The following is a 288,358-nucleotide window of genomic DNA, read 5'->3' on the forward strand; positions in this document are numbered from 1 at the left end:
CACCACAAGCCATGTGTTCCCTCCTCCAGGCGAAGACAAAAGAGTGTGAGGGGGACACAAACCTCAGGCCTCACCCTGCTTCATTAAAAATAACGTCTTAGGAAAACAGCTGAGGAAATTAAAAATCTCTTGTTATTTCCATTAGGAGATATTACTGTCCAGGTTTTAGCGGCATCTGCACCTTCTCAAGGTAGAAGCTCAGGAGTGACCTTTGATGTCTTTGTGTCTTACCTCCCACAACCAATTCATTTGCAATCTCATCAGCTCTGTGTTCAAAGGATTTCCCAAGTGTGTGTGCTTCTCCCCATCTCACTGCCACCACCTGAGTCGAAGTCATCAATCTCTCTCTCTGCCCCCTACAATCAAGTCGCCTACCAATAGCCAAAGTAAGCTTTCAAACAGGTAAGTCAAGGTACATCAGAGCAGGTCACACTCAGGGTATCAGCCCTCCTAAGAGCTTCCCAACAACGCTTAGAGTCACATCCCCACTGGGCACATGGCCCCCATGATCCACCCTTGCTGCCTCTCTCCAGCCTTGTCCCCCTCCCAGCCCAGCCCTTCCTATGACTCCCCAGCAACACGCTGGACCCTTTCTGTTCCTTGGGCATGATAAATGTGTCCCAGAGCCTGGGGTGCTCTTTCCAGCCTCTTGCCATGTCTGGCTCCTTGTCCTGGTTCCTCAGCTCAGGTCACCTTCTCAAGAAAGGCCCTCCTTGGCCACTCTTTCTGGTCTCCTGTTGCCCCTACACACCCATTGCCTGGTTTTCTCTTCCTCAAAGCACTTAGCAGTGTCTGCATTATTCTACTTACCTGTGTGTCCAGGTGCCCACAGAGGTAAGCTCCCTGACAGCAGGAACCTGCCCTTGTCTGCTTGTTCACCTCTGTGTCCTGGAAGGCTGGCTAGTGCCCGGTCACACCATAAGAATTCATTCAGTGAATGGATCATCTTTCCAGAAGGGGAGATGGCATGGATGGAGCCATCCACGTTCTCTTGCTGCTGGGTCAGAATTGGTGGCTGCACTGGGATGGGATGGCCTCTCGAACAAAGCTGACCAGCTAAGGCAGGAGAGTAATCAGGAGATGCGGCCTCATTACCCTCCATCCAGTTTTACCAGCGATAGGTCTTGTCTATGTCAGACACATACATACCCTCAGCGTGGGGCAAAGAGAGCATGGAAAATCACACACTGGCTCTGGAGGCTTCTGCCTGACGTGACACAAGTCACCTCTACTGACAGTTCATTGGCCAAACTAAGTCATGTGATCTGAGCTTCACGGGACCAAAAGGACTAATCCTCTTTTTATTTTTCGGTACTTCACTGTGTTCCCTATTTACTACGTTTGTAGTCAGAAAACAAAGCTCTGTTGGGTAAAGAATTGTGGCAACTCCTACCCCACAAAGACCACACTTCATCCTTTCCTTTAGTTTTCAAACAGAAGAGCCGTGGTGAGGAAATGCCAGATCTGGGATTTAGGAAGTCCTCCCTGCTGACTGGAAGGAATGGGTGGGTGTGGGCGGGACTGGAGACTGGGGGACCAGTTAGGAACCGACACAGCTGTCCAGGTGGGAAGGAAGGAAAAGGTCCCCAGGGATCTGTTTCGGTCAGTTGGGTGAATGGATATTGCCCTTCCCTGAGATGGGGACACGGGGAGTAACCGCCATGGGCCCGCTGAGGGGTCCCATCAGGACAGGTGTGTAAAGACAGGGCGAAGACCCCACCCAACCCCAGAGACCATGACACACCCCACCTGCGCTGTCATGTGGAGCCAAAGGAGCCACTGGCTGGGTCGCCCAAGACACAGCCAGCAGGGCCAGGATTGGGTTGAGGTGAGTGAGGTACACACTTTAAGGAGGTGCTCACTCCTAGGTCTCAGGGTCATGCGAGTGCGGGGTTGGCCCTGAGCGTGACGCCTCCTTACATTTTGCACCCTTGCACCTCACTCGCCTCACCCTAATCTCGATCCTGACAACCAGAGCACGATGGGCCTGAGACACTCTTCCCAGGGCCCTGTGAGCATCAGTTTTTACCTGCCAGTGTCAGACTCAGCCTCCACAGGACCCCCTGTCTGGTGGGATGGTAGGACACTGACCCAGCCTCCCCGGTCCCCACCACTGCCATCGCCAGTGCCCTATTTCATCCACCTCTGACATCTTGCGGATTCCCGTGTCCACCTGCCTGGTCCTTACTAAGCAACCTGGACATTACAGGTCTCTACCGGACTCCACACACCCCTCTGGGCCCCATGGACCCGGCCTTGCTGCTGCTCCGGGGCCCCTGCCAATGACTGCAGCCCCGTGGGGGCTGCCAGCCATACAGAGGACGGCTGTGAGCCTCACAGGAAACGCTGGGGGCGGGGGGCAGCTGACACAGAGCTGGGCCCTGGGGCCAGTCCCGTCACGTGGCAGAGGCATTTACACAGGCGGGCTGCCATCCTTTCCTGAACCTGGAAATAGGTCTGCCTGGTTACAGGAATCCCACAAACACAGCAACGCAGAGGGAGGCGGGACCAGAGGCTCAGAAGCCTCCCAATTGTGTCTGAAAGCAGAAACACCCAGCCGAAAAAGCCACAGGGCAAAACCTGTAATCACGCCTTAAAAAGCTGCAGAGACTATGTTTCCAGGAGAAGGAGGAGCAAAGGGAACTTCCGGAGGATTCGAGGGTAGAGGCCAGGAACACCCTGAGCCAGCCCCGCAGGGCCCTCTTCCAGTGCCCACCGGAGGCTGTCCCAGCTCAGACGAGGGGTGAAAGGAGCGGGGCCGACATCTCCAGTCCGGACGCTCAGCCTTCCTTCACTGGCCCTGCTCTGTCCCTGGAACTGCTTCCCTGGCAGGAGGAGGGAAGCAAGCACGGCTCCTGGGCCCTCCTCGTTGGGAGGCACTAACTCCCTGGTGCACCTGGAGCGTACACCCCAGAGGCCGCCCGCTGGACGCCCCGCCTCCATCGTCTCCCTGAGAAGGCCCCGCGGGGGGCGGAGGAGGCACTGTCTTTCCAGCCCCCGCACCCCCCGCCTGCCGTGGGATCTCAGCCCCCAGCCCTCCTTGCCTGCGGAGAGACTGGGACCGGGCTGGACACGGGGAGCAATCTCACCCTCCTCTCTCAGCCTCTCTTTCCTCCTGCCCTCCGCGCCCCCACCTCTCCTTCCCTGCTCTCCTTTGCTCCTTCCCTGTCTGTCCCTGGGGTTCACCTCCCCACAGGACTCCAGGGGAGTAGGGGTCCAGGGCCAGGTGGCCAGGTAAAAGGCAGGACTCCCAGTCAAATCTGAATATCAAATAAACAACCGATTTTTTGTGTGTGTTACAAATATGGCCCAGATTGTATTTGCTAAGCCGAGGGCTGGGGAGGCTGCCCGTGGGGAGCCCCAGGGCCCCCAGCCCCTCTGCCCTTCTCAGCCAGGTACCTGGTGACGGACGCTGGATCATGGCCCTTCCCAGGCAGCTCGTTCTCACGGTGCTCTTTCCAGAGACGAGTGAGCGTGGGAAACGGCAGTAAGATGGGGAGAGGAAGAGGGTGGGAGCGGGTACAGGAGCATCTAATGGCTGCAGTACGGGAGAGACTGGGTGGGAACAAGACGGGCCATGAGGACAAATCCAGGTGCGAAACCCAGTTCTGGCTCTCATTGCTTCTGTCTTTAGGGAAGTCGTTTTCCCTCTCAGAGCCCCAATGTCCTCATCTGGAGATGGAAGTTCTAGTGCCTAGTTGAATAATTAGAAGCAATGGATATAAAGTGCCAGGTACACAGAGGCACTGGAAAACAGTAGCTACGGTCATGCTGGCCGTTGTCTGGCTAGTGCCGCCTTGTGATGAACGAGGTGTCTAAGACCCAGCACTGTCCCTTCTCTCGAGAACCTGATGGGCAGCTGAGGCACCAAGCAAGTACCGTTCTATAAAGGCCCTTGCTGGGCTAGCAGGCCTGGAGCCTGGCCCTGGGGATGGAGGGTGACCAGGCCTTGCTCCGGAGCTGGACAGGGGTGGGGAAGCGACCCAGAGCCATGGTGATTGCCCGGGAGACCCTGGCAGGTGTGGGCGTGGCGCTTTCAGGCCATCCATGTGGCAGGCGCCGCCCCCAACACCCTCACACCCCATCTCCCCTGACCCGAGTGTCGGTCTGGTCACCAGAGGATCCCAGACATGCAGTTGCTCCTAGAAGGCCTGGGAAGCCAGCCCCGGGCTCACAGATAGTGGCTGCTTGGGCCACAGCCGACCCGAGTGTGTCTCCCAGGTCAGAGGCCTCGGGGAAGGCAATTCCACAGCCTAGGAGCTTAGGGAGAATAAGAGGAAACATTTGTGCTGGTGAACATCTCTCAGTGGGGTGTCCTTTTGGGGTCCTGGCTCCGCTTGCGGGGAGGGCTGGCTCTAGAGGTGAAGGGTCAGGCCAGCCTGCCCGGCCCCCATGCCTGGGACTCCCAAGGGGTGGCAGAGATGAGGTGCCAGTTGCCCTTGCATCTGTTTCTCCTGGGACCAGATGTGGAATTTGCAACGGTGCTGAGAAGGGGCTGCGCGCCTGCCCTGGCGGGTCCACGTTGCTTTCGCTCATGTTTCTGTTGAACACGACCTCTCTCGCCACCAGCGCTGCCTGCGGCTCTTCTTGGCAGCGCTGCTGTCATTTCCCGACAGAGCAGCCAATTTGAACATAGACAAACATCTTCACCTCCAAATGCTTAGTTATTATGTTCTTTCGAAATGGGGAGGAAAACCTTCCCAGCCATCTGACGTTCCTTGGAGGAAGATAGGACAGACCAGCAATTAGTGCCATGAACTGGGATCCCAGAAAGTCTGCGAGGGGCCTGGGTGTGTGCAGCCCAGGACCCCACCTGGGAGAGCTGGGCCCTGGCTAAGAAGCAGAGGACAGACGGACGTGGTGGACGACGTGGCTCGGGTCTACGAGGCACCGGAACGTGCTCGTCCCTGGGCACCCCTTGTTCCCTGGCCACCAGCGCAGGCGGCTTGCTCTCCCCGCACTACCCCCCCGGGAAGGAAGGGCTACTGGGATGTGAGGTTTAAAAACACAACTTTCCTCCCATCCCCAAGGAGGAAGAAAAATCCAAGGAAGTTACAGGAAAGAAAGTGATCAGACTCTGCTGGCCACTTGGATTTTTCCAACAACTGTCCGCGACGGGCCTGGTCCGGGCCCTAGAGTCAGCGGTGGATTCGCTGTGTCCGGAGCACAAGGGGCTCTGCAAGGAAGCGCAAAGAGGGGCCGCGCTCTGTAGCAGGCACACCAGTGACAGGAGGCCCCAGTGCCCACATCACCGACTAAGGACACACCAGACCCCCCGGATGCTGAGTCCGCAGGAGGAGGCTGATGAGTCTGAGGGGATCCTGAGCCCGTCTCTGCGGCTCATTGCCAAGGAGACAGAACATCCTGGGTGTGGAAGGGAAACTTCCTGATCCGCTCTGCCAGAGAGGTGAGCCCGTGGCTCCCAGCCCACAATTCCCACCCCCCGCCCCATTTAGTCCAGACCGGGTCTCGAGACCTTTCCCACTGGGCAGTTTCACTCTGGTGCCCATTTCCCATCCACCGCAGCCTGGAATAAGTGGATCCCGTTCCCCAACCCGGCCCCGAGCCTCCCAGATCCCAAACCCACGACTGTGCTTGTGCTGCCCCAACTCTCTCTGTGCCCATGACCCTGGCCAGGAGACCCAGTGCGCCCTGACCTCCCTCCTGACCACTCCCAGCCGTGGGACTCACTGCATTGCCTTGGGGGCTTTAAACTTTCTGTGAATTGTGCCCTAAAATCTGTCCCTTAGGGCTTCCCTGGTGGCACAGTGGTTAAGAATCTGCCTGCTCAATGCAGGGGACACGGGTTCGAGCCCTGGTCCGGGAAGATCCCACATGCCGCAGAGCAACTAAGCCCGTGTGCCACAACTACTGAGCCCGAGTGCCACAACTACTGCAGCCCGTGGCCTAGAGCCCGTGCTCCGCAACAAGAGATGCCACCCAATGAGAAGCCCGCGCACCACAATGAAGAGTAGCCCTCGCTCGCCGCCAACTAGACAAAAGTCCCTGCACAGCAACAAAGACCCAACGCAGCCAAAAATAAAAATAAATAAATAAATTTTTTAAAAAATCTGTCCCTTGCTTCTGTTCTCTAGTTGATTCTGGTGATGCTTGTGTTCCGCTCGTGAGTTGTGAAGGGTTGGAGTGTTCCGATCTCTCTCCACCCTCTCGACGCTGAATCAATGGGACTGTTCAAACCAAAGAGTGAGAAAGTGTACGAGTGAGTCAGTGAGCTTGCATGTCGTTTCCTCCAGAAGGATTTCCCTCTAGACCAGTGGTTCTCGCCTTGGCTGCATATTAGAATCACCCTGGGGTCTTTCAAACACCCTGATGCCAGGGCTGCATCCTGACCAATTCGATCAGAATCTATGGGGAGGGAACCGGCCATGTGTGCGTTTCCAACCTCCCGGGCAGGATGAAGAACCCACCTACCAGGCCCGTACTTCTCAAATGTTACAGGGTGTGTGAGAATCCCATGTGGATCTTGTTAAAAGGAAGGTTCTGAATCAGTGAGGAGGAAACGGGGCCTGAGATTCCATACTTAAAACAGGCGCCAAAGGGGTACCGCTCCTGCCCGGTCCACAGGCACACTTAAGGCACTAGATTATACTTGGAATTTGGGGGAACTGCCCTGAGTACAGCCCCAGCTGGGCCCTCTCACACTCTGATTGCTGGTTTCCTTCTCACCAGACTGCAGGCAAGGTCACAGCCTTGCTCACCACTGAGCCCCCCACCGATAGCACAAGGTAGAGTTCAATCGCCGCGTGCATGCACGCATCAAGTAATGAACTGAACAGAATGGATTTCAAAGTGCCCAAATCCACAGTCCTGCGGGTGCTCCCACCCCAAACAGACCCAGGGGCCTCCTGCTTGTTGGCAGCACCCAACATCCTCTCCGTGGGCGGCCCAGAGCCCACCTGGCTGCCTGATCCGCTGGCCGTGCGGGGCCAGAGCTTCGAGGCTACTAGACTCAGAAAGGCACATCCTGCAGCTGAAACCCACACCAGCTGCGGCCGCCTGGCGCTCCCCAAGGAAGGGTGGGCCCAGCGCAGCTGAGAGAGCGAGGAGAGGAGCCGGAAGGAGGGAAGGGCAGGGCTGAGGGCTGGCCCCGGGGGAGATAAGCCTCTAATGATGGCAGCATCTGATCTGCCTCTCCTTCCTGCTAATCCTAAATCACAACAGTGTGAAATCTGAGCAAGTGTGAACGCCTTGGGCTCCAGCTGTTTTTCATGTCAAGCCCCAATCCCAGCCTGTCCAGCAAGAAGGCCCGGCTCTGAGGACGCAGCAGTGAGATGCTGCAGGGCTGTGGCCCAATCCCTGCAGAAGCAGAGGAGGGACACCCCAGACTGGGTACACCGTGGGGACCCCATCCTGGTCTCTGTTGCCCGGCAGCCACTGAGGCTCTGGTTGGGCCCACTGTTGAGGTCCCTCTCTCTCCACAGGGAGCCCGAGGACCCAGCAGGAGCAGTATCACTCTGGCGCCTGTTGGAAGCGTAGAATCTCAGGCCCCGTTTCCTCCTTACTGACTCAGAATCTTCTTTTTAACAAGATCCCCAGGGTATGCACACACACCCCGGAACATTTGAGGAGTACGGGCCTCATTCGTGGGTTCTCCATCCTGCCCCTGCCTAGGGAGCTTGGAAACACACACGTGCCTCCTCCTGCCCCTGGGGGCCCCCAGTTCTGCCTTCCTACCCTTGTGAGTTTCCCGGGGCCTCTGGGATGCAAACCACGCAGCAGGGGATGGACAGGGGCAGCTGCCTCCCTGGGAAGCTGGGACCTTGGGGAGACTGCCGGCCGGGCCAGGCAACAGGCCAGGGAATCCCCTGGGGGCAGCTCAGCTGCTGGGGCTGGATTAGGGAGCGGCAACGACCAAGGCAGCTTCCAGGCGATCCTCAAGCACACAGATGGGCTGGTCCCTGAACCCAGCCCAAGCGGCCCTCCGGGAGGAAGTGCCTGGGGAAGCACCTGCTGGCCCTGGGTCAGAACCCGGTGCCGGGAGAGCTGGAGACCGATGACCTGGGGTGGAATTCAGTCCTTGAACGGGGCTGGGAGAGTAAGGGAGCAACGGGCCAGGGCAGGGCGCTTCCTGCCGCCCATAAGGAGAGGCCAGGCAGGGCCGTCTGCCCCCCCAGCTCTGCTGCTCTCCCTGCCCTGTCAGGGCCTGGCTGGTGTGCTGACAGGTAAATGTAGGTAAGCTCTCTGTGCTTTTAGAGCTGAAAGGGTGTAGGAAGCTTCTGGCAACAGGCCCCTTCGGTGTTGTTGCCGCCTTCACAGCCCTCCTTCCTCTGCCGTGCTCCCCCATGCGGCCCGGGGAGAGGCCCAGGCCACCTCCTGGTGACTCTGCTCCCCCCCATGGGGCTGATTGAACAGGAGGGCCCACCTAACCCGGGGGCCGGGCTGGCCCACCCAGCTGTCAGGTGTGCAGCTTGCCGCTGGGACTCCGGGAGCCCGGGGCGCGGAGAGTCTGGGGCTGTGGCCTCAGGGCAGAAGACCCATTCGGAGCAGCCCCGATCAGCCTGTACGAAGGGCAGAGGAAGCGGATTCACACCAAGCAAGAGGAGATGGAGAGAGGCCGACACAGGGACAGGCGATCGTGTCACCCCAGAGACAGAGATGGAGGCTCGCTGGGGGCAGTTGTCTGGGTGCCAGCCCCCCGGGGAAGCCTCCCCTAGGGTTCCGTGAGGCACCCCGATTCCTCTCACAAAAATCTTCCCACTGAATTGGAAAGGGATGGAAATTCTGGTCTGTGCAGGCCCATCATTCTTGTAAGATCCCCAGGCCGCGCGGCTTGACAGCCCTGGGCCTAGAGGCCAGGCCGGCTCCGGGGATGCCCAGCCTTCCCCGCCTGGAGGGCGACCTCTCACCTCTCTCCAATGGGGTCCTGGGAGCCGAGAGGAGCGCCAGGATCACAGGCGGCCCTGACTTTGGTCCCAGCTCCAGGGGGCCGTCTGGATCCCATGAGGCCTGCCGGCTGCCCTCCTTCCTCAGGAATCCGAGGCTTCCTCTGGCCCCCTGACCTGAGGTGAGGCCGCCCGCCGCCTCCCAGCCCCGGCTCCTTCCCCACATCAGGCAACAATTGTGCTCTGGCCCTGGGATAGCCCAATATCCAGTTTCCAGGAAGGTGGACTGCATTATTTGAACCTGAAACACACCAGGGGTAATAAGATCGCTCTGAGAAAGCTGAGAAGCCTATAATTTATTGAGAAGAGCTTGGCAGACAGAAACCACCAGCCTCCACAGTGACCCTGGGGAGGGGGCAGCGCTGGGATTAAAGGGTCATCTCCTCACTGCAAAGAGATTCTCTCTCAGTCGGGAAGCAGGGACCTGGGGGCCCCGGAGCAGGGGACGGATGGTTGGCAGACTTCACGACGGGACCCAGACTCACCCCATAAACTGCTGAGACGCGGTGGCCGTTTCTGAGGTCCTGGGGCCCCAGTCAGTTGCTGCTGGTTTCTGAGAATGCTTGTCATTCCTGACTTCACCCAGAGACCCTTGTCAAATGCCCGGGGCCTCCCCAAGGCCTTTGGGATATTTCAGACGCCCTTGATCTGCCATGATGGGGGCATGCTCTCCAACCTCCTGGAGAAAGCCCAGGACTTTTCCCAGCCCAAACCCTCAGTTTACCGGCTAAGCCCTTTCTTATGAAAACCCCGAAAGTTCATAATTCAAACATGTTGAGGGGCAAGTAGAGACAGTGTTTACAATGGGCCGAAAAGGGATGCTGAGTGGTGGGTCTGTGATCTAACGAGAAGCACGAGGTGAGATGCTGGATTTCCTGGGGTGCCTCTTCACTGAAAGGGACCAGAGGAGGGCGAGGGATTGAGGGATGCAGGGAGGAACCTGCCACGGTTGGATTCCACCATGTGCCACTGAGCCCTTCAGACGTCTTGGACCGTAAGTGTTACAACCCTCCTCTTCAGATGAGGAAACCGAGATTCAGAGAATTAGTGTCCACACTCACAAGTCCGTCTGACTCCACCGGCCCGGGCTGAGCGGGCACAGTCTGGCCTCGGCACCCCGGTCCTCCACCATCAAGCCTGCATCACAGCCCTTCAGCACTCATTGGCCTGTTCAGTTAGATTTGCAGAGAAGAATGGAAATTAAGTGGTGGAGGGAAAGAAGAAAGAAGATAGTGACGGAGAAGGCCGGGGCCTGGGAGGAACGAAGGAGGGAAAGGGGCATGTGGATGGTGACCGAGTCAGCTGGACGGCTCGTCACCAACCCCTCAGGGCCTGTCTCCCGACCTGCGGAAACCCGGTGTCTGAGCGTCCACTGTGACTCCACTGTTCACCGAGCTGCTTGGGTGATGCTCGTGTTTATGAAAGTTTGAGAACCACTGAGGCCTGGGTTGGACTGTCCACTGCGGCAGCCGCTAGCCATGTGCAGCCATTTAAGAGGCAATAAATTAAAATTCAAAATTCAGTTCCTCAGTCACCCGAGCCACATGTTAAGTGCTCAATAGGCGCCTGAGGCTGGTGGCTATCGGGCCTCACTGTGCATTTCCAGCTCTGCCCTGTTGCCCAGATACAGTAGAGGTTTGTGCTCCCTCCTCGGGGGTCCTCCCTGCGTCCTCAGAGGGTCCCCATTGCAGATTTGGCGGGGGTCTGCGTGTGTCTAACAGGGACCAGCAATGCGGGCCAGCTCCCAGCTGGTGTCCCCAGCTCCACCCAGGCTCCAACCCAGACCTGCAGTTCCTGGTCACCAGGTGGCCACTATGTCCCCTTAGGCTCTGTCCTCCAGGGTCTCTGCAGAAGAGGGACCAGTGTGGAGAGGCCAAGTGCCTTGGGACAGGTGGCCCCCATTCATGTTCCTGCCCTCACAGTCAAGACGTTGCTTCTGAATGACAGGGGAACAAGCCTGTGGGTGTCCTAGAGGATGCCCACCTGGGACCAAGGTCACACACAGCCTGGGGAGGCAAGCAGCGCTGTTCCCACTCACAGCCCAGACCCAGGCAGGCGAAGGGATGGGCTTCAATTGCCAGTGGTGAGGGGGGTGGAGCCGGACTTGCATCCCCGCGGCCAGGGCTCCCAGGCCCTTGGTCTCCCTCTGCGCTGTCCCTCCAAGCCTGGCCTGGGAGCGTCCTGGCCTTCGGTTCACAGGACAAAGCCCGTGTCCCGGCCCTTCCTCTTGTGGGTCTGGAAAAGATGCCGAGCAGGGCCCATCTCGCTGATCAATGTCAGGATATCCCTTCTTTCCAGTTAAAAAGAAATAGCGCGCTCAGGAATTTCCAGGGCTGGGGCGGCCTCCTGTTTACTCCTCTCAACCTGCTCCGGCCCATAGATAAGGAAGAGCAGCCCATTCTCTCCCTGCGCCCTGCGTGTTTCCTGCCCGACTCCAGGCAGCCGCTTCCCAGTGGGCTTGTTCCCAGGGGGTGAGGTGGGCGCCACAGGGCCTTCAGCGTGAGAAAGCAGGGGACGGGGGTCCAAGGCAAATACCAGCAAGCAGGACAGTGGCAAGAAAGGGCCCAGGCCAGCATGTCCCCGGGCACCCTGTAAGAATGAACCCACAGTAAACCACGTCACTTTCTGCAGAAGACAGGCCCCTTCTCCCCCTCCAGGGCCGCCTTACCTCTGCACCTGATGGCAGCCCAGATAAGAAGCTGACCAACCCCACTGGCCACCCAGCCAGCTGACACCGTAACCGAGAAGAACAAACCTGACTCCATATTGGTTCTATTCCCTTAGCTCTGACCCTTGTGCTCTGTGACCTGCGCTTAGTCATGCTGGCTCTGCACCTTTTGTAAAAGAATGTTGCCGATAGCCTGAAATACACACGAGAGCCCATTCTCAGGGCTCTGACCTTTAAAGGCATAGCACTTTTCCATTCACATAGAGATAAAAAGTTGCAGAACAGAGAATAACAATCGTCTTGTTGAAGCTTTATGGGAACATTGTGACCAGATCTCGGCACTAACAGCTGCAAGAGCAAATGATTCCAGCACATTCCAGCACGAAGAAGTCTGTAACAACCAAGCACACGCCCTCGCCTTTTAGTACAAAAGAAGCCTGAATTCTAACTTGCGTAAGATGGTTCTTTGGGACACTAGTCCCCCATCTTCTTGGTCTGCTGGCTTTCTGAATAAAGTGACTATTCCTTGTCCCAACAACTCGTCTCTCAATTTATTGGCCTGTGCTGCGGCGATCAGTACCAGCTTGGACTCGGTGACAGCACCAGGCAGAGCCGGGCAGCAGCAGGTGGCCTGCCAGGCAGGCACCTCCTGGATCCAGCAGAGACAGATTCCTGTGACCCAGGTGGACACTGCGGGCTCTGTCTCCTCTGTCTAGCTCACCCTTAGGCAAGCTGGTGACGCCAGTCTTTGCTTTCCGAATGTGGCAGAGACAGGTCACAGGCTGTTGGCTTAAAAGATCTACCCCGTTTCTTGTCCTGAGCCTCAGCTGATGAGCTGGGTTCCCTACTGGACAATAAAACTGTCCCGCTCACTATTCAATTGCTGGTCTCAGTCTTTGTTTTTGTTTTAATAAAACTTTGCTCATTAAATAAACAAAAAATAATTCTGCCTCTAACTCCAAAGAGGACAGAGATCTAGAGCATCAGTTACCCACAAGACTGGCCTCACATGGCCTCCGTGGTTTAATCCCCCCTCCAGGCCCAACACTAATCCCAGCGGACAGGCCCGGCTCTCCTAAATTGTTCTGGGCAGCGGAAAATCTATCTCAGGGTTTTTTCCTTAAGACACGACTCCCCTAGGGCATGGCAACCTGCAGTGACTAGAATCTTCTTTGTATGTCAGGGCTCTGAATCCACCTCCTGTTATTAACGTGGACGAAGAGCCCAGGACAAGCCCAGCAGGCGGTGTGAGCTCCAGCAGAACTGTCTCCATGATGTTTTTTCCCAGCTCCTTGCATTAACAAACCATCTTCTCCAAAGGAAATCAAAGGACTTTAATGGCGTCTCTCACCCTTCTGCCTCCCTGCTCCTCTTCTTTTTCAGGTGGGCAGGTCTCACAGGGAAGGTGCTGGGGAATTAGGCACAGCCTTGCCTCCATCCCAGCAGTTATGCATTTGGGTGGAGCTGTTTCCACTGTTAGTATTTGCTGGGGAAGTGGATGTTTCAGAAGCTATGAGGTCCAAACATTATTACTGGAATATTTAGAATACTTGTAAATATACGAAGACTCAGTGGCTTCTGGGTAGAGCTTAAAACACCAGGGTAAATCCTAAACATGATTGGAACTCACAGACCTCAGGGACTTGAAGACAGGTATCGGCAGAGAGGCCAGTGCACCTTAAGTTTATTTCACTTCTTGCTCATTCCTTTTATGAAGGGGAGACTGATGAGATTGTAAAAAGCCTCTTCCTCTCCCCTTAGAGTTCCCATGTTATGTTGATCAGTGTTGTTTCTGAATTGCAGACGACAGAATCTCTTCTAGCTGATTTTCAGCGGGTGGGGATTTACTGAGGGATATTAGAAAACTCACTGAAATGTCGCGAAGACTGAAGGCACTTGTTCCAAGATCCCAGGAACAACTTCTGGCCCCTCACTGAAGAATGGTCCTGGGAAGGGAGCTACTGTCATCTACCAACCCAGAAGCACCTGCATTTGCAAATAAATGTCCCGATCCCTGCTTGTGGCATCACTTTCAACCCCAGATCTGACGTGGTTACATTGGATTAGTAGAACCTGTCACATGTCTGCAGCCTTGTGACACTCCTAGGGAGGCTGGGAAGCAGTGTTTTGGATGCTATAATGGGAAGGTAGATTCACAATACGGGGGAAGCTTTCAAAATATGGAGATGCTGTTAAAATTTGGGGTACCCATGGATGGCCAAAGTCCACTACACATGAAGAATCCCCTTTCCACTAATCACTGGGGGAGACAGGAAGTGTAGATTCATATCTGCATTTTCTTGATCTGTCTTCATTCCAGAGGCCCCTTGTTCAGACTTTAATTTTCAAGGAAGTGAGGAAGTCCGTAGAAAAAAAGATTTTGATTTTGCTGTGACTTATAGATTCTGTCATTCTTTTATAGTCTTCCTGTATCATGTGTGAGAAATTTTAACAACTATCCTCAGTTGTTAGAGATGGTCCCTTAACCAGGCTACATTCCTTTAAGTCAACTCTTGCCTGTGCAGTTTCTTCCGTCTGGGCTGTAGCTCTCTCCTCTGGTCACCACCCACAATACCTGGACCAAGTGTTCGCATGTGGGTCTGGGAGCCTGACAGACAGACCTGGGTTAAAAATCTAGTTCTGCCACTACATAGCTATGTGATCTTACAAAAGTTTCCTGATTTTTCTTCTCAGTTTGCACATCTATAAAATAGGGATAATATTGCTGACTTCAAAAGGTTATTGAGGGATTAAATGGTTAATGGCTGCAAAGGGGCTACATGGATAGAGAGTAAGCCTTCAGGATTCCTTCCCCCTTTCCCTTCTGTTTCCCATGACATTTTGTACACACCTCGATTACAGCAATTAGGCTGAACGGTGCCATTTGGACATTTAATGTTTTTCTTTTCTTTTTTTTTTTTTTGGCCGTGCCTTGTGGCTTGTGGGATCTTATTTCCCCGACCAGGGATTGAACCCGGGCTACGGCAGTGAAAGCGTGGAGTCCTAACCACCGGACCGCCAGGGAATTTCCCAATTTTCTTATTCTAAAAATATTTAAAACAAAGTTAAAATCACTTATATTATAAGCACATTGAAAAAAGTATATAAATAACATGAAATTACTCCTTCGTTAATAATTAGTCCCACATTGGACTCTACTCCCCAAAGGGACCCTCTGCTAAAAGGTCTGTGTATATCATTCTAGACACTTTATTCGCAACTCTTTATTTTTTTCTCACTTAACAATATACCATAGTTAGCTTATAAATATCTGCATCATCTCTTAAGGGCAATACAAAGAATTGCATAGTATTGTTTAACCAGGGGTCTATTGGTGGACATTAAGTTTGTTTCAGATTCTTGTCACGAACATCTGCATCATACTCATGCCGTCCTTTCTGAAGGAAAGATTCCTAGAATGGGACTCTTGTATCACAGACTATAAACATTCACAATCATTGTCAGAATCTGCCCTTTCAAAATATTGTGTTGATTTTCACTCATCCAAACAGTGTCTCTTTCCCCACATTCTCTCCAACGCTGGACCTTATCCATCTTTAAAATTCTGGCCAAACTGATTGGTTAAAATGGTAAGTCATCTAGTGAGCAGATTGTCCATTTATATTCCTCCTTCTGTAAAGTGCTTGTTTATATCATTTGCCCATTTTTCAACTGGGGGTCCTTTTCTTTTCGATTTGTATGATAGAGATGTTCATCCTCCGTCTGTTACAGGTGTTATAAAACTGCTTTTTCCTCCAGGCAGTCATTTGTCTTTTGTAAAGATCTGGTTACTCCTCTGGGCTTTTGGAAAGCATGGACTTTATTGTCTGCAGGTATCGCTCCTGAGACAGCAGTTGGCTCAGTGCAGGATCTCAGCAAGATCTGTTGCATAAATGAGTGAATCTATTGTACAATAGATGACAGGCAAGTCAAGGAAAAGTCAGTCTGTATTAGTAAAAATTCCACGTTAGGAGATTTTAAAATAAAATGTATCTTCTGAAAAATGTGAATAGTGTTTGTCCTTTTTCTGAAGTTTTCATTTTCAGTTCAGTTCATTGCAGTAAAAACCACTGTGGATCTTGAGTTTTGTTTTTCAACTCCTCAAAATAAATATGAAACCAACTTTATGTGGCAGTATTCACGTGTATAAATAGTAAAAAAAAAAAAACCTAGGAAAATATGTATCTACCTTGAATAAGAACTAAATAAAGATTAACAGGCTAATGAGTAATTGCATCATGAGAGTGGTCATAGAGACTGTTAAAATTAAGATAATATCAAGGAATGATTAATTATTTTAAAAAATAACTTAATCATGGTATGTTCATATCCTGGAAAAAACCTTGGGCTCCTAGCTTGGCACTTGTCAGTTGAGTGATGAAGTTAAGTCCCTTAACCTCAATTTCATCATTAAACAGGGCAAAAATATCTGTCTAGACTACTTCAACCATCCATCTGTAATAGGGAAGAACAAATCTGACTCCATATTGGCTCTGTTTCTTTTACTTTAACCTTTGTATTCTATTGCTTTTGCTACAAGTTAAGAGTGTTGCCTATAGTCTGAAATGTACAGGATAGCCCATTCTCAAGGCTCTGACCTCTAAAGGTATAACACTTTTCCATTCATATAGAGATAAAAAGTTGCAGAAAAGGGAATAATATTTTCTTGTTGGAGGTTTACAGGAACATCATGACCTGACTCAAGTGGACAGATGTAAGAACAAAGGATTCTCGCACCAAGAAGTTTGCAGCAACCAAACACACTCCCTCTCCTTTTAGTATAAAAGAAGCCTGAATTCTAATTTGCATAAGATGGTTCTTTGGGACACTAGTCCACCATCTTCTTGGTCTGCTGACTTTCCAAATAAAGTGACTATTCCTTGTCCCAACAACTCGTCTTGCAATTTATTGGCCTCTGGTGTGGCGAGCAATACGAGCTTGGGCTTGGTAACACATCCATCCATCCACCCAACCATCCATCAGTTTACTTATTCATTCATTCAAAACTTAGCGGACACCTCACAGTGTAGGTTGAATTAATTTAAATGAGGATCATGTAAAGGTAAGTTACAAACTATAAACAAATATTCTACAACCATAATATGAAAGATAACTTTAAACAACATAGGTTATAAAGTTGGGGTAGAAAATATCTCTGTGGTACCCCAAGAATATAGTGGATGAAAACATTGATACAACTTTTGGAACATAAGTAAATACAGCTTATTTAAAACACGATGATGGTCAGTCATAGTGAGACAGACTGGAGTGGGATAAAGTTTTTATTATACTGAAGTATTTGCACAAATATATATACTGAAAACATGTATGTACACACATTTATATACTCTACAATATACACAATAGTTGCAATGCAGGCAGGTATATAGATGGCATCTGTGTGACACAGAATCAGCTCACCAAGGATGGCTGCTCAGTCTTTGCAGGTTGTGCTCCAATGAGACCAGAATGACATGAGGGGCAAAACAACTCCTGGGACACTGATGTCTATAAGTGGTAGCTTTACCAGGTCTCCTCTCATTTCATCCTTGCAACCCTGTGAGGTAGGTATTATCAGCTTTATAGATGGGGAAGCTGAGGTATTCAAAAGTGGCTGGTCTTGCTCTTCAACCTAAGTCTTTGGTTTTTAAACTCCAAATCCCTTGATATGTTTTCAGGCCTTGCTGCTTCATATCAGGCTGATTCTAAAAATGTTTGAGTCTATTTGAATCCTAGTTTCAATATTTTTCATATCTCCCACTAAAAAAAAAAATGTCTTACTTGTGCAATTACTTGCTTTGCAAATTCCTTTTTCTTGGAGGGCATCAATTTTGCTTTTTAAGGACTTTTTAAGCTTTCTTGAAAGCAGAGGTTCTACATCATCAGAGGCCCTCCGCTGTGCCCTGAATGCAATGGACTTTGGGTAAAGTTTTGTTACTTCAGCACAGCAAGGTGCTGAAGAGTGCCTGATCTCAAGAGTTTAGTCTAGTGAGAGAGACAGATAATCAGACAATTATAATAGCAGGTGGTGGATGCAGATGGCAAACCTTGGTATCAGAGAGACTCCCTACTGCAATTACCTGCAGCTCCCTTCAGAATGGCCCAAACTGCTTAAAAAGATTGATTAGTCGGATTCTCCCAAGACCCAAATATGACATCAAAACACAGAATATAAAACCTTCCGTCCATCTCTGACGGGGCTCAAGATGAGTTCTCCCGGCCCAGGGTGGTTTTAAAGAATCAACCCACAGATGAAAAAAATCGCAGTTTTTGTTACCAAGGCAGGATTTGTGCCTAAATTAGTTTTCTGAATCATAGTGATTCAGAGGAAGGATTGAATTTTGTCTCAAAATGAACTTTTCTAACCTCTGCTTACTCTCTGATGGCAACGTGTAGATATTTACCAAAGTGCTGTATAATTTGTCATGATTGGCCGGGAAGTCATTCAGCAAAGGAAATTTACTGTACCTACCAATCACAGCCTAGGGTCCTTTTCAGGGCAGGGCAAAGAAATTCAAGTTGGGATCTGTGAAAGATTTATTCAGCAATTCAAGATTATTCAGTATCTATCTGCCCTACCTAACGTATGTGACTAATAACACATACACTCTTCAGAAAACTGAAGGTAAAGGGATCAAACTGTAGAAAAGAACAAACGTGAGTGAACTTCAGTCTGAGTGAGGACACTGCCAGAGATTTGCATGTTTCTCAAAGCCTTTCCTCAGATCTCTGCAGGAAAGGAAATTGTGCGGGAGGGAAGATAAAGCTTGTGGCTTTACACATCTCCTCCTTTAAGGCTACATTGAATTAAGCGCTTGCTTGCTGCCAGAATGCAGACAACTAGGTCACCCCGCAGACCAGAGAGCTTCCCAAGGTAGAACAATGGCTCTCACGGGAGTGGGGTGCATCCAACAAAGATCACATTTAAGACTATTTAAAAACAGATGCTATTTGATATTCTCAACTAGTATTGAAAACATCTGGTAAAGTTTTGCTTAGAGGTACTCCTACTGGACCTGTTTTTTTTTTAATCAATGATATTTGTAAACGATCATGTGATGTTGCAAAGGCAGTAACACTACAGTAGTTTTTTAAATTCTTAGAGGTTGGTTTTCTTAAGCAGCCTGAAAGGGCTCTTTGTAATCGTGTTTAGATTATTGATTTATGTAGCAAATCCTTTCCCCTTTAAATAGTGGAAAGCTCAATTCCATTTCATTGATCAAAAATGTCCAATTAGTGGATAGAGGTTAAGCAAATTTTACCCTGATTGTTACTTTGTTGTAAATTAAAACCAGCTCTTATAAGAACCTTACCCGGTTCCACAGAAAAATATCTCTTGCTGCAAAGAATCTACCCTTCACTTTTTGGAAGCTGTAGATTACGTTTCAGAAAATTACGTGGAAAAAAATATGATTAGAGGGGTAAATGTCACAGTATAGCTATTCCAGTAGATTTGAGGACATCAAGTGCAACTCCAGCTTTACCGTGATAGTCACAGGGTCAGGGATACCACAGAGTCATTAATAACAAGCACAAAATCATGAAATGCATCCAATTTTAGGTGTCAGGTGAGAACGGTGGAGGTGTTGACCAGCATTTCAAACGCTGGCTTAAATCCCCTAAGAAGAGGGCAGGTGCTCTACAGAGCTCCTATTAACAAGTTGGGCCACTGACTTATCTTCTTACTGAAAATTAAAAGTATATGGTTCCCAAGGTTCCCTAAAAGAAAATCCTTGTGGAACGTCCAGGCTTGGAAGAGTCATTTCTTATACTATGACTTCTGAACTCAGAACATCATTGCTTTATTTCCTGCCCTACTCCCAACTTCATACGGCACTCTCGTGCCCCCAATCTCAGGAAGTCAGACTTATGGGCAGCAAACATCCACCAGGCTCTGCTGAGTTAGGAAACCATGTCCTAGTTGGCACTTGTGTTGTCAAGTTCATGTTCTAACTGATGGATTAGGGGAGTTGAAAGAAACGGTGTTGATTTTGGTTACTTAATGAGTTGTTTTTATGTGTGCATGCTGTGTTTTCAAAAGCCGATGAAAAGAGAAATGACACTTTTTTCCCATGGAAAATCCAAAATTAGGGCAGTTAAAATATTGTTAAGAACAAAAGGCACAAGATTCCACTAATCAACCACGGATATACATTACTTATCTTTTTTTTTCCTATATATTCAATGCAAAGATAGGAAACTTCTTAGTGTACAAAATTAAACATTAATGAAAGTGGTTGTTTTATAAAAAACACTGTATATTAACATAACAACTAGAGATAAACTAAATGCCAGCAAACATTTTGGAACTACCCACTAGGGTATAAAGGGTATTTGAACACGATAGTTCTTTCTGCATTAAAAGAAAAAAATCCCCTCTTGAGATTCAACAAATTTCTATTTTCATGACTATGTCCGAATCTTATGAAGAAAACCCAATGGAGTCTTTGGATTTTTTTTAACATAGACTTAACTTTTTCTTCTAAAATGACTCTCCTCATTAAAGAGAAAAGGCACAGCTGTTTTCAAACTCATTGTTTCCTCATATTTCCTTCAGAATCTGTCCTAACCCCTGGCAGAAAGATGGTTTCCATGTGAGACTATGTGAACGAGGAACACTTCCTAATCTCCTGTAAGACCACATTTGTAAAACTACTCTTCAAATCACCCGTTGCAAAAGATTTAAAATTGGGAATGATTAAGGCTGGGGCAAAGATTATCGTAATGAAATTTAATATAATAACAGCTTAGCAAACTTTAAAGGACGTTGTTTTAGGAGGATGAGCATTTTATAGCAATTATACACAAGAAGTGAATATACACAGATGAGGCTCTGTATATTATCTTGCAAGAAAAAAAAAAGGAAAAAAATAGTTTTGAATAAACTATTTCAAATTGTTTGAATAGTTTATTTCAAACAATACAGCTCTTCTCTGTGAAAAACTTTGTGCTCTTGGCCTATTACACTTTTCAATCAAGTAGGGATTTAAAAAGTGACCTTGCAAGGAAGAAGTCAGAACAAACTTGGTAACACGGAATCAAACCTCAGAGGTGTGTTCTGTTGCAGTAACAGAGAGTAAGGACATCCTTTTCATGAGCAAATACCCTTCAAGTTACAAGTATTTCACAGTGAAAGGACTCTTTTCCCCTACGTACAATTTAGCCTCTTCTCTGCTTTGCAGTCCCTCTAGGACAATGGATGAAATGTCTTTGTGAAACGGAGCTAGAAATAGTGATCCTTTGCTGCCCAGCAATGAGGAATAATTTTTTTAAAAAAGTTTTCTAGTCCCAGGTAACAAATTCTCTAGAAAATTCCTGCATGAAAAATACAGTCAAATCAAAGTCCAAAGTCTGTAGATGAAATCAATGTGGCAAGGTTCCGGCCACAGTCAAGGTTGAGGGTAATTAAGCAGAAGGGGTGGGGGTGGGAGGGAAGACAGGCCCCTCTGGCATCCTGGAACCAGAGCAGGTGCGGAGCAGCCCAGGACTGAGGCCCGAGGGAGAAGGAAGACAAAGGACTTCTCCTCTCCTCCTCCTAGGGCCCTTTCACTCCAGTTTTTATTTTCTAAATGAAATGACAGCTCACCTGAAAGTCTTTCAGGTTGGACTCTCTGGAAAGAAGTTTGCTTCTCCTTTGCCCTTCAATTCAATCTGTGTCCATGCTCAGTTAAAAAAAAAAAAAAGCAAAAAAAAAAAAACCAACAAACTTTTGGGTCACTACATTTTCACTGGCCAACTTCATGTTTACACATTTCAGAAGAAAAACAAAGAATCTAGTGTTGGGGATTGTGAGTCCTATTTTCAAGTGTTCCCTTCTCTTCCTTGGATTTTTCTAACAGAATTAAGTGCACTACAAGAAGATCAGCTCGGTGCTTTGTGTCCACCTACAGGGGTGGGATAGGGAGGGTGGGAGGGAGATGCAAGAGGGAGGGGATATGGGGATATATGTATACGTATAGCTGATTCACTTTGTTATACAGCAGAAACTAACACACCACTGTAAAGCAATTAGACTCCAATAAATATGTTTTTAAAAAAAAAAGAATTAAGTGCACTAGAGATGCACATATGATCCTGAACGTCAGGGTTACAAAGGAACTGGTCCGAAGAGGCAGCTTAGCAGCAGTATGTGTGGGAGAGACCTAGTGGGCTGAGTTTCCTTGAAGCTGCATGAGAGGCAGCTGTAAGGCTTGAGCCAGAAGTTATTTCCATCTCTAAGTGAACTACCAGAAGTACCATCCTGTCTCCCTGGGGCTGGTCCTCCTTCCTGTGCTGTATTGGAGTCTGTTTTGAGTACCACACTTGGGCAGGGAGTTTGATAACCTTACTTATCCAGAGACCATAATTGCTCAGTCAGTGTTTGAAATGCTTAAAACCTGGTCATGAGAAGAACAGTTGAGCGAACTGGGGATGTTAGTGGGAGGACATGATTACTGTTTTCAAATCTCTTTAGGGATGCCATCTGGCAGAGAGATGAAAGATGTGTGTTTTCACTTCAGAGAACAGAATGAGGACCAAACAGTGTAGAAAAACTACAGGACAACAGAGTTGGGTTCAACCAAGGTAGTCAGGTAGTAAGTTTCTTGTCACTGAAGTATTCAAGCAAAAGCTGGAAAGCTACTGAACGGAAATGTGGTTTGGTGCAGGTGGGTTGGAGTCAATGAATCACAAGACCCCTTCTAACTCTTTTTTTTTTTTTAATATTTATTTTATTTATTATTATTTCTTTTTGGCTGTGTTGGGTGTTTGTTACTGCGCATAGCTTTCTCTAGTTGCGGCGAGCGGGGGCTACTCTTCGTTGGGGTGCGCGGGCTTCTCATTGCGGTGGCTTCTCTTGTTGCGGAGCTCGGGTTCTAGGCACGTGGGCTTCAGTAGTTGTGGCTCGCAGGGTCTAGAGCGCAGGCTCAGTAGTTGTGGCGCACGGGCTTAGTTGCTCCGCGGCATGTGGGATCTTCCCTGACCAGGGCTCGGACCTATGTCCCCTGCATTGGCAGGTGGATTCTTTACCACTGCACCACCAGGGAAGCCCGTCCTTCCAACACTTGACAGCTTTTTTCAGGTCCTGAATAATACGCAGATCTAAGTTGGAAAACCATTCTTAGAAAATAACTTTTGGAAAGAACGTTGTATTTAGGAATATTCCCTCCAATATTCTTCAGAGGACCAAACTTCCCAGAAGGAAGAAGAATGCAGTGGAACTCTCCCTGTCTAGGGCAGGAATGCACACAGTATCAGATGACACCCTGTAAGGAGGTTACGTCATCTGAAGAATTACCCAGAAAGTGTGCTCCAACAGCTCAAGGACTGGAGCTTGAGTTAATACAAGACACATGAGTGTCATTTAAGATGATGGCTGCAGGCTCAGCATTTCCAGGTGTTAGTTGCCCAGTAAAATCATCCGTGCACATTCTGAGACACTTGAACCCAGGAGAAAGCAGCCGTCCGGACACATCCCCTGAGGGGCAGAGATGGAAACAAACCTGCATAGAACAAGTTCCTCTATTCTGACTGCTTCAAGGGGCTGGGGCTCATCTGACCTGGGGTTCTCTTGGTCAAGATGCAACTTATCTTAAGAAATGTAGCACAGGGCTTCCCTGGTGGCGCAGTGGTTGAGAATCTGCCTGCCAATGCAGGGGACACGGGTTCGAGCCCTGGTCTGGGAAGGTCCCACATGCCGCGGAGCAACTGGGCCCATGAGCCACAACTACTGAGCCTGCGCGTCTGGAGCCTGTGCTCCGCAACAGGAGAGGCCGCGATAGTGAGAGGCCCGCGCACCGCGATGAAGCGTGGCCCCACTTGCTGCAACTGGAGAAAGCCCTCGTAAAAGAAATGAAGACCCAATACAGCCAAAAATTAAAAATAAAGAAAGAAAGAAAGAAAGAAAGAAAGAATTTAAAAAAATAAAAAGAAATGTAGCACAATTTCAGGTAATCACCTCTCTTCATCTGTGCTTTCCCTTCTGTGACACTAACATCACTGTCGCCTGACACACATGGTGCCCATGATTCCTGGGTGAGTAGATGTAACCATGGAACAACTGTACCTTTTGGCTAATGTGGACAAAAGACACCAATTTGGATATAAATGGGTCATTGGTTTCATGTAAAGTCTACCTGTGCAGACAGGTAGAATGCACTATTTAAATGCTTGGTGATTCATTTCTGAATGAAGCCTCACCAAAAATAGAAATTTTAATGTTGTTTAGTTACTGGAGCCCAACTGAAGTAGCTCTCTTAAAATCAGGGTTTGTTTTGAGCCATCAAAAGTCCTTATTACTGACAACCAAAGGCACCAGAATAAGGGTATCAGGTAAATATAACTGCCAAGGAGAAATGAAAGTTCTAGATAATTCAAACTCTAAATCTCTGACTCACTGCTATGAGAGGCTAGAGAGAGAGAGACAATAACTTTTCAAGCTGGGTATAAATGTAAAAAAACAACTACTGTACTTTTTGAAAATATAAAACCCCAAATGGCTAACACTTATTAGATAAGTGAGTTTGTTGATTGTTCATATGGAATCTAAAAATATCTCATGGTTTTTGACAAAGTTAAACATGCTTGTTCCTGTATTTTTGGACTCCCTTTCTAAACTTCTGGATTTGACTTCCATTTCAAAGGAAAAATTGAGGCACTGGTTTAATACAATATTTATTAAAGTGTTTTTATTAACAAACTTTCGCCAGAAAGTTCCGAGTGTGTTAATACAGCAGGCACGTTGGCTTCAATGTTTGGTATTTGACAGTCCACAGAACTGCACTTAACTCTCACAATTCTGCCACAACTTTGTGGATTGTTTGGGCAGGACCTACAACCAGCCTCCCCCATTAAATGGTTAAAGATGAATTTGGGTTCATTCTGATTTAAGTGTTGTGAGTTTACGATGACATCCGTCTGTGACAGGCTTGGCTCCACTTGCCTTTCTGCCTTGTCAGTCGGACTCACTGAACGGGAGTCCTTGTTTGCAGCCCCTCCACTGCCCTCCGCGTTCCCGATGTCTCTGTCTTTACAGAGTCCCCTTTGGTGAGTCTCAGGTGCACAGCATGCTTTGTGTAAAGCTCCAGAGCTTCTGCAGACCAGTGACGACGGCTCTGCCATCTTTGGAAGATGCTCTTCTAGGCTCTGAAGACTGTGTACGCTGGTCTTACCAAGTTTTTCTTGGGCCTGAATGTCCTGACCCGGGTGGTGGAAAAAACTCCTGGGCAGAGAATTCTGCATTCCAGGAGGTTTCACTCTGCCCTGTAGGCAGGGACAGTGGTGGATGTGTGGGATGGGATGCACGAAGCCCTCGGGGGCTTGGTGTGCAGGCTTCAGAGGGGCCAGGCCGTTCTGGACGTGCAGGAAGCTGCTGGCAGTCGGAGCGCAATGGTGGCACAAGCAGTCACCCATCTGCTGGCAAGACGGCAGGCCATATTTCAAAGGTTTGTAGGCATTTGGGCAGCTACATCTCTGATTCAGAGAGAAGAAGTGACACATGGTGTGCTGTTCAAGAGAGGGCTGCAACAAGGCAGAGCTGGTTTCATGTTTGGTGCTTTTGTTGAGTTCGCTGTTGTAAGCTGCATGTACAGGCATCCCTAAATTCTTTGCCTGGCTGTTGAAAAATTCAGAGCAGATGTGGGTCTCTTCGTAAGTGGTCTTCTCGGAGGCCATACAGCTTTGGGCTGCCAGAGGTTCTAATTCGTAAAACTCGTGCTCCATTTCAGCTTTTTGGCCCCTGGGATCTAAATGATAAGCATTCACGGTGTGTGTCTTGCTTTGTCCCTTGTCACCAGGACTTGTCGACAAGGTGTGGGAGAAGGCACTGCACTGGAGTTTTTTAGGTAAAGGAATCTGACCACAGGTACCCTGCGGCCCAAGGCACCGGCACATGCACTGAAAAAAGAAGGTGGCGAAAGCCCAGCTGATACACATGATGAGCATCATGAAGGTGCCCAGCTGGGTGTAAGCCAGAACCGTGGAGGGCATCATCATGGCCCCAGCCACGAAGGTGGTGAGTGCGGCCATGGCAATGGCAGAGCCCATGCGACTCAGAGAGAAGATCACCTTCCCTTCTCGGTCGGCATCCGGGGCCAAGCGGTAAGCAACCCCGTAATGGACGGCAAAGTCTACAGACAGGCCGACCGCAACCGAAATAGTGACTGACTCCAAAACGTTTAGCTCCCAGCCCAGCAGGACGAGAGAACCAACGGTGACGAATATAGTCCCGGCGATCGAAATGATGGCGTAAAGGCTTATGATGACGTTCCAGGTCGTAAGCAGCATCACACTAAAGGCCACGGCCACGGAGAGCCCCATGGCGATGAGGGTGCCGTCGGAGAGGCTGTCCTGGAGGTCATAGAACTCCAGATTGCTGACAAACCAGCCGTGGCTGAGGCCCTCGGGTGCAGAACTCAGCTCGTTGGAAATCCACGAGTCCACCTCTTTATAAAACTGATGCATCTTTTCGTAAGCCAGTGTGAAGAGGTAGGTGCTTTGGAACTCTAGCACGACTGCCCTGATGGTATCATTGATATCAAACCTCGGCCCTGGGGTTTTGCTATCCAAATGGTAGCCCGTACTCCTCTCCAGCTCCATGATGGCTCTCTTGATGCACAGTTCGAAAATCTCTTGCTTATAGGGGAAGCTCCAGTGGCTGCAGCACGGGTACAGGGTAGGCTCGTCGCAGTCCTGGTTTTCCATCCACTGCTTGAAGGTCTCAATGAAGCAGCTGGTGAAGTCCTGTTCGTCAGTCTGGTGAAAGAATGTCTGATTTCTCAATTTTTGACAGAACTGCAAAATCCAGACCTGGGAAGCTGGGCTGGCGATGTTAAAGCCGCTGTCTAAGGTCAGCTTCCCTTTGCTCTTAGGGTTTAGGGGGTTGCCATTGTCTTCTGGGGACACACCCCAGATGACCGTGATGGGCATGTGGAGCTCCTCTCCGTGGTGGACGCGCTCGAACATGAAAAGCTTTTTGTACTCGGCGTCGTAACGTTCAAAAGGGTGGGACGACCTGAACACCTGGAACTCGGACAGCTCCAAAGAGGGCAGCTTCATCTTTGGGTTTATGCAGACTATGTAGGCCCCGCCCACAGTTAAGGCCAGGAACCAGACCAGCCATAGGTAGCGAAACTTAATGACGATGCACGGCAACACTTTTTCAAAAAAAATTCGAGACGCTTCCGAAATGGCAAAAAGGACTTTGTGGCACTTCTGACAGGCCGCTGTCCAGCAGCTTTTGTTATCGTATATTTGCTGCTGGGGCTTCTTGAAGCAGCTGAAGATATTGAGAAGATACCGCTCGTGCAGGACAACCACGGCCGGAAGCCATGTGACCATCAAAACGTAATTCACCAGTATAGCTGTCCCCGCGTATACCCCAAAGCATCTGATGGCTGTGATATTGCTCACGTAGTTAGCGTAAAAGGCAGCCGCCGTGGTAAAACTGGTGACGAACATGGAGAGGGCGGCGTGTTGCAGCGTGACGCTCACTGTTTCTGAGGTTTCCGCGTGAGGTTTGTCAAATTTGGTGTAGTTCCAGACATCACACAGGACAAAGGCATCATCCGCTCCAATGCCCACCAAAATAATGAGTGCGGTGAGGTTCATAAAAGGGAAAAATTCAAAGTTAAACACCACGCGGTAGAGAAAATAGGACACGATCAAGGAACTGATGACGGCAAACATGGTCATCAGAGTGATAAACATGGACTTGGTGTAGACACACATGACTGAAAGGACGATCACGATGGCAATGGCAGGATACACAGTATCCATCAGAAGATAATCCTGAAACAAACTGTGCTTGATCCCAAACTCAATCCCGGTGATGGTGGTGACGCCGTCGGAAGCGTTCCAGTTTTCGAAGTTGTCCAAGTAAATGTTCATCATGCTCTCCCCTTTCTCTGTGGGCGAGAAGAGCATGCTGTACTTTAAAGCGGGTGTGTAGTCGGCTGTCTTTGGGGCCAGAAAGTCTTTGTCCACCAAGTAGTGGAGGATCTGGTACACAGCGTTGTACTTGGTACACTTCCGTGGCACGTTGGTGCACTTGAGCTGGTCCTTCCTCCGGGCTGCCATGTCCCAGCAGTCTGGCTCCAGGGTGCCGTTCTGGTAGTGTTTGGCGCAGGTCCGAAGTAGCTTCAAGGTATGAGAAACGTCTCGCTCGACGATTTTCTGGCAGGATGATCTGTTGTTCAGAATAGCGATGTAGTTCCCCAGCGTCCAGCTGGGGCAGCAGGAAGCAGCTGTGGTCCTCTGGCAGAGATCACCAAACTGGGGATGAGCTCTGATCTGCAGAGACAGAGACACGCGGAACAACTGACGTTTAAAATCAGTTCACAGAAAGGTCTGAATGACGGTGGCCTTGAGGGACAGGGAAGTTACAGAAGTTATAGAATCATCCTCTGAATTAGGTATCAGTTTGAACACAAGGTGAGATTTCCCCCCAAATCTGCTCTCTTCTGCTGCAGAGGGTTCACTAGGTTACTTCATTTTGAACAACAAACTCCTATTTGGGGATGACACACAAGTGTGAAACAATTTCAGTCAATGCCAGTTTGGTTTCAAAAAGGAGGTAAAATTAACACCTCTTTAGTAAACAAGCCTTTTCAAAGTCACTTTAAAAAGCAATAAAATGGATAGGCTGTGAAGCTTATGCATGTATACCTATGGGATTAATTAAGAGAACAATTGCCCAATTGATATATAAAATGAATTTGTGGCTTTGCCTAAAATTTCTGGTAATCAGCATGAAATTTTTGGTGACAAAGGTACTATATTTCAATCAACTTGGAGGCAAAGATGATATTCTCTAGATAACTGTCAGACTCAAAAAAGTGATTCTGGTAATATCAGAGGAGTGATGCCAAAGACGCATGAAAAACCTGGAATAAAACTGTTTCCTGATATATGAGTAGAGGGGGAAAATGTTTCTAAATTAAAATTATATGTGTGTGTATATATATATATATATACATATATATATGATTTTAAATAAACATATAACTAATAAAATACTTCAGTAGGAATTTAATTATTTCTTCCACATCTTTCAAAGTTTATTCAAGTTGGCTAACTCCCCCCTTTTGGGGAACTTTCCGTTTTGGTAAACAGGGGTCTGCTGCATATTAGTAAGTATAACAATTCTGGATTTAACGTGGAGAGTATTTCATTTAGAACACTATTCCTGGAGAAGGCGTTCCTTCTTATGGCTGTTCTTGTTATAGAAAATTGAAATTTGTTCCAATGTCAAAGCTGGCATTGCTAAGATTAGAGTGAAGCCTGCACAATCCCATCATCTTAAAAATCTATAAATTACAAATGGCCCCTCTTCCCTGAGGGTGAGAATAAGAAATATCCCCCTGCTCTTGAGCCTGTCCAGAGACTTCACTGAAAGGGCTAGGGCTAAAGACGACCCACTCCTATCACTTTCCCTCATCTCTATTTACCAAAGGTTGTTCCAGGGAAGAAACTCCAAAGTTCAAGAAGGGCATGAGTATCTTTTTTTTCTAATAAGATTAAAACCACCCTTTCCCTTTTATTAAAGTAGGCTTTATCAATCATGCATTGAAATATTTTCTCAAAGTAGAAGAGAAGTTGGCACAATTCACCTCTTTAGAACTTAGACTTATCCAAGAACCAAGTTACTAGTAACTTGGCTATGAAGACACTTTACTGGGACTTATTCTGCAGGGCCAAGGTGTAGATGAAAGGAGACTGGCCACGTATTGGGAATTGCTGAAGTTGGGTGACCTGTACATAGGGATTCATTCTACTATTCTACTTTTGCCTCTGTTTGAAAATTTCCATAATAAAAAGTTGGGGTTTTTTTTGTTTTTTTTGTTTTAAATACTCTATTGGGGGTAAAGAAAAATGAGTCAAAGGGTTATTATACAAGTGTACTAAAATAATGTTGATTTTAACAAAGGTTTAATTTTTAAGCTAATTTTTAAAGAGCGATAATTACTTGACATTTCATAAAATAGGATAATTAATATTTAATTGTTTCTAGGCAAAAATATTCACATGTGCTAACTCAGGGGAAACTGAACCACCTAATAAATAACAGGAAACCCTGGAATAGCATCTCTCAGATAACCAGGTTTACCCCACAAAGAAGTAACAGGCAAGTCCCTGGGGTCAGCCTGGTGAACTGAAAGAAAGGTAACGCAACCCCAATGTCTGACAGTTTTCAGATGGAAGAAAATGAACTGTATCCATTATGAAACCCACTATCAGCTAGAAGGAACATATTTGTACTTGCTCAAATAACCAAAAGCCAAAGATAAAGGAAATAGGGTTGCCAGCTAAAACTGGAAAAGAAAGCACAGAATTCTGTCCTTGAATAACCCTTTCAAAGAATTGCAGGGGTTTTTTATGTGTGTATCTGACCAAAGATTAAAAAGTTGGACATGACAAACACAGACTAAATACTACTTTGATGGCTGCTATCAAAAATAAATGCTAATGAGCCTCTGGAGGGCCAGTCCTCACATTCAAAGGTGATGGCTGATGTACAACCTTTGGAAAACAGTTTTTGAGGACTCTTTTACGGGGTAAGAAATAAGGACAGAGAGAAGACATTTATCCTGAGTTGGATGCCAGTGCCCTGAATCTAAAGGAATGGAGCTCAAGGATTGTCTAGGCTTTCAGGGAGTATGTCCCCATCCATTCATCCATCCAACTATATGAACCTGTGGACAGAGTGCCAAAGTCTGTAAGTGCGATGGGATAACGGCACAACTTAGTCATCCGGGACTGAGGTAACTCAACACAGAGTCATATTTTATATTGTGGGGCTTAAAGAGCTTGGCAAGCAGGTGTATCTTTATGCAGGAGGCAGCTGCATCTTTGCCATATTCTTGGGAAAGGGATTGATAGGAATGATTTTGAAATCTTTGAAGTTTATAAAAATAAGGATGGAGTTAATGAGAGTAATTTCTTGCAAGTCTTATGAGTAATGCCCTTTTCATTCTAGGTATTCACAAACAGGATTTTTAGGGACCATTTTGCTTATGTGGTGATAACACGTCTTTGCACACTTTCCTAGTTAGATAGTAGCAGGAGTGGAGTTGGCTTCAAATAAGAGCAAAGGAAGAGGAGAGAAAAAGAAGAAACCAGCAGAGTTTTAAATGATACCTTAACTTTCAAAACTAATGGCCAAGTTGGAGATATGTTAAGAAGCTAAGGAAAGAATAAAGGGAAGAAAATTAGGCCCTTAAAACCACGTTCAATCAACTGCTAGACACTCCTTCCCCACGTGACCAAGTTCCTCATGTATTGAAAGTTGAAAGGAGCCTAGAGAGGAAGAAGAAAACAAGGGCTCCACAGCTCTCTTTAAAACAAGCATCAGGAAACACATTTCTGGGGTCCTCTAAGCGTGTGAGGGGGGCATTCCAGCTGTCCACAAAAGCTACCCGAGTAAAAACGGTCTTAGGCACCAAATTTCAAATCCCTTCTACAAGCTGATTCCTCTGAGCTCCAACATCTACACTATGTAAAGACTAAGAAATAGGGTAAAGGGCTTCCAGCAGAGTCAAGATTAGAGACACACACACTTCTTTGTTACTAATGACTCTCTGCCAGTGTGTCCCGTAGGAATGTCAAAGTGCAGGAAAAAGTAATGAAGAAGATCAGGGGAGTCAACTGAGGCTCCTTTTGAAAGAGTCTAAGAAAACAAGCATTTCTGTGAGGAGGTAGACGCAGCATCAGAAACAGAAGCTCTTCACTCTGGAAACCAGTGCCCATCTGAACTATGAGTATAAGTGGCATGTAATTTAAATGGGATCTGGAATTTGAACTCAATGTATTATCAACACAGGCAGGCGACCACTGAAAGACCTGGTCTCATGACATTACACTGATTACCAGATGCTTTCTGGAGTCAACCCACCAACAATTAAGCTCTTCTGCTCTGTACCATTTGGTGTGTGTCCCATTCAACTTGATAGTTGTTAATAACCAAGTGGTTAGGTACAATAGCTAGGATTTGAGGGGGGAAAAAAGGAAAAGACTGCTAAGTAGCCTCAGGACACATTTTGCTCAAACCGTCATAACAAATAAAAATCCTCAAAGGGTCTTGAGCTGGGAGACTCAAAAAAGTACAGTAATAATCTGAAATCTGAACTGTTGACCAATAGTTATTATTTAAGGTATCACTGAATACATTATCTCTATGAGAAACATATGTCATTCTGGGTTCAGAGCAGAGTTTGAGACTAGAATACAAGGGCATTTGCAACTGGAAAAAAAGTATTTAATTTAAAAAGTTAAAATTACAACCATGCTCCTTGAGGTAGTATTTGGGGGCCTTGATTCTGTTTATTCATTTATTGGTGTGGATCTACAATTGGCTTGACCATTCATTCAGACGTACGTGTCTTGGGTCTGTTCCTCAAATTTTCACAAGAGGATCACAAATTGGTATGTTCCTGCCAGGGATTACAGACTTGAACTCACAGCTATCCAATCCTTATTATGAGCCCAGTAGGAAAAAAAACTCAGACAAGCAGACATCTATTCTTTTCGATAGTCTAAATTTTGCAAATGCATCAAGCCAAACCATTAGAAACTCCGTATTTAGCTTTCATTGCTTTATCCCTGTAGAAATGCTTCTGCTATAATGTTTTCCTGCTACCAACCTACTTGAGATATGGTTTACAAACCAACTAAGAATCAATACTGTACCTCTCGTAAACCTGCTAAGAACTTTCTTCACAACATCACACTTCTTTTATGAAGCCTATGGGATTAACAATCCTTTCCTGTCTTAGTGTGAGGAAGAGATGGGCTTCTTCTAAAAAACACATTTGTTACTCTATTTAAGTGACTTTTGTCTCTGATCATGAATTCCTTTTTGCTCTGGCTGCCAGGGAGGTTAGAGACAAGTTTGAAGCTCACCACCGCTCAAATATACAGAATTGTGGGGTATGCATTATTCTGTGTTCAATCTCATCCTTAGCTTTATTATTTTCCTCCCATTATTGTCCCTTCATGTAATTCATTCAACTTCTTTATCTTATCCTTTCTGTATACCTTTTTGTAAGCTACCTATTGATGCTGATTTTTATCATCTGAAATATATATAAAATAATATACTGTTTTCACTTATGAAAGCTATAATGGCACAGTACTGCTTACTGGCTTTTGAGTCCATAAGAGTCTAACATGTATTCATAGAATAAATTGCTGGATCTTTTTAAAAAGTGTACTTATTTTAGGCCATGATGATTCTTTGAGGTTCAGTTGAGTGGGAAATGGTAAATACAGTCAAACAAGGCAAAACACAACTAGGGGGAGTGGTAATCTGCATTATGGAAGCATAAAGAATGGTGGGTAAAGGCACAGACTCTGGAATTAGACTTGGCTGGGTTGAAATCCTGCATCTGCCACTTGCCACCTGTGTGAACTTTTCTCATCTATAAAATAGGCAAAACAATAGTGCTTCATTCCTAACACTGTCATGAGGATTAAACGAAATAATTCATTAAAGTGTTTGGAACACTTCCTGACAAATATTAACAACACTCAATAAACATCAGCTTTAATCAGCTGAGTGAATTCAATCACTCTAGTGTCTTCCAGGGAGGGAAGGTCTCAAGATTAACTGCAAGGGTAGAATAATGAGATCTAAGAGGTATAGAAGTTAATGAACTGTTCTCATCCAAGGTGTGATTATAAAGTAACCAGACTGGCTTAACTTCTCTAAACTTAACTGCTCATCTGTTAAAATGTATATTAACACATATATGTGGAATCTAGAAAAATGGTACAGATGAACCTTTTGTAGGGCAGGAATAGAGATGTAGACGTAGAGAATGGACATGTGGACACAGAGGGGGAAGGGTAGGGTGGGATGAATTGGGAGATTAGGTTTGACATAAATACACTACCATGTGTAAAATAGATAACTAGTGGGAACCTGCTGTATAACACAGGGAGCTCAGCTCGGTGCTCTGTGATGACCTAGATGGCGGGGGAGAGGGGGAGGGAGGTCCAAGAGGGAGGGGATATAGGTATACATATAGCTGATTCATTTCATTGTACAGCAGAAACTAACACAACTTTGTAAAGCAATTTTACTCCAATAAAAAAAAAAATGGTGTTATTCCAAGGGCACAGGTCCATTGTGAGAGAAGTTAAGTACCCAGCATAATGCCTTGCACATAGCAAGTGCTCTACATATACACTACTTTAGAGTTAACCTTCTATATGAGAAGGGTTGTAACCCACAACAAGGAGAAGTATGTCCATAGCCTCTAAATAACCTACTGATAGCTGTAGAACAGAAGAAAATATGACAAATAAAAATTGACCACTGATGAAGAAACTTTGGGTTGTTTATAGATAGTTTGTGACTTTGGTCTATTTGGAGCTGCACAGAGACAAGATGTCACTCACAGAAAATCCCGATATCCTAATCAATGCAAAAGTTATTTTCAAAATATATAAAGAGCCTTTCAGAATGAAGAATAAAGTCAGGAGATCTGGGACCAACCAACTAGGTGACCTGGGTATGCCACTCAGTTCTCAGAAGGTACTTATATCAGCACAGTGAGATGCTGGTCTGTGGGTTATCTCAGAGTCCTTTCTACCTCCCGTTCCATTAAGAAGCCCTGTTGATAGAACAGGTCATTGCACTGGGTTGTCAGTCTACCTCTTAGCAGGGCATGTGATTAGATTTTCAACTGACCAGTGATTTTCCATTTTAGAATTATGCTAAGAACACGAGTTCCTTTTCTACCTGGTTACTGTGCTTGGGCAAGGCCATTAGTGACATCAGACAGCAGTTTCTACTTGGAGAAACTACCTCTGAACACATGAAATTGACAGCTCTTCCAAGCTCGGTAGGTGACTTTACACTTTCTGGTGCTGTCTTCTTGCATCTTTCTGTCTTGTAAAGCAGCCAGGTGTTTAGAGTTCGGAACAATCTGGATTGGATTTCTTTGGCCATTTCCATAGATACTGTATTTATGCCCTTTGATGTCCCCTTTCCTAGCCTGTGCCCTAAATTTTCCTTTGAGGTCATCGGCCCAAATGACCTATTGATTGCCAGAAAGGTGAGCATTTCATTGCATAATTAAGATGCTGACAATCGCCTCAGGGGGAAAATGGAGTGAACAATGAAACTAGATTAGGAAGAGAAAATACAACAAAAGAAGAAAAAAAAAAGGCTTAACTATTATCCTGAAAGGAAATAAGCTGTGAAATAATACAAAAGACTATCACGGACAAAGAACATGAGTGGGAAAGAAAAAGAGTTCTTTATTAAGGAAGATGGTTTGTCTTAAAGGTGGGGAAGCAGAGACACTTTGATCCTGGGATCCGAAAGAATTCGAAGCCACTCTGCTGGTGTTTACTCCTCGGTAGGTAAGCCACTTGAATGCTTTCATCTGATCAGGCACCAGGGTCAGCAGTAAAAGGAGTTTCAAAAGTATAACCTTATTTGTGCTAAACATATTTCAGTTTTACTTTACATACCCTTGAATTATCTACATTGCACATTGATTTAATTGCAGGTAAATTCCACAATGTCTCCCCTCCAGCTGAAGTAAATACTACTCTGGAATATCGGTCACCTGGTGATAGGAGAAAAAAAAAAAAGAAAAAGGTTTATAAATTATTCATTTATTTCAGAAGACTCAGCGTTCAGAAATAATTCAAACTGGGAAACCACCTGGGCAATTCATTAGCAGTAGGGAATCCTGTCTTTCATTAAACTCCAGGAGAAAAATGTAAAAAAATTTTAAAGAGTAACGCTATAATATTGCTTTAGCTCAAAGCCTTTGTCTACTCACTATATCTTAAAAATCGTAGTAGTTATGTAACATATCTAGTTCTGATCAGACTGTAATTAGGAAGAGCAATCCGTAAGAACTTTCAGCAGAAAATCAACTGAACGCCTCCCTCTTAATTTCACAACACACCACCCCAATGGTATATAAAATCAAAGAACGATGCACCAGGGAATATCAAGAATGGATTATAAGGATGTCCTCTTTGGCAGCTAACTAGAGAGCAAAGATGGCAAGTGACCAGCTTAAAAGCACTAAAAACAGTCAACTAAACACAGAACGCTGGCCAGGATCACAGACATACTACTCATTCTGGTTGAGTGTTCAGAGTTCTAGAAGAAACACTTTGAAAATTATACTAATACAAAATATGTTTCTGAATAAGGGAGGTTGTGTGATATCCTGGAAAGAGCATGGTCTTCAGAGTTAGAACTGGGTGTAGCCAGGTTCTGTCATCTACTAGCTGGATGATCTTAGGCAACTAACAACTTCTCTGAGCCTTGGTTTGGTTCCTCATCTGTAAAATAAAGACAGCAACACTTTCCCACATAGGTGTGAGAGTTAAATGCGGTACTGAAAAACGGGTGCTCAGTAAGTACTGTTTCTGCTTCCTCAGCCATTAAAAAAATTAATATGAACCAACTGAAACAGAGTAGATTCGTTTTATATGATCTAAAATGCCTAATGGTGCTGACAAAGAAAATCAATTTGCAAATTTATGAATAAAGCTTTATTACATGAAAAACCTCATGGTCACGAAGTTTTCTTTAGTAAACTCTTGTCTTCAAGACAAATAAAGACCCTGAGGTTTGACAAGATCTAGAAATATCAAAGACCCAATCAGGTCCTCTAGTGATCTTACTAAGAAGATAGGGAAAAAACATATTTTAGAAGGATTTTCAACAGCAACAACAAAAAGCTGAAACCAGAAGAGCTTCAATGTTAATATTCACTTAATCAGAAACTGGAGTTACTGCAATTCCTCATCCGTAACCATGAGGGCTAATCAATGACTTTCAAAGTGACACATGTTTCCTTGAGGCCGTGAACTCCTCCTTCCTGGCATCTGCACAGAGACCAGGCTGACTCTAGGCTACAGCAAATTTTATTTAGTGAATTTGCTGCCAACATTTAGAGATCTGGTGATTCCACATTGAAATCTGGATTCCTGGCCTCCGGGAATTTCTTACAATCTTTGGGCCCTCGTTTTTTCAAGGCCACATTCTGCTGCATTCTCCTCAATCACCATCACTTCCTGCATTCTTAACCCAGCTCACTTTTCTCATTCATATATGAGCTAGGTCCCTGAGGCATTCAAGCTTTGGACCTCTGGACTTTATTTTGTTCATCTCGCTACCTGTAATGTCTAATGACAAGGCTGGCACAAGAAGGCTATTAATATAGGTTTTTTGAATGAATCAAAAATTTAGATATAAATTTTTGATAATACTGTAGATTATTTCAGGGTTCAATCCAAAAAATGTACAAGGAATTTTTTAAATGCCTTGAGATTTGGGGCAAGGTCAAGAATTTTATTAGATTTATATCTTTCTTAAAAACGAATATAACCCAATCATCTCATTAATTTTTAATTTTAGGTAAATAAACTCAGATTAGTGGTTGACTGACCTAGAGAAGTAAAATTACAAGTTAATTAAGCTAAAACCCCTTTCAACATGATAGAAGCAGTGAAGCTGTGTGACCAGCCACCTACTCCTGATAGTCTAGGATATCAGTCATGTTCAATCCCAGGAAACTCTGAAAGGTTTGTCATCTACGATGCCACTCACTTGGAACGTCACAGAAAAAGCTGTCCTTGTGGAAGTTCCAGTCAACTTCTCTTTTCTCTCTTTCATAATGATCATCTGACCATCTATCATCCCGATGGCTGAAATGGAACACAGTTTGATCTTCAATCAAGTCCTCACTATTTCAAGGCTGAGAAGCCTACTGGTAACAGTACAACCTCAAAGTCATGACCTATTAAGCGCTTGATATTAAGTCGGAAGGATGAACATAAGCAACCAACATTAATTTTCTCACTTCTGAAAAAGGAAAGAAAACCCCAAACCCTCACTAATATACAACAAAATCTTAAAAGACAGTGACAATTTCAACAAATTCAGTGGCAAAGATTTTGAGCCACACATTTTAGATGTAATCTTTTTGCTCAGGCAATGTTTAAAAGTGGAATTCGTTAGCAGTGGTTTGTCTAAAAGTTAATAAATGATTACCTTTTGGCTTGTTCATCTGCATATTTAAAGGGGTAATTTGCTAATGTTGCTTTGTATCCTGTATTTTTCACCATGTTATTCCACGTGACCAGTCTCTGGCCTATTGCAGTCCCTCTTGGTTCAAAACCCTAAGGCAAAATATTACAAATTCCCATTAGTGTACTTCATTTCAGGCTAAGTATAGTTATAACAGCTCGGGAAGGCAATGTCAAGGTGATGTATAGCTTTCAACAAAAAATATACACGTTCCTCACAGCTACTCCAGAGGCGAACTGCATTAAGACAAGATGACTTGACATAATAATGATCACCTATTTACTGTGACAAACAGTTTGATTCTTTGGTATGTTACATGTCTCAGGAAAGAGGAAAAAAAAACTTATCTGAAGCTTCTCTTCCAAATTCATACCTGGCATTTATTTTTATGTTATAAAAAAATCATGGTCAAATTAAATTGTGTTATGCATGCAACAGTGTTTTACAAAGGGTTTATCATTATCCTTGCTCATACTTTCCTCACTATTCCACTCCTGAGGGACATTTACTTAAAAAGAGACCCTGCTATCTCTCAGTAATACTGAAATTCCTTTAACGTCTTTGGGAAAAAAAGGTGACACTCAGTCTTCAAGATTTTTTGAAGACGTTTTTACAGTCTGCAGATTCTCCAATTTTCTGCTTTTTAGTTTAAACATGGAGACCAAGAAGCAAATTTCCAGATTTTTGATGGTGAGCAAGTTACCTGACCCCTTTTAAGAACCTGAGAATACAGACATGTCTCTACTTTTCAGAAAGAGAAGTGTATACTTACTGATGGCTTGAGAAGGTTTTTAAAACGGATGGGATAACTAAATAACATAATGCAACATGTCTTAAAATACTTAATCTTTTGAGATGATTGAGGGCTAAAGAAAATAAACAGATTCTACTGGCTCAATTCTCCTTACCAGCAATGGATCAGAGAAATCAGGAAGCTCTGGCACTAATACTCCAACCAAGGCACAGACCACGATGAACACGGTGCACATGCCCAAGACAACCACAGGCCAGTCTGCTATCAGGGCTGCATAACTACAAAAGCAGAGAGAGATCACAAAGAAAGCCTCTTAGAAGCAGAGTAAAGTTTTTTTGCTACCTAAGAGAGCAATTTGTTAAATCTTCCTATTTCAGACCTAGCACAGGTATTTATCAGTAAAAGATCTCATGAGATTATAAGTATTTATACATAATTATAGTAGAAAATGGGAAAATCACCGTCCTCTCATTTTTTGTGATAAAGTAGCAGTGGTCAGATGCTACAGGCTACTGAGAGCAAGAATAATGTCCATTCCTGACAAATAACATTTCACTGCTACATCTGTGCCTGGGAAAAAGAAGCTCTTAAATCTACACTTTCTAAGTGGAAAGAAATGTATTTTAACAGAGGCTCCATCCTCCTTGCAGTCTCTTTCAGAACTTTTGTTTCTCCAGTTATTCCTTTCTCCCTACTTTTACTCCAACAGTTCTTGAAAAAGAGCTCAGCCCATAAACAGGTTCAGGTAGTGTAAGTCATAAGAATAACCAAACCAAACTGAAACCTCCCCATAAACCTATTAACCTTCCATTTAGCTAAAACTATAATGAACTTATCCACTAGATTGTGAGCTCCATGAGGGCAGAGACTATTGATTGATTGACTGGTTGATTTAGTGTAGTATCAGTGCCTGGAACAGTGCCTTTTAAAAGGTGCTTGGTAACTATCTATTGATTAGATGAACAAACACCCATGTATGTACTTATCCTCCCTTCACTGTCTCATCACCACAGCCTGGCTTTAGTTTCTTACTACACCTCAGAAACTCCCCTCTGTTACCAAATCCCACCATTAAGCCATTTCTTCCAACACCCTTCCCACACCCTCATTCACCACTTTCCATTGAAATATCTGTTTCTGGGCCCTTCCATAAGATCCTGGACCATGCCTTCCTAACCTGATGCTTCCAGATCTCAATAAGAACTCAGTGCTCCATAGAAGTTGACTAAACTGAACTTTTCTAAAATTCAAAATGTATTCTGCCAACTTCAGATTTCTTGAATTTTTATTAGAGAAAAAATGAAACATTTAACTTGTGGACAATTATTCTCAACAGTGTTATTTAGCTCACTGGGCTGCTCTGATGGCTATTTCTGGCTCATTTGAAATAGGCTTCTTGCTCATATACTTTGAGTTTTTCTGCAAAACCATGCTAGCAGTTTAAAGCAAGCTAGTGGCTCTAACCATCATTCTGAAAAAAACTATTATATGTCTCTAAGAATAGACGGCTGATTTTTATATTCTGATCTCTCAAATTCATAGATCTGGCTTTGCGGAGATATTCAAATTAAATTGTAATAAGGAAGTTAAAATATAACATAATTATGCTTTAAGGGAGCACTCGCACAGGCATTTTTCATTACTGTTCTTTTAAAAGCAACCTTAGGAAAATAAAGAACAATAGCCTGCACCCACTAGGAGTTCCAGTTGCTCTCATGCTTTACATAGATTATCATCTCATATAATTCTCACAACAACTTTATGAGATGAAACTGAGGCACAGGCAGGTTAAATAACTTGTTCAAAGTCACAAGCTGGCCCAGCTCATAAAACAAGCACGTCCTGGGGGTGTAATGTACAGCATGGTGACTATAGTTAATAATACTGTATTACATACTTGAAAGTTGCTTAGAGAGTAGATCTTGAAAGTTCTCATTACAAGAAAGACAAAAAATTTGTAACTATGTGTGGTGATGAATGTTAACAAAACTCATTGTGGTGATTATTTTGCAATACATACGAATATCAAATTATTATGTTATACACCTGAAACTAATATAATGTTACATGTCAATAATATCTCAAAAAAAAAAAAAGTCACAAAGCTAGGAACCTAGGTAGTCTGGTTCTAGAGTCTGGCCTCTTAACCACTATGATATCGTCTCTTGCTTCAAACACAAGAGAAACAGAAGACATCAGGAATAAGTCAACTTGCCACAAACAGATGCTTCCCCAAACTGTCATTTGAAAATTAAATTCCTAAGCCACACTAATAGTTAATTTCTCTATGCAAAGTCACCTAGACCGAAAGGACTTCAAGTTTGAACATTATTCACTAGACTGTAAATTCTGCATTTAAAAACTCACTAAGGAAAAATTATGCTAGATAAGATGGAATAACTTTTTAAGAACAATTCTGAACGTAATGAAAACAAATAAATCACAATACGCTGGTTGTAGTTGTTCAAATGTAAACACCAAGTGGTCAGAAGCGTTCGTATTTCTAGAACACACCCAAAGCTTATATTCTCTATACTTCATTTCCTCTTCTACCAAATGCAAACTAAGATGAAAGTAATCGGTTTGAAGCTATAAAGTCCTTTGTCAATAGCACATTTGAGACCTTCTGTTCATTGCTTCAGACTTAAAGAGTCCTTTACATTTTAGACCTTTAAAATATCAGCCCTATGAAATGAAAATGGCCCCAGGCTTACACAATTACTCATTATACTTTATGTTAAATGGATCAATTTTCTTTCAAATGAACCAGAAGTTATGCATTTTTACTTACAAACATGTTATCAATAGAGGGCAGTGGGCCCCAAATTGCTTAGTTTTCATACTGTGGTTTAATTTACCCATATAATGACTTTTTGTTTGTGTTCTTGAAAAATCTGCACACATGCATAGCAACCTTAAAAACCTCATTCAATAATTGCTTTTTCTTGCCTTTGAAAACATTTGGTTTTGATTTTACAGCACTGCTCTATACCATATCCATGCATTGACTACATATGGAAACTTTACGGCATTAGTGATTTCAGCACATTTCTTCCAAACACGTTTAACCTTACTATATTACAAGTCCACTTCCTCACAAAGCAGATGTTTCACATGCTAACCTTTCCTAGAGACAACTGTTCGCACTTAAGAAATGGACTCACCATCCTGAGGACATAAAGCACCGTGGGGGAAAGCCCCAGCTATTTTGAGTAAATGTCATTCAGACAACGGTTTCTCCTAAATACCACAAAACTGCTGAGGCTATTTCTGTTTCCTGCTGTCTATTCTAAGATGTTGTGTAACTATGGGCACCACGTGGGAAACAAAAGTTTCACGTATAATACGAAACCCAGACAATGGTTGTAATGTTAAGGCAAAAATCTAATAAAGCAGGAAAACTGGAGGAGTAAAGGAAATTAAAAATGACCTCTAAATTTTATCACTATATTTTTTGGCTAATTCCCTTCATGGTGAGTCTGGGTTCCAGGTACATATTCTAACTAAGTTTAAATTTGAATAAAGAACCTGCACATTCTTTTCTGTGCATGGGAAGAATTTTCCAAAGGACCACTCTTTATACTATAGTATGTTCCTCTGCGTACCATGTAGCACTTGTCTTTCATCTGCCTGATCTTAATTTTGTAAATCTTTAGACCACACAACATAATCGTAAACGCAATCCACTTCTGTAACTCCTGGGTGACAGCAGGCAGTCATTTTCCAGTGACTGACCAGGTAACAGTTTTCCTCAAGGCCCTACTTACTGCTGTATCAGCTGCTTAGGTTCAGCCCGCAGTTCGCTATCCACGGCACTGCTCTATAAAAAAGTGTATCCATGGCACTCCTCGGTAGGTCAAGTCTCAAATAGTACAGATATGAAGGGCTCAGAAGAGCAGAATGAATGGACTGCGCTTGTGGGTAAACTGTGGATCTGAGTAAGTGGGCAGGTTGCCTGGCACCCTGGTCCAGGCTGTTCCCGCCATGATGGATTTTCATGAGGATCCAATGGGAAGTCCCTCAAATATCCTCATAGATTCTCAGCCACCTTATTATTGGGTTTATTCTGGGAAAAGATCAGAAATAACTGTTAAAACAAATGAAGTGTCTTACAGGGCCAACTTATGCTGTAGTGACACTATATGGGGGCCTGTTTCAAATGGGCCATTTGTATTACAATAAGACCCTCCAGAGTAAAGTTTCCTCTCAGCTTACAAAGACTTTTTTCTTTTGCCCTTTGCTGCCTTTCTGGAAACACTCTTCTCTTTCACCCCTTCCTTTCTGAGCAGAGAGCCAGGCTTTAGAGAGTATGAGTACCTTGGACTTGAGGCCTCCTTTTCCTGACCAACTACCCAATCCTTAACCCCTGATAGCTTGGCTTTTGCTCTCATGACTCTTCTGAAACTGCCAAAGTCAACTAACTCTCTTGGTTTTCATCTTCTTTGACCTGAGCAATATTTAACACTTTAGCTACTGCTTGCTTCCTAAAAAATCTCTTCTTCCTTGGTTTCTTTCTTTCTGTTTCCTTTAATATCTCTCCCTTTTTCCTCTTGGCCTTTAAGGGTACCCATTTCTAAATGTTATTAATCATAACATTTCTAGTGGCATCAACTATCAATTTAGTGGGAGGAATGATTGAAGCTTATGGAATTTCACAGAGGAAAACAGTACAGAACTCTTTCTTTCTTGTGAAGTAATAAACTCATTCAACAATTAACATTACATAGTAAGAAGGCAGGCATTCTGGGAATAAAATAATAGCAGACATGGATATTATCCTCAAGGAACTTAGAGCCTAATTCAGAAAATCAGACCGGTGCACAAATACCTACAAAACCAGGTCAACAGAAGGATACAGATAAAATGTTTTGTGAATTCAATGAAGGAGGCGAGTACTTCCAGCTGGGGTAGGAAAGGGGAATCAGAAAAGGCTAATTTTAGGAAGAAGTTGTATTTATATGTGTATATACTGAAAAGAATAAATTCAGGTTTTTAAAAATACCAGTCTATTAACAGAGACAAATATATACGAATCTTTCAAAATATAAAACTTCTGGTCACTTAAGAAGACCCTATTATTTCTAGAAAAATGGAAATTCATTTTCTTCATATGCCATATTTACTTGTAAAACCTCTTTCCTTCATCTTTTTTCCATCATTTTTTTGCAAAATTGGGTAAATAAAATGTAGTATATGCATACAACGGAATATCGTTCAGCTTACATAGGAAGAAAATTCTGACACGTGCTACAACATGGATGAAGCTTGAGGACATTATGCTAAGTGAAATCAGCCAGTCACAAAAGGACAAATACTGTACTCTTCCACTCATATGAGGTATTAGAGTAATGACATTCATAGAGACAGGGTAGAATAGTGGTTGCCAGAAGCTGGGGGGAGAAAGAAACGAGGAGGTACTATTTAATGGGTATAGAGGTTCAGTTTGAAAAGTGGAAAAAAGTTCTGGAGGTGAATGGTGTGATGGCTGTATAATAATGTGAATGTACTTAATGCCACAGAATCGTACACTTTAAAATGGTTAAAATGGTAAACTTTATGCTATGTCTATTTTATTACAATTTTAAAAATATTTTTTAAATGTGAAAGGAGTTTACTAATTAAAATTTATGTAGTAATTTTACTCCAAAGAAAGGATGACTCTCCTGAGGTAGGCTTCAGAGTTATTAGCATCTGAGCTTCTTTAGCAAATGAATTTCAAAGATCACTAAGAATTTCTTAAATAATAGTATATCTGGAACCACAATGTACAAGGATAGCTGATGAGACAATGCTTTTTTCAGAACCTCTTGTCCATTTAAAATTTTGCTTTTCTACTATAAAACTAAAATTAAAATTTTCCACATAAAAGAATACTTCCATCTTAACATGATAACAAAATTTTTAGAAACACAGACAACCCAGCTGAAATAAACTGCCATGAATTTAAGTCATGGTAGTTGGCCGAACAGTTTCTCTCTTAATAAGTAGGACCCTGAGAAGCCAATCCATTACAGGAAAGAATTTAAAATAATTATGCAAATATAAATGATTAAACCCAAATAGCATTTAAAGGCTAAACGTCTACCTTGGGATTAAAACCACTTTTGGAGGTATAGGATTCCTCAAGCAGCCAACTCAGAGGAAATTTAGTTTTCCTTCACAAAAATATGAACGAGGAAGGCGAAAACAGCAGCAAAATGTAAAGAAAATACTAAAAGGGGAAAAGCATATACTTATTTAATAAGATAATCCAGACTACTTTACCTTTTTGGTAACTTGAAAGGTCTGGATGGGCTGGAAAAAAAGCAAAGGAAAAACAATCAGAAACAAGGCATTGTAATATAAACAAATGCTTTATATATGTATTCAACATTTTACTTGTTATCTCTCTTTACGAAAAAATCCTGGAAGGCTTAAAAAGGATTCTACTTGAGAGATTTTGGATTTAACCATGAATGTTGACCATCTTGTACACCAGTAGGTGGCATCTTCCCAGACTCTTATCACACTCTCTTAAGGGAATCATGGTCATACCATGTAACATTCCCCAAACCTACGGCTACAGACTCCCTCATCTCTCTCACAACAAGAAGCCACATACAAGTCTCCAATCCAGGCTGCTTCTTACTTATCAAGGATCCCCCAACATCTTTTTTCTTTTTTTTTAAAATAGGACATCAATACCTTCTTCAACTAGAAATATTGTATTCCTTCTTCAGCTACATGTCACTACTCATGTTTCACCATTCTGGAATACAGTGGTTCTCACAGTGTGGGATGAAGATCCCTGGGAGTTCCTGAGATCCTTCACAGAGTTTGTGAGGGCCTCCCTTTTCCAACCCCCATACCTGTTTAAGGCTGGGTTTTCTCCATAATTTTGTATATTTCAACCAAACAGCAGACTGCAGTAGATTGCAGAAGCAGGTATGAGAATCCTGCTGTCTTCTCTGAAGCCACACATCAAAGAGACTTGCAAAAATGTGAAATGATACTAATCATCTCACTAAACTTTTTTTTTGTTTTGGAAATGATATTGTTTTTCATGAAAAATATTATTTATGTTAACATGTAAAGGGCTTACTGTCATTATTTCAAATAAGTTAAATTAAAAATTTTAAATTTCGGTTTCAATTCCAACATGGCACATATCAGATAAAACCCACATAAACAAAATACCTTTGGATCCTTAATAATTTTTGAAAGTGTAAAGGGGTCGTGAGATCAAAAAGTTTGATCACCATTACACTAATACTGAGAGTATACTTAAATATTGGCTGAATAAATGAATAAATTTCCTACCTGTGTACTCTCTTCTAACCTGAAATCTTCCACCAGGCTGTCCCATACTTTGAGGAAATGAAACAAAATGAAAAATCTATCTTCTAGTCTTTCTACTTCAAGCTATTACTCTTCCAGTAGTTAGAGCCCTATTTTAGAATTTCTTTGAGATCTAAAGTTTCCTTTCATATTTTCCCTCTCCATTACGTTTCACTAATATACATGTATTCATTCTTAAAAAAATATTTATTTAACTCCTGTTACAGCCATGAATGAGACCAACAGGGTCCCAAACTTCATGGAACTTACATTCTAGAATGCACTTTGCATTAATCTGTTTACATGAAAGATGCATATGTTCTAAATTTCATGCTTTATGTACATGTCCTCGTTAATGAGTCTAAGCCCCTTAAAAATACTAAACTCAAGGAGATGGAACAACTCCAGAGATTGCAAGCACTGGGAACAATGTTAGAGAAGAGACACATTCCAATTTCATCCCAGTCCTATTTGTAGAGATGGGCCTCAGTTTGCCTTTGGTCATTTAGGGTCGTAGAAGCAGAGCTGTAGAGAGAACTCATGTTTCTTGATTCCTAATTTGCTGTTCTTAGCCCTGTGTGTGTCGGTCTGTAATACCAGGGGGGAAAACGACATAGGGATAATCATAAAGTATTCATCTGTCATACAGGAAAAGAAGTATTATTTCTTTTGGGAGATGTGGAATTTAAAGTCAGAGTTTCCAGTAAGAAGAGCACAAGAGAGCTTGTTGCTTTACGAGCAAGTACGAGACCGAATATTCACAGCATTACTAAAGAAACCCCCCCCAAGTGCATTCTTCTTATATATGTACAATAAAGAGAATTCACTTTTAAAAGCTGAAAACTGACATTAAAAGCATACCCACGGACCACATCTTATTTGTGTTCACATCTCCATAACCTAGTAGAATGTATGGTCCTTTGTGGATGTCAGATCAGAGTTTGCTGGATTAATGAATGAGCATCTTTTATTACTTTTCTCAGGTTCAACAGCTTTGAAGTCAGTAGTCAATGGATAGCAAGAAAATGAGGACATAAATATAAACACAGGAAAATTTAGTTTTATTTTCTATTTGTTTATCTCTCTTTCTGTTACACACACACACACACACACACACGCACTTTGTAACTTCAGCCCATTCCTATCTGCCAATCCTAAGCTCCTTTACCACTTTACTACATTTTCTAAGTTTTCGTTTGTGCCTCTGAATCCTATAATAGAGGCCCTTTTATTCCTCAGTGCTGCAGAAATCATTAATTTGATGGCTCATCAGAAAGGTTAAAGTAAAAAATTCTAAAAAAAGTGCCATATACATTCCTTAAATATCTAATTGTAACTTAAATTTAAATGTATACTCAGCCGCCAATCTTTTCTTACTTATCATACTGCATTGTCTATGATTTCCAGTTTTGGAGGACTTCAGATACTTGTGAATAGCCTGAGTTCACTAATTACAATATATAATCTAAGTTTTGGTGATTTTGCCCCAAATCTTTTACAGTTGTTTCTCTCATGCCTAATTCAATATCAATTTTGTGGATATGGTCGAGCCAGGCCATCTGAGCACAGAGGGAAAGACCACACCTACAACCCCAGGAGCTGGTGAAGGACTTGAAACTTGCTCTACACAAATGGGGCTTTCAGTAAAAATGTCTGCTACTGAAGAACTCATGAAGAACACTCGTTTTGGGGGGTAAATCTACCAAGGGAAAAACCCCACTATCTTCTCAAATATAATTATATATTGATTCTTTAAATATATGTTTTATTGAGATAGAATTCACATACCATATAATTAATCCATTTAAACTGTACAAATTAATGGGTTTTAGTACTTCCACAGAGTTGTGTGTCCATCACCACAACCACACACTGCTTTTTAAAGAACATGTTATCTGAACACCAATGATGAAGCTATTAATGAGCTTTGTGAGAAAAATTATTTTTTACAGAGAGGGAGAGTAAGACACTGATCAAAGAAACCAATCACTTAACTTGTACACAAAGCCTTAATTTTTCACTCCCAGTTTTCAAGTTACACATCCTCAAAACTACCTCTTGAATTTCCACAAGAAGTTAAGAGACTTTGCTGTCTTTAGACCCAAGGTGATCCCCAGAGCCATAGCTCTGGGCTAAATCATACCAAGCAGTTGCAAAAAAATATTTTATTATATACATTTTGGGTTGTAACAAATGTAAATATTCTTTTTCCTCCTACTCACCCCCATTAACTTTTTTTTGTAACTGAGAAATTCATGGATCTATGACTAGTTTGCTCCCAAGAGACAGAAACAAGTACATATCCATCACATTCTTTCTGCTTGAGTAAAGACCTCATTTTATGTTAAATTTGAGACAATAAGTAGAGATTGTTGACATCAGTTGAAAAAGAAAAACTAAGGTTACCACAAAGATACCTCCTGGGAAAACATAGTTCCCTTTGAAGTTTTTATACTAATGGACATGACAAACAGATGTTTGAAACACCAAAACCACAACTGCAGGTAAAACATGAAACCTGTTTGATTTATGGTTTATGGTGTTGCCATCTTGAATTCTGCCCTACAATCTCTTACCAGAACATACCTGTTTAAGGAGGCAAACAAGGGAATCCACCACATAATTTCATGATCAAAAATAGTCTCCCTTCATCTGTACCCTCTTTCAGATTTGCTACTTTTAATAGCTTTCTAATAAAATCTGCAGAATGATTTTTTCCCCCTAACCTCAGTCTTGTGTTGTTAAATAACAACTGGTAAAAACAAACAAGAGAGAAACCATGTTTTTCGAAGGTTCATTCACCTTTTAATACTGTCTGGTCAAAACTCATGCCAAAAAAAAAAAAAAAAACAAATAAAAAATAATAATCTTAGGTGGGAACATCTGCTCGTTCTTTGGTTAGGGTTGTAGCCTTTTTTTCTGCTGAGAAAAAGCCCCAAGGCAGATGACATTTGCATGCTCCATGACACACTCCCACAGGCTGTAGCGTAAATAAGCTTGGGTTGTGCACAATCCCCAGATGACTAGCTGGAGTGTCTCTCTCCCATTCAAGAGAGCATTTCTATATGCGAGTGGATGACGCTGACATGATTGTAGGGCTAAGCTCAACTCTGCTTTCAAAAAAATAAATAAGGCACTTATAACTCAGTACTCATAATAAGTAATTAATTGCCCCAGCACTTCACACTTGAGAACTGTAACAGCAGTTGAGAACCTTGGCTCCAGCTCCGATGACCAGTGAACTGTGGTATGTGCACATATATCGGTCAAGGGACTAACTAATGACACTGTAAAGTTCTCAGAAGGAGGGAAGGTGCGGGGTGCAGAGTGGGGTAATCATGACAGTGGCGGTTGGGGGATACACAGAGGCAAGGAAGATTTTTTAAAAAGGTAATTTGTATGTGAGGGAAAAAGTTAACAAGAAACAGAAAAAAATGTAGAAAAGCTACAAATGGCCTGTTTTTTTGGTTTCCCTCACCTTTTCTCTCTCTTTTGATAATTTTTGGGAAGACAGTGGGAGATTGTAGGGTGAGGGAAATGGGACCACTAAAACATGAAAATATGCTACCCGTCTAGAGAACTCCATTGTTGACATAGCTGCAGAATTAATATCACGACTTAGAAAGGGGCAGTATCAAGTTTCACAAATTCCAAATAGCTTTTCCTAGCATTCAGGAAAATCAAAGCTACGGAAAAAAAGAGCTTTGTATATTTCTGAACAACTAAAATGCTATGAAGGACATATTTTTTATACTTCATGGTAGTAACCAAATTTAAGGGAATTTTTTTTTTTTTTAATTTATTTTTGGCTGTGTTGGGTCTTCATTTCTGTGCGAGGGCTTTCTCCAGTTGCGGCAAGCGGGGGCCACTCTTCATCGCAGTGCGCGGTCCTCTCACTATCGCGGCCTCTCCCGCTGCGGAGCACAGGATCCAGACGCGCAGGCTCAGTAGTTGTGGCTCACGGGCCCAGTTGCTCCGCGGCATGTGGGATCCTCCCAGAGCAGGGCTCGAACCCATGTCCCCTGCATTGGCAGGCAGACTCTCAACCACTGCGCCACCAGGGAAGCCCAGTAACCAAATTTAAATAAGAAAGTGCTTAAAGTAGCACATTTTAGTCTCAATAGTCCCATACTTTAGTCCCATTGGATTGTGCCACATTGCCTTTTTGTAAAAGGGTATTCTGCAAGCAATATCTTTAGCTCATTGCTGGTATGTTAGGAAGAAAGTATCTGAAAATAAAGAATCCACACTTTGATGAGCATTCTTTAAAAGATTTCCAACAAAAACAAAACCAATCTTCATCACTAAGTATTTCCATGAATCATCACTGGCACACTTGGGGTCTATCGTGAAGATGAAACAGATACCCTGTAGACAAGCTAAGCTCGGCCTCTAATTTATCTTCATGCACCAGAGCTAAATGTTTATGGTCTGTGTCAAGTGATTTGAAGGATAACAATAACCACAACTACTTGCGTAATGCATGTCCTGAATGCTCAAGAGATGTGGACTCAAAAGTACTGGTCATCTTGCTGTCTCAAACTGTTGTAACCGACCAGAGTCCCGCTACTACACAAAATATAAAATAAACTAGGAGACCAAGGATAAGGTTGGGAGTGGAGGACTAATATTTAAAGAGCATGTAATAAATACCAATCTCTTTACAAATGTTAAAAAAGAAATTCAGCATCAATTAAATAAATATTTGAGCATGGGAAATTGTCTTTAAGAAAGTAGTGAACTAAGTAATCAAAAGATATGAGTTAAAATAAACAGCAAGGACCTACTGTATAGCACAGGGATCTATATTCAATGTCTTGTAATAACCTATTATGGAAAAGAATCTGAAAAAGAATATGTATATATATATATATATATATATATATATATATATATATATATATATATATATGGAAGAAAAAAGATGTGAGCTCAAGTCTGGACCCTGAAACTCATTAGCTGAATGATCTGAACAAGTCCTTTAATTTCTCAGGATTTGTGAGAAATGGATAATACCTGAAAATGAGCTGTATGAGCAACAGTTTTCTGTAAACTGTTGAGCATTAGCCAAAGAAAAAAAGGTCTAACTCCCCCTCCTCCCCCTCCCCCTCATCCTCTGCTACCACCACCACCACCATTACGAGTAGTTCATCTGGAAATGGCATTCAAGCATCAGTTAAGCAGTAGTGCAGAAGACTAATGAGGAATAAAGTGTAATGCCCTCTTATTCATAAGCACTGTGAACCTTTATGATTTACTTTACAAGATTCAAATGGTGCTTGCTAATAGCTGAATATAATAAAAATAAATGGTATCACACCTGCAAGCCTAATCAGAAAAAGAAAACATTAGAACTGTAAGAAACCCTAAAAGTCATCCCTCTAATCTTTGTTTTCACGTAACAAAGAAGAAAAAGGTCCAAGATCACAGAGCAAGTCAATGAAGAGCCAGGTCTGGAATGCAAATTTTCTGACTTGATCCTGTACTTTTTGGCCACAACCTGGAAGACAGTACCCTGATGCAGATTATGAGAAACTGCTTGTGAACCAAAAATGAAAATGAGGGCAGAACTGGAAAATCTTATTTAAGAGCAAATGGTATGTGTTCACGAAAGTGCACATGCAAGGATGTTCACTGAGGTGTGGTTTACAGTAAGGAAAAAAGTGAGAGCAACCTAAAGGTCCATCTTTAATGGATGCTTAAATAAATGGTGGTACACCCATACTATGGAACACTGTACAGAATGAATACAGAAACATACACATACACATACACATACTGATATGGAAAGAACACCAAGACAAAGTGAGAAGTTTCAAAATAATTCATCCAGCATTTATGGGAAAAATGATATACAAAATATGTAAATGTACGCTAAAAATTCAGAAGGGAACATGGCAAATTGTTTACCATGAGAGAAGGAATCAAAAGTGAGTTTTACTTTGTATTTTTGAATTCTTCATGAGAATGTATTCATGAATTCGTTGTAAAGTTAAAGAGAAGTGAAAAAGAACTTTATAAAGGGAAATTGTATATGCATTCATTTAGGTACATGTGATTGAAATATTTTCTTTGAAAATTTCTCTCACTGATACAGAATTTGGGGAGAATGGAAGCATCCCAGCTAACTATATAGTAGAAGAAAATAGGTAACACTATACACAGATCATAAATTTTCAAAGAACTTAAAACAAAATACATTTAATACAAAATCTAGAGTTAATTTTGTTCAATTCAAATATTTACTGCACAGTTCAAATGACACCAAGGAATTTGATCTTCATTGGAATCACCTGGTTAGCTTAAATAAAGAAAGGGATTTCCAGGGTCCTTCCCAGGGATCTGGTTCAGTAGGTTTTGGAATAGAGCTTACACAGTCAGAGCTTGAACCACCGCTTTGGACAATTTGCCAGGGAAATGTGACTTCCAGACAAGAAACAATTAGAGAATAATACAAGAAAATAATTGAAACTTAAAGGTATAGTACAAAATACTAAGTGAATGGGGAACAGGGAGATAATATTGGAACAGAGTACTCCAAAGAGTATCTCCTGAACTTGACATAAGTAGAATTTGAACTAGGTCTTGAAGGACAGATAGATTTCAGACAGATAAACAGGAAGCAGAGGGAACGGAAACAAACACTGTGCCAAGACCTATGCCAGACACCTTCCCGTAGCAGCATGAGCAATGTCAGGAGGACTTAGGAGGGAACAGTGCAGAGGGCAGCTTATTGGAGTAGGCGGGAAGCAAGCAATAGAAATAGGAAGCTGCTAAAGTTTCTTGAGCAAGAATGGATACGATGAAAACACTATTTTAGGATGAATGATCTGGTGGCAAGGTGCAGGAAACGCTAAAGATAAGAAGATCAGGTTGGGAGCTAGTGTAGAGTTCTAGGTGTACAGTGCTGAGAGGAAAAGAAATGGCAAAGACTTTAAACTTCCTTTAATGATTCAGAGGACCTCTGAGAATCTTATATATACATATGTGAATCAGAATATGAGTATCTATTGTCATAAATATAGTATTATATAATAATATATAGTATCATTAATTAATTATATAATCAATGTTATTAATTATATAATTATATATTTATTACAAAATATTATATAATTATAAAATATATTAATACAATTAATGTACTATATATAATTATATAATCAATAATATTAAAATAAATATATATATTATAAGAAAAATTCTGGTGAAATTTTGGATAAACCAAGGTTTATATATTCTATGTATAACACACTTCCATACTCTCGGTTGTTTAATATTTATATATAATGATGTACTTTAAGTACAATTAGAAATGCCTAAAACTACATCTAACTTATCTCTATATAATGAATTAAGAATAGTTACAGTGCTTACTGAAATGAAGTTAGTGATACTTTGAATTACAGAGCAAAGGGGTTGTCCAGAAGGTTAATCTGGAAGTTGAGGGCATAGTTTTACAAGTATATTTTGGGGGTTTACATTAAGCCTGATTCAACAAATATATTTTATTACTTTCATTAAGATAAGAAAGATACACAAACATTTCTCCACTTTCAAAATTTTATGGATCTTACCTGTAAAAAAGTAAAAATGTTTTGTATTTTCATTACAAAGTATACAGCTAAGAGTTCGTATGTTAAGTAAAACCTCGGTAAAAGGGCTTCCCTGGTGGCACAGTGGTTGAGAATCCACCTGCCAATGCAGGGGTCACGGGTTCAAGCCCTGGTCCGGGAAGATCCCACATGCTGCGGGGCAACTAAGCCCGTGCGCCACAACTACCGAGCCTGCGCTCTAGAGCCCGTGCTCCGCAACAAGAGAAGCCACCGCAATGAGAAGCCTGCGCACCGCAACGAAGAATAGCCCCCGCTCGCCTCAACTAGAGAAAGCCCGTGCGCAGCAACGAAGACCCAAAGCAGCCAAAAATAAATAAATAAATTTATTTTTAAAAAACCCACCTCAGTGAAGGTCTATTTGCATTCCTGAAAATAAGTTATCTATTTTATTAATAGGACAAGGCCTTCATCAATTAGACTAGAGATCAAAATTATAAACATAATCATAATTCACAAACCTGCCAATTATTTTGTCCAACATTGCTGGTCTTCAATTTTTAGTATAACATGTCTGCATTTTGTTCAATGTAAGAACTATTATTTGAGCTCCACATTAAAAGATTATTAATCTTTTTAAAATTCATTTCCCACATATTTTGGCCCCCACCAAGTTATTCAGTATCATACAAGTTTGAGTTTGGAAGGTTAAAAGTCACACCTGCTACCAAAAAACTTTAGGGGGGTGGGGAAGTTAAAAAAATAATAAAAATCCACTGTATCAAAATGAATTCCAACAGTGTAACCAATATCTTGCAGCTGTTGTGATATCTTCATTTTACTGGCCATGAGGATAGATTATTCCCTCAACTTCTACAGAAATTCTTTAGTTATGCTTTTAAGAACAACAACATATAGTGAAACTGATTTTTCTTCCTTAACTAAATTTTCCCATATTTATCCTTTAACTAAAAAGTTAAATTTATATAACTCAATGGTCAGAAGCTTTAATAAAAAAGATCAAAGCAAAACTCTAGCACAGTTTTTATAAAAATAATACCGATAGAAAAGGGTTTTCTTCTCAAAGTCTGAGGTTAAAAAAAAAATCAACTATGCTTAAAAGAATTAGACTGAGAATAAACGAGAATTTCCTGAAGAAAAATGAGGAACACCCCAACATGGTGGGACCATGTGTTCTCAAGCTGTGGTGAGGTCCTCATTACATCCTGGTGCTAGGGCAACTAGGCTAAAACTTCAGTTCACTGCATTCAATTCATAACGGCATAGATTCTGTCTGCAACCCCAAAACCTATCATACCAAACATCATGAAACCAAACTGAGGAACTTATTCTAAGAATAACATATTAAAAAGACCACAGTGAGAAGTAAGAAGACCTGCTATTAACTGGGGATTAATCTTGGGTTTTAACCTCTCTAGCTTCAAGTTCCTCATCTGCATTATAAAGAGAGTTGAATTAAATTATTTCTAAGGTCCTTTCCTGCTGTGAAATTCTACTGTATTCTCGTGTGGAATTTCAGAGAGTTCAAGTCATCACATAAGTATTTCAACACTCTGCCATGGCAAAATCTGGGAAGCCAGGTCCCCCTCATCAAAATTCCATGTTGAAATACTTCATATGAATAATCAATAAACCCTCCACCCCCCGCATAAGGTAGGTAAGAACTAGTGTTTTAAAATGCTTTGAAGGAGAATGCTGGCTCCTTATGTGAATAGCTAGAGAGATTGGCTTTCTAAATGGCTAGATAAATGGTTTATGAAAAAAGGGCTAAGTAGGAGGATGGGGCAGAGTCCCCCAGGCTAATGTTAGATAAATATGAAGATGGATGAACTGTGATGTAGTAACACATTTTTGGTAGCATGTATCAAAGGAGGAAAAAACACTGTAGGAAATCATGCCAAGTTATCAAAGACGCTAGTGGGATAAGAAGTGGTGAGGAATCATCTAGTTCACCAGCCTAGTGAGTTTTACCAGAAGAGAAAACATAAAGAAGTGCTCAAGTTAAAAGGGTTACTCTGAGGAGATGTATTTTCTGTTTTGATGTTAGTTTGGTTTTCTGATTATAAAACTAACATACACTTTTCTTAAAGCCTGGAAAATGCAGAAAATTATGAAGAAAAAAATCAACCATACTCTTACTATACCAATCTAACCTCTGTAATTCTTTTTGTTTGATCTATTTCCTTTCAGTATTTTTTCCTTTGTGCCTAAATATACGCCGTAAGTATGCACACATTTAGGACCATACTGGATGCATAAAGTGTTACCACTTCTGATTATGAGTTTTTCCCATGTAATTAAAAGCTTCTGAACACATGATTTTTAGTAGCTGTATAATGTTCCATTATATTTCCCAAATTTATTTAACATATATATACGATTGTAATCACACTAATATATTACTTTATGTCTCTTTTGCTTATATATATATATTTTTCCTCTTTACTTATAAGAGTATTAAAGCTCTGAAACATCAAAATTTCCCTAGTTTGTGATATGTTTTTTAACATGATTTTTTGACATGCATTTTAAAATTTTCAATAGTTGGAATTTTCCTTTGTAATTTGATGACTACTTTTATAGTTAAAGAGATATCCTTGATCCAGATGTCAGTTTTTCCCAATTCCACTTACTAATAATCTAGGCCAGTAATAATCTATTACTTTGTCATGCTTCGATTATTATTTTCTGTAAGGCCTCACTGTAAGGGGAAAAGTAGAGTCCAAAAATTCATTTTTATAAAATATATGGCATTTGATATTGTGAGAATAACGAGCCGATGGTGGTGCACCTGTTCAGCTAGGAGACTGAATTTCCATGGTCTGGCTGAACCATCCAAATCCGTCCTAGTACACAGTTTGGCGCAATCTAGTAACAGTTGTTCACTTGGGTTTAATTATCAATGGGGACAAATGTGGATTTGGAGGTTGACTGGTCCTTCCAGGACTACAATAGTGGTAACAGAAATCTCTCAGTTAGTCGGTGCCCATTTTGTTAGCCGGATTTGGGGAAACTGGGCTGAGAGAGTAACGGAAATATGGAGATCCACTTTCTGCCTCCCCACTTCCTGAAAGAGGGTTGCCTATGATCAGAAGATAAGGTAAGTCTGGCCCTGTTTGAGAATGGGGGTTAGGTGGAAGTCGAGAGCCCACTGAGTTTTTGAGGAGTTTTACTTTCTTAAAGTTTTAAACACGCTAGGGTCTGTTTCACCTGTCCTAGTGGATCCATTGATCCAATTCTTATCACAGAATCACATTGTTTTAGTTACTCTGGAGTCAAGATAGCCAAGTCTCAGGATGGAATATATTTAGGAAATCCTAATTCCCTTTAAAGAACTAACAGGTTTATAGTATTATTCTTGCATTTGTAACTTGAAAACAATTTCAGTTAGTGAAAGATCAAAAGAGGTTATTAAATGGGTCCCCAACCAAATACAAGAAACTTAACTCTCCAATGACATGCACATGCTAAATTACAGTCTAGAACAAAGATTGTAAAGGAAATTTCAAAAGTTTTTCAGCTCATTCAGAACAACTTCATAACAAGACAACTAACTGCATGAACCTCAAGGGCAGTATTACAGCAAGTTTCCCATATGCTTTCCTTGCGAACAGATATTTCTTACAAAGTAAACTCACATTCAATTTTAAGTCAACTGAGCGCAGTAAGTTTTCCCAGAACCTGACTTATGTCAAAGGTTGAAGTATTTTGGAGGAAAAGGCTTACATATGTAGAATCCAAGGGCTCTCTCTTGTCATAAATGTTAAAAACACCCTTTCTTTTCCTTCTTCCTGGCCCTACATCTGGCTCTTCCATATGGAAAACTTAAATCTTTTTATAATCTTGGCTTACCTCTATCATAAAATCTTTGGCAGAAGGATGGGAAAGATGTGTTACTACCTTCCCTAAGGAAAGCTGCCTAAGGACAGCCCTTTATTTTCTTAGCATTATTAAATCATTCATTTTGTCATCTCTTCTCCGCCCTAGAAATTCCAGTTCACTAAGCACTTTTGAGCAGTAAAAAGTAAAAATACAATTTCTACTCTCAAGAACCAAAATAGGAAGATGAGAGGCTAACAGAAGATGCAAGTGGGAAAGCAAATAAGGCAAGATATATGCGAAATGTGATTATGTCACAGAATATTTTTCAGATTCCGAAATAAAAATGCCGCTCATATATGCAAAATAGATGACCAACAAGGACCTACTGTATGGCACAGGTAACTCTGCTCCATATTCTGTAATAACTTAAATAGGAAAAGAATTTTAAAAAGAATAGATACATGTATATGTATAACTCAATCACTTTGCTGTACACCTGAAACTAATACAACATTGTTAATTAACTTTACTCCAATATAAAATAAAAATTCTAAAATAAAATAAAAGCTCATAAAATGTAGCTTAGGGGTTTCCCTGGTGGCGCAGTGGTTAAGAATCTGCCAATGCAGGGGACACGGGTTCGAGCCCTGGTCCGGTAAGATCCCACATGCCGAGGAGCAACTAAGCCTGTGAGCCACAACTACTGAGCCTGTGCTCTAGAGCCTGCGAGCCACAACTACTGAAGGCTGCGTGCCACAACTACTGAAGCCCGCGTGCCTAGAGCCTGTGCTCCGCAACAAGAGAAGCCACCGCAATGAGAAGCCCACGCACCGCAACGAAGAGTAGCCCCCCTGCTCGCCGCAACTAGAGAAAGCCCTCACACGGCAACGAAGACCCGATGCAGCCAAAAATAAATAAATAAATTTATTTTTAAAAATGTAGCTTAAGTTTGCCATCTTCAAATCAAGGAAAAAAATATACACATATTTAAACAGCAAGGTGGTAGCTCAGAGTGGAGCTTGGTTTACTAAGAAACTCTCCTGGGAGGAGGTGAGTATGCCAGCCCTTAAGCCTTCCTCCTGCCTCCAACCTCCCCTCCCACTGCACAATCAGGAATATAAAAATTAAGAGAACATTATCCCTGCCTTCCAAGTGTATACAGACTGGCCAAGAAGGTGAAAGGATATTTTAGAATTAAAGGGGAGAGATCCTTAAATCCCTTATGTCATTCTTTTAAACCATTCCTATTTCACCAACTCCTCCATAAGAGGCACAAAGCTTAAGTGTTCAGCTTGATGGGTTTTACATCCATGTAACCACCACTCAGATCAAGATATAGAACATTTCCCAGAAACCCCAAAGGCTCGCACGTGCCCCTTCTAATCAATAAACATAATCAGAAGTAACCAATATTCAGGCTTCTATCACCATAGATTAGTTTTGCCTAAAGGATCACCCTTTGTAAGACAGCCAAAGATAAAAGTTTAAGTACCTTAGACAGCTAAAACTCAGGTTAGCTCAAGTTTAGGGACATAGATAAAAAGGAAGTCCCCCAGTAACATTTTAAATTGGTAACTCCTAGTGAGTCTTAGTTGATCTTTTCTCTTGAAGTTTTAGAAATACCTGTCCAAATGACTTACAAGGTAGTGATCTTAGATTACCTATAAAAGGACTTTGATGAGCAACAGAACTTTGTTGATCTACAGTAAAACTAGTCCTGGTATTGTTGTCTGTCATTATGTTATTTTTATTTAAAAAAAAATTTTTTTTAACTTTATCTATTTAAATTATTTTTTTTAATCTATTTATTTTTGGCTGTGTTGGGTCTTCGCTGCTGCTTGCGGGCTTTCTCTAGTTGCGGCGAGCACACAGGCTTCTCATTACGGTGGCTTCTCTTGTTGTGGAGCACAGGCTCTAAGCACGCGGGCTTCAGTAGTTGTGGCATGCGGGCTCAGTAGTTGTGGCTTGCGGGCTCTAGAGTGCAGGCTCAGTAGTTGTGGCGCATGGGCTGAGTTGCTCCGCGGCATGTGGGATCTTCCCGGACCAGGGCTCGAACCCGTGTCCCCTGCATTGGCAGGCGGATTCTTAACCACTGCGCCACCAGGGAAGCCCCTGTCATTATGTTATTTTTGAATAGATTATTTTTTAAAATCCATATTGTTCTGCTTCCTTAAATTTTAGTTTCTTCCAAAGTTCAAGATCTTTCCTGAGTCAACAATATCTAGTTACAGTACGTGGCTATGCTAACTTAGGGTGCAAGTGCTTCAGTTGAAGGATTACAAAGTGTTCTTCCTCTGATGCTTTGTTTGGCAGGATATTTAAATAAAGATGTCCTACAGCCTATTGTGAATTATAGGGATTCCATCACCATGAGAACTACAGACAGGAAATGGGGATCTGAAATTTTTAACAGTTGAGAAGGGGTAAGAAAAAAACAATAAGCAAGGTATTATGGAAATGACAGACGTGGGAAGGGTGGAAAAGGAGGCTCCATCAACAGTGAGAGAGGTCAGAAATGGTCACAGCACATAGGGTAAGAAGGAAAGGCATAGGGTGATGAAAAGCATAGAGCCATGAAATGCAAAAAAGAAGACAGCTTATGCAGGGATGGTAAACGGGGATTACATGCTATCGAACTAAGGAGGAGAAGAAATGAGATGAGTTTCTCAAAGAGGTCACTGACCCCAGTATCGCCAGGAAAGGAGTGATGGTAAAAGTCAGACTGCAAGGCATTAAAAAGGAAAGAAGTCATACAAAGTAAAAGCATTAAGTGTACTGATATATTAAAAATAATAATAGTCAACATTTATAGAACTTCACTATGTGCCAAACACTGTCCTAAACACTTGACATATATTAAACTATTTTTTAATTCTTAAAACAATCCTATGCGGTAGATATAGATTTTATAGATAAGGAACTGAAGCACAGAGAGGTTAAATAAGTTGCCCAAGCTCACACAGTTAGTGTTAGAGGCAGGATTCAAACCCAGGCAATCTACTGCAGAGCCCACCCTCTTAACCTCTATGCTACATTCCACCAAAGTTTCAGCTGTTTTCATAATATAGTAGTAGGTGATGCTGCCCGTGGTTCAGGGGTTGAGAGAGTAAACTGTGCTTTGAGTAAACTAGAGACAGAGGCGTACGTGGAAAAAGCTGCTGGAGGAAGTACATTTAGTAGTTAGCAGTGAGGACTGAGCTATGCCAGACTGCATGAAGTCATAATAAGAAAGGTCTACAGTTTCCGTCTTCTTACAGCGAGCACTGTTTGGTAGTCTTGGAGCTGGAGCAAAGGCACCCAAAACCCTGAATATGACAGCATGGAGTGTGACATTTAGATAGAGAATTCAGTTTAGACACAAAGGAAATGTTACATCTAAAATGTGGAAAATCTATTTCTTACTACTAGCATGTCCAAGAACCTACTGTGTGTGTCCCCCCACTAGTGTTTAAGTACACTAGGGACATGGTACAAACAGATGGGAGAAATCAGGCAGGATTCTTCCTTGGGATCTGTGCAAGGAAGTGCTGTGAATATACCCTTTCCGTGATCTAAAAAGGACTTGGGCAGCCTGGGGCAAGTTATCTGTGCTTCTCATGATTATTTGTGTGATCTGTGATGAGTGTGATCTGTGATCAGTAGGATCTCAGCTCTGCACTTTCAAGAATGAATCTGCACAAGTGCTTACTACATAGCTAGCACTCAGTAATTGTTTCTTGAACTACTGCTAAAACTAAAAAAATCTAGCAAAAAAAAAAAAAAATTCATGCTCTTACGTTTGAGCAGCACAGAGATGTGACTAAGAGGAAAGGCTTCACAATCAGACAGACCAGGACTCAATTCCAGGCTCTACTGCTTATTATTAGCCATTTAATTAATCTTTTAAACACTATTTAATTTTTCCAAACCATAGTTTCTTCATCTATAAAATGGAAATGACAGTAATAGCTCTGAATTCCTTGGGCTGTTTTCAGGGTTAAATCAGAGAGTGCATGTAAAACAGAGTACAATGTCCGGTATATAGTAAGGGTTCAATAAAATCATTAATACTCTTATTATAAACTTGAGACCTTATGCCATTAAAGTCCATTTTCTTCACCAAATACAGGTACAATGCATGACCAAGTTCTACTTCACAATTTAGAAAAATTCTTTACACTCAGAGACTATCATTCATTAATTTGGAATATTTTAGAATATTTGTAATAATGATAAAACTTACTATTAAGATTCTTAGAAAGGTTATTTTGTTATAAAATTACACAAAAGAGATACTCATGTGATAGCAGAATAAGAAATAATTTAAATATGATCTAAATTGCAATGTTGATGGAGAACTAAATATTCTTAATTGCTTACATGACCAGATATAGTCAAGTACATTATTAACATAGAAATGCTTTATAGGTGATTATATTTCCATGCAAAGCCTATATCTGTAGGTGAGAAGAGGAGATACACCTCTTCAAAATGTTCTTCATCTCTTCCCATTTTGAAATCTTGATGAAACACGTATAATGTTCCATTTAAGTGTACTCTAAGTTTAAATTTTATAGACTTAATTCACAGTGATAACTGTTTTTCTTTTAAATCATGACTTTTAAACAGACTATCTGAGATTAGTTCTTTTAACTAAAGAAAAATAAAATACTTAATTTCTAAACTATGTGATACTAAAATCATATTTAAACCCATGTTGAATTTACCTCTCAAGATATATCTAGACCCCTGATTATGACCATTCCTACCTTCAATAATTAATGTCTACACATTAAATATAAAAATTTGTTCTCTTTATAACTGACAGGAATATTCCAGTCTAAGTTCTCTTTATAACTGACAGGAATATTCCAGTCTAAGTTCTCTTTATAACTGACAGGAATATTCCAGTCTAAGGCAGAAAACTGCTGAAATGTCCATGGATTATGGGCAATCCTACTGCTGAATTTCCTTTGCTGTCTTTCACTTTTGTCTACTTTATTGCTTAAGCAACCAGTGGCTACTGATTAGCTAAGAAAAACACACCTCCAATTTAGCTGTTATATAATTTACAATTTCCCCCCTGGAGACATTAATACTGCAGAGATGTGATAAAAGACTGCTGTGAAGAATGATAAAAATGTGCATTTTTCACATATTTATAAATCCCCACGCCAATTTCACCAAACTTGCTGGCAAAAGAAAAATACCTGACATTTAAGGACATCTATCCAATGGGAATGCTGAAAGGCAAAACTGCACACTCATCGGATCTACTAAGCATTACATCAATTAGTGACAGAGCCTGGTAACCCACGAAGGCATTTCTGTGTGATGTTCCATAAGAAAAATATGCTTTGTGCATAATGTTCAATATTCCCTGTCTGTCCCACTCAGACTCAAAACTCTGTAAAGCTGGAACAAATCAGGCTTTCATGTAACAGCTTGAGTTCCAATTTAAGTTAATAAGAAATTATTCTCTTATTAGTAGAGCCTGGTCCTAAGAAGCAAGCAAGAAATTATGTTATTTTTTCCCCTAGTTATTGCAGCAAACAAGTAAAGAACTGTGTTATACAAAACTGGGTGAGAACAGGGAGGGATGTAATTTCCTCTTATATAATTAAATAATTATTTCTTCTTAAGCAGATAGAGTTCCAGGCCTAGCAGATCAGTAGTCAAAGGGCAGCTATACTGCTGTTCACTGAAAGGTGAGGGAAGCAAGGCATGGGAAATTCATTTTCAAATACATTTTGCCTCTGCCACTTATAAGGGGGAGGAGGGAGGGGCCGTACCGGAGGTCAGAATTTCACATGGTCTGGTCCTGTGCAATGCACACCCCAAAAGAGGAATCTAAGAATGACTATTTCTTTTTTTTTAAAGAAACAGTTTAAAGCAATTAGCATTCTGAAAAGGACAACTGGTTAGTTAAAAATATTTTTAAATGACTGAAAAGTAGCTTTGCTTGAAAGAAACCATTCTTCCTCAGCCCATGGAGTTAAATTTGCATAGTTAAGCTGGAGGTTATAAGCCAAACAGCCCCATGTGTTACATTTTAAAGTTATACTAAATTATAAAGCACTTGCCTTTAAACTCAAACCTTCCCATGCCAGACTGTTGCTGTGAGCCCCACACAAAACATGCTAAATGAGAGTGTAATATATACTTTTCTTAATAAGATGTGAATAATCATCACGAATGGGAGATCCAAGAAAAGCTCATAAGAAAGCCAGAAAAATCTTATGAAACTTAACTAACTTAAGAGGCTGGAATGCTGGAATGAAGTTTAAAATCCGCAAGCCAAAATACTCACCAGATAACTAATGCTGCTCCCTTAGAATTTTAAGCTTTGGGAGATGGAGGTCAGGGGTAAGGAGGTTAAAAAAATTAATACAATTTGGAGCTCAATGTAGGGTTTAATTCTGCATTAGATTGAGACCTTTTAACAATCAAATAATACATTTAAATAAATCTCTCCTGGCGATTGCTTTACAATGAAGTAGTTTTAGTTTCTGGTAGCCAATAAGGTAGGTCAATGGCTGACAGCTAAAAAACAAAGTTTCAGAATAATATGTAGAAAACAAAGACTCAGAATATTTAGTGTTGGCCAGGACCAAAAAAATAATCTGAGTCTAGTTCTCGATTATATATATAAGTGGAAACGAAGATACAATCATTAATCAGATTTCTGTGTAAACTTCTAAAGTGTAGGGGGAAAAAGTCTGATACAGTAATCTTATTCCCTGATATCTGTCACCTCGTTCCTCACCAGGGCTAGAAGATTCCTCCTCCCTGAACTACCTTTCCTTCCCCCACAAAACACTCCAATCCCTTTAAAGGGACCTTCACTGTCAGGTCAAGGAGTCTGCGGAAACTATGGAAGATTTCTGAGCAGAGGAGTGACATAATGAAAGCAGTGTTTTAGGAAGGGGGAGGCGGGCAGGCCCAAGTGACCACAGATGCACAAAGAGGGTCTGAAGGAATGAATGTATTAGCTGTCCATCCTTGTTTCTTACTAGACACACAAAATAGTGTTTAGAAAGAGTAAACTGCTCACATTCCTGTAGAAATCATCATGCTTGAATCTCAAGCTATTTGATAACTATCAGAGCCCTCCCTGTACCATTCAAATGGGGAGAAGTAATTAATTTACCTAAACCAACAACTCAGCAAATTCACATAGAATATGGCATCAAATCTGGCCCTGGACCCTCTCGTTTTATTCCAAGTCATAAAATACATATGGACAAAGAAAAACCCCAACTCTTATTTAGGAATTTATGTTTCGTCCACCAGTTCTATAATCTGCTGACTGCTTATAAAGTCTCTTATACTAGATTTGCAAATATCCTGGAGGTGACCAGAGCTGAGCAAACAGAAAGGTTATTCTGGGCTGACTCTCCCCAGTGCACAGAGTCTCCTGGCCCCTCCCTGTCTTCCTCAAAAGGGCTCCAGAATCATTTATGAAAGTAGCTTAGGAGCTGTGGGAGTGAACAGGGTCTTTACCTTTCCTTTCTTACGTCTTCATGAATGAGGCTGTAATTTTTTTTTAAAGTTAGAAACCAAGGCATTGGGGGGGGGGGTGATTTAAAGGACAGGAGGAGCTACCCCTCAAACAGACTCAAACAACAATTAATAAAACAGGGTTAAGGGAACAAAGCCTTTTAAACCTTCTCCCACTGTTTGGGAAATATCTTACTCCAGGAGACCAGTGTGCCTGATTTTCACTATCAAGACATCACAAAATTGAGTTCTGCATAAAAAGGACTTGACTGATGTTCAATTATTTATTCATGTCATTCAACAATTTCTGAGTGTTTACTAAATGCCAGGCACCTTGGTAGGCCCTGGAGATACACAAAAAGCAGTACAAAAGAAATGGTTCAACAAACAAGCCTAGGGAAATATCAATGAATCAAAGGTATTAGAACTATGTAATTACTGCATATAAAGTACTTAGATACTTAATAAGCGCTTTTTATGATGATTCCATAACATTTGGAATCCACTGTTTTGGGGGAGCAGTCTTCTTTGACTAACTATAGCATATTGTTCTCCAAAGGTCGAATGAGATGAATCCAGTAGGCACAATGCCCTGGGCCGCCTCCTCTGAGCTCTTCTCCAGACAAAGGACACTGCCTGCCAGTCTGCCTCACACTTGCTCCCACTCCCATGTGCTGCCGGCCTCCTCTCCCGTATTTCAGGCAGTTCGTCTCCTGTCTGTTTTTGAAAGACCCATTTCATCTCCCATGGCGCTTTCTCTAAGCTATCCTATGACCCCATCTCCCTCTTTGGGACTCACATACCCCTCTAAACTCTGATTTTGGATCTCAGAGACTGTGGTTATTTTTGCCCCAATCATCTCTCTCCTATTAGACAATAAATGGCTTGATGGCAGGGACCAATCTGACTTTGTGAGGTTTTTAAAAAATTTAAGCTTTGTCAATTTTTCACGTAAAAAAAGATGTCCTGAGAATTGGGGAGGGGGAGTGATAATCATTCATTCAACAAATATTTGAGTTCCAGTGATGCCCCAGGCACTAAACTCCAAAATACCAAGCAGTTGACTCTCTGGTTTGTGTTTTTTTAAAAACAGACATGATTTTGTAGAATCAATTTTGCTGAAAAGAACACAACACAGTACAGCAATGAAAATTCTCCTATAAATGTGAAGTTCTATAAAGTCTTTTAAATTACACCTAACAATCCACTTAAGTTTGGAAAGAAGACGCAGTAGTACAATTGGTTTTTTTCCTGCAATCAGCGATGTAACTGATCCATAACAATGTCTTTTATGTTTTACTGTTTGCTAAATATTTTACCTTTTTAAACTTTTTTTAACTGAAAAGAAAAATTTGAACCATTCCTCTTTTTTCTTCACTCTCTAGAACCTGCTAAACAAGTAGGAGTACTATAGAAAGGGGGTAATTAAAGAATATATTTGTTTCATTCCAAAATGTTATATTAATTTCAAGAAATAAAGAGGGTATTGTTTCCTGACATTTATTATTAAAGAAAGAGATGACCAAGGCTCATAGTCTGAAATGTATTACAGACTGCAATGCATTCCATGAGGCATAGCACACTCTGAAATTGGTTCATTTACAGTATAAAGAAGTCTCTAAAAGAAGTCCTACTAATAAAATAGGCCTTCACTCAATCTGACTGCCAAACTGACTTACTTTGGCAAGCAAGCTTGGAACATTTTAAATTTTACAAACATTATCCTGTTTTAAAAAAGTTAATTTTGACTACTTTAAGGAATGTAAAAATAAACCTTGGTTTCAGTGAAATCAAGATTAAATCTTACCAGACGTCTAAAGTTAACTGTCATAATCAGATGTTACAATTAATATAAAGCATAAAGGCTCTGACTCTTTGGGGCTGTAGAGGCCCATTTATTCTCAACACCCCCCCTTTTCCTCTTCTAGAAGGCAAATTAGTGACCATCTTTCCCACTTGCTCTTTCCTGTAGGTCGATGGGGTAAAAAGTATGCAATTTATAAATAAGAATGAAAAGCAATACATCGTGTATTCATTTAAATCAGGATTCAGTAACAGCTTGATTTCTGTCACAATACTAACAGAATTAAGTGCACACAGCAAAGAACAACAACAACAACAAAAATTTAAGAGAAGAAAATGAAAGGAACAAATGTAGAAGGAGAAGAGAAAGGAGACTAATAATTTGGTTCTAGGCACTATGTTATGTGAAAAAAATAACCACTGTTATTCCATTTTTACAGAGACAGAAATTAAGGCTGAGAGAGATGCAATATTTACCCAAGATCACAAAGCTATTCAATGGCAGAGCCAGGATTCATTCAAACACAGGTATTCCCGTCTAAAGCCCATGCTCTTCCCACCTCATGTTGTGTAGTGAGGAAAGGAGGAAGGATTGAGGAAAGAAAAGTGAGAGCTGTAATACAGCACTAGCAATTACTTCTAGAGGCTAGCTGTACTTATTTATCTACCTTTCAGAAAAAATTTGTTTTGACATTTGTACTTTAGATCTACTTACAAAAAGCTCAGGCCATAAATCAACTATACTTCAATAAAAAACAAACACAAAAAACAAAAAGCCCAGGCAACTAAAAATTCAATAAATTGATACTTTCGCCTTTGGCTTGATCTGCAGAAGTTTTTGTAAGATGTAACTGTGGCTTCTAGAAGATGTCGAGGGATATTGCCTACTGGCTACGATTTTTTATAATATGGGGATTTAGTCCTTCAGATTTTTGAAGAAAAGGGATTTTATCTTTTGTCATTTCTTAGTGTTATATTTCAAACAAAATACAAGCAATCATACTCCAACTAATTAGAATTATGTTGACCAAAAAGGGTATTTACTGCCAAATACTGCTGTTACTCTACATCATACGTGCTCAATTTGCTGCCACAGAGGTTAAAAAGGGATCTCAGTTGCTTTAACAGAGGCAAGAAAGATAGTCCTGTCCAATAAAAGTTTCTGCAGTGATGGAAATGTTCTGTATCTGTGCTGTCCAATATGGTAGCCAGTCGTCACATCTGGCTACTGAGCACTTGAAATGTGCCTAGCGTGACTGAGGAACTGAATTTTTAATCTTATTGGACCCTCCTGAACATCACAGGTCTAAAGAAAGCAGTTTAACCATTCCTTCCTGCCAAAGACACCTGCCAAGCAGTCCTGGCCAGGTTACTATTTATGGCAATTGTATATAAAGACAAATGGTTATTTAGCTATTAGTAACCTTCCAATGGTAAGAGAGGAAAAGCAGAGAAAATGAATTTAGAAAACGATACATAGTCTGGTTCTTCTTTTTGGCTTGTGCCCCTGCAAAAGCTCTGATTTTTAACTTTTGTGCTCCAGAGAATACAGCCATCAATATTTGTAGATAAAAGAAGGCTATCTATCTGAGGTCAGCCCATGCTGAAATCTAAGTATCTTACCCTGTCCACATTACCTCTACATCTTTGAAATTGGGGACCATGCTTGCAGTTTTTACCTCTGTCTCCAGCACTTAACACTTACTAAGTATTCATTAAATTCTTGCTAAGTAAGTGAGCAACCTTGAATTTCTCCGTTCATTGCTCCAACATCTTAGAAGAGCCATTTGAGTTGAGTCTGGCATTTTGGGCAAATCAGAGACTCTGGGATCGGTGTTAATGCCAAGGTTCACGCTACACTGCTGATGAAGTGTTCAGAGTGATTTTTGGTTCAAATTTCCTAACTAACTAAAATAACACAACTGCCAGGGCTCAGGGAAGGGAGAAGGGTGGAGCATTGCAGGCCAGGTGTAGCAAAGTAAGACCCTTTGGAAAATGATGCTCAGGTCTATAATTTACCCCTGGATGTTATGATACAACATATACAGAAGAACCAGATTTCAAGTGGTAGATTCTATCTCTTTTAACATAATACAAGAATTCTCATTTCTTACTTTTTAGGAAAAAGAGTTCCCTTCATAGAAAGTAACTAGTGTCCTAAGGGGAAACAAAAAGAAAACCTCTGAGAAAAGTGAGAGTGAAATTGGAAAACTAGTAAAGAACCCGAGGAGAAAGGAAATATAGGTTACAAAAATTATATAGTCACAATGTATGGGGAGGCAGGGACCATGTTTATTTAAGCTTTCAGGGGCTGAGCTAATGCTAGAGTTCCATGGTCCCCTCTGTGCCAAGCCTTCTTAACTCAGTATAGCTCTAATTCCTCCAGGGTGCCATGGGGAACATTCAACGTGACCATATGTCTACAAAATCACCCTCAGAGAAATAAAAATGCATTTGGCAGGCACCCAAAACTATCACAGGTTCCCTACCATGATAATGAGTCTATGGCCATTGCCAAGTATCATTTATGGAGTCCCTTATTACAATCAAGAACATTTTTTGCAACACCAAATTAAAACGTAAGTACAGTTTGGATTAGAAATCTTGTATGCTATTTTTGGATGCAGAGCTCCCTAGTAATTGTGTCATAATACCATTACCCTTTCACTTTAATATGGCAGTAAGAAGGTTTCCAAATGAATCATTCAAAACTTTGCTTCAACCAGCACACATGGAACGTAACTGGCTCCTGAGAAGCATTTTCCAGATCTTTGTAGGATAAAGAGCAAATCAGCCTTTTAGATAACTTGAATTACCATTCAGCCTTTTAGATAACTTGACTGTATTCAGGATGTAAAATTAGGAAAAGCTGTCTCTCCTGACCATCCAAATGGCCCCTTCACTCTGGCCATCCTCTTCTCTTTACACTTCCTTAAGTAGACTTCTATTTTTGTACGCTTTCCCCTTCCAACTTCCCCCCACCTTCTACGTTCTGCGTCCTGCAGGCAGTCCCTTTATCATGTCCTGGTCATCTTTCAAGGGTCACTCAAATTCTCTCTTCTCACTCAGCCTGCCCCTAAACTTACTAACCTCCAGGGATCCTTCTCACCTCTGAACTCCTGAGTGCTTTATTGTTTCTATTGCAAAAGGAACTTCTCCTTATTATTATCATACTTATTTTATTCTTTAACTCCCCTGGTGATCCTGATGATCAGCTAGGTTGAGGACTTATGGGTATGGGCTCTGTCTCATGGTAAGGAGAGACCACTTTCTGCCATTTTTAATTCCTTAGTGTTCTCACTTAGTCACATTAATCAACAGCTGAGTGATGGGTATAAGGATAGGAATCTACAAATGAAAAAGCCAGAAGCTTTAAAATGAGATCTATTTGGGGACTCCCCTGGTGGCGCCGTGGTTAAGAATCCACCTGCTAATGCAGGGGACATGGGTTTGAGCCCTGGTCCGGGAAGATCCCACATGCCGAGGAGCAACTAAGCCCGTGCACCACAACTACTGAGCCTGCGCTCTAGAGCCCACAAGCCACAACTACTGAGCCTGCATGCCACAACTACTGGAGCCTGCGTGCCTAGAGCCCGTGCTCCACAAGAGAAGCCACCACAATGAGAAGCCTGCGCACCACAATGAAGAGTAGCCCCTGCTCGCCGCAACTAGAGAAAGCCCGCATGCAGCAACAAAGACCCAATGTAGCTAAAAATAAATAAATAAATAAAATAAAATAAAATTAAAAAAAAGAGATCTATTTGAACTACTTAATATTTGGTGATAAATGGAATCAAAAGAGAATATCCTAAATGTGATCCTTGCAATGATCTTAATTTAATCAACCAGAAGCTTAACAGAGGGTTTTAAAAAGCAAAAGACATATACAAGTGGTTGATTATAATGAATCTTTTAGATAGATTTATTACAGCTTAAAGAGTCAAGAAGGGATGAAACAGAACTTACTGTAGTACAGAAGGTGGGGAAAAGAGAAATGGGAATATGAATGACAGAAAGGAGGCGGCAAAGGAGCTGGGATAAAATTATATTTTCTATTTGATTGACTCTTTAAAACATTCTCTATGGCTTAAGTACTTTACAAACAAATAACAACTTTAAAAATAAAACAAAATACCAACCAGGTGGGCGCATTTGTGGTGTAGGTGCAAAGAGTAATAGCAATTGAAAGTGCCTAGGATCTTCCATCTGTACACAATTTTACTCCAAGGCCATCAACCTTTAAGATACTTTTTAGCGATGTGAATACTCTATACTTTTATCAAGTCATGAATACATCTTAAACATTAATTGAATAACGCTTCATTAAGTATTTGAGATTATCAATTTTTTTAAATGCAAGGGCTTCCCTGGTGGTGCAGTGGTTGAGAATCTGCCTGCCAATGCAGGGGACACGGGTTCGAGCCCTGGTCTGGGAAGATCCCACATGCTGTGGAGCAACTGGGCCCGTGAGCCACAATTACTGAGCCTGCATGTCTGGAGCCTGTGCTCCGCAACAAGAGAGGCCACGATAGTGAGAAGCCCGCGCACCGTGATGAAGAGTGGCCCCCGCTTGCCACAACTAGAGAAAGCCCTCGCACAGAAACGAAGACCCAACACAGTCATAAATAAATAAATAAACAAATACTTAAAAAACAAAAAAGCAACAGGCAAGAAATCACAAAAGGAAAATAGATTTAGAGAGTTAACATTCCTGATAGAGATCAGCCTCTAGAACCTTCGTTCTAAGTTTCCTAAAAGTGTTGGGTAGAATAACTAATAAAAGGCAGCAAAGTATCACATGACATCCTCATTTACAGAATTTCTCAGCGAGGACATCCCACATAACCTATCCCAAACTGCCCTGCTCTCCCTTACACAGTAGCTATATCCATGTCCACATTTGCTTCGGTGGGTATATTACTGGTTTGGGAAAGACAGACACAGCACCTGGCTTAGTGCCTTGCCCATAGCACAATTCTGCAAATAAATACATGCTGGGCTGAACCTAAAAGCTGCAGTTTTCATCCTAGGATAACCTCCAACAGTATTGTTACCCTCAATGTAATTGTTACGTATTACTCAGCATCCTCATTCTTTCAAGAAAGCTCAAAGGATCACACTCTTCCACTGTTACTGCCCCACCCTCCATCCCCAGAAGCTCTGCTTGCTTGGAGTTCTTCTCCTATCCTCTCTATTTTAGTGATCAGCATTACCATCTACCCATCTAGTTGCTCAAGCCAGGAAACTGAAAATCAGTTGTGATTCTTCTTCCTTTCCTCCCCCATATCCAATGGTTCACCAGATCTAGTAGATTCTACCTCATAAATCTCTCTAGCTGAAATTACTTCTAAACCCTGGATCAAGTCACCGCCAGCTCTCACCTGAATTACTATAATAAGCCTTCTAACCGTCTTCCTCCAGTTCAATCTACTCTCCACCATGCAGTTTATGGACCTCTCTAAAATGTGAATCTGATAGTGTTTCTTTTCTGCTCAAAAATCTGTAATGCCACACCCATTAGGATGGCTATCATAAAACAATTAAAAAAAAATAAACAAACAGAAAAGAACAAGGGTCAGCAAGGATGTGCACAGCAGCTGTGGAAACAGTCTGGTGGTTCCTCAAGAAGTTAAACATAGAATTACCATATGATCCAGTAATTGCACTTCTGGGTATATAACCAAAAGAAGTGAAAGCAGGAACTCAAACAGATATTGTATACACAGGTTCATAGCAACATTATTCACAATAGCCGAAAGGTGGAGCAACCCAAGTGTCCATCGACAGATAAATGGATGAACATAATGTGGTATATACATACAATGGGATATTATTCAGCCTTACAAAGGAAGAAAATTTTGATACATGCTATGACTTGGATGAGCCTTGAAGACAGTATGCTAAGTGAAATCAGACAGTCATAAAAGAACAAATACTGTATGATTCCACTTATATGAGGTACCTAGAATAGCCACATTCATGGAGATAGAAAATAGAACGGTGGTTGACAGGGGCTGGGGGAGGGAAGAATGGGAAATTATTGTTTAAAGGGTATGGAGTTTCAGTTCGGGAAGATGAAGAATGTTCTGGAGAAAGAATGGTGGTGATGGTTGCACAACAATGTGAATGTACTTAATGCTACTGAATTGTACACATACAAATGGTTCAAATGATAAATTTTATGTTCTATATATTTTTTCATAATAAAAAAGTTGTGCACACACAAAAATCTATACTGCCTCTCCACTGGCCTCAGGATACAGTCCTGAGATCTCCTAATGTGATTTACAATGTCCCTCAGGATTTAGTCCCAATATACCTCTCCCCTTGCTATTACTCTTTGTTCCTTCAGGGCCTAGTCATACCCAGCTACGCTGGAGCTGTGCTCACACTACTTTATACATCTTCATACAAACTACTCCCACTGTCTACAAGACAACCTCTTCTCCATTTGTAATGTTTTTCATTTTCATCCCTGTATGTCCCTTCTTGGTATCTCTTATCACAATATTGTAGCTGCCTGTTTGCTTTTCTGTCTCCCTTCCTACTAGCTTATAGCTCTATGAAGGAAAAAATAAAGTCTCATCTCATTTAGAACTACATCTTTGGTGCCTGGCACATACAAATACTCAGTAAATATTGTTGATTATGTAAATTCATAAATGTAGCAGATAGGGAAGAGTTTCTGGAAGCAGACATTTGACAATAAAGTATGTAATATACACAACTGGACACATACCATTCCTTCGCAGGCATCTTTAAAAAGATTCTATGTCTGTTGCAGTTTATCAAAAGGCTCAAATTCTTGAGATAAAATTCTAATATGAAAGATTTCTCACATAAAATTCCAGTTTCCTCTACAACTCTTCCTGATGGACAAATATGGCACTTTTTATCAGTTTGTTTTTTAATGCCATTCTATTTAAAGTTGTATGTATATAGGACTCTCATTCCTTTAAAATTAGGTCATTCAGAAATGGTAAGCCAAAGTCCTGAAAATACTGACAATGCCTATCATATTGAAACAATTGGTTACTTATCTGTTGTTTTACTACTTTGTGAAGTTTTTTAAAGGAGGGATCAGCTTCAAAATGTAGAACTCTCTATCTCATCTCACATCCTGCAACCATATAATTTATGATTCTGAATATCAATATTTATGACCATAAAATTTCAAAACTAACCACTTACTTACACTGTTTCATTCAAAGTGGAAAGAGTCTAAAACTGGCCATGCAGCACAATGCTGTCAGGACCAATCTTCTAAGAAATGGCTTTGGTGAGTGTTTTCATTATAGTTCTATAAACTAAAAGACTCTCACATCTAATATGGAAAAATGTATTCAGAAACTGTAGAAACACGCTAGAGAAGACTCCCCCTACCCCCCACCCCTTGTCATTTTCCCCATCTTTCTCTTCCTCTCTTTTCAAAAGAGTGAAACCAGATAATCTCAGCAGCATCTAAAATCTGATGAAGGTGAAAAGTATTTATTACTTAATCCCTGTCTGGATGTGACTTTTTAAAAACTTGATATATAATTGCCGTATAACATTATATTAGTTTCAGGTATACAACGTAATGATTCGATATTTGTATATATTGCAAAATGATCACCACAGTAAGTCTGGTTAACATCCATTACCACACACATTTACAAAATTTTTTTTTCTTGTGATGAGAACCTTTAAGATCTACTCTCTTAGCAACTTTCAGCTATACGATACAGTATTATTAGCTATGGTCATCATGCTGTATATTATGTCCTCATGACTTATTTATTTTAGAACTGGAAGTCTGTACTCACTCTTTAATTAAAAGTGAATATGCTATATGCATACAATGGATTACTACTCAGCAATAAAAAGGGAAACTAATACACATAGCAATTAGACGGTCTCAAAAATGTTATGAGTCAAAATTGCCAGACACAAAAGAGTACCTACTGTATGATTCCATTCATATGAAGTTTCAGAGCAAACAAAATAATTTATGGTAACAGAACTCAGAACAGTGCTTCTGATGAGGAGAGAAGGAATGACTAAGAAGTGGCATAAAGGAACTTCCTGGGGTGACAGGAATGTTCTACATCCGACCGAGGTGTGCATTATACTAGTGTATACATCTGTCAAAACTGATCAAACTCTACACTTAAGATACGTGCATTTCCCTGTACATAAAGTATACCCTAATTTTAAATGAGAAGGTTGTCTTCTAGCTCTTTTAAGACTTTTTATTACCAAAAAATGTGAAATAATTCTTGGTCTCTATAAAGTACTCAGTATTTTTAAAAATATATTACCATTGCTCACCTGCAGTACATGTGATTTAACTTACCCACGGAAAAAATAGCTGGAAAGCACATATCAGAGAAACTATGGCCTGAAATGGGAAGGAGAACTGGCAATGATAGAGATTTTTCTAGTACTTTTCAATCTACTAGATCTGAAAACGTTTTACAAAAAATATTTTTTAAAGTCCTATGCTACAGATTTATAGGTTTCATCTGCTAAAAGGAATTGTTGCCTTCATACGATCTCAACGTATTACACAGTCACCCAAACCACATGAATAGAAATTGTGAGTACACCCATAAGGAAGCAGCTGGTTTTGTACTTCTTTTTTGTAAATGTTGATCACTATCAATAATAGCAAATACAAGACTCCTGTTTAGGCAGCCTCATCACAAATATATCTATCCCCCATGTTTAATAATAGAAATTACTAACAATAAAACCTTTTACTGAACTTTATAATTCAAGGCCTAGCAGGGACATCTAACCAGCTCGCAGAAGGAGAAAACAGAAGGAAGGGTTTAATTGACTAAGAAGTTAATGGATAAAACAGATATAATATTACTTCATTTGCATTTTAGTAGGCTTCACACAATCCACAAAATATGCATTTTGTTTTGTTTTGGTTTTTGGTTTTTTTTGGCCACGCCACGTGGCTTTTGGGATCCTAGTTCTCCGACCAGAGATTGAACCTGGGCCCTCGGCAGTGAAAGTGTGGAGTCCTAAACGCTGGACCGCCAGGGAATTCCTGAAATATGCACTTTTACTGGTTTCCTTTCCCTGATACATTTTTCTCTCCTCCTTCTGGAGAAATCAACACAAACAAACACATTCATGTGGAATTAGTTGAATGAGAAAGTTCAGCAAAACTTCTGGACCACTCACCTTATGTTGGCTATATGCTGCGGCACAGGCTGATGCTGAAAATGGTCAGGCCACGGATGATGCAGGCAGAAGGATGGAGAGGGCTGAAGACAGCACGTTGTCTGATAAACAGGTGAATGGTTTGGACAGAGAGATGCAGAATACTCTGAGTGTGGCTGCATGCAACACGAGGCCAAAGCAGGAGGTGCTGCAGGGCCAGCCTCGGGATGGCACTCCTGGTGACTGTCATGGGTAGTCAAAGGGTGATGGTATGGGCAAGGATGGCAGCACTGGGATAATATCTGAGGCGTTCTTTGGTTGTCTAAAGGCAGAAAGGATGATTTAACTGTGCCATTAGCTTGCAGGCATCCATTTGGACTCACTTTTGTTCTGGGCGCTTCTTTGGGGGTGAGTTGCTGGGCTGCAGGATCTCCGTCACAGGGGGTGAGGGGACGAGGGCTGGTAGCACTGGTTGCGATGCCGCCATTGCTCAGAACCACAAAATCGTTGCTTCCGTTGTTCATAGCCATGCTCCAATTTCTTGACCCTAAGAAAGAAAATGATATAAAATCATCCAGTTACAGTCAGGCAGGCAATTATGTAAAAAAGATAGGAAAACTATTTTAAAACAGCTCTTTGAAAACAAGGGTTCTTGCAGGAGCTGTGAAAGCACTGGGGGAAGCCCAGCGCACCTGCAACAGAACCAGCCATGGGTTAGGCCTCCTCTTCTTTCCTCCCAGCTACACCATGCACCTTGAGAACCCTCTCCTATCCCACTGACCACTTCCTCCCTGCCCCATCTCTATTTTCAGTGCCTGTCTTCTCTCCTCATCCTAGATGTGCAAGTATCAGTTAAGAATTAGAACATTTTAGGATGGGGGTGGGAAGGGGGTAGAAGAGACAGAAGATACCAATATCATTCTTTAGCTTTTCAATAATATCATGCTTGAGGTGTTCTGATATAGGAATAATGGGCAAAATGAAGGGCTACTTTGAAGCAATTAGTTGTGTAGGTTCAGTAATGTGAATAATCTTAAGAATGCCTTATGTCTTTGAAAAATGTCAAGAAAATATGATTTTTCCTCTAAGTCACTCAGGTCCTAGAATAAGAATAAACAAAAGAAAATAAAAACTAATTAGCTAAGCTAAGAACTGTGGCAACCAAGATATCAGATGCAAAAGTTTTATCCCCTAAACCAATGAATGTAATGCTAAAAAAATAATAAAACATGCCACATAAGTTGCCATGAACTTAATAATTTGTTTTCTATGCTATGTCTTACAGGTAGCAATGCTTGCACACAAGAAAAAGAATACTATGGCTGGGATTTGCTTCAAGTGAGATTTTTGTTATTAATTTTTTCCCCTCCACCAAAGGGTCCAGGCCTTCAGTGTAAAGGAAAAATTAGTGTTCAAATTACCAGTAATATTTTTCTGTCCAGTCAACAAACAAAGGCAAAAACAGACAGCCTTCTTCCTCTCCCCTTGCCCACTTATCACCCTCTGACCAACATACACACAAAATGTGGAAATGTGCAGTAAGAAAAATAGGTCATCAAATGCTAGTGGTCTATTTAACCTACACATGAAAGCCAACAAGAAAAAAAAGAAAACCATTGTTTGGCTCACTAACCCTTCTGGCATGGCATTTTTCTGAGTGGACAAAATAGCTTCTGGAGAAATCTCTCTCCAGTCTCTCCCCACCTCTGTCAGACACACAGGTACTAGAAGAAATCGTCTCTTTTCAGTCTGAGTACACGGTTATGACAAACCTGGGTCACCCATGAGGAAGATTCCTATGTATATTTTCACCCAATTTGTAAACTGCTCAACAGGGGTATTTCTGAACAGGGAATGCCAGAACGATGCATAACGTTTCAATGTGAACACTAATACCCAGAAGATACTCACTGTACTAGGATGCAAATTTAGCATTATTGACTTATTTTCCTTTCAGATAGAGCTCATCAAACACTCAAACACACACACACACACACACCCATTCAGCTATATAAACATCAACGCTGTAAGAAATGGAAGAATTAATGTAGACATTAAAAATTTTCTTCATAAATTATTTTAGTGGAAAAGACAAAGCATTTATAAATATCAAAACATATATGTACATCAAGCAGATGCTACTTCTCTCATCAGCCTTACCGTCACTTTGGAAAGTAGTCTGCCAATCCCGACTTCCTTTTATAATGACCATTGAGAAGGATTTTTTTTTTTTTGGCCAACCCACACAGCATGCGGAATCTTAGTTCCCCGACCAGGGATTGAATCCACCACCCCTGCAGTGGAAGCACGAAGTCTTAGCCACTAGACTGCCAGGGAAGTCCCTGAGAAAGATTTTGAACTGTGGTCAACACAGTTGCTCTCTTCTTCAGTAAATCACTCCTGGGTATAAACACCTCCTATAAAACACTCAAATGATATCCCCAACACAAAGCATTGGTAGTTAAAAGTATTATCCAACTAGTGGGAAGATAAGGTAGATAAACTGGTAAGAGCCCTAAAGTGACCCAGGAGGCACAAACTCTAATCTTTTTTCCATCACTTTCTTAACGTGCCATCTCAGCAAGGTCTGCTCCCTTAAGCTTCTTTTTACTGAAGGATATATCCTCCCCTTTGTTGTTAACAAAAGAAAAAGCTGTATGCAAATGTTCTGAAAACAACAAAATGTATTAATCAAAGGCCATCTAAAAAGGCACTAGAGTTCTTAAAAAGTTAATTGAAATATAAGATGTTTATTTGTATGGTTAAGTGAAAGATAGTCTAGAAAATGTAAGAAGCAATTGCTTGATGAGATAAATTGTCATTTCTCGGAATTAGAAACTCTCATTGTACAAATACTCCACAGAAATCACAGAGGGCATAAGCTTTCTCTTGCCTCTACCCATGACTCATGTTCCCAAGCCTTCTCTTCAGACCTCAGCCAAGCTACCGGAGCTGATGCAATCTTCCAGGCTAAATGGGAAAATCAAGACGTCCTCTTGGCCCTTCCATCAGGAAAGAAGGAAGACTTTTTCTAGTTTGTCGATTTGTTCTGACCATCCTAGGTTGGTTGATATCATTTCAGAGGGTCTATTTTTGGTATTTAATTCAATCAGCCCTATTGACTATAATCACAGCTGTCAGGTGGGTTACGCTAGTGAGAAGTATCTGACAAAAATCCTCAAAGTTTTCAAGTGAAACTGGGCTTAAGACAGAATGCCATCAACCTGGGACACTCATCAAAGTACCCTGAAATCCTCTGTAGACTCTCCGCAACTTCATCTGTTTCCCTATCTAATTAAATCTGCTTTTCGTCAGGAAAAATAATTTTTCTTTTTCTTTGTAACAAGAATTACAACTATCATTCTCTCTTATTTTTATTGCAAATGCATCATATTGTAGTTACATAAGAGTTAAATAGATTTTTGCAGGCCAGCCAAGGGACCTAATCACCATTTATAACATTTTTTCCCCAGTGTGGTAAAATGCAGTTCAAGTGCCAAATAACTGACTTACGAATGATTTTTGGAGCACAACTTGTTTTGTAACTTGGAGATTTCTTGTAATGAAGTAGGTACAAGTGGAGAGTAAAGAATAATTTGAACTCTGACTTTGGCTTGTATTTGAAGTAAATCATATAAGCTTTCTATGATTCACTTTCTTCAATCATAAAATGGGAACAATCAAATTGACTGTATAAATAAGTTGTGGATTATAAGTAAAAAACAATAAAAAAGCAAAAGCAGACAAAAATTATTCTAAGAAATGTTTACAGATTAAGTTCAATGGATGTATTTGTGTGAGAATTCAGGTGACCAGGAGAACAGCAAAGTTTCCATCTAAAGTCAAGAGTTGACCTTAAGGCCACACAGAGAAAGACTTTATTTCTTTAGAAATGAGACAAATGAGAAAAAAATTTGGTCTGAGCCAGAGAAAACAGGAAAAGAGATGAGAGAGTGGAAGATTCAACATCATAAAAATGAATTATTGTGATAAATGTAATGCTATGTGATTATAAATGCAGTGATAATAGTATTTATGCGGGAAGTTTAAAATAAGTTTTGGATAAAATATAATGAACAATTTTAAAAGAGCTTTGTTGAAATCACCTGTTTTCCCCAGGGCCATGACACACAGGGACTGCCAAAAGAAAGCTATTCTTGAGACACTGGCTTGAGGTGTGATGGAGCCCTATGGCCAGATATTTTAGTGTATTTCCTGTTGTTCATGAATATAGCATGCCAATATCAATACATCCGAAGCCACTAATCTCACACTTCCTATTTCACCTTTTCTATACTAGCATTTTTATGTCCTGAGTGCTTTAGCTGTTTGGGGACTGACTATAAGGCCTTTGGCCAAAGACCATCTTCTGATTACATTTTAAAATTTAAGATATTTTTCTTTGAGCCTCAGTTCTTCACATGTATAAATCAGGATGGGAATCAATGTCCACCTCATAGGATTACTATGAGAATGTAAAAATATTTTGAAAACCATAAAGGGCTATGTATTTACAATGGAATGAGAATATAAAAAAAATATGGAATGATGCTTCCTAGTTCCAAAGCTGAAATTATGTTATAAAATGGCATCAGAGATATCTGTGGCTTAGAAGAAATGGCCTGGGTGGGTCTGAATTTGAAAGTTGACTCTACGGGTTACTAATGTTGAGAACCTAGGTCAAGTTACTTACACTCTTAGAGTCTCTAAGTCTTGATTCTTCTTAGAGTTAAATTTGTTTGAAATGCAAATTGGTGCAACCTTCTAAAAGAGCAACATGGCACTGCTAATCAAAATTTGAAATACCCTCATCCTTTGACTCACAGTTCTACTGGGAGTTTACCCTCTGGATATACTTGAACAATGTGTAAAGATAAATGTCCAGATAAAGACGCTGACTGCACCACTGCTGGTAACTATGAAAACTGGAAACCACCTAAATTATCAATAGGGGACTTAAATTCTGTCATATCCATACCTTGGGTATTCTGCACAAAAAGAATGAGTTAAATCAGGATTATTGCTAGGGAAAGAAGTCCAAAGTACATCTTCATGTGTGAATAAAACCTAGCTGCAGAAGAGCCTATGTGGTATGAATCCATTTCATTAAAAAAGCAGCAAAAACACACATGTATGGTTAGTATACACACAGATAATTTCTAGAAGGACGTAAGAAAATGCTAACATTGTTTCCTGCTGGAGAGTTGGACTGGGCCATTTGGAAGGGTAGAGAAGACTTTCACATTTTACTTTCTGTACTGCTTGCAACGTTTACTACAAATGTGCCACCTTCATAGTAATAAAATATTAATGAAACAACATATAAAGTTTCTAGCACAGTGACTAATAATGAACAGAAGATAATTATTATTAAAATGCAAAAACAGAAGCAAACTTATTTCACCTTAAAGGATAAACAGTCATCTCTTCACTGGATGCATTTTTAATTGTTTGTCTTCCAGTATATGTCTGCTTTCTCACAATAGCACCCTACACAATATATCAAATAATTGGATAAAGCAGGAAATCAAAAAGGATTTAAGGAGCAAGAACAGATGAACACAAACTATTCGGAAAAAGGTTTTCAACATATCTTATCTCCCAGCTTCCAAATTTTGGGAAACATAAATTATTATTTGTTGGACCAAAGCTATCTATGAACCAAAAGTATCATGACTAGTTTCATAAGCATTAAACAGAGAATACAGAGAAGAAATATAGAGTCATTTCAATCAAATGTAAAGAGAAAAGTCATCAGAGCTCATGTGATTAGAAGGTTCAAACAATTACATCCTACTCTGGGCTCAGGACACTTACACCTATAAGATCAAAGGAAATAACCCTGCTTCAAAGACTAAAAGTAGTATCTCATTGAAAATGCTATCATATAATCATAGTAGGAACTGCTGGAATTATGGAAATTTTATTCATCAACATATTACATGTGAAAATATGCTAAGGACACACAATTTACCCAAAAGATGCCATCAAACTATTTAGGTGGCTCAACATCCAAAAAGCGTTATGAAAGGCTCTTAGTAGCTCCTTGCAACTGGAAGCCATAACTGTTTTTGTGGCCAGAAAACTGTTAAGTTAAAATCTAAATGTAATGTTGAAGAGAATACACAGACATGTTCCGATTACCACAGTAACCACTCAGCAAAGTCATCACCATCCTTGACAAACACAGGGCTCAGATAGCCTGAAGGAACATCTTCATTCGCATCGGCAGCTACCCTGGTACACCTCGGCGGTATTGCCAAACACTTTCACACACATGACCTCACTTGAGTTTATCCTCCTAATAGCCCTCAGAAAAACAGGTGTGGCAGGCATTACCGCTCTACTTTGCAAAAGAAAACTTGAGACACAGAGTCTCAGATGGTAAGGCCAGGAAGTCTGATGCCGAGGTTTTGAGGGATTTCTGCTAAACTACATTCCATAAGCTTAGATAATGTATTCCAGAATAACCCTTTGTTTCATCAGATTCATAACATCAAACTTAACAATAAATGGCAAGACTGAATCAAAAACAAGATCCCATATTGTAGCCAATCATCTTTTTCAGAAGTGATGTTCCCTATAACACAGTTTCACTAGACAAAATACAAAACACTGATAACAGTGTTTCTCAAACATAGGGATCACTTGGGGATGTTGCTAAAATGTAGATCCTGATACAGTCCACCTGGAGTGGGACAAGAATCTTCCAACAACAAGCCCATACCATTGGTCCCTGGAACACACTTTGTGTAGCAAGGCAAAAGCACAAACTAGGTGGGGAGGCTACAAGAGAATCAGGCCTAAGTAATGGCAAAATGATGCCCAATTAAAGCAGAACGGATGCAACAAGTAGGGAAATGATACCAGTTAACAGAGAAATAAAGTCCTGTTTTTCTAATTAAGACAGAAAAGTAACAAATTTTAATAGTAGAGGTTCTAATTGATAACCAAGTTTAATTATGGCTTATTTCAGGACTCCTAAACTGTTGTATACATAGAAATAACAACCAATCAGATTTTAATCTTTTTCATGTAATGTATATGGATTGAAGCACCTTGCCCAGTTAACTGGGGGAGACAATCTTTCTCTCTCAAGTGGTACTAGATATTGGAGATACCTGAAGTCTTTTTTTCATACCAGGTATAAAGGCAGTTTGGGAGTACCTGTATTCATTATGCACCAAACCTGTTTTAATATGAAATTGGTCCCCTAAAATTGCTTGATGCTTATCCTAAAATGATGGTCTCATTTCTTATCACTGGTACCAAGATGCCCTATTAATATTTAGTGCTATGGCAAGAGAAAAAACAGCTTCTCTAAATGCACCAGAGAAACGGACAAAGAAGTATATTTGTGGCATCTTCTATAGTGGGACTGTTAAAGCTGGAAGGTAGAAGGACATCAGCCAGGTTTTTTCTCTAGGAATATATTTCCCTTCAAAGGGCTATTAAAATGTTTTTTTTTTAACATCTCACTGTGTCAGACACTTTCCTCACAATACCTCTATGAAGATTTTATTAAACCCATTATAGAGAAAACTGAGAGTCAAAAATACTACAGTGTAACTAATGCAAATCACATGATTGGGATTCAATCTTAGACCAGCATGTCTCTGAAAGTAAGGCTTTTCAACCAACCTCAAGATGCTTCTAGGGCAATGCCAAGTTCAACTAGCTTTTATAGGACCACTAGAGGCTACTGCTATAAAATTCAGTCTGAAGGTCCACGTGAAAAATATCCTCTGAATTCAATATTTCCCAAGACAGTTTTAAAAGGTACAATTCAGCATTCAAGAGTATCAGAGACATATTTCACTGAATTAAAAGAAGTGCTATCTACCCATGTATCATATTATCTAAACCTGAAAAGCAAGGCGATGGATTAATCTTTGTTGTCATGTAGTATCTGGACTATTTCAAAATAATGTAATTGTGACCTGACAGCAAAATCTGTATCTTTAATCAAAGAATCAGGCCCTCTTAATGAACTAAAAAGTATAGTCTTAAATAAAGAAATATAATCTTCTCCCCTTCTGAGATGAATTAAATTTTCTTATTTTTCTTTGAGTTCATGAACTTTCTACGATTAAACTCTCCTTCAATAAGAACACTTTAAGTATCTTCATTTAATCACCTATAAGCATTTTATATGTTGCAAAGAATTCTACAGAAACTAGGTACTACTGCTATCATTCCCCTTAATCATAAACTGCAATAAATTAGAAGCCATTTTCTCAAAGAAACAATGTTATACATTTGAGAATCTATACCACTACACAAACATTTAATAAGAATCCACTAGGTATTACTATGCTTTGCATCACACTACGAGAAAGCAAACTGTTGCGTTCTAGGAAATCTGAAAGTAAGGGATCACTATTCTTTTACAATGAAAACTCACTGTTGCCTATTAAATTTATATTACCAAGAAGGTAGTTTCAACTTATGCTAACAAACATCATCTTTGAAAATGAAATATACCTAACATTTTTATATAACCTCTTTTAAATATGATTATACACAAGATGTATAGGTAAAGGCACCAATAAAGATAAACTATAAATGTTACATGTTTCATTTTTACAAAAACCATTCATAATATTTACAAACAGCTTAATGATACAGAATAAAAATTAAAATTGACAGGTACAGTTTTCCCCTTGCCCAGATTTACAGAACTATATTGATAGATAAGAGTTAAAAAACACTAGGAAGATATTATAGTGTACGTGCCATAGCAAATCTGAAGACCCTGAATTTGGAAAGCAGTCTTATTGCTAGATATGAATTAGGTTGTCAAGGCTGAGATTTATACTTATGGTGTGAATGATAGGAATTTCAGGGCTGTGGAAACATCAGTCTCATTTTTCTCATGTTTTATGTTTAATGTACCTTTGGTAGAAGGTCTATGTGGGAAGAGAAATGTGGGTGTAAAATAAAGTTTATCTTTTACAGTCTGGGGTAAATGATAGTTGAGAACATTATCTTTTTAGCATAAACACTTATCTACCTAAATATATATTTCAAGAACACTATTACTATATTGCAGTTATTAAAGCAGTTTTCAGAGATCTCTTTTCCAAGTTCATCCACCAAAATTATCATTCCACAAAATATTCACCACTTCTCCCCACACTTACATGTGTTATATCCATAAGCATCAATACCCTTAAAAAAGAGAAAGAGAAAGTATTCTTTTATCTTTGAGTTCCTATTTCAGATGAGTTTCAATTCTATAAAGCTGCAATAATTTCTTTTAACCGTAAGTCTGAAGATTTATGTTCATTTGCATAACTAAGAATATACGAAATAAAACTAGAGAAGTCTCTATAGTCTGAAATGTCGATCTCTGGTCTTTCAAAAAAAATTCTAGAAAGCCCACTAAAAAGTTGTTATTTAACTCAAGAATCAGCTGAGACATCCATTTGGACTCTGCTGCAAGTCTTGAAGGGAACACAATAAATGTAACAAATATTCACAAAGTTACAAGTCTATTACAGTGGTTTCAACCCATTCTGCACACTAGAATTACTTCAGTAATATGAAAAAAAAATTACAGACACAGGGCCCTGGCCCCAGACGTTATGATTTAATTCATATTGTAATGGGGTGTGGACATTAGCAGTTTTAAATGCTCCCCAGATGATTCTAATGTGCAGCTAGGGTTCAGAACGATGGATTTATACTTTATTTAATTAATGCTGATCAATTTATAAGAGCAAGCAACTGCCACTCAAAATATTCAATATTTTTTTTTTAATTTTATTTATTTATTTATGGCTGTTTTATTTATTTATTTTTATTTATGGCTGTGTTGGGTCTTCGTTTCTGTGCGAGGGCTTTCTCTATTTGCGGCAAGTGGGGGCCACTCCTCATCGCGGTGCACGGGCCTCTCACTATCGCGGCCTCTCCGGTTGCGGAGCACAGGCTCCAGATGCACAGGCTCAGTAATTGTGGCTCACGGGCCCAGTTGCTCCGCGGCATGTGGGATCTTCCCAGACCAGGGCTCGAACCCGTGTGCCCTGCATTGGCAGGCGGAGTCTCAACCACTGCGCCACCAGGGAAGCCCAAAATATTCAATATTGGTTCAGAAAATATTGCTTGAAATGCAGAATATTGCTGTATATTCGAAAACATTTGGACCTGGTACCCCATGTTAGACATGTATTATAGTATTTGGATTATCTTTACTTCTTTTGGGGTTACACTTGACGTTATAAGGGTGGGGACAAGGGTGCCGGGAAGAGAAATCCTTAATAAGACATTAGTTTGAGAGACAACAGTGTGGAATTCATGTGGAACAATGTTGTGGAAACACAAAACAACTTGTCACACAGTCTCAAGTACTTACAGATCATTTGGATAGAGTTTAGGGGATAGCCAATTGGACTAACAAGTTTATTTAACCCTCAAGAAAAAATATCTCCCCAACCCCTGGTCACTCTCCAATATGAAGTCCCAAGCCTCTCTATTAAAGGAGCATGTTCCCTAAAGTTTTGTGCCAAAAAAAGAAAGAAAAAGAAAGAAAGAAAGAGAGAGAGCGAGAAGGAAGGAAAGAAGGAAGGAAGGAAGGAAGGAAGGAAAAAAAAGAAAAAGAAAAGGAAAAAGAAAAGAAAAAATACTTCTGATTGCATTTTAAGCATTTTAAACGTTTCAATTCTAGAGTCAGACAACCTCCAGACACCAGGCCTCCTATCTAGCCTCACATCCTAGTAAAAAAAGAATTAATCACAAGATGCTTTGGTAACAAACAGGACCCCCAAGATGTGACAGGTTTATCTTTAGGCCATAAGATTTCATCTGAAATTATTTTGCCTCAACTAAAATCACAAAACATTGAGCAATCTATCTGTATCACTATAGCTCTTCCCCAGTAGAAACAGGATCATATGACCGAGTTTAACTCATGTTGTTGAACAGATCACAAGCCTGTCTAAAGACACCATGAATGTTTAATATTTTACACATCTCAAAAACCTCAAAATTTAGCAGCTCAAAGGAAAAAACCATCACCGAGATAAATCAAAATAAGAAAATTCTACATGCACATATTGTGAGGCAAAAGAATGTGAAGGGATTTTTAAAAAACATATTCCATAAAGACAAAAACTGAGATCAATCACCATAAAGCACTTGAAAGTTCTTTGATTTAGATGGTAACCTGTTGTTTCTTCATATTACACTTAGAATTATCTAAGCTTTTCCCACCAATGCTAAGTATGACACCAAGCTCCACTCCCTGCTGTTTTGTGAAGTTTGAGAAGTAGCAAATCAAATTTCCTAGAGCAGCTCCCCAAATGCGTTCTCCCCTGCAGAGTCCAGCAAATCAAGTCTCAGGGGTATCCTTCAGTCTTCTGAGCAACTTGGGAAACATATCTCAAGGTATTTGTATGAGACAATTGAAGACATCCTTTTACTTAAAGGACGCTGAGATTTACTTTCAGCTTAGAAAAACATCAAATATTTGAATTGGATCAGCAAAGTAACTCTTAGCAAGAGTCTGGGTACACCTTTTATAAATCTTTTTCTATTCCTTACTTAAATTATCATTATAAATGCTTGTGCATTCTGCTGTTTGCTTTCTTGCATACATTAGGTGAACTGAAATTCCATCTACATTGTTCAAGGGGGATTCTTGTTTGCTCACAAAGGTAATTAAGTTGCATTTTCCAGTTAAATAGGTGAATGTCCTTATTTAGACAGCATATAAGAAGCACCTACTGTGCTCCTTGTGAATAGTTTTCTTCGAATCTAATATGCGAGCCTGAAATAAGTGAGCCTGTTGAATAGTGATTAAAATGATAAAAGAATAGAAATTAAGAGAGAGAGACCAAAGAGCCACCCTCTTCCCCAAGTCTTGCTTTTCTCATATATTTAGTTGCTTTGTTCTATATTTTTTCCAAAAGGCTGAGAAGTTAAGCAGTTCATTTGTCTTGATCCTAAACACCGTTTTATTTCCCGTTAGGATGTGATGAAGAATTGTAATTTTTGAAAAATCGGAAATGTTCATACAGTCAGCGTGTCAAGGCTGTCAATCACCATACTGAGCTATAAGAGTTATAAGAGTTGAACTGTTGAGGGTGCTCTGATCCAATCCCAGAAATGAAAGTAGTTAGAATGAAAGGTAAAGAATTGGTACACAGCAGACACTGAAAAGCAGATTTCCCCAGTTGCCAAAAAAGCATTGAGTGGTTCAATACAAACTAAAAAGACAACTGGGATTAGATTAAAATGTTGAATGAAACCATTTTATAATATATATTATTTCCCAGACTGAGGCAAGGTTACATGTATTTACTAAACTGCTTTGTAGGTCATTCATTTCAGACACTTAAAACATTACATATTTTTTCATAATCAATGCAAATAGTTCATGCTCACAACTCTATATTTCACGTCTAAGATGTAAGCTATATGAAGCATGGAAGAGACATAAAAAATACTCTGCCTTGCCTTTGTATACTAAAACAAAAACTGACAAATGAAGTATAATCATCCAATAAAATATTCCAATATTTAAGATTTGGCAAAGAAAGCATCCTAAGATAGTTTATTAAGAGATATAATTTTTTAAAAATAATGCCAAGACTATTTAACATTTTAAAAAGTAGAAATATGTCAGCAGACATTAAAACCATGGGAAGTAGTAAAGCCACTACCAGTGGAACACTCTAGAGTTTATTTACATAGTTTAGTGACTTCCCAGCCATCAAAGGGAATTGGAGTTTTCTTAAATTATAAATTATCATCTAAAATAACCCTCTTGTGGGTAAAAAGTACATATTCATTCTTTTCCTTTCAACAGGAATACCTGTTAAAGAAAATTTTAGCAAATTGTAAAGTATGCTCTCTATTTCTTGCATTATCCCCGAAGAAGAAAGTCATTTATGGTCAGTCAATGATTTGCATGAAATACCTCAGTTTTTGCCAAATTTTTATCCACTTGGTTTTAAAAAATTTTACATTTTACTACAAAACATACAAATATTTCACAAGTTAAACTAGTTTGAAATTTTCTACTAGTCACATATAAATTATCCATTCTAATTTTAAGCAAAAGTAAATATGGCAAATGCATTCTGATTTCTACTTTATGTAGTAAATCCAATTATAATGTAGTTATCATTGCCACCATTAAAATGAATACAATGCACAAAACGTTTAATCACTTCAAAAACAACTTGAGGGTGTATAGCAAGATGTGTATTTAAAATGAACATTGATAAAAATTAAACTTGCTGTGGAAGTTTGGCTCGCAAGTGTATATCTTCATGCAACTTCTCTTTTTATAAGTTGGAAGATGTTAATATTTTACTATTTTCTTACACTATTTAATTCACAAAAGCGGTTAAAGTGATTGCTACAATTCTACATCTATTTTTCTACCAACTGGCAATGAGAGAAGCACGTATTTCCCAACTTCTGATCTAGATAGTGGTTAAAGAAGAATCTCAAATCGTGAAACAGCTAAACAACTTGAAATCTAAGGTTTCTTCCCAACTTCATAAAAATAGCACATTTGAATAAACCTTAAGAAACAACTTACCTTACTGTGCTAGACTATCATTCAAAAAAACTTCGTAAGATTTTAATGCATTCAGATGCCGTTCAAAGCTTACACTGAAAAAAAACTGTGAGCTGGAATTTTAAATTCGATCCAAGAAGCACACAGCAAAGTTCAGTTTTTAAATAGATTCTCCCCAAATAACACATTCACAGAAGCATGAGTAAATGTATTACCTTTATGTTAAAAGAAGAAACGTCCCTGGTTCAGTTTGGTCTGCAAGTGATTGCAGTAGCCACAGCCGAAACTGGCCGCAGGAACAGAGCACACAGAGAGCGACCAGGGAGTCTCAGGGGTAGTTCCTCGGAGCGGCGGGACAGACGGAATGACAAGCACATGCAGATTGCTTTGCATTAAGCATGTTCGTTCGGGGCTGGAACTTTCCGTGTTTGCTCTCCTATAGGACAGGAGAGTTTTTCTCCTACTTAACCCCTGGGGGCAAGGTCTCAATAATGGTAACAGCTGGCATACAGAGGGGCTTGATCTGAGCCCAAGGTCAGCAAGCCAGGATATGAAGGTGACATGTAATTTCTAGCCTTTTCCTGCTTCTACAGGGAAATTGCACGAAGGACTGTTTTTAGTTATAACTTCCTTTGATCTTTTGGATTTAAAGTTACTTAGTAGATTAAAGCCGTGCTAGCTGATATTATTTGCTTGCTTAGGCTAACTTAAGTGTTACAGATTCAGTTTTCTGACACATAGGGCTACTGCATTTAAACTAACACAAATAAACACCAATCCGTGTTTATTTCCAAGTTCCGGGGATTCTTGTGTTCTTTCACAAATGGCTCTTGAGAGTCTGCTTTTAAGGCAGAAAGTTCATAATTTTTAAAAGAGGCAGAGTCTTCTCTATTAAAAAGGAAAGTATTATTTAAAGCAGTTGTAAGTGTTTCTCTTCAATTTTCCTAAACAGAAACAGTTATGTGAATTTGACACTGCTTTTTTATAAATTTGTGGTCCTATTGATGCCAGTATTTAAAATTTCACAGCCACAACAACATAAAAACCTTACAAAAACCTGCAAACAAATGCTTTAAATTTACACATGACATCCATTGGCAAATAAGTGATAATTTACTGCATCCATGAAATCTAACTTTTCATGACTTCTCTAATAAAAACATATAAACAACTCTTTTAACAGGCTGTACTGATAGTAATTTCAAAATTAAAGAAGATAACACGAGTGATCAAAGAAAAATTAGGTAAAATTGGGCTTCATCAAAATAAAAAACTTATGTACATCAAAAAAACATCATCAAGAAAGTGAAAAGAAAACCTACAGAATGGGAGAAAATATTTGCAAACCACATAACTAAAAGGCTAGTAACCATAAAATATAAAAAACTTACAAATCAGCAATAAAAAGACAATCTAATTTAAAAATAGGCAAAGTTTTGGAATAGAGATTTTTCTAAAGAAAATATCCAAATGGCTAATACGCACATAAAAAAGATGTTCAACATCACTAGTTATTAAGGAGTGCAAATTAAAACCACAATGAAAGACTACTTGACATCCACTAGGATAGCTATAATCAAAAGAAGAAAGAGGAAGGAAGGGAGGGAGGGAACAAATGTTGGCAAGGATATGGAAGAACTGGAACATCATACACTGCTGGTGGGAACGTAAAATGGTATAGCCACTGTGGAAAATGGTCCAGCGGTCCCTCAGAAAATTAAACATAGAGTTACCATATGACACAGCAATTTCACTCCAGGTACACTTGATCCTCATTATTTGTGGATTCCGTATTTGCATATTTGCCTACATGTTAAAATTTGTGATCCCAAAATAATCCTCACGGTGTTTCTCAGTCCTTCAGACATCTACATACACAGAGTAGGGGAAAATTTGAGTCTTCCAACAAACATGTTCCCAGGTGAGGTTGAACAAGGTGACACACTGCCTTCTTGTTTCAGTTCTCACACTGAAAACAAGTGTTCCTTTTGCAGTCTATTTTGGTGCCATGTTTTTCACATTTTTGTGCTTTTGTTGGCAATTTCACTGTTTAAAATGGCCCTAAAGTGTCATGTGCAGTGCTGTCTAGTGTTCCTAAGCTCAAGAAGGCTGTGATGTTCCTTACAGAGAAAATACATGTGTTAGATAAGTTTACTTAGGTATGAGTTAATGGTGCTGTTGGATGTGAGTTCAATGTTAATGAATCAACAGCATATATTAGATAAGGTATCTTTAAACAGAAACACACACAAAGCAAGGTCATGTATTGACTGTATGTCAAAAATGTGACCAGAGTCTTGAAGGAACCTAACCCTGTATTTCCCTGCAGAGCAATGACTCAGTATTCACTAATTCAGTGTTTGCAGAGACTTTAAAGAATGTAACTACTGCAAATGAGGGGAATCAACTATATATATATATACCCAAGAGAATTGAAAACGTATGTTCATAAAAATCTTGTAACGAATGTTCATAGCAGCATTATTCACAACCAAGGAATCAACTCAAATGTCCATCAAATGATGCATGGATGAGCAAAATGTGGTACACACATACAATGGAATATTATCCAGCTATAAGAAGGAATAAAGCACTGATACATGTTACAACATGGATGGACCTTGAAAACACTATGCTAAGTGAAAGCCAGACACAAAAGGTCACATACTGTATGATTCCATTTACATGAAATATCCAGAATAGTCAAATCCATAGAGATAGAAAGTAGATTAGTGGATGCCAGGGGTTGGGGGATGGAGACAGAGGACAGGGAGTGACTGCTAATAGATTTGGAGTTTCTTTTGGGGTGATAAAAATGTTCTAGAATTAGATAGTGATCATGGTTGCATAGCTTTGTGAATACAGTAAAACCCACTGAACTGTACACTTTAAAATGGTGCATTTTATGGTATGTGGATTCTATCTTGATAGGAAAATAAGGAAGGTATAATATTCTAGCCATTAGCCCAATGGTTCTCAAATTTGAGTGTGCATCAGAATCTCCTAGAAGGTTTGGGAGGAGGCAGATTGCTGTGTCTCATCCGCAAAGATTCTGATTCTGAGGTCTGGGATGGGGCCGGAGAATTTGCTTTTCTGCATGTCCCCAGGTAATGCTGACTCTGCTGGTCTGAAACCCACATTTTGAGAACCAGTGTATTAAAGACAGTGTATGAACTTCTAGAGGGTAGGAAAGGTAACTTTCATCTCTGTATCTTCTAAATTTACCTAGAAAAGAGCCAGTCTTGGGGATGAAAAAGACAGGGAGGGAGGGAGGGAAAAGGAGAAGTATTTACTCAAGTAAATATATTGAAAGAGTCAGTCCCTGAAATCTTAGGGTATGCTGGTTTCATGCCATATGTATGCCAAATGCTGTAGTACCTAAAAATCCCCCAAAAGGAATTACGGAATTTAAATGAAAATGAAGGTATTTTTAACATTCTTTGATCATCTGAATAGTACTTTGGTTTAGTTTATTAAAACAGCTAATCCCATTTCATTGTGCGTGTTACTGCAAGAGATGTAAACAAAGGTTCTAGAGTTGTGGATCCCATAAATTATTTCAAGAAACCTCTTAAATTAGTTAAGATGTCACAGAAACCAAAGACCTGAACTCAACTCATAAACATGTAAATTCTTATTTCCATTTTTAGCAAAGGTACTGATTTGTACATTTAATCACTTATTTAAAAATGGGTCGGGGCTTCCCTGGTGGCGCAGTGGTTGAGAATCTGCCTGCCAATGCAGGGGACACGGGTTCGAGCCCTGGTCTGGGAAGATCCCACATGCCGCGGAGCGACTGGGCCCGTGAGCCACAATTGCTGAGCCTGCGCATCTGGAGTCTGTGCTCCGCAACAAGAGAGGACGCGATAATGAGAGGCCCGCGCACCGCGATGAAGAGTGGCCCCCACTTGCCGCAACTAGAGAAAGCCCTCGCACAGAAACGAAGACCCAACACGGCCATAAATAAATAAATAAATAAATAAATAAATAAAATTAAAAAAAAAAAGGGTCTATGTTAAAGTACAATTACAATGCAATTTAAAGTACACTTCTGGTATTGTCACATGGAATCCATTATTATTCTGTAGATAATAATCAGGATTATTTCCAATCTCTTTGTACGTTTCTCAACATATTAAAGTGAAAAAGAAAATGCTAATAACCTTACAAAGTTCTAAGGTTCTCTGAAAACAGTATCCCTTTTTTTCTTGGATCACATTACTTAGGTATCTTTCTTCATTACTAGGAACACGGAAAGGTTACAGGAGAGGGACAGAGAGACAAGAGCTGGCCAGAGAGGCACAACAGTTAGTACTTTTTAAAACGTGAAAAAAACACCTGCTGGTTCATTAAACTCTTTCACATCTGAACTCAGTCCAAAATGTGATTCTAGATGTTGTTATATTTATTGACATTTAGAAGTCCCATCTATTAATCTTTGTGTGTGTGTGAGTTAAATGTCAAAACAGTTACGAAGGAATAAACCGTGGTCTAAGGTAGATGGTAGAGTTCTGCTTCAGCAAGATTTTTACTTCAGTAGGGTCAAGTCAATAGCTTTGTCATTCGAAAGTACAAGTTCAGAAAAGTAATGACAGGAAAGTTCTTCAGATAATATTCTACACTGTGTTTTAGTGTTTCTAGAGTACAGATTGTTAGGTACGCGCTTAAGACTTCAGCCCAGAACATTATTATGTTGCTCAAGTCAGAGCCAGAACTGGGAAATCAGTGGAGTCCTAAAGTGCAGTCTCAGCTCTGCCACTCACTAGCTCTGTAACCTTGAACTAGTCACTTAATCCAGAAGTTCGGGCCTCCTACTTACAAAGTCCATACATTAGATGAAATAATCTCACAGGTCCCTCTCGACTCTGATTTCAGTTTTTATGAATTTGGATACCACTCAAATGGATAAAACGAATCCCAGTTTTACTATTCAAATTTGGATTAAGAAAAAAACTATACACTCAAAGTTGAGTCAGCGAGTTTGGAGCAAAGACCATAATGCAAGCAAACTGGAGCAGAAACAAAATAACTGTGATGCTAAAATTCCTTTCCATCAAGGTGGAAATATGTGCGTCAGTCTTACATATTCCTCTCACCTGAATTTACATTTTAAAATCTTATCACTTCTTTTAAAATCTCATTTCCTGTTGAAAACTCCACCTCCAAAAGCTACAATTCTTACAAATGAAAATGTTATCACCTTGCTTATCTTCCACAGTCTGACAGCTAAAGAATCTGCTCTTCACCCTCATAGTAACCTCCAGCCCTGGAGTCCTTAACCGTATCCTCTTCTAGTTTTCCTTGCTTTGCACTTTCTTCATACAGATCTGATAGTCAGCATTTATTTACTTTAGAAGCCTTTTACTGTGCCAGCCTTTCAAAGGTCTCCCCTAAACTTGCTCTCCCACTCTTTTTTTTTTCCTCCAAGGTTTGCGAATGTTACTGAAAAAAGTCACCAGAGAGGGAAGCGGAGACCTAAACCAAATGCAGACTCTCACCTCTGGAGGGTTCTCCGAGCTACTGAGATTCGTCTCATCTATCACAGATTCTTCACTGAAATCCCCACAGGGACTGCTGGAAATCTTTCCCATGCTCCCCACCTCAACCCTCTCTGTGAAAAATGCTATCTATTTTATGAAAAAAGAATGAAACTCTTTGACCATGAGTGCCTGCAAATATTACCATCTATACCCCAAACTTTTTCTGGAACTCATCCCTTATCTCTCACAATGTCCACGCCTCTTTCCTAAATTAACTACTTACACACTAGGTGTGTGCTACCCAATAAGGTAGCCACTAGCCACATGGGACTACTTATATTTAAAGTAATTAAAATTAAATGCAGTTAAAATTTTGCACTCAGGTTGCACTAGCCGCATTTCAATTGCTCAACAGCTACATGTGGCTCGTGGCTACTGCACTGGACAGAGCAAAGAGAAAACTTTGCCCATCACTGCAAAGTTTCATCGGACAGCGCTCCCCTAGGTCTACATGCTCCAGATCACTGCCATGTTTCTTTAGCCTGTCTCACCTGCCCTCCCCAAGTCCATCTACAACTCTTCCTCTTTGCTAGCTCCTTCATTATTTCCTTAGAAAAAATGTTTCCTTTTCCCCCAGCCTAAACAAGTAATCCTTCTCTTGGCCTGCTAGTGTTCAGGGCTATTTTTTCCTTTCCTTTCACTGCCAGGCAATACTCAAGCCTCACCTCCTCTCATTCCTTAACTTCTAACAATCTTACTCACCATCTAATACAACTGTTCCTTCAAAAACAAAATTTAGTGGTCCTTTCTCAATACTCATTTTCTTTTTCTTTTTTTTAATATTTATTTATTATTTATTTTATTTATTTATTTTGGCTGCACCAGATTTTAGTTGCAGCACAGGGGATCTTCGTTGTGGCATGCAGGATCTTTAGTTTCGGCATGCGGACTTCTTAGTCGTGGCACACGGGATCTTCGTTGTGGCATGCGGGATCTTTTAGTTGCAGCATGTGGGCTTCTTAGTTGTGGCATGCGGGATCTAGTTCCCTTGCCAGGGATCAAACCTGGGCCCCCTGCACTGGGAGCACAGAGTCTTACCCATTGGACCACCAGGGAAGTCCCAATATTCATTTTCTTTACATTTCTTCATTTCCCATCCCCACTGGCAATCTCTTTTCTCCTTGCTCAGTTTCCATTATTCTAACACTCTCTACCTCTTTAACCTCTATCCCATTTTCTTGGCAGATCCTCTGAATTCTCTTATTCTAAATCTTAGGCAATGTCCAAGGCTCTGTCCTTTGTCCTTTCTGCTCTATACTTGCTGCCTATGTCATCACATTCAACCTTTTTTCTAAGTTCCACTTTTGCCACTTTTGCTTTCTAAGGACATTTCAATATATATGTCCTGCCAGCAGCTCAAACTCAATCAAGTACAATACAAACTATCTTATCATGTTCAAACAACTTCTTGATTTTCCTATTTCTATTTACACAGTCACTTAAGCCCCCAAATTTTAACTTAAAATATTTATTTATTGAACACCTGATCTGCACCTTTGACCTTTACACCACCATGTACCCTTATTTATTTGTTCTCAAGACCTAGCCATTGTTACATAAATCCTCCCTTCCTTTCCATTCCCTATCCCACTTTCTATGTACTATTCCCTGGAATTACTGCAATAGCCTACTAGATGTGACCTAATCTATGGTCCCCTAAAATTCCAATCTAAGCAACACAGAGCTTCCAGATTCATCATCATAACAGATAGATCTGACCAAGCTGCTCCTCAGTCCAGAAAACACTAATGGTTCCTCCATGCCACTAAGTAAAGTTTAAACATCTTACTTAGCCGGCACGCAAGACCCTCCAATATCTGGGCCCTTTCCCTTCCTACTCAGTCCCCTTGCCAAATAGAATTTGCTTTACTCCAAACAAGCTTGCACACAACCCCTCAGGGCTTATGCTCTTCCTTCCACTTGCAATGGTCTTTGTTCACATTTCCAGCTGCCATCATCCCATCCATTCTTTACAACACATGACAAACAGCGTATCTTCCATGAAGCCTTCTCTGATTGCCTAAGCCAGGAATTCTTTCATCCTTTCCTAAGTTATTGACCCTGAGAGCTCTCTTATGGCACTTAGTAGGTGTTAATTTTTTTTATCATGGTCATTTGTATACTTCTCTTACCCTCTTAATCTACACCTTACAGCACAAGCTCTTTTATTATCATTTTTATATCCCTTAGGAAGATCTAGTACCTGGTAGGTACTTGACAAATACTTACTGAAAAAATGATTTTTTACAATTTGTTACTATTACCTATACCCTTTATTAAACAGAATAAATGTAGTTTTGGAATGTAGTCTGCAAAATAAAATTCAATACACAAAATCCTATTTTCCTGCTGATTTAAATGGGCCTTAAGTACCATTTCCACTATGGTTGTAGGAAAGAAACAACAGCCAAGATTCAATATATTTTAAGTATGACTGCAATATGTTGTACTTTTCTCTGCTTTTATTTTTTAAAATTTATTATTTATTTATTTGTTTATTTTTGGCTGTGTCGGGTCTTAGCTGCGGCACACAGGGTCTTCGTTGCAGGCCCTCTAGTTGTGGTACATGGGCTTTCTCTCTCTAGTTGTGGCGCGACGGCTCCAGGGCGCGTGGGCTCTGTAGTTTGTGGCGTGCAGGCTCCAGCTGAGGCGCGCGAGCTCAGTAGCTGTGGCACGTGGGCTTAGTTGCCCCACGGCATGTGGGATCTTAGATCCCTGACCAGGGATGGAACCCACATCCCCTGCACTGGAAGGTGGATTCTTTACCACTGGACCACCAGGGAAGTCTCTTTTCTCTGTTTTTAAATTCTGAATATTAAATTTCTGCAGAATACTAAGAGATGTCAGGAATTGGCTTTTCACCCTTTTCTCCAAACCAGTAGAGGTCACTCTGGAAACTAATATGCCAGCTTCTTCCTGGGCAGTTTTTTAAATTTCTTTTTGTTTTGTTTCTAAGGTAGAATTTTCCTTGGCATGAGCAAAAATATTTTTAAGCAACGAAATTAAATGAGTTTTTCCCCACAGTGAGCCATTCAATTTAATAGACAATAGACTTTCTGTTTAATTGCCAATTGATCTTATTGTAGCAAATATGATTTCTGTGATAACATGCCTTGTAAACAAGTGAATCTGGGAAATCTTAATTTTTATTCATTACCTCCTTTGCTTGGTTTGATTAAAAACTAGGTAACCATATGCATTTTTTCAATAATCCCGAAAGCATTTTGGTCATCCAGAATGAAATTCACTTATCGCTACCAAAAATTTTAATGAAGATCAGAAGTTGGGATATATATTTTAAGCAAAAAGCACAGAGGTTAGTAACTTTCAGAGAAAAAGTAGTCTCTTTTCTGTGAAGGAAAAAAGTCTTACTGTGCAATACAAAGCAACAGGCAAAAATTTCAGCTCTCCTGACCTAACAAAAAAATTGCTACTAAAAAGAACTTTTTAAATGTGAAAAATAACTCAAGCAAGTTAGTTTATTATAGGTTTCACGTTGGTATTCTGGTGAACATCTTGTCTTGACATGAGCAGCGTAAACAGCACGCTGCGCGAGAGCCTTTCTCCCACACAAAGTATGAAGAATGTTTTATATTTTAGAGGAGGAGAGGAGGCTCAGATTTGATAGTTTTATATCAAAAACAAGCTGGATCATTTCAGCCATAGCAAAATAACTAGACTATAGATCATCTAAGAATATAATCTCGTGACACATGATGATTTAAAAGCAAAGCACAGTGCAGCCATGGGCTCTGGAGAGGTTCCAAAATATTTTTGGTTTGCAGTATAGGATTTCAAAGTAAGATATTTTACTTTTACAATAGATGCTCCTAGCATGAAATATACTCCTAGAATGAAGACTAGTGTGTCTTAACTCTCATCTAATTAGAACATTATTTTCATGGTTTCAGCTGCATTGTTACCAAACCTTAAATGAATCTAAATGAATGTGGTATCACAGCATATGTTAAGAAGGATTATGACCAATAAATTGAAATTTTCTGTAAGTTAGACTTCTAATATTTATGGAGAAACTTACACTTACTTTACTTATGTCATGAAATAAAAATACACGCAAGTTAATTTTCCAAAAGTCAGACTTTATAGGAAAATATATGTGTCACTTGCGTACAAACACCTGTCGTCACTGCTAAAGGCTTAGGTTAAGTAACACTATGACACATCACATTCTCTGATATAAAATGAAGTTGTATGGATGAAAGTAAATGAAAATTCTAATCCTATTTTATTTATTTATACTTTTTATAACATGTGGTAATATTATGTTTGGCAAGGAAAGAACCTTAAGCTACCCGAACTCTAAGACTGAAGACGTTTATTAGGGTTAGATATTTCATAAAAGTGGCGGGAGTTGCTTTATATGTTGAAAACACACTCATTAGTTATTCAAAAGTTCAAGCAGTTCAAAATTATGAAACACATGCTATGTCTGGCTACATATTTCATATGTTTATATGAAATAAAATTTTGTGAGATGGCTGTAAATAGATAAGAAATAATGCAGTAACAAACGGGAAGGGAGTAAGGATATTTATTTCTATCAGAATATAAGAATATGAGATATATACTAGAAGACCAAAGTATCCCAACATGGCAGTGTTGTCAGACTCAAAATATAGGCCTGGCTGAAAGAATACATTTATAAATGGGGTGCATTAGAAACTAAGATTAGTTACTATGGACAGTAAAGGTTATCTTTTTTTCCACATTATCTTTTATTTTTGATGTCTAGTGTTAGTAACATGTATAACATCTACAGTGTTTTGTATCATATAAGAAAATATTGATGTACGTACTGACAGATAATTCATCCTGTAAACAGACAATGCAAACTCTCAGCATCAATGAATACAGTACCGTACTTAAAATGTATTTTCTCTTTCTTATGATTTTTCTTAATAACATTTTCTTTTCTCTAGCTTACTTTATTGTAAGAATATGTATATAGCACAAACAACATACAAAATAAGTGTTAATTGACTTTTTATGTTATCAGTAAGGCTTCCGGTAAACAGTAGGCTTAACGGTAGTTAAGTTTGGAGGAAGTCAAAAGTCAGACATGGATTCTCAACTGCACAGGGAGTTGGGTCCCTTAATCCCCATGTTGTTCAAGGGTCAACTGTAATTCTCTTCATACATTATTGGATTTAATTCGCTAATAATTTGTTGAGTTTTTTTTTTCACCTATGTTAACAAGAGATATTGGTCTGTAGTTTTCTTTTTGTAATTCTTTGTCTGGTTTTGGTATTAGAATACTGCTTGCCTCATAGAATGGGTTAGGAAATATTCCCTCTCTTCCTAACCTAGTAAAAGTTTATCTTAACATATTTAACATATTAACTTAATAGCATGACAAATGCCACTTCAAAACCATTGAAACAAAAATCATCACAACGATTGGTGGTCCTCAGGAACAAGGCATCTTTGGCACATTCATTGCAAACCCCCAATGCTGAAAGTCTAAGCAAGCTCTGGGTGGTCATTACCATACCTTTCTGGGCTGCCAGCCAGAATAGACCTCGGTATGTACTGGTAAATGCTCCAGCTCCAGTGTTGGGAAGTGTGGACACAACAGGGAAGATGTCCGATGCCCATACCAAGCCACCATGGGTGTGCTGTGACATGTACTACTACGGCGGTCCCCAACCTTTTTGGCACCAGGCACTGGTTTCGTGGAAGACAATTTTTCCACAGACGCAGGGTTGCGGGGGGATGGTTTCGGGATGATTCAAGTGCATTACATTTCTCATGCACTTTATTTCTATTATTATTACATTGTAATATGTGATGAAATAATTATACAACTCACCATAATGCAGAATCAGTGGGAGCCCTGAGCTTGTTTTCCTGCAACTAGATGGTCCCATCTGGGGGTGATGGGAGACAGTGATACCTGAGTGATGGAGACAGTGATACCTTATGTTCACTCTACTCTGTAATCTCGTTTCGGTTGCTGTCACTGCAGAAAATCCTGCTTCACAAAGACAGGATGTTGAAAATGGAAGCAGGCTTTTCAGTGCTTTTGTGTCAATCTCAGGCTATCCCTCCTTGACTTTAATCCAGAACGTATGGAGATCTGAAGTTGTCTCAAACATACTTTTAAGGCCACCGTCATTTGCGATCTCAAGCAGTTGATCCTCTTCTAGCGCGGACAAAGTCGATTCACCTGGCTTATTCACAAATGGGTCGCGGATCCATTCCTTCCCAGTTCGGGGGTCTTTTGTGGTTGAGAAGTAATGCTCAAACTCTTCTGAAAGCTGAGATAGGTGACCATGCACCAGCTGGGAGAAAGAAGGCCCTGGCTCAGTCTCTTTCAAAATCTCTGCTAATGATTGAAACATGTCAAAAATCCCAGTGTTCACTCATCACCCCATAATTCCAGTTCGGCTTCAAATGCAGCCACTTTATCTGCCGACTTGAACACAGTTGTTCTCCCCTGAAGTGACAGATTGAGTTCCTTGAGCAGGTTGAGTATGTCACACAAGTAAGCAAGTTTTGCAATCCATTGTGTCACTAAATTGTGCTGCCAGTGGTGACTGTTTTGCTAAAAGAAATCTCTAGAGTGTCTCTCGTAACTCAAAAACTCTGGCCAGTGGTCTACCTTTAGAAAGCCATCTCACTTCTGTGTATAAGAGAAGACGTGTGTGCTCTGCGTCCATCTCCTCACAGAGCTGTGCGAACAGACGTGGGTTAAGGGCGTATACTTTAACGTGGATGATAATTTTAATCACATCCTGCAAAACGTTGTTAAGTTCAGGTGACATTTTTCGGCTAGCCAGCATTTCTCTATGGATGACACAGTGCGTAGACCCACATTCAGAAGCGACCTCTTTGACCCGAGTAGTGAAACCAGAAAGCCGTCCAGTCATGGCAGCCGCTCCGTCCATGCATATACCGACACAAAATGACCAGTTCCGTTTTCCTGATATGTAATCATTCAGAGACTTGAATAGTTCTGCAGCTGTGGTGCTGGTTGGCAACAAAAGTGCACATAACATATCCTCACGCACATTCTCCTGAAAAATATATTGCACAAAAGCGAGTATTGTTGCCTTGTTGTCAACATCGGTAGACTCGTCAACCTGGATTGCACACCACGGTGACTCATTAATCCTCTCTAACAATTGTGCCTCAGTATCCTCTGCTATTTCATCAAGTCGTCTAGTTATGGTGCTAGCCAAAAGAGGAACATGTGCCACCTTTTGAACTGCAGCCTCCCTTAAAAGTTCACAACAGAAGTCCCTAGCAGCAGGCGGGATCAACTCTTCACCAATAGTAAAGGGCTTCTTAGCTTTAGCAATGCGGTTAGCCACTAAGAATGATGCTCTCAGTGCAGACACATTTGATGAAGTGGTGGCCTTCAGTAATTGCTTCTGTCTTCGTGTTCATGAATTTTTCTTTTGAAAAACTCCAAAAGCTTGTCTTTTAATGCAGGGTGATTGGTCTCCATGTGGCAAAGCAGTTTTGAAGCTTTCATGGCTTCGTTGGCTAGCCAGTCGCCACATATTACACAAAGCCGGCTTGGAGAATGTGAATCACCTGTTGCAATGAACCTGCAATATAAGTAGGACTCTTGGTATTTTCTTTTACATACAGCTTTCTTTTGGTTGGCAGTCTCAGAGTCTTCTGCTGTCTCATCATTGGGTCTTTCCGCCTTTGCAAAGAAGCTCCCCAGCGACATGTGTTTTTTACTCATTTTGGCTAGGGTAAGCTTGTGGGCTTACCAAAACTGTGACTGAGACAAGTGTGCAGTGCAGGAAAGAGGCACGGACAGAAGTGGTAAATCAAATAATGGGCAGGCCATGCACGGACTAAAATAAGTGTCAGATTCTGACTTTAAGCCTGCCACCAGATGCAGCTGTACAATTGAAGTACATCAACTCACTTGCCACTATAAAGCCTGCCACCAGATGCAGCTTAATTGTCACTTGCCACTCATTGATAGGGTTTTGATATGAGTCTGCAAGCAACTGATTTATTATTATGGTCTCTGTGCAGTCAAACCTCTCTGCTAATGATAATCTGTATTTGCAGCTGCTCCCCAGCGCTAGCATCACTGCCTCAGCTCCACCTCAGATCATCAGGCATTAGATTCTCATAAGGAATGCGCAACCTAGATCCCTCGCATGTGCAGTTCACTGTAGGGTTCATGCTCCTATCAGAATCTAATGCCGCCACTGATCTGACAGGAGGTGGAGCTCAGGCGGTAATGCAAGCAATGGGGAGCGGCTGTAAATACAGATGAAGCTTCCCTTGCTGGCCTGCCACTCACCTCCTGCTGTGCGGCCCAGTTCCTACCAGGCCACGGACCAATACCAATCCATGCCCGGGGCTTGGGGACCCCTGTACTACTAGATTCTGGCATCCCCAAAAGGCTCAAGATACTATATCTGGGGCTACATAAAACCTGCAGCAGCCAGTTGAGGCGTCCTTAACCTTAAACATCTTTAGAGAAGAAAATTTCACAACTTTCTTTGTTAACCTGTTCCAGGCACTAAAATAACCTAAGATCACGAGACTTTTGACAAAAATGTAGGGAGAAAATACTTAAAGTGAATTCAAACATTTTTATTCCTTTATAGCAAAACTCACAGCCCAGTTGTATATTGAAAATTACCACAATAAATATGTAACAAGCACTGGTTCAAGCACTGCCTTTGCAAAGAAACACCAAAGGAGATGGGAATTCCGTTACTCTGAATACAAAGCAACAACAACAAAATAAGCTTACATGATTACTGGCATCAAGAAAGTACTTATTTATTAAGCAGGTCATTGTATCATACATACACACAACCTCTGCCTTAAAAAGAAACAGAGAAGAGATACTCATCACAATGTTATTATCCAGTATTTAGACTTCACAAAGGTTTATCACTGAAAGTGCCTTATACTAAAGGAGAATGAAGGATGAAAAAATTGAGGGGTTGAAGAATTAGAACTAGTTAGTTCTTTGTTTTATTCCTAAATTAAGGCGTCTGCCTTGTTTGGTCACCCAACAGTCTTTGCTTTCCTGGATGTCTCAGTCAACGATGAAGAATTCCTGAGTATGTGCTCTACTTAATATCTTCAAGCCACATTCCCTTACATAGTACACCATTAACACAGCCCTCAGTCACAGCGAAGGAACATTATGCACTCCCCCTTGCCATCCCTATGGGATATTGGGCAATGCAGTGTTCATTCCTTTCTCTGCCAAGTGGAATGCCTTAGTAATATGCATCCACACCCTGCTGGCTTTGCAAGAAGTCAAACCCAGCATGAAGGATCCAGCTCAGATGCCCTATATAGAAACAAATAGAACTGTCACAAATCTCTAAAATGATCCCTAATCTTGCATAAAGCTAAAATGTACCATTTACTTAGATCAAAGAAACCTAACTTTTGGAAATAACTGCTTTTCTTAGTCTCGGATTATATTTGCAATGATGGCTACTGTTGATACACACTGACAACTGGTACTCAAACACAGTGTCCAGGACAGCTACAGCTGAACTCAGATTTTATAAAGCCAGGAGTATATGAGAGATACTCAGTCTTTGCTACTGTGATCTTAACTTCATTACCCTTTTTGACACCGTTGAAGACTAAATTTTACAAGATCTCTCATTATATCTCCTAAGAGGGGGACAGTATTGAGGGTGCTTATTCTCACAGTGATAAATAACTCTGTATCCTTTTCAAGAGGGTAAGTGAAAAAAACGGGGAGGTGAGAAGATTGAAAAAGGAGGTAAGGTCCTGGTGTCCATGTCATCTTGTCTCTGAGGGCAAAGCCCCTTGAACTGGTCCAAAGAAAATTTGAATCCAAATTAGTAATAATGTACAGGCCTCACCATGTCACAAGAAAAAAATTTTTTTTCTGATCCCAACTTCAAAGCATAAAACTAATATCCCATTGGTATAATATATTTTGAAAGGCAATTAAGTATGTATACAGTAACACATTTATTTCTGGATTCTGGTACTAGTATACTTGGAAGGTTCAATTGTGGGCTTGCACAAGTCTCCCTAAAAGAGTTTTTATTTTTTAAAAAGTTCCTTTTAAAAAATTAAATTCCTGTCCCTTTGATCAAAACTAACTTCAAATAGAGGAGCAAGGAATTTTATAACAGCCCGAAGATTTTAATGATTTCCTTTGGATCACCTGGCATCAGAGTATACTGGCGTGGGTAAGAGAAACATATAACAGTATTAATTATACAAGCAGACCATACCTATTTTTTGTTTAAAATCTTTTTTTTTTTTTAAATAAAATACTCTCACTTTTAAGTACAAATCGGGGAATAAAATAAGTTATCCCTACTTGGCTCTGGAGTGTACCAATTATACAGAAACAAGGAGTGTTTGAATCCCATATTTCATAAAAGTTATCACAAAGATGAATGCTAAGAAGAGATTTCTATTTCATTTTTATATTCCTATCTACTCTTTTACTAAATGTTTAATGCTAACATCTTGCGACTTTTTTTAAGACAAAAGATTTTTTAATAAAAGGAGAGGAAAATAGGAAAAGGAAGACTATCTCGGGTAAAATCTTGTGCTAAGCACATAAAGGAATATAGTTCAAGTAGTTTTAATATGCTGTAAACCAACTTCTTTTTCAAATAAACTCTCTAACGTGGAAGTTCATATTTTGGATAATATGGGTCTAATTTAACATCTCCACTCTTTTTTGAAACATACAAGCTAATATTTTAATATGTGAAAGCAAATTATCTGATCCATGAAAAATAAATTTAATCCATTAATTTATTTGCTTAATTCTTTCATATTTTATAAAATGATTCAGTCTTAATTTTATATTTCACTTCTAGGTCTTTCATAGCTAAACTTTTTAGGAGAATACAAGTGACCAAGAACCAAAGAGAAAGGGAGGTGGGGGGCAATACTTTTTACAACATCGGAATAAATCTTAATGTACTACGTGCCAGTCACTATTTTTTATTTTATTCTAAAACTGTGAAGTATAGTTCGAAGTTTTTTAAAGTACAGTTTTGTTTTTGCTTTTCGCATTCCTGCTATAAAAATCTGGTCCTGTGGGTTGAGAGTCCTGCACATTGCCTCATATCCCAAGATCACATCACTGCATATGGCAGCTATACTTCATTCTTGCTCCCACTACATCATATGTCAATACTCAGACTTGAAAGCACTTCCCTATCACGCTGCTGTTTTTCTAGCTCATGTTCTTTAGTGAAACCTCAAATAACCAAATAAGTTCAACAAAAGTTTACTGAAGCTTATGAATAGAGTGTGGTTACCTTTTATTTTCTGCTGCCTAATAAGCTCGGAGAATAAATTAAAGTTAAAAGGAACAATTTGATGAATACATGAGTCAACCCCCTATCATTGAGAAATCGCTTGTAGAAAAAGAGTTCAGCATATGAGGAAACGAAAGCCAATAGGGATAGAAGAGGAGAGAGTAAGGAGAGGAGCCACAGAAGGCAGATGGTAAAGGGAACATGGGAAATGGAAAACAGCCGGAGTATCAGTGTGATAAATTTAAGACACACACATCAAATAATGGGGAAGAAAAGAAGCAAGGCAGAAACTGAGGCAGTCTGAGGGGGAAGTAGGAAACTGAGGGGAGAGGACAAAATATAACACTGAAAAGAGATAAGGCGGAAGAAAAATTAGATGTTTTATGCTGTAATCTAACACAGATTACAGATTAGTAATCTGGGCTTTTAAAACAATTTAGTAGGAGAAAAGAAACACAAATGAAGAAAACTGCAACATTACACGTCTCTACAGTTACTGCAAAGGTATGACTAAGCACTCTTGCACACTGTGGTTCTTCTTGAAATTCCAACTGATTTTTTTCTTCGAACCCCATATCATTCATTATAATGCTGTACACACAGGTACTTGGTTAAAGCACATTAGTAAGAGTTTATGAAAAATAGCTGACCACTGGACTTCCAGAAACAGGAGTCAGCCTCCTCTGGCCTACGGACAAGGGTCATACGAGCGCTGGTTGCCGCCTGCCAGCATGCACCCACTCCTTGCTACTTCTTGAGTTGGCCCCCACCACCTCACTCCCTCAGTAAAATGATCTCTTCCATCTGCAAAAGAAATTAAAAGGCACGGGATATTGGCACCTTTCCTTTTAAGAGTTCCTTAACTTTGCTCTACACAGACTTACACTTGAAACAAAGTAAATCCATTCTCCCAGTCCCTTTGTTGCAAAGATACCTTTGTCTCCTAGACAATTCAAATTGCAAACAGCAAGAGGCTTTGGTTTAGAGAAGATATTCTCCAATACTATGATATCCTTACTTTATACTAATGCCTAATCAGCATTTATTCAGTCTAAAGATCAACTATGAACAAAGTGAAAAATAGGTTTAACTGTAAGCTAAAATAACATAAAGAGATGGAGGCTTTCAAATGCTCTAAACTAATCATCAGGAAAAAAGAAAACACAACTTGAGAAAATAGAATTTACCAAAAAAAAAAAAAAAAAAAAGGAAGCCCCTAAATCGAATACTCTTAAACCTTAAAGAAATGTATATTGCTCATTTATAGAATACAAATACTAGATTTTACCTAGAAAAAGTCAACTTTTAAAAAACGATGCCATCCCATTTCTCTCAATACAGAGATACTCCCATGCCTGCCAGAAGGGTTCCAAAAGGTTCAGAAGAACCTTCCCAATCACTCTCTTACATAAATCCTCAAGCCCAGCCAAACTATCCTCAAAATGAGTCTTGAACTTCATCACCTACATACAATTTGCTCACATTGTTCCTTCTCTCTCACTACTCAGTCTCCACGAGATGGACAAAGCAGAATCCTACCTATTTCTTCAAGGTACAGGTAAATTTCCTTTTCTCTTTTTAGACTGCTGTGCCTCACAGAGATCATTCTCTCTCTTGATTACCAAAACAACTAGTTTCTATACCATGTATTGAATATTTAGTGTCTGAAGAGCATATATTTTTGTAGTTGGAGTAATTAATGTTCTTGTTTAACATATCATGTTCACACATTCTCAAAGACAAGAAAAGATTCTTACACCTCTGAAATTTAATCAATTTCAGTATTATTTTGTATTTTTGCCCGCACCTCCCCTCTGGGATAGCTTTTCTTCTTGTTGAGTGTACCTTTTAGTTAGTATTTCTTCTGGGGAGGTTAGGTTTATGGTTTAACACTCGTATATTTGAAATGTTCTTAATTTTGCTCTCATCCTGGAATAATAGTTTAGCAGAGCACAAAATTCTATATACCATTATTTTTTTCTCAGAACTTTGAAGTTATTAGTTCACTGTCTTCTGGCATCTATGTTGCCAATGAGAAGTCTAGTATAGGTTTAACTGTAATTCCTTTAAGTAAAGCCTTTTTCTCCCAATTGTTTTCATATTTTCTCTTTTGTTTGATGTAGTTCTACTACATTGTTTCTAGGTGTGGATTTACCTTTATTTATCCTGTTAAGTACCTGGGTGCACTTTTGATTTGATGACTCATGGCTTTCATCAATTCGGGAAAATTTAAGATATTATCTCCTCTGCTCTTTGAGCATCCCAAATATACTTATTTTACAACCTTGGTCAAAGTTGCATAGTAGTGAATTCATGTTCTAATTTTTTTTTTCTTTGGCAGGTAGGGGAGTTTTTTTAAACATGTTCTTTTGGCAATTAGGTTTGCAGGCTCATTTTTTAATGGGAGTATTTTTTATTTTGTTTTAACCTGGTTTTTCTTTCTTCCCGTCTTCTGACAATTGTTTTTGTAGTTGCTCGCACTTGCTCCCTCTCCCAGCTGGATTTTGTACAAATTCTTAGCTCTATAACAGTCCAGATAATAATATTGTAAAACTTCAGCTCTATGGTGATATTAGGGATATTACGGAACCAGCAGACAAAATGACTCAGTTTCTGGTCGCTAAACTGGGTTTTTATCCTACTTTCTCTCTTTGGCTCACAGCTTTCAGTAACACTATGGTCCCCCAAAGTTGGCAGAGCTGGCAACTTTTTAGCCTCCCGTCACAATAATGGGAATCAGGCTGGAGGAAGGGTTCTCCTCACTCCATTCCTTTCTTTAAGCAATGAGCCGGGCTCCGTTCCCCACCTCCCAAGGAGCAGTGCAGCAACTTTCTGCTTCTGGCCAGGAGCTTGGCAGGCTCACAATTCCAGTCCTACCTACAACTTTCTATTTCTGATCACTTTCTGGTCGTCTGAGATGTTTGCTTTGATTCTGAGTCAGCTATGTCATTTTCGCTTTCTCTTTTATTTTCCGTCATTGCCATGTGGAGGATGGTGCTGAAACAAGACCTTTGGAGCAATCCTGACCAGAACTCTCCTGTGTCTCTTGTCTGAACCTGAGTGCCCAGTGCGGTGCCAAATACAGAATAATTCTAGATAAGTAACTTGCACACAAAAAGTGCAAGTAAATGTGCATATACGAAAACATGTCGATGGAATCTTGAATCACAATAAAAGAGCATTAACACATTCATAAACAATCACAGTGGCATATATGTGTTCTTTGCCCTGATTAAAAATAACCATACTGTGCATGTCAACCACATGAATGTGATAACTGCTTGTGTAATTCATAACGAGCTTGAAAGGGTTATAATTTTAAGACAATGAGTGAGTTCATTGGTATAAAACACTCACCACAGTGCCTGATCTCTCTCTTCCTGAATCCCTTTGTTCTCTACATACAATGTATTACTGGTGATATAATTTTAAGAAAAATGTATCCTGAATCAGAAACTGAAATTAACATGAATCAATCCAAATCCCTTTTTAATTTAGCACATGTCATTCTCAGAAGTAACCCATCCCAAGAAGCATTTTTGTAGGAGGTATATACTGCAAGGAAGAATAGAGGGTATTCCAAAGCACATCATGAAGCAACAGGATACAATACATTTACAAAGTGTACTACAATAATCACAAAAAAGAGAGTTATAATCCCCAGAAATTCTCAAAAAGAAAAAAAAGAAAAAAAAAAAAGAGGGGAAGAAAGAAAGAAAAAGAAAAGATCAAAGAATAAAAAAATCCATCAAGGGTCTTTAGCACTGGCCAAGAGAAAATGGTCTTTGATTTTGGAAAAGGCTTCAATTTATTTTACACTGAAATATTCTTGGAATGGAGAAAGTAAATTCATTAGGTTATTGATTTCAAAAGAAATAATGCTTAAGAATAGCCAATTGCTTTTGATTTAATTCTCTGTCCATCACAGAACCTCTTTGATTTATAATTTTACCTTCCAGGAGAATAAACACAGCAAATGGAAGTGTATTGTTCTGTTTTGAGCTAGTTTTGTTCCCACCATAACACAAAAAATTGACATTATACTTTACAAATAAGTCTCCAGTTACTTCTGGCTAAACTGATAAGTGTCCTTCCACCAGCAAAGCTGAAAGCCTGAGGTTACGGCACCAAAGTACAAACATCTCTATTTTGTTTAAAACTCTGTACATTCAATGATTAATAATTTCTGCACAACTACACTAAATCATCAAATCTTTATATCGTTCAGTTTACAGTTGGAAGTTACCTTAGTGATCATCTCTTTTATAGAATCCCTAATCTCATGGCTGTTACCTGTTACCTGATGAGCCTGCTGATGCCAGAATTTCCTGGAAGGCCCATTAAAACACAGGTTGCTGGGTCTTACCCTTCCCAACTCCTCACCAGATCCCAATTTAGGAGTTTCGGGCTAGGGCCCTGGATTTTTTTTTTTTTTTTAACATCTTTATTGGAGTATAATTGCTTTACAATGGTGTGTTAGTTTCTACTTTATAACAAAGTGAATCAGTTATACATATACATATGTCCCCATATCTCTTCCCTCTTGCATCTCCCTCCCTCCCACCCTCCCTATCCCACCCCTCTAGGTGGTCGCAAAACACCGAGCTAATCTCCCTGTGCTATGCGGTTGCTTCCCACTAGCTATCTATTTTACGTTTAGTAGTGTATATATGTCCATGCCACTCTCTCACTTTGTCACAGCTTACCCTTCCCCCTCCCCATATCCTCAAGTCCATTCTCTAGTAGGTCTGTGTCTTTATTCCCGTCTTGCCACTAGGTTCTTCATGACCTTTTTTTTTTCCCCCCTTAGATTCCATATATATGTGTTAGCATACTGTATTTGTTTTTCTCTTTCTGACTTACTTCACTCTGTATGACAGACTCTAACTCCATCCACCTCACTACAAATAACTCAGTTTCGTTCCTTTTTATGGCTGAGTAATATTCCATTGTATATATGTGCCACATCTTCTTTATCCATTCATCTGATGATGGACCCTTAGGTTGCTTCCATGTCAGGGCCCTGGAATTTACATTTCTAACAAGCTCCCAGATGAGGCTGAAGCTGCTAGTTGAGGAACCAACTTTGAGAACCACTGTTCTAGCTTGTTTCCCTTTTTACTGTATCCTACAGAGTTAATCAAACGAATTCTCCTCATAGCAGACATTCATGTAATACCTAGAGCTCTCTTACTAAAGCTACTCAGTTTAATGTTAGCCCCTCTATAAATTAGATTCCTCATTTATTCTGACCTCATCTCTTGTCCAACCTAGCAAACCCTTTCACAATTCTTGCCACTTCTGTTCTTCCTCCGCTAGAAGGCTCTCCTTTTCTGCCAATAAATTTTCACTATTTTTTGAATCAATCCTTATTTATTCAGTCACTGATTCAATAAGCATTTATGAAGTACCTGCAATACGTTAGTTACATGCTTGGTGCTGTGAAAAATACTGAGGTCAAAACCTTCCATAATTAACCTTGAATCAACTCCAGACACCCCCATGACTCTATATCTATCTTAGAGATTAAATTGTTTAAACAATCAAGAACTACCGAACACCCCCTCCCCCCAAACATTTCAAACTGGTTTTTCTAGGAGTGGAAATGGATATACAGTGAACCTATTATATTCTCTTTCCTGGTCCTCTTATAAGCTGGAATACATTTTAGAAAGTTCTAAAAAGAGTTAAGGTTTAATAAAAGAGGCCATTATGTATAAGCTGAATAGATTTGCAATATCTTCCTCTCATGTAGCAGGTTTTAAAAAAGTAATTGCTAGTAATTATAAGTGGATGCTTGGTATTCTTTCCAGATAGAAGGAAACTGAAATATTTGAGGGCAGGAAATAAAACTTAAATCTTAGTATCTCTGGAGTTTCACAGAGCACATAACAGAGGCTCAGAAGTTAGACAAAAGGACGAAACCATGCAACACGTGTTAAATTTCTCAGGCAAAATATTTTTATAGATAACGCTATAGCAATACATATTAAATGGTAACATTTTACTCACTCTTTTGAATCAAATATTTTAAAAATCCTCAGAATCCTATAAGTACATTTTAAAATTTGCTTTTACTCACACTTACTTAATTTTTAAATAATATTTATTCATATTCTAGTTCAAATCTGAATGAAGCCATACAAGTTATCCAAAACTAATAACCCTATGGAATAAATGGAATTATTAATGCTAAAAGAAGCTTTCACAGAGACCCAATTAAATCAATGTTTTAATTCTATTAAAGCATGACAGAAGAGTCCATGTAAGTGCAATAAAGTTTAATGGAAATTCAGTCTGATACTAAGAATAAGTTATAGTCTATGAAAGCATAAATTATAAATAAGAAATAGTCTTACAAGAAGTCTGTAATTCCTCAGAAATTAGCCAACATATACTTATAATCAAATTTATGCATTCAGTTTTCAGATAGCTACAGTGATGCTATATATTGCTTGTACAGTCTGCATTTGAGAAATGAAGTTATTCTTTAATTAGCTATTTCTATGCAAAAGTTAATGATGTTTGAAAATGAGTTTCATTACATGATTCTGTAAATGTACTCTGTAATAACTAACATTACCACACAGCTGTATAAACATATTTACCATGACATATTCTTCTACCACAGGTGTATATTTTCCATTCTGAGCATTACTAATATGTATTTCATACTAGCCTGATTTGGAATTAACACTGAAGGGAAGAAATTTTTCTTAAATTATTTAACTACCAGTAAAATAAAATGTTAACCCAACAGAACACTTAATATGTCACAATCCATCTTATTTTTGCACTTTTTGTGCTCCAACTTGCTCCTAAAAGGGTTTATGGCAGCTATTTAATTTCTTTTTTATTTTATAGATATTAACAATAAAATCCTCATCTGAAAAGTCAATAAGACTTTTCAATCCTCACTGAAAAGTCAATAAAATCCTCAAAATAAATTAGGATTTGCATTTACCGGCAAACATCACTTGCAGCATGAGTATACTTTATATTTTTCTAGTAACATAGTAAAATATAGTTTAATAAGGTAAATAAAAGATTCCAAAAATATAATCAAATAAGTAGAAATCACTTTATTAGGACATGAGCCCCTGAATAAACTAAAGATAAATTACCCTTTCTAAATTTAACATAAAGTATCATATTAAGAGAAAAGATGTCAGAAATGAACTCTTAGCCTCTTTTGAACATCAAGAATGCTAGTGTTAATTGATAATGAAAAAGTCTAGAAATATGTTAGTATATAAATAACGTCTTTGGTATAGGTGAGAACAAATGGCTCAGTAATGACATCATGATGTAGTAGACCAAAGGCTGAATGATCACTTAAGAGCAGAGGCTTAGGAAGCTCCCATAAATATATTCTGGAGATTACTTTTTAGTTTTGGAAAAATAAAATAGATGAAAAACCTCACATTGGCAGGTAATCAAACACCTTCCATGTTTCAAGTGATTTCTAAAGGTGTCTAAGCCTTTACATAAAGGACATGAGAATATTTTTCAGCTGTGGTCAAACAACTATTCGCTTCATCCTCCCTGATTAGGGAAAGGAATAAGCAGGCTACATTTCTTTTCCATAAAAGGAATCTGAATTGCAGGAGTACACAGCATATACGCTAGGTTTTATTTGATCTGAACACAAATTCTGAAGCAAACTAGGAAATTTAAAAATATATTTAAGCACTAATTTGATATTTATTCACTCTGTCTCCTTCTGAGGGAATATCCCAAAGTAAGTCTTCTAAAGAGAAATATCATATGATATCACTTATACGTAGAATCTAAAATATGACACAAATGAACTTATCTACGAAACAGAAACAGACTCACAGACATAAAGAACAGACTTGTGATTGCCAAGGTGGTTGGAGGGTAAGGGAGGGATGGACTTGGGGTATGGGATTAGTAGATGCAAACTATTATACATAGAATGGATAAACAACAAGGTCCTACTGTATACTGTATAGCACAGGGAACTATATTCAAAATCCTGTGATAAACCATAGTGGAAAAGAATACAAAAAGGAATGTGTGTGTGTGTGTGTGTGTGTGTGTGCGTATGAAACTGAATCACTTTTGTGTACAGCAGAAATTAACACAACATTGTAAATCAACTATGCTTCAATAAAGTATATCTAAAATGAAAAGTAAAACAAAAACACAAGAATAGATCTCTTCCCTAGCGTCTGAGCAACCTTCTCAGAGCCTGGGGATGTCTTTGGTATCTGATAAATCAAGGATTTAGAGTACTAACGTTCGGTATACTTAGAAGGTAATGTCAAATATGCCTGGCACCTTCTAATTTTACATAGTGTAGATTAAGGTCACACTACACCTCAGGTTTCTAAACAGTGATCACAAAGGCAGTCTAAATAACACGAGCTCTTCAAAACCAGCTTACAGTTTTTTGTTTTCTCACTCATTCTAAAGGGAAAAACACAACTTACGCAACTTGATATAAGAAAACCTATGTTCCAAATTCTTCACGTTATTATATGAGTAGATATATTTAAATATACAACTTTACATTTTAAAACTTACTTTTTACAATTAATGCTTACTTAGACATACCAAAATATTCACCCATTTCTTTGCTCATTTTGATTCTTGCATCTCATGCCTTCCATCTGGGTTCACTTTCTTTCTAGCTGAAGCATATGCTTTTGCAGCTCTTCTGGCAAAAATCTATTAATAGTATACATCCTCAGTCTCTGCAGGTTCCAAAATACCTTCTTTTCACTTTCACTCTTAAGTTATTTCCCTCAGTACTTTGAAGATATTTTTCCACAGCCTTCTGGCATCTGTTAAGAAGTCTGGGGTCAATCTTAATTTTCATTCTTGGTACGAAACCTATTTGTCTCTAGTCACTGTTAATACTTTCTCTTTTTCTTATAGATGACTATTTCATACTTTTTCTTGGCGCTTCAACCCTCTGACAAATCCTTCTCTATCTTCACGTTGGGCTCGTGACCTGCGTATCTATTTCATTACACCAGCAATCAGAAGATATCTTCCACAACTGCAAACCATCACAGCTATTCACCTACCAGCACCTGTACACAAATTCGTTTTCTGCCATCTTGCCTGTTTCTTGAGATAAACTGTTCTCATTTCTAAGGCTAACCCCTACACTTAGGTATTAGATTCCATTCCCTTTCACCTACTAAAGAACACTGTCAAGCAATTCTCTGAATAGGCAGAGCACAGAGGTTTTTAGGGCAGGGAAAATACTCTGTATAATACTATAATGATGAATACATGTCATTATACATTTGTCCAAACCCACAGAACGTACAACACCCAGAGTGAACTGTAACGTAAACTCTGGACTTAAGGTGATTATGATGTGTCAGTGTAGGTCCATCAATTGTAACAAATGTACCACGCTGGTAGGGGGGATACTGACAGTGGAGGAAGCTAAGCATGTGTGGGGGGTAAGGGGGTATATGGTAAATCCCTGTGCCTTCCTCTCAACTTTGCTGTTAATTAAAATTGCTCTAGAAAAAAGTCTGTTTTTTTAAAAAGTAGGTTCTGGGTTATTTTCGTTGTTGCTATTTTCACTTAAAGCTTAACTACAAGCAAGGTTCAGTCTTTCAGACTATCCAGTTATATATCACCCAGTTTGCAAATTTGTTGAGGGTCACTACTTTCCCATATTCTGACTAATCCATTACTCCATAGGATCTCCAACAGAACAAAGAAAACAGAAGTACTGAAAATCAACAAATTAAGTGTGTAGTAAAGTCAAAACCACTCATCAACTGGATTTTCTTTTTTATGTATCTCATCTACTGATATAGATAATAATCCAAATTAACTGTATCACGTAAATTTGTATGTATGACATAAATGTTTCACATATATTATCTCATTTAATCCTCATTCTTACCTGTAGAGGCAAGTACTATGATTAACCTCATTTTATCAATGAGAAAACTAAGGCTTACAAAAATTGTCCCAAGTTATTTGATGAAAAAGTGGCAGAACTGATCACCAAACCTAGGCAGTTTGAATCCAGAGCCTAAACTCTTAACCATTGTACTATCAAGTCTCAATTCTCAGGATTAATGTTAATAAGGAAATGTACACTATCCAATGCATGAATCCTATGAGGATTTTAGGAACTAAACTACCTTGAATTTTACTTATTTTAACTAATCTTACTACCTAATTACACAGCACATATTATACTTTTTAATTAAACTTTATAATAAAATTATTTGAACTCTTGAAATCAGAAACCTTTGAGGGTGTTAAAAACAAACCACTGTTTTTTGAAAATTTTTATTAAGGCAACAGCTATATATAGTACTTAACATTAAGTTTCCTCTTGCCTTAGTCAAATAATCTCATTCCTTCAAGCCAGACAATATAAAATAAGGCCCTCACCCTTTGCAATGAACACATAATTAAAATGGAGATTTTATTTTGCATACTCGGTCCACGTAAAAGTTGGCATTCAATGCTCATAATTACTCTCAACCATTTATTTAATTACTGTTAACCATTTCACCAACTTGGAAATCACACATGATAATTCATCAGTTTAGAAGACGTTCTAACTTTCTCAGGCAGATACTGAAAGCAAAGAACTTTAAAACTGTTTTAAATTTCCTCTTAGCATTAGAATCTGAGACTCTATTTTGTTGATTTCTACACTAAAATTAGCAGGTTGAAAATTTTGGGAGACAGCACAATGACATGGAAAGATTGTGTTTTTAAACATAATTTTTGTGAACTTTGGTTTTCTCATGGCTTTATTGTAGGAATGAACTGAAAAAGGCTATATTCATACAAAGTGTTACTTTATACAGAAGCTGCTTAAAAAGGTATTTACAATTTATTTTCTAAAAAGACATTTAAATCTTTTCTCCAGAAACATTAAAGATTAAACAACACAAAAGTGAAACTAACTCAATATTAGGTGCGTGCTTAGAAAAACCAGATCCGGGCCCAGGTACACTAACTAGATAATTTAGTTTAAACTAGTCAAAAGCTGAGCTCAGATATATAAGAGATAGACATAAGGGAGTGAAAGAAATGTAATACAACCAAACCCTGATGCCACCTCACACATTATCCGTTAAAAATGGAAACCGTACCTTCCACAGTGAGCTGTTGTTCTGCTGTGTGGGTCATATGAGATGATGCATTTGAAAATGTTTTAAACCGTGAGGCATTTTTAACTGAAAAAGATTATTATTGCTATGACGCATTTGAAAATGTTTTAAACCATTAGGCATTTTTTAATTGAAAAAGATTATTATTGCTATCATTAAACTAAAAATTCAGCAGGAAGGGTTTCAAGAGTTATAAATTATCTAAGAATTTTCCATTTGTTTTTCAACAGAATCATTTTTACACTTTAAAGAACACTCTATGCCACATTTTTAAAAACAAAGTTGAAACTTCAAGAACTGTGTTTCTTCCCCTGCTGTATGACCTCAGTCTTTAAAAAAATAATTCTCTTTACCACCTCTGAAGAAGAAATTTTGATACTGGCCTAAACTTTTATAATACATCAGCTAGTGTGGACTTTTTCCATTCAAAACAATGTTTATGTCCCTGCAGTTAAATTTTTTCCATATACTATAAGCTACAATCCCTGAGAAAGTGACCAGAACTTTACAAATAAGAGGATTTAATAAGAAAGCTTATGTTTTTTTCTCAAAGAACATGGCTAGTGAAAATCAGATGTCAACAATTCATCTGCAGGACATCAAGACACAAAGCAGAAAAAAAATGACAGCAAAAATGCACTACTGACTCTGAAGATTTAAGACTTGGATTGAAAAAGATATATTCTTATGATTCAGATTAGATATAGAATTTTTTTGAAAGTAAGTCCAAAATGGCCTACTCTTGTTTTTAAGGCATGTGTAGTTTAACTAAAACCCTCAAATACTTTAGCCTCTGAAAATACAGCAGAGTAAATATAATAAAACTGGTATGTATTTTAAAAATATAAATCATTCAAATGAAAGTGAAAGCTACAGATGTTAAGAAATGTTTCCTTAAGGGAATGGGGCCTACCTCATTATTTCTGGATTTAACTAAAACTACTAGGTGCAAAGTTAAATTATTCATGACAGGATCACTGAATTGCCTCCTAGAAAGTTTAATAAAGCATCCTAGAAATACAGACCAACTCCCCATAAATTTAAGTGACAAATGCTTTTTCAAAAATACACAAAACTAGATGCTAACAATATTTTAATTATTTTAAAACCAATTTTATGTTATTTTTAAACTTTATTGAAATATAATTTACACACAACAAAATGTACAGATTTTAAGTATACAGTTCAACGAGTTTTGACAAATGGATAGATACATCCATGTAACAACAAACCCAATCAAGCTACAGCACCACAGAAAGTTTTCTTGTACCATATTATAGCCCATCTCCCCAGCGTGTCCCACCCTAGGCTACCAATGACCTAATTTCTGTACTCATACATTACTTTTGCCTGTTCTAGAACGTTGTAAATGCAACCATATATTATGTACTCTTTTCTGCCAAGTCTCTTTTACTCAGCATATGTCTGTGAGATTCATCCATAATGTTGCATGAATCAGTCTTCTGTTCATTTTTATTGCCGAGGAGTATTCCACTGAATAACTCTACTGCAATTTATTTATCCATTCCCTTACTGATAGACATCTAAGTTGTTTCCAGTTTTTGTCTATCATGAATAAAGCTGATATGAACATTCATGAATAAGTCTTTTTGTGGGCATATGTGTTCATCATTTCATTAGGGTAAATATGAAGGTATGGAATTGCTGGGTCGTAAGGTAACATGTATGTTTACTAAAAAACTGCCTAACTGTTTTGCAAGTGGTTAGGCCATTTTACACTCCCATGAGAAATGTTCTATTTGTTCTGCTTTCTCTCCAATACTTGTTATTCTAAGTCTTTTTAATTTAAGCCACTCTGGTGGTTGTAAGTAGTATCTCACTGTGGGTTTTAAATAATTGAAGTGTTTTTTCCAATCTTTGTCCATTTAAAAAATTGTCTGCCTTATTATTGTGTTGTAAGAGTTCTTTAAAGTATTCTAGATACACATCCTTTTTCAGGCACTGTGTTACAAATGTTTTGTCCTACTTTGTATCTTGTTCATTCATTTTTAAAATGGTTTCTTTTGAAGAGCAAAAATTTGTAATTATCTTGAAATCCAATTTATCAAAATATTTTTTTAATCTTATGAAAAGTGCCTTTTTTTGGTCCTAAGAAATTGCTGTGGTCTGAATGTATCCCCCCGAAATTTGTATGTTAAATCCTAATGCCCAACATAAGGGTATTAGGAGGTGGGACCCTTAGGAGGTGATTAGGTCATATGGGCAGAGCTCTCATGAATGGGATTAGTGCCCTTATAAAAGGGGCTCCAGAGATATTCCAAGCCCTTCCCACCATGTGAGGATACAGGAGAAGGCTATAACCTGGAAGAGGGCCCTCACGTGACCATGCTGGCGCACTCATCTCAGACTTACAGCCACCAGAACTGTGAGAACTACACTGCTGTTGTTTATAAGCTACCCAATCTATGGGGTTTTTTTGTTTGTTTTGTTTTGTTTCTTTACAGCAGCCTGAATGAACTAAGACAAATCGTTGCCTACCCTAAGGCCACAAAGATTTTCTGTTTTCTTGTAAAATTTTTGGTTTTAGGTTTTACAACATTTAGGTCTATGATTTATTTTTTGGTAATTTTTTTGATAACCAAGCATCTTATATTGAAAAGCCTGATTTTTACCTTAGCACCTTTGCTGAAGAATCAATTGGCCAAATATGCGTGGGTCTATACCTAGACTCCTTTCTGTCCCACTGATCCATTTGTCTATCAATAATGTTCTTTTAAAGAAGTAAATTGTACATAATATCCTCTATCTTGAAATAAGGAGTCTAGAACCAGGGTAACTGCTGATGCATTCCCAGCAACCCTTCATAAAGAAATAGTAACTCACAAATGGAAAAAAACGGCAAAAGTTTGATTTTCAGTATTCTTTAAAATGATCGGTTATTCTTAAGACAATAAGTATAAGCCAAGGTAATACTAAAATGTGTTGAATTAGTTTTGAGTTGATTGTTATTCAGTTAACTACTTGGATTTAATGCAGCAGGGGGTGAGGGGTTGCTATATAAAAGGTCACCAATAAGCCTTTCAGAATTGCCCCATTATGCTTCAGTTGGCCTTCAACTGGATCATGCTTCCTTAGCCTCATCCCTGGTCAGCTGTTCCTAACCATAATCACCCAGCCCTGGCATCCTAGGTCGGCCTATTTGCCCATCACGATCAAGAGGTGTGAGTTCACTCCTTCTTAAGAGAGAAAACTGACTACCCTTTAGATTTTGAAATTCATCTATATTTCCATACACCCTTAGTTCCACCCCAAGAAGGAAGGAGAAGAAAAAAGAAAAGGTCCTACTCAGATGCTTATTTTTCTACCTATATCCTTAATTTTATCCTTTGGGTCAAATCGGCATCTTAGGTGGCATTCCTGAGATTCAGAAAACAAGAAATTGAAATCCCCAGGAATTTTCAATATCATAAGTTATTCTGTACTTTTCATACCCTTATTTATGTTTGTAAATAACAAGTGACAGTAATTATATATACAGTGAATAATTTTTCCATGACGGGGTTATACTACAAGTTTCAGAGGCTTTCTATATAACACAAGAGATTTAATAATAAAGGTGTGGTTTATTATTATTATCAACCAAAATATATTGTGACAAGATTATATATTTCAACAACATATAAAAATGATCTGTACCTGATATAGACATCTAATAATAGAAAACATTAAATGAAGTGAACAGTAACACAAATGGCCAATAGAAATCACTTGAAAATTGAAAGGTAATACCACAAATACTCGATATATAAAAGTCACCATTCTTTAAATGAAAATTCTAAAACGCACAAAACAGAGTCTTGATCTTTGTTTCATGACAAACACTCCAGGCATAGAAAAATTTCTTTCATTTTACATAGATGGTGTGATCTCCAAGTTGGGCATTCGGGTACATTTTGCTTCCTTTAAGCTCATTTCTTTTTTGAACAATGAAATTATTTTGTCTGCTTTCCCTGTTTTTGGTTTTGCCATTAAAGTCAATAGTGCTTTGCTAGTTCAGATGATAGATCAGTTTCTGATTTCATGTTGGAGTATTACGTGGCCACACTCACATCTCTTTGCATTTGTTCTATTAAAGTATTTACAAATAATCATAGCCTGTGGCAAACACCAAACACTGGAAAGCTCTGAACAGTATTAGGTAGTATGGGAATTACATAAGGTTTGGGTCTCCTAGCAGGTTAATAATATAACATAGAAGCACATGTCCAAATTGCCAATTTAAGAACTTATTTGCTGTCAAAACTTGTTATTTCTTGGGACATCACTCACTGGAATCATACAGAGTGGACTATGTGAGAAACCTTATTAACACTTATTTTGTCTGCAAGAATGACTAACAATTAGCAGTAGACAGGGCAAGGAATGCACACTAATACATGGCAACGGCCACAGGCAAGACTGATTGTGAATCCTCTTCTCCTACATGCTCCTATCCAGGGTCTCAGAAATGTTCATCTTAACCCGTGACTCTCTGTGTCAGTCTTTTCCGCTCTTGCTTTGGACTTGATATCAATGGATTCCTTTGAATCCACAATCTCTGCCTTGATAGCTAAACTTTAATTCTTACAGGAGCATCATTATACTTTCCCCATTTTCCTGATTTCTCCACCATTTGGAATCTGGGAAAAAGGAAGCAAATCCCACATGGAAATATTTCTCTTAGGTATCTTTATCTCCTTACCTATCCCCCCAGCCCCTCCCACCCCCCTTTGATTTTCTGCTCTTGGCTTTTGATCATACCATCTTCTATAACTTTGTGCCCCCCTACTTATCCCATTCCCTTCATTGCCGATTCTTAACATATTTGACTATTTATAAGTATATAAATATATAGTGTATAAATACATTTTCTATATTTACTCCTTCCGCTTTCTCATTTGCTTTTCACCCCTCAACACACGAAAACCTGGTTTCTACTTTCACCAGTCTGCAGAGTCTGGTCTTACCAGGTTGCTAATGACCTCAAATTGACAAATGAGATCTCTTTTCAGGCCTCATTCTACTTGACCTCTGTGTAGTATTTGATGTTAATAACTAGTCCCTCTTTCTCAAAACTCTCTCCTAACCTGGTTTCCTAAGTAGTATTCGATCCAGGGTTTTTTAAAATTAATATTGCATATTGTTTTTTGCCTTTTTGTTGGCTTTTTGTTCTGGCCTCCTCTTTAAATATAGGTGCTCTTCAAGGTTCTAAGTCCCAGCCCCCTCATCTAGAAACAGTCTTCCTGAGTCATTTTAGCCAGCTTTGACCTAAATGCAGTTGACTCTCAAATGCTTATCTGCAGCCTCAGCCTCTCTCTTGACCTGCAGATACAAATTTCTGTCTACTTGGTATCTTTACCTGGAAATGGCAAAAGCACTTTAACTCAACAACACGACTAGAGATGTAGGAAGTTATCTTTGATTATTCTTTCCTTCACACCACATTTGGCTGGCCGTGAGGTCCTGTCTATCTATTCTACCTTCAAAATGTTTCTGGAATCATCTCACTCCACTCTCGCTCTCAAGTTTCTATGCCTCAGCTACACTTCATTCCTTGAATGAGCCATGCTTCTTTCTAACACAAGACCTTCACAGATGCTGTTCTCTCTTCCTGAAAAAAAAGTGTTTTCCCCTCCCCTCTTCCTCACTTTGCTAATTCCTAGTGTTAAGGGTTGAATTGTGTCCCCCCCAGAATTCATATGTTGAGGTCCTAACCCCCAGTACCTCAGAATGGGACCTCATTGGTAAATGATGAAGAGTAATTTGTTAAGATGAGGTCATACTGGAGTAGGGTGGGACCCTCCAATATGACTGGTGTCCTTATAGAAAAAGGAAGTTTGGACGCAGACATGCACACAGGGAGAATGCCATGTGAAGATGAAGGCAAAGATCAGGGTGATGTGTCTACGAAGCAAGGAACACTAAAGACTGCCAGCAAATCACCAGAAGCTAGGACAGAGGCATGGGACAGATTCGCCCTCAAAGCCCTCAGATGCAACCAACCATGGACACCTTGATCTCAGACTTCTAGTCTCCATAACTGTGAAGCAATAAGTTTCTGTTGTTTAAGCCACCTAGTCTGTGGCACTTGTTATGACAGCCCTTGGAAACTAACACACCTAGTCATTGTTCAGGTCTTAGCTCAAATGTCACTTCCTCCAGGAAGTCTTCCCTGACTCCCTCAAAATGGACTAGTCCCCCCTCCCTCACTTACATGGTCTCACAGCACTCTTTACTTTTCCTTTATGGCACTTATCAGATTTGTCTGCGTGGTTAATTGTACTAATATTTATCTCCTCTTCTAGTCTATAAGATAGATCAGCACAGGTACATGATTAGTTCTCCCTGCATTACTGTATTTGAAGCACTGATCCCCACCTGAAATGATCATAATCATTTATTTATGTTCTTATTTATGGCTTGTTTCTCCCTCTGCAGAGCAAAACCCCAGTTTGTAGACCAGTGCTGGGTACGTGGCTGGTGCTCAGTAACTATCTATTAAATGAACTAAGGCATAAATAAACTCCAGAGGAGAACCCATGACGGTTTTGCTCACTATTGATTGTATCTCCAGTGTTCAACATATAGAAAGTTGGTCATATAGAAAGCACTCAATAATTACATAGTATGTTGAATGAATGAATGAGCCTATTTATTAACGATGGGCATTTTATTATCAGGAAGCTTAAAAATATTAAAAGTTTGGAGATTGTAATCTTCCCTATACTAAAGGAAATCTTTTTCAGTAAGGATATGTTATTCATCAATCTACCTCTGCTTTTCAGTTGATAGTTGATATTTAAGAATATTTGCCAACAAAAGAACTCATAAGGCTAAGCTCTCAAAAGGCTCAGCTATGACTGATCTCAAAATGTTTTAAATTCATGGAATGAAGATACAAAACTTTTTATCACTTTCTTCGTTAAGGTTTCTTTTCTAAAACAGCAAAATGGAAAAGGCTTTTAAAAAGCTTTTTCAAGATTGTCAAAAATGAAAATTGTCTTCCTTTGAATGTTATGTATTGCTGAAGTAATGCCAGCAACATTAAGACATTTTAAAAAATAAATTTATTTATTTATTTTTGGCTGGGTTGTGTCTTCGTTGCTGTGCGCGGGCTTTCTCTAGCTGCGGCAAGCAGAGGCTACTCTTTGTTGTGGTGCGCGGGCTTCTCATTGCGGTGGCTTCTCTTGTTGCGGCGCATGGGCTCTAGGAGCGCGGGCTCAGTAGTTGTGGCACATGGGCTTAGTTGCTCCGTGGCATGTGGGATCTTCCCAGATCAGGGTTTGAGCCCATGTCCCCTGCATTGGCAGGTGGATTCTTTACCACTGCACTACCAGGGAAGCCCCCATTAAGACATTTAAAAAAATTACTTTCACCCGTTATCCCACGTCTCTAATATAATAGGTATTTTCCTTTTTCTACATTTCTTGTAGCCTTTGATCCAAAGCATATATATTTTGTGTAGCTGAATAACATGTGGCTATGACTATAAGAAAAATAGTCACATGGGGAAAATGATAAACCAACTAAAAACTACATTTTGGAACAAAAACAGTATACAAAAGCCAAGAGATAGTATCCCAAGTGCTACTGTTTGTTTTCTGTCACCTCTAATCTGAAAATCTCTTGAAAGAGTGCCTTTTAAACAGGAATCTTTAGGAATTGCAGAAAAGCACTTATTAGGGGGAAAACAGATTCACCTATCATCAATCAGTTCAACAGACAAGGCGCACAAGGTAACTGGACACCAAACAAAACCCTGGCTTTCAAGAGATTAAACATCAATTTATTTAATACTAGCTTCCTTAGATTTTGAGGGTTTTTCCTTCTCTCACTCTTAACCTTAAAAATTCTTGACCTCACAAAGGATCTCAACACCCTTTGCCAAAATCACCATAATCAGAAATATAATACATATGCTACTCAAAGTATAAAATGTATTTTTAAAATAATTAGAATCTTAGAAAAAATTATTTATCTTAAATGTTTCAAGGTTAAAAAGAAGTAAACAACCAAATAAACTAAGAAATTTCTTAAAAGTCTTTCAAATAGAAAAAAAACCCACAAAAAACTGAACTTAACCAGTCACTCAAGATAAGGTAGTTAATAAAATGACATAAAAAGAAATCTTAAGATTTTCATAGTTCTGAAAAAAGTTAACATTGTTGAGGTTTAGAAAGATTTAGTTACTCTCACCCAGTTTGTGAGAGAAAATACGGACTATTTTGAACACTTTCTGGTTTATCTATCTTCAGTGTGCAGCAGAATTTGTTATCAGAATACATTCTGATAAAAACACTGAAAAACTCAAAATTTAAAATAGACCCTCCAGGACTTCCCTGGTGGCACAGTGGTTAAGAATCCACCTACCAGTGCAGGGGATAGGGGTTCGATCCCTGGTCCGAGAAGATCCCACATGCCGCGGAGCAATTAAGCCCATGTGCCGCAACTACTGAAGTCCGTGAGCCTAGAGCCCGTGCTCGGCAACAAGAGAAGCCACCGCAATGAGAAGCCCGCGCACCGCAACGAAGAATAGCCCCGGCTCACCGCAACTAGAGAAAGCCCGCGCGCAGCAACAAAGAACCAACGCAACCAAAAATAAATAAATAAATAAAATTAATTCTTTTTAAAAAATAAAAATAAAATAGACTCTCCCATTATTGTGTACATTCTAATTTCATCATTTTATACTGCCCCACCCTCAGCATTCCCTTGCTCCAGAAAAAATTGACTAAAAGTAGAACTTTTAATTCTTTTCATTCAATAAAAAAATGAAAATTTTGCTTTAAAAATTCTTTCCTTTTTAAGATTGGCTTGTCCAACACATGTAATAGCTTGAAATGTTTACTTTTTAAAAGATGGTTTGTTCAATATGTATTTTATATATTTGCATGTAGAGATTTGCTTCATCTCATTCACATCCATGTGGTAGTCAGCCTGTATTTCACATGTGATGCTTATCATGATTCGCTAATCTCATTGGCTAGTATAAAATTAAAAATTACTAGTGGGCCTTTCTCTCCATTGCATACCCATCACAGAAGTGAATGGGGGAAACTCAAGTAGGGCCATGATGTGACTATTTTCGGTAACTCTATAAAGCCAAACCATCTAGAAATGATCTTAAATGAAACAAGTGGTATGAAATGCCAACTTGTTCCTAACATTCAGGCAGATCCACTTTGCAAACCCACCCAAAACTGTGAACTCCTAAAAGTCCCATAGTCAATATTCTAGGGATTTGTAGCCAAGGACACAGAAGGGTCCCAATCTGAACCCAGGATCAGTAACTCAGATTAGTGACTGAAACAATCAAATGATAACGGGTCAGCAATGTCACTTCTCTGCTATTATGACCTCCAAACCCCATTCCAACCTGCTAAATTAGGACAAATGCTCTGTTTCCGTTCTCAAAGACATCAATATTTTGAAAATGAAAATATTAAAAACAAAACCAATGTGATATTTGTAAATAATTATCTATCCAATAGTTCAGGAAACTATTATGCCTGAAACTAACAAGTATTTTAAAACATGAATTTCAGCGTAATGGAGAAGAAAATACTTTGACAAGTTTCTTTTAATCTCAACTGCCTGAAAAATATCCAGATGCTCTGGTTATGATCAGAAGAACAGCCAATCAGAAGGATGACAAGCAGGCAGGAAAATAAGGGCTTGTACTTCAGGTATTCGAACAAGTATTTTAAAAATGTGCCTGTCTTAACAAGCAACATTTTAAGGTGTAAGAGGGTAACACACACCAGCTTTCAGTTTCCAATTTCCCATTAACCTGACATCAGGGGAGAAACCTGATAACTTGGTATCTCTGAAACTGGACCTTCAGCTTCTGTGATATTTTTTTTTTTCCCCACTCAAAAGTCCTTTTTAGCTGGTTTTAAAAAATATTTCAACTACACACTTTCTGTTTATGGATAGTTGTGCATTTATCAATAAACTGGCCCTTCTCAGAAATGTCTGCAGTTAAAATATGCTGGTGCCTGAGAATTCTGAGAGATGCATTACGCCGAACTATAAGTTCCCATAAGGAATAATTTTGAACACTAATCCTCTGCCTTTAGGTAAACCAGATTAATTCCAAATGATCACTCTGGAAACTCTGTAAGTAAACATGATGTTTCAAATCACTTGTAGCTATCTTCAACTCCCTTTTGGCAAAGGATTTTTCTTTCTAAGCTTTCTAGGTCAAATGATTGGCCCCGTGTAAGCAAAGATTGCCTTGAGTCACTCTGCTTCAAAGGAAACGCAGCAGAAGATGGTCTCTCAAAACAGTTCTGACATCAAAGTACACTCCAGCTTCCTATACCTTTGGAATTGACAAGGTTAGTCTATGCAAGTTAAGGAACTTCAAAGAGCTGGCCCCCAGTCAACCAGATTTGTGCTCAGTTGCCTCTGATACTAAGTTAATCCTCCTTAAGTAAGAAATGCAGGTATTATTTACCAGAGAGATCTAAACTGTGTCTTCTTAGAGTCAGCGGAGCTTTGTCTGAAAATAAGTTTGGGAGCTTTGTTGACTTTTTCAATGTAATTTAAAGCACATAGTAAGTACTCAATAAACATTTTGTGAATGCATGAATGCCGGAATCTGATAGCATACAAAACAAGGGCAAACTAACCGGTGTGGCAGCCACTCCCATCATCTGGAGTGTTACCTAATAAACCTCAGGATGTTGCTCTGCTTCCTGCCTCAGATGATCTCTCAGCACTCACTATTCCGATCTGCCACTGCCTAGCTAGCTCTCTTTGTCGTCTGAATCAGAAAAACGTAGAGGAGAAACATAAAAGGAATTTGTGGATCAGCGCCATTACCCAATTTGGAGAGGCATCACTGAAAAATCTTTTCCTTCAGCCCGTTATCTCCTCATACCGGAGATGGCGGGACTCTATATGCTATATTAAATAGATCAGTTTAAGCCTATACATTTCCTTCCAAGTTGCCCTCTACAAGGGTTTTCAAACTTACTCATATGGCAGAGCACCAGAAAATCGTGATGCTCTTTAGGAAATACCATGCTGACTCTTGGTGAGATGCTATAGAACAGGATACGTTTAATTCTGTCATACGAACTAGGAATAATTTCATAGCAGACAGTATTACTGTGTATATATTTTTAAACAAAACTCAACCAAGGGTCCATATATCACAATACAAAACAAGCTTATGAATTTTATATGATCATCAGTGCTAATATGATTTAATTGTTCATTTGTCTTCCTATCTAATGTTTACTAACAGAAAGTAATAACACATGAAAACTTATAAGAGAAAAATTCAAAACTGAGCAAATTCTATCCATTTGTCATTTTCAGCCAACTTGGAAAAGACCACCTTTACTGTACCTAGCAAAGACACAAGCTAGGAGCTTGTGAGATATGACTGCTTGAGAATGAAACTATGACATAATCAGGGAGAGTAAAATAGAGGGGATGACTGCACCTCCGAAGCAGCCCCTAATTATGCCCCTGCCAAACCTCTTCAGAGAAGTAGACTGAGCCTTTCGGAGGTCCTAGACAGCCATGGCAACTCCCTCCTTAGCTTAGGAAGAAGGGTAGCACCTGGGGGCCCAGAGACACTTTCAGGGGATCTACAAGATCAAAACTATTTCCATGAAACAATATTAAGTCATTAGGTCCCTTTTTCACTCATTCTCTCACAAGTGTCCAATGGAGTTTTCTAGAGGCTACATGATGTGCAATATTGCAACAGATGGTGTGTAAAAGTAGCCAGGAAAACCCAGCGGTCTTCTATTAAGCCAGACCTTAAAGATATTTGTAAACAATGTAAAACGATGCCACTACTCTAATTTTTTATTTTGGGAAATACAGTTATTTTACATGAAATATGTTATTTATGTTAACATGCAATAGGTTTTTTTTTTAATGACAATGAATGTTTTAAAATTGTTTTACTTTCTACCATGGTAAAGATTGATAGACATGACTCACATAAACAAAGCTCCTTGAGGTCCTCAACCAATTTTAAGAGTATAAAGGGTTCTACAGATCAAAAAGTTTGACAGCCTCTGGTTTAGAGAGTAGGAAATGACTAGGCAAAGATCAAAGGGACAGTGCTAAGGAAAAGAAGTATATCAGAAACTCAGATGTGGGCTCAGAATAAATAAAACCAAAGCAACCTGCATTTTCACAGGGCCTGGGTGAGTTAATTCATTTATATTTATAGCCCTGTCCCTGTAATAATTATTTTGTGTTTTGAAGATCCCAGAACTCTCATTAATTGGGACTAGAGCAATTTAACTTAATTTAATTAATGTAATACACTAATTAGTCACTTAAAGATCCATTATCCTCTGCTGTGGGGGGGAAAGAAGGGATCTTGTATTGCCATAAATATTTAGTTCTGAATGAAGAGTGCCAAAGTCAACCTAAACCACATGCAGTGGTCATAAAGAGCTTCTGAATATCAGATACCCTGGAAACGCCCTGAGGAGATTTTTATTCAGTAGAGATGGCAAATTGTAAACATCTGCCCTCAGTTTATTTTTTTCAAAAGAAAGTCATCTTTTCTGTGCTACGCAGCAGTAGAATCTAAACTTTTTTCTTCTACCCCCCATTAGAAAAGTATTCTTGAGCACATATCCCTAATTTAGAATATAAATTATAGAAATGTACTTCTGTACCAAGAAATTAGGTAAATTCAAACACATACAAATTAGAAATTTTAAAAGGACAGATGAAGGAAATAATAAAGTAAGCCTTCTATTTTATTTATTAATGGTTCCAAAACTGTTTCATGAAACATTGTTTTATTGTTTCTATATTGATACAGTGAGAACAGTGTTATATACGCTTTTTTAAAGAAAATCTTGATTTAACCCTTTGTGATAAAGGTATTTGCAAGTCAGGTTCCAATTTCAGTTTATTTAGGTATTTATAGTGGCTGTCACAGTGGGGGGAAAATCTCACAAATTATATACAGATCCAAATGGAAGAAGCATATCTTTAGCTGCATTATCAAATCATGACATTTATTTTTCAATTCTACCCATTAGTTGTTAGAGGTTTGTCTTCATGTACTGAGTGTTAATTTAAAATCTTAAAATGCCATAAGTGGTGACTTCAATAGCTAATACCTCAAGGTACAACAGGCACATAGAGTGAAATTAATCATTAATAACATGCACGTATCTGAGAAGTTGAAGAACTGAGTTTCAAAGTCAGCGCAATAAACTTTTTTTTTTTAACATCTTTATTGGAGTATAATTGCTTTACAATGGTGTGTTAGTTTCTGGTTTATAACAAAGTGAATCGGCTATACATAAGTGTACACTCTTGTTACTCAAAGTGTAATTCACACCATTGCATCTGCAGCTTGTTATAAATGCATATTCTCAGGCCCTATGCCAGATCTACTGACTTCAAATCTTTTTAATTAGATCCTCATATGATCTGAGAATCATATTAAAATTGAGAAGCACTGGGTGTGTGGCCAAGATGGTAGAGTAGAAAGACCCTGAGCACACCTCCTCCCATGGGCACATCAAACTTACAACTATTTACAGAGAAACTAGCAATGAGAACCTGAAGACCAGCAGAAAAGATCTTCTGCAACTAAAGATATAAAGGAAGGAACACAACAAGAGAGGTAAGAGGGGCAGAGACATACAGTCAAGACCCACACCCCCAGAGAAGTGACCCCAAATGGCCAGATAATCACAACTGCAGAGGTTTTCCCCATGAAGCAAGGAGCCCATGCCTCACATCAAGTTCAGGCTACCCAGCCCTGGGGTCCTGAACCTGGAAGATGAGCCCGCAGACTATTTGGCTTTGAAGGCAGAAGGGCTTGCTTTCAGGAAAGGCAGAGAGTGTGGGAAACAGGGACTCCACTCTTAAAGAGCGCACACAAAATCTCACATGCTCTGACACCCAGGGCAGAAGCAATAATTTGAAAGAAGCCTGGATCAGACCTACTTTCTGATCTTGGAGAGCCTCTCAGAGAAGCAGCAGGCAACTAGGACTCACCCTAATGACACAGATGCTGGCAGCAGCCATTTTGGGGAGCTCAGTCTACCAGGAGGACACTGGTGCTGGCAAGAGCCATTTTGGAGTATGCCCTCTAGCGTATTAGTGCCAAGACCCAAACTCACCCACCAGCTGGTCAGCACCAGTCCTGGAGCCCCCTAGGCCAAGCAGCTGCCTGCACAGGGACACAGCTTTAACCACTAGCAGGTCAGCAGGACGAGTAGACACTCCTGAGTCCCCTAGCAGCTGGGATCTAGCCTTGCCCACTTACAGGCTGACACCATCTCTGGGACCCCCAGGCCTGCAGCCAGAGACCCTGGGACACAGCTCTGTCTACTAGTGGGTTGGTACCAGGACCAGAACTCCCCAGGCTGTGCAGCCAGGCACACTGGGACATGGCTCCGCCTACCAACAGCATGCACCAGGATCAGTACTCCCCAGACCCCAGCCCTGTCCACCAGTGGGTGGCACCAGCCCTGGGACAACCCCAACTCCAGACCCACCCACCAGCTGGCCAACACCAGCACTGGGACCCCAGAACCCACAGCCAGCCACCCTGAGACTGGCTCCACCCACAAGCAGGCCAGCCCCAGGGCCCAGCTCTGCCCACCAGCAGCCAGCAGCCTCTGCACTAGGCAGGGCCTGGCAAACAAATGGGCTGGGAGCCAGTCACACCTACCAGCATGCCCACAGTAGTCAACCCTACCATGACAGAAGGGCCAACACAGCCACATTGGGCCCCCCCCCCCCGAGAATATAGCTCTGGTGAACAGAAGGGAGTGTGCTGTTAGATGCCATAGGATATCACCTACATAAGGCCACTTCTCCAGGATGGGGAAACATAACCAACCTTCTCAATATACAAATAAAAATAGAGAATCAGAAAAAATGAGGCAACAGAGGAATATTTTTGAAATGAAGGTACAAGATAAAACCTCAAGAAAAACTGAGGAAAGTTGAGATAAGCAATCTACCTGATAAAGAGTTCAAGGTAATGATCATAAAGATGTTCAATGAACTTGGGAGAAGAATGGAAGAATACAGTGAGAACTTTAACAAAGAGTTAGAAAATACAAAGAATAACCTAACAGAACTAAAGAATACATTAACTGAAATTTAAAATACAGTAAAAGAAATCAACAAATTAGATGATACAGAGGAACAGATCAGTAAACTGGAAGTTATAGCAGTGAAAATCACACAAGCTGAACAGAGAAAAGAAAAAAAAATGAAAAAACATGAGGATAGTTTAAGAGACCTCTGGGACAACATAAAGCATACTAACATTCGCATTACAGGGGTCCCAGAAGGAGTGGGGAGAGAGAGAGAGAGAGAGAGAGAAGGACAGAGAAGACATAATAGCTGACATAATAGCTGAAAACTTCCCTAACCTGGGAAAGAAAACAGATATCCAAGTCCAGGAACCAAAGAGAGTCATACACAAGATCAATCCAAAGAGGTCCACACCAAGACATATAGCAGCAGAATACACATTGTTTTCAAGGGCACACGAAACATTTTCCAGGATAGATCACATCCTAGGCCACAAAGCAAGCTTTGGTAAATTTAAGAAAACTGAAATCATATCAAGCATCTTTTCCAACCACAATGAAATGAGATTAGAAATCAAATAAATGAAAAAAAACCGCAAACACAAACTCGTGGAAGCTAACCTATATACCATTGAACAACCAATCGTTCACTAAAGAAATCAAAGAGAAAATTTAAAAATACCAGGAGACAAATGAAAACATAAACACAATGATCCAAAATCTATGGGACACAGCAAAAGCAATTCTAAGAGAGAAGTTCATAGAGATACAAGCCTACCTCAGGAAACAAGAAAATTCCCAAATAAACTACCTAACTTTACACCTAGAGGAACTAGTAAAAGAAGAACAAACAAAACCAAAAGTTAGGAAAAGGAAAGAAGTAATAAAGATCAGAGTGAAAATAAATAAAATAGAGACTAAAACAATAGAATAGATCGATGAACCTAAGAGCTGGTTCTTTAAAAAGATAAACAAATTGACAAACCTTTAGCCATACTCAACAAGAAAAAAAGAGAAAGGATTCAAATGAATAAAATCAGAAATGAAAATGGAGAAGTTACAACTGATACCACAGAAATACAAAAGATCACAAGAGATGACTACAAACAATTATACACCAATAATGGATAACCTACAAGAACTGAACAAATTCTGAGACATGTACAATCTCTCAAGACTGAATCAGGAAGAAATAGAAAATATGAACAGACCAATTACCAGTAATGAAATTGAATCAGTAATATAAAAAAACTCTCAACAAACAAAAGTACAGGACCAGATGGCTTCATAGGTGAATTCTATCAAACATTTAGAGAAGAGTTAACACCTATTCTTCTCAAACTATTCAAAAAATTGCAGAGAAAGGAACGCTTCTGAACTCATTCCCCAAGGCCAGCATCACCCTGATACCAAAAGCAGACAAAGATATCATACAAAAAGAAAATTACAGGCCAATATCACTGATGAACACAGATGCAAAAATTCTCAACAAAATATTAGCAAACCGAATTCAACACTATGTTAAAAGAATCATACACTATGATCAAGTAGGATTTAGCCCAGGGATGCAAGGATGGTTCAATATCTGCAAATCATATATCACATTAACAAACTGAAGAATAAAAAATCATATGAACATCTCAAGAGATGCAGAAAAAGTTCCTGACAAATTCAACATCCATTTATGGTAAAAACTTCACAAAGTGGGTATACAGGGAACATACCTAAACATTATAAAGGCCAAAATAAAAAACACTGCGCTAAAACAGGTGACATATATATCACTTGAATGTCTAGTACCTACGAACACATCACCTGTCTACAGGCACTCACTAGAAAATTCAACTTCAAATGGTCTGATACCTATACATTTTAAAAACCCTGAAATGACTTATGTTTGAGTCAGAGATACATAACTATGTGCTTCTCTAGACTTTTCCTAACCATGATAGTTAGCCTTTCTAGAGAAAAGCTTCCATAAAATCATGACTTAATTATTATCTTAGCCTTGTAGATGGCACACCAGTTTAAGAAACGTTCATCATATTTTCTGAAAAACTGCTGTGAGCCCCATAAAATGTGCACTACTCAAGGGCATGAACCAAGTATTAGGTATTTTGTATCACTGAGAAACAGTATAGGGCCTCAGTACTTAGTAGCAATGTAATTAATATTCGCTACATGGATGTATGAGAGGATAAATACAGCTATTACGTGGGCTCTCACTCTTTGCAGGCGTTGTCATAAACATTTTATATATATTTTTATATCTTTACAACAATCCTTAGAAGTAGGAACTGGAAGCTCAGAGAGGGAAAGTAACTTTACCCCCATTACATACTTGAGAGAAAATGGATTTAAATTCAGGTCTGACTTCAAACCCGATAGGCTAGACCAGTGGTTCTGAAACAGCTGAATATCAGAATCAACTGGGGGACTTTTAAAAAATAGATTCACTCTTCTCTGAGGACACCTTTTTGTACTGCTCTGACTCTTAGAATCATGATGTTTCACATAATCACAATACAAATAAACAAATAAATAAAACCCTAAACTGAATACAAACAGTAACAAATGATCCTAAGTGAAGGTTAAGTGGGAACTCTCTGTAAATTTTCTGAAGGTTTTAAATTATTTCAAAATTAAAAGTGAAAAAAAAAGAGAAAGTCCCTGAGCCTAGGTGAATGAGTAAGAATTCCAGAGGAAAGTGACGTAGGAATTTGCATCTTTAAATAGCCCAAGTGATTGTGATATAGTCACCTGGCAGGAGTCTGGGAACCTAATTAGCAACCAGGATTTTGAGAAAAAAAAAAAAAAAGACAGATCCAATCAGTAATCATTTGGTGAGAGCCAACTACTCTCCAGTTGGCAGATGAATAAGACAAGATGGGTTCTTGTCATCAAAGAGCTGTCAGTCTGGTAGTTTTTCTTAGAGTCAGAGTCTCACTCAGCTTATAGTATGATTGCCCTCCATTTTAGTACAGAAGATGTATTTTGCATTTTGTCTTCTTGTAAGCAAATTTAGCATACTGTCAAGTTTCCTTGTTTAAGTATATAATTGTAACACTAAACATTGTATATTTCCAGAGTCATGTATATATCCAATAAACCTTCTGCAAGCACATTTATAATCATATGTGTATAATTACAAACCCATGTATGCTTATGCCTATGCAACTATTTCTTGTAACTCTTGCATAGTCTGTCTCTAAACAATGTATGATCTTTATCATGGAAAATGTGGAAACTGAAAAAAGTAATGTTTCTGTAAAGAACTTTGTACATATATACATCCTTGGTTGCTGTTGCTGCTTTCCTCTTTGTCATCTTTTAAATTATTTTCTTAGCATGAATTTTCATGCTTGGAATCACTGGGTCAGAGGATATGAACATATTTATAGAGCTTAAATTGTACTGTCAAATTGCACTCTACACCCTACAACCTGACAAATACCGGGCGTTTTCATCTTCTTTAAAAAACAAAAAAATTTTAGTTTAAAAGACATGAAATTATTCTCCTACCTTATTTTAACTGGCATTTCTTTAAGTAATGGTACTATCCTATAAGTTTTTTTGGTATATGGAGATATACACTTCTTCTATATTTATATATATCTATATATATTTTTCTATATTTATATATATGTTCTAAAGCCTGGTCCAATCATAATCTTACACATTTCACTAAAGTTTTACATGTGACAGACTTCAGCATTCTTTCCGAAAACTTTCTTTGCAAAAATTTATCTTTTTAGCTTATACGATATTTAAATTTTTTTCACTATATTAATTTCTAAATATTTACACAGATATGCTATTCCAATATTTAATATATTGTCATCATCATCATTTATTTCCAGTAGGTTTAGCATGTCATAAGAAGATAAGGAATTCATATAATTCCATCATAAAATTCTTTTCTCTGTTCTGTCAAATTCCATAGAAAACCAAGTCAGAGAAATGACAAATGGCCGAAAAGTAAAACATACAATATAGGAAGTTTTAAAACTGGAACAAAGGAAACATACATAAAATATTTTTCTCCATTCATTCATAAATTACAAAGATAAAAATTTAGTTCTTTCACATTAACCTGCAAATTTGCAATATTTCTTCTTCCCTCCCTAGACAAAGATACTTTTAAATATAGTGCAGACAAGAGAAGATCCCACCAAACTTCAATTTCCCTCTCTTTCTGCCATTGTACTGGAGTTCTTCTAAATATTTGCCATTCCCAGATTACTAAAATAGAATGAGAAACCGCTCCTTTGTAGTGCAGATGACAGAACAGCCCTCTAGAAGTAAAGAAAAACTCACATGCCTTCAAGTGAGGAATTAAATTTAAAGGTTAAATCTTAAAAGATGAGACAAAATCATCAAAAATTAAATTATTATTTTTATTTGCAATGTACATTTTATTTAAAATTATTTGCAATGTACAGTATTTTATTCTTGATTACCTCACAACATGAATACATATGGTAAATAACCATAATGAAAAAAATTAAGAGAATCTGAAACTTCATGTCAATTCCAGATAGAAATTAGATAATTCCTTATATGTTCATACAGCATTTCCTTTAAAGATCTGTCAAAATTCCAATTCTATAGAAATGAAAATATCTGCTTTTAATCAATAATTAATTAATTAACATTAATTAAATGTTAATTGTTAAAATAAAATCCATAACCTTCCCCACCTTAAAATCTCCCTTTTGTTGGTCCATTCTTGTTAACTGCCTTCATAAATGTTTTAATTTGGTACAATAGTCTTAGTTTATGCGTACATGTTGGATACACAAAGACACATAATACTCAAAAAATTATTCCAGTCCACTCTTTTTAAAATAGGAATATCTTCCAAAATCTAGAATTAAAGATGGTCAAAGCAGTATTTTTCCTTTAAACCAAAGGTATAAATGACCTGTAAAAACCTTCAAGCAAAACAACTGAAAATAGATGTTGCTAATTTTACAAGTTTGCACTATCCCTAATGCCAGCAGGCTTTTGTCAATAAATCCATTACGGAGTTGCAAACACAGCTCTTCAACGTTGTAAAGAGAACTGCAAGAAGGAAGAAAGAAATAAAAGCACTTGTGTGAACATCTTTTTCCTTTATTAAAATCCATTAATGTGAACTGAAATGTTTCTTTATCAACAACTCTAAAGGACATTGACAAGTTCTGCTTTAGTAAGATATAGTAGGCCTCTCAGTTTTCTAGAACAAGTTAAAACCAATTTTCCTATATATAACACTTTTCTAGAACTCTTCTAGACATTACATTTTAGGATGACTATCCACCAAGTTACATGTGGTCTTCTCTCTCCACACTCAGGAAAGTCACACTTTCCACAGAACCATCTTTATTCTTGAGTGGTTCAATCAATGAGGATAATGTTGCCCTCTTTTTAAAAGAACTAAGTTCTCCCTTGTGATGAATAGCCTACACCATGGAAAAGGAATCTGCTACGAAAGCCTGGGAAGACTGCATTCCCTGGCATGGAATGTCATCATGCAAATAAATGATTTTGAGTAAATAATGTTCATTCTCTCTATGATTACAAAAGTAGTACGTGCAAACTGAAGAAAAACTGGACCACATAGAAAAGCATGAACAGTGAAATAATCGCCCATGATCCCATGCCTGAATACCCTCTGAACATCTTGGCACAGGTATTTTTAGCCTTTTCTTTTTTATAGGCCCATGTCTGTTTCTCTTTTTGAATTATAACTCAGATTGTGCTTTCTGCTTTCTCCCCACTTAATATCACAACAATCACTTTCTCAAGTTAATTTAAATTTTATAAATATAAACTGTAACAGTTGCATATTTCACATATAGATACCTTATAATTTATTCAAACATTCTCCCATGATTGAACATTTAGATCGCTTCTGATTTTTGTTACAATTAAAAAAATACCTCAATGAATACCTTTATACATGACCTTTTTGTAAATTTATTACTATTTTCCTGAAACTCCTAGAAGTAGAGGCTTGATACATATTATTAAGTTGCTCTCTTGAATGTTCTGCCCATTTATATTCCATAAGTAACGCATGAATGTTCATTTCAACAGATCCTCAACAACATGGAGTGTTTGTTTTGTTAATCTAATAGGTGAAAACAGTATCTTATTTTAAATGTACACTTCTTTGATCACTAGGGAAACTAAATCTCTTCTGTTGTATAGTAGCAATATACATGTCCTCTTTCATGAATTGCCTTTTTGTCTATTAAGATTTTAGTCTTCTTCTTATCAATCTGTATTTTTAACAATTTATATTTCATAGCTATCAATCTTGTCATTTTTGATGCAACTACAGCATGACTAGCTTGTTTTCTGTCTTCTCCTTTTGTTTATAACCTTTATGTCCTAAAAAAGTGACTTTAAGTTTAAAATACATTCTTCATAATCTATAGGTAAAAATGTAGACAGCTGCATTTTACAGAAACTGCAAATTCTATAATATATGGATATTCCTTATATAATTTCAAAAATTTCTTCAGTCCTTCAAGTCATCACATGATATCACATGAGGTTACTAAAAAATAAACAGGACATAGTTCACTCATTTCATCATTACCACCTCCTTCACCAACACTGTTACTCCACATTTTTTAACAACTATTGCTAAACATACTCACGTGTGATAAATAGGCATCAAACTTGCTTGTTTGGGTCTAAAGCACTTCAACATATTTTATATGGCAAAGGAAATGGAAAAGTAAAAATATTTCACTGAGGTCTTAAACAACAAAGCCTGGTGTCTTATCGCCAGAGAGTAGACAGTCCCTTAAGATATTAAATAATTCTGTTTTTAAAACAAATGTTACACTAACAAGTGCAATTAAAAAACTAAGTCTTCAAGAGTCCTTCCTTGAGAGAGTCAATTTCAGGATAAAGTAAAACTACTAGAGCCCCTCCTCCTTTATAGGGCAATCTTGAACTGCTCAAAAGAAGAGAAGAAAAAACAAAAAAACAAGCTGCCACATAAACAAACACTAATTAAAATGCTGCTTTTATTTATATCCCCCAAAGCAGGTATTTACATTTCATCTCCTTACACATAAAATCATACTGCTAGTGTATCAAAGGGCAGATCTCAGCTTTCCTGTAATTAATTTTTTAAGATTACAGAAGCTCCCTTAAAGATCTTTTAAGAATTAAACAGAACATTTGAAGATTTTGCTTTCAAAGTAAATAAACTTAGAAAAAATATAACATGTTATACTTCCACACTACTTTAGGGTTTACAAAAATGCGTTATCCATAAAGTGTTGTAGCTGATCATTATAACCCCTATCTTTCACATAGGGCATCTATGCTGACAATAGGACATGATTCCCCCCAAAGTGAATCACAGAGCAGACCTCCTTCCCTCAAGACCTTTCTGTAACACCCACTGTGCCTCCTTATAAAGCCAAATGTCTGTGAGCATAATGAAAGTCACTGAGCACCTTGGAGCCAACCTAAGCATTAAACCTAAGGACTCCTGGTTAGAAATGAGTAATAAAAAGCACTACCTAAAAAATGTGAACAATTGGCCAGAAATTAATAATAATAATAAATTAAAATTAACTTACTCATAACTAAATTACACTCAAAACATTCAGATGCTATTTTAATGCTATGCTATCACATAGGCTAAATTTTAATTTTAATTTTATGCTATCACATAGGCTAAATTTAAGTTTGCTCATACCTCATGCTGGCAAAGGTGCGGGGAAATGTACACTGTTATACCTGTGGGAGGTAATGTAAACTAGTGCAACCTTTCTAGAGGACAACACAGTAATTATTATTAATAGTTTAAAAATACATCTTTAAAAATACCTTTAACCCAGAAATCCCTAATTACCACAGGAGTCTTCCCTATGACTAACCTAAAAGTTCATGAAAATAACATATACAAGGATGTTTGTTGTACCATTCTTTATTTAGTGAAGGGGAAAAAGAAAAAAAAAAAAAAGGAAGAGGAGAGAGAAGGGAAAAGAAACAAATTATCCATCAATGGGGAACTAGTTAAATAAAGGTCTTTCCTGTAACAGAATTGTATGCAGCCATTAAAAAAATGTTTACTTTCATAATTCTCTACTTTTAAACTTATACTTTCAGTCCTTGATTCTTTCTTTCCCTTTACTTACCAGTTTGCAGAATAACAAGTTGGTTCCTTAGCATCCTCTAAATGTGACCAATAAGGAAAGAGATGTTTTTCTTTTTTCAACCTATTTTTAAAAACCAGCCCACACCTTCTCTCCTCTCGTCCAATTTCTGGTCACCTCTTTGTTGCTGGAGGCAACATAGAAATGCTTCAGAAACCAAGGGGAGCAGCTCCATAGCAGGGGAAGGGAAGGGAGTGATCTTTCAGAGTGAGAAGCAAGACACCAACAAACTCATTTAACGATCACCTGCCATGTGACACAGAACACGGTGCCTTGGACATAGTAAACCCTCAACAAGTATTTGTTTAATTCATTAAGGTATGGAAAACATTTTAAACATTAATGTGTTAAGCACTTCAGTTGAAGGAGGGGTAAGCATATCAGTGGTCATTTTGGTAACAGTGCTTACACACAATGGAATCTATTTAGAATACTGTTGAATTCCTTGGTATTGGTTCACTATTTATTTTAGGCTCTAACTTTGTATAATACAGCATAAACTTAGAATCTGTAGAATAGAGTCAACTAAGGACTCTATTATATTGATATTTAAAGAAGATGACCATTAAGGTGAGCAATTGTTGGTAAAAAAGGATTATTGGGTGGCCAACACTCTCTTCCGATTGCATAAAAGTTAAAACAAACTACCCATTGGTTTGTGGATGCAACTTCAGCTTCTTAATTCTTGTCTTCTAAAAGGCCATCACCACTAGCTCTGACTGTTCTGGGCCAGTTAGGCAGACCATTTTTTAGGACTCCCTAACAATGCCACATTGTTTAAAGTTGTTTCCAAACTGTCCTTCAAGCATTTCTTCTGTTCACCCTGATTTATGAAATTCTAGCTTAGTGGTCAGCATCTTCCAATTGCTCTTCTCACACCCCAAATTACCCAACAGGGCCTACAGAGTTCTGCAGACCTGGCCTTCCTACTTCTTCAGCATTATGCGGCACCTCTACTCTCCCCCTGGAACTCTCTACTCCATCCCACCAGCCAGCCTCCTTTCAGCTCCTACAACATTTCAGGCTTCTCCCTCAGGTTGGACCACTCTACCCTCCCCTCTTCACTGAAGTTCCTGCTCTTTTTCTTCAAAGCCCAGCTCTAAGGCACTTCTCAGGGAAGCCGTTCATGACTTCCCCTTGCCCTAGTCAGTTTGAGCTGCTATAACAAGAGTACTGTGGACTGGGTGCCTTAAACAACACACATTGCTTCCTCACAGATCTGGAGGCTGAAGTCTGAGATGAGGGGGCCAGCATGGCTGGGCTCAGCTGAGAGCCCCCTTCCTGGTTTCCTTGCATGGCAGCTAGGAGACGGGAAGCGAGCTCTCTCAGGTCTCTTCTAAGAGCGTTAATCCCATCATGTTGGCTCCACTCTCAGACCTAAGTATTTCCCAAAGGCCCCATCTCCAAATACCATCACATTGGGAATTAAGAGTTTCAACACATGGGGCTTCCCTGGTGGCGCAGTGGTTGAGAATCTGCCTGCTAATGCAGGGGACACGGGTTCGAGCCCTGGTCTGGGAAGATCCCACATGCCGCGGAGCAACTGGGCCCGTGAGCCACAATTACTGAGCCTGCGCATCTGGAGCCTGTGCTCCGCAACAAGAGAGGCCGCGATAGTGAGAGGCCCGTGCGCCGTGATGAAGAGTGGCCCCCGCTTGCCACAACTAGAGAAAGCCCTCGCACAGAAACGAAGACCCAACACAGCCAAAAATAAATAAAATAAATAAATTAAAAAAAAAAAAGAGTTTCAACACATGAATTTGGAGGGGATGGGCGGGCACAAATACACATGGTCCATAATACTGCCTATTAGAAGGACTCATAGTACCTTGCACCTGTCCTTTAAGACACAGACCACAGGTACTGTTTACTTTTGTTTGGGTGATTAATTGATCATTTATTTCCCCAACTACACTGACGTTATGTAAGGGTGGGGACAGTGCCTGTTGTTGTTCATATTTTATTCCCGGTGCTTGGCACTTCTGCATCTCAAGAACTAAAAGTACTTTAGGTATGTTATCTATTCCTCACAACAAACTGGGAAGGAGATATTATTATCCGCATTTTACAGATGAGGTAACAATCTCAGAGAGATACAGCAACTTGCCCAAGGCTACAGAGGCAAGAAGAAGCAGAGAGAGGACAAACCCATGCCTCTCTTACTCCAGTGGCCATGTTCTTTCTCTCTCTTCTTGCTGCTTTTAGAACATCTTCACATATCTATCTTAATTTGCATGCATGTGAAATAATTCAAACATAAGAGAAATATAAAGACTAATATAATGAATATCCATGTACTTGTTTCCCAGGTTTATAAAAATCTTAAAATTTTGACTTATTTGCCTTTTTTTGGTTTAAATAAAACATTACAAGCAAAATGGAGGCCCTGCGGATCATTCTGGAATCCTATTCTCTTTCTTCCCTCCAAAGAGGTAACCACTCTCATAAATTCAGAGTTTTCATTCCATGCCTATCTTATACTACTACATATGTATCTATAAATAATATATGTACTATTTTGCATGTTTTCAAACTTTATACAAATACTATCATACCGTACCTATCATTCTGCAACTTTATTTCTCAATGCTGGTTTTGAGATTTATGTTCATACACAGCTCTACTTCATTCTTTTTAACTGCTTAACAGTATAAAGACATCAAAATTTATTAACCTGTTCTTTTCTGATGAACACGTAGGTAGTTCTGATATGTTACAATTATAGACAGTGATGTAAAGAACCTATTTATGTATGTCTCCTGTATATATGTAGGAATTACTCCAGTGTATTTAAGAAATGAAATTGCTAGTAAGAAGGATTTGTGAATAGAAAATGCAAAACTGCTCACCAAAGTGTTGGTACTCTACTTTCATTTTTAATCTACTTACTAAAGATTAAAGACATATCACAGGGACTTCCCTGGTGGCGCAGTGTTTAAGAATCCGCCTGCCAATGCAGGGGACACAGGTTCGAGCCCTGGTCCGGGACGATCCCACATGCCACGGAGCAACTAAGCCCATGCGCCACAACTACTGAGCCTGCGCTCTAGAGCCCGTGAGCCACAACTACCGAGCCCGCATGCCACAACTACTGAAGTCTGCGCACCTAGAGCCCGAGCTCCAAAACAAGAGAAGCCACCACAACGAGAAGCCCATGCACTGCAACAAAGAGTAGCCCCCTCTCACCACAACTAGAGAAAGCCCATGTGCAGCAACGAAGACCCAACACAGCCAGAAATAAATAGAATAAATAAATTTATTAAAAAATAAAGACATATCACATTATATACTCCAGAAACTTAATCTTATTATTTTCTTCCCCCACCATGACTAATCAGTCATACCTCTCCCCATACACACATAGCAAGCAATGAATGCTTATGAAATAAAATGAATATCCAAATCAGGGAAGTAAGAATAGCAGTTAAAAATTTATTAAACATTTGTTCTGTGTCAGATGCTATTTTGAGAATTTTAAATAAATAATACCAACTAATCTTCATGAAAACCCTAAGAGGTAAATATTGTTATTATCGCATTTTGTTATCTGATAGATCAAATTTCCCTTCATAACTCTCCTTTTCAAAATTTTCCTGGCTATTTTCATATTTTTTTCTTCCAGGTTAGCTTTAGAATCATGTACGTATCTTAAAATGCAATAGTAAGATCAAGAATGTTTAAATTTAAATTCATAATAAAAACATCTAATAAATGTTTTCTGATGTTATTCTCTATCCAAAATACTCTTTGCCCCTCTAAGAGATCAAGAGAGGCTCTGGCCACTTCCCCTCTTTTTAGACTCCTAGTACATGGAAAAGGGAAAAAAAAGCCAAAATAGAGTTTAAATAATTTATAGTATATTTTATAGTTTAATGTGTTTAACACAAAGACAAAACACATACAATCATATATCATGACCTTATTTGGGGATAATATTAAAAATTTAAATCTAAGGCCCTCCAAGAATGTAAGGCCCAACCTCAATGGCCCACCAGTCCAACCCCATTACAAGCCCAGAATTCTCTCTCATTTTCTATCTTCACCTTAACCCCTCCACAAAATTAGTAAACTAAAGTAATGGTTTCCTTTGACCTGATAAATATCTAATTTTCACTTGGAGATATAATAATAGTAGGTATAAGAGATGGTCAGAATTCATGAAGGGTTAACTTTAATGTTTCACTTGAAAAGGAAACTATGCAAACTTATAATTTATAAAACTAAACTATGCAAACTTAGATGCCTATAAGTTACATCTCAAAATGTGGAAAAAATCAAGGAGAAGATAAGATCCCTCTATTTTTCTTTATAATTGTTTCATCATGTATAATTTATTTTGTTCCTTTGTAGCCTGAATCAACTAATCCTTAAAGTTATCACGAGCTTTTCGATCAGATGCCCATGGTTTCTGCAAGCTTTACTGGCTCCTCAGAGAGAAAGAATTCGCTTGTTAAAATGTAGTGCTTCAATCAGGTCTAGGTTGCAATCTTATGGTCTCTTAAAGATATTAATTTGGAGCTACTTTGGTGAAAAAATAAAAGCTTTCTACAAGAGCAACTCATAACACACCTTACTCAAGAAAAGGGTTAGTATTTTGTTTTCTCCAGCCCAAATACACTCAAATTGTTACTGGTATTTTTTTTCATAGTTTTAAAATTGACTAGTTTTTAAATTTTATGTGAAGAACAGCTTTGTTAATGTTACATGAAACCCATGACTAACAGACTCCTGGTAAATATTTACATTCAAAAATATTTTTCTTTTATTAGTACCTCTGATTTAAAACAAACAAACAACCTCTTAGGACCTGAAGCATCTCTAATGCTGGAAAAGTACAAGGACATTTACACTTACGTAGAGTTATTGAAGGCTCAGAGCCTTAGAACTTATGAAAATTCACAAGATGCAAAGAGTTTATTTTGTCCCTTTTTAAATAAAAATTTTAATTACACTACATATACATTTCTTGGCAAAAGGAAGGTTTGAGTCTTAACTGAATCAAGGGCATTATTTTTTAGCATTGGTTTCTTTCACATGGAAACAATATTCACCTTTCATTGGTGAATATACTAATCTAATCAGTTCACTGCTAAATACAAAAGATTTCTAAAATAAAATAAGAAAAAATACTTAACATTATGTAAATCAAGAATATGAGTATTAAAAAAGTTTGATCTTAGGGAAAGCACATCTAAAAATTATCTTCAAGATATTTCTTTCTGTATATATGTTATTACTGAAGAATTTCAGTGAACTAGAAACTACCAGAGTTCAGCAATATAGTGGCCAGATAATCTGTCTGTTTTCTTCTGTGGGAAATTCTCTTAACTAACTTCACAACTACAAGTTCATTTAAAAAATCATAAATACAATAAGCTATAGATTGATTTTAAATTTTGTTTGTTAGATCTCTTTAATAGCAAAGGTAATAGATGCTTCCTGTAGCAAGTTAAACAGTATAACAATAAATGAAGAAATAGTTAATCATACCTCCACCAAATTTGACTCCATAAAATAGTAAATGCTAATAGCCTGGTTATTCTTCCATGTTCATTCAAATAATTGGGGTGGCCAAAAAGTTCGTTCGGGTTTTTCTGTTATACATTCTACGGAAAAACCCAAACGAACTTTTTGGTCAACGCAATAATATATAAACATCTCATATATATATATGTATATATATATATATATATACACACACACATATATATATGGTTTTGCTTTAGTTTTAATGAAATATATTACACTGCAACTTGTCTTTTGCACTGCTATCATGGCTTTGCCTTCCATCAGAAGACACACAGTTAACCCAGTCTTTTTTTTTTTTTTTTTTTTAAAGATTTATTTTTTTATTGATTAATTGATTGATTGATTGATTGCTATGTTGGGTCTTCGTTTCTGTGCTAGGGCTTTCTCTAGTTGTGGCAAGTGGGGGCCACTCTTCATCGCGGTGCGGGGACCGCTCTTCATCGCGGTGCGCGGGCCTTTCACTATCGCGGCCCCTCCCGTTGCGGGGCACAGGCTCCAGACGCGCAGGCTCAGTAATTGTGGCTCACGGGCCCAGCCGCTCTGCGGCATGTGGGATCTTCCCAGACCAGGGCTCGAACCCGTGTCCCCTGCATTATTGGCAGGCAGATTCTCAACCACTGCGCCACCAGGGAAGCCCCAACCCAGTCTTTTTAATACCTATAAAAACACTGCACACTACGGACGTACCATAATTTATGCTCCTCATAATCATTCTCCCTCCCCTTTTTATTCCCACAATATATGTATTTTATTTTATTATATTTTTCTTTTGAATTTTATTTTATTTTTTATACAGCAGGTTCTTATTAGTTACCTATTTTATACATATTAGTGTATATATGTCAATCCCAATCTCCCAGTTCATCCCACCACCACCACCCCCACCACTTTCCCCCCCTTGGTGTCCATATGTTTGTTCCCTATGTCTGTGTCTCTATCTCTGCCCTGAAAACCGGTTCACCCGTACCATTTTTCTAGGTTCCACATATATACCTTAATATACAATATTTGTTTTTCTCTTTCTGACTTACTTCACTCTGTACGACAGTCTCTAGGTCCATCCATGTCTCTACAAATGACCCAATTTCGTTCCTTTTTATGGCTGAGTAATATTCCATTGTATATATGTACCACTACTTCTTTATCCATTCATCTGTCGATGGGCATTTAGGTTGCTTCCATGACCTGGCTATTGTAAATAGTGCTGCAATGAACATTCGGGTGCATGTGTCTTTTTGAATTATGGTTTTCTCTGGGTATACACCCAGTAGTGGGATTGCTGGATCATATGGTAAATCTATTTTTAGTTTTTTAAGGAACCTCCATACTGTTCTCCATAGTGGCTGTATCAATTTACATTCCCACCAACAGTGCAAGAGGGTTCCCTTTTCTCCACACCCTCTCCAGCATTTGTTGTTTGTAGATTTTCTGATGATGCCCATTCTAACTGGTGTGAGGTGATACCTCATTGTAGTTTTGATTTGCATTTCTCTAATAATTAGTGATGTTGAGCATCTTTTCATGTGTTCTTGGCCATCTGTATGTCTTCTTTGGAGAAATGTATATTTAGGTCTTCTGCCCATTTTTTGGATTGGGTTGTTTGTTTCTTTAATATAGAGCTGAATGAGCTGTTTATATATTTTGGAGATTAATCCTTTGTCTGTTGATTCGTTTGCAAATATTTTCTCCCATTCTGAGGGTTGTCTTTCCGTCTTGTTTATGGTTTCCTTTGCTGTGCAAAAGCTTTGAAGTTTCATTAGGTCCCATTTGTTTATTTTTGTTTTTATTTCCATTACTCTAGGAGGTGGATGAAAAAAGATCTTGCTGTGATTTATGCCAAAGAGTGTTCTTCCTATGTTTTCCTCTAAGAGTTTTATAGTGTCTGGTCTTACATTTAGGTCTCGAATCCATTTTGAGTTTATTTTTGTGTATGGTGTTAGGGAGTTTTCTAATTTCATTCTTTTACATGTAGCTGTCCAGTTTTCCCAGCACCACTTATTGAAGAGACTGTCTTTTCTCCACTGTATATCCTTCCCTCCTTTGTCATAGATTAGTTGACCATAGGTGCATGGGTTTATCTCTGGGCTTTCTATTCTATTCCATTGATCTATATTTCTGTTTTAGTGTCAGTACCATATTGTCTTCATTACTGTAGCTTTGTAGTATAGTCTGAAGTCAGGGAGCCTGATTCCTCCAGCTCCATTTTTCTTTCTCAAGATTGCTTTGGCTATTCGGGGTCTTTTGTGTTTCCATACAAATTGTGCAATTTTTTGTTCTAGTTCTGTGAGAAATGCCACTGGTAGTTTGATAGGGATTGCATTGAATCTGTAGATTGCTTTGGGTAGTATAGACATTTTCACAATGTTGATTCTTCCAATCCAAGATTCTTCCAATCTGTTTGTGTCATCTTTGATTTCTTTCATCAGTGTCTTATAGTTTTCTGAGTACAGGTCTTTTACCTCCCTAGGTAGGTTTATACCTAGGTATTTTATTCCTTTTGTTGCAATGATAAATGAGATTGTTTCCTTAATTTCTCTTTCTGATTTTCATTGTTAGTGTATAGGAATGCAAGAGATTTCTGTGCATTGATTTTGTATCCTGAAACTTTACCATATTCATTGATTAGCTCTAGTACTTTTCTGGTGGCATCTTTAGGATTCTCTATGTATAGTATCATCTCATCTGCAAACAGTGACACTTTAACTTCTTCTTTTCCAATTTGGATTCCTTTTATTTCTTTTTCTTCTCTGATTGCCGTGGCTAGGACTTCCAAAACTATGTTGAATAATAGTGGCGAGAGTGGACATCCTTGTCTTGTTCCTGATCTTAGAGGAAATGCTTTCAGTTTTTCACCATTGAGAATGATGTTTGCTATGGGTTTCCCATATATGGCCTTTATTATGTTGAAGTAGTTTCCCTGTATGCCCACTTTCTGGAGTTTTATCAGAAATGGGTGTTGAATTTTGTCAAAAGCTTTTTCTGCATCTATTGAGATGATCATATGGTTTTTATTCTTCAATTTGTTAATATGGTGTATCACATTGATTGATTTGCATATACTGAAGAATCCTTGCATAACTGGGATAAATCCCACTTGATCAGGGTGTATGATCCTTTTAATATGTTATTGGATTCTGTTTGCTAGTATTTTGTTGAGGATTTTTGCATGTATATTCATCAGTGATACTGGTCTGTAATTTTCTTTTTTTGTAATATCTTTGTCTGGTTTTGGTATCATGGTGATGGTGGCCTCATAGAATGAGTTTGGGAGTGTTCCTTCCTCCGCAATTTTTTGGAACAGTTTGAGAAGGATGGGTGTTAGCTGTTCTCTAAATGTTTGATAGAATTCACCTGTGAAGCCATCTGGTCCTGGACTTTTGTTTGTTGGAAGATTTTTAATCACAGTTTCAATTTCATTACTTGTGATTGGTCTGTTCATATTCTCTATTTCTTCCTGATTCAGCCTTGGAAGGTTATACCTTTCTAAAATTTGTCCATTTCTTCCAGGTTGTCCATTTTATTGGCATAGAGTTGCTTATAGTAGTCTCTTACGATATTTTGTATTTCTGCAGTGTCCGCTGTAACTTCTCCTTTTTCATTTCTAATTTTACTGATTTCAGTCCTCTCCCTCTTCTTCTTGATGAGTCTGGCTAAAGGTTTTTCAATTTTGTTTATCTTCTCAAAGAACCAGCTTTTAGTTTTATTGATCTTTGCTATTGTTTTCTCTATTTCTATTCATTTATTTCTGCTCTGATCTTTATGATTTCTTTCCTTCTACGAACTTTGGGTTTTGTTTGTTCTTCTTTCTCTAGTTCCTTTAGGTGTAAGGTTAGCTTGCCTATTTTAGATTTTTCTTGTTTCTTGAGGTAGGCTTTTATTGCTATATACTTCCCTCTTAGAACTGGTTTTGCTGCATCCCATAAGTTTTGGATCATCGTGTTTTCATTGTAATTTGTCTTTAGGTATTTTTTTCATTTTCTCTTTGATTTCTTCAGTGATCTCTTGGTTATTCAGTAACATACTGTTTAGCATCCATGTGTTTGTGTTACTTACATTTTTTCCCCCTGTAATTGATTTCTAATCTCATAGCTTTGTGGTCGGAAAAGATGTCTGATTTTTTTTTTTAATTTTTTAATTTTGTTTTACTTATTTATTTATACAGCAGGTTCTTATTAGTCATCCACTTTATGCACATCAGTGTATACATGTCAATCCTAATCTCCCAATTCATCACACCACCACCACCACCCCCTGATATAATTTCAATTTTCTTAAATTTACTGACGCTTTATTTGTGACCCAAGATGTGATCTATCCTGGAGAATGTTCCATGTGCACTTGAGAAGAAAGTGTAATCTGCTGTTTTTGGATGGAATGTCCTATAAATATCAATTAAATCTATCTGGTATATTGTGTCATTAAAGCTTGTGTTTCCTTATTAATTTTCTGTCTGGATGATCTGTCCATTGGTGTAAGTGAGGTGTTCAAGTCCCCCACTCTTACTGTGTTACTGTCGATTTCCTCTTTTAGAGCTGTTAGCAGTTGCCTTATGTACTGAGGTGCTCCTATGTTGGGTGTATATTTATAATTGTTACATCTTCTTCTTGGATTGATCCCTTGATCATTATGTAGTGCCCTTCCTTGTCTCTTGTAACATTCTTTATTTTAAAGTCTATTTTATCTGATATGAGTATTGCTTCTCCAGCTTTCTTTTGATTTCCATTTGCATGGACTATCTTTTTCCATCCCCTCACTTTCAGTCTGTATGTGTCCCTAGGTCTAAAGTGGGTCTCTTGTAGACAGCATATATATGGGTCTTGTTTTTGTATCCATTTAGCAAGCCTGTGTCTTTTGGTTGGAGCATTTAATCCGTTCACATTTAAGGTAATTATCGATATGTATTTTCCTATGGCCATTTTCTTGTTATGGGTTTGTTTTTGTAGGTCCTTTTCTTCTCTTGTGTTTCCCACTTAGAGAAGTTCCTTTAGCATTTGTTGTAGAGCTGGTTTAGTGGTGCTGAATTCTCTTAGCTTTGGCTTGTCTGTAAAACTTTTGATTTCTCCATCAAATCTGAATGAGTTCCTTGCCCGATAGAGAAATCTTGGAGTACCTACGACCCTTTCATCACTTCAAATATATTGTGCCACTCCCTTCTGGCTTGTAGAGTTTCTCCTGAGAAATCAGCTGTTAACCTTATGGGCATTCCCTTGTACGTTATTTGTCGTTTTCCCCTTATTGCTTTCAATAATTTTTCTTTGTCTTTAATTTTTGTCAATTTGATTACTATGTGTCTCGGTGTGTTTCTCCTTGGGTTTATCGTGCCTGGGACTCTCTGTGCTTCCTGGTCTTGGGTGGCTATTTCCTTTCTCATGCTAGGGAAGTTTTCAACTATAATGTCTTCAAATATTTTCTCAGGTCCTTTCTCTCTCTCTTCTCCTTCTGGGACCCCTATAATGTGAATGTTGTTGCATTTAATGTTGTCCCAGAGGTCTCATAGGCTGTCTTCATTTCTTTTCATTCTTTTTTCTTTATTCTGTTCTGTGGCAGTGAATTCCACCATTCTGTCTTCCAGGTCACTTCTCTGTTACTCTGCCTCAGTTATTCTGCTATTGATTCCTTCTAGTGTATTTTTCATTTCAGTTACTGTATTGTTCATCTCTGTTTGTTTGTTCTTTAATTCTTCTAGGTGTTTGTTCTTTAATTCTTCTAGGTCTTTGTTAAACATTTCTTGCATCTTCTTGATCTTTGCCTCCATTCTTTTTCCAGGTCCTGGATCATCTTCACTATCATTATTCTGAATTCTTTTTCTGGAAGGTTGCCTGTCTCCACTTCATTTAGTTGTTTTTCTGGGGTTTTATCTTGTTCCTTCATCTGGTAGAAAGTCCTCTGCCTTTTCATTTTGTCAATCTTTATGGGAATGGGGTTTTCCTTCCACAGGCTGCAGAACTGTAGTTCTTTTTGCTTCTGCTGTCTGCCCTCTCATTCTCCCTCCTCTTGATAGATATAATAAATGTACAGACTCTTTCCAAGTGTCTGCCCCAAACTTAATATCAAAAGAGTCTCCTTTCCCTTTAGGTCTCCCTCTCATTAACTCCTCCTGCAATCAACACACCAGCCTGAGCACCATGGAGGAGAGAAAAGCTTCTTTTGCAAAATCAATTTTACATGTAAGGCTACCCCTCGGTGTCCTATATTTTAACATATATCACTGCCTAGACAAATCTGTACCAAAAGACATTGAATTCTATATTATACGGTAGTTAGAAATCTATTATTTACAATAAAGATATACTGGACCAGGAACCATAAAACCAAGCTCTATTTCTAGCTTTGCTGTGAGTGAGTAATGTGACACTGACAAGTCATTTAACTACTTGGAGGTCCATCTCCTTCTCTAAATAATGAATTGCTTGAACTACGTAATTTCCAAAGTCTCTTCACACTAAAGTCAATGATAACTATATTGTTCAACGAATACAGACTTATGGTAGCCCAGAGAGAGAAGTTTACTCAAAGAACCTCTGTATAACCTCAACAAAGGGTTTACTAAGAAATTAACAGTACAAACTATATTAAAAGAAAAAATATTGTAACTAAACAAGAAGCAAAGTTTAAGTACCTTCAAAAGAACATAATTACATATTTACAGACAAATAATATGTTAATCACAATTATAATGGCCAATTCATTCAATAGTATGCCTAGAAATCTTATATTATTATATATGCTTGGCTTGGTTCCCATTATTACAGATCTTAAAAATAAAATTAATTTCTTTTAAAAATGTAGCAAGTGCTGAATGGCCATCAGGAGATTGAGCTCCACTTCTGCCTCAACCATTCAGTTTCTAGATTAAGTTTTTTCATCTGTAAAATTAAAAAGTAACTCCAAAGCTTTTAGGATTCACTCTTTCATTCAACAGATCTTTACCAAGTATCTACAATGTTCCAGGCAGACACTGTGCTTTTGTACTAGGGATACAGTTGTGAAGAAGAAACATGGCCACCCTAGGCTATTCTCATCACTAAGACAGTATCAGTTTAGGGTTCTGCACCTCAGACTGTTTTCTAATTCAAACTGGCCCTCGTCTTCAACTTCATTTAGCTAAATTTTAATATACATATTTTAAAATATTCATGTATCATTTTTGTAAACATTCTGCTGCACTGTTGAAGAACAGTGCTTATAATGTTGAGGTACGTTCTCTCTATACCCACTTTGTGGAGTTTTGACCATAAATGGATGTTGAATTTTGTCAAGAATTTTTTCTGCATCTCTTGAGATGTTCATATGATTTTTATTCTTCAATTTGTTAATGTGATATATCATATTGATTGATTTGCAGATACTGAACCATCATTGCATCCGTGGGATGCAAACTGAATTCAATATTATGTTAAAAGGATCATATACCATGATCAAGTGGCTATTTCTATTTACAGAGATAACCAAAACAGGCAACAAGGAATCTATGACATGACAACACCACCCACCCCAAAATACTTTTTCAACAACAATTTTAGGATTTTAGCTTTATATGCCTATACTTAAAAGATATAAATCCAGAGGAGTGGCCAAGATGGCAGAATAGGAAGCAGTGAGCTCACCATGTCCTATGGGCACACCAAATTTACAACTATTTACAGAGCAAGTATTGATGAGAAAAACCAGAAGACTAGCAGAAAAGTTCTTCTACAACTAAAGATATAAAGAAGGAACAACCACGAGATGGGTAGGAGGGATGCAAAGATGGTGCAATATCTGCAAATCAATGTGATACATGACATTAACAAATTGAAAAATAAAAATCACATGATCATCTAAAGAGATGCAAAAAAAAGCTTTTGACAAAATTCAACATCCATTTATGGTAAAAAGTCCACAAAGTAGGTACAGAGAGAATGCAACTCAACATTATAAAGACCATATATGATAAGCCCACAGCTAACATCATACTCAACGGTGAAAAGCTGAAAGCATTTCCTCTAAGATCAAGAATAAAACAAGGATACCCACTCTCACCACTTTTATTCAACATAATATTGGAAGTCCTAGCCACAGTAATCAGACAAGAAAAAGAAATAAAAGGAATCCAAATTGGAAAAGAAGTAAAACTGTCACTGTTTGCAGATAACATGATACTAAACATAGAAAATCCTAAAGACACCATCAAAAACTACTAGAACTCATCAATGAATTCAGTAATGCTGCAGGATTCAAAATTAATATACAGAAATCTGTTGCAGGGAGTCTCCTGGTGGTCTAGTGGTTAGGATTCGGCACTTTCACTGTCATGGCCCAGGTTCAATCCCCAGTCAGGGAACTCCTGCAAGCCGCACAACACAGCCCAAGAAAAAGAAAGAAAGAAATCTGTTGCATTTCTATACACTAACAACAAACTATCAGAAAGAGAAATTAAGAAAACAATCCCATTTACAATTGCACTGAAAAGAATAAAATACCTAAGAGTAAATCTAACTAAGAAGGTAAAAGACCTGTACTCGGAAAACCATAAGACACTGATGAAAGAAATGAAAGACGACATTACCAAATATAAAGATACACTGTGTTCATGGATTGGAAGCATTAACATTGTTAAAATGACCATACCACCCAAGGCAATCTACAGATTCAATGCAATCCCCATTAAAATGCCAATGGCATATTTCACACTGCAAAACAAATAATTCTAAAATTTGTATGGAATTACAGAAGATACTGGCTAGACAAAACAATTGTGAGAAAGAAGAACAAAGCTGGAGGTATTAGGCTCCCTAATATAATTTCCCTAATATAATTAGGCTCCCTAATATAGTCTCAAACTATATTACAAAGCTACAGTACTCAAAACAGTATGGTACTGATACAAAAACAGACACATAGATCAATGGAACAGAGTGTCCAGAAATGAACCCAACTTATATGGTCAATTAATCTGTGACACAGGAGACAAGAATATACAATGGAGAAAGGAAAATCCCCTTAAATAAATGGTGTTACTAAAACTGGACAGCTACATGCAAAAGAATCAAACTGGACTACTTTCTCACACCATATACAAAAATAAACCCAAAATGGATTAAAGACTTAAATGTAAGACCTGAAACCATAAAACTTCTAGAAGAAAATATAGGCAGTATGCTCTCTGACACAGGTCTTAGTAATTTTTTTTGGATATGTCTCCCCAGGCAAGGGAAACAAAAGCAAAAATAAACACATGGGACTACATCAAACTAAAAAGCTTTTGCAAAGTGAAGGAAACTATCAACAAAACGAAAAGGCCACCTACTAAATGGGAGAAGATATTTGCAAATGATATATCTGACAAGGGACTAGTATCCAAAACATACAAAGAACTCATACAACTCAACATCCAAAACACAAACAATCCAATTTAAAAATGTGCAGAAGACCTTAATGGAAATTTCTTCAAATGTGACATAAACATGGCCAACAGGTGCATGAAAAGATGTTCATCACCACTAGTCCTCAGGGAAATGCAAATGAAAACCACAATGAGAAATCACCTCACACCTGTTAGAATGGCTATTATCAAAGAGACAATAAATAACCAGTGTTGATGAGGATGCGGAGAAAAGGAAACCCTCATGCACTATTGGTGGGAATGTAAATTTGTGTGGTCACTATAGAAAACAGTATGGAGATTCCTCAAAAATTAAAAATAGAACTACCATACAATCCAGCAATTCCACTCTTGGGTACTTATCTAAAGAAAATGAAAACACTCATTTGAAAAGACATACGCACCCCTGTGTTCATAACAACAGTATTTACAACAGCCAAGATATGGAAGCAACCTAAGTATCCATTGATAGATGAATGGATAAAGAAGAAATGGTATATACATGTACCATGGAGTATTACTCAACCATAAAAAAGAATGAAATCTTGCCTTTTGTGACAACATAGACGAGCCTAGAGAATATTATACTACGTGAAATAAGTCAGAGAAAGACAAATACCACATAATTTCACTTACATGTGGAATCTAAAAAACAAAACAAATGAACAAAATAACTAAACAGAAACAGTCATAGATACAGAAGACAAACAGATGTTTGCCAGAGAAGAGGGGACTGAGGGTGAGAGAGATAGGTGAGGGAGATTAAGAGGTAAAAACTTCCAGTTACAAAATAAATGAGTCATGGGTATGAAATGCACAACGTAGGGAATATAAGTCAATAATAATATCTTTGTATGGCGACAAATGATAACTAGAGTAGCGATGATCCTTCTGTAATCTACAGAAATATCGAATCACTATGTTGTGTACCAGGAACTAACATAATGATGTAGGTCAATTATACTTCCAAAACAAATGAAGACACTCATAGAAAAAGAGATCAGATTTGTGGTTACCAGTGGCAGGAGGTAAGGAGGGGGAGGGAGAATTGTGTGATGATGGTCAAAAGGTACAAACTTCCAGTTATAAGACAAATAAGTACTAGAGATGTAAAGCACAACATGATAAATACAATTAGCATTGCTGTATGTTATATATGAAAGTTAAGAGAGCAAATTCTGAGTTCTCATCAGAAGGAAAAAATGTTTCTTCATTTTCTTTTTCTTTTTTTGTATCTATATGAGATAATGGATGTTTAGTAAACTTATTGTGGCAATCACTTCATGATGTATGTACATCAAAGCATTATGCTCTACCCTTAAACTTATACAGTGCTGTATGTCAATTATATCTCAATAAAACTGGATGGGGAAAATAAAAAGCCCGAAACAACAACAATAAATAAGATAACCTTTAGACTGCAACAAAAACATAATCATGAGTTTAAAAAAAGGAAGAGAGGAAGGCATAGAACCTTTAAAATTCTTTAAAACCTTGCCCTCAACAATTCAATCTTGGGAAAGAAGACTGTTTAGGTAAACTGCTATAAAGTTTTCCTTTACAGAAGGCTTTCCAGACTGAAGTGCTTTAAATATCTTGATTTTTCTATTCATTTTAAAAGACACAGACTCTTGACACTCCCCCTTGTATACATGGGGGAAATTTTTTAAAATAAATGTTTCTATAAAGGGTTAAAGAAGCTATGTTGGAGAAAAACTTCTTTAAAATGAAAATAATCAATTCCCAGCCAATCTGATGGAAACGTCATACTGAACATAAAACTAACCCCCTTGTTTCTTTCCTACTTTTCTGGTACTGTGACATGAGAAATTATACATTGTGAATTCTACACTAGAAGTTACAATGCATATGCTATATTTAACATACTTTAGTTAAACAGAAAAAGTAAAAATAGAATAGTTCTTAAGCAAGTTTCTAGGGATAAATGAAGAGTTTGTGTGCCAGTAGTTGTTAGTTTTAATTACATCAGAGAGAAAAATAGACCTCATTTCCTGATGTTTAAGGGGGAAAAAATCTACTTCAAGAGGTACCATCATTAATGGTTGTCCTAAATTGTAAATCTATAACCTTTGAGGGCATAGGTGAATGAAACCCTACTGTTTTTCCCCAGATTACTCACAGAGTTAGTAATATAATTTGGCAATGATTCTTAAGGTTATCAGAAATTTCTAGTCCCTTGCTCATAAGTTATCTTCAAGCATTCTTGTTTATAGCAGCTTAATGACAAGCAGCAGTGAAATGGAAATTCTTTTTGCCTGACGGCAGGGTGTATAGGAAGAGAATTCAGATGAAGAACATATTTCACATCGCCAGAGCTGACAAAAGTGAAAAATGTGCCAGACAGCCTCCGCAAGCTACAATTTTTGTAACTAGGAATGCTGAAACCTTTTCAATGGTGCTGCCCACATTTGAGGGTTTTTATACAAAACAAAGGAACTATTTTTCTTATAGAGCAATTTTATTTTTATTTATGACTTTTTCTTATGAAAAAAAGGATTGACTTCATATTCATTGAATAATTTATCTAAATTCATGCTATAAATGGTAGAAAACAAGAATATTCTTATGGAGTCATATCTCATCTTGTATGAAAGTGGAAAATGAAGATATTGGAAAGAAGAGAGCCATTTGTTCAACAAAGCTTTAATCAATATCTACCTCATGCCAAGCACTGGTCACAGCTGTGAGGATGTACAGAGATAATACCACAACTATTTCATGTACTCATTCATTTACTCAAACACTTAAAGTATTCATCACTTAATGTCAAGGCTGGACAAGACATTCGAGATACAAAACAATACCACAGAGCTAAGTTTCTCACTGTTGGAGATGGGAGTTATAAATATAGGGGGAGATTAGAATAAATCCTGGGGTGTTGGATTTCAGTGGAAAAATTAATATGAACTCTTGATTAGATACAGAACTTTAATTTAGACATAGACATAGATACACACACACACACACACACACACACACACACACATATTTTCTAGCTCAGTCTGTGAGATCTGAGACTTGAGAGGGTCTAGAACCGATGACACATTAGTAGCAATGAGCCAATAACCCAGATTTTAGTTTTTAAATACCATTCTCCACTAAAAGGAACCAGGGCACCTTAGAAAAAGGCTGAGTCCAGGGCTGGGGCAAGGAAAGTACACAAAGAACCTAGGACATCTTGTTATACCAAAGTAAGAAATTCTCAAAGAACAATGAAGACATATGAAAAGGACAGAGGAGCAGCGTGTCTCACTGGCCAAATCCAGAATAATTCAAGCATCAAAATAATTAATGACAATAATGCAATATAACTCCTTGAATAAAATAAGAATCTATGAGTTTGAATAATATAAATTAAAAATAAAGAGGAAAAAGGAAGTTCTTCCTTAGAGCAAAATGCCAACTAATAAATATGGAAAGATAGAATGATGGATGCTTACAGCTACTGAGTGAAAGTTTGATGAAGAACAACATATTTACAGTTTCAAAGTACCTCCCCACAAATTACATATTAATTACAAAGGAAAAACAGTAATTTTACAGTGGAGAAACCTGGTAGACAGAATTTAAACAAGTGAAAATCAGTAATATTTGTACAAACTGATATCATGTGCTTACTGATACTGAGAAGGGCACAACCTCCCTTCTATTGCTTTTCTGCCAAAACTACAAAACCTCAATCTAATCATAAGGACATATTAGACAAATCCAAATTGAGGGATATTGTACAACATGATTGGCCTCTACTCTTTAGAATATGTTAAGGTCAAAAAAGGAAAACAAAGGCTAAAGAACTGTTCCAGATTAACGGAGGTTAATGAGACTGAAAATTACAGTTGACCCTTGAACAATGCAGGTGTTATTCTGCATATGACTTACAGTCAGCACCCCATATCTGCAGTTCCTCTGCATCGATCATAGACTGTGTAGTACTGTATTGGGTTGGCCACAAAGTTTGTTTGGTTTTTCCGTAACGTCTTACAGAAACACCTGAACTAAGTTTTTGGCCAGGCCAATAGTTGCGACCTCAAAACTTCCTGAAAAACACTGTTTTTGCCAGTCTTCCATTCACTGCAGGCATGCCACGTGAGAAAAAGAGTATTCCCCCAAAAAACAGGGTGCCTGCAATTCCTTGATAGGAGCTGATCCCACAGCACTCTTTAGCTAAGGGGCAAACTGAACTTGACTGATAGCCTCAAAGTAAGGTCCTGTTTTTCCTAACAACGAAGTTAGGCATGCAGGAGATTTCATGAAGCCTTAGACAATATAGTGCATTAACTCTAGTATGCCATTCAGGACCCGAAGGACTCTGGAGTCTGCATTACTTTTCGTGGAAGAACACACTGCACCAAAAGTCTCTCCCGTGTCTTCTGAGCAACATCAAGGGTAAAAGGCCGTTGAGATCAAGTATTTCTATGTAGAATTAGAGGGAACAAACTACTTTCTTCGTTGGATAGCTAGATGTCCACAGCTTCAAACCCGCCTCAGGAACACAGTTCTATCTGGTCTTATCTTCAATGCAGGTGTGCCTAAGTGAGTAAATCTGAGTTGCACTGAACAAAACACTGTGCCTACAATTTCCTCTGGGATCTCATACAAGACGACTCTCACTTCCTGGGAAAACTAGACTTTAGGTCCAGCCAGAAAAATAAGTATAGTTTTTCCCTCAACATTGCTAGGCGTTTGGCAGATCCAAAGTTGCCCAGACCAAACTCAGATATGAACTCGGTATCCAATTCACCAAAAGCACAACTCCATGCGTCCAAAATTTATTCATGTAGGGCCCAGGGTGCCCAATGTGTCTCTTGTGGCTAGTCAGAAATACCAGGTAATTTCGCTGTGTATTCAAGTCTGTAATTGGAGACTGATGAGAAAACCAGTACTTTTGCCATTTAAAAGCTCAGTTTTGGGTTGGCCACAAAGTTCATTGGGTTTTTCCATAACACCTTAAGGAAAATCCCAAACCAACTTTTTGGCCAGCCCAATAGTATTTACTATTGAAAAATATCTGTGTACAAGTGGACCTGCATAGTTCAAATCCACATTATTCAAGGGTCAACTGTAAATGGAATGTTTGTTCCTGGATTAAATACTAGGCTGAGGAAAAATAATAGCTATAAAAGATACCATTGAGACAATGGACAAATTTGACTATGGACTACAGATTCAAAAAAATAGAAGAAAATAGTATTATATCAAGGTTAAATTTCCTGATTTTGATAAGTATACTGTATTTTATATAAGGGAATGTTCTTCTTAAGAACTACATACTGAAGTATTTAGGGGTAAAGGGGCACCATGTTGGCAACTTTTTCTCAAATGGTTCAGAAAAACATTATGCGTATATAAAAAATTTCACAGTTAGAAAACAATTGGTGGGCTTCCTTGGTGGCACAGTGGTTGAGAATCCACCTGTCAATGCAGGGGACACGGGTTCGAGCCCTGGTCTGGGAAGATCCCACATGTTTCGGAGCAACTAAGCCCGTGCGCCACAACTACTGAGCCTGTGCTCTAGAGCCCGCAAGCCACAACTACTGAAGCCCACGCGCCTAGAGCCCGAGCTCCACAACAAGGGAAGCCACCACAATGAGAAGCCTGCACATCACAACGAAGAGTAGCCCCCACTCGCCACAACCAGAGAAAAGCCTGTGCGCACCAACGAAGACCCAACGCAGCCAAAACTAAATAAATATATTTATTTAAAAAAAACAGTTAGTAAATCTGGGTAAACAGTATATGGGATATCCTTGTTCTAACTTTGTAACTCTTCTTTAAGTTTGAATTGATATCAAAGTAAAAAGTTATAAACAAATGAAACACTATAGTTAATTCATTAATGAATGTAGTCGTTCAGTTAACAGTTAAGATTTTACTATATGTCAGATAGTGGACAAAGATAAGTAGAAAACAAGATTCCTACCCTTGAGGACATCCCAGTCTTAAAAGGGTTGCTCAGCCTTTCAAAAAAACAAGTTGTAGAATTATCTTACTACCACTCTCTTTTAATGCAGCCAAAACACCTCATGAGGAAAATGTATTGTGAAGGACTAGAACATTTTCCCCACTATACTAGAAGCTATATAATAAACATTCCTAAAAATAAGTAAATCTATCTCCTGAGAGACAGAATTTTTGTTTTAAAAAATATTTGAGTTGTGATATAATCTACATTGCAGTAACATTACTAAAGAATTGGGGGGTATAATTTGCTTTATTAATGCCAAACATTATGTTTAAATGCCAAATTAATCATTCATTGTGATTTGAAAGAACAATAACACAATGATCAGGAACAACAAATGATGAAAAGGTGAAAACATATTTGTGAAGTAGAGGCCTTTAGGTGTTAATTGGAAACAAAAAGTGATAGTACTTAAGAAAGACATGGGTGCAGACATAGAATAAAAGGACAGAACTGAAGAAATATACTCGAGTCATTGACACTTGTTGAATGCTTACAAATAGGAAAAACCCTTACTTCACAACCAGATTGGATTTTTCAAAGACTGAGCAAATGGTAGTGACATCACTCAAAAAAAAGGTAGAAAGAACAATAGTGAACATTTACTGGGCACTTACTATGTGCTGAGTACTTTATCTGCTTTATTTTACCTAATCCTCACAACAACCTCCATTAGATAGGAACAATTCCCCCCTTATACAGATGAGGGGACTATGTTTGGGAAGAGAAGTTGAGAGACATGGCTAGTAAGTGACAGACATGGGATTCAAAACTCCAGGTTTGTTTAACTCAAAAGCCATGCACTTAAACACTATATAATCTGCTTTTCAATGAGATATGAGGATGATTTCAGTCAAAATATCTGAAGATCTTCTATATGCACATACTATGATAGACACTGGATAGACAGTGAACAAAAGTAACAACATAATCCCTGATTTCACAGAATTTACAGTCTACTATACGTAACTCACTGGAACAAAAGTGAAAAATTAGTAGCCTTCTTTAATAAAATACCTAGGAATAAACCTACCTAAGGAGAGAAAACACCTGTATGCAGAAAACTATAAGACACTGATGAAAGAAATTAAAGATGATACCAACAGATGGAGAGATATACCATGTTCTTGGATTGGAAGAATCAACATTGTGAAAATGACTATACTACCCAAAGCAATCTACAGATTCAATGCAATCCCTATCAAACTACCAGTGGCATTTTTCACAGAACTAGAACAAAAAATTTCACAATTTGTATGGAAACACAAAAGACCCCGAATAGACAAAGCAATCTTGAGAAAGAAAAACAGAGCTGGAGGAATCAGGCTCCCTGACTCCAGACTATACTACAAAGCTACAGTAATCAAGACAGTATGGTACTGGTACAAAAACAGAAATATAGATCAATAGAACAGGATAGAAAGCCCAGAGATAAACCCACGCACATATGGTCACCTTATCTTTGACAAAGGAGGCAAGAATATACAATGGAGAAAAGACAGCCTCTTCAGTAAGTGGTGCTGGGAAAACTGGACAGCTACATGTAAGAGAATGAAATTAGAACACTCCCTAACACCATACACAAAAATAAACTCAAAATGGATTAAAGACCTAAATGTAAGGCCAGACACTATTAAACTCTTAGAGGAAAACATAGGCAGAACACTCTATGACATAAATCACAGCAAGATCCTTTTTGATCCACTTCCTAGAGAAATGTAAATAAAAATAAACAAATGGGACCTAACAAAAATAAACAAATGGGACAAATGGCACAGCAAAGGAAACCATAAAAAAGATGAAAAGACAACCCTCAGAATAGGAGAAAATATTTGCAAATGAAGCAACTGACAAAGGATTAATCTCCAAAATATACAAGCAGCTCAAGCAGCTCAGTATGAAAAAACCAAACAGCCCAATCTAAAAATGGGCAGAAGACCTAAATAGACATTTCTCCAAAGAAGATCTGCAGATTGCCAACAAACACATGAAAGGATGCTCAACATCACTAATCATTAGAAAAATGCAAATCAGAACTACAATGAGGTATCACCTCACACCAGTCAGAATGGTCATCATCAAAAAATCTACAAACAATAAATGCTAGAGAGGGTGTGGAGAAAAGGGAACCCTCTTGCACTGTTGGTGGGAATGTAAATTGATACAGCCACTATGGAGAACAGTATGGAGGTTCCTTAAAAAACTAAAAATAGAACTACCATATGACCCAGCAATCCCAATACTGGGCATATACCCTGAGAAAACTATAACTCAAAAAGAGTCAAGTGCCACAATGTTCATTGCAGCACTATTTACAATAGCCAGGACATGGAAGCAACCTAAGTGTCCATCAACAGATGAATGGATAAAGATGTGGCACATATATACAATGGAATATTACTCAGCCATAAAAAGAAACAAAATTAAGTTATTTGTAGTGAGGTGGATGGACCTAGAGACTGTCATACAGAGTGAAGTAAGTCAGAAAAAGAAAAACAAGTACCATATGCTAACACATATATATGGAATCAAAGAAAAAATGGTTCTGAAGAACCTAGGGGCAGGACAGGAATAAAGACACAGATGTAGAGAATGGACTTGAGGACATGGGGAGGGGGAAGGCTAAGCTGGGACGAAGTGAGACAGTGGCATGGACATATATACACTACCAAATGTAAAACAGATAGCTAGTGGGAAGCAGCTGCATAGCACAGGGACATCAGCTCGGTGCTTTGTGACCACCTAGAGGGGTGGGATAGGGAGGGTGGGAGGGAGATGCAAGAGGGAGGGGATATGGGGATATACGTATACATATAGCTGATTCACTTTGTTATACAGCAGAAAGTAACACAACAATGTAAAGCAATTATACTCCAATAAAGATGTTAAAAAAAATTAGTAGCTTTCTTTATAGTGAAATGTATTATCAGTACTTAGAAGTTACAATAACGTAACCATCAATGACTTAAAAGTCTTGGGGAAAAGTATCCTCAGAGTTAAATGTAGAGTCACCACAAAATAAAGAGAACCTATAGGGAGAACATTCCTAGCCACTTGGCTATGATTTGATTGACTGTACTAACATGTCTAAAGAAATACATTAATTCAGAAGAGAGGTGCATCAGCAATGGAAGTGGAGAGAAAACAGAAGGGCTGTCCAGAGAGAGGGTTCCTTTGCCTAAGGACAGCCACATTCTGGTGACAAGCACTGCCTCAATGTGGAGGAGGATGTAGCCCAGTGCCATTAAATATCTTAAATTTTTATTTTTATCAAAACAATCCATTTACAGTGTTAAAAGTAGCTCTACAAGGCAGATAATGGGAGTGAAAAAGTGGTCCCCTGCCCCATCTTTCTCCAGCTATCACTTTCTAGTTTTTCCACTAGTATTTCTAGATAACACATTCATAACTGCTTTTTACAATTTTAAATTTCAAGCATTACACAGTGACTTCCTACTATAGACGGATGTGGATTTAGCTGTCTATAGCACTCCCCTCCCCCCCTTCTCAATATAGTTCTATCACGACTGTTGGTTAAATCAACATTGGGTGTTTTACATTATTATGACTAAATATTATTCCCCAATGAACCACTAAAAGAATGATGACTGGATTTTTTTTCTTGAAAAAATGTTTCCTTCTAATTAGCTGCCCCTGCTTTTGTTAATTTGCTCAGTTTTCTATACATCTCAATGATATGAGGATAATTTCAGTCAAAGTATCTGAGGATCATTTATGCACACATACTGTGATAATGAACAAGATGCTATACAATTCCTGACCTCACAGAATTTAGAGTCTAGAATGTATAACCAACTGGGACAATATTAATTTACCCCAAACTCTTCCTGGAATTCCTCTAAATTAGTCAAATAATTAGACAGCCTGGTTTTCCTCTAACTGTATTTTCTTTTTTCTTCCACCTCCATTTTATTTTCTATCTCATCATCTTTTTAATCTACTTTTTTGGAAGACAGTCTCAATTTTCTCTCTCAAACCTCCTACTGAATTAATAATCGTTTAAATATTCAAAAGAGTTTATTCTTTAAAGGATCCTTTCTAGAGTATCCTATTTTTTTATAGATACAATATCTTCTCTTACCTCTGAGATTTTAATTACAGGGTTTTGAAATGTCTTTTGCTTGTACATTGTTTCTGTTCCTTTCACATTCTTTTTAAAAATTTTCCTGTTTGTTTTGGTTTCTTTCACGTTAAAGACTTTTCCTCTAACATGTCTGTTCAAGTTAAGCGTGAGACAATAAAAAGATGAGCAATAGCTGTATGTAGAAGGTAGAACTTACTGACTAGTAGATTTCACCATAGCAAACCAGTTTTTTCACTGGGGACCCCAATGTCCTTACATGTAGCTCTTCTTTCTTTAGCTGTTCCTTTTCCCTGGAGAGATATCCTCCATTCTCCTGTGTGTGTTTGTTGGGGCAGAGGGAGAGAGGTGGTAAGAAGCCTGGCAGCCCTCTGTGTGCTAGCCAGGAGTGGGCAGAGAGTATTACAACTAGTAGGCAGACTCTGGTTTTGATCCTGTTAAAACCTAAATCAGACTATGTTACCCCAACTGATTCTGAGAACATCAAGTCCTTACAATGGCCAAAAAGGCCCCACATGATCTCTACCACCCACCCCATGCTCCTCATCTCTCACTCCCCTCCAACCAACTTCCTTGTTGCTTCAGGCCTGCCTCTACATTAGGGCCTTTGCACTGGCCGTTCTTTTGCCTGCAGCACTCTCCCCCATGATCCCCATGGCTCATTCCCTGTCTTCCAAGTCATTGCTCAAATAACTCCTACTATGCCACCTCGTTTTAAACTACAACCCCTCCCACCCTGCACTCACAACCTCCCTTACCCTACCCTATTTCCTTTTTCCATAAGTATTTATCATCTTCTAACACACTATACAAATCACTATTGTGTCTACTATTTATTATCTCCTCTCACAAAAACAGAGTTTTGTCTGTTTTTTATCACTAATATATCCCCAATACCTATAACAGTGCCAAGCACATAACAGGTATATGCCCCTGTCCTTAACTATGCCCAATTCAATGGTTCTAGAAAATACACCTCTAGTCTTCCATCAGAGTGGGAAAGGGCAGTCACCTGGCAGCATGCGGCAGAAACAGGAGCCCAGGAATCTTACTTTTCCTCATATAATTTTCAAACAATTCTCCTGTTTTCAACTCCACCAGCATGCCTGCTTTCAGAAATATCTGGTACCCTCAATTTCTGTCATTTTCCAGGGCTCCGCTCTTCAATTACTTTGCTTCTTATTTGCTTCCAACCTTCAAATGTTTAGGATTCTGTATTCTCCGCTCTACTGAATCAGGAAGTACTAGTCCATCCACTTTCTATCTTCCAAAATTCTGTTCAACTTTTGTCTACTGTTTTCACCTCTCCATTAGACTACAGTCATTTCAGTGGGGAGCAGAAAATGGAGCATGTGGTCAATCTACCATATTTACCTTTACTGCTAAATATCTGAATCCTACAACCAACTCCCCTTCTTTACATCCCCTTGCTCTTCAGGAAATCTCCTGATAATGATGGCTTCTTACACAGGTATACTCCAGTGATAGCTAGAAAACTCATCCTATTTATTCCTTTTAGCAGGTAGTAACTCCATATACATTGGGCTATGACCTTGGTAAAGTCTCCTCAGGAGACATATCTACACTTAGGATGCTGACACACCACCAGACCAAAGTCACACTAAAATAGTACAACCTTACAAGCCTTTTGGGGGATGGCCAGCAAACCTTTTGTTTTTTATTCAATGGATAAATGGATTCATTTATCCATTTTCCATATTTATTCATTTTCATATTTTAAATTTCAACAGAATAGAGCTGGATTAACAAAAAATGGGGAGGCCTAAAAAAGAACTAGAAGATAAATATAAGTAGATAGGCACGTGGGTGGGCAGGTGGACAGACTGGACAGAGATAATTTATAATAAATATATAATCTACCATTTGCTGAGTACCAGATATGCCCTGGGCCTTATATAGGTACTTTACATCTACCATATTGTTAATCCTCACACCAACTCTATAATCTATTATCCCATTTTATAAATGAAAAAACTGAGACTCAGAGATCTTATATCACTGACCTAAGGTCACAGATCCAGCAGAGATAAAGCCAGAACTTTATCCAATTCCAAATTCTATGATCTTTATATTATACACACTGTTTTTAAGTATCAATTAAAACAGGTTAAAATGCAACATGATTCTGACTTTAACAAAATGATAATTGGTGATAACATTTTGAATGTTTCTGAAAGTTCTACTAATTTTATAACAAGAATTCTAAGAAAAATGGAAACATATTGTCTATCCAATTCAACATTCTGTCCCAAAATGGTAAGCAGCATCAAAGGATATTTTGTGGTAGGAAACAGCTGCTATCTATGACACCAACTTCAAAAACTTGGGGCAAATCCCTAATACATCCTTATTTTTCCTTAATACCCTACTGTAAGCCTGTCTTCCATTGTATTATGTCTATCATCAAGGTCATAACTATACTAGCCCTAAAACAAAGCTTAGTTATGTCAGTGTGAAAAAGGCCCACTATCTCCAGTTGCTGGAATTTCAGGCACATTATCACTGGCTTCTCATGGGAAAAAGTCAAACACTGCCTTTAAGTTCAGAAGAAAATTAAACACAGTAAGCAGCCATACCTGGATTAGTAATGAATGACAGCAACACAGCCTGGAACTATTAGTTTCATCTGGGCCGGAAGGAATCTCAGTGGAGGAATTTTTGGCTGCAGCTCTGCTATTTGCTGAGAATTTTGAAAATTAAACACTGATCCACTAAAAATGGAATGTGCCTATGCAGATCACAGTAACATGTAGGCAGTTGCAGCCAAAAGTTTATATGAGATCTAATAAAGGACTGCATGTCAGAATAGTTTTCAATTTTTCCAACTGAACTCAACAAAAAATAAATGACAGTGATGGGGCTCAAAATATTCACACCCTGGAGCCGCCAAGCTAAATAATTTAATATCTTTTTGAACAGAAAAGCCTTCTCCCCCAGGACATATTTTTCAAAATATTAAATGTTCTGTTAGTTTAGCTTTCCCCTTGCAAGCAGCTGCGTTCTTTTTTTTGAAACTGGAGAGTGATGGTCTCGCCTCTCCTATAATTGCAGAAAAATTCCAGGCACATTAGACAGGAAGCATTCAAATCTTATACTATTATTATAGCTTATAAATTATGGTACTCTTAATATTATGCAAAATTTGAATAAGTCAAAATATCCTCAAAAGGTAGGGAGAAAAACACGTTTTGAAATAAAAAGGAGGAAGCATTTTACACTGCAAAATTAAGCAAGTCTTCTCTCTGCATTCTGTTTCATTAAGCATGGAAAGCACTTAGCAACCAACTAAGATTAATTGTGAAAAGCAGAATGCCCTGCTATAATTAGGACTTCATCCTTGACTTAAGAAGTATGGTGATGTGGATCTACCTGCCAGTACATAATAACGATTTCCATGTGCTAATCCTGTGAAGGTTAAGACTCATTACTGGCTAAAATATGTTGCTTTCTAAATAGTTCAGTGTGTTGGTTACTTCCATATATATTCTTCTTAATGAAGATAATATATTTTCCCGTTTAATTAGATAATTAAAAACATAACTTTCAGGGCTTTCAAATATTAATTGTTTACATCTATCATTTCTAAACGGTATTACACAGCTCCACAGTGTGGAAAGTTCAAGTGTTGGATATCTTTTCCTTACTTCCCTTGGTACAAAATGGCTGTGTGAGGAGAGGGGCAGAGGAGGAATGGCAGAAGGAGAAAAGAACAGCAGAGTCCAGGTGAAAGGTCCTGATGAGGTTCCTTTTCATATGGAATCTTCAAGAGTTGCTAGACAAACCCTCTAACTCAGGAGGGTTCTATGACAAAGAATTTGCTTTTGTTTTCAAGTTCTTTGTTTTGCTTTGTATCTAGTAGGAGTCCCCTAGTTAAGGGAAGTGAGAGGAGAAGGGGAGGCCACCAGAGACCTCTCCCTTCTTGATAAACCTACTCCCATTGAGAACCCTGAGGGTTCTCTAAGGGACCCTTAAGCTCCCAAGACAAGTTTGAAAATGATTTAGACTGAACTGCCTCAGTTCCCCAGGAAACAAACAGAATTGCTAGCGCTCTAGAGAAGTCACTCTCCTAGTCCCCCAAATCTTGAGCATCTCAAGAAGTTGGGTACCCCCACTCATCTCCTTAACACTCAGGTTTCAAAGCACAGTCTTCTGGGAAGCCATTTACAATGAAAAAAACAAACACTGGATCAGAATATTTAGGTTCCACAATAAGATCCTCCTCTAATCAACTAAAAGGAGGGCACTAAAGCACTCCACTTTATCACCTGAAAAGTGAAAGGGTCAGATTACTTTTGGTAATATTAAAATTATTCCTTTGAGCCCAGCGTTCAGAGCTATCTCCAAAACAAGCACTCTAGGACATCAGTTTCTATGATTCAGCCTTGTTAAAGGATCTACTAGTAAGGGAAACACAGTGATGAAAAATAATAAAGCTCTTCCAGTTTTACTGCCCCGTATAGGCTGTGGTCAACATCTCTTGCATATATATCTACGTTTTCATTTCCAGAGCAAATTTTATGTTTCAAGGTACAAAAAATTTTTAGATGACTAGAGCTCCTTCTTTGTGGAACAGCCAAAAATCATGGCCTGCCATCAACTTTATTATTAAAACACAGAAAACAGATTAATCAACACTAAGTGAAGGGCTCTACGTTTTCTATCAAATAACTATTGGCAGGTGGCATTATAAAGCAAAATTTACTCCCTCCTCAGGCCCTATTCATTTCTTCACTGCACTTTGCACTATTTGTATATGAATATATACAGTATGTATACATATATACATGCATATGCATACATATGCATATGCAAATATGTGTGTGTGTGTATAGATATATACATATATATCTATACACACACACACATACATATATATATATATACATATATATTTGTTCTTCTTAAGGACAAGAACCTTAGGTGCCATGTTTAGTATTGTACACCCAGATCTTAGCACCTACCTAGGCACTCAATTTACTTTTGTCATGTACGTATATAGCACTGTGTTAGCTAAGCTCCCCACAGTTACGGCACTTAGCTAAGCCAGGATTGATTACCAGTATTTTTTTTAAAAGATGGGGCCATGGGGTTTGTGTTTGTTAATTTGGTTTGATTTCTCCCCAGTAGAATCAAAGCCTTTGAAAATGGGCATTTTATTTTTGAGGTCAGAATTATCAGCACAGAGATGAAAGAAGCACTATTTTCAAAGGAATATTTTTCTTCTCTAGACTTTTACACATGATAAGACATATGAAGAATGTGATACTTGGGTATCTCCTTTTCCTAGAGGAGTTCTAAATTTTTCAAGCTGTCACGATGATTCACGTGAATGACGATTTTAGTTAAGAAAACAACTTTGGCTCTTTGACCAACTAGAAAAAAAATACTAAAAGTCTACATTACCGTTTTGTCATAGTTGACATGCCTTCCTTCAAAGGCTTAAAAGAAACCCAAAATGCTGTCAATTTGGGATTTTTTCCTAGTGAATTTATAACTGGTTCCAAGTGTTTTTTCACTATACAATTAGCTTCTAAAATATTGAGTGCTTTGTTTCCAGAAATGGAAAAAAATAAAATTAAATTGAGAAATATCTACTTTGTTTTAAATTAAGCTGGCCATTTTTGTCATGAATATTTGAAACAGTGAAAATAATTTTATGGAATTCATAATGTTGTATTTCTAAAACCACTAACATTTTTAAAAACAAAGCGGATGCATACAAATATGAAATCACAACACAGTATGCAACAATTAATGAATAACCTGGGAATTAAGTTCCTTTATAATAAATACTATGGTACAAATCTCATGTACTCTTTGAGTATAGAGAACAAAGTAGTGAGCACCTTTCCATATGTAGAGAGGTACCCTAATACCAGTGAGGCAAATGGCAAAAAGGCCCAACAGATCATCTGGGAGGGAGGGTAGTTATATCCCATGGGGCAATGGTTTTCAACCTTGGAGAATTTGTGAAACCCTCTGAAACCCTGGTAAAGAACTATGGAAACTGTCCCTTAAAGAATGAGTCTTCATAAAATTTTGTATACAATTTCAGGGGTTCTTTAGGCCCTCTGAAGGGCATTCAAAGATCTCAGGTTAAGAGCCCCTGAGGCAGAGACACAGGAAGGCCTGTGAAGGGCAGAAAATGTAGCCCACTAGGCCTGTCAGACAAAGTAATAGGAATTGGGAAATTTCTAAAGATAATAGAAACTTGGGGTAAAATGGGAAAAAACAGAGAGTTAAAAGAGAGGGAGAAAGAGTGAACAACATAGGAGCGAGTAGAGTAGAAAGAGAAGTGGGAAAATTAGAAAACTAAAGAGAAAGAGGAAAAATGAGAGTAAGCAGAGGAGAGAAGAAAGTTGGAGCAAAAATGCACGAGGGGAGGATGTCTGCTTACATTGAATTTTATGGCCAGCATTTACCAAGTCTTGCTGGAGTGCAAATAACACAGTAGGCATTTTTCATGTATTTACTCACTTAAATCTCACAACTACCATAGGGGATCTATTTTATACATTTCACAGCTCAGGAAACTGAGGCACAGAAAGGTTAACTATACCATTCAATGGACTAACAGCAGCTAGGATTTAAACAGACCTGTTGTTTGCTCCCAAAGCCAGCCTCTACATTTTTATAGCAATGCCCACTATACAGCCTGTCCTTCTGACACTTGAAAGGCATGCCTAGGCCTCTCCTATTTGTATTCCTCCTGAAGACAATTTTCTAATAATGAAGGTGACACCAGGATACATTATCTTTCTTAATAGACACTATACCAAAATCTAAATTACACTCTCATCAAGATCTGAAATTGTCATGAGTTTCTTTTTTATCCCAACTTTACTGAGAGACAATTGCCATATGACATGTGTGTCATGATTTTCATTTCAACTGAAATGGTACTTTTATTTAGGTTTTTAATCTTTGGAAGTTCCATAATTCCACTTGTCAAAATACTTCAAATGCATTAAAAGATTATCAAAACTGTAAAGAAATACAGCCTGTTAACCGTCCACTAATATTTACTCTGAATACTCACTATGGGGGTTTGAGTTCCACAGCTTCCTGGCATGGCCCATGTTTGTCAGATTGGTTGCCAGCTGTTTCACTTTAGTTATTTTTAACAATACTGTTTTGTTAAAGCTGCCTTCCCAAATCACGGATATATTTTTTAGCTATATTGGTCTTGAAAGGTTTATGTTATACAGATTTGGTCCATTGCATCGCAGTATGGTTTTGATTTAGAGGGCCTTTTTGGTATGAATCCTAGGATTCCAAGTAACTACATTCGTCTCAGAGTTTCAGTAATTGGTATTTTTCACATGATTACCAAGCAAAAAATAGAACGTATGCTTCAAAGCTGGGGTACCCTCTCCTAAAAATGTGTTCCTCTTTTATAAGTGAATGGTGAAAATCATCTTGTCACAGGTGTGGAACATATATAGAACAGATGCTTAGATTTTAAAATGCATCAATTTGATCCTACAAAAATATAAATTAATTACATGATTTTAGTCACAGAACTAGAGGAAGCATTCAGAGAAAATAATATTAGAATGAGGTACTGAAATCACCATCATTTTGTTAATATGTAGTATAGTATATGCATTCACTATTCAGGATAAAACATGGAGTACATAGAGTTAATATCTTTAAAAGCAGAAAATATACAAAAGAAGCATTCCAAAAATGTGGCTTTTCACCTTCTTTGTCATTGTTATTGTACAAGGATTAGCAGGTAGGGGGTCGGGGACAAATAAGTACTTTGAGAAACAATTCATGGGAAGGTAGCATAAAAACACTGTTTAAATATTCTCATCATCCCATCCCTATGTGTAGGAAAATGTCTCAGTGAATGCGTGCAGTTCTAAGTATTTCCACATCAGTGGAAGGCAGCTAAAAACATCGGGGGGTGTGTGCGTGTGTACACTTTTCACATTATTTGTATTTGTTTATATGACTGTTTCTGCAACTAGACTGTGAGTTGCTCAAGGTTGATGTTGTGTCTTGTTTATGCTCAGGGCCTGGCATACTGAGGTGCTCAATAAACATTTGTTAAATGAAATAAAACAGTCTCTTCCCTCAAAGAGCTTGTAATCTAGAACACCTATAATCCTGAATAAACGTCATGTAATCTTGGTTGCATTTTTTAATATAATTTATCTGTATAAAAAGAATGAGCTCTTGACATTTCTATAAGCATAATATAAAAAATGAGGAGCTCTAAGTTTTTATGGAAAAAAAGAGATGCCAGTATTCCTTACTATACTTTTTCCCTTTTTTTGCAATTTACTCCCCTACTATTTTAAAAATTGATTCCTTTTACATTGAGATGATAATAATAATAATGGCTAATATGTATTTGCTACTTTCTACTATATGGCTGGCATCTAATCATTTTATATGCAATTCTCATTTAAGGCTCACAATCACCCTATGAAGTACTATTACACTACCCCACTATCAGGCATGCAGTGGAAGAAACAAACATATAAATAGAACATAAAAGTACAGAAATAGAACAACGTAAAACAGAATCCAATGGAGACAGCATTTCAACTCACTGGGGAAAAGATAAATTAGTCAATATTAATGTTGGAACAACTAGCTATCCATTTGGAAAAACAAAATATAATTAGATCCTAGAATAAACCCCCCCAAATCTTAGGTAGGTTAAAGATTAAAATGTTTAAAATAAAAGGCAAAAAAAGTGATATGAAAGCCAGAAACAATTTTTTTTTAAAGAGAGATTTACTATTCTCAAGTTTAAAATTCGATATGGTCCTTTCTTCCTTTAGTTCTTTTCATCCAATGGAATAATTGAGCCAAAATTCACTAGGAGGACTTTCCTCCCTCTCCCTTCTCTTTCATCCTTTTTCCCTTCCCCTGGGCTGGGCACAGCTGCTGGGGAGAGAAGAGTCAGCATGTCCTGGAGCAAAAATTTGGCCAGTTGTAGCCAGAAGATTTGCGATATATAAGGGAAATGCGCAAATAAGTAAATATATTGCAGTCAGTGGAAGACAGGTTTCCTAACATGGAAAGAGGAAAGCCTAGGGGGAAAAACCCATGATATTGGATTACAATTAAAGGTATAGGTATAAACTCATGGTTATTTATATAGATGGATTGATATAAAAATAAGTACAGATACATATGTTCTATATATATACCTGTGTTTATATACCCACACATTTATATATAATTTCCAAGCTCTGTCTGCTGACAGAACCTAAAAGCAATGAGGCCTCTGTCCGCTGACAGGACCTAAAAGCAATGTTAGTATCCAGATCTTTGTTTCTAAATACCATTCTCCACTAAAAAGAGCCAGAGCTACTTGGAGAAATGACTGAGTACAGGGCTTAGGCAGGGGAAGTACAAAATGAGCCTAGAATATTTTGTTATGAAAGAATATAAGAAAGGGCTCAATCACAGGGACATGTCAAAAGGACACAAGAGTCAGCTTTGAAGTAGCCTGTTTTCACTGGCCATTTCTAGTATAATTTGGGCATCAAAATAAATAAAAATAACACAATCTTACTTACGTGAAAAGTATAATATGTCTGCATATCTAGACAAAAACTGAAAGATATCTTTATTAGTGGCTATGTTGTGATGGAAACAGGAGAGAAATACATGGAAACAATTTTTAAATCGTGCTTTCTTTTGTTTTTTTAAGCCTCTTCTCGCAGCATTTTATTTATTTATTTATTTATTTATTTATTTCTGGCCGCACTGAGCTGCATGCGGAACTCCCCCGACCAGGAATCGAACCCACACCCTCTGCAGTGGAAGTGCAGAGTCCTAACCACTGGACCACCAGGGAAGTCCAAATCATTCTTTTATACAGCAGATACAGTAGCCTCACTACAAAACTTTAAAACTGTGAAGCCATAAAAATTAACATAATGGAGACTATGTAACAACATAGAAAACTGGTTACAGTGGGTTAAAGAAAGAAATGTTCTAAGAATCTGGCTGTGCCCCAACATGTGTGCATGTGGCCAAGGACTAATGTCCTGCTATCACATAATTCAATAGTGTGAAAACAGAACCCTTGTCCATTCATCATAAATCTTTTCCTTATCCTGTAGTCCAGTCCTGGTCACAGGCCATACTATTTCCTGGAACCATAAGCTTTAGCCTCATCTTTACTCTCCATCCAATTCATGCTCACTCAATTAACACCTTTCAAATAAATGATCTCCAAGATATGTTGTTAAATAGGGAAAAGGGGAAAAGGGGATATTACACTGTTTTTAGTGTACTACAATTTGGATAATAAATTGTAAAATAAAATACAAGCACACATTACATATATGCTTGTACTTGCATAAAGTCTCTGGAAAGATATTTAAGAAACTGGTATTATCTGCTGCCTCCAAGGAGAGAAACTGGTTGGCTGAAGGGCAAGGTTAGAGAGACTGATATTCTACCTTTATTTCTTTTAAATTTTGTACCATGTGCTTATGGTATCTATTTTTTAAAGTAATCTAAAATATATACAAGGGACTTCCCTGGTGGCGCAGTGGTTAAGAATCTGCCTGCCAATGCAGGGGACGTGGGTTCGAACCCTGGTCCAGGAAGATCCCATGTGCCGTGGAGCAGCTAAGCCCGTACGCCACAACAATTGAGCCTGCGCTCTAGTGCCCACGAGCCACAACTATTGAGCTCATGTGCCGCAACTACTGAGCCTGCGTGCTGCCAACTACTGAAGCCCATGCGCCTACAGCCCGTGCTCCACAACAAGAGAAGCCACCACAATGAGAAGCCTGCGCACCGTAACAAAGAGTAGCCCCTGCTTGCCGAAACTAGAGAAAGCCTGCACGCAGCAACAAAGACCCAACGCAGCCAAAAATAAATTTAAAAATTTTTTAAAAAGATTAAAAATAAATAAATAAAAATTAAAAATAAAATATATATAAGCCATTACCCATAAAACACAGTGATATTTATCATAATCAGAAAATGAGAGATTATATCCTCTTATAGCTTTACAGATTTCCAGCTTTACTGAACCTTTGACTAGAAGAGTGTCAGAAACTGACAACAGTTCTTTTTTTTCTGACAATAGTTCTTAAACTCTCCTATACTTGTAACCTATACTTATTCATCATAAAATGACATTCTGATTTTATTAGTCAGTATGTCAATGTTTACATCATTGAAAATGCTTTCCAAAAAAATCGACCCACCTTCTATCTTTTTTCTTCCTGATGAACACCCACTGCTCTTACTCTACATACAATTCATACTGGCCAGCATAGACGGAAACAATCAGAAGGCAACATTCACTCAAAACAACAGGCTCAAGAAAGAACAGAAAATTACAAAAGTATCACTAGGATGATTTTAAAAATTACGCAAGCCTATTTGGATCTAATGACATTTTATTCTAAGAGCAAGATTCTACTGTGTGGACTGAGAACAAAATAAATAATAAACCAACACAAAAAACAAGTTAATAAACTAAAAATTAAAACTTTATTTTAAATGAGTTGAATTTTTTTCAAAATTAAAAATTAAACTGGTAGAAAACCAACATTGCTTTAAAAGTATCCTACAAATTCAACCTGACAAGTTCACAGCTTACTTAAGTAAAAATATCAGAGGATACTGACTAGTCACTGAAAATTCAGCTTCACCATAAATTATTCTAAATATTGAAGCATGCCAAGTGATTCATACATTCCAAATACTACATCCCAAAACATATTTCCAACCAAAAAGTATACCAGAGAAGGGAAAAAAAAGTAAAGAGTAAGCCTTCAAAATTATCTTATGATAGAATTGGCATTAAACTATCTAATTGAGGTCCAGATAAAGCCAAAATACACAAATACACACACAAAAACAAATCAGTTCACAGTCATAATGAAAATAATTCAAAACAACCTAAACATGTTGTTCAAATAACCAGAAACTCATAACGGGCTGTGTTAGGTAATGTTTATTGTAGTAATGTGAATAACACTGAAAATCTACACGTTTCAGAAACACTTGCTGAAACAGATCTAATAGTTATGTCATTTTTAAGTCTTTTATCGTACATTGAAAAACTACACTAATGAAAACAACTTTGAATAAAAAATACCCTGATATTTTTTTTTTAAAAAGAGTTCTTGCAAGCAATAATGTCTATGGTTAAATGTCAAAACACACATATAAACTATTAGATTGTATCAATCTAATCATTCTGTCTTCCATTTCTTTTCTTTGCCTTAGAATGGCAAACGAAGTACAAAGTCAATTTTGAATGTCCATGTAACATTAACTGTGCCTTTCTTCGGCATTTACCACAAGCAAAGTAAATTATTTGAGTATTCTTTTGCCAAACTCTTTGGCCAGCCAAAAACAAGCAGTAAGGTATCTTCAGTGAAAATTTTACCTTTTTAATCACTAGATTACAGAAAGTCATTATTTTACCTTGATAGATAAATGATAATTAGCAGTTTTCTTGAAATGTACAGTCAGAAAGTTGAAGCATCCCACTTTTAGCTAGGTCAATTAGCTATAAACCCTAAATGTTGAGCTTGAAGTTTGTCCAGCAATTCTCATTCTTTTTTATATTCAAAACACCTCTTTCAAACAACTAAAATAAAGCGATTGTTGAACACACTGGGTAGTTATTCTAAACTCTGCTTCACAATATCTTAAACTACTCACTTAGAAATACAATTATCAATACAAATCCCACTGTAATTGTTTCACTGTTTCCTTGCCACGTGGCACGGTGCCACATTATGTATTTTTTGCATTCTGACATACTCAGTGTCTTACTTGGAAACAGCTTTGAAAATTGGCTCATGGCCTATTTGCAACTGATACTATATAGCTTAAATACCTTTCCAACAAAGTTATACTAACTTCAAAATACTCTGGGATCAACCATTAAAATGTTTTTGTTTCGGTTACAACACTAATGAACACCAAATGTTAGAATTTGTTTTAACGATCTAATATATCAAGGCTTTTCTTAAAAGGAAAGGCTGGATCAGCTATCCATTATATAATGAAAGGCAGATTAGTTAGTACTGATATAGATAATACTTGAAAGATTTAATACTTAAGTGTAGAATCAAGCATTAAAAAGTTAAATTCAGAAAGTCTGCTCAATTAGCCATAATATTTTTTCCCTATAAAAATACCAAACTCCTGTGCTCCCTTCGGCAGCACATTTACCAAACTCCTGGTTTCTAAGCTGCATTTGAAAGCCTCCTTCCCTCCATTCCTTGAAAAGCCAGTTAACCTTCGCTTTGATTTCCCCATTTCTACAAAATGGGTGATACTACACTATGCTTTACTATACTTTCTTATACCACAAAGGAATATAAAGTATCAAAGGAAGTAAAAAGGATTTGGAGGAAATCTCAACACATCACGTCTATTAAAGCCTGGTAAGAACACTGGTTTGACAAGATTTTAGGGAACAAATGTGTAAATGCTACTTTAAAAATACAAAAATAAAGAGTAGAGAATGGGCTATTCTAGATATATTCTTGAAATGAATGCTTAGCATGTAAAAAGATAGCACTTTAAGAGCTACTGCAATTCCCTGGGCTTCTTTCCTAGCCCCGACACCACACCTCAACACGGGTGTGATACACCAATATTTTCAGCAGAAACCATGACAGTGACACCATTTATCTGCTTTTGCTGCTGCTTTGGCTCCTTTTGATGATGGCTCTTCTGTGAAGTGGCACCTGCTTTGGACCTCCCCAACATCTAATTATCTTAGTTGCTACAGCCACCACTATTAATCTCATCCTTCTTTTCCAGCACCTTTTCATTTTTCTCTTTGTCATTTTTTGATTGCTATTTCCGATTTAACACTTCTTGACCTTCAGTCTGGACTTTTATAAAACTCAACAAGCAGATGCCTTCCCTTTTGGTTTATTAATTATTAATCACTCCTTTTAGCTGTAATGGTTGAGTGTTTGGTTCTTGTTTTTTTTACCAGTGCTCAAAAGAGATTTTTTTATTTCCTTCTGCAATCATTAGAGAAGATCTCTCCTCTGCCTTATTTCCATGTTTTATTCTAATCTCAGCTGGGATATGGATCGCTAAATAAGGTTTTACAAGATATACCATATTAAGAATTTGCAATAGATTAATCTATAAAGAAATGGTTTGGCAAGCAAATAGCACAAATAAGATTCATGTAATAAAAGCTAAAACTTTTGAAAGAAACATTTTAAAATAATCTCAGTATTTCAGAAGTACCTATATATCTGCACCTGAACTAAGTACAAGTTACTGTCATTTATTCTTTAAAGAACTTCCACCCAGAATCTTCCACTTGGGAATACTTTGTTAGTATAATTTTAGATGAAGTGTTTACAGCGATAAAATTGCATTTCTTTAAAAATCACTCTGTATTTTTTTTACACTATTTTGGATTCACATAGATTCCCCAATTAGTTGAAATTAATGAAGTTTATCATTCTATCAAGTAGAGAGATTAAAAGTCTTTGAAAGTAACATGTCAATAAATACAAGCTACTACAGTGTAATAAATTCAGGGAAGGCACACTGCACCTTAAGTTTCTAAGAATTTCTAACATTTACTAACTATAAATAAATCAATTTATTAACTATAAATGAAATAATAATGGTAGATTTTTGATGGATCAGTACTTTGAAACCTCATTAAAATAATATACTGTCATACTTTTATACTGGATAGCATTATTTTCCAAAGAGAAGTCTGTGGAGCACAAAGTGCATCAGACATCTGATATTAAGGGGAAAAAAGGTTCTGAGTTAAAATAAATGCAGGAAATGTTGAGCTAAACAAACAAAGCTAACAAAGTTTTCATTACTATAGGACTTCTTTGTATCATTAATATGTTAATGTATCCTGGAACTCCTCCACGCCTGTGTGGTGACACATGGATCTGTGCATGTTGGGAGCAGTATTTATGCAATTGTTCCTCAGTTTATGATTACAAAACCATATTCTAGCAGATCATCTCCCAAGACTAGATCCCACAGAACATACTTTGGAAAATACGATACAGAAAATGGTCACTATTAGTTGTTGTTTTTAATCTTTAACATAAAGCAATTTCGGCCAGATACTACATTTGTAAGAGTACTAGTTATTTGGGGAAAGAGAGAAGGCATAAAGGTTAAAAAAAAGAAATGTAGTTATTATTCTTCTCTAAAACAGTTACACCTGAAAAGACAAATAGTGCTCTGTCCATATTTAAGCCTTCTGCTGTAGCTATATTTGAATATAACAGATAATTCCTTTTTTAAAAAATGACAGGTTTTGTTTAATAGATACCACAGTGAATTCAGACTTTTTTTTTTTTTAATGTAGGCTATTTGGGGACTTTAAACAACCAAAATACTAAGAAATATCCCAAAAGGCTTTAAAGATGGGTTGCAATAACCATAAATAAAATGTGAATTGAGTATCTTGATTTGTGAAATATCAAACTCAAACTCATCTAGAGCTTGAATCTTCAGGACTCCTTCCTAGATCACAGAACTGGGCAAGGAACAGAAACACTCCAGTTCCGCAGTTACCAAGACAATTAGCAGACCAAGGGCGTTACAAGGTACAAAATTTGTTTGGTACCTAGCACAGATGTCAAAAATAATAGCTAGATGTCTAAAAATCCAATACTTCTGATCCCATGCCTCCCATTTCTTCTCTGACACTTCAAAAGATGTTTCAGGCAGAAAGAACACTTTACCAATACAACAGAAAGTTAAAGCACCCCAGTAGTCACATAAACACACTATTACATTTTGAAATAATGCCCATTTACCACTATCAATATTTTATTAATATAAATATTACTAGGCATATTTTAAATGTTTATAATAAACATAACTTTAAAAATAACACAGCATACTCATTAAATAAGCTTGATGATAAGTACAGTGAATATTACTGTTAGAAAATTTCTATTTTAACAAAATTTACTATAAATAATAAGATAAGCTCACTAGTATGGGCAGTCTTCCGGGGAGATGGAAATAATTTTTAGAGCTGCTATCTGTTAAAAATAGGAGTCTGCTTAGTGTGGTGGTTAAAAACAGACTCTGAAATCCAGACATAGGTTCAAATCCCAGCTGAGACACTTACTAGCTGGAAAACTTTGAGCAAGCTACCTATCTTGTCTGTGCCTCAGTTTTCCCATGTAAAGGGAATGATGATAATAATAATAATAATAATAACAACCTCATAGGTTTTTATGAATTTTACATGACTTATGGAGAACAGTACAAGGCACAAAGTAAACACTATATATATACATTTTTGTTAAATATACTTTTATTTCGTTGTTGGAATCCTACTACAAAAGAAAATTACTTTAAATACAGCTAAGTAAGCTTTCATTTTTATTTATTTCCTTATTGAAAGCTAGGCTGGTTTTATTAAAATGAGACAAAGTAGACTTCAGAATAAGGAATATTGCCAGGGGTAAAGAGGAACACTACATAACGATAAAGGGGTTGATTCATCAAAAAGAGGTAACAATCCTAAATATGTATGCACATAAAAAAAGAGATTCAAAATATATGAAGCAAAATTGGATAGAACTGAAAAAAGAAATAGACAAATTCACATTTCTACTTGGTGACTTCAATATTTCTTTTACAATAATTGATAGGATAAGCAGACATAGAATCAATAAGGATGTTGAAGATCTGACAACACTGTCGCCAACTTTACTTGATTGACATTTATAGAACTCAAAAGGAAGGAGTCAAACATCTCGGCAAAACAAATGAAACATATTCATAAAAGAAAGATTTACAGATGAAAATGATATTTATCCCAATTCACAAAGGAGTACATATTCATTAATTTAGTCATTCATTCATTCAAACATTTATTAATAGCTTCTTATTTGCCTAGCACTGGGCTAGGTGTTAAGAGTTACAAAGATAAATAAGATAAAATCTGTGACCCAAGATTAATCAGGTACTCTGCTCACTCTTGCATTTACTAAGAATTTAAAGAAAATGTGATATAGTATATAGTATTTAACTAAATGGTATAACTATGCACAGTAATGTGGTTTTGTTGCACAGTAATGTGGTTTTGTTGCTGTCATCATTTTTTAAAGAACCCTTCTAAACATACTGCAAATAAAAGCTGAAGGCTGGTGATATGGACAGACAAGCATATCCAAACACATTTTTCTCCTCACTCTTCTCTCAGAACCCAGCAGCTGATTAAAGAATGTTGGAAATGAAAGCCTAGCTCTGGTGGCTAAACTTAAAAGAAACTAATACTGTTTTCTGTTATCAAATAATTTTGATCACTCTGAGAAAAATGAACAGGAGTAATTTGAAGCACGCGATTTGCCTCTTTTCTCTGAAGCAGACTTATGGTTGCTCTTACATCTTCAAATTTTTGTTGTGGGTAGGCTATACTTTTCAACCTGCATCTTAGCATTTTGATATAGGTATCTTCTTTCTAACCTGGCCTTATATCTACTTAGCCTTATAATCTCTAGATTAGATTATTTAAATCGGAGACACCATGCACACAAAACTAATGGATACAAATAAATAGTCAAATGGCATTTAAAAGAAAACTTTTATACAGAAATTTTTTAAAGCTTTAAGTCTATAATCCTTTTAAGAGCAGACAATAATTTCCAAAATAATTCTCTCCCTCTGCACTGCGTTAGCAGTTTGAATCAGTAACATATTCCCAAATATTTAGGAAATGTGACAGTACATTCTTAGGAAAAGTCTCTCAAACTTCTAGACTTCTCTACTTCTTGCTAGACTATTCCATTGGACAAAATTAGTTGTATGTGTTTATCTTTAAATTGCTTTTTAAATTTTTTTAAATTGTGGTAAAATATACATATAAAATTTATCATCTTAACCATTTTTAAGTGTATTGTTCAGTATTGTTAAGTACATTCACACTGTGTACAATCAATGTCCAGAACTTTTCATCCTGTAAAACTGAAACTCTACACTCATTAAACAATAACTCTCCATTTTCTCCTTCCTCCAGCCCCCTGAAACCACCATTCTACTTTCTATCTCCATGAATTTGACTATTCTAGCTACCTCATATGAGTGGAATCATATACTATTTGCCTTTTTGTGACTGGCTTATTTCACTTAGCATAATGTCTTCAAGGTTTATCTGCGTTGTAACATGTGTCACAATTTCCTTCCTTCTTAAGGCTGAATAATATTCCATTGTATGTATATACCACATTTTGTTTAACCAGTCATCCACTGATGGACACTTGGGTTGCTTCTTTTTGCTATCATGAATAGTGTTACTATGAACATGAGTGTAAATTAAATGATTTATCAAAAGTTCATATTACCAAATTATTCAATGATGCATATGAAAGGTAAGAAAAATACAGAAAGTCAAGGAAAATAAATTCAACACTTGGTTTTCTAATAAAGGGTGCTAATTTCCATTCAGTGAAATGGTAAACAGAAAATAGCAAAAAGTCCATTTACTTATTTGAATTGTCACTAAGTTCTCTTTCTTTCATAACTAGTTTTAAACGTCTACTAGGTCAATTGAACAATACTTAATTTTGATATCTAAAAGTAATACATATCAAGAATTTATCATGCAGGAATCTCCAGAAATATTTTTCCGTGGCAAATACTCTTATAATTTTATGGGAAAGCTTAAAATGATGCCTGATTTTTTTTCCTGAAACATCCTTACAAGCTCATTGACTGACATTTTTTTTTCAAGCTCTATATTTCAAAGAGAAAACATAATACACTTTTTTTGACAAGCATTTAATCACATAATCAATGAAAGCTATCTAAAGGTTTAAAATATCAAGAATGAGGAACTATTATTCTTTTGAATAATATTAAGTAAAAGCTTATCTATTTAGACAAAGGTATTCATGAAGTGAACATAATACATATATGCACATGTCAGAGTACTTTCTTCATCTCCTGTTAATAATATGTTATTATATGTTCAATAATCCTAAAACCTTGAATTATATGTTACAACATTCAATTTTCATACCAAAGTGGCATTATTGTGTAGCATTAGCTATGCTACCTTACAGTCTCATTCTAAGAGCACTGCTCCAAAGCAAATACATTGTGGGCTTGGTCCTCACAGCCACTAAAAATCCCTTCCTTTAAGAGGTTTCCAGATTGTTTACTCTGCTGCCACTGGAAAATACATGGTAACTACATGGACTATTTGGAAAGAGGTCCAAAATTCATTGTTTCATTAAAAAGTCAAATTGCAAGACAATTCTGAAAAGACACAAGAAAATATTAACAGTAGTTTCTTGGAGTCAGACTGGGAAAGTGGGTAGAAAAAAGGACTTATTTTCATTTAACATACCACAGGGGATTTTTAAGGCAGTAAAACTGTTTTGTATGAAACTGTAATGGTGTATACATGACATTATGCATTTGTCAAAACTCATAGACTTGTACAACACAAAAAGTGAATCTTAATGTGAACTATGGACTTTAGTTAATAATAATGTAACAATATTAGTTCATCAATTGTAACTAACATATACACTAATACAACATGTTAGCAATAGGAGAAACTGGTGGAGGTGGGAATAAAATATGGGAATTCTCTGTACTTTCACTCAATTTTTCTGTAAACCTAAAAACTGCTCTAAAAAAATAAGTATACTAAATAAAAAAGAAATCTGTACTGTTTAGTTTTAAATGACAAGTTCATGAATGCTAAGAAAAACAAATTTTAAAACTGCTAAGAACTAAATATTTTAATCACATGGCTTTCTATTCAGTATTAGATATTTTGCTATTTGAAGTAGGTTAGCATCCAAAATATAAAAATGTACAGTATATATGAACTAAGAGATAATAATTACCCTGTACAGGTGGGTCCTGCTTTATAGTACTATCTATACACTATATACTATACGAGAAGTATCTATACTCTGGACCATTGTTTCTCACCACTTCTTTCATTATCATCACCCTATGATGCCTTTTTAGACATTTTCCCCCAAACCATGCTTACCCATGAAATTTTAATGCCACCAAAATACTCACCATTCTTTTACATTATTATGAATATCACCCCCCACACACATAGACTATATCATTAATTTCCTGTTTCTGTATCTTACAGGCAAAAAAGATGTACTCAATTCTAATCAGCCCCTTTAAAATTTTAACTGTGGTACTCCCAATTGCACATAATAAGGTTCAGAGAACAGGTACTAAAAGTTTGGGTAAATACTCTCAAATCACTCATCAATGATTCTATTCTAAAACCTAACGTATCTAAAACATGTATGAATTATCCCAGGAGAGGAAAAAAGGAGAACATGTCAATCATTACAACTTTTTGATGTTTTAGCACATTTAGGGTTCATTTAGCCTAGAAAATTAGGCTAAAAGAAAGAGCATAAGTAAAGCCCCTACCAGCCTTTATGTTTTCTAATGAAATACTACCTTATCAAAAAATTTTTATAGTCAGTAAAAAAGGAGAGGCACAAGAATGCATTCCAACATTCCAGAGAAGGGGTTTAAGAAAATATTATTAAATATTAGAACATGTACAAGTGTGCCAGGAAACTGACTGATTATATCCAGGAGTATTGAGGAAAAGTCGAGATTGTGTAACTTGTACTCGGCAGGGAAGGGAGGAAGGGGAGAGGGCCTTCTTGGCAAATGCATGCTAAGGGGCTGCAAGGTACAGATTCTGAGAGGAGCCGGTAAAAACAGGACCATGTTCTCCTGCACCCAGCACCTCTGAAAAGTATGCTTCTAATAGATACAGACCTCCACCTCTGGGCTTATCTTCCTCAAAGGAGCCAAAGGCTATCTGAATTAAGGGAAAGAAACTAGATTAGAGCATGCCCTTCCCTGCCTTCATCCTTAAAGGTATCAATAAATCAGGCTTTACCTTTGGGATTTCACATATACACAGCGCAATTTTTAATGCACAGCCACTTAAAAATAACTTCTTTCCACTTATCTGCTGATGTTTAAAATTTAAGAAGATAATTACTTTCCTATGATAATTATGGATAAAAAAGCATTTAAAATGAAAATTAAAAATTTAAAGAAGAAAAGGAAGAAATATATCAATAGGTTTAACAGTGTTTTCCCCTTTGTTTATAGTGAAAGTGTTATTTCTGCTATGGAAAAAAATTTAGAATAAAAATTTTTTAATTGGCTTGATTAAGCATTATCTTTCAAATTTTCTTACTAAAATACAATTAATCTACAATTGTAAATAAGTCATATCAATTCACCAGTCTATCAAAATTGAAAAGACAAGACCAGTGGTCTTGAAAGAAGATAATCACTAAGTAGAAACAGCACAGGAATGGAAGGAAAGACCAAGTTCACCAAAGACAACTAAAAATGACTGTTACCAATGTCCAATGAGAGAACCAGCATAGCATAGTGTGTTAAGGGTGTGAGCTCTAGAATTCTGGTACTAGAATGTATGGGTTCAAATCCCAGCGCTGGATCTTCATAGTTATAAACTTAGGGTACCTAAGGAAGGTATCCTAACTTCTCAAAGCTTTAGCTGCTTTATCTGGAAAATGAGGATACTAGAAGTCACTATCACATAAGTTGTTTTAAAGTTCAAATGATACAATGCCTTTAGCATAGAGGTTGGCACATTATAAACACTCAATAAATGTTATCCTAAAAAAAAGACACTATTAATATGTGGTGATAAATTTGAAAATACAGCTCTTCGAGCACATTGTTAAGTAGGAACACTCCTACTGAGCTGTAGGGCACAAAACTACGGAGTTCCATTGGCTTTCATGAAGATATCATTTCAATCATGACCAATGCATTACACAGAAGCTTTGTAAGGGTTAACATTAATATTACAGACTATAAAGGAATCATCAGGCAACAGCCATCTAGAAATGCATGAACACTGAAGCTGGCACAGATGTGAATCTGAATGTTATTCAACTTCTGAGTTTCATTTTTCTTATCTTAAAATGAAGATAATACCACTTATCTGACAAAGTTGTTAGAATAATAGAGAATAATTCATGTGACATGCTTAGCACAGTGTCCAGCACATTATAAGCAACCAATAAATGATACTAAGATAACAACTATGATGATGATAGGCACTTTTCTTCTCTTATAATCAGATAACAAGAGAAGAAATGGAATGAGACTGTTCTATTTCTTTAAAAAAAAAAATACCTGGGCTGTTTCTTTTTTAAAAAAAAATACCTGGGCTGTTTCTTTTTTAAAAAAAAAAAGTCAGAACCACTACCCATTATTACTTGGAATGCAGTTCTTTCTGAGAGCAGGCTGAAATATATACAATATCTCATTCCTATCCTTCCACAAAGTCAATTTGAATGGATAAGTGAATGAATGAATCAATGAATAAATTAAGTAAATAAATAAATCACTGAAATGACTTCGATTACTGATTAATTCATACTGATTAATTCATTAATTAATACTGAGACTGCTGAAATATAGCCACTCCGGTGACGTACTATGGTTGCTACCCATAACTAGAAACTCCTCACCAAGCCACAGCTGATGGAGCAGTAGTGGCATAAAGTAGAGATGGTATTAGAAGAGTTTCAGCTTTGTTCTGCAATGTTCTAACACTCTCTTATTATAAGAAAGAGAATTATTACTAGGATTAATATATAATATACAGTAGAATAAAAAGATATTAGCTTTAAGTGAAAGAAGCCAGTCACAAAAGGTCTCATATTGTATGATTCCATTTATATGAAATGTCCAGAACAGGCAAACCCATAAAGACAGAAAGTAGACTAGTGCTTGCCTGGTGGTGAGGTGGGGAAGGAAGGGCAAGGAGCAGGATGAGGTATGACTGCTAGTGTATATGGGGTTTCTTCTGGGAGTGTACAATTTTTTCCAAAATTAGATGTGATGGTTGCACAACCAAATGTGAATAAACAAAAAGCCACTGAACTGTATGATCATGTTTTCTGACTTTTCTTTTTCAGGAATGCCAGTAGTTAAAGCTGCAGGACTTGGTTCTGTAAAAAGTTTTTTTTTTTTTTTAAATAAGCTGGCAATATGACACACTATTACAAAACTTCCTAAAAAAAGAAATTGTATCACCATCACCAAAAAGTCGTATCTACCCCTTAAAGTAATAAATCAATAATGCCTAGGTTTATCTCAAAATCATGATCTCTCATTTCAGTGATATGATTAATGAGTTACATACTTTGAAAATGAAGTTTCTGCTAAGATGAGGACTGAATGACTCAAAGAAATCATATCCAAACTTATTACCTACTAAGAAAAAAAGAGTCCACATAAGAATGTATGTTCTACATGCTTGGGCTAGCTTTTACTTGTGGCTGTACTGCACACTAAGATACTTGAGACCCTTCTGCAGTGGACACTATGGTTCACTGCTCAGGTCTTGTGCCTAAAGACTCCATCCCCCAGTTGCCAAGAATGTTAGCTACTGTTGGCTCACAGCCGAGAGTCACGCCAGGAATTGCCCTCACCCAAAGCCCCCCACCACTAGGGGGAGGTGGAGTACTATTAGCCCCTGGCAGGTGGTAGTACAGTTGTTAAAACTTTCACAACTAGTGATCTGGGATGAAACGCCAGTAAAAGGGGAATGCACTGATGGATATCACATCTCAGGCTTTGAGAAGTTAGGGGAAAGCAGTAATTATAAGAACTACGCAATCAGATGGCTCTTGTTGGGGGCTACTGGTGCAATGGGCAATTGACTGATTAATCACCAATGGAAGGTACAGTACAAAAGTCAAAGGACCTCCTCGGCAGCATATAAAGAGCCTCTTATCTCCAACAACAACAACAAAAACAAAAACTGAAGCTTGGGCCCAGGACAGAACACAAGGGTAGTTGAGCTCCAGGCTGAATTTTAAATCCCCTCAAATCAGCTACACCAAGGTCAGGCTTCTGATTAGGAAGGCATGGAACCCTAACACTAAGCATGAGGACATCTGGGTGATGCGCTTGAAAATCTTGAATCTCCAGATATCCAGGAACTATCTGATCCTGAGGAATTAGCACTTCCCCTTGCCTGAAGATGATGCAGAGGTTTCTACCTTACAAGACAACCTATGTCCTCCAGGATCAACCTCCACTTCCCCTCCGGGCCTCTAGACGAATCACAAATAACCATGCTTGGGAAGGGCTGAATGTGCTGAGGAAGAAAGGGACTACGTTCGGAAGGAGCTGCAGGACTGACTTGGCCAACATGTACCCTTAGCAGCTGGAAAAGCACATGTAGGGCTGGATCCTGAAGACGCTGGATCAAGGGAGATGGAATATAAAGCTCGATAAAGGAGAGCTATCTAGGTATCCTCCCATGATACAGGATTTAACACCTTGACAATGACCCTGGAAATGATACCACCCCACAGCTAAGATGGCTCTTAAAAGCTTGGAATAAGTGAAGGTCCACAGTAAGTGACGGAAAAATGCCAGAACTACTGCGGCAGACAGTAAAGTGAAGCAATGAAAGGTTCGGAGAAGTCGGGATCCCAGAGAGCATATACCAGGTATGGCTGAAAAAGCTGCCTGCCAACCATACTCCACAGGAGGGTCCAGAGGTCATCACCTTCCCCAAAGCAGTAAGGAGTGCACTGCTGAGAAGGGCACCAGTATTGCTCAGCTCAGTGGTAGCTGTCCTCGTTAGGCCAGTTTGACCAGAGGAAATACTGTTAGAGAGCAGGATTCCCTGAGGTACAAAGACCTGGCCCCATGCCTGGATTGGGGACATCTCTGAAGGTTGATCCCAGGTCCAGAGCTCCCCACAGAATTGAAGTCTTAGCTGCAACTGCACTACGAGTGAGCTTCTCCCTCTGCTCAATCCTGCTTCACAATCCTTCACTTCCCTACTGGTGTTGTTGCCAAGAGAATCACCTCAACATCCTCCAGCATGCAAAACTCTGCCTCAAATCTCTATTCCCTGGAGAACCAGACCTAAAACAATCTTAAACATCTCACAATGCTGGATGAAATAGAACAAACATTCCCTTAAATACATAGAAGGAAATTAAGTACTGAGAGGCCAAAACTTAGACAGGAACTGAAAACCGGAGCAGTAAGCATGAATTGATTGCAGTTGCTGTGGGGAGATATGCTAGTTTCTATAACCAAGAGGCTTGAATTTTAACACCTAACAAGCAGCTGGAGATGAGGCCTTAACCTTGAGAGACAGAGAGTTAGAATAAAACCCCTCATAAAACCAAGTTCCCCAGCAAAGAAGCTTAACTATCTTGGCCACGGTTCTAGACAGACAAAAAAAAAGTCTACACTGAGAACTTGAACTGTGGGCCAGCCTTTACAGAGGTTTGAAGTTCAAATTCATACTACCTGCATAGTTCAAGAAATCCGAGGCTTAGAAACTTATAAAAAGACTGACTGCAGGCCAATAATACCCCTGGATACCTAGCAAAAACAAATATAAAACTACTCTGGACCTACAGAATTCCCAAAAATAAAGCCTCACTAAAGATGAGCTTATAATCCAAAGCTCATGAAGAAATAACCCACCATGAGGGAAACAGAAGACACAAAAAACAACAGAATTAGACAATAAAAGCTTCAGTTAATAGTACAGATAGCACTTATAAAGTATGCTTAAAATTATTTTAAAACATAAAAGACATTATAAAACATATCAAAAAGGCCAGACAGATTTTGGGGGGAACATAGAGTTTTATAAGCACTGAAATAAAAAGAAAATATACATTGGGTTAAACTGCAGATTAGACACAGCTTAAGAAATCATTAATTTAAAAAAGAAAAAGCTTAGAAAATTACTCTGAGTGCAGATGGAAAATGAAAAAATGGCATTAAGAAATACAGAGCATAGGATAGAAGATCCAGTAACATCTTATAGCAAATCAAGAAGAGCATAGAATGAAAAGCAGTATCTGAAGAAATAATAGGTGAGGATTTTCCAGAAATGATGGAAGGCATTAATCATCAGATTTATGAACCTCCAACATAACATATCCCACTAAGATGCATTATGAAGAAACTATAAAAAAACCAAAGACAAAGAGAATATCTCAAAAGCAATCAAAAAACACTGTCTCAAGATGAAGAAACTAAATGGTATACTGCAAACTAAAATTAAACACAGTAAGACATTAAGAAGGTTCTACGCTGATATTACTGTCATTCAATAAGCACATCTGGAAAAAAGAAAGGGAGATAGGATGACACAGCATGTGAAAGAAGGAACCACAGAACACTTTTTCCCCTCAGGAGACAGACAGCTTGTCAAGCAGTAAAAATACAATTCTTTTTCCTCTCAGGCTTCATTAAGATGAGAGAAGGGAGGTAAAGAAAACTGAAAGAAGGAGGGAGGGAGGGAGATGAAAAGTTTCCTTTCTTTAGAAGAGACTATCAAAAGGTAGAATAAAAAAGTCTCTAAAGACAAAAGAATTATTGGGAGAAGAATTTGTATGAAACAAATTCTCAAGAAAAGCCTCTAGGATGAAGACAAAGATGGTTTGTTCATGGGTAAGACTAGTGAAATTTGAAAAATTATGGGAAATTAATTTATAAAAAGCATAATGATATAAAACATAAAAATGATTATATAGTGATCAAAGCAGAGAGATTAAAACTAAACACAGTAATGGATATTGTGGTTGCCCTCCCAATGACCATGGCCCCTACTTTGCTTTGGTAGTACTACTCCTGCCTCACACAACCTGTATGTTTGGAGGGAATACAACCACCCTCACTCTAGCAATAAGGCATAAGGCTCAGGTGCAAGGTGTTCAGTGTAATATCCCCCACTTCACCCTGACATCTGGAGACGTTTTCTGGGAATTTCTGGGAAAGAACACCTCTCCTCCTCTGTATGATGTGGTATGAAATATGACGCCTAGAACTGCTGCAGCCATTTTGCAACCATGATGAAAGCCAACCTAAAAACAAAATCAGCATGAAGATTAGAGCAGAGCTGAGAGAACTACAGAGAAACAGAGCCAGAGTCTTGATCAAATAGCACCTGAAGACTGACCTATCTCTAAACTCTCCGGTTAAGTAAATGAAATAAATCCCCTTTGTTTTAGCTAGTTAGGTTTTCTGTTATTTGCAACTAGAAACATTATCTGATATATAGGATATAAGGTTAAAGCACTATTTGATTTATCACTAAAATTTCCACTGGTTTAGACGCAATACAAGATTTAGACTAGAAATTTAAGATGTCATACAGAAATGGCTTAGAAAAAAAAATAAGAATATGCTTGACGTGGGAGATTTTTAGTAGTCGCAAGAATGTAATTTGCAGGAGCCAGGAAAACTGAGCATTCCAAACACCAGAGGCCCTGAATGTGCTAACACAATTGTGTAGAAAAGGGTAAAGATGCTGGAGCCAGAGAGAAAACAAGACATTCTTAAATGAGGTTTGCCTCTGAAGAAATCCAGAGAGCATCAAACTACTTCCTCTTACCAGTCTTTTTGTTTTCATGCTATTTTATTTAAACTTTGTTTACTATTTTAAAAAACTGAAAGATTTCTGGTTAAAAGATAATACATACATTTATCTCCACTCACTCCCAAAACTCCACTAAAAAGACAGTAAAGGAAAAAACGTTTAAGTATTAAATACTAAGGATAAAAACAGGAGGAAATTAAAGACAAAAGAAATTAATAAAATTTTGGAAGATGGAAAGCAAAGGGGTGAATATTTTCTGACTTATTAGCAGAACAGATAAAGTTGAAACCTAACTATCTGTAGTTAAGAGAAGGATGCCAACAAGAAAATAATTCACAATAAAGAATCTAGAAAGGCACAGAATGGAGCAGTTATGAGTGGGGCTAAAATCAGGAGGACGACAGAAAGTTCGCATAAGGAACAGCTAGACACTCCTTTCCAATTCTCCAACTAACTCTCACTCTGGCAAGAGAAAAGCACTTACTCTCTGGTAAAAACTGAATCTGACAGACTTGACTTAGGAACTAAAGGCACTGAGTGTGAGGATAAGATACTGTACTGAAAACAAGGAGAGTAAATACAAGCTTACATACTAAGCAGTGAGATCAACCCCTACTCCCCAGCTCTCTTCTCCTACTCAACTGCCATAAACTGATGGCCAGCCTTTTACTGCCTAAGGAGAAGACAAGGATTCCTCCTTGGGAAGAAAAATCAGTCCAAGAGAAAAGATTGTTAGTTTTAAGAGTCAGAGATGTCTCAATAAAATGAATCTGGTCTTCAACTAACAGCCCTAGAGTGAAACCCACGCACACAGAGTTTCCACTAAGATTTTCAGCATTAATTAAACATTTGAGGAACAACTGAGAAATGATTCTATCATAAAAAAAAAGAAACCAAATCAGACAGAAAAACAAAGAAAATTATACAGTACACAAAGAAACCGTTTTTTAAAATCTAAAATTCAGTGAGATGAGATGAAATTGTATCCATAAAACAAGAACAGGGGATTACCTAAAGAATAACTCAGAAAACAAGAAAAAGCTTTTGAAAATTTTAAATGAGAGCAGAAACTTAAAATATATATATAATAGTAAGACTGAAAATAAAGCTGAGGAAATCTCCCAGACACTAGAAAATTAGATCAAAATCCAGGAGATCCAATATTAGACTATAGAAATTCTAGAAGACAGAAAAAGGAGCAGAAGATATTATCAAAGATATAATAAAAGAAAATTTCCCATAAATTCCAAGAAAAATAAGTTACGGGGAAAAGTGAATGTAATCATAATAATCACTTTGTGGCTCAGCTATGAATGATAATTATAATAATGAAGACAGTGACTAACCAAAAATTGTACTAACTATTATGGGAGAAGAAAGTTGAGGGGGAGAGGGAAAGAACTGATGGGGGGGGCGTGGGTATAAAAGAGCTAAATCTTCATTTGCCTTATTAAAAAGCCAAAATAGAGTGACTAAAATTGAAAAATTAAGAAATGAGATCATAAGTAACATTGAAAAATATGGAAGTAAATACCAGAAGAAACTGCTAAAAGAGAATTAAAACTAGTTGCCTCTGGGGATAACAACCCAAGGTTGAGAAGGAGTTAGCCAAGGATCAATGTTTTTCATTACACACTCTACCTCATTACTTGAGTCTTTAACATTAATTAAACTTACAAACTAACCTTCGTGAGAGACAACATTTTATAACATTAAGTAACATAAAAGAATGGAAATATTTTAATATTAAATATTTTAATCTCTCCATTCATTTTTACATTCTTTTATATCTTAATTAAATTGTAAATTTTTTTCATACAGGTCCTCTTGCCCATTTCTTATTTCATTCTAGATAAAGTATATTTTTGGTTACTATTATGAATGACACCATAAAAATTTTGTTCTCTAACTGGTTGTTGCTAGTTATTTTACATCTTTTTAATTGAAAGAACCCTTGTTTTTAATTTTCTTAAAACCACTGATAATAGAAATCATTTTCATGATCTTTATATTTAGCATTGTGCCTCACCACAACAGGTAGAACGTAAATATTAAACAATAGAAAACACTGATAGAGCACTTACTATGTGTCACACACTAAACTAGGAATATAATCTCTAGCCTTCACAGCTCTTTAAGGTAGTGTTTAGGCAGACTGTAACAAACTGTTAACAGCTGTAACAAAGGAAAACAAAAATACAAGGGCTTAAATAAGATAGAAGTTTATTTCTCTCTCACATAACAGTTCGAAGGTAAGTGAGCAATCTAGGGCAGGTAAACAGCTCTGCTCCAGGGAACCCAGACTAGCTAGTCAGTTGTGCCATCTTCATCAACTGGCGTCCATCCCTGGATCCAAGGCTTCTGCTTCAATTCTTGTCATTTCCCAAAGAGGTCATCCAGGGCAAATGACCTTCTCTTTAAGAAGATGACCCAAAAAGTTGTCCACATCTCTTCCTTTAACATCCTAATGTCCCAAACTTAGTCACAGGGCCCCTTTTAGGTGCATCTAGCTGAGAAATGCAGCTGTAGTTGGGTGGTCATGGCTGGCTAAAACTTGGGGCAGAACTGGGGATTCCATTTCTCAAAATAAGAAAAAAAAAACAAAAACAAAGAATGGCTCTTAGGGCATAGTTGGCAGTGTTTGTCACAGGTATGTATTATAATCTCTACTTTATAAACGTAGAAACTGAAAATCAGAACTATTTGCCTAAGGCCACATAGCTAAAAATAATTAAGCCAGGATTCAACTCCGTCTTGATCCTATACTATTTCCACTAAATCATGTTAAATAACAAAAGGAATGCATATATATGGTAAAATTTCTTGCTAAATGTGACAGAACTGGATTGGTTCTAACCAAATAGTCCTGGGTGTCCAGCAGTAGCAGCCTCTCCACCCACAATGGTATCAAATTTTCCACCTCTGAGGGGATTAACCCCACTCTGCCTAATGACACAGTAATGGTCTCCCCAGAGGGAGCTGCAATGTAAGACAATGCTGACTCACCTCCACCACCCCTCTTTTCTTCTAGATTTATAACTAGACTCAAGTCCCAGCAGGTCCCTAAAGGTGAGGTACGAAGTGTGACCCATGAGGAGGTGTGCTACATGCACTCCGAAAGAACTATTTGGGTTTTCTAACGTATGCAAGCAGAAACCCACGGAATATGTCTGGGAATGGATATTTAAGGGTGTGGGATAACAGAACAAGGAACATAAAGTTGAATCAGATTGAATTTCTTGATATGGGCTCACTAAGCAAAGATTCTGCATCTAATGTTGCAGCTGGGGGCATTAGAAAGGGCTCTAATAGTTTGGTTGGTTGGCTGAAACATCAAAAGATGGCCCACCATGAGCAAATTTAAAATACCTGACCCCTGGGTCCCCTTTGATTTAATGCACAAGGGATTCAAAGGCTTAGGGAAACTGGAATGTTAGAGTGAATTGTCAAATAAGACCTACTCACCACAATGGGAGGGTCCAGAAGACACACCTTTCACCAATACTCTGAGAAATAAATTTGTGAGAGGAGCCCCAGCATCCTTGGAGAGCTTTCTGATTACTCTTCTCTGTAAGCCAGACCTTACACTGGGAACTGCAAACATTCAACCAGAAAACCTAAATGTAATGGGAGTAATTGGGTCCCAGGGTGGCAGGGGCCAAGTGGCAGCACTCAGCTGCCAAAGGTAAGGTGGGCATAGTTACCGTAATGACAACAGAGTCAAAGCAGCGATTAGAACAGTATGATTCATACAGACCTACGGTGTTGGCTAATCATGGTATTGCTAGAAGTGAAACAGACAGAAAGCTTACTAACTTCTTACTTGATCTGAATAAGCAAAAAAGTCTAGGTCAAAAGAACAAAATTCTATCTCAAATCATAAAAAGAGAGTCATGGCCCCTCAATCAATTCCTAGACTTGAGCCAGTTTACAGACCCAGAACCCCTTAAATGAAAGGGAGCCTGGTTCCCTTGAGAAAGGACCCCAGTACACTACAAAAATGTATACTGTTAATCGTTCTCCCAGCCTTCCCAAAGGGACCTACAGCCTTTTACCAGGGTAACTATGGACGGGGGAAAAGAAAACAATGAGACCTTTCAGGGACTAATGGACACTGAACTGACACTGATTCCGGAAGACCCAAAACTACGGCCCTCCAGCAACAGTAAAGGCTTATGGAGGACAGGTTACCAATGGAGTTTTAGCTCAGGTTCATCTCACAGTGGGCCTAGTGGGTCCCCAAACCCATCCTGTGGGTTCCCCAGTTCCAGACTGCATAATTGCAATACACATACTTAGCAGATGGCAGAATTCCCACATTGGCTCCTCCCTGACCTGTGGAGTGAAGGTTATCATGTTGGGAAAGGCTGAGTGGAAGCCATTAAAGCTGCCTCTACCTAGGAAAATAGTGGATCAAAAGCAATACCACATCCCTGGTGGGACTGCAGAGATCAGGCCACCGTCAAGGACCTGAAAGATGCAGGGGTTGTGATTCCCACCACTCCCTATTCAACTCTCCTATCTGGCCTGTGCAGAAGACAGATGGATCTTGGAGAATGATGGATTATGGTAAGTTTAACCAAGCGGTGACTCCAATTGCAGCGGCTGTACTAGATGTGGTTTCATTGCTTGAGTAAGTTAATACATCCCCTGGTACATGATATGCAGCTATTGATCCAGCAAATGCCTTTTTCTCCAGACTGTCCGTAAGGCCCACCAGAAGCAGTTTGCTTTCAGCTGGTAAGACCAGTGATACATCTCCACTGTCTTACCTCAAGGGTATATCAACTCTCCAGGTCATAGTTTACTTCACAGGGATCTTAACTGTCTTTCCCTTCCACAATATATTACACTGGTCCATTACACTGATGACCTGACACTGGCTGGACTAGTGAGTGAGAAGCAGCAACTACTCTAGACTAATTGGTCAGACATTTGCATATCAGAAGGCAAGAAATAAATCCGACTAAAATTCAGGGGCCTTCTACCTCAGTGAAATTTCTAGGGGCCAGTGATGTGAGGCATGTCAAGATATCCCTCCTGAGGTGAAAGACAGGTTGCAACATCTGGCCCCTCCCACAACCAAGAAAGAGGCACAACATTTAGGGGGCCAGTGTGGATTCTGGAGGCACCACAGTCCTCACTGGGGTGTGTCACTCCTGCCCATGTACCAAGCGGCTGGAACAGCTGCTGGTTTGAGGGGGCGCCCAGAACAAGAGAAGGTTTACAACAGGTTTAGGCTGCTGTGCAAACTGTTCTGCCACTTGGGCCAAATGATCCAGCAGATCCCATGGTGCCTGAAGGGTCACTGGCAGGTAGAGATGCTGTGTGAGCCTTTGCATGTCCCCACAGTGGATCACGGAACAGGCCTTTAGTATTTTGGAGCAAGACCCTACATCATCTTCAGATAACCATTCTCCCTTTACAAGACAATTTTTGGCCTGCTACTGGGCCTTAGTAGAAACCAAATGCTTGACCATGGGCTACCAAGTTACCAAGAGACCTCAGCTGCCCATCATGAACTGAGTGTTATCTGACCCACCAAGCCCTAAAGTTGGGCGTGCACAGCAACACACCATTGTCAAGGTAAGTAGAGATACACAAGGTAAGGAGAGATTCTAGACTTCTGACTTCCATTCCAGTGCTCTTTTCACTATCCTATTCTATCTTCCAGTGAAAGTAAGGTTTGTCCTGTCACAATTACAATCATTCCCAGATGTTAAACGGTTTAAACGATAATTTTTTCTTTCAAGTGATAATAAAGCTCTAGTCCCAAGTAAATCCTAAAGTTTGGTCACACATTACTACTTCTCTACATTTACTGAGAATTCACCAAGCAATGTTATCTTACCAACATAAAGCTAAAGAAGGAAACCTTCACAGTCACAGTAGTTTCTCTGTACGAATATTTCTAAACTCTAGTGTGCTCACTTACGTCATTAGAATAGAAGAATTTAAGCCTGATTTTTTTTTTCCCAGTTGTGTTTACTTTCATGGTCACTAAAAGTTCCCAGTACCAAGTTTGTGCTCAGAGAATGAAACACCATATTCCTTCTATCTCAAGAGTCAAAATTATTCATACTTAACTACAAGCTCTATTTGCTGTATTTGATACTTTTTGCTACTATCCTAAATACAAAATAGAAATCCATAATGCCTGCTGAATTAAGCTAAATTTCTAAATAGATGCCAAAGTTACCTAAAAGAAGTATAAAATTTACCACTGCACACCATTTCTTTCAAGTTTATCTTCTTCTCTCCCCAGTAACAAAGTCCGCGCTGAGATGTTTGCAAATGTACCTGACGTTTTGTTTTTAAACAACATATATTTAAAATAGTTAGGGAAAAAAATTTTTTAATATTTGCAAGGCAACAACTTACTTACTTTGTCCATATCATCTAGCACAGTAGTGATCATTAGGGTTGGAAAATCAACTGTATTACCAAAGATGGGCAGGGGGTGGGGGGAGTAGATGACAACTCCAGTACAGAGAGAAGGTGATATAACTGGTATATCTTATAGCCTGACTCCAATTTAGTTGGAGAGGACTATTAGTTATCTTTGTCAGGGATACAAATATAACCCAAGTAAAATTAAAGAATAAATGACCCTTTCAAAATTTGAAATTATCTTTTTTTCAATGAAGCTGCTTATGACAGCTAATATATACCTTTTGAGTTACTGCAAATAATTCACAACTAATATGGTGTCTTGCTCTCTCAGAAATCTAGGAAAGAACACAGTATATATTTAATCGAAAAATAAATATTGAAACTCCCAAGAGTGACACTCATATGAGTTAGCGCTCATATTATATTAATGGAATGTACTGCCAAATGATATACAAATAGTTAGACATTAAGCCTAGATCAAAAAATACTACCCATCACTAACTGAATCCCTGCTGTGCACCTGGCACTGTAATATTAAATATTAAATATTTCTCCACCCCAACAATTTTGCAAGGTATGTTTCTATTTTATAGCTGATAAAAGATTCAAAAGAAATTGACTAACTTGCCAAATATCACATAGCTCACATGTAACAGAGCCAGGATATGAGTCAATAGTTCACTTTTAGGAAAACTAACCTGAAGGATATATTTAGCTTACTAAAAAGAGTCATAGGAGCATGTTTTTAAAACTATAAAGCCTTAACTATCAGTATACAAACACTGTATACATACATAAAAATACAAAGAGGGTAGCGTTCTGAAAGCATGCAGCCTGGGTGACACGTCAGATGTGTAAGCGAAGTCCGCACTACGTGGCTGTGACAGAATGTCTCCACAGTAAGGCCTCGTGTACCCCATTACAATCTAGATTATCTTTCCTGGACCCAGACCAAACTCCTTTTCTGGATTCTCCACTGAAGTGCTAAGCCTGTCTGTGTCTGCCTAGCTTTTACCCTAATATTTTTCTTTTCAATATGTGTGTCCTCCAGATTCCCATCTACTATCTTGCTCCTTTTTATCTAAGGCAGACAGAGAACCTGTAGTTAACTTCCAACCTCTTTACTTTAGGGATTAGCCCACAAAGAGTTAGCTTATCTATCCAGCCATAGAATAGGGTGCTATGCTCTGTTATCATTTTTTCCTAAGATGGAGAAGGAATAATCAAACTTCTGAGGAAATAGGGAAACAGAAAAAAAAAAAATGGTAAAAGTTCTTACACTTAGAAATAGAGAACATGAGATAAGCAAAACTGTATAAAAATGCTGGGTACACAGTGCTGCAACAAACAAGGTCCTGCCCTCACAGAGCTCACAACTTCAAGACCTGTGCCTTAGCATTGTGGGTACTTGTGACACACTGCCTGCCTCCAAAGACTCCCAATCTACCAATGACATTTCACATTTCAATAGCTCTTTAGAACTTTATAAAATCCTCTTACCATCTTAAGTTTCATTGCAACAACCTGAAATAGAAATAACTATCCTTCCCTTTATTAAAGAGAAAATAGATTAAGAAAAACAACATGTTTTGCACAGAGTGACACAAATAGTAAGGGGAGGAGCCAAGAATCAAGCCCAAGTCCTCTGGCTCCAATTCTACTTCACTAAGTGTCTCTGAGGAGAAGTCTGGTTTCTGTCAAGTGAATTTAGACCCCAATTCATAACATGAAATGAATGCCTCATACCCCAACATCATATCATAGTTTCACACGGTCATGGCAAAGCAGTGGTCTTATGAGGAAAGCGGTCAGGAACCAAAGGGACACAAATTCTAAAGACTGAGGCACAGCAGCAGGCCTGAGCCTTTCCTACTCCCTTCTCCTCAGGCCAAACCCCGGTTACCACTCTCCGTTACAAGTCTCGCCGCGCAGTTTGAATACGTAACTAAACTGTCCAACAACAGTGTTAGAGATCAAAAAGTATGACCATTATTATGGTCATAATAAGCAAGGTACAAGAGGGTAGTTGTCGGCTATCCAAACGTTAAATACTGTGAACCCAAGATCAGAGCCCATGAAGTGTCCCTGAACAAAAAAGGAGATAGTCTAGAAGGACCTACCTAATACCCACACTTTTGCCACTCTAATATCTGCTGCTATGAGGCTGTACTTGTGACTTATCTCAACTATCCATACCACTTCATTAAAGGTCTATTCTCAAAGACAGGGATCTATTCCACTCTCAGTCTGTACTGGGCTGTGGAAGCTATGATTCCGGCTATCCAGCATGCTTTCCAAACTCACTTTTATGATTAAGAAAACAACAGCAATGACAAAACAAATAGACATCAATCCACCTTGTCTTTGTGAAAATTATTCCCCACTACATGTGGTACGGGTCGGGTTGTCAAACACAGAGCCCTCGATGTTTCCATTCCATTCCTTGGATGGGTACAAGACTGTTTGGATTAACTGTGATTCCTCTGGGGTGCTTTTCGATTTTATCTTTAACTTATTTAAATTTAAACTTAAAATTTTAATCTAATTTATCTTGTATTTATTTTCACTTTAAGTTTAACTTAAAATTAATTCAACAGTATCCAAAAGAAAGCAAAATTATATAAAACAATCCTTCATTTAAAAAATCCTCAACTGAAAAACTGCTAAGTAAAATAATAAAATTTTTGTTAGTGATGAGAAGATAGTTTTCTATATATTTTATGACCAGTAACCCAAAATGCAGGTTCTTTCTTATAAGAACTATTAAGACCTTAAACATTAGAAAATTTGATAAAATCAGTGACACAGTAATTTAGCAAATTTGTCATCACAAACCAACCAAGCCCTGTCAGAGCGGGTCCAGACACCTGTGCAAGATTAATAAGCCATCGAGGAGTAAATCAGGACTCAAACCTGGAAGTTTAGGCCCTCCAGGGTCTGGGCTCTTACCCATTACCCTATTCTGTTGGTTGGTTAATGAATGGATGATCAATCATCTCACGGTTTCACAAGATTTAGAGTTTCCTCAGGATGGTATTCGGTGTCCTACATGTCCCAGCTCCGGTCTTATCTTCCCTACTCCCTAACATGTGTCCCATACACTAAACATACCTGCAGTGTCCCACCTTCACCCCAGCTCCCTCTACTGGGTATTTCCTCCTCTACACCTACGTCTCTCCAAATCTTATCTTCAAATCCCAGCCCAGGTCATTATGTCCACAAAGTTTTCTCTAATCTCTTTGTCCTGTGATAATCCCCCTCTCATCTGAACTACTACAACACTTACATTCATCAAGTACAGCTGTGGGGTCTTTAAGGATAAGGGAGAAGAAGTTACGGCTGTTTATAAATTCTATCCAGCAACAAACAGTCTATATGGGCATTTAGCATACATCTGTTAAATTTAAGATACATTTATAATAAAAAAAAAACCACTGCCTCTGATATAATCTTCCCATTTTTTTACCTAACTTTAATTCACAATTCCATATATGTATGTGTGTATATAAATGCCAAACTGTGTAATACTTAAAATAGAGTAGTAGATTTTACCAGATAATAATGCTGAAATTCTCAATGTTGAAATAACCTAGGGAATTCCCTGGCAGTCCAGTGGTTAGGATTCTGCGCTTCCACTGCAGGGGGAATGGGTTCGATCCCTGGTCTGGGAACAAAGATCCCGCAAGCTGAGCAACTTGGACAAAAAAAAAAAAAAAAGAAAGAAATAACCTAGTTTTTAAGGGAATAATCATCAGAGAAGCATTTCACTTTAGTACAATCAAAGGTCAGCATATTAAAGATTCTATACAACTAGTATGTATACATATCCTGCAAGAGAAAGGACCCACGAACAATTTTAATACTAAACATATGTTGAAAACACTGCAGGTATCTAAATCCAAGAGGTTCATCAGTCACATGTCACCACAACAACCTTGGCAGGTTTTTCACAAACTTAGATACCATTCTTTAGGGATTAGGTTCCTTCTCCATCAACCCTAAAACAAAAGGACAGGGAGCAGATCTAAATAAAATGCAAAGGTTGCAGTCTCACAGATGCTGACTTACTGTCATCTCGAAAAGACAGCCGCCAATTACCATATACACTATTAGATTTATAAAAATGTAATGGCCTAACAGCCATAGAACAAAGCTAAATCTGCTAATGGCAGGGACCATGAGGGGAAGACCAACCAAAAAGTACTATAGAAATCTTTCCATTGAAACTTGCTTTAAAGAAAGCAGAAGAAAGGAAGAAAGGAAAGGAGGGAGGGAAATAAGTTCCAATATGCATACACAAATTGCACAATCTTCCTTTCATGGCAATGGCCCAAAAAATAAAAAATTAAATCTACTCGCAAAGAGTCCTTTGAAACAGCTGCTTGACTTCATGGTCAAGTTATGTGATCTGTAAGACTTGAAGATAGTCAAGTCAGTGATAAATACCAAATCACATGGCCCACTTGAGGAAAAGGCACAGAAATATGTCTGAAGTTTATACTGGCTGTGCAAATGAATGTACTTAGTCATTACTCAACATCACCACTCACAAAGCAAGCAACTGTTTCCCTTTGAATGCTCATCTTTTCTATTAGCACTAACAAAGTCACTGCCAAAAACACTAAATTAACACCGCCCACTACAGAAATAATAACTTAAACATTAACCTTAACCCATTAAAAAAAAATGGGTTAAGCATCTTTTCAATTAAAATATTATTTTTACAGTGTTTATCTAGTGAGCAAAGGAAAACACATACATCTTAAATAGATAATCATATCACAAGTTTATAGGAAAGACAAGAATATAGAAAACACTGCTCTAAAGTTATTTTCTACTTCTAGATGTCCTCCTAATATTTATTGCTAAATAAGGAGAACAAGTAAAAAATAGTACAGGCACTATTTTTCACAATGCATGATTTTCTCACTTGAAAATCAACTAAAACAGACATGAGAAAAACTTCTCTTGTATAAATATTTTATAAAAAAGGAAAAACTATTTTTGAGCCTAAAATGTATAAAGAGAACTGATAAAGTACGGTTATCATCTCTTTGAAGATTACTGAGGCCCTTGAAGAAGTCCACAGAACAAACTCTGCAAAATTCCAATACAAGAAAGTTTTTACATGTTCATTGTAATTTCAGACTAATGTTATAAATCTTCTTAGAGTATTTGCTCCTACCTGAGCTTTACAAGTGGTAATCCATGCTCATTTCAAGTAATCCTTAGTTCATGTTTATCTCAGAATAAGATGCAAAAGAAAACAATATTTAATGTCCCATTAAAAGATTTGTTTTCAGATTTTTTTTTTCTTCCTCCAGAGGACAATCAATATAAGCCTCCAGTAAAGGGAGTTTTTTAAAGTTTTTTGGAAAGTGATTTGGTGGAAACTATTTGGTCTTGTAGGAGAGGAACCCCTACAAGTTCTCAGCTAGGTCGCCAAAACAAAAGATAGACTAACAAGAAAAAAGCATACAAATTTACTTAATATAAATTTTATGTGACACAGCAAACTTCATAAGGAAATAAAGACCAAAGAAATGGTTAAGTCTGAGCGTTTTTATACTAGGTTTGATGAAGAGTAGAGAGTCATGGAAAAATATGATAGGACAAAGAGGAGTATGAGCTAAGAGTAGTAAACAGGGGGAAACTTAGCAAGGCCAGTTTGTTCAAATTCTTCTCAATGTCCATCCATCTTTAGATATAAGGATGCTCCTTTTCCTTTGGGCATAGGTAAGGCATCGCTCACATGAGGGTCTTATGGCATGCTTCAGGGTCAGAAAGTCCTGCACCTGCCATTTCTCAAATTCTTTCACCTGAAATTAGTCAACATGCCAAGGTGTCATATTTTGGGGTAGCATGTCCTAAACCCTGTCATTCTCCATATGAAACTTCCCCAAGAAGTTTCATAGTCCAGAAACTGAGTTGGCAGAATGTCCCATAACCCACTGAATCAACCTCAGTCCTGGAAATTGGTCAGTCCATTCAAACAGTTGTGTCTCATTTCAGGAGGTGGTGGTATAGGTAGGAGTATATGGTGTGAATAATCAAACATTTAATAAGGGGCATTTCTATGGAAACAAAAAAAAAAATACAAAGGTTGATGGTTAGAACAAACATAAACTCAGTTTTTGAGTCCAGAGGGCAGTCAGTTAAGACTTCTAGATGTTGGGCTTAAAGCGTCTTTAGGTGATACAGTGAGAACAGGCAGTAGCAATCTGATGGATTTTCCTGGCTTGCAGTTTAAAATGTCTCTGGTGAGGTCATCAGGTGTTCCATGAACTTTCTGAGTGGCCCACACAGCAACAGGCATGAAGGCTGCCCATATATGATCTGTTGTAGTGATTTCTCTGAAGTTTAAATCAAGTCAGCCAGCCTCAGCTTCCGGGCTTCAGGAAAGGACAGTTTTAGTTCTCAATGATTCCAAGTCAGAAGGGTGGGAGAAAAACTGGAAATGTTAATTTTGAGAGTTGTAGCCAAATACTGGAAGAAACTAGAAGAATTCAGGATCCAGTCACATTAACAGGTAGATAAAACCTTAAAGACAATGAACAGGACTAGAACTTAAGACCCATAAGGGTGTGCTATAGCTTCCTATTGAAACATTATTTTTCTCTCTATAGTCACCCCCATTTCTAGCAAAGATAATAAATGACTAATTTGTTTGCAAAATAAGCCTAGTCTTGTTCAATTTGGCCTGATATTTACATAAGTGCAGCAAGAATAGTGATTGACCATATAGACCTTTTTTAAGTTTGCTTGGCTGGACCTTTAAATAAGGAATCTCAAATTAGACTTCTAAAAGCCTCTCAAGGCCGGGTACCCAAGCCAGAAACTTGCCACCAGACTTTGCCTTCAATACATATAGACTTGGCTGAATGTCTCTCTTCTTGAGTTCCAAAAATATTTTAAGGTACTTGAGTCTCCCTGGAAGTGACCTTCCTCACTTACCTATAATGCTGAGTACCCTGTAAACCAGGTACCAGGCCAGGTTTTTTTTGGGGTTTTGGGTTTTTTTCCAAGAGGGTTTATAAGCATTAGCTCCATAAAGACCACCTTAGTTCCTTATATCTGTCTGGTCATATGTAATTTTATATATCATTCTCCAATATAACATTCCAGTTAAAGCCTCGGTAATACAACCAGTGTTTTTATTATGTCCTATTAAAAGGAAAACAGATTCTTGTTGGACCTATGCATATAACTATAATGCCATGAAAATGAAAGTATTCAATAAGAGTTTCTGAATTCTGGAAGGATCAGGTAGGGAGAAAAGTAATCATTTCATCTTTGTTCACAAAGGTATACTTTACCAAATTGCTGTAACTTATAGATAGCTTAAGAGAAAAGAGAAAAACAAAACATTAAAGAACCAGCAATGTTTCAAACAAAAGTCATTTAAAAAATTACAATTATTCCCATCAATTCATTCAATCTCATGTAATTAATACTTGTTCTGTTTGATCTTGAGTTAGCAGTTTTATGAATCCATGAACTTCTTCATTACTTCAGAAAATTCTTACTCAGTCCATTGGCCTGGTCTCAAAGTTATTCAAGTGATGGCATCGTGGAGTTGTCTCACTTGTAGCTGACTGTAAACACTTTCAGGGAAGAATCAGGAGTAAAACACACCTGTCTGTGAATGACAAAAGACTTTGAAATGGCTATGGTTAAAGATCTGATGAGAGGTCATTATAATGTAATTGACAAGGAAATTTGTTTATTTCAGTGACATACAATGTTTTAACACAATAACCAGAATTTTTACTGATAACATAATGCTGAACATATGAATATCAAGTACTGACAAATTTCTATGTACTTCATACCATTTCTGAAATACTTATATTAATAACATGTCCCCATACAAATAAAACCTAAAGAAGATTTATCATCACTTTGACAATGCTTCCCATGCAGTTTAATATATCAAATAAACCTAATTAGTTTAACATTTCTCTTTTACAAGGTGGGAGACAAATCTTTTGAGATTTTCTGAGGACACTTTGGGAAACCCCAAAGTTAGTTTAAGTAAAAAAAGACTTTATTTAGAATTTGATTTAGGGAAGTTTGTCAAAAATGTCAAAAGGTTTGAGCAGTTGATTAAACAGGATCACGAATGATTATAAAATAATACTTAATTATCTACTTAACCAAAGTGACAAAAAAATCTTAAAAGCAGATACAGAAGATTACACAGGTGTTTACAAACCCTTAGCTTGTTTAATCTTAAGTAATCAAAGATCTGATAAAGACAACTGTGAAGTACAGGAAATCATTCTGATAAGACACAAAATTTGGTTCTGCAAACAGATTACTTGAAAGATAAAGAAAAACCTTTTTACAATTTCTTAATAAGAGAAACCAATAATCCAAGAAAACTTTGGCATTCTAGTTACACACAGTATACTTTTGATATCAAGGCTCATCTTTCTTTTTTAACTTATATATAAATCTATTCAATCTTAGAAGCTTGACCACACATAAAATTCCTTTTCCTCAAACCTTTTACATCCCCCCCTTTTTTCTATATACACTGTTTTTGTCCCACGCTTTTCCTCTTTCTCCTTGTGGAACAGCCAGTCATTCTATTTTAGGATAAAATTACTTTCTTTTTCCCTTAATAAAAACACATTCTTCATACTGTGTATACTTTTCCTTATCAGAAACACATCCTATTTTCCTTGTATACTTTGGATACAGAGGTTTTTTTTTTCCTTTGTCCTCATTATTCCTAGTAGTTTCACTGACATAATTGATAAGAATTCTTAATCCTTAGTAACCCTAATTTTCAGTGAAAACTAGAAAGCATGCAATTGTGAATGCCTACTACATACTAACATTCTGTCGTAGCTTCGCAAATTTATAAATACACCATTTCACAATTTCTAGAGGCATATGCTTCCTCTTAGTATATAGCTTTTTGGTGTGGCACAGAACATGTTTGCTAACAGAACCAAATATCTTTGGTCTCCACAAAATTTAGGAAGCCAAAAGAAGATAAGTTTTGTTCAGCAAATTAATGTTTCAGTATTTTATCTTGTTTGGAAATGATCTAGATATTCAATGAATATCTATCATTCTAACATAACTTAGTATATTTCAAGTTACCAGAAAGATTTTGGAAATTATTTTTAAGTAGACATATTATAAAATAGAATTATTGTTGAAAAGTTCACTTATAAACTTTTATCCTACTTACATTAATTCACTTATTCTTAACAATTATGCCTGACTTACTCATGAAAATTTCATGAGACATTAAACAAAGCTAGCCATCATTTTAGGTTATTTTTCTTGTTGACAAATCAGGCAAGTATAAAAAATATCACAAATGCAAAGAATCTAGAAAGTTAAACACGATTCTCCCCACCTGGTTAGTTTGTGTGTTTGTTTGTTTTTGTTTTTTCTTTTTTACTGTTGTGCTTGACATACATCAAGCAATTTATTTTTATTACACATTTTGTCCTTAGGTTGGACTTACAGTTGCATAATCTTAAATATCTATTAGAGACCATACAAGCTCGTTTGCCTAGTAAGCCTAGGCAGAAAAAAAAGGCACGTCTGCGTTATATTTAATGATGACAACTCTGGAGGCATACCTGTTCTTATTTTACCAAGAATATTAAAACTAGCTTTATTTACCAAAGTTTAGCCCAGATAATGTGAACTTAAAAAAAGTTTGGGGCTTCCCTGGTGGCGCAGTGGTTGAGAATCTGCCTGCCAATGCAGGGGACACGGGTTCGAGCCCTGGTCTGGGAAGATCCCACATGCCGCGGAGCAACTAAGCCCGTGAGCCACAACTGCTGAGCCTGCGCGTCTGGAGCCTGTGCTCTGCAACAAGAGAGGTTGCGACAGTGAGAGGCCCACGCACCGCGATGAAGAGTGGCCCCCGCTTGCCGCAACTAGAGAAAGCCCTCGCACAGAAACGAAGACCCAACACAGCCATAAATAAATAAATAAATAAATAAATAAAGTAGCTATAAAAAAAAAAAAAAAAAAAAGAATGATATTTGTTAAAAAAAAAAAAAGAAAAAAAAAGTTTGGGTTAATTTCTATATTCCAGAGAATTTTAGGAATACCTAATTTATATAAATGCTCATTTATCTCCAAGCCAATTTGAACAGAACTCCTTTAAGGGATTTTATAAATTAATTTGGAAATACCTTCCAGAGATAGAAAAACAGCACATATACATAACATGCATACACAGACATACACATACATACAGATAAATGCAAACAAAGATTTTATAGCTTTCATTCTAAAATTTTAGCCATGTGTCAGTAAAACACAGTAATACAAAATCACTGGATTTTATCCACTGTATTTATATCTTTATCTGAATTGTGTTTCTGGCAAATGGGACCAGTTGAGGTAGCTTACTCAATATGAGGCTAATGCTTTTTACCAATATTTGTGGAGAAGACTTTTCAAATTTTCACTTTCCTTGATATACATACTCTTATGGAGGCTGTGAACTACATTTTAGGCAAGTGACTGAGGAGACCTCTAGCAGCTGTCTGGATGTCTCTAAAGCTCTTCTGAGTACATAAAATATTCCATCCAATTAGCCTTCTTCCTTTTCAACCTCAGATAGCTATTTGGGGGGGACCCTCGGTCCCCTTAGAGCAGGAGCCTAGAGTTCAAGTAACTGAGGTGCTGGAGTGGAAAAGGTGTGGCAGAGATGAAGAGGGTGGAAGAGACAGGGGCTTGAAGAGGGACCTATCAAAGGAGTCAAGGAAATTGAATGGAAGATCAAGCGTGGCAAAAGGAGGAAACAGGAGCATAAGCAATGGAAGAAAGAGGTCTTAGAGGAGCCAGTTTGAGATCTTAAGTCTCCCAAAGAAGCCAATGAAGTTCCAAATTATCCTCAGCAAAATCATGCCAATCAGAAGTGAAGGAGACAGAGTTGCTGGAACATATAGTCAGCAAGAGTTCCAGAAGGGAGTTTTAGTCAATTTAGAAGTTCCCATGGGAGGAGCAGGACCAAAGAAGAAGAACAGAGAGGACTTTAAAAAACAAACAAACCCAAAAAACCCCTATAAAGTGCTGAATATCAGCTTCCAATTATGCCAACTTCTGACCATAGAGCTCTTGGAAAAACTACATCCTTTCAAATATCTTATCATCAGATTTCAACACAAGGCAAACAGTAAATATTCGAAAGTTTGGTTTTTTTTTTTTAAACCAAAGGTATGCCTATTTCAAGTGACTCAAAACTATTAAGCCTTTTAGGACTTAAAACCAATGAGCCTTTTATGGCTCAATCATGGACACAAGAGGCTTCCCCAAAGAGGGTACAGAAGATACAGCCCTCCCAAGACCCAGAGCCACTCCCAAAGATAGCAGAAAGAAAGAAAGACTTAAGACACCCCCCTACCCAACCAGAGAACTGGCAGTGGTGGGTGAGACGTTAGCCACAAATGGGGTGCAACCCACATTTCTGTCCAGCCATATTCTAGGTGCCTCCAATCTGACAGTTGACCACCCACACATACAGGTTTAATAACCTGAATGCCCCAGCAGGCGGAAAGCCAAGTCAAGTTCTCAGGACACACAAGGAGACAAGGAAGAGAACAACAGCTGTCCCTGGGAGGGAAAGGATTAATAATCAATAGCTACCAGAAACCAAATTCACAAGAGTCAAACTTCAAAGAGCTAATTTTTACAACTGTTTTTCTCCTGCTAATCTGAATTTGGAAAAGAATGGACAAAAGAATTTTTACCTTCCTCTCTTGACTGAGCACTATAGACAGAGACCTGGGAGAGCTGACTATGGTAAGAATTCTTATATTTCATTGACTTTTGTCAGTTTTCCCAAGATCCCAAATGCAGCTTCCTGAGCGAGTGGGGTGTCCCAGCCATCCCTTCATGGTCACCAGAAACTGTAGGGGAGGAAAAATACCTTTTCCCTCTACCCTTCTAACTTCTCAGCTGGGTCTCTGTAACAAAAGACAGATTAACCAAAGAAAAGCATACAAATTGATTTAATAGAAGTTTTATGTGACACAGGAGCCTTCATAAGGAAATAAAGACCAAAGAAATGGTTAAACCTGAGTCTTTTCATACCAAGTTTGATGAAGAGTAGAGTCATGGAAAAATATGATAGGACAAAAATGTGTATGAGCTAAGAGTAGTAAAGTGGGGGAAACTTAGCACGGACTGTTCATTCAGATTCCTCTGGCATTCCTGTCTTAGGAGATAAGGATGCTCTTTTCCTCAGTGTACTGGGAGGGCACCTCATACACTGAGGTGTCGTATGACCTGCTTAGGGGAAGGTCAGGACCTGTACCTGCCCTTTCTCAAATTCCTTCAGCTTAAAATATTCAATAGGTCAAGCTGCCATATTTTGGGGTAACATGTCCTGAACTCCATCATTCTCCTTCAAACAGTTTATTTCTTATGCTCTCAATGAAAGAATTTTGCCAGTTACTAGGAATGGGCACAGTAGACTAAAATAAATCAAAAATCTTCTCCCTACCTCCCAGGGCCAATGCAAAACACTCCAATCAAGCACAATGACAATATGAACTTCTATTTCTGGCAACTCAATGGGTGGAGATCACCTAAAAATGCTACATTAAATATTTTAAAATTCTTTTTAAAATGTATGGCAGAGCTAGCTATAAATAAAGGAAAAGGAATGCTCCCAGGGCAGGAATGATAAGAAAGCACAAATCTAGAGAGGTGAGTTAGTTCTGAAGCCAGCATGCCCTAGGGGCATCTGCATAGTCCTGGTGGTAAGAACTTGATTGGGGTGACAAGGGAAGCCATATGAAATACAGTAACAGGAGGCAAAACTAAGGGCCTATGCAAGGTAAGGAGCCAGAGCAGAGGCCCTCCCACACAAAGCCCCATGGGGTGGGGAAGGGGGGAGGCAGGGAGGGGGGATGGCTAAAAACCAATTCATTTTACAGGTGATACGCATGAAGGAATGGGCAAATGATCAGAAGGAAAAAAGAAATGATAAATGCATATAGGTAAATCTAAACACTGTTATTCTCTTACTTCTGGGGTTAAAAGATCAAGTCCTGGAACTATAACATCTAATAAAAGTAGTTTATATCAGAAGGAGGTTGATCTTATTGTTCAGGAAGAGGGTAAAGATACTATTTACATTTAGACTTTGTTAAGTATACATATTAATATTTTTTAGGGTAACCACTAAAAGAAAAGAAATAAAACTGAAAACTTCTAACAAAGTTAAAGGGTAAAAATGGAATAAGAAGAAAATCCAAAAGAAGACAGAAAGCATAGGATATGAATTCAGGCCTTAGAGTAAGATATTCCTGGGTTCAAATCCCAGCTCTGCAAGTATTAGTTCTAACCACAGACAAGTCATCTGCTTTTTAAAATTCAGTTTCCTCATCTTTAAAAAAAAGATAATAACACAAAGTTTTTAACCTAGGACTTGAGTTAACGTGCAAACACCCAATAGTAGCACAGTGCCTGCCACAAAGATGCACAAATACCTTTCTCCTTTCCCTTCTTTTCATGACACTGAAGCACATTCACTAATAAGCAGGTCATTGTTTTAGGCTGAATGAGACATTTAATCATGAGTTCCACAACTATTACATAGAATTCGGTCATACTTGCCTCCTTGGCTTTCTATTATATTCCTTCCTTATTCAGGACTAAAAAGCTTCCAAATAAAATTATATTATGTGTAGTACCTCCAGCTTGTTATTGCTCCAAAACTATGCTTAAACATATTTAGGTTTTCAGAAGAAAGATTAAGTTCGATCTGAAGCAAATGCCCCTTCCATAGCAAAATACAAAGGTTAACACTTCATATAAGATAAAGAAAACCCAGTGGCTGCTTTATTAAATAGTTACCTACTCTTCCTATCCACTACTTGCTAGGGGAAAAAAAATGACTATTAATTATGTCACCTCAGAGATGTGTAACTCACTTTAGTTAATCACAATTTGTCGAAATTCAGAAGGAGCATGTAATCCCCAAATACAATAAAATAACATCTTGTTGTATGAAGATTATTTCATGGATTTAGATATTGTGCTCTCAGAATTAAAGTGTTCAGTAAAAGCTTAGTTAGTCAGATATTTCCCAATAACAGTGTTATAAAGGTTGACTCTAAGGACAAAAAAATGTAAAAAACTTTTAATTCAACAGCCTATATATGGATTATCCATACCCCCACCCACCTTGTAAATTCTGCATGACCAATCTTAAACTCTGAGTGGATTTTTTTCTCTTCTGCACAGGATGTTTCCAGAATTTCCCCACCTGCACATTTACAGAATAAAAATTAATTTCTATATGTGTCTAAGATAAACTTCAAGTGGCAAATCTGCCCCAAAACTTATAATATAATCCAAAATAAAGTATAAATGCTTTAACTGCTCATGTCTACCGATACGAAGGATTGACTACCCTCAACTTTAAAGCACATATGTTAAATTGTCAGCAAGGTGACACGATCCTCTTAGCTGGAATAAAAATGGTAAAAGCTTTAAAAGTTTTGCAAGAAACCAACTGGCAAGAAACTAAAACTAAAGATGAAAGTTTTATGAGAATAGAAATGGAAAATCTGTACACACAGACCCTAACAGGAAACAACATGGGAGAATTTTGAGTGGAAATCTTAATAATAGAGCTATATTATGTATAAAACAGAAGGCATCAGCTTGATGTACAGCAGAGCAGTTAAGGGCTATAGCCCTGAAGTCAGGTTGCTCCCATTCAAATCCCAGCTCTACTTACTGTGTAACTTAGGCAAGCTATTTAACCTCCATATATTTCGGTGTGAAGTTGGCATAACAATGGCCCTTAATAAGATTGCAATGAGGATTAAATTAGATAACAGATGTAAAGCACTTAGCACAATGATTGGCACACAGTAAATACTTAGTATTTATTAGCTACTCGTATAATTATTATCCTCTTTCTAAAATTGTTTTATAACACCACACTAGCAGAAGTGCCCAAAATCACCTTAAGTAGTTAAAGAAAGAAATTATGTTCTCACTCCCTGATGAAAGTAGATAATCCTAATGCCCATCATACAACATTCCACAAACATAATAACCTGGACGCCAACACCAAAGAACCACAAATTAAATCATTAAAAATTAGTAAGGCATATAGGTTACTACTAATCTACTCACTTGAGCCCAGAGATCTAATTACTAATAATTAGATTACAGTATTAAGGGACTAATGAAATTCTTCTATACTATATTGCTGCTGAAGTGATCTTGAGGCAGGGGATAAATGGACCCCAGGCTGGGCAGCTGGAGTTTGTCCCCTGTGGACAGATACTCCAAAACAGCAGGAGCCAGAGAAGAGCTGAGCCCTGCCCAGATAACAGATAGAGACCACATATTTCTCATTCTCAAAGTCAAGGAGAACTTCCTGACTATACATGCACAGAAAGGCTCCTTGGGTCAAAAAGGGAGTGATGTCAACCTACTCATAGGCCTCTTCGCTAGAATCCATCTTGGCTAAGAGATGCGTGCACACTTGTGGGAGGACCCTGAGATAAACCAAATATGGACTCAGAACCAGACAAAGCAAGATGACTGGCCAGAGGAAACCTAGAAGAAATACCCCATATAAGTGATTCAAACTACCATGAGGGTGGGACTCTCTCTGAGCCCGCCCGTGTGTGCCTATTCACACATACTCTTTTTCCTCCTAATAAACACTTTACTTGTTTCACTTCTTTCTGTCTTTGTGGGAATTCATTTCTACAAAGCCGAAGAAGGGCCAGGGCCTTGTCACTGGCCACTGGTCTAGTGGCTAGGATTCAGCGGTCTCACTGCTGCAGCCTGACTTCAATCTCTGGCCAGGAACCGAAACCCTGCTTCAAGCCGCCACAGGCCAAGGCCACCCGAAATCAATCTTGAGGGGCAACCATGAAAAACCATAACAATGTCAAAAAGAATCAAAAACCATCAACTATTCTGTAAACACAGCAATTCAATCTGCCCCCCCATCCTCCAGCTTTAGCAGCTGGCAGGGAGGGCAATATATTCGAGATATTAGCTATTAAAAACATCTTAGTTCTCTCATGTCCCAATGAGTAAAAGGATCTACTGCAGATAATTCTAAAGTTTGGTTTGCTTTTGACCTTGACAGCCTAAGAAAACCTAAGCAGTTCAGGGAAAGTAACACCTTTATCTAAAACCTCTCAGTTGGGGGTGAAAAGGAAAGACTCCCAAGAATGCCTGAATGCTTATACTATCCCCCAGGGAGAAACTATTTGAGACTGAGCTGTTAACTGGCAGCTACCACTGTCAGTATCATCTGAACAGGCCTCTAGCCCAGGAATCTAATAACTACTTACTAGGTAGCCACTAATTTACTCTTCATTTCAAAGCAGCCTTTTTATCCAGGTTTAAAAAGAATGAAACTGTCTAAATGTTGTTTTGGGGTTTTTTTGGCAGCAGATGGAAATGCGTTCATCATTAGTCTCCCATTATTCTTTTCAGCTAAAAACTTGTGGTTGTAAAGCAAAGAAATAAAAGATTTTGGATGATTTTAATCAAAGTTTGCACTCTAACCCTGCCCTGCAGCATGCTGTAATATGAGGAACATTCCTGCCTCACATTCCCAAAGAAATGAGTTTTTATGTGAATACCCCCTACATTATCTGTCACCTCTTTTTTTGTTGTTGTTTCTATCCATGCGGCCAATATTAGGCATCTACTACTTTATGCTAGATGCTACATAGCACCATCCTTGAAAAAAAACATTCATCAATAATAAACTGACTGCATTAATAAAAGTTTGAAGTGGAATAAATGAATCATAAAACACTTTTAGGAGTACGCACGTATACAAAACAAAAAAATTCTAGACTCAACATGCTGCTCGCACTCTCTAAAAAGCACTGTAGGTACAGGCACCAAAATATTTAAGGTGCTTTTGAAATGCAGAGAAAAACAATGTATAATCAAAAGCAGATGGGCTTTAAAATTAGTTCCACCATTTATAAGTAGTATAAACGTAGACAAATTATTTACTCTCTCTGAACGGTCCTCATCTCTAAAAGGGAAATATAAATATTTACCTTATATAAGGGTTGTTGTGAGAACTGAATATAACGTATATTAAATGCCCAGTACAGTGCCTGGCATATAGTATATTATCAATAGATAGACTAGTATTATTAGAGACATTTTCAACAACAGGACACATTTAGTAGTGACTCTTACTCCTTGATGGAAAAAATCCATCATGTCAATAGAACTAATAACCATTCTGAAAAACAAAGTAAAATCATAAGTTTCATTAAAAAACATGTAATTTGACAACATATAAATTAGGAGACTTTCTTTTGGCAGGTTGGGAGATAGGAACCTGCAACTAAGAGATGATTTACATTTCACAAGAAGAGTATTTAAACAAACAAACAAAAAATATATAGTGAGATTATGGAGGGAAGACCTGGAGAAGGAAAAAAGTCAAGAAGTAGCTATACCTATTTGTCAAATTGAAAAGGTCCTGTCTCTTCCCCTTATTCTTTCTCCTCTTCTCAACTCCTCTAAGGAAGAAATATGTTCTCTTAGACACTGGGAGTCCAAAAAAAAAAAAGGGAAGTCTGAAGTAACAAGGCAAACAAGCAATCTCTATATATTAAACCACCTGCTAATTCTTTGAGTCAACAGGTTTTTTTGTTTAGTTTTACAATTTTTTTCACTTTAAAATACATATAACTTACATAATGTACCTTGGGATTAGGTCTATCGGTCATTCCACCCTTACTCTGAATTAACTTAATCAAATAATTATGGATTAGCTATCAGTTATGAGAGAAATGGACTTCATCTGGAGGAGAGATTAAGGGACAAAAGAGAGAAATGAGTGATTTTAATGCACGGGGCACTTGTGAGATGAGAAAGCATCATTATCCAATGGAGGAAATACAGCCAGGATAGGAAGAGATTGCAGGAGAGTGTGCACCAAGCACCAGAGAACAAACACTAACGATCAACACACCACTTACTTGTTTTTTTGTTTTTTATTTATTTATTTATTTATTTATTTATTTATTTATTTATTTATTTATTTTTGGCTGTGTTGGGTCTTTATTGCTGTGCACGGGCTTTCTCTAGTTGCAGTGAGAGGGGGCTACTCTTCATTGCGGTGCACGGGCTTCTCATTGCTGTGGCTTCTCTTGTTGCAGAGCACGGGCTCTATGCACGCACACTTCAGTAGTTGTGGCGCACGAGCTCAGTAGCTGTGGCTCATGGGCTCTAGAGCGCAGGCTCAGTAGTTGTGATGCACGGGCTTAGCTGCTCCGCAGCATGTGGGATCTTCCCAGACCAGGGCTCGAACCCGTGCCCCCTGCATCGGCAGGCGGACTCTTAACTACTGAGCCACAAGGGAAGTCCCTTGTTTTTTCTTAAAGACAGTAATTGCCAGCGTGTCTTACTGAAGACCAAATGCTACTACAGACTACCAATACTTATCAACTGTAGGACTGTGAAACAGAATACCACATACTTTGAAACACTGGGGTCTGAAAATATGAAGTTCTTCTGATTAAACTATAGAAAAATCATTATCACTCAAAAAGTAATGTTTATTTAATTGCATCTTCGAAAAAAATAAGGATCACCAGAAAGAAACATTCAAATTCACTTCTCCTTACAGGCCTCTTTCAAGCTTTTCTGAACTCCTTTGCTTATGAATGTAGACATACACAAATTTCTCAATTTAAATTTAAAACCTAGCATACAGGGGCTTCCTGGGTGGCACAGTGGTTAAGAATCAGCCTCCCAATGCAGGGGACAGGGGTTCAAGCCCTGATCCAGGAAGATCCCACATGTCACAGAGCAACTAAGCCCATGTGCCACAACTACTGAACCTGTGCTCTAGAGCCCGCAAGCCACAACTACTGAAGCCCGCATGCCTAGAGCCCATGTTCCGCAACAAGAGAGGCCACTGCAATGAGAAGCCCGTGCACCGAAATGAAGAGTAGCCCCACTCGCCACAACTAGAGAAAGCCTGCGCACAGCAACGAAGAGCCAATGCAACCAAAACTAAATAAATAAAATTGAAAAAAAAAAAACCTAGCATACAAAATTGTGCAGAGAAGCCCTCTTTCAGCTTTAAGGTTTCAAGAAAGAACCTTCTTTCAAGAAAGAACAGATCTTCAAACACTGCAAAGGCTCCTTAGAATGATAACTAAACACACTAAGTCAGTCTGAGTCAGTTGCAAACTCTACCAGCCTTCTGAACACAAGTGAAATGGTTTCCAGGTCTGGTTCAGAAATAGTCACACCGAAGTTGAGACAGATACTCTATGCCTCATATCTAGTAACCTCACTATTGGATCCTGAGCCCATGGGACTTCCCTGGAGGTCCAGTGGTTAAGACTCTGTGCTTCCACTGCAGGGGACATGGGTTCGATCCCTGGTCAGGGAAATAAGATCCCTCATGCCACGCAGAGTGGCCAAAAAAAAAAAAAAAAAAAAAAAACCCTGAGTCCATACACCGAAAAAAATTTGTCACTTGATTACCACCGAGTCCCCATTTTTAAGTGTTTTCATATCTTAAGATACAATTATCAAAGAAAACATCATTTTGTTTAACCAGTTATCTTTGGAGTTGACATCCATCAAATATTTTTATTTCCCTTAAACCTAAAGGGAATAACCCTCTGAAGAGGAAAGGGAGAAGTTACTTCAAAATCTTGTACTTTCCATTTTCCTTTCCAACCATATCTTCATAGTTAAATTCCAAAGTGTGTGTAGGGGGGGAGGACAGCAGCAATAAAGTTAATTGGAGATAGTGCTGTAGTAAAGTACATCCTTTCAGTTTGATGCAAAGGAATTTTGCAGTTGAAATATGGCCCCCCAAAAGGTGCACAGTTTATTCAAAAAAGAGCTGGCTTGAGGATCACAGAGGTAAAGTACTATACAGAGTCAGAGATATGCACCTGCCTGGAAGTAAGACACCTGAAGCAACAAGCATGCTGAAAAGTTCCCTAGTGTCTCATTTCTGTCTTTTAATATAATTTTCTCCTTTGCTGGGGAGATAATAAAAAATAGTTGAGAGGGAAAAAAAGCATGATAAAGAGTTGTGGAGGTGACGTAAAGAATAAGGAAAAGGGAAGTGGGAAAAAATGGATCTTATTCTAGTGATAGCTTCTATAAGACCCTCAGCCAGCTGCCATGATGTAATAATAAAATAAATGCTATTGCTTATTGAGTACTGTGTGCCAGGCATTACGCTAAGCACACTATACAAACTATCGCCTTTACTCCCTATAACAGCTCTGTACATTGGGTATTATTACACTTATTTTACAGGTAAGGAAGCTCAGATTACACCTGAAACCTGGCAACCTTCTAAAAAGGATCCATTTACACCCGATAACATTTTCTCTAGGCCTTATGTCCTTAAAATCCCCTCCTAGAGGATTTCCAAACTCTTGCCCTATGCTGCTTACAGAGAGCACCTGAGTTTCAACAGCTACACATTTCTCTATTCATAACCTCTCAACAAAGAAAGCTCTCTCAGTAACTTCTCTTGGTCCATGTGTCCCCTACTCTTAAGGTCCTTTGGAATATCCCCTGTGAATCATCCAATGGCTCACTTGTATTTACCAGCAAAATCTCTTCAACCCCAGGGGTATCCCATGTCACTATGTGCCCAAGTGTATATGTTGTCCATTTGGATATATCTTACTATATACACACTTCTCTCTGCCCTCTCCCTCCCCACAGTGTCACTGAATGGCATGAATTTCACCTCTATTCTCTTAACTATTAATTCATATTCAATCCCTTAAATAGAGACTCAAAATCCCTCTCTCTTCAGAAAACCTGCCCGTGATTAGCGTCATTTAACTGTAATCATTCTTGTAGCAGAAAGGCCCTGGATTGGAAACCAGATCTGGCTTCTAATCTTGGTTCTTTTACTTGATATGATACCTGGGCAAATCACTCCACCTTTCTAGGACTAGTTTCTCAACCATAAAAAAGGGGAATTAGACTAAATAAGCTCAAGACTAATTCCCAGATCTACAAATTTTTTTATGCAAAAAGATTACCAAAAGCATTAACTTATAAAAACGGAAAAATTGTTATAAATTTTTAAAATTACGTAAGGCACCTTAGATTTTTAAAAATTAGTACACAACATATTAAAACCACAAAAACAGAGGAAAACTTTTAAACTTCAAAGGGTGACAAGGTTGATTAAATTGTCCATTTTCCATTCTTTATTTGACACATGACTGAAAACCCAGGTAATCCCTTAAAAGACTACTAGGCTATGAATATACACACTCTCCTATTAACTAATCACTATGCAATATTTCATATACCACATATTTGTTTAAAATACTACCTGTGATGATTAGTTTTATCTGTCAACTTGGCTAGGTTATAGTACCCAGTTACTTAATCAAACATTAATCTAGGTGTTGCTGTAAAGGTATTTTGTAGATATGGTTAATATCTGCAGTAAGTTGACTTTAAGTAAAGGAGATTACCCTTGATAATGTGGTCGGGACACACCTAATCAGTTGAAGGGCTTAAGAGCAAAAACTGAGGTTTCCCAGAGAAGAAGGAATCCTGCCTCAGGACTGAAGCATCGACCTGACCTTAAGCCTGCCAGCCTGCCCTACAAATTTTGGAATTGCCCCTCACAATGTCGTGAGCCAATTCATGAAAACAAATCTGTTTTAAAAAACACACACATATACAAATGATATTGGTTTTGTTTCTCTGGAGAATCCTGACTGATACACTAATATACTGAATACTCAGACTGGTATTTTGTTCTTTTTTAAGTGAGGATTAACAGATGTCTGTTTCTTGTAACCTCTTTAATATATTAAAGCATTTTAAATATGTAACCGGAATGTTATTTTTTAAGTTAGTATTTCCTACACAGTGCCAACAAATTAGCGACGCTATTATCTCACTGTGCTTTTCCTTATTAAAATACATAGGGAGAAAAAGAAAAGTGATGTTTTCCACACTGAATTTTTAAACTCCAAAACTGATTTCAGAAGATTCTGAGATTCATTTTTTTTCTCATTTTCATGGCTTTCAAAGTGTTTCATAACTAGCCGTTAGTATAACATGACTGTGAAGAAAGTCACTTATCAGCCCAACTTTAAAGATTAAGGAACCAGACAAAGAGAAGTAGTAGACTTTGCTCTACTTTATCGAGTGACATCTGCAAAATCAAGCTGGAAATTTTCCAACTCTAAGTTTTATTGTTGACCCATCAATTAGTTAGTTCTCCATGCTACACTGACATAGAAAAATATTCTAGAATCACAACATACACAGAAACTATTAAGGACATAAGAATGATGTATTTAGTATTCAATTATATCAGTTCACATGCTGGTTCCATTCAAAAAGTATTACTGGGCTTCCCTGGTGGCGCAGTGGTTGAGAATCTGCCTGCTAATGCAGGGGACACGGGTTCGAGCCCTGGTCTGGGAAGATCCCACATGCCACGGAGCAGCTGGGCCCGTGAGCCACAATTGCTGAGCCTGCGCGTCTGGAGCCTGTGCCCCGCAACGGGAGGGGCCGCGATAGTGAAAGGCCCGCGCACCGCGATGAAGAGCGGTCCCCGCGCCGCGATGAAGAGTGGCCCCCACTTGCCGCAACTAGAGAAAGCCCTCGCACGAACCGAAGACCCAACACAGCCAAAAATAAATAAATAAATAAATAAAGTAGCTATAAAAAAAAAAAATGCTTTAAAAAAAAAAAAATGTATTACTGATACCAGGTACCTACAAACTTTTTCTGTAAAGGGTCAGTAGTATTTAGGCCTTGCAGGCCATAAGGTCTCTTTGGCAACTACTCAACTCTGCCATTGTAGCCCCAAAGCAGCCAATGACAGTACATAAATGAATGAGTATGGCTATATTCCAATAAAACTTTATTTACTAAAACAGACCAGCTTTGGCCTCTAGGCCATAGTTTGCTGACCTCTGACTCATGAAATCATGGAGCAGGAAAAGACCCTGGAGGTCATATGGTACACTCCCATTCAATGCCAAAACACCTCTATATCCAGTGCCAGTGACCATCTGGCTCAGAACAGTTTCCATAAACAGACTGTTTTCCAAGCTAGATTGGTTATTCCTCAATGAGGGACTTCAAGGATGGGATATTTTCCCACAGTGTGGAACTAACCAGAGCACTGTGGGTCATTTAGCATTCCTGGTTCCTGAAGAGTAAATGCTACCTACACAACTATACACCTATCACTATGACAACCAAAACTTTCCCCACATATTCCCAAATCCCATGGGGTAGGGGTACTGGTACCCAATGGGTTAAGATATATTGAGCTATACTGAGGTGGGATATGTGGCAACTGTCCCATGCAGCCATTCCCCCTTCAACCTATGGCAGACATGACTAATCAATCACAATACTCTTTCCTAGCGACGCTGGCCTTTGCCTCAGAATTTTTAACACAACGCTCAAGACAACCATCTCCAATGAATCAGAATCGTGATGTTAAAACATTATTTGTTATCCCCAATCTAAAAGGATAGTTCTACACACACACTCTGAAAAGAAACTGGCTTCCTTTAAGTTTACAAAGCTGAAAAATAATATGGTTTACTTTTAAACCCTAAGGCATGTTTTGAAAGTTTGTGAAAATATTTCTTGGTTGTGACAATGACTGAGGACACTGAAGGCACTTGGTGTACTGAGGAATGCCACATGTCCTGCAACACTAGGGACAGTACTGCACAACAGAGGATTATCCTGCATCTCCCATGATGTTTTAGTATCCCACTAGAAATAGATGTGGATGAAAAACCTGTTTAAATTATCTAAGCCTAGACTGTAACTCCATTTAACACATAAACAGGAATTCTCTTTTTCACATTTTTAATAATCACTAAGTTCTCCCAAAATGTAACTGCTCTGAAAGTCAAAGTAAGACTGTACTTAACTTTTCTCTGAATTTTGCCAAGAGTTATTCACCATTTTGGAAAATCATCTCAGTGACAGCAATATAATTCAGTGTATGTAAGTACAATTTATCTGAATAAGCCTGCATTTGTAATGATTTCCATCACAGTAATTCTAGACACAGGTACGAAAAGTTAACCACTTGGTATGTGTAGAGCATATACATATTAAAAAGTATATTTAATGACTTTATTTTTATTTCTCCTTTATATTACAGTTAGAACATTATATTCATTTCTTTGCAGTCAGGTTTGCAAGTAGTTACAGTATATCTATCTATGAATTCATTTCAGGATAGTAAAGGAGGGACTATAAAACATTTGTTATAAAAACAGAGTGTTGGCTCTGACAGGTTAAGAACCACTGATCTAAACTAATGAAGCCTTTTTGACCAAATTTCGCTAACACAGACACAAATCTTGCCCAAAATTTGGAAACAAATCTAATGTGCTTCAAGGGTTCAAACACAACTTTACTGGCTATCTGAAGCCATTTTTACAGAAAAACACTAGATCTCTCAATATAGGTGCAGCTTCCATATCTCCTTTTCCCTTCTGTATAAAATATACAAGAAATGACTGTGAAAGCCAAGTGCTTAGGACCTCTAAGTCCTCCAGCACACTGGAGCTGTCACTGTGATTACTTCTACCCAATTGTGAAGAGAACTGGCAGTGATTAATAGAGTCAATGAAAGAACCCAGTCATCACTGAGGCAACTGCCCTTGAGCAACAGACACAAAGCTCCTACTCTGAGAGAGTCCATTTTCCAAGAGGGCAGAAATGTTCAATATCTGCACTGTCTATATAAGAGACTACTAGTTTAAAATTTAAAGGTTTGACATTGACTAAAAGTGGAAATAATCTCCACATAAGTCTATCTATTTTATATATATATATGTTATATATATATACACACACACACACACACACACACATATATATATATATATAGCCATTGGTAAACCTAGCTTCCAAGAATACTAATTACTGTTTCCCTCTATAAGTCTTTTTTTAAAACCTTTTTATACTTCATGGCAGTTTTTAATTCTTTAGAGTGTCAATAAGAGTCCATATATAGTTCAAAGACTAAACTCCGAAGCAAAACCATAAACATAAGCAAGGTCAGGTCCCAGAAACTTTCTTTAAATCAAGTTTTCAACTATTCTAGGTTAAGTGGTGACATTTAGTTTTAAGAGCTAAGAGAGACAGGTATATTGGAACATAATTCTAATGATTTATTTTTTCTATTCTTCAGAGACATGCATGTAAAAGTGAGTGGTAGGGAGCTAAATAAATAAATAAAATAAAGGCTTTGAAATGGCCTATAAGTAACTCTTGGGTCTCCCAGGGAATAAGGCAACCAGGTCCAGAGAACTAGCACTTGTCACACTTCTCTGCAGAAAACTTTGTATAAAATTATCCACAAATGATCTGCTTCTAAACCCTACAAGGCACATTAGCTATTTAGCTATAATCAGCCCAAAGCCAGCCCCAACTCAACACAAGCTTTAAGGGATAAGTATTATAAGTGAAGAAGACACAGCTGAAAAGGATGGCTAAGAAGCAAATAAGAATATTAAGACCAAAATACATCTCTACAGGCTAAAATGCTAGACTGCTGAAACACAGGCAGGAAAAATTTAATAGAGAGTAGGTGTAAGGTCATATATTTCAATTTAAAAATCAGCCATACAAGTACAGGGACCAGACTAACAGAGAGTTCCTGCAAAAATCTGGGGAGCTTTGGCTTACCAAATGCTTACTATAAGAGCAAGATATGTCTGCTTAAATATTAATGCAATTTTGGACTTCAATAATATTGAATATGCAGTAATAGAAAGAGTATGGTGTCCATCTTACAGGAAGTAATAGTCCCATTATTTGCTGCCTTGATCAGACATCTAAAATAGTGCAGACAATTATAGAAGCCATATTTTCACAATACTGACAACCTAGAGCATCCAGAATAAGACAATCAGGATAGTGAGAGATCTAGGTATTGGCATTATTTAACCTGAAGAAGAGATAATATGAGACAGTTTTTTAAATATGTGACAAAATTTTAAATAGAAAAGAAAAAATAGATCTTCTACGTTTCTCTGGCTGATATAACTAAAACCAATGGATAAAAAAAACGTAACAGGTAATTTGGATCTGTTATAAATAAAAGAATAACCTTATAACTTGAGCCACCCAACAACAAACCAAGGTTGTATAAAAAGGAAGTGAACACCTTGTTTCTCTATGTATTCAGGCAAGGGCCTAAAGTCCTCTGGGATAAGAAGTATTATGAGGGTACCCAAATCAGGTAGAAGATTGGATTAAGGAACTGCTACAGGTTCACTCCAATTCCGCAATGATATCATTTTAAGGGCAGAAGAAAAAGTACAAGTTGAGTCAACAAACACTTTATTTCCCTAATAGCAAGTTATGCTGGTAAAAGAGGAGAAGAATTGAGAGGGCCAAAGTGATTCTAAGGTACCTTTAAAAATACATGGTACATAAGGAACTCAAAGTGAGATGCAGTGGAAAAGGGCAATGGATTTAGGTTTAGAAGACTGAGGTTGCATCCCAGTTCCAACCCAGCCTAGCTCTGTAGGATGTAGGGCAAGTCACTGAACCCTTCTGTAGTTCAGGTTTTTCCACCTCAGAAATAGGGATACCACCTGTCCTGCCCTAAGGATCAGATGACTGTATAAGAAAAGCACTGACTAAATAATTTATACATAAATTATCATTGTTATTATTCTACATTGATCAGAGTCTTCTAAGCTCTGTTCACCACACTTTAAAAAGGATATGAAACAAAACACTAGCAAACAGAATCCAACAACACATTAAAAGGATCATACACCATGATCAAGTGGGATTTATCCCAGGGATGCAAGGATTCTTCAATATACGCAGATCAATCAATGTGATACACCATATTAACAAACTGAAGAATAAAAACCATATGATCATCTCAATAGATGCAGAAAAAGCTTTTGACAAAATTCAACACCCATTTATGATAAAAACTCTCCAGAAAGCGGGCAGAGAGGGAACCTACCTCAACATAATAAAGGCCATATACAACAAACCCACAGCAAGCATCATTCTCAATCGTGAAAAACAGAAAGCATTTCCTCTAAGATCAGGAACAAGACAAGGAGGTCCACTCTCGCCACTATTACTCTACATAGTTTTGAAAGTCCTAGCCATGGCAATCAGAGAAGAAAAAGAAATAAAAGGAATACAAATTGAAAAAGAAGAAGTAAAACTCTCAGTGTTTGCAGATGACATGATACTATACATAGAGAATCCTAAAGATGCCACCAGAAAACTACTAGAGCTAATCAATGAATTTGGTAAAGTTGCAGGATACAAAATTAATGCACAGAAATCTCTAGCATTCCTCTACACTAACAACGAAAGATCAGAAAGAGAAATTAAAGAAACAATCCCATTCACCATTGTAACAAAAAGAATAAAATACCTAGGAATAAACCTACCTAAGGAGGTAAAAGACCTGTACTCAGAAAACTATAAGACACTGATGAAAGAAATCAAAGATGAAACAAATGGATGGAGAGATATACCATGTTCTTGGATTGGAAGACTCAATCTTGTGAAAATGACTATACTACCTAAAGCAATCTACAGATTCAACGCAATCCCTATCAAATTACCAACGGCATTTTTTACAGAACTAGAACAAAAAAATCGTAAAATTTGTATGGAGACACAAAAGACCCAGAATAGCCAAAGCAATCTTGAGGGAAAAAAATGGAGCTGGAGGAATCAGACTCCTTGACTTCAGACTATACTACAAAGCTACAGTAATCAAGACAACATGGTACTGGCACAAAAACAGAAATATAGATCAATGGACCAGGATAGAAAGCCCAGAGATAAACCCACGCACCTATGGTCAACTAATCTATGACAAAGGAGGCAAGGATATATAATGGAGAAAAGACAGCCTCTTCAATAAGTGGTGCTGGGAAAACTGGACAGCTACATGTAAAAGAATGAAATTAGAACACTCCCTAACACCATACACAAAAATAAACTCAAAATAGAATAAAGACCTAAATGTAAGACTGGACACTATAAAACTCTTAGAGGAAAACATAGGAAGAACACTCTTTGACATAAATCACAGCAAGATCTTTTTTGACCCACCTTCTAGAGTAATGGAAATAAAAACAAAAATAAACTAATGTGACCTCATGAAACTTAAAAGAAAGTTTAACAACTTTCTATAAACTATAAACAAGACAAAAAGACAACTCTCAGAATGGGAGAAAATATTTGCAAACGAATCAACGGACAAAAGATTAATCTCCAAAATATATAAACAGTTCATGCAGCTCAATATAAAAAAAAAAAAACCCAATCAAAAAATGGGCAGAAGACCTAAATAGACACTTCTCCAAAGAAGACATACAGATGGCCAAGAGGCACATGAAAAGTTGCTCAACATCACTAATTATTACAGAAATGCAAATCAAAACTACAATGAGGCATCACCTCACACTGGTTAGAATGGGCATTATCAGAAAATCTACAAACAACAAATGCTGGAGAGGATGTGGAGAAAAGGGAACCCTCTTGCACTGTTGGTGGGAATGTAAATTGATACAGCCACTATGGAGAACAATACAGAGTTTCCTTAAAAAACTAAAAATAGAACTACCATATGACCCAACAATCCCACTACTGGGCATATACCCAGAGAAAACCATAATTCAAAAAGACACATGCACCCCAGTGTTCATTGTGGCACTACTGACAATAGCCAGGTCATGGAAGCAACCTAAATGTCCACAGACAGATGAATGGATAAAGATGATGTGGTACATATATATAAAGGAATATTACTCCACCACAAAAAGGAACTAAATTGAGTCATTTGCAGAGATGTGTATGGACCTAGAGACTGTCATACAGAGGGAAGTAAGTCAGAATAGAAAATCAAATATCATATATTAACGCATATATGTGGAATCTAGAAAAATGGTACAGATGAAGCAGTTTGCAAGGCAGAAATAGAGACACAGCTGTAGAGAACAAACGTATGGACACCAAGGGGGGAAAGTGGTGGGGGGGGATGAATTGGGAGATTGGGATTGACATATACACACTAATTTGTATAAAACAGATAACTAATAAGAACCTGCTATATAAAAAAATAATAATAAAATAAAATTCAAAATAAAAAAAGGATATGAAAAACCTAGAATCCTAATAGATCAACCAAGATAAAGCCTTGTAACTTGACTAAAGAGATAGAAAGCATGTTTTAGGTAGAAACCCTCAAGGAAAAAAGTCTTACCAAGGAAAGGTAAAAGGTATTTATTATAGAATAGGTTGTGTGTTCTTAAAAAGGATGTTGTTCAGTTGTTTTCTACAGGAAGAAGAAACAAGATTCAGAACGAGAAGAGGTGGATTTAACTGAGTGCAAGGGAGATATCAGTTAGGTCCAGGGAATAACATTTTACATGCTTGTTTTCATCAAATGAAAATGTTTAAGCCACAAAGCAACAAAAAGACAAAGGAATCCTACCTGTCAAGATGATAAGACCCTGGAAGAGGCTATGGATGTTTAGAATTCAAAACCAACCTGTCCTGGATTGGTCAACATTTACTAGCCTTAAGGGAGTCAAATCAGATTATCTCCCAAGGTCCTTTCGAGCACTAGAACTCAGAGAATTAGAACCAATAAATAACTGTTTATTAGGAAAAGAAATAAAGTTAGCAGTTGAACTTGGGAGTATATTTTATATGAGCTTTCTACTTTAATCAAAAGTGCTCTTATTAGTCATGTACCACAATGTTCACTGCAGCTCTATTTATAATAGCCAGGACATGGAAGCAACCTACCTAAGTGTCCATCGACAGATGAATGGATAAAGAAGATGTGGCACATATATACAATGGAATATTACTCAGCCATAAAAAGAAACGAAATTGAGTTATTTGTAGTGAGGTGGATGGACCTAGAGTCTGTCATACAGAGTGAAGTAAGTCAGAAAGAGAAAAACAAATATCGTATGCTAACACATATATACGGAATCTAAAAAAAAAAAAAAAAGGTTCTGAAGAACCTAGGGGCAGGACAGGAATAAAGACACAGATGTAGAGAATGGACTTGAGGACACAGGGAGGGGGAAGGGTAAGCTGGGACGAAGTGAGAGAGTAGCATGGACATATGTACACTACCAAATGTAAAACAGATAGCTAGTGGGAAGCAGCTACATAGCACAGGGAGATCAGCTCAGTGCTTTGTGACCACCTAGAGAGGTGGGATAGGGAGGGTGGGAGGGAGATGCAAGAGGGAGGAGATATGGGGATATATGTATATGTATATGTATAGCTGATTCACTTTGTTATAAAGCAGAAACTAACACACCATTGTAAAGCAATTATACTCCAATAAAGATGTTAAAAAAAAAAGAAGTGCTCTTATTCTTAAGTGATAAAGCAAATGAGATAAAATGTTAAAAATAGGTGAATCTGAATAAAGGGTATACAGGTGATTCCCTGTACTATTTTGATTTTTGCAACTTTATTCAATTACTGTGAAATAGTCATCATTTAGGTTTAAAATATTAGGAGTTGAATGATACTTCTTATCTTACTAGTTCTTGTGGGAAAGTCTAGAACTTGATTATGTATCACTTCCTAGGGCCTGCCCTCCCTCCTCTGCTGTAATTAAGACACGTTCACTCATATACAGTGGTTGGTTTTCTCACATCTACAATGTTCTCATCAATCTCCATGCCTTCATCCTCTCAATTTTGAAAATAAACTTCAGTATTTGTTTTTTATTCACATTTCAACCCTTCCCTCAAACCTCGCCAAGACTCCTAATAACCGTATAAACTTTGACTTCCCAGCCTCTGCCAGGTCATTCTCAAGGAGGTGGGAGAGGTGGGAGGGATTTCTTTCCCTGCCAGCTGCAGGCAAAGAGGGAGCACATTGTCTGTAGGGTATTTTAAAACAATAATAAAAGCAACTAAAAGTCTTTCTGCCTTTTATTATCACCAGGCACTGGCAATTAGAAACAACCTTAGTGTTGAGACACTCCTTCCAACCATTGCAGACAGCTCCAAACATCACCCCTTAATATGTCACCAGTAATGGTCAGCCTTCCCAATCTCTGCCAAAATCTTCTTTCCAACAGTTTTTCTTTTCCTCAGGATCTCAAATTAAAAACAAAACAAAAACTAATAATAACAACAAAGACTAAAGGCAATCAGTGTATTTTCTACAGTATTTGTAATTGTGAGGTATATCATTATCACTTTAATAGAAAAGCTCATATATAATTTAATGTGATGCCTCACTCAAAACAAAACTAAGTAGAGTCCATTTATATAATCCAGATCAATTATGATTTAGTATTAAAACTATTTTTCAAACGACAATAATGTAAACAAATGGTTCACAGTCATAACTTAATGCCTGGAGGCTGGAAAATTTGCCAAGATTTATGGGATCAGACTCAGCAGAACAGACAAGGCTCTACTAACATAACTGCAGTCCTTTATGGCTGCTCTGATCGCCCTGCGTCACACTTTGAGGGCCAGGTCATCCTAGACACTATGAGAAAAAAGGTCTAACTCGGTGAAAGAAAAAGGACAAAAAGAGATACTAAAAGAAGGGATCGACTATGTCTCGGCCAATCTTGTTGAGGGCCATCTTGCATCAAAGGCAGTGCAGCAGCTGGATGGTAAATCAGCAGATCAACAACACTCTGCTGGGTATCTCCCTGTCCAGCTGTATTCCTCAGCTGTAACAAATCCTCCTGATTCTATCAAAAGGCAGGGAATGCCTTTCTCACTAGGGTATGCAGATAACTGAAAATGGACTAGATAACAATAAAATTGATAATCAGAGAGTACAGAACCAAAAAACTCAATATAGCAAGTTACTTCACATATTACAAATGGGTTATTAATGAAAACAAAATGTGCTAGTATGTGTATATGAAGACACTTTTGACTGCAGCTGTTTTAATCGTTCTTCCAATACACAGATGCACATTCCACTGCAGCAGAAATAAAAAGAAATAGTAAATCCATAAGAATAACTAGTAATTTGCTGCACCCTGATAAAAAAAATGCCACTATTGGTTAAACTGTTAAACACATCTAAATCCTACAGAATAACACAGAGTAATCCTACAGAACAAACAGAATTTATCTAGAGAAGGCTAAGAAATTTACTCAACAATTAGAACAAATAACAAAAATTCCAAAGATTATCCAGAACACAAGGCAATCAAATTTCAAACATACTACTCAGATATATAATTAGAAACTTGCCACAGAAGGCAGGGCTCTTGTGTTTCAACAATGATCACAACCTCTCCTATGAACTAACATCTAATGGCCTACAAGCTTTCTCCCAAAACCAAGGGAAAAGGGGGAAGAACACATTTTTAAATCAAGATTATATAGAAAAATCAGATCAACCTTTCAGAAAAACAGTATTGTCTACTTTTAAGAAATAAGATTAAGACATATAGAAATCTACATAGCAGTTAATTCAAAAACTTTAAAGGTCAGTGTCATCTTTTCACTTTCTAATTTGAAAAACTATTCAATTTGCTCACTTCCCTGTTACAGCATTGTTTATGTTTAGGCGATGCTTTCCACTTTTAAGTATCAGCTGTGCCCCTAAACATAAGCAAATTATCTATCTTACTCAAGCTAAATTTTCAAGGCCATCAAGAGTTTATAAGCTATAGTTAATAATACTATGTTGTATATTTTAAATTTGTTAAGACAGTAAATCTTAAGTGTTCTCACCACAAAAAGAGAGAAATTAGTAACTACGTGAAGTGATGGTTTGTTAATTAGCTTGATTGTGGTAATAATTTCACAATATATGTGTATATCCAATCATCACGTTGTACACCTTAAATATATGCAATTTTGATTTGTCAATTATGTCTCATTAAAGCTGGGGGAAAAAAGAGTTTACAAGCTAGCAAGACACCAAGCCATCAAGAAACATAAACTGTTCTGGTTTACTTGAATTAGAGCAAGACAGACCACCAAATCAGATCTAAAAGATACCTGTACCAATACAGTAGTTTTAAAAGTAAAAAATGTTAACACTTGAAATATGAAACACTTGAAACAAGCAAAAGATTCAACCATCAGATATCACCGTCAACCAATGACAATGTTAGGGCTCTCCCTAGGTACCTCACCCCATTTGTGACAAAAATACAAATTTGCCATCTATCTAAAGCTAAAACAGTCTTTGTAATTATGCGGAAGTGAGATACTCTATGACGTAGATTAGGAAGTACATATTAACTGCAAGTCAATAAAACATGAATAAAATGTAGACAATAACTAAAATTAATACTAACCTCTGGTAATGATAAAAGCAAGCCCACATAGTACACGATGGCCAATAAGGAAAACTAAATATGCTAATGTGTATATAACAACAGAGCTTGGGTTATCAATATTTTTTAACAATCTACCAATGGCAAATATGTATGTTTTCTTTGTAGCAGACATAAAAAGTAACAGTAAATCCACAGGAATTGCTAGTAATTGGCTGCACCCTAATCTAAAATTGCCTTTACCGGTTAAACTCAAAAACTAAATACAATAGGATAACTTTTAGTAAAAATATATTAGAAAGTTAGGCAGAAAAACAATGAATAGTAACTGCAAACGTGACGGCACTGGCTTTCCATGTAATTATCACTGTAATTCCAAACGCATTTACAAGTTCATTCCATGACAAAGCAAATAACCTAAACTCCGCAAGGTAGAGAAGATTCCAAAAGGAAAACTTTGGTTGGCTTGCTGGTATGAAGACAACTTTAAAGCACTATCTGTTTGACAAAGAAATGCAGCATAAGTTGGACCTTGGTGAGGAAGAGTTCAAGTTTTCCCTGGGAATGTAAATTCTTCCCCGAAACCCACACAGGTTTAAAAAAGAAAAAAGGCACATCAGAAAGCCAGCATTAATTGCAAAGGAGGCAATACGAGTTCAGCATCCAGTAGGTGGCTGGTCATCTTTCTGACCCGTTAGGTCAAGACGTCCTTCTCATCTACGACCCTCAGAGAAGGACTGCCTCCCTCCTCTCCAACCTCCCCTGGAAGCCAACCTCTGCCAACTCGTGCCACCCTCACAATCTGCCAAGTGCCGGGACACTCCCCCAAGTGGGACTGCTCTCCTCCGACATGCCTCCTGCCCAGTGTCACCCGCCACCCTCCTCCCCTTCTCAGGGCCTCTTCGGCCTCAGGGTCCCCGGTGCCTCCCTCCTCAGCCCCTCACGGCTGCCCTCAGGGCTGCCCCCGTCCCCCGACCCCCAATCCTGGTCCCCTCCCTCAAACCTGGGGTCCCGGTTCTCCCTCTGCCCGCGCGAGGTGTCCCGACTCTCCCGTCCCTACCCGGTCTCCCCCGTCCCGCGGCGCGGGGCGGCAGCGGGGCGGAGAGGAATCCACTGAGGAGACAAGTGCCTGGGACTCTCCGGCTCCGATCCGGACCCGGAGCCGGGCTTCCGCCTCGCGCCGGAAGGCATTCGCGAGCGGGACCGGAAGTCCCGCCCCGCGAGCTTTCTGCCTGCCGCGGCAGCGGGGTCTCACTAGCTCGCAGAGAGGACGCGCGGAGGAGAGAGGGGGTCGCAGGCACTGGGCCGGGAGCAGAAGGGCTTACCCTGAAGGACCGAGGCGCCAAAAATCTTTCTCCCTGCTGCTTCTCCTTCCAGCGGATCAGCCAACCGACCTGCAGTCGGTTGATCAAGGGTCTCCTCTGTTCACGCACCGGGAGGAGCAAGATGACTCAGACACTGACCCCTGCCCTCACAATCTAGTTGAAAGTTGACAAAAATATAAACAGAGGTTAATCACACCGCAAGGCAGTATTGCTTCATTCCTTAATCCAAATTTTTATCACCTGCTATATATCACTCATTAAACAAGTAGGCTGTAAACAGACGAAAGCTCCTATCTTAGGGAGGGAGGGAGGCACTAACGGCAATGAACTAGGCAGAGAATAAATCAAACAGCGACCTGTTCCTCGGGAAGCTTAGGGTAGTACAGGGACAGATATATGGGCAAACAAGTGCAATGAAACCATCAAGCATCAGAGGAACTATGGCCGTGCTGAAGGCAGTCGTGTGGTGTAGGGAGCTGGACAGACCCAAGACTCTAAAGATAATGGCTCCTCCGTTGAGACCGAAATGAATGATGAATAAGAGTTAAAGGTCAGACAAGGTGGGGGAGGGCATGCAGAGGAGAAGGATGCCAGAGAGAGCTTAGTTTAATCAGGGAGCTGGAGGAGGGTACAGTTAATTTAGCAAGATCTGCGATCAGAGAGTCAGGAGGAAGCATAATGAGAGGAGGCAAGCCCAGATCAGGAAGACTGTTGTGTATTATGCTAAGAAATTTGGACTTTAGACTCCATGCAACAGGGAATCAGTGCATATCTCTAGGGGAATAGACAAAATACTGAGTTATGGGGTTGACTAGGATGATTGACCTAGTCATCAAAGAAAAATAAGAACTTGAAACATCGCAGAGAGAACATTTTACCAGTGAGGGTGCTTTCTCAAACTGTCATATCCAGATGTTAAAAACAATGGATGATTACAACTCTATAAAGGCAGGACCACCAGGGCTCAGACCCCTGGGGTTGCCCATTGGGCAAATCACCCCAACCGAGTTGCCAGCTGAAGCCTTAGGGAACCATGGAATCAATGGGCCAAGGAGGAAGAAAGTTCATTACCAGCTACAGTAATGAGAGCCGTTGCCTCTATTTCCTTGCTTGCCACTACTGTTTAATAAATACCCTCTTGCACACTGAGCCCATTTTTCCTCTTTAAAAAGAAATGGCATATCAGTTTCTTCCAATTCTTTTCCTTTTGCCAGCAACAAACTATATTGCCATATATGGAGATAGGATTATGGTAAAATAAAAGGAAGACTGGACATCATGTAGAAAGTCTGTACTTAGAGGGCACAGTATCACCTCTGGATGGAGTAGAAAGACACAGCTTTGAGTGTTCTCCCTTTGGGAAGGTTAGCAGTCCATTTGTGATGGTAAGTGAAATAACCGAATCATATAGTAGAGAGGTGTGTCTCTGAAAGAAAGGGAAGAAGAGAGTATGTATGTGTGGTGTGAAGTATGTGGGGTTTGTGTGGGTGAGGGTGTGTGTGTGTGTGTGTGTGTGTGTTTGCTGGGCCACCAAGAAATAAAATATAATAGACACTCTATGAGATGTTTCCCTGTAGCTCACCACAATTCCTCTTTTTGTAGGAATGGCCCCAATACACAGGCCAATCCCTTAAAGGGCCATATATTTATGCACAAGTGATCATGTTCTAGGGTTTGCCCAGGATTGAGGGGCATCCCAGGACGCTGAACTTTTGGTGCTTAAACTGGAATAGTCCTGGGAAAACTGGTCACACTATCATGTCCCCTGTAAACAGATTAATCCAGATATGAACACATCCTAAACTAGGGCATTTAGACTCTTCCCTCAGGGAATTTTAAACACTGCATAGGGAAACACAGAGAGAAGATGGCCATTAGAGCTGAGTCACATAAATGGCAGTGCCCTAAAGAAAAGATCTGTTAACACCCATTATGAAGGACCCAGGACCTGCCCTGTTTTCTTTGATTACAGGAGATATCCCTGTGTACTTCCAAAACTTTTTTTTTTTTTTTTTGCCTGACTAGCCAAAGAAGATTTCTGCTACTTGCAACCAAAGTAATCTTGCTTAAGATAATCTGCTCCCAGAGCCCCTGAGCCAAATAATCCAACTCATTGCCACAGCAAACTGAAGTGGATGTAGACACAACCCAAATAGGCTAAGTGGGTCTCTCATACATGGATTTTAGAGTTGACATACAGCGCTCCAATTGGTCTCTCTTTCATGTTGAAATAGAAATGTCACGTAAACCTAGGATTGGGTTAGGCATGAGCAAGGTGTCCCACGCAGGTAGAGAAAAAACAGCTAGGGGAACTAGAAGGAAGAGGAGAGAGAAAGGATAAGGAAGAGAGAAAGAAGCAGAAAGAGAAGACAGAATTATCTCAGAGAGGGTCACCTTAGTTCCCATCTTTCCAGTTTTTTATTCCAATCCCTCATGTGGTCCAGCTAAACTTTCTGTCCTTAAATTCTATGAAAATTCTATGTCCTTCCAGTAAATTTCCCATTTGACTTGGGTTAGTGTTAGTAGGTTTCTATTCCTAGCAATGAAACACCAAGACATCAATTCACAAGACGCAAGGTTGCCTGCTCACTCTCTTTTCTGCATCACTCTCTTCTCACCAGAACTTTGGAGTCAGCTTCTCTCCCCAGGCCAGTGGCAGGAGGAAGATTTTCACACCTCCACTGCTACCTGGTCCCTACAGTAAAACTGTCAGAGTTACCATGGGGTTGATGGGTGAGGCAAATCATACCATCAATATACAAATATGGTGGGAGATTTTAGAAACCAGTATTTCAAATTCTTCATCATACAGAGGCAGGAGCTAAAGTCCAGCTAGACATAGTGGTTTCTCTAAGGTCTAATAGTTCAATGGTCCCAGAGACAGGACCAGTTCAAAATCTTCTCTCTCCCAGTCCAGTTACCTGATTACCTGGTGTGGAAAGAGTCCAATACCCCCAAGAGGCTATTGTGAAATCCTTAAAATTGTACTACTACCCAGCATCCTCCCCACCTCCCTCCTGGCCTTTGGAGTTTACCCATATCTATATAATGATATCAGCCTGACTGCAGAACCATGACAACTATTCAGGAGACACTTGTGAGTGACAGTGGGTAATAGACATGTTCCTCTGAACCAGGAGAGGACATTTTTAAGGAAAAATTTCCTACTTTTTTTTTTTTCAGTACTCACTGACTTGTTCAGACAGATAGATGGGTTAATTAACAGAGCTAATAAGGTTAGATGTTTAAAAAGTTTACTTACACATTCTACATTTGCTTTATTTCATACATGAGTGCTTTTCTTATCTTTATTTATTCTTTTCACCACCAACATAAACAACAACATCAGTAGCCGTTACATCTAAAACTACATCCTCTTCCCTTTACACATGCAGCAGTTTAGTCATTTGTGGAAAAATAAACTAGTCTATAAGCGGAGGTAATCACAACAGCATGTTCCCTGGGGTATAAATAGTCTGGTGTAAAATTATATTAGTAAAAGATTATGAATCAGTGAGAATTAAGGTCATCCAGGGCTCTCCAGTTAATAATTCCCAACTCTACTGCAGGGTACCAAAAGCAAGGTATTTTCTATGAAGATCTCAATCTTCTGTGATCCAATAACATCGCTTAGGCTAAAGTGAATGATGACTCATTACACTGAGGGTGGTGTTTTCTTCCTAAAGAGGGAGCTGCCCCAGGAATGTTTCAATTCAATTGAAATATTTAAAAACATGACTTCTGATATTTTGGTCTAAATCTTTTATTGTGGTAAAATATATGAAACATAAAATGTCCCATTTTAGCCACTTTTAAGTGCACACTTCTGCGTCATTAAGTGCGTTCAAAATGTTGAATAACCGTCACCCCCATTCATCTCCAGAACTTTTGCCTCTTCCCAAAATGAAACTCTGTACCCATTAAACAATAACTCCCCATTCCTTCTTAAGTCTAATTTTGGTCAATTTTATAGGTTTGTATATCCCATTAAAATATTTTCAACACTGATTCATACCCTCTTGAGGTAAACATATTTATAAATAGAAATAAAATAGTGTCTTATTCACCTCTTTTCCCTTGTGGAATTTAAATGAAACGTGATTTCCACAGGGACACATTGTATAATGATCAGATATTTCTACCTCTTTAAAACTCACACCAATGGGAATTCCATGTGTAAAAGAGAAACACACCAGGGAAATTTGACATGATACTCATTAACAGAAAGCTTGGGTGGGTGTGTTTGGAAGGACTTTTATACAGTTAATGATTTTAAACTCCAATCCTTGTTTTTCTTTCTGCAAAAGCAATGGACATTCCGCGGATCTGACTGGGGCACAAACCACACTTTGTTTTCTTCCCAACAAAATCAAAACTAAGCAGGAATGCTCCTGCCAGAGAAAGCTTCACCTGCTAAATTCCAACAGGACTAGGAAAACAAGCCTTTCTTCTTCAATAATGATTTCACTCCCTGGTTTGATAACTGAAATAGACACACATTTCCACTCCTAACTTGAAAATCTCACCACTAGGTATACTGAATTTTCAGCTCTGAGCTTCAATGATACAAACTATTTCCAAAGAAGAAATTAGCTACAGGCTGGGAAGATTGAGGCAAAACTTTCCCTGTGAAAACAATTGATGTTATATCTTAAAGAGGAATATGCCTTCTCTACAAAAGAATCCTGATTAATTAGTAAGAAGTCACTTCCTTTATTTTTAACATTCTCTTAAAAACTTTAAAAATCAAACAATACTGTACAGGTTGGATATATCTGCCTTGAGTAGACATGACAGAATCATAGAGGGTTATTTCTGAGTCCTCTGGTCTTTCATCCTGAGATAGACCTTCTCCACTGCAAATACTTACTGCCCAAGAAACTACCCTGAACATAGTGTTGTCAGATAAAATACAGGACACCCACTTAAATTTGAGTTTCAGATTTTTTCATGTAAGTATGTCCCCAAATATTGCATGGGGCATACTTCTAATAAGAAATTATTCATTGCTTATCTGAAACTCAAATTTAACTGAGTATTCTGTATTTTTATTTGCTAAATCTGGTAACCCTATGGCATACAAGCAAGATTCGTTAAATATTTCTAAAGGAAAGATTTCTTAAATACATCAAGGCTACTTTTCTCCCACCAAAGTATGAATAGAACATTGGACTGTTGATGTACTACATGACAACTATCCACCTTTGTATCCTTCTTAATATCTTACAATAAAAAAAGAGAAGCAAGACCAAAGATCTGTGATGGATATTGTTAAAAATTAAATGGAAAGTATGTAAGACTGAATCAGAGAAACTGATCTGATCTCCATGTGGTTATAAGGTAATAACTCATGGATTGGTTGTTATTCAGTATGTGAGTCTAGGAGTTTACCTGAGCACAGAGTGGACACGTGCTATTGAACCAGACTAGTCTTTTCACTGTAGTTACTTTTAAAGTACTTTTCTTTAGGGTGGGTTGGTTGTTTATTTGTTTGGTTTTTGAGTCATGTTCTATATTTTTAATTCTTTTTTTTCTTCTGGCAATCAAGTAGAAATTTGGTATTAGAGGAGTATAGCCCAAAGAATGCTGGAGAAATTGATGCGGCACTTTTGGAAAATGGAACAGTGAGACTCCATTAACAAATAGATATGGACTCTGCTGACCTCTCTGCCTCCACATTCGCTCCAACAGAGACAAACTGCATATAGTTTCTGAGACATTGCTGCTGCCCTGGCCCAAGGAACCTGCCCACATGTGTCATCTAAGATGCCAGGCCTTGAGGCTTCAATGTGGAGGTACTTGCCCACGTCTCTCCCCACCCAGGTCTCGCTCTATCCCCTGAACACAAAAGAGCACTGCTGAAACCCATCTTGCAAATACAGTTCGTCAAACACCATCTTCATCTTCTTCCTGCAACTCCTCTTTCCACATGGAAGAGAAATCAACATATCTAATTCACCATACTGTCCTTATTAGTCTTTTTAAATCAGTCTTATTAGCCTTTGGCCCCACACAATTTTCTTATTCTTCCTCAACTAAGCACACATCCATTCATTTGTTCATTCAACAAATATCCAGAGATCCACTGGTAAACAAAAGAGACACCAATTCCTACCCTTGTGGAGCTTGCATTCTCATGGGAAGGTGGCGGGGTTGGCGGGGCGGGGAGAAGGAAATAAACAATAAAGCAATAAATAAATGTTAAATTTGTTACAATTTAACATATTAAACACGATGATAAATGTTTATTGTAATCTAATATGCTTATTTAACATGATGATAAATACTTTAGGAAAAAAAACAGGGCCCAATAAAAGGGTGGGGATTGCAATTACAATCATCAAGAAGTGACATTGGGGCAGAGGCTTGAAAAAAGCGAAAAAAAGGCATGTCTGGGGAAAAGTATACCAAGACAGAAAGAATAGCCAGGGCAAAGGCCCTGAGGCCAGAGAATGCAAATCGAATTCTGGAAATCCAACTCTCAAGCCTGCAACATGCTCCAACGTGCTCAATTCCGGCTTAGGCTCACCCTGGACTCCCTGCTAGAATGACTGATCTGTTTGCATTTCTGTCTCCACAGGGCAGCCCCACAGACATTTCTCCTTTGGCAGTTGCTCTTTGTTAGGTTTTGCCAGTAGGGGGCATTAAAGGGAGATTGGAAGCCCGGAGGCAGGAAAGGGACTTATTCCTTCCTACTTCCTGTTTCCTGTCAGCATCATTTATGATGGCCCTCCACCTTGGAAATGGCTGTTATGACAAGTTACCACCTTTAACCCCACTCCCGAAGCCAGCCTCATCAGGCCCCTCAGAGTATCTGCTACAGAAATGCAGCCTCACCTCTGAGTGCTGCCTTCACTTCTGCAGACTCTGCTTCTCCCTTTGTTTCCACAGCCCTAAAGTCATGAGCTGCTTCCTGCAGCTACTGTCTCCCTATGACTTCAATGCTCCCTTTTCCCTTTCCAGCAGTCCATCACCCATTTAATGAATTCCCAATACTAAATTCTCTCTGTTAAGATAACTTACGTGGTTTCTTTTTCCTGACTGGAACTTGACTGATAAGGGAGCTGGAATGTAACTTTCCGGAAGTCACAAACCATGTTTTATTCATCTCTGACTCCAAGCACTTAGCACAAAACCTAGCATATAATAGTGCTCAATCAAAGTTTGTTGAATGGATAACGAACAAATATCATATCCACTCACTGGCAAAGTAAATTGAGACCAATGCCTGGACACATGACACCCAAACCCAGCTATCCCTTAAGTATTCAGAAAATTGCCTTGGTCTGTCTTGCCGGAGTGGACCATCTGCAGGGTGGTAAAGCGAGCAGCAACACCCACCTTCCACTCCCATCCCCTACACAGAGGGAGTTTGTGCAGAATGAAGAGGGCATGGGTGGAGAATGCAGTCAGGAACAATCAGTCCTTAGGCAGGTGACCACTAGCCCAGGGAGATTTTGAAACAAGAAGAGAGTGTTTGGGTTAAAATTATTTACCAAAAGTATTAGTGTTTGGTCCACTGCCCACCAAAACCCTGCCAAAACCCTAGCCACTTTCTGACAGGAATTCATAGCAAGACACTGAACAGCTTATTTTAGTTTGGTCCGAAAATATAAAAGAACATCTCTCTAGGAATACTTGTGCACTGAGGAAATACCATGCCACGTTTTAAATGCTAGACTATATTCCTGCAAGGAAATTTAGTTGTAAGAAAAATGAAGCAAATGATACCTGAAAGTAAAGCAAAGTTGCCAGGGGCCTTGCACATAGCAAGCATGTAATACATAGTTGCTAAATTCTTCTAATGAGACTCTTCATCAAGGTTGTAATCTACAATGAAATCATCCTAGAGAACTTAGAGTGCTTTAGATCCCATAACTAGCATGTGAGAGACAGTATTTGGCACAGAATCCTTTTGATGTACTTTTCCATCCCAGCCACTGTCTCAGTATAAACTCTCTTTTTTGATTTATTATAATAGCCTCCAGACTGGACTTCCTGCCACTAACCCTGGACCACGGTCCACGTTGCTCTCAGTTATTTTTCCAAAGCTCCCTTACTTAGTTCGAATTTCAGCTTTGTCACATCCTAGCTGTGTGGCCTTAGGTAACTTGATTAACCTCTCTGTTCTTGGTTTCCTCAGCTTAAAATGGGGATAATAACAGTACCTACTTCATAGGATTGGTATAAGGTCTAAATAAGTTAACGAATCTAAGAAGACAATGCCTAGCACATTGAAACTGCAATATAGGTGATAGAGATTATTACCACACTTGAAAACATAGTTGGCTTCCTGTTGCTTATGGGATAAAATTCAGTTCATAAGCAGATATGGGTTTTCCTACTCAGAACCTCCAGCTCTCTTTCCAGATTCATCCTCCACCTTCCTCCTCTCTACTTTCCCCTGTAATTGCCTGTCTCTTCATCCCCTCTGACAAAACCTTCTTTCCTGCTAGAAGGTTCCATGAGATGAACCTCTAACCACCACTATTACCACTACCACCACCACTCTTTCCAATCTTTTCTTTTGAATGCCTTTGTGTGTGTTTTTCTCAGTACCTGGAATGTCCTCCTTCTGCCTCTTCTTCAACTGACACACACCCACTCAACCTTCAAGACCATCCCAGATGTCACTCTCTGAAGCTTCCCAATGCCCTCCAAGAAGAGGTAATGACTCCTGTCACTAAAGGGCTTCATATCTCTGAAGACTTAAGGACCACACTATATGCCATCTCACACATTTGCATATGTGTCTCTCCTCACAGGAATTCAGACTTCCTGGGGGGCAGGAAATATACCAAAAAGGATGAAAATCTTTTTCACAACAGTGCTGTAACGCAGTAATTGACATAGTATGTGTTCAATAAATGATGAATAAATGAACAAATAAGTGCATCAATGAAATAAAAGCAACTCAAAGCAGGCAGAAGGAGTTGCCCATTACTTGAAGCCTTCAAGTAGAAGCTGAGTGACCATCTGCCACATTACTTTAATGAGAAGTGGGTGAGAGTTTGAACCAGATAACCTAACTTCTGAGCCTAAGATTCTAAGAGGAATCCAGGGAAAAGTTTGTGTGTGTATGTGTGAATATATTTTGCTTGATGTAAATGAACTCAAACTGGACTCTAATATTAGCATTTCATCTTGTCACTCAATTTTTAAACTAAAAAGAAATGTGTATATATGTACAATACACCAAAAATTGTTTTTCCTTTTTTTTCTTCTTCTTTTTAGCTGTGCTGTGCAGCTTCTGGGATCCTAGTTCCCTGACCAGGGACTGAACCCAAGCCCTTGGCAATGAAATCGCAGAGTCCCAACCACTGGACCATCAGGGAATTCCCACGGTTTTCAAGCTAATGAATTTTGCAAAAGTTCACAGAAGGAAGAGCTCAACTTTGCTTGTATTACGCACAAGGGATCATTCTTCCAACTGGAAGATCTGAAAAATACAAATTTAATCCCTTCCTATTACTAAAGAAAGTCAAATACAGAGAGAGAAGAATGATAAAATGGTAGGTGAAGAACGTAGGTGCTACAAGGAGAGAGTTAAGGAACTGCCAGTGGGACTACAAGAAAAAATAGATACTCAACAGTAAGGTGTACAGTGAGTGACTCTAGATGACTCAGAAAAGCTAGCTGTCAAACAGTTCCAAATCTAAAATTAATGCGTTTATTTAAATAATACATAAAGTGAGAAAAGTCAAGCAGTAAAAACACTAGCAGTTTTGCCGTGATATACAGTATACATAGCTTGAAAAATACCTCTTTTCATTTAAGAAGTTACTCCCTTTTTCAGAGTGGAGGACTTTCCATACAAGTGTGACACGAATCATTTTGTAAAACGCAGACGTTAAAGAATAAGCCTGAAAATAAAATCACTCATAGTGACTTTAACAAAACAAGTGAATGTTTAAAATATTAAAAGCATTCAGCCATGATGTGAAATGTAGCTTTTTTTTTTTTAATTAACAAAAATAATAGACTGTTTTGGCCAAATCAGCTTGACACACTTAAAATATTAGGTTACCCAGTTAACTCAGTTTTCACTTTTCTCTTCCTGTTTATTCATAGACTAAAGAGAAAGATAAACTTTCCCGCTTTTTTTCTTTTCAAGGTCCCAAAGAGATCTCAGTTTACAGAGGTAGATAACATTCTTTCTGTACCTCAGAAACCATCAGTTTCTCTGAAAACTGGACTCGCTTCAGGACTCTCCCAGAACTCCAGGCCTTCATATGTCCTTCAAAACATCAAGAACAATCCACTGAACCTTCCTTAAGAGTTCATCCTTAGCGGCTCAAATGAATTTATTACAGCCAGTCATAACTTTTTCTTGAAATATACCCATTTAATTTAATTGAATTTTTGAATTATATGAAAATAAAATAGAATTGTTTTTTAATGAAAGTCTTTCAACAGGAGTGCCCAAATAAAAAGTATAATATTATTCCAAATTTTAAAGCAGTAATTTTCCTACAATTTTCAAGTGGAGGAAAAATTCCTGTCTTACAGTTCACGTGGCCTCCAGCCAGCAGATCTAATTGTAGGCAGGGAAGGGTGTAACCCTGTAAACTAAATGGGAGTCAGTCACCTTTGGCTAAAGTTCACTCTAATCTCAAATATCCTATGCCATTATTCATGTAAGTACACTTAGACTTGTCAGATCACTTGAGGAAATTTTTATTTCAAAAATATGATCACTGAACACTTGACTAATTAGGCCACTAATAATTTTAATGTTGCTGGAACAAGAATTCTGAGAGAGATGGATTCCTTAGGCTCAATTATGAAACATATTTATCAGCCCTCCCAGTTTTCCTCCCTGTTTCCAGCCCTTGTTATGGTATTCACTCATAATTGAGGTGTTAGCTGAAGAAGTCTTAAACAGTGATCCTGCCAGGGATATTTTTATTTCCCTGAAAAAATATTTCTTTTTAAAAAATGACTTCAGGAAATAACTAAACGAAGCTGTAACAGAGGGCTCATACAGATGACCAGAACAGCGCTATAGCCCCAGGCCTTTCCATCCTTCCCAATAGGAGGTGTGAAGCTCCATACTGCAGTATCCCTCTGCCAACCTCCCTTTTCCCTCTGTCCTCTCCTCCCTCCCCCACCCCCAAGTTCCTGCAGCTGTTCCAGGGTCACCATGTATCTTACGTTCCTACCTGAGACTGGATGCCTAAAAAAAAGACGTGGAACTTTGAAGAACAATGGCCTCTGTCCAGATCATAAATCCAAAAGACCTGAAATGATCAATCTATACGACGAGCCCCTTATCCCATTCTTGGTTAAGGTCTAAGCTTGTGAATTCCGCCAGGCCATCTCCCCCTCATCCACCCTCCACATGTTTGCTGAAGAATTTACCTGCCCATGGTCCACAGCAGGCATTTTCTTTCTCCAAAGGGCTTGGGTGGAGAGTCTTGACCTGAATAATTTGTGTGAGCCTGACCAAAAAAAAAAAAAAAAAATTGATTCTGGCAAATTGAGCTCAGGGTATTTAAAATATACAAATCCTGTTTTGGGGGGCCAGTGGCTCTGCTCCTGGACAGCTATTTCCGGTTTAATGCTGCAGGACCAGTGGCTGTACGGTTGCCACCCCTTCAGCTGTCTTTGTAGGAGCATCCTTTGCTTTTGGGCTGCTTGTTATTGTTTTCTGGACCTCACCAGAGGTCAGTGATTCTCAACCTCATTTCAGTCATGGCCCCTTCCGAGAACATGATGAAAAATGTACACCTCTTCCCACAAGACAAAGCGTTAGTGCGCGCATGCGCGCACACACAATTTCATATACAATTTGTGTGTGCTCATGGACAATCCTGTGGTTTGGGTCTTATTTTCAGAAACTTTGTATTGACAAAGTTGACCCAATATATTAGCGACAAAGAATACCCTGCATTTATGAAGTCTTTGAAATGTACAGTTCAACACAGCTGTTTATTAGGGGGGCAAGTTTTGCGAGATTAGTCTTCAGAAACCCACTCTGTCTGAGCCAACCCAAGATGTCTGCTCACCTTAGCCTATTTTCAAGGTTTATGGAGTGAAAGATTCAGGTCTCACTTATCTTAGATACAGGAATGCCTACCAGTCTACAGATTTTTGCCTAAAGCTCCATTTCTATTACCAAAACATAGTTTGAATTCGTCCTTTCTTTTGAAAAATTTCCTGAATAACTTATTCTTCCTTCTGCAAGCCCATACTCTCCCCCTGCATCACAGTTTTTTTTAGAGGTGAGGAAGAAGGAAACATGATCAGGATAAGAATATCAAATCGTATTTGTTAAATATCTGTGGTGTCACCAGTCACGAGTTTCAGAGTGCCATTATGTAATGACCCAGGTTGTTGAAGGATCATTGAGTGACAATTATTCTCATGTAGAGCAAATCTTGATAAATGAAGAACTTAATGGTGCCATGATAGTTACTGAAGATTATAATTACTTTTGGATTATGATTGTCCATTAAGTTGACAATGACAGTTTAAGTGCAGTTTGGCACATTATGGAGACATTTTTACATTTATATTATTGAAATATAAGTATAAGGAATGTAGTACTTTAAAAAGCACTTTCAAAGCCTTCTTGATAACATTATAAACCCCCAAACCGGTATTTTAGTTTCCTTGAGCCTGAAAATTCCTGAGTAAAAGGAGAGTAGGTGGAAAAGGAGAACAATAAGTAGGAAGAAATGTTCCAACTTAAAAAAAAAATGGTATTTTTGTTATTCAACATTTCTGAGCATGCATAGTCTTACTAAAGAACATGAAAAGGGACCCAAGCTTGAACCATGTATTTGAGGGCTCAGTATGTAGCCAGCCTGAGCACAATGGCGCATACAGCTGTGGAACGTAACTGGAACCAGATGAAGGGCTGCAGTCCTATCCATCACATCAGCCTCATCAGAGCATTGGAGGCAGGATGAGTGAGTGGGCTGATGCCTTAGGGAATGAGGGATCAAGGATTCTGTTTAAAGGAGGGAGGCTCTGGCAGTGATCTGGTTAGGTTAGGGCTAGAGGACTTTTCCTGAAGCTGTTTCCAAAGCAAGCCTGTGGGGTTTTTTTGTTTTGGTTTGGTTTTGGTTTTTTTAGCTATAAAAAGTGCTGGTCCTAGATTGTACGTATTTGGAGTAGCTGGGGGAAGGCTGATGGCGCTCTGGTGTGAGGGTCCTCTAAATCTCTCTCTGGAGCTTCTCCTACACATGTTTTCCTGCTTCTCCCACCCTCCCCATTCTTCCCTCAGAAATAACTTGCTAGCCACCCCCCATCCCACCCCTTGCCTGAGCCAGGCAAGGCTTCCCATTGATCTTTATTCCCCAACCTCTCTCTGCCCCCTGTCTTACAATGAGCCTCATCTCACTGCTAGCATAACCTCTGCCTGCAAGTCCTGATACTCTGCTTCTGAGTACTTAACCTTAGTGGAGGCTCATTTGTCATTCTTTCATCAGGGCACTTTAAGGCTCTTCATTAAAACCCTTTAATGAGTACAATTTATCTCAGAGAGGTTTTAGTGACTGTCCCCCATTATAATAAAAGTGGCTCACATTTATTGATCAGTTTCAATTCATCTACCGTTCCAAGGACTTTGCACGAATCTGCTCATTTAATCCTCACGATAACTAGAGATTCATTTTGCCTCTTCTTGAACTTTGTAATAATGGAATAATACAGTCTGTACTCTTTTCGTAGCTTCTTTCACTCAACATTACGTCTGCGAGGTTCATCTAAATTGTTGGGAGTAACTTTAGTTCATCCCTTTTCATTGTAGTATAGAATTTCATTGAGTTAATGAGAACAAGATTCCCTAGCTTAGGTTTATATGGAGATTACTGTGTTAACAGCACAACAGAGCAAAACAGATAGCTTTTTTTTCCTATTTAATTCCAGGATTACTCATGCTTGAGTTTCTGAAGTTCTTTAGGGATATTTTAATTACACTTTTATTAAGGCTTAGCTAAAAGATAGAAAAGAAGAAGAAAACATTTAGGGTTAAGATTACTCGTTTTTGATTGAGACTAAGTGAGGGAATTCTGATGCTCTTCTCTGGACTCCCTGCAGTCTTTTAAGGTGGAGGTTAGATCTTAAGAAATTTTGGCAAAAGTGGTAGATAAAAAGGTCTCCAGAAGCAGAGGTCATAATTTTAGAGGCTAGGAGAAAAGAAAGAGTTCAACTTCTAGGTAAGAGAAGCTAAACTTCCAAGGTAACTTCAATATCAACTGTTTTTTAGATCTTCGAGATCATACTCACAGAGTAGTGTGCCGAAGATGAGTTCTAAATTTGTATGTTTAATCCAAACTTTAACTAGATTTGGATAAACTGACAATTCAAGACTTAGAAATTTGGATAGTCAGCTTTATCCAAAGTCGGCTTGCTTTGGAAACAGCTTCAGCTGAGTCATCCCCTTTAAATCTTTAAATCTTACTACTTTGACCATGATGACATGGCTTTGAAGAACTTGGCCAAATATTTTCTTCACCAATATCATCAGGAGAGGGAACACACTGAGAAACTGATGAAGCTGCAGAACCAACAAGGTGGCTGAATCTTCCTTCAGGAGATCAAGAGAACAGAAAAGAAACTGTAGGTTTGTTTTTATTTTTGTTTTTTTACAGAAAAGAACAAACAATATATCTTCATTAAAATGTCAAGCAAAAATGTATAATTCTGTTTATTCTAGCAGAATTCCCCTCTTGTTCAAATTAAATAAATATTTATTGAGCATCTACTGTGTGCAAGTCCCAGCCATAAGTCCCATAAGGAATATAAAAATAAGTGAGAGACATTTCCTTCTATGAAGGCACTTATAATTGGGAAGAATAGATAAGTCAAACGACAGATTCATAAATAAATCTTTGGAAGATGAAGACTGTCGGAAAGATATCCCCAAAACAGTAAAGAAGCCAAAAGGAAAGGTAAATCAAATCAAGTTCAGAACAGAGGAAGGACTTCGTGGAAATGTTGATAATGGCATTGGCCTTAAAGGATGAGTAGAATTTTGATAGCAGAGATAGGATGGAGAGGAGAGTGTACCAAGTGAAACAAAATATCAAGGGCAAAGCCATGGAGACTGGATAAAATTGGACATATTAGGAGAGCAATAAATAATATAACAAATAATAATGCACCATTGGGCTTATAAAAGTGAAATTAGTTAACTACTTCCTCCTTGTAGTCCCATATACAGGCCAATAATCTTTTTCCAAAAATATTTTGTATTTACTTATATTAGTTTGCTAGCACTGCCATAATAAAATACCACAGACTGGATGGCTTAAACAACAAAAATTTATTCTCTCATAGTTTTGGAGACTAGAAATCCAAGATCAAGGCGTCAGCAGGTTTGGCTTCTCCCCAAGTCTCTCCCCTTGACTTGCTGGCGGCTGCCTTCTTGCTATGTCTTCACATGACCTTTTCTCTGTGTGGGCACCTCCCTGGTGTCACTCCCTCTTCTTATAAGTACACCAGTCATAATGGATTAGGGCCACACATATGACCTCATTTATCCTTAATTACCTCTTTAAAGGCCCTATCTCCAAATACAGTCACGTTTTAAGGCACAGTGTGTTAGGGTTTCATTATAGGAGTTGGAGGTGGGGGGCAGAGGCGGGGGGTTGGGCACAGTTCAGTCCTTAACACTTATTTAATAACCTTCTTCTGCTTAGCCTGAGAAAAGGGGTCTGATTTTGTTCATCTCTCTACTCCACATGCCTTAGCCCAATGCTGGCCCATAAATATTTTTTCACCCACTTTTTGTTAATTTAGGGGTAGAGTGCAGATTATATAGGCTGAAGTCAGATGATGGAGAAGAGCTTTAGATGCTAAAGAGAGGTTTAAATAGTTTAGAATAAGGAATGAAGGTCGGAGCTATACGATGAAACACTCTTCAAGAAAATCACTCTGTCAACGGTAGAGGATTTGTTGTAGGTAAGAGGAAAAGGAGAGAGGAAAGTCAATTAGGAGTCTTTCACTGTGGCCCAGGCAAGGGGAACTGAAGATTTGAATGCTAGGGGCTTTGGGGAAGGAGATGAGGGGAAAACCTGTTTCAAGGCTTGGACGTGACAATCAATTTGAAGTGGGAGGGAAAAAAAGGAGAAAAGTGAAGTTTTTGAGCTTGATGACAGAAAAGCATAGTTCCATTCAAGTCAAGAGGTGGTACTCGAGCTGAATACAGTGAGTTTGAGTTGCAGGTGAGCTACATGGATGCTACTGTAGGAGATTTTCAATGTAGGAACTAGAAAGACGTGCATTTGTTTAGTTCGTTTCCCAACAGAAAGTTGGAAATGTGGGTCTGTTGTCTGAGAAAGAGATAGCAGATCAAGCTGCATGATGGATACAACTTTATTTAATTTTCGTTTCTGCAGCTCCTGGTTCAATGTCTGGCCTATATCTAATGCTCAATACATAGTTGTTGAATGACTGAAATGGGGATTGAGGAGTGATCTACCTTGCAGGCATTGCAGTCAAACAAATCATTGTTAAAACCAACGGCATGAAAGGAGGAATAAGAGAAGTAAAGTCTAAGGACATTTAATCTCCTTCACTTGATTTTGAATTATCGCACTGTAAATTATGGGAAACACAATGGGTTATTCTCAAAATCACATAGAGAAAAAGCAATCTCAGTACCTCTACCAAAAAATACAGGCATTTTGGAGCCGGGGGGAAAAGGTTAGTAATACGTTATCTTAACAAATAGCAACACCTAGTGACCAGTTCCAAAAACAACATGGGGACTTTTCAATGAGTTTCTTCATGAGGATTTTTGCAGCACTTTCCCATGTGAGGAAGGAAAGTTATAGTAATTGACCAGCTCTGCTGGTGGTAGTGACAATAATAACTAATATTTGTATGGTACTTAATAATTTGCAAAACACTCTCCTATACCTTATCTCATTTGGTAATTGAGATAGATACTGTTGAATAAAAATTGAGGCTGATGTAGAGAAGAGGATTGGGGTCTGGGCTGCTTGGCAAGGCTGAATACCCTTTGCTCTCTGTCACAGAAATGGTGCATGATAAGAAGTGGCAGACAGGAGAAAGGGGATGACTCACAGCAATCCCTCACCACTATTGGAATAAATAGCTCCATGGAGAGCCAAACAGCTACATACACACACACACGCACACACAAGTGCATGCCCACCATGTGCTTGCATACTCACAGGCACACACATACACATATGCACACACACACACATACACATTTTTTTCCCTTTAATCTCAGGTGGAAACTGAATCCAGTTTTTCAAGCCCTCTGTTGATTTCCACTTGAATTCCCCTCAGCAATCTTTCTAAACCTTTTCAACCCTAAAGCCCTGAACTCTGGAGCCAGGATGCTCTGGGGTTTGAATGTCAATTCCAGCACTTCCTTGCTGCATGACCTTGGTTGCTTAATCTCTCTGTGTCTCAGTTTCACCATCTATACATTGGGAATAATCACAGAACATACCTCAAAGTCTAGTTGTGGGGTTTAAATGAGTTAATATATCTCAAGCCCTTAAACATACCTATCTTATAATAAGTGTTAGCTTCTATTTTTTTATCACTGGATTGTAATTATTTATTTACATTTTCTTTCTCGTCTCCTGGCCTGGTTTCCTCGAGTGTAGAGTTTTGTTTATCTCTGAAACCCTAACACTTATGGCTGGCACATAGTAGGTCAAGGTAAGCAGTTAGTCTCTGGGGTTTCAGAGGAGTAGCAGGATATCTGAACAGTTTTCTAGAACATGATGATATTGAAGGAAATCAGAATATATCACCCCAGAATATGCCACTTTGCCATGAGGATTATTTTGAACTGAAGGCAATCAAGAAGAAGCAGATACTAGAAAAGTTCCTTGCTTTCCCCCTATTTGACTAAAGGCAGGACATAAATTTTCAAAGGTGTCTCTCCTCCCTCTCTATCAGGAAAGACAAAAGGAAATCATGGGAGGCAACTTTAGACTCAGTCTGGAGATGGCACTAGCGAAATCTACATAACAAACGTTACCGACTATACTTATCTACCATTAGTTTCCTCCCATATATTTACCTTCCCACAATTTCCTTTCTTGGAAGCCTAAAACCATTTTCCTTTGTCCTGTCACTTCTCTACAACTTTATTGTTCTTTGTTAAAGATACCATATAAGCCTGAATTCTAAGCCACCTCTTTGAGTTACTATTCTCTTAGTTTCTCCCACGTATATGTGAGATTTACATGTTAATATTAATAAACTTTTGGGGTTTTTTCTCTTGCTAACCTGTGTTTATTACAGAGCCCCAGCCAAGAACCTAAGATAGGTAGAGGAAAAAATTTTCCTCCCCGACAATACTTAAGGCAGGTTATATTAGGGGATCCAGTCAGGCTCTCAAGTCTAGGGTGCTGAGCTGTCCCCAACTTTTGCATTTGGGCAGTCTTGGGTGGGCTGAAAAGTCAGGAGCAGCAACAGGAAACTGGAAAGGGATCCATTTACTAGAACAAAGGATAAAGAGGGAAACAGGATTCAGGAGTCAGGAATACGGCAGAAAAACTTGATGTCAGAATTGGAGCAAACCCAACACTGGACTATCTCTGTATCTTTCCTGGACAGATTCAATGGTCTCCTAAGTCTCTCCTGGTGTTAATTCATTCTCGCCCAGCCACCATAGTTACCTTTCTAAAAGTCTGATTATGCCACTTGCTTGCTCAAAAACGTTCAGTAGCTGCCGTGGCTGCCACTGTCTCATCTTCAAACCACCCTTCTATCCTCAGCTTTGTGCTGCTGGAACTGGGACTAGAATAAAATCCAAGCTCCTTCCCATGGGCCATAGGCCCTGCATGGTGTGGCCTCTATCTTCATGCCCCAAATCACTGGACAGTACTCTGTGTGTTGCTAATATGCATCCCAGTTTTCCCAGGACTGTCCTGGCATAATTGTTAATAACGCATACTTTCATGATCAAAAGTGGCCTTATTTGGACAAAATTATATGGTCACCTTACTTCCTGCTCCCTAGCTCCAGCCATACTTGTCTACTTTTCATGTCCTACTTTTCGCCACTTCAGGGCCTTTGCAATGTTGTTCCCTCTGGCTGAAAAGATCTCCCCCTCCCCATTTTTCTAGGTAATGATCACAGTGTTGTCAGATTCTTTACACCTTGTTTTCATCAGGTGACGGTTCTGATGAAGATGGAGTTAGGGAGTGTACTAATTTCATTCTTTACATGTAGCTGTCCAGTTTTCCCAGCACCACTTATTGAAGAGACTGTCTTTTCTCCATTGTATATCCTTGCCTCCTTTGTCATAGATTAGTTGACCATAAGTGCATGGGTTTATCTCTGGACTTTCTATCCTGTTCCATTGATCTATATTTCTGTTTTTGTGCTAGTACCATATTGTCTTGATTACTGTAGCTTTGTAGTATAGTCTGAAGTCAGGGAGTCTGATTCCTCCAGCTCCATTTTTTCCCTCAAGACTGCTTTGGCTATTCGGGGTCTTTTGTGTTTCCATAAAAATTGTGAAATTTTTTGTTTTAGTTCTGTAAAAAATGCCATTGCTAATTTGATAGGGATTGCATTGAATCTGTAGATTGCTTTGGGTAGTATAGTCATTTTCACACTATTGATTCTTCCAATCTAAGAACATGGTATGTCTCTCCATCTGTTTGTGTCATCTTTGATTTCTTTCATCAGTGTCTTATTGTTTTCTGAGTACAGGTCTTTTACCTCCTTAGGTAGGTTTATTTCTAGGTATTTAATTCTTTCTGTTGCAATTGTAAATGGGAGTGTTTCCTTAATTTCTCTTTCAGATTTTTCATCATTAGTGTATAGGAATACAAGAGATTTCTGTGCATTAATTTTGTATCCTGCAACTTTACCAAATTCATTGATTAGCTCTAGCAGTTTTCTGGGGGCATCTTTAGGATTCTCTATGTATAGTATCATGTCATCTGCAAACAGTGACAGTTTTACTTCTTCTTTTCCAATTTGTACTCCTTTTATTTCTTTTTCTTCTCTGATTGCTGTGGCTAAGACTTCCAAAACTATCTTGTATAATAGTGGCGAGAGTGGACCTCCTTGTCTTGTTCCTGATCTTAGAGGAAATGCTTTCAGTTTTTCACCATTGAGAATGATGTTTGCTGTGAGTTTGTCATATATGGCCTTTATTATATTGAGGTAGGTTTCCTCTCTGCCCGCTTTCTGGAGAGTTTTTATCATAAATGGGTGTTGAATTTTGTCAAAAGCTTTTTCTGCATCTATTGAGATGATCATATGGTTTTTATTCTTCAATTTGTTAAAATGGTGTATCACATTGATTGATTTGCATATATTGAAGAATCCTTGCATCCCTGGGATAAATCCCACTTGATCATGGTGTATGATCCTTTCAATGTGTTGTTGGATTCTGTTTGCTAGTATTTTGTTGAGGATTTTTGCATCTATATTCATCAGTGATATTGGTCTGTAATTTTCTTTTTTTGTGGTATCTTTGTCTGGTTTTGGTATCAGGGTGATGGTGGCCTCGTAGAATGAGTTTGGGAGTGTTCCTTCCTCTGCCATTTTTTGGAAGAGTTTGAGAAGGATGGGTGTTAGCTCTTCTCTAAATGTTTGATAGAATTCACCTGTGAAGCCATCTGGTCCTGGACTTTTGTTTGTTGGAAGATTTTTAATCACAGTTTCAATTTCATTACTTGTGATTGGTCTGTTCATATTTTCTGTTTCTTCCTGTTTCAGTCTTGGAAGGTTATACCTTTCTAAGAATTTGTCCATTTCTTCCAGGTTGTCCATTTTATTGGCATAGAGTTGCTTGTAGTAGTCTCTTAGGATGCTGTGTATTTCTGCGGTGTCTGTTGTCACTTCTCCTTTTTCATTTCTAATTTTATTGATTTGAGTCCTCTCCCTCTTTTTCTTGATGAGTCTGGCTAATGGTTTATCAATTTTGTTTATCTTCTCAAAGAACCAGCTTTTAGTTTTATTGATCTTTGCTATTGTTTTCTTTGTTTCTATTTCATTTATTTCTGCTCTGATCTTTATGATTTCTTTCCTTCTGCTAACTTTGGGTTTTGTTTGTTCTTCTTTCTCTAGTTCCTTTAGGTGTAAGGTTAGATTGTTTATTTGAGATTTTTCTTGTTTCTTGAGGTAGGCTTGTATTGCTATAAACTTCCCTCTTAGAACTGCTTTTGCTGCATCCCATAGGTTTTGGATTGTTGTGTTTTCGTTGTCATTTGTCTGTAGGTATTTTTTGATTTACTCTTTAATTTCTTCACTGATCTCTTGGTTATTTAGTGACATATTGTTTAGCCTCCATTTGTTTGTGTTTTTTATGTTTTTTTCCCTGTAATTGATTTCTAATCTCATAGAGTTGTGGTCAGAAAAGATGCTTTATATGATTTCAATTTTCTTAAATTTACTGAGGCTTGATTTGTGACCCAAGATGTGATCTATCCTGGAGAATGTTCTGTGTGCTCTTGAGAAGACAGTGTAATCTGCTGATTTTGGATGGAATGTCTTATAAATATCAATTAAATCTATCTGGTCTATTGCATCATTTTAAGCTTGTGTTTCCTTATTAATTTTCTGTCTGGATGATCTGTCCATTGGTGTAAGTGAGGTGTTAAAATTCCCCACTATTATTGTGTTACTGTCAATTTCCTCTTTTATAGCTGTTATCAGTTGCCTTATGTATTGAAGTGCACCTATGTTGGGTGCATATATATTTATAATTGTTATATCTTCTTCTTGGATTGATCACTTGATCATTATGTAGTGTCTTTCCTTGTCTCTTGCAACATTCTTTATTTTAAAGTCTATTTTATCTGATATGAGTATTGCTACTCCAGCTTTCTTTTGATTTTCATCTGCATGGAATATCTTTTTCCATCTGCTCACTTTCAGTCTGTATGTTTCCCTAAGTCTGAAGTGGGTCTCTTGTAAACAGCATATATATGGGTCTTGTTTTTGTATCCATTCAGTGAGCCTGTGTCTTTTGGTTGGAGCATTTAATCCATTCACGTTTAAGGTAATTATCAATATGTATTTTCCTATGACCATTTTCTTAATTGTTATGGGTTCGTTTTTGTAGGTCCTTTTCTTCTCTTGTGTTTCCCACTTAGAGAAATTCTTTTAGCATTTGTTGTAGAGCTGGTTTGGTGGTGCTGAATTCTCTTAGTTTTGCTTGTCTGTAAAACTTTTGATTTCTCTGTCGAATCTGAATGAGATCCTTGCCTGATAGAGAAATCTTGGTTGTACCTACAACCCTTTCATCACTTTAAATATATCATGCCACTCCCTTCTGGCTTGTAGAGTTTCTGCTGAGAAATCAGGGGTTAACCTTATGGGAGTGCCCTTGTATGTTATTTGTCATTTTTCCCTTGTTGCTTTTAATAATTTTTCTTTGTCTTTAATTTTTGTCAGTTGGATTACTATTTGTCTCGGCGTGTTTCTCCTTGGGTTTATCCTGCCTGGGACTCTCTGTGCTTCCTGGACTTGGGTGGCTATTTCCTTTCCCATATTAGGGAAGTTTTCGACCATAACCTCTTCAAATATTTTCTGTCCTTTCTCTCTCTCTTCTCCTTCTGGGACCCCTATAATGCGAACATTGTTGCATTTAATGTTGTCCCAGAGGTCTCTTAGGCTGTCTTCATTTCTTTTCATTCTTTTTTCTTTATTCTGTTCTGTGGCAGTGAATTCCACCATTCTGTCTTCCAGGTCACTTATCCGTTCTTCTGCCTCAGTTATTCTACTATTGATTCCTTTTAGTGTATTTTTCATTTCAGTTATTATATTGTTCATCTCTCTTTGTTCTTTAATTCTTCTAGGTGTTTGTTCTTTAATTCTTCTAGGTCTTTGTTAAACATTTCTTGCATCTTCTTGATCTTTACCTCCATTCTTTTTCCGAGGTCCTGGATCATCTTCACTATCACTATTCTGAATTCTTTTTCTGGAAGGTTTCCTATCTCCACTTCATTTAGTTGTTTTTCTGGGGTTTTATCTTGTTCTTTCATCTGGTACATAGCCCTCTGCCTTTTCATCTTGTCTATCTTTCTGTGAATGTGGTTTTTGTTCCACAGGCTGCAGGATTGTAGTTCTTCTTGCTTCTGCTGTCTGCCCTCTGGTGGATGAGGCTATCTAAGAGGCTTGTGCAAGTTTCCTGATGGGAGGGACGGGTCGTGGGTAGAGCTTGTTGTTGCTCTGGTGGGCAGAGCTCAGTAAAACTTTAATCTGCTTGTCTGCTGATGGGTGGGGTTGGGTTCCCTCCCTGTTGGTTGTTTGGCCTGAGGCGACCCAGCACTGGAGCCTACCCAGCTCTTTGGTGGGGCTAGTGGTGGACTCTGGGAGGGCTCATGCCAAGGAGTACTTCCCAGAACTTCTGCTGCCAGTGTCCTTGTCCTCACGGTGAGCCACAGCTGCCCCCCACCTCTGCAGGAGACCCTCCAACACTAGCAGGTAGGTCTGGTTCAGTCTCCTACGGGGTCACTGCTCCTTCCCTTAGGTCCCAATGCACACACTACTTTGTGCATGTCCTCCAAGAGTTGAGTCTCTGTTTCCCTCAGTCCTGTCGAAGTCCTGCAATCAAATCCCGCTAGCCTTCAAAGTCTGTTTCTCTAGTAATTCCTCCTCCCGTTGCCAGACCCCCAGGTTGGGAAGTCTGACGTGGTGCTGAGAACCTTCCCTCCAGTGGGTGGACTTCTGTGGTATAAGTGTTCTCCAGTTTGTGAGTCACCCACCCAGCAGTTATGGGATTTGATTTTATTGTGATTGCGCCCCTCCTACTGCCTCATTGTGGCTTCTCCTTTGTCTTTGGATGTGGGCTATCTTTTTTGGTGAGTTCCAGTGTCTTCCTCTCAATGATTGTTCAGCAGTTAGTTGTGATTCTGGTGCACTCGCAAGAGGAAGTGAGCGCACATCCTTCTACTCCACCATCTTGAACCAATCACCCAGGGATCCATGTTTTTTTAGCAAGTCTCCTTGGGTGACTGATGCACATTAAGATCTGGAAAGTGACGGTGTCAGCCATTTCTCACCCAGTTTTCTAGGACTGCTATTCAGCCTTTTGTGTGTACCAGACTTGCTTCCCTATCTAGAGCATGGCTCCCTGAGGATAAGGATCCCATCATATAATACTTACTATCCATTGAGCACCTAGCATGAAATAGGGTGTGAAGGAATGCATAAACCACAGGGCCTAATTCCTCGATAAGGAGAGTTCAAGCAACATGTAATAAACCCACTTAATAAACACTGCTTGATATGGAGGTTCCTCAGGAAACTAAAAATAGAATTACCATATGACCAATCAATCCCACTCCTGGGCATGTATCCAGACAAAAGTATTATTCAAAAGATATTTGCACCCCTATGTTCATAGCAGCACTATTCATAGTTGCCAAGACACAGAAACAACCTAAATGTTCACTGACAGGTGAATGGATAAAGAAGATGTACACGTATATGGTACACGTATAAAATGGAATACTACACAGCCATAAAAAAAGAATGAAATAATGCCATTTGCAACAACATGGATGCAACTAGAGATTGTCATACTAAGTGAAGTAAGTCAGAAAGAGAAAGACAAAGATCATATGATATCACTTATACGTGGAATCTAAAATATGACACAAATGAACTTATCTATGAAACAGAAACAGAATCATGGACATAGAGAACAGACTGGTGGTTGCCAAGAGGGAGGGGGTTGGGGGAGGGGTGGAGTGGGAGGTTGGGGTTAGCAGACGTAAGCTATTATATATAGAATGGATAAACAACAAGGTCCTACTGTATAGCACAGAGGACTAAGCTCAACATCCTATGATAAACCATAATGGAAAAGAATTTTTTAAAAAAGAATGTGTATATATGTATAACTGGGTCACTTTGCTGCACAGGAGAAATTAACACATTGTAAGTCAACTATACTTCAATTGAAACAATATTAAAACTGAAAAAAAAAATACTGCTTGAGACTTACTATGGGCTGGCCCTGCGGTAGCGATGGAGGAGACAGCTCTGCCCACATGGTGCTTACTGATGGGCAGGCACAGACAAGTAAATGGGCAATGGCAGCTGAGTACCGTGGTGCAGAAAGGAGACGCCAGGAGCTCTGGGAGCACAGAGGTGGAGCAGCTTACTCAGACGCAGGAAGCCAGGGGTTCTTGGAGGAGACTGGGGGTGAAATGGGAGAAATCGCCGTCTGGGCAGAAGAAACACGTTGCAGTGGCCTAGATGTCAGAGGGGAGTTCATTTGTTAGGGGAGGATGGAGAGTAGGCGATGGAAGGAGAGGCGACTGGAGAGATAAACAGAAGCCCATTCATGAAGGGCCTTGTATGCCATAGTAGGGGCAGGGAAGGGGGGTGGGCTTGGCCTCAGCATTAGGTGTAAATGTCCCCCAAACACATCAGACCTTTCACCTCGGGGCTTGTTTGGAAGGAAAATCCCACACCTCAAAGCTCCCTGGCTCATCCTCGTGAAGTTAGAGGAAGAACATTGCCCTCTCAAGAGGCCTTCCTGACCAGTAACAGCCCCTCCACATTATGTCACTCACGGTCCTTCCATCCTTCGACTCTGGTAGGGGTTTGGGGTGTTGACTAATAATGTATAGTCCTGGCTATGGGGCTTGGTCCTTGCGTGGGGTAAGGAAGCTATGCTGTGGATTTACGTGAACTGCTTGTTCTGAGAATTGTCAGGGCTGAGGAATAGAATCTCAGCACAGGATCAAGAATACCAGGTGCCAGGACAACTGGAAAAATTTAGATTGGGCTGTGTACTAGGAGATATTACTGATTCACTGTTAAATATTTTGCTTATATAGGAGAGTATCATTTTTTTTTAGGAGACAGTTGTTGAAGTGTTTAGGGGTAAATTGTCATGATGTCTGCAACTTAGTATATATCTATATCTTTGTGTATGTATGTCTATGTATCTATATCTGTATCAAATATATCTAGCTAGTTATTTATAGGAGAAAGTAAATACATGGCAAAATCTTAACAGTTAGTGAACCAAGATAGATGAAGGCTATAGAGATGCTCATTGTGCTATTCTTTCAATTTTTCTGTAGGTTTGATATATTTTGGAATTAAAAGTTGGGAGATGAAGAAAACAAAAACTATTGGGTTTCTGGCTTCCCATCCTTTCTCTTAGATTCTGGCAGTTTGAGACCTTCCACTCACTTTACTGATGGCCTACTCATTTCTGCATCTTGGAGCTTCCAGAGGACACAAGCTCTAGAAAATCTGTTTTGAAGTTATAAAAGTACCATTCTTCGAATCAAAAGACACATACCAAAAGATTAGGAAATTGTTCTGCCCACTCTGCAAGATTCTGTTGCTTTCCTGTGTTGGAAAATGATTTATACAAACAAGCTGGTCAGCAGTATATTTGAAAATACCACACACAGGAATCGTATCATGCTTTATGTTTTACATTTCTTGGGATTTTGGTTTTCAACTACCCATTGAATTCTCATTTTAGGCACTCGTAATGTATGCTGCCTTAAATAATTCATAACACAATTCTGTCATCTGTTACAACCATATTTCTTACTCCAGAGATTTACAAAATGTGTTTTCGGATGATTGCATGTGGGCTTAAGAAATACAGCAAGGATTCTTTTGAGAGAAGAGGAAGAAGGTGGTTTATAACTAGTGGATGTAATAAATGACATAAGGATGGGTGTAATTAGTGAAGAAAAGCTATATGCTTGAACAAACAGTTTACTCTGAGCTTCAACAACTGGCACGTGATATACACCATTCAGGAAAGTGATTATTTAGGAAAACTCAGTTGGATCAGAAATCTTTCAGTCTACTTATTCTTTACCATCCATTTGTTCTGAGAGTATATTTGAAAATATCCCTAAAGAAATATACCAGATAATCCCTCCTTTCAACAAGATTTTATTACACACAATTCACTCTTTCTTTTATTGAGGTATAGTTGATTTACAATATTATATCAGTTTCAGATGTATAAAATCTTGATTCAAAATTTTTATAGATTATACTCCACTTAAAGTTATTATAAAATATTGGCTATATTCCCTATACTGTACAATATATTCTTGTAACTTGTTTATTTTATACATAGTAGTTTGCACCTCTTAATCTCAACCCCTATTTTGCCCCTCCCCCCTTCCCCTACACATTGGTAACCACTAGTTTTTTCTCTATGTCTATGAGTCTGTTTCTGTTTTGTTATATACATTCTTTTTTTTTATTTTTTAGATTCCACATATAAGTAATAACATACAGTATTTGTCTTTCTTTGTCTGACTTATTTCACTAAGCATGGTACCCTCCAGGTCCATCCATGTTGTTGCAAATAGCAAAATTTCATTTTTTATGACTGAATAGTATTGCATTATATGTACATACCACATCTTCTTTATCCATTCATGTGTTGATGGACACTTAGGTTGGCTTCCATATCTTGGCTATTGTAAATAATGCTGCTATGAACATTAGGGTGCATGTATCTTTACAAATTAGGGTTTTCCTTTTCTTTGGATATATACCCAGGAGTGGACATGCTGGATGATATGGTAGTTCTATTTTTAGTTTTCTGAGGAACATTCATACTGTTTTCCATAGTGGCTTCACCAATTTACATTCCCACCAACAGTGTATAAGTGTTCTCTTTTCTCTACATCCTCACCAACATTTGTTATTTGTGGTCTTTTTGATGATAGCCATTCTGACAGGTGTCACATGATATCTCATTGTAGTTTTGATTTATATTTCTCTGATGTTTAGTGATGTTGAACATTTTTTCATGTACCTGTTGGCCACCTGTAGGTCTTCTTTGGAAAAATGTCTATTCAGGTCTTCTGCCCATTTTTAAATTGGGTTGTTTGTTTTTTGGATGTTGAGTTGTATGTGTTGTTTATACTTTTTAGATATTAACCACTTATTGGTCATATCATATGCAAATACTTTCTCCCATTCAGTAGGTTGTCTTTTCATTTTGTCAGTGGTTTCCTTTGCTGTGAAAAAGCTTTTCAGTTTAATTAGGTCTCATTTGTTTATTTTTGCTTTTGTTTCCTTCACTTTGGGAGACAGATTCAAAAAAATATTGTTATGATTTATGTCAAAGGGTGTTCGCCCTGGATTTTCTTCTAGGAGTTTTATGGTTTCTGGTCTTACACGTAGGTCTTTAATCCATGTTGTTTATTTTTGTGTATGGTATGAGAAAATATTCTAATTTCATTCTTTTACATGTAGCTGTCCAGTTTGTCCCAGCACCAATTATTGAAGAGACTATCTTTTCCCCATTGTATATTCTTGCCTCCTTTGTTGTAGATTATTGACCGTAAGTGCATTGGTTTATTTCTAGGCTCTCTATTCTGTTCCATTGACCTATATGTCTGTTTTTGTGCCAGTACCATATTGTTTTGATGACTGTTGCTTTGTAGTATAGTCTGAAATCAGGGAGCATGACTCCTCCAGCTTTGTTCTTCTTTCTCAATATTGTTTTGGCTATTCAGGGTCTTTTGTGTTTCCATACAAATTTTAGAATTATTTGTTCTAGTTCTGTGAAAAATGTCATTGGAATTTTGATAGGAGTTGCACTGAATCTGTAGATTGTCTTCAATAGAATGGTCATTTTAACAATATTAATTCTTCCAAGAACACAGTATATCTTTCCAACTACTTTTGTCATCTTCAATTTCATTCATCAGTGTCTTGTAGCTTTCTGAGTACAGGTCTTTTACCTCCTTAGAGTTATCCCTAGGTATTTTATTCTTTTTGATGCAATGATAAATGGGATTGTCTTCTTAATTTCTCTATTGTTAGTTCATTGTTAGTATAGAAATTCAACAGATTTCTGTATAGTAATATTTTACCCTGCAACTTTACTGAATTCATTGATGAGCTCTAGTAGTTTTTTTGTGGTGTCTTTAGGATTTTCTGTGTAGAGTAACATGTCATCTGCAAACAGTGACAGTTTTACTTCTTCCTTTCCAATTTGGATTTCTTTTATTTCTTCTTCTTGTCCGATTGCTGTGGCTAGGACTTCCAAAAATGTTGAATAAAAGTGGCGAGAGTGGGCATCCTTGTCTTATTCCTGATCTTAGAGGAAATGCTTTCAGCTTTTCACCATTAAGTATGATCTTAGCTGCGGGTTTATCATACATAGCATTTATATTGTTGAGTTATGTTCCCTCTATACCCACTTTGAGTTTTTTTTTTATCATAAATGGATGTCAAATTTTGTCAAAAACTTTTTCTGAATCTCTTGAGATGTTCATGTAATTTTTATTCTTCAATTTGTTGATGTGGTGTATCACACTGATTGATTTGTCAATATTGAACCATCATTGCATCCCTGGGATAAATCCCACTTGATCATGGTGTATGATCCTTTTAACATATTGTTGAATTCAGTTTGCTAATATTTTGTTGAGGATTTTTACATCTATATTCATCAGTGACACTAGCCTGTAATTTTCTTTTTGTGTGATATCTTTGTCTGGTTTTGGTATCAGGGTGATGCTGGCCTCATAAAATAAATTCAGAAGTGTTCCTTCCTCTGCAATGTTTTGGAATAGTTTGAGAATGATAGGTGTTAACTCTTCTCTAAATGTTTGGTAGAATTCACCTGTGAAGCCATCTGGTCCTGGACTTCTGTTTGCTGGGAGTTTTAAAATTACTGATTCAATTTCATTACTGGTAATTGGTCTGTTCATATTTTCTATTTCTTCCTGGCTCAGTCTTGGAAGAGTATAAATTTCTAGGAATTTGTCCATTTCTTCTAGGTTGTCCATTTTATTGGTGTATAATTGTTGGCAGTAATCTCTTATGATCCTTTGTATTTCTATGGTGTTAGTTACAATTTCTCCTTCATTTCTCGTTTTATTGATTGCTCTTGATTTTATTGATTTATTGATTGATTTTATTGATTGCTCTCTTTTTTTGACAGGTTTGGCTAAATAAATGAGTTTATATATCTTTTCCAAGAATCTTGGTTTTATTGATCTTTTCTATTGTTTTTTTAGCCTCTGTTTCATTTATTTCTGCTCTGATCTTTATGATTTCTTTCCTTCTAACTTTGGGTTATGTTTGTTCTTCTTTTTCTAGTTCCATTAGGTGTAAAGTTAGGTTGTGTAATTGAGATTTTTCTTATTTCCTGAGGTAGGCTTGTATCTCTATAAACTTCCTTCTTGGAACAGCTTTTGCTACATCCCATAAGTTTTGGATCATTGTGTTTTTGTTTTCATTTGTCTCCAGGTATTTTTTTATTTCTTCTTTGATTTCTTCCAGAGATCCATTGGTATGTTTTGTAACATACTGTTTAGCCTCCCCATGTTTGTGTTTTTGCAGTTTTTTTCTTGTAGTTGGTTTTTATTCTCACACAAAATTCACTCTTGATTTGTGCATTGGATGGAAACCATTGTACATTTCAGAGCAATGAACTAGATCAGTGTTCTTCAAACTTTTTAAGCTTGACCCACGAAAGAAACACATCTTTCACTGAGATCCAGTATATACACATATCTATAAAACTAAAACAAAAATTTCATGAGACTACCTATCTTTATTACCTGCTCTCTGATATTTTCTTTTTTACTCCACTTCATTTCTTTTTAAAAAAATTGATGTTTAAGACTCATTTAATCAATTTCACAATTTATTGAGTCCTGACCCTGATACTGAGGAACTCTGAAATAGATAACTACCTTTTCAGATGCATCTTTCTCATGGAGAAATAAAACACTGAAATGGAAAGGAATAGAACACTTGTACATTGTTTGCTCCATAGACTTTTGGACAATGGATTATAGTGTGATAGTGTGATGATTCAACAGTGAAAACTCCTAGTGCTGCGCATTCTGTCTGCACATAGTAGGCTCTTAACAAAAGCCAGTTTATCAATCAGTGTCTGCAGTGACAGCATTTCCTTCATTATGCTCAAAGCCCAGAATCCTGAGAGTCTGCTTTTCCTTCAGATTGTGTCTCTTAGTCTCTCCTCTGAGTCATCATTTTTATACCATAGGCGGCAGTTTTGTTCTAGTTTTATTTTTTTCTCTTCATGCATCAAGAATCATAGAACTAAGATTTAAAATATAAAAAAAGGATATGTTGGCTTATAAACCAAGAGACAAAGTTTTCCCTTGTTTTTCAAGAGGAGGAAGGAACTATCATACACTAGTCCCAATTTAATTCTATTGGGGTTGGCCAAAAAGTTCATTAGGTTAATGAATACGTCATTCAATAAGTTCTTGGTGAAAATGAAAAATGTGTCTTTTATTTTTACTTAAAACTGAATGAACTTTTTGGCCAACCCAATACGTAGATAACTGGAAATTAGCCTCTAGCCAGTAACACTCAAACTTACCTCTTTTTTTTTCCCCCCTTCCTTCTGGAGACTTGTGGAGAATAGCTGCCCTAGAACAGCCTTCGTTGGGTATGCCAAGCAGATGCTTAAACCTTCTGTCCCTCACACTCTGGGAAGACAGTTATAAGATACTTAAATTATCAAAATAACATCAAAGACTTGTGCCAATCCTTGCCTTGTCCTGAGACCAACCCTACCTAGGATGAAAGATCAGATCTCTCTGCATTCTAACAACACAATTAGATGGGAATTCCCTCAACTTATCCTGGCATGAGTCCAGATTGCTTAGTCCTCCTCTGCCATCTTTCTTTAGGTTCCCAAGGTTTCTCCTTCTCTCTCCTACTCCACCTGTCCCCCAGGACTGAGGTCCCCAAGGGAACCCAAGGGAAGGAGAAAACCCTGTGGCTGGAGATCCTATTCCACCTCATTACTGTCAATGCTAATTCCTATGGACTGGAAATTCTCACTGCTGGTTCCCACCGTGCTTCGGATGGATAAGGTTCTGCTCTCCATCTGGCATTATCACTGTCTCTACTCAGCAATCCCAGAGCTGGGATAGTCTAGCTATCCAGGTCAGACCAAGTTTAGGTGCCTTTCTTGAGAAAAACCTGTGGAACTAAATAATTTTTATACTCTGCATTATTTTGATATATTTTCCCATCAGGTTTCCTTAGTACTTCTCTCTTAATGGCTCATTATAAATATAAATATTATATAATAAAAAATCAAAAATAATTTAAAAGTATATAATGGTTAAAATCACCCTAGCTATCAACGTTTGGTCAAGTGATATCTGACAGAGTGAGAGCCTTCATCTGAATTCACTAACCACCTGTGCACGTTCTCTTCACAAAGAATGGGGAAATTCTTTAGTGGTTTGTTTGCTTACTCTTCCCTCCTTAACCAAAATTTACCACCTAGTATCTATTCTTTCACACTTCCTTCATATTCATATAACTACATACAAACTATACATACATAAACTTTTTCAATTCATGTGTTTTACAAAAATGAGATATTATATACTATTTTGCATCTAGCTTTTTTCACTTAACTATGTCATGGAGATTCCCACAAGTCAAATGGCATAAATCCAACTCATTATTTGCAATAATTACCTATATTCCTTTTTTTAAAAAATATTTATTTATTTGGTTGCACCAGGTCTTAGTTGTTGCAGGCGGGCTCCTTAGCTGCGGCTCGCTGGCTCCTTAGTTGTGGCATGCGAATTCTTAGTTGTGGCATGCATGTAGGACCTGGCTCCCTGACCTGAGATTGAACCTGGGCCCCCTGCATTGCGAGTGCAGAGTCTTAACCACTGCACCACCAGGGAAGTCCCCTACTTATAGTCCTTGATCTAATCTTACCACAACTTATTTGACTATGCTGAAGGGCATTTCCTCTAAGTTTTTGTCACAACAAATGATACTGCAGTAAAACATCCTTGTACATGTCTTTACATACTGGTGCTTTCATATTTAGCTGATAGATTTCCAGAAAGATTTCTGGGTCCAAGGTTATGTATGTTTCAACTTTTAAAATATTTACAGATTACCTTCCACAAGAGCTGAAATAATCCAAATTCCCACCAGCAATATCTGCAGAGAATAATTTTCTTTGCATCTCCATCAATAGTAGGTATTATTTTTATTGTCTGCTAATCTGGTAGATAAGTAAAGATATCTCATTGTTACTTTAATTTGCATTTTCTCCACATTAGAGAATATTTCATTAGTTTATTGGCAATTTGGATTTCTGTTCTACAAATTTCCTTTTCATATTATTTGTCCCTATTTCTGTATTTGTGTTTGCTAATCAATTTGTGAGTCTTCTGACTGGTATAGTATTCATTTTTCTTATATAGGAGTCATGTTTGTGGCACATATTTTTTCCTAAACTACTGTTCGTCTTGTGACTTTGTTTTTATATCTTGTTATATAAATTTTTAAATTTTATATAACCAAATATACTTATTTTATCTTTTATAGACTCTAGGCTTCCTGTCTTGGTTAAAAAGTTTTCTCCAAACCCTAGCTTATACATATATTCTCTTAAAATTGTTCTATATTTTTTATTTTACATATAAATTTTAATTTTTATGAAAATTAATTTTTATATATGGTTTGAGGCAGGAGTGCAACTTTATTTCACTCCAGGCCAGTTGTGGCATAGCCAAGTTAAAATAAACCATTGTTTCCCATTAACTTGAAATAGCACTTTTGACATGTATTAAATTACCATATATATACTGGCATCTATTTCTGGGTATTCTCTCCTCTTCTACTTTTCTTTTTTGGTATGTTAGTATACCAATATCATGAAGTTAGTACAAAGGCCAGGAGGGAGAAAATGGAAGTATGTTTTGCAAGCTTCTTATGCCATATGTGAAGTGGTATCATATCCCTTGACTATAGACTGTGATAAGTCAAAGATGCACATTATAAACATTAAAAACAACCAGTAAAACAACAAGACAAAGAGGTATAGCTAATATATCAATAAAGAAGATACTTAATCCAAAAAAGGGAAGAATAAGAGGAAAGGGGGAAAAAAAGATAAAACAGGTAGAAAACAAATAGAAACTCAACCGTATTAGCAATCATATTAAATGTAAATGGTTTAAACACCTCAATTGAAAGGCAGAGTGTCAGATTGGTTTAAAAAAGTAAGGCCCAACTATATGTCACCTCCAAGAAACCCACTTTAAATATAAAGACATAGATTAGTTAAAAGTAAACACATAAAAAAATCCTATGCAAACTCTAATCATAAGAAAGCTGGAGTTAATATGAGACAGAAGTAAACTTCAGAAAAAGAAATATCACCAGGGGTAAGGAGGGTGAACTCATAATGATAAAAGGGTAAGTATCATAGAGTTTAATTTCAGAGATTTTATAATACATTTTAATATCTGGAAAGGCAAGTCCCTCTCATTATTCTTCTTTTTCATAGTTTTCTTTAAAAGTCTTTGACATTTAGTCTTCTAGAGAAACTTTAAGATCATTGTATCTCATTAAAGAATATAATAGTGAATCTTATTCAAATGTATTATGTATGTCCATTAATATTTGGAAAATTGATATTTTTATAATATTGTCTTCTCAAATAAAAGTGTAATAATTTTTCCATTGTTTCTTTTTGATCCAGTAATGATTTAATAGGACATTTCATAATTTTCAAGTAGAACAAAATATAATTGTTATCCTTTGATTATATTTAATGTTACTGTATTTTGATTTAAAAATTCTAGAAATTTCTACTTTTAAAATTCTATTAAGGCCCTTATAGTCAAGGTAATAACACTTTCTGAAAATGCTTCATGGACAATGAAAAAAAATCTCTGTCATTACTCAATCCTTTTATGTCCTTACATTTCTGACTCTAGATCTGTTAGTGTAAAAGACTAAATTAAAATCTCTCAGAATAATTGTATTTTTATCAAGTTCTTGCATTTCTAATTACTTTTGACTTCATATATTTAATGTTATGCCACTTTATGTGTGCATAATTATTATATAGCTTCTTTGTAAACTGTGCCTCATTATTGCACAGTAATCTTCTTTATCCTGTTTCATGCTTTTAACTTTATGTCTTTGTCTGGTATTATATTTGCCATTCCTGATTTCTTTTCTTGTCTAGTATCTACTTGTCTGTCCCTTTATTTTTAATATTTTTTGTCACTTTAAGAGTGATATATAAATATCTGGCCTTTACTTTTGTTTTTTACTCCATCAGAAAGTTTCTGTAACTTAATGGATGAAATTTTCCTGTTCATACAGAGTAAAATAACTAATGTACTTCTTCTCGCTATTTCCATTTTTCTCCTTTTTCCTTTTCATTACTATTTAATTCATTTTTCTCCTTGCCAATTAGAAAGTTTTACTATACTAATAGTTATCTTCTCTCCTGACATTCATAATCAAATACCTATATTTCTTGATGATTTCATGAAAACACAATGTCAACTAGTCCTCCCCTGCAACCCCGCTGCCCAGGTCCTCCAGTTACCACTGCTCCCAGATTAAATCACTAGAATGTTATTAATTTCTCATTCTCCATACCCATCCCACCCCCAAACAAGATGGACCCAAGGGTTTCTTTTACTTCCTTTTTTTCTGTACCCTTCATTCCTAGGTTTTGTTGAGATAATTCAGTACCTTTCATTCCAACCTTCTATTAGATTTTTTCCTTGCAGAAAATATCTTCTATCCCAAAAACCCAAATTCTACCAGTCACTCTATCATTATCCATCTAAATTTTAGTACATATTAAAAGGTTTATTTATCATCACTATTTTTATTTCTTCTTTATCGTCCTCTCTCTTGAGATCTCGGTTTTGATTCTTTTCTTATTTGACTTGATTTCTTTCTTAAACATTTTCTTCAGCTGAGGTACCTTGGACGGTTTATTCTCTAATAACTTTCTTTCCCCCGTCAGGTGATATCTTGGCAGTAGAAATGGTATTCAAATACTTAACCAGACACTGACCAATTAATAAGAAAGAAGAACCTCTGGTGTGCCAGACATTAACTCTTTGTTTGCTGAATCCTGCAATACAAGTTTGCAGGGGAGGGGCAGCAGAGGATGGGGAGGAGAGAGATGCTTAGGGCCTAAGCTATTTCCTATCCATTGTGGAAGTGTTTCAGTATTTTAACAAATGTAGCCAAACAACTGAGTTCTGGCTATGTAGAAGACCTGGGTATCAGTTTTTTCTTTCAGGAAACTGGATGTTATTTTACTACCTTTCAATTTCTAGCGTAGCAGATGAAAAATCCATTGCCAGTCTAATTCTTTTTCCTTTGTAAGTAATTTCTTTTATAGCTGATATCTTTAAGTTTTTTTAAAACCAGTATATGTCTAGGTATATATCTTTATATATATATATACACATACATATATACATAAAGTCTTTATAAAACTTGGTGAACTTTTAAAATTTGTATCCTCAAGTATTTGTTTAGGTCACCGAAATTTTTCTCTATTATTTAATTATTGTCTTTTCCCTGTCTGTTCCTTTGCCCGCCTTTTCTGGGGGCACTCTTGTGTTTTTTAATAGAGTGTTTTTAAAGGGCTGTTTAAGATTCACAGCAGAATTAAGCAGAAGGTACAGAGTTACCATATACCCACTGCCCCCACTATCAACATCCTGCACCACAGAGGTACTTTTGTTACAATTGATGAACCTATATTAATGCATCTTCACCACCCAAAGTCCATAGGTCACATTAGGGTTCACGCTGGTGTTGTACATTCTATGGGTTTGGACAAATGTATAATGTATAATGACGCGCATCCACCGTTATAGTATCATATAGAACAGTGTCAGGGAGGAAGAAATTTTCCTCTACCCTTCTAGGGCCTTCTAACTTAGGGTCTAAGAATTAAATTGACATGAGACAGATTAACAAGAGAAAATCAAACAAACATGTATACATAAGAGACACCCAGGAAAATGGGTAACTCGCCAAAATGACTAAAGCCCTCAGCTAAAATACCATCTTTTGCTAAAGACAGAAGATGTTGAGGGTAGTGGTTTGGGACTTCAAAGGGGAAGAAGGCAATTCACATGGAGACGGAAAAGCAAATATTTGGTAAACAAATGTTATGCAGAGACAATGGGATACAGAGAGGAATTTTAACAAACAGACTTTGCTAGGTTCCTCCCTGTCTACACACCTAGTTCATACTGTAATTATCTATGGTAGTAGCTCCCTTCCTGGAACGAGTCTTCTGTCTACATACTTTTAGGCAGTTAGAGGGAATGTCAAAGTTTCTTCCTGACGTTTTTAGGTCTTGATTGTTTTCAGCTCAAAATAATCCTCAAGCCAAAGAGACATTTTGGGGTGGCAAATTTTGCTCCCCTACAATAGTTTCACTGCCCTAAAAATTCTCTGTGCTCCGCTTACTCATTCCTCTCTCCTAGCCCTCCTATTTTTCACAAATAGTGTCTCTTGTATTTGTCCTCCAAATCTTTTATTTTTTGCACCATATTTGGATCTCTTTGTATTTTTGCTCTGTATGTTGAGCTATTGCTTCTATTTGATCTTCCAGGAAACAACTTCAGGTTTCAACAGTAACTATTTCCCACTAAATTTTTAAACTTAAGATATCCTCTTTTTGTTCCAGAAAGTACTTTGTGTCCTGTAATTTTTTGTACAAGTTCTAACAGTTCTATTTCATAGGCGCTGCCTGTTCTATGTGTTCTGCTTGTTGTTTATCTGACTACAGAACTCTGGGCCATGCTCATGCCCTCCAGATCCCACCTGCCTGCTGGCCCGACAGGTGATATACTCAGGAGAGGTGGTTGGTAGCTAGATTGGGGTTCAAAGGAGGCTATCAGGTACAAAAGGATATTCAGTCTCTTGTCTTCCTGCAAAAAGAAAATATTTAAACAATTATTTGATTTACCAGTTTTTTAAAATTCTACTTTATCAGCAATGTAATATAGGCACTTATTTTTTAAAAACTAAGAGGACCAAGACGCATAATCCACTCCTAGGTAAATACCCATGTGGTGGCTATGGAGGTGCACTGCTCATAATTCCCTGTAAGAGAGATGCTGTCGCAGGGAATAAAACTAGCTAACAGCATCCAGTTGTAAGTGGCTTCGGGATCTGCCTCAGCTGTCAAGCCAGGGTCATGTGCTTCCTGGGCAGCTCCCAGGCAAGGACTGGTCCAGTGTATTTCCATTTTCTGGTCAGCAAGGGACTCCTCTATGAGCAATCTCTGATCCAGAGCTCCTCAGTGGCTGGCTGAGACTTTCTCATCGGCACTGCAGGAAATGCCTGAGATTCTTCCTACCGAATCTTCTCTCCTTCTTCCTCTCCTCTCACAAGTCATACTTGTGCCCTAGTCTGAAGGTTCCCTCTGCCTTCCTTCTCCCTCTTTCCCTTAACATTCACAGGTATTACCCTCAATAGATCTCTTGCACTTTTAACTCTCTCTTAGCGTTGGCTTCCTGCAGGACCTATGGACACCACCCAAGAGAAATTCTTGCATATGAGCATCAGGAAATGTGCACAAGAATGTTTTTTGTGGGGGTGTGGGGTGGGAGAAAGATGGTCTGGGAGTTTGGGGTTAGACAATACAAACTATTATACAGAGAATGGATAAACAACAAGGTCCTACTGTATAGCACAGGGAACTAGATTCAATACCTTATAATAAACCATAATGGAAAAGAATATCAAAAAGACTGTGTTTCTATGTATAACTGAATCACTTTGCTGTACAGCAGAAATTAACACAACATTGTAAATCAACTATACTTCAATTAAAAAAAAAGAATGTGTTTGGCAATACTGTTCATAACAACAAAAATTGGAAGCCACACAACTTCTCAGACTCCATAGTAGCAAAGAAGTATCACACATCATTACTGACTTAACTGAAGACAAAGAACCTGAGAGCCAAAAGGGATCTTAGTCCGAAGATTGAAAACTGGCAGCCTTTGGGAACAAACTCAGCCCACAAACGTGTTTTGCTTGACAGGCACAATATTATTTTAAAAATTGAATGTGCATGACTCTAACCAGGTTTACTTTTCTCTAGCTTGCTATGGTCTCTCTCACACATTCTTGCAACACTGGCCTGACACATTTATGTTACAAATTTGGACCCTGTAGACATTTAAACTCACATCCCTGACAGTCCTGATATCTTTGTATTGATATCTTTATATCTTTAAATTGAGACCCAGAGGTGAAGTGACTCACTCAAGTTCACATTCTTGAGCCCCTGGGTACCCCTCCTAACCTACATAGGAGGAATTCATGCCACTTGTACAGGTATCATTAAGTACTCTCAACATGGGTATTATTGGACCCAAAGGAACAAAAATTGGGTCACAGGTGGGGGTGATTCAGAAAAAAATGTCTAAAAAGCCTCCTTTGAGAGACAATAATGTAAAAAAGCTGAGAAACACTGAGCCACATATTCAATAAATGTTTATGATTTTTTCCTTTGTGCAAGCATTGCAGATTCAACAATGCATAAAGTCAACTAGTCCCTGTTCTCAGGTGAGAGAGAGAGAGACTCTGAACTCACATGCTTAGGTTTGGATCTTAGATCTAGCACTCCCTGGCTCTGTGACATTGGGCAAGTGGTTTAACTTCTATTTGCCTTGGTTTTTGTTATAAGTAAAATGGTTGTTGTTCCTAATAGTAATTTTCACATAGATTTAAGTGAGGATTAAATGTGCTGAGGTAATCAGTGCTTGGTACATGACAAATAAACAGTGAAGTTTAGCAACTAAGTAATAAATGAATATATAGTTTCAAATCGTTCCAGCTGTGCCAGGTATCAATTTATTGTCTCTCAGTTCTATACTCATCCTTCCTTGCCTGCTCTGTGGAAATGCATCTGAGCCCTTTAACTTTTTTTCCATTGCTAGCTGGCAGAAACCTTTGTCAGTAGAGGGAGCTAGAGAGACATTGCAGATATGATATGATCTCTCAACAGGCTCCTGCCCTGTGAGCAGCTTTCGCAGCATATGCTTCCGCAGCACACACATGACTTCCTCAGCACCCAGCTCTTGCAGCACAGGCAGCTTCTCCAGCACCAGGCTCCTGCTGTGTACCCAGCAGCACCCAGCAGACAACAGCTTCCTCTGGCACCCCTGCCCCCAGGTGGTTTTGCAACACAATGTTTCCACTGAGACACTTCTCCATGAACAGCATTCCCAAGCACCCTAGAGGACAGTTCTCCAGCAAATTTCAGAGGGCAGTTTCCCAGCAAGTTCCACGGGCATGCTGCCACGGTAATTTCTCTACCACTCCGTGAGCCAGGACGCTGCCCTCTCCAACAAGGTGTATATCTGAGCTGTGAGGTATTGGGGCTTCTCCTTGGGGGATCTATATAAGCCCTAGAACAGCAAGTGGCTGCTTCTTATACCTGCTCTTCTTATATTCTTTAGAGTTCTCTTTACCTCTTATTAGACAATCCCGTGTTATAGTTAACAATTCTTTATATTAAGTAAATCTTATTCAAATTACTGTGTGGCTTCTCTCTCCTGATTGGAGCTAAACTGATACAGTGTCCTGAGACCAAAGGGTTTGAGAACCAATGCTTTAGAACACTAGATCCACAGAATGTTATTAGCTATTATTCTGAGGTCAAAAAAGTTTGGGACACTGAGTTAAACAAAAGTGAAATAGGATTCTTTACTGCAGGACATCTCAAAGCTGAAATGATAGAGTAAATCTCCAAGAGGGGTTGTGATGTACAGCATTTCTCAATCTGATTTGACCATGATGTAGTGGCAGTGGTGGCGTGTGGGTTAATGGAGCATTTTATGGGACCGATATTCTAAGGATCACGCAATAGGAAATGCCAAGTTAGTCACCATATTCTATGAATTTTGGGAGTCACTTATTCTGCTGTTTCTTGGAAGTAGTTCACCCTTCTTTAAATCCACTTTTTTTTTCATCCTTTTACACACTACATTATTATTCACTCTCTAATGTATGACCACCCAGTCAAAGATTTTCATCTTTGTTTCTGCTATGGCCCATGGAAGGTTTTTTCCCCATCAATTCTGGAACACATGTCCAGATGTTCACCACAGGAATCAGTCTGTGGCAGCTTCCAGTGAAATGGTGTGTAATATTTTTGTAGCTTGAGTTCCTAGGCAAAGACAAACATTATAACACACTTCTTAAGTGGACTGGGGTGAGAGGTAGTGGAGTCACACTAACCATTGGAAATGGGTTTCACAGGTAGGTCTGTATGTTGTTTTTTCCTTTCGAGTAATGTGGACCATTTTCAGTTTCTCCCTGCAGAAATATCAACTCAGAGCAATATTTTTTTCAGCTGTTTTGGGAACTAAGAAAGACAGTATTTGAAGAAAGCTCTCAACTCTACATAACCGTTAAAGTCAGCTCACTAGATGCCACTACTGGATAATTTCCGAGTGGTTATATTTCAAAAATATGTGACAAAAAGGAAAAAAAAATAGCTCCTGATGATAAAGAATTGACTTATGGTAGGACATTCAGGGAAACTGTCAAAACTTTCATTCCATCTTTAAACAAGGTAGAAAATAGTCCCCACCTACTTTTCACCTCCAACCTTTCTTTGAATTAAATTCTTTCATGCACCTGCTATTTGCATAGGTCTTGTGCTAGAGGTTATGGATGCTATAAACGTGAACAGAGCAGGATAACTTTCCAGAGCCTGAGTGGGAGGGAAAGGGGCAGAAAGCAGACATCCACATAGCTATATAAGTAATGTCTTTGTGTTTGCATTTTAAAGTGATAGAGGAGAAAGGAGGAGGGGTGAAGGAACAGTGGATGGGAAGGGGAAATTGAAGAATTTACTTCCACTTAGAAGTCAGGGAATATAAATAAGCCACCAAAAACCTAGAGCTGGTTAAACTTCTCACACAAGTTCTCCTCTTTTCATCTCCAGCCTTAAGCACTGCCTTTCACATGGAATTACGCCTCCTGAGCTGAAAGAGATACCACATCATCACGCTTCACCTCCTTTGACTTGCCTGTTCCCACGCTCCTGGTGGGAGCCATCACACCATCACCTCCATCACTCTGTCTAGTTTTTTTCTCAGCGTGGTAACTACTAAGCAAGGAAGGGCCCCAGAGGAGGCTTAACAAAGCCGTTGTGATGGATGCTGTCTATCTGGGGACACATTTGGTGGACAGAGAGTTTCATTCCTTGTGGTGGAAGGAACCTGGGGTTCCTATAAAACTTATCTGGGGAGCTTTTAAAGACACAGATATCTGGGTCCCCACTCCAGACCTCTTGAAATCAGAATTCCAAGGGTGCGCCCCTGATATGTGGATTTTTAAAAACTCCCACAGGGGATTCTCCTGTGGGGTAGGAATATGCTCCTAGGATTCAGAACCACTGCCTCACAGGAGTCCAGGGGCTCGAGCCTATACCAGGACTCTAGGGAGATGCACAGTTTCTAGAAGAGAGTGCCAAACAGGTGTCACTCCCACTCTTTGGGAACATCATGTATCCTTTCCACCTCCCAAATTTTATTATGAAATACAGTCAAGTTGAAAGAATATTATAAGTGAATACCCTGATATCCACCGTCTAGATTGTACCATTAATATTTTACTAGACTTGCTTTATTTCTAGCCACCTATTCACTCCTCTATCCATCCATTAATCCATCTTACTTCTGATGCATTTGAAAGTAAACTGCAGACATCAGCACACTTCCCTCTAAAGACTTCAGCATGCAGATCATTACCTCGAGTTCAATATTGGTTTATTCCATCTAGGGTAATACAAATCTTAATTATGTATTGTGTAACCCAATGACTCCACCTGTGTACATGATCTGACCCACTATCAAGGTACAGAACATTACCATGACACGCCCCCTCCAAGTTCCTCATGCCCCTTCCCAATCAATCCCCTCTCCTACTTCCCAGAGGCAACCAGCATTCTAATTTTTTTCCACCATAGATCAGTTTCGTCTGTTCTAGATCTTTATAATAATGGAATCACATAGTATGTACTCCTTTGTTTAAGGCTTCCTGCACTCAGCACAATATTTTTGAGATTTAATTTTGTTGTGTATATCAGCAGTTCATCCCTTTTGATCGCTGGGTTGTATTCCATTTTATGAATATACCAGTTTGGTTTTCCATTTTTCTATTGTTGTAACATTATGTATTCTTGAATAAGTAAATATTAATATTTGTATCAGACTGTATTTGGGAGGGAGATTGCTACCCTATGCTGGGGTCTATCTTGTAAATATACCGTACATGGTTACCTTCCACCAGAATTTTGTCTTAGAATATTGATGGGGAGTGATTTGTGGAACACAAAATCTAGAGGCAATTGAAAGTATGGAGGAGATGGAATACTTTCAATTGTCCTTTGAGTTTGTTTGTTTTTAAAGAAAACTTCTCTTCCCTGTGCATCCTATTCTAATGATTCTATCATTGCTGTAACCAAATTTTATTACAATTAACTTTTTATGTATTTGCCTCTCCAATTAACTAGAAGCTCCTTGAAGGCAGAGACTATCTCTTTGGTATCCCCAGCACACAGGCCAGAACCTGATACATAATAGGTATTTAGTAAATGTTTCATGAATGAATAAATGAGTGAGTGAAAAAAAGCATTCACTGAATGACTTCTTTGCCCAAGCTTTAGCCTCAATACTTCTCTACATAATATATGTAATATTTTTCTTATATCTGCTTATCTGTAGCTGTGGAATATTTCAAATGTTGTTTCAATCATGCGTGCTTTTATTTCTAACCATACTCTAAAAACTAAAGGCAAGGGCAGGGATGTGTCTTCCGTATCCTTCAACAAAGAGATGGGATGGAACTCTGAAAAACAGAGTTGATATTACCTAAATGCTGGTTGAATGAAAGATCGTATTTTTTTTTTTGTTTTTTAAATATCATATTTGGAATGATAAGCTCTAAATCCCAGAAGATGCTGAGATCACAGAATCCCACTTCCTAATTCTTCAAAAAAACCAGGAGCATCCAGAGGACAGGGAGTGTCTTTTGTATTGTTGTATGTCCAGGACCCACTACATGGCCTGTCAGTAGTTTTCACTCAATAAATATTCAGTAGAAGAAAAGAAGGAAGGATGGGCGGATGGGAGGTGGGGGGCAGGAAGCAGGGAACTGAAGCTAGAGTTGTAAAATGATTTTGCCAAAACTTGCATCAGAACCCAGGTCTCTTCTTTCCTAGACCAGCTCTGTTCCACTAGATCGTTCACATTTTAAACATTGCTGGGGTTGTCAAAAATGCTATCTATTTTCCTGTTACCGATGGCAATTTAACTATGAGGGCAGTTGCTTTGCTTCACAGCAGCTGTCTCCTCCACAGACCTGAAATGCCAGTGCCCCAGCTGTCTTGATTGAGAGCCCTGGTTGCAAGAAAACAAGACAAAATGCTTTGCTGCCTTAATTCTAGTGGGAATTTAATTTAATTAGCATCTGATTTACACAGCGCACTTCTGACAGCTGTGTTTGTGGAGTATCCGTGGAAGCAAGAAATTACCATCCATTGAAATCATCATCAAAGCTTATTTATCTTCCTACTGCATCTTTCCAGCCTTCAGCTTTGGGGACTTCTGTGTGTTTTTCACACACTTTTACAGTAAATAATACTCCAGTAAGTGTGCGAGGATTTGCAGAGTGTTGACTATAGGCTTGTTTCAGAGCCTTAATAGGATGAATCTGAAAATGAGGCTTTGGAGGTTTGATCAAAGGACAGGTGTTTTTTTAACGTTGAGTTCTAAGGATCATTAAGGATCTCAAAGGAGCGAATCTTACCACCTGGGCCAAAGGAGCAATCACAACGCGGTATTCAGGGCTTGCGCAGTGCGCTCTGCTCATAGCTGCTGGGGAAGGACGTGGGAGATCGTTGATGGGCTGCCCGCCGGAGCCTCCCCTCAGGCACCTGGAGCTGTCCTGCGGGGAACAAAGGGACTGGTTGCAGGATCTTATCCCTGCTTATATTCCACGGTGCCTGGCACACAATAAATAGTTGTTGAGGAAAGTTCCCTCTATGCCTACTTTCTGCAGGGTTTTTATCATAAATGGGTGTTGAACAAACAACCCAATCCAAAAATGGGCAGAAGACCTAAATAGACATTTCTCCAAAGAAGATAGATTGCCAACAGACACATGAAAGAATGCTCAACATCATTAATCACTAGAGAAATGCAAATCAAAACTACAATGAGATATCATCTCACACTGGTCAGAAAGGCCATCACCAAAAAATCTAGAAACAATAAATGCTGGAGAGGGTGTGGAGAAAAGGGAACCCTCTTGCACTGTTGGTGGGAATGTAAATTGATACAGCCACTTTGGAGAACAGTATGGAGGTTCCTTAAAAAACTACAAATAGGGCTTCCCAGGTGGTGCAGTGGTTGAGAATCTGCCTGCCAATGCAGGGGACACGGGTTTGAGCCCTGGTCTGGGAAGATCCCACATGCCGCGGAGCAACTGGGCCTGTGAGCCACAATTACTGAGCCTGCGCGTCTGGAGCCTGTGGTCTGCAACAAGAGAGGCCGCGATAGTGAGAGGCCCGCGCACCGCGATGAAGAGTGGCCCCCACTTGCCACAACTAGAGAAAGCCCTCGCATGAAATGAAGACCCAACACAGCCAAAAATAAATAAATAAATTAATTAATTTAAAAAAAAAAAAAAAGCTGTTTCTTTCAAAAAAAAAAAAAAAACTACAAATAGAACTACCATACGACCTAGCAATCCCACTACTGGGCATATACCCTGAGAAAACCATAATTCCAAAAGAGTCATGTACCACAATGTTCATTGCAGCTCTATTTACAATAGCCAGGACATGGAAGCAACATAAGTGTCCATCAACAGATGAATGGATAAAGAAGATGTGGCACATATATACAATGGAATATTACTCAGCCATAAAAAGAAACGAAATGGAGTTATTTGTAGTGAGGTGGGTGGACCTAGAGTCTGTCATACAGAGTGAAGTAAGTCAGAAAGAGAAAAACAAATACCGTATGCTAACACATATATATGGAATCTAAGGAAGAAAAAAAAAAGGTCATGAAGTACCTAGTGGCAAGACAGGAAATAAAGACACAGACCTACTAGAGCATGGACTTGAGGATATGGGGAGGGGGAAGGGTAAGTTGTGACAAAGTGAAAGAGTGGCATGGACATATATACACTACCAAACGTAAAACAGATAGCTAGTGGGAAGCAGCCGCATAGCACAGGGAGATCAGCTAGGTGGTTTGTGACCACCTAGAGGGGTGGGATAGGGAGGGTGGGAGGGAGGGAGATGCAAGAGGGAAGAGATATGGGAACATATGTATATGTATAACTGATTCACTTTGTTATAAAGCAGAAACTAACACACCATTGTAAAGCAATTTTACTCCAATAAAGATGTTAAAAAAAAAAAAGTTGTTGAATGAGCGATCAGGTATAATTGAACTGGAGGCAGAGCTTTAAAAAAGCTGTGAAGAATGATTAGCATGAGTTTACAAATCACTATAATACTGGCAGGGGACTTTTTAGATAAAGGAGGTTCTAACCACATACGGAGAAGGGAGAGTGCACGGCTAAATAAGGGCTCAAGGGATGTTTCAAAGAAGAGGTGGCGATAGAACTGTCTTGAGTCATACTAATATTTTATGGGAGACAAATGTTTTGATAACAAGAGAAGAGAGGTGGGAATCCCAAGAGAGAAAATTATATTAACAGAGTCGAAAAGGCATGAAATAAGATGTTTTTAAGGAGGAGGGAACTTGGCTCGTAGAGATAGGAAATGTAGGGTAAGTTAGGGCTAGAGCATGAATGACCTTGAAGAATTACAAATTTTATTCTGTAACAACTGTGGGACCTTTGAAGATTTCTGAGAAGGGGGTAACCTGATTAGATTCATGGTTTAGAAGAAAAATCTCTGGCATCGTGGTAAAGAATAGACAAGCAGAGAGAAGGAGATTTTTCATGCCCTCATGAGTTAGAGAGATTTTCAGTGTTTCTACCAGTGAAGCAACAATCAAGAAATAGGCCCATCAGTAAAGCCTGGGGGCATGGTTACTGACTTGGAAATGAGTTTTCAGAGATAACACCAAGGATGAATTATCAGGATTTAGCAATGGATAGACTGACAGCTGAGAGTCAAGGTTGCCTGTTAAGTACTGAAGTTTCCAGCTGGGCTGACAGAATGGTGTTGCCATTAGAAAGAGAAAAAAATCTAAAGAAGATATTGGTAAATATGAAACATGTTTCCCACTTTAGAATGTCATTAATGTACCTGACACAGGCCCATTTTCTTCATACCATTCCAGCTTGATACAGTAAGACAAAGTGAGAGAGTGGCATTGACATATACACACTACCAAATGTAAAATAGATAGCTAGTGGGAAGCAGCTGCACAGGGAGATCAGCTCAGTGCTTTGTGACCACCTAGAGGGGTGGGATAGGGAGGATGGGAGGGAGACGCAAGAGAGAGGAGATATGGGGATATATGTATATGTATAGCTGATTCACTTTGTTATACAGCAGAAACTAACACAACATTGTAAAGCAATTATACTCCAGTGAAGATGTTAAAAAAAAAAAAGAATATTAGAATTAAAAGACACTCTACAGATTATCTAGTTTAGCGTTTCTCAAAGTAAGTTCCTCAGATTGCTACTGATTGAAATGCTCCATGCACATGTGATTTTATAAGCAAATACCTTGGGAAATAGTGTATACTATATCTCTGCCTTTTGGAGCTTCACAATGCACAGTAACATATTAAACACCTTGACAAGACACCTTCTGCAGCAGAGAACTTTCCTTCATTTTCTTAAATTAAGTTTCTCAGACCTTTCTTAAATATAAAATTTATTAATATTCAGAAGAACGTTTTTTTTTCCCCCAAAGCTAACTTAGTCCAAACTCCTCACTTCATAGATTAGAAAACCAGGCCCAGAGATGTTAGGGAAGCATTAACTGAAACCACCTACCTTGGCCAGGACCGATGATAATCACTTGCATGAGTTGTCTCACAACAAGAGGTCCCCATAAGGAACATAGTGCTGCCACTGAAAACTAACGGGGAGAATTAGGGAGGGGCCAAAAGGAGGGAGGAGACGCCAGCCCATAATATGTCCTACCAACCTCCCAGAATCCTCGCTGGAATCCATCTTGGCTGAGAGATGTGCCTTGGCTGAGAGATGCGTGCGCAACCAGGAAGAACACTGAGTCAGACCAAATATGGACCAAGCAAGATGATTGGCCAGAGACAACCCAGAAACTAACCCCATCACCATAAAACCTGAGACTGTGAGCCACGTGGCAGAGCAGTTCTCCCGGGGTCCCTTACCCTGCTGCTCTCTACCTGGGCTCCCCTTCCCAGTAAAGTCTTTTGTTTTGTCAGTACGTGTGTCTGTCGGACAATTCATTCCCGAGTGCTAGATAAGAGCCCACTCTCAGGCCCTGGACCGAGTGCCCCTTCCTGCAACAGAGATATTAAATGACTTTTCCAAAGTCATAGAACTTTCTAGTAGCAGAATCAGGACTAGAATCTAATTTTCACAATTCCTTATACAGTGCTCTTTCTTCCTCTCTGGATTTCTAATTAATAGGCAGGTGATTTGTGTATCTTTCTTAAACTAGGATCAGCCAGAGGGTTTAAGACTCCGCATGTCTAATCCTGCCCTCTTCTCTCAGATCTCCTCCCACCTCAGGCAGGAGGCTCCTTCACACCCCCAAGGAGTGGTATGATTCTGCATGCAATGCCAGCATATGGGTTTTTTCCCCACACTAAGCAATTCCCCAACACCAGCTGGTTGTCCTACAATTCAGCTCACTTCTGACACTACCCAGCTGGAGATGGCGTCGGATCCCGCAGCCTAAGGGCTCAGTCCTACAAGAGTGCCCACCCCTTTCTGCTGCTTGCCCCCCGTGCTTCTAACTGGTTATAGGTGGCAGGTTCCAATGACCCCGTTCTTGGGTTCCATTAATTTGCTAGAGCGGCTCACAGAACCCAGAGAAACATTTTTACTTACCAGATTACTGGTTTATTATAAAAGGTTGTAACTCAGGAACAGCCAGATGGACGAGATGCATAGGTTAAGCTATGGGGAAGGGCGTGCAGCTTGCATGCTCTCTGAGCTTGTCGCTCTCCCATATCTCCACGTGTTCACAATGTCGCAGCCCTCTGAACCCTGTAGTTCAGGAGTTTTTAAGGAGGCTTCATTACATAGGCATGATTGATTAAGTCATTGGGCATTGGTGATTGAACTCTCCCCTCCCTGGGTGTCTCAGGTGGGGTATGGAAGCAAGGGGTATGTGGTGGGGTTGAAAGTTCCAATCCTCTAATCACATGACCGGTCCTTCTGGTAACCACGCCCCATACTTAGGTGGGTCCAAAAGCCACCTTGTTAATATAACACAAGGCGCCTTTATCCCTCTCATCACAGGAAATTCCAAGGGTTTTAGGATCTCTGTGCCAGAAATGGGGACAAAGACAAAATATATATTTCTTATTATATATTGCAATATCACAGGGGGTGAAGAGCTTAACTTCCCTTTCTACCTTCCCTTCCTATCTTTCTAAGGAAAGATAAAAGTTGCTGAGTGCTTGGGAACCAGCTGAGAGGAAACCTCTCCATTTTACTCTGACTCAGAATGGAGCTCCTAATCCATCCTCTTGTGAAACCATGACTCTTCCTTTCAAAGTTAAGAATATCCCCTCATCCATCTCCTTGGGCTCATTGCTCTCTGGACAAATCCTCTTTCATTGTTGGTACTGTCTCCCTCCTTCATGTGGAGTCTGATCCCAGCAGACAAGGACCTGCCCATTGACAGCTCTCTGACAGCAGTTCCTAGGAGCACATTCCTGGCCAGGCCCCTCAGCTTAGCTGCCTTTGGTATAGAATTGTACCATCTATCTCAACAAGATCCCGCTTTCCTGAGGGCAGCGACTGGGGTCATATTTCTGTTTTCCACACAATGACACATCTCAGTAGATAGCAGCTAAATTGAACCAGCCATGACTGCATATAAATGTGTGTGTCTGGAGGTGTTAAATATACAATATTCCCTTTTCCATAGAGTCATAACTCTAGCAGGAACTAAAGCAGAGGAGAGCATAGGAAAAACCTTTAGTATACATTCTCACTGTACAGGTTCCTGCTTCTGGGTATTATCCCACAGGGGTTGAGGGGACCAAAGGGAATAAGGTAACACTGATGGAAGCTTATGAATAGAACTTTGAATGGTGCTTTTGTTAGGGAAGCGTTGACTGAAACCACCCGCCTTGGCCAGGCACAAGGATAACCACTCGCATGAGTTGTCTCGCAGCAACAGGTCCCCATAAGGAACACGGTGCTGCCACCGAAAACTAATCAGGAGAATTTGGGAGGGGCCGAAAGGAGGGAGGAGATGCCAGTCCATAATATGTCCTACCAACCTCCCAGAATCCTTCTCACTGGAATCCATCTTGGCTGAGAGATGCGAGCGCCACCAGGAAGGACCCTGAGTCAGACTGAATATGGGCCAAGAAAGATGAGTGGCCAGAGACAAGCCAGAAACTAACTCCATCACCATTAAACCTGAGACTGTGAGCCACGTGGCAGAGCAGTTCTCCCGGGGTCCCTTACCCTGCTGCTCTCCACCCAGGCGGCCCTTCCCTATAAGGTCTTTTGCTTTGTCAGTACGTGTGTGTCTCAGACAATTCATTTCTGAGTGTTAGACAAGAGCCCACTCTTGGGCCCTGGAAGGGGTCTCCCTTCCTGGAACACTTTTGCATCTCAAGTTCGGATATCAATTGATTCTCACCATTCTTGGGGGTGGGTGGTTTTTTATTATCCTCATTTTGAGGACAAGCCTGATGCTTGGCCTGTCTTATGGCTACAGCTAATGACCGGAGAAACTAGAATTGAAATCTAGGTTTCCTGGCTCTTGAATACTAACTAAGCTTTCCCTTTAAACACCAAGATGTGCTCCCTTCCCATTCGCTTTAAGCCTCTGTTGGGATCTGCTGGGTATTTCATCTACTCATTGTCCCCCAGTCAACTGAATGGAGGACTTTTAGTTCTCAGTTATGCAGTTCTATGTGATCACAGTTAATCTGTGAGAGGAGTGAACTCCAGCCCAGGTACTTCTTCATAAATATTAGGATGCTGAACTTCATTTGGAAGCAATGGGGAGCCAAGATGACAGTTTTCTGCATAAGATTGTAAACGTTTAAGTGTGTTTAAATCGGGACTGCATGAAACAACGTGAAGCAGAGAAGAGAGCTGTTCCTGCACATTGCCTAATGGAAGCACCGACCCACTGGTGGTGTAATAGTTAGCTAAATATAGTAGCAGTAACTTCCTAAAGGTATGTTGGATACTAGATGTATCAGTCAAGGTTCTCCAGAGAAAGAGAATGGAAGGGATTTATTTCAAGGGATTGTCTTACGCAGTGGTGGAGGCTGGCAGGTCCACAGTCCGTCGGGCAGGCCGGCAGGCTGGAAACTCAGGCTGCATTTGATGCTGCAGTCGTGAGGCAGAGTTCCTTCCTCTTTGAGGAACCCCACTTTGTTCTCTTATGGCCTTTCAACCGACTGGATGAGGCCCATCCACATTATTGAGAGTAATTTCCTTTACGTAAAGTCAACTGATTTTTAGATGTTAACCACATCTGCAGGATACCTTCGTAGTAACACCTGGATTAATGTTTGATTAAATAACTGGGCATTAGAGCCTAGCCAAGTTGACACAGAAAACTAACCATCACATGAGCCAATGAGGAAGACTGACATTTCAATCAACTGCCTAAAATTAACATTAATAAAGTTCGTATATAAAGTTTCAAGAGCTACCTTTCTTAGAATCTGAAGATGAAGATGTGCGTTCTCCCACCATCAACACATTCTTGGGAGCCATCTTGTTCTTGGGGGTCATCTTGCTCTGTCACTGAAACTAATTCTTTTCCCCAAGACAACTGGAGACCATCATGAAATATTTATCTTAGGACACATTTTATATGGAAATTTGCTCAATTCTGGATAGAAATTCGTTTCTACCACTTTGCCCTGATTTATACAGCTGGTCAGCCCGAGGCAGCCTTGAAGATGACAAACTAAATGTGTCAGGTAAATTGTATCCACTTCCTTTCAAATGATTTGTTGGGGGACCTTAATCTTCTCTTAGTGTAAATACTGTCCACCCAAATTAAATTCAGACTGATGTCACTCCCACTTTGTCCCCAACATAAATGAAATCGTACACAGAAGATTTTCCCTAAAGAGATTTCATCAAATTTTCCCCCTCTTTTGCCTGAAAAGCTGACTATTGTGTTTGCTAGCTCTTGGCAAGCCTGCATAAGTTGCCTGAGAATCAAAATGGTTAAAGGTGTGGTTGATTTCATTTTGCTGTAGGTATAAGAAATAATTATATCTTGTGGTTGGAGATGGTGCAATTTGGCAGAGGGTAGAAACTTTTACAGGAATAACTGAAAGGTATCATCACCAACAAGCCTGCAAAGATGAAAAAGACCCAAACAATTCTTGGCAGGCTGTTCATCCAGGGGAAGATGCTCAAATGATGTTTGGAGATATGGAGATAAAGGGCAGATGCCTGCGTGCATTTGCCAGAGAGCTTCTCTGATCACTTCAGACTTCTTGAATTTCCGCACTAAAGGTTAAGGTTTAGGGTGACTCCATCATTAGAAAAGAAAAATAATAAAATTAACTTTAATTTGCCTACATTACACACAAGGAAGTGTGGTGGTAATAACCTAAAACATCAAGAATCAGGAGAATCATTTAAATTTAGTTTATTGATTAAATCAACAGGCTTTTGCTACATAATTTGTTAATAGGGGATATTTTTGGCTGGCAAGAATTTAGGGTTTAAATATCATCGGGAGGGGAAGTTAGTTAGCCCTTCTGCAACGTATCATTGGATCTTGGAAGCTGCCAGATAGAACCGGGCAATACTTTTTCTCCACATACTGTTTAGCACCCATAAATCTACAAAAGGCAGAGATGCCTCCTGGGAGGAAAAGGACTAGGATTGGAACTCCTTCTCCAAGGTTCAAAGATAAAAAACATGAGGTAGAATGAACGGAGATGGTACTGACCAAGCTTAGGTGGCATGAAAGGACAATAAAGACCCAAGAGGAAACCCACTATACAAGGGGGGAGGTCTGGACTGCTGACAAGCATTATATCTTTGTCTAGATTGTTGGCGGGGAGTGTTCTGGGTATAGAGTATGGCTAATGGTAGAATCCCTTCCTACTAAGTCAATTTGACATTATGATTGTGCTTTGGGGAAAATGGCTATGGGTCTGTAATATCACTAAAGAGTTGTACTTTCTAGGAGGCTCTTTTTTTTTCTTTTTTTTTTGGTGGGGATGCTCATGACCAATATATCAGAGAAGTGTTTTCCTGGTCTACTGAAGATCCACCTGGGTAAATAAGCAGGTGGAAAATACAGGAATGAACAGTAGTGGCAAATGAAACAGGCAGACTAAACTTGCAGGAGCTGGTTGCCTGGATAAGCCCCAACACAACACAATAAGACAGGAGGAATAACTGATACATCCCAGCAACATCAGCCTAGCCTTGAGGAGTAAGGCCAAATTCTGGCCCTCTGGGAGCACTGTGATTCTTGGATGAGTACCTTTGGAGTCCTTATGCATATTTAGGAATAAAAAACCTATTAGTTATTCATTGCTATGTAAAAAATTCCCCCAGTATTAGCAGCTCAAAACAACAAACATTTATTATGTCACAGTTTCTCTGAGGCAGGAACCCAGGAGTGGCTTAGCTGCAAGTTTCAGGCTTAGAGTATCTGGTGCGGTTGCAGGCAGCTGTTGTTGGCTGAAGCTGCAGTCATACTCGGGCTGGAGGAAGATCATCTAAAAACACCCTGTCTGGGTGAGAGAGTGGCATGGACATATATACACTACCAAACGTAAAATAGATAGCTAGTGGGAAGCAGCCGCATAGCACAGGGAGATCAGCTCGGTGCTTTGTGACCACCTAGAGGGGTGGGATAGGGAAGGTGGGAGGGAGGGAGATGCAAGAGGGAAGAGATATGGGAACATATGTATATGTATAACTGATTCCCTTTGTTATAAAGCAGAAACTAACACACCATTGTAAAGCAATTATACTTCAATAAAGATGTTTAAAAAATTAAAAAAATTTAAAAAATTTTTAAAAATAATAAATAAATAAATAAATAAATACAAACACCCTGTCAGCGTGCAGCTCCCACACAAGCCTCCCGTTAACCTGAAGCCATTCACCCCAGGAACTCTCAAGTCTTGATTGATGGGAGCAGAGCTTCCAGAAATGACATGCAATGGAGGAGTCCTTGTTCCTGGAGAGGCCCGGGGCCCCATCAGCCACAAAACCAAATTAGGGAATTACTGTTGCTACCTTTGCAGCCCAGTATCAAATGCATTTCAGGTGGGCCCCCTCCAAAGAGGTGTATATCCGAGTGGTTAGGCCAGGCTATGCCATCAGAGGCCTGAAGGGCCCCAGCTTCCCAAGGTGTGTACTGCCCAGGCACCTGTGTGGTTCTGGGTAGCCAGGGATCTGAAACAGGAAAAGGGTCTGGAGAGGCTGGGACACAGGAGGGGACTCTTGGGGGACAAGTCGTACGCCTAATAGCAAACCCTAGCCTCCCCAGTGGGGAATAGAGCTCAAGCTTACCTGAATGCCTTGGGGGGTGGGGAGGGGCGGGGCCGGCGGGCGGGCCAGGGAATCCTCCGGTTAAGAGTCATCGGGAGCCCTGGTTGCAGGAGAAGCCTGGAGCCAATCAGGCAGCAAGCTCAAATGTGGACTGTCGCCAACTTGCTTCTGCCCACTCAGAGTGATGGGGGTGAGGGGTTGCTGGGGTGACTGTGCAGACCTCCCCAGGCCTGGACGCCCCCGCGTTCCCAGGTCTGCGGAGGGCATGCGTACTGCGCATGCGGGTACCGAGCAGCTCGGGATGGCCCGGGATCTGGGACACAGTAAGGGTTGGGA

The 288,358-nt window shown here is 38.6% G+C and overlaps 1 protein-coding gene across 5 annotated transcripts; it reads right to left on the minus strand.

The window, feature by feature from the left end:
• Positions 1–24,197: 24,197 nt before the first annotated feature.
• Positions 24,198–233,677, minus strand: DISP1 (dispatched RND transporter family member 1). 5 transcript variants are annotated; one of them, XM_007172041.2, is made up of 8 exons: positions 233,612–233,677; positions 75,536–76,061; positions 44,628–44,657; positions 38,518–38,641; positions 37,574–37,701; positions 37,130–37,227; positions 35,026–35,123; positions 24,198–27,837 (listed from the first exon to the last, which is right to left on the minus strand). In XM_007172041.2, the coding sequence occupies exons 2-8, from the start codon at positions 76,042–76,044 to the stop codon at positions 24,226–24,228; spliced, it is 4,599 nt and encodes a 1,532-aa protein (XP_007172103.2). In that variant the 5' UTR covers positions 76,045–76,061; positions 233,612–233,677; the 3' UTR covers positions 24,198–24,225. The 5 variants fall into 5 exon arrangements, with proteins under 5 accessions (XP_007172103.2, XP_007172102.2, XP_007172104.2 ...); XM_007172040.2 differs by lacking the exon at positions 233,612–233,677 and adding an exon at positions 233,347–233,459; XM_007172042.2 differs by lacking the exon at positions 233,612–233,677 and adding an exon at positions 233,290–233,457.
• Between the last annotated feature and the right edge of the window lie 54,681 nt (positions 233,678–288,358).

The sequence above is a fragment of the Balaenoptera acutorostrata genome, chromosome 1 (genome assembly GCF_949987535.1).
Source record: "Balaenoptera acutorostrata chromosome 1, mBalAcu1.1, whole genome shotgun sequence".
In the NCBI taxonomy this organism is placed as follows: Eukaryota; Metazoa; Chordata; class Mammalia; order Artiodactyla; family Balaenopteridae; genus Balaenoptera; species Balaenoptera acutorostrata.

What these genes read in the sequence shown, in the direction of transcription:
- DISP1 (XM_007172038.2), bottom strand. Translation starts at nt 77,726, where the DNA reads ATGGTCATTATAAAAGGAAGTCGGGATTGGCAGACTACTTTCCAAAGT. An exon ending in GACTACTTTCCAAAGTGACG is followed by an intron (nt 76,062 to 77,674) that starts GTAAGGCTGATG and finishes TTTCTTTCTTAG; the next exon opens with GGTCAAGAAATTGGAGCATG. An exon ending in CAGCATATAGCCAACATAAG is followed by an intron (nt 44,658 to 75,535) that starts GTGAGTGGTCCA and finishes CTTTTTTTCCAG; the next exon opens with CCCATCCAGACCTTTCAAGT.